Below are 288358 nucleotides of genomic sequence, written 5' to 3' on the forward strand. Positions count from 1 at the left end.
TCAGAGTAAACTGGATTTATCTGTGTAGTGGGCAAAAAGAATCCTTCAGCAGATTATGACTGATTTTATACTGATTTTATTTCATGTCTGAAAGTACCCTTGCTTTTTGTTTGGTAAACTTGAATGCCATTTTTCTTTCCCTAAGTGATCTAACTTGTGACAGAGGCAGAGTGAGCGATAAGTAGCTATAATGTAAGTGAGTATATTGGTAAAGGAGAAGAAAATTCAGGGAATTAAAGTTCCAGGAGAATAAAATAAAACATAAATGTAAAAATTAATTTAGTTTTTAATAAATCCATACAAGTATTAAAAAAAAATGCTGCACATCATCATGTGGGAGGCAAGGTGAGTTTTAGTCTCACTAAAAACTCACTGAAGTGAGGCAGATTGATTAATAGGATAAATGGCACACACGTTTAGTTGGCGTGTATACAAGGGAGCCTTCAAAATGAAGACCCAACCTCCCAGTGAGGTTCATAAATGATATATCATCTTTTAAGAATGCTGACTCACAGCACAGCCCAAAACATACTATGTTGGTAAATCAAGTTTTAGTGGCAAGACAAGTATGAGAAGGAGAAAGGAAGAGGCCTGGCTAGCAAAGGTAGCCTTGTTATGTAGATAAAGCCTCTTAGGTGGTATCATCAGAGAGGCTAGATGGTGAATGTTTCTTTTCAGATGTTTAAAGATGTCAGAGTCTCAGTTAAAGTCTCCCAGATCTAAGAAAGTCCTAGAATAAGAAGGCTTGGCTGATTTAATGAAGATTCTCTACAGATGCAAATTTTCCCCACCTCATTCAGCTGGCCCTGTGACAGCTATTTCAAAATATGTCAAAGAAATATATTTTGGTGTAAAATATTTTTATTTCCTTTAATGAAAGCATTGATTATGCAATGGAAAAAGATTTTATGTTTAAAAACACTGATGAAGAATATTACAAAAGAATGATGCATCAGCATCATCAGGTGGTCCAATTCACAGCTCAACAGGTATTTTTTTGATTGACTATTAGATGCCAGATACTGAATTCTTTATCACTGGTGGTAACCAAAGCAGAAGCAGAAATATAATAAGAGATATGTACCTTGTTTATGCATTTTAACAAAATAAAATAAAATCTATTCATATACTTAAAAACGTGCTAATAGTGACTAAGAATCCATACTATTAATTCTAACCAGTGGGTCTCATCTCTGGCTGAACATTAGAATATCCTAAGGAGTTTTTAAAAACTGCCATTCCAGGGATGCCATCCAGGCCGATCCAATATGAATCCCTGGAACTGGGTCCTCAGCAATGATACTTGTCAAGTCTCCCCAGGGGGTGATAATGGGTAGTCCTGGCTGAGAAACTCTGTTTTAAACTATTGACAGGAACTGCTAAAGGGAGTCTTACTTAATAAATTTTGTAGCATAGATTTTGGTAATACCTACTAAAATTTGTATTAATTTTTTCTAAATATATATACTTCCTAATGAAAACTCAATGCTATGAATTTTAAGATTTCAAGGACTTTCATTTGAAACTAATACTATATACTGATATTGGGCCATCAGATTTTTTTTTTTTTTTTGGCATTTTTTAACTTTGTTTTTAGTTTTAAAAGACAAAGTTTTTTTTCTTTTTTATCTTCATGTGCTATTTTAGATCAAATTTTTCTGGTCTATAAGGCAATTGTGCATCAACAAATAAAATTATTATAATTAAATAAAAGCAGTTAATGTGCATTAGGTCCTAGATTATCTTTTCTGAACCATCATTCCTCCAACCACAAAATGTATAAAATTAAATATAATAAATAAAAATATCCTTTAACCCGCTAAAGTTTATAAGAACTACTATATATTTTATGAAATGCATTTTACATATAAACATTTTATTTGCTTTTATCATTATGAAATAAATACTGTAAATAGAATTCCATATCAATAATTCTACTAGTATCTTTAACCAGGTAATATAAAATGTCTGAGGAACTCAGTATGTTTATAATTCAAGTGGAGATAAAAGAAACAAATAGAGGAATTGTGAGCTGATAGGACAAGTGTGGATTAAACATTGGTTCTTTTAAAAAGAACTATCTTGAAAATAAGTCTTGACTCAAGCTTTAGAGAAACTAAGGTGACTTTGGTGGGTGGTGGAAAGAATCACAAAGAGAAATTAAGTAAACAAAAATGCACTGGCTTTTAATAATTTTGTTTAATATTTCACATTTTTAAGGAAAACAAAAAGACTTTACACTGTTTATAGAAAGCCAGCATGCATTTTGGCTCTAAGTTTCCCATGTTTCCTTTTCTCTGTTAATGTGGAGAAGAAACAAGTGTGGTTACTACACTTGTTTACTACTATAAAAGGAAATTTATAGAAAATAGTTTTGTTTCTCTTGCACACTCTATGATCTTTAAATGAAGAAGGGTTTGTTGACTGATTATGCCCCATTGTTCTAATATGTCAGGCAGATACATTGCAGGAGATAGCGCCCTTCTTCATGGCCATGCCAGTCCCACTTAATAGATTCAAATCAGGAAAGATAAAGTTTAGGAATAAGATATAGTACTTCAAGTCAATCCTATTTGACAAACATTTGTTGAGACCTTAGTTTGTATAAAATATAATGAATAAAACTTTAATATAAAGATGAACGTTGAAGTAGACATAAAGCTTGACATAGTGAGACTAGTTCAGAAGGAGAACATTATTGAAGATAGAAATGTGTGTACACATTAAATGTTGGGTAAAAGAAGAGAAAGTATCACAAACATGGAGCCAGATGGTTAAAACTGCCACAAGAATCTCAAACTAGCAAGCAGTCCCACAGTTGAATGCAATAGAGAGTCTAGCTGAAATAAATCCTAAGAATGTGGTTTGTAATTGATAAATTAATTTTATCTATTAATTATTTGGGAAATATTTTCATGAGGGTTGTTGGCAGAGCCCACAGCACGTAATGGAGTGAGAGGCAAAAGAACATAGAGAACATGGATAACTTATGTTTTCAAAGAATTAGACCTAAAAAGGCAAGAAATAGTGTAACCGGTTCACTGGACAGAACTCTGCTCCCTCCGTGATGGGATGTGCCCTAAGGTTCTTGGGCTCCCTGGCCCCAGGAATGGGGAAGAGGTCCTGGCAGCACGGTGAGCTTACCAGTCAAGTAAATATCGGACCCAAAGAGTTTTGCGGAGAGTGATTTATTTGGCAGAGATAAAGAAAGAGAAGTAGAGAGAGCGCCCATGCTGGTGTGGGATGGGATCCCAGAGAGGGAAATCCGCACAGGTAGAGAGCGAGAGACAGCTCCCACCTTGACGCCTTGGGTGGGATCCAGAGAAGGAGTCTGCACAGGTAAGGGGCAGTGGGGTTTCAACTTTGAAGTTATTCCCACCCCATTCATGTTTTTGTCCAATGAGAGGAGTTATTTTAAACTTCCTCTGGAGTGATTGATCTTTGACTCTGATTCTAGATTGGTTGCTTGAGCCCACAATAGAGCCCATCCTTCCAGGGCTTTTGGTAGGCTTTCTCAACAAAGAAAGCTCACCTGGAATTTTACCTACCCACGCGAAAGTTAGACAAAGAACTCTAGGTTCCCAGATGGGGAGGTGGATGGAGGCATGGTGCTGGGAAGTTCTTGCCTTTGAAACCACGCCCCTTGTGGACCTGGGAAGAGAGGTTAACATAGTCCCTTAATAGGAGAGCACAGTCAAGGAATGAATTTGTTAGGTTCTTAGAGGCCATGTAAAGGAGTAACTAGAGCAAAAACTACTATAAAGATACAAAGGGAATAGGGAAATCCTGAGGATATTGAGCAGGGATGAGTCCAGTTGTTAAAGAAAGTATTTCTCTGAAACTAGAGAATATAAAATATTTGAAGATATGGAAACATTTGAAATGAAAAGGACACGTGTGAAAGAATTCTCAATGGACAATTTCTATCATTTGATCAGTGTAGAAAACCAATGTCATAGGACCAAAATTGAGGGGTTCATTTGTTCTTTTACTAAACAAATTCTTAAGGGTTAATATGTATTAGGCACAGTGCTGACCACTGAGGATTTGTTGAGAAAAAAAAATGAAACATGCATGATTTCTGCCCCAGTATAGGAACCAAATTAAAAGATGAGAGAATAGATAAATAATACATCTAACGACACATAATATGCTTTGAAATATACACAGTGGGCTGAAAACAGAAAGGCTGTTGTGAGAAGGGTTTGGGCTTTAGAATGGTGACAGAGAATTCCTCTTTGAGCAGTTGAATTTAAAATGAGACTTGAAGGATTAGATAAAATTAGTAAAGTAAAAAATGAGAGGAAAGTCATTCCGAGTAAGCACTGCACAGATCAATAAAGGCTTGCCAGTAGAAAAGGGCACAGCATGTTGAAAGAACTGAAATAATTTGAGTAAGAATGGAAATAAGTCAGCAAGTGAGACCAGGACATGAGCTTGAAGCAAGCAGAAGTCAAATCATGCAGACCCTTATACAACTAGTCATAGAATTTGAGCATTGCTCTAAGGACAAGAACAAGACTGTCACATTCTAAGGAAGGCCCAAATATGATCTCTTATATTCTAAGAAGAAAACTTGGGTTATTGTACAGGAATATCTATCAAAAAGGACACGGGGAACTGGAAAGGAAAAACTAGAAGACAATGAGGGTTTCAGGAGTAGGGTGTTAGCAGTAGAGATGAAAAAAATATAGACACAGTTGAGACATATTTTGGATCAAATGATGGTCCTTTGGAAGATGATTGATGTAGGCTTGAATAAATAGATGATGACATTAAACAAATCTGCTCTTAGCCTGCATTAAACAAAATATTGATTGGACACACGTAATGAAGATACTTGAATTCCAGTACAATTCGCTTTGATTTTTCTACTATAAACTTTTAGGGTCTACATTAGTGTTTTCTTTTTTTATTTTTACAAAGTAAATAATTGTATGAATTTAATATTTTTTAAAAAATGTATCTAATGATCCTAAAAATTGAGTATAGATGCAGAGAGAGTGCTAAGGAAACAGATGACAGAATTTAGGAGTGATTTAATAATTAACCAAATGGTGAAATACGATACAAAGTTTCTACAAAAAATTAAAAACAGAACTACTATATGATCCAGTAATTTCACTTCTGTGTATATATCCATAGGAAATAAAATCAGTATTTCAAAGAGATGTCTACACTCCCATGTTCTCTGCCATATCCTGGCTATTATGACTAATAGCGGTTATGAGTACAGGTATGAGTATACTATTATGAATATGAGTAATGTTACTCCTAATAGACAAGATATGGAATCAATATAAACGTTCATTAATAGATCAATGAATAAAGAAAATGTGATATATTACACAATGAAATAATATTTAGCCTTAGAAAAGAATATCCTGGATATTTGAAAAATATTCCCCTCAATTAACTGTAATTACATATCCTTTGACCAGTATCTTTTTATCCCCCCACCACCCACTAGCCACCAAAACCTCTGGTAACCACTATTCTACTCTCTAGTCTATAAGATACACTTTTTTAGATTTCACATATGAGTGAGGTCATGCAGTATTTGTCTTTCTGTGCCTGTTGGTCAAAGGATATAACTACAGTTAGGGAGGAAAAACACATTTTAAATATCCAGAATAGACAAATATATGAGTCATAAAGGAGATAAGTAATTTCCTGAGGCTGTAGTGTAAAGGAGAGGAGATAGGGGAGAGGAATGAGGAACCACTACTGATGGTTATAAAGTTTCTTTTATGCGTGATGAAAATGTTTTAAAATGAACTGGGATGATAGGTTGAACAACTGTGTGAACACACAAGAAGCCATGGGATTATACAGTTTAAATGGGTAGATTGCATAATATGTAAATTGTATCTCAATAAAGCTGTTGGTTTTTTTTAAGATGAATATTCTGTTATTTGCAACAACATGGATAAACATGGATGACATCATGCTTAGTGAAGTAAGCTGGGCACAAAGAGACAAAGACTGTGTGATTTCAGTTATGTTTGGAAGCTAAAATCAAACTCATAGAAACAAGAGTAGAAATGTGGTGAACAGGGGTTGGAGCTAGAGGAAGAATAGGGAGATCGTTAAAGGGTACAAAGTTCCAATTAGACATGAGGAATAAGTTCTGGAGATCGGTTACACAGCATGGTGATTATAATTATTAACAATGTAATAACAATGTATACTTAAGAGTCTCTAAGATCATAGATTTTAAAAGTTTCTGATCACAAAATGATAAGTATGTGAGGTGATTAATATGTTTATTAGCTATATTTAGTAATTTCACAATGTGTGTATACATATCTCTCTCAAAACATCAGATGTTATACCATAAATATATACAATTTGTCTTTCATCAATTTAATTAAAAAACATTGATATAACAAACTTAATGGAAGTTGATTGAAATAAATGGTAACTATGGTAACTTATTTGAATATAAAGTAGAAAATTGAATATAAATAAGTAGTTGATTTAGAATTGTAAAAAAAAAGCAGTTAACACACTCTGTATGTGTTAATTTTAGCAATAAATCTAGAAAACTAGAACTGTATTTCATATGTAAAATATTTAATTGGATTTTACTCATCTTATTCACCATATAAAAATTAAAAGAAGGAGCAGGTGTGCTTTATTGATTGTTCCCTTTCACTGCAATCGATGTAAAATTTTCCAAGAATGTTAATGTCAGAAAAGCTTAAATTTATTTCTTCAGGATATTGTGAACAGATACAAGTAAAAGCGAAGTGATTCTGAAAGAAAATAAATGCATTAGTTATTAGAGTATCTATTAAGAACCTAAAATAAAGGAGGCATAAATATCACTGAGGAAGTAATGCTACCACAATATCAATGTCATACTTAAAACACTCCTTTGGATAGGGTGTAACTCAATATAGTGTGTCCTTCTGTCATCTTCCCAGGGGAGTCATGTGGTAAAAAACAATACAACCGTCAAAGGTACGTTACTCTCTTTGCAAAAATAGTAAACTGAACTCTGTTAACATAAGTGTATTTGTTTTATGATGCCACAAAATTTTATATTTCCATAATGATAAATTTGGTTTATAAAACCAAAGAGCAAAGCAATTATTACATTTCATTGCAAAAAAAGGCACTATAACACAGATGTCAGCCATGCTTTCATAAATACTTAGTAAAGCTATGCCTCTGCTTTTTACCTATAATTCCTTGAGAGTTAGCAATCTGTACTCATTTTCATGGTTCTATCTCATTAAATATAAAAAGATAGTCACTACTCACTAGTTGAAAAAAAAGTACATTGAGGCAATTTACATGTATGTCTAAAATTAAGGCTTATAATGTTTCATTAGTAATTCATTACAGGATTTTTCTTTTCTCGTTCTTTAATAATCTTTGCCTTTCATAGCTGAGTTTACCAAGTACTCATCTTTTTCTTAGTAATAAGCTAAAAATACACTAATTTAAGTGGATAAGTAAAGTCTGTTTATGAGTGAAAAGAAAACTTAAAGCTAGCTTACTAATTTTAATTTAATGGACATAGAAAAGCCATCTAAATATTATTTTAAGTGACATTTGAAACATATACCATATGTTTAAACACGAGACATAAACAGCATGAAATGCAAAATTTTAATTATGTAGGTAAACAAGAAACATCATTCAATGAATATTCTTATATTAGAGATTGAAAATTCATAGAGAATGTAGTTGTGATTCTCCATATTAACTGAAATTAAAAAAAAAAAAGATTAAAAAAATTCAAAGTAGGTTGAGAGAACTTCTATAAGACTAATCTTAATTTTTAGTATTAAGAAATGTATTAAGAGGGGAGTTAACTAAAATGACCTAGGGAAAAATTCCTAAACAGATAAGATTTTCCCAATGGAACCCAGAAAACAATACCCCAAAACGAAGGCCTCAGTGGCAGCCTCAGAAACAAAAGCTTCTCTCTGACCTTTTCCTGTTCTCCTCTCTCTCAGTCCCATTCTCCTCACAGCCTAGCCATAGAAACTAGAGTCCTTCCTCAAGTAAGGTCATACAAACCAGAGCTTCTTTTCCCAAAAGCCAGTCATAAAACATAAAAATATTCTATCTAAAACCTGGCTATAGTGGTAGATTATCTAATCTACCATGTTTGACTGCAGGTTATAAGACCCCAGTTTCAGCCAGGGCCCCACCTTAACCCCAGAAGGAAGAAATGCATGCTCAGAGAAGAAGAATCCAGAACAGAAGAACTTGCTGGATTTCCCTACTCAGTCAATTAGCATTAGATCATGCCCTTTCCATCCAATCATATTTCTACATGGCTGTCCATATTTTGTTAAATCTAACCATGAAAACAAATTATACCCTTGTATCTTTGGGTCTTCATTCTGAAGGATCAACTTTAATCAAGTAGATTAAATCAATTTGTAGGCCTTTTCTCCTATTAATCAATCTGTCTCATGTCAGTTATTTTTCAGCAAATCTTTAAATGGCCAAGGGCCTTTGCCCTCATAGTTCAAAACTAAATACATATTCTAATTCTTAGTGGAAATAAACTCACTATTCTTGATTTGTTTTTCTTTCCTTCTCAAGACAAAACATAATGTGTTTGAGAAGGAACTTCTCTCTCTTTCTTGCTCTCTTTCTCTTTCTCTCTCCTCTCTTCACAGCAAAACAGTATTTAAATATAGGATACTTTTATTGTTGCTTAATTCAAATCAAAATAACTTTGCATCCCTCAATTTAACTATTAAAATAATGAGAATAATGATAATGGCTACAGGTATAACTTAGAGTATACATATCTTTTTATAGTTACAACTATGCAATTTTTTTTTTAAAAAAACCGTTTGACAGAAGAGAGTCATATAGAAAGGTTATATAATTTATCCATAGTAATATAACTAGTTTTTATCAAACTACAGATTGAAATTGAGGCTGTTTGATTCCACAATGAATATTTATAATCAAATATTATGTTAATGAGATATTTAACTGTGGAAAAAATGGAAATGATGCTGTAGCATTTAAAATGATGGTGTTGGACTAAGTTAAATTGTAAAACAAGGAATTCTGCAAAGCTTATGCAAGCAATCGCTTTTTAAAGCACTCATTTAAATGTGCTTTTATTCTACTGAAAAAGAAATTTCGAATCAGGGTTTGCATTCATCATAACTGAGAAATCACTTGTGAATTTCAGCAACAAGTGTGGCATTCATTAAAGTTTTAAAAAGACTTGTACTTTAGTAATACAATATGTAAATGATGAATTATGCCAGTAATCCTCTCAGCCCATTTCACAGTGGTTCTTACTTGTCCTCTTAAATTGTCAATAGTACTCTTTGGAGAGAGGAAATGTTCTTTATGAAAACTTCCATTCAGCATACATTGTTTAATCTAAGTGATTTTTGATTATAATTACTAATAGGTCTCAGTATTATTATATCTATTAAAAATTCTCACTATTATTATAACTACTAATAGTTCTCACAGTGCCAGCCAATATGTTAATGTTAAACATACAGTTTTATATCTTAAAGCAAATGAAGAAACATTTTCTGGAGCAGTGCTAGTTCCATCAATTTTGTTATGTTATCATTTGATATCACTCATTATACAAAAAGTTTATGACAGCAAATGAACTGATTACTAGAACACTTGACTAACCAAACTGAGTTATAAACATTGCTATTGTACTTTTATTTCCCATATACAATGTGAATTCTTGCTGAGCAGAAATAGTCTTATTATAAGTAGGTGCCTTTCTACTTTTCAGATCATAATTTGTACAAACATATTTAGTAAATATTTATTGAAAAAATAATTTAATCAATAGACTAAGTTATTATGACACTGAACATTGTGGATAAATAAAAAAGATGCTTATTTTCGGTTTTAAAATTTTATTACTAGGTTTTCTAAGTCTACAATGTTCTGATTGTTAAAGGCTGTACACTTACACAGCTTTGGCAACAAAAATAACATTAATGATGGAAACATTTTCAGCCATTATTTTCAAAATGCTTTTATCCTATGCAACAATCTTGCATATTCTTCACATGTACCCCCAAACCTAAAAGATGCTTATTTTCAAATCAAATCTCTATGAATCTCTATCCTTTCACTAGTTTTGGGAGGTCAGATAAATTATATATACTCTGTGATTCTCTGATTCTAATCGAATAAATGGGGTCAGCAAGGCTTCATCTCAATGTTTACTGTGAGCATCAAATGAAAAAATGCATGCAAAATTATTTTTTCTAAGTTTGAAATTGCGATTATGAATGTTTTAGTCCTTATTTATTTCTATAATGTGTAGAAAAAACTCAAGCTGTTTTGTCACATACTACAGTTTTAAAGCATGAGTCTCCTAGCATATACCTGACAAAGATGACATGGTACAATAGAAAACAAAATTTAGGAATTTAGGCTTTCATTTTGACAGCGACAGCAGAAAGACAAATTCCTAGGCAGACAGGGACAGGTCCCTGGTGAGCCTCGACCTTTAGTCCAAGGACAGTCTGAAGCCTGAAATTCAAGCTGCCAGTTCTAGATAGAGTCCATCGCCAGAATGAGAACTTCCATCCTCATCTTACACTCTCTCAATTAGTTCCTTCAGATTGATGCCTTTTAACCTATTGAATGGTGCCTTTTCCAAGCCCACCCATGGATCCATGCCCCTTCTAAGCGCATAAAAACCCCAGACAGCCTCAAAGATGGCAACCCACTTTCGGGTCTCCTCTTGCTGCTGAGAGCTTGCTGAGAGCTTTCTTTCTGCTGCTCAATAAAATTCTACCTTGCCTTACTCACTCTCTAGTGTCCATGTACCTTATTTCTCTTGATAGTGAGACAAGAACCCAGAACTTGTAGAATTGTGGGAGTGAAAGAGCTGTAATGCTCCTGCTCGCCAAGCTGCAGGTGGCAGGAGTAAAAGAACTGTAACACTCCCTCCTGCATGCTGAGCTATGGGAGTGAAAAAGCTGCCGGGTGCCACTGCCTCCTGTGAATTCAACTACAGGAGCGAAAAAGCCACAGTATTTCAACTTCACCATTACAATTTTTTATCCTTACTGATACCTTATTCTCTCTGAAACTTAGATTTTTTCATTTGTGATGTTAAGAATGGAATACTATAACAGTTCTACAGATTCTCAATTCTGCCAGGCTCTTTAGGATTCTTCAAGATGCATGGTAATGTCAAATTAAATTATATTAAATATATTCATTTTATAAATGTGAATACATTATTGTGACTATAGAAGTCTGAATCATGTTTTTCAAAATACAAAAATATAAATTTATTTGAATGATGTCAATGTGAGCCAATGTTTTCATCTTTTGTTTTGTGATGCACCAAATATAACCCATTCAATACTTACTGGATGTTTATTGTAGTGATGCTGACTATATTGTATATATTGATAAAGATATTGTTTTCCATGTCTTTCAATGCCACTTCTGTGAGAACCCATACTGTCAGTGTCAGAAAAGTTTTGCCTTTTATGAACAACTGGTATTAATTTTTTGACAGTAGTTTTCAATATTTCTTCTATTCATGCATTTCTCTTTCCTTTTACTGCTAAGATTATTATAGACAAATGCTTAGTCTGCATTGAATAAACACTATAGAAATTTATGAAGTTTATTTTTTAAAACAAATCTTTTGTTATTTTGATTTTTACATTTTTCTCTTCTTTTTAAAGTCTTTGTATGTGTAAATGTGTGCATACATGGTAAATTATGTTTCTTAGATTTTATTCCTATTAATTCTTACTTTATTTTATATTTACTTATTCGCATGTCTATGTGTAAAATCATGGTAAAATAGCTCAGTATCATTTGGCAATTACAACATTCTATCCTGACCTCTACAAACTACTTATGAAAATCAATCTTGATTACCCTTAATTTAAGATCAAAGCAAAATGATTGTGCTTGATGACTTGTCTTTTTGATTGTTTGGACAATTATCAATCTATCATATATATATATATGTAATATGTCTACCTTTATATTTTCCATCATCTTAGAACAAATCTCCTTTTGTTGAATTATTAGCATCTAGAGTAATAACGAGTCTCATGGGATTCTGACAACTATAATAAAATATATTTAAGAATGCAAATGATTGGAACATATTTATGGCAACATGTATTCTCAAAAATAAATTTTAAATTATACATACTTTCTTAACTCTTTCCTAAATGGAAGAATAATTCATCAAGTGAATAAAATGCATCCAGGAAAGACAGAAATAAAAATTAGACAACAGATAGAAACTAGATTTCTCTAAATTTACCCTGTTTTATAGGTTTGCCATTGGAGTCTTTAAACATTTTGCGTAATTATAAAACAAAATTATATCAGAGTAGAAGAAAAAAGAGAAATTCCTACAAAATATGAGCAAAATAGAGCAAATAAACTTGAATTGGTGACTTTGTCTGGCAAGAGGAAATCCTTCAAGTGAGCTTAAAGTTATTCTTTCCACAAATTGTAATTTTTTGAAGCAGTTAGAAGTTTATAATAAATAAAACAAGCATTTAGAAATTAGGGTTCTACCAGGCCGGGCGCAGTGGCTCAAGCCTGTAATCCCAGCACTTTGGGAGGCCGAAGCGGGTGGATCACGACGTCAAGAGATCAAGACCATCCTGGTCAACATGGTGAAACCCCGTCTCTACTAAAAATACAAAAAATTAGCTGGGCATAGTGGCGCGTGCCTGTAATCCCAGCTACTCGGGAGGCTGAGGCAGGAGAATTGTCTGAACCCAGGAGACGGAGGTTGCAGTGAGCCGAGATCGTGCCATTGCACTCCAGCCTGGGTAACAAGAGCGAAACTCCGTCTCAAAAAAAAAAAAAAAAAAAAAAAAAAAAAAAAAAGAAATTAGGGTTCTACCATGATCACAAATTTCAGTAGACTTCACTAAGATAAAGACATACAATCCTATGTATTAATTAAGCATATATGTAAGAGTGTGCATTTCACACAATGCTGGGGGATAAATGTCTTTAGGGACATGTTACGTTTTCAGGTGCCTGAGGAACACTGAGATGAAGAATTTCAGGACATAATTGGATATACAGACTTGGTACTGAGAAGCAATTTTGGAAATGGAGGAAGGGATTTGGTAATCTTATGTAAAGTTATAGAAATTGAGACAGGAAGCACAGTTTGAAGAAAAAAGGATCAATGTAAAATCCTTTGAAAACAAAAATTTTAAGGCATGAACAGAAAATAGCTAGTTAATGAGAAACAGAAGGAATGTTCAACAATATTTAAACAATAGGATTTTCAACATTTTTCTAAAAGGAAGATCAAAAAATATTTTTGGTTTTACAGAGTAGGGCAGAGCTGATTTTTGACATAGTATTTACAGCATATGAAAAGTAAACTTTGTAACCGAATTCAACAAAAACGAGCTGGGTACTTGAATTTTAAAAGGTGACCATGTTTATAATTTGAAAATTTATTTTATTTTTAATTGAAAAATAATAATTGCATTTATTTATGGGGTACAATGTAATGTTATGATAAAAGCATATTTTGTGGAATGATGATTAAATATGTCGAATTAAGTTATCTATCACCTCATTCATATACTTATCATTTCCTTGTGGTGAGAGCATTCAAAAATCTACTTATAAAAATTTTGAAATGTGCAATATATTAAAAACTGTAGTCACCACTTCGTGTAATAGATGCCAAAAACCTATTATTTCTCTCTTGTTGGGACTTTGTACCCTTTGATTAACATTTCCTGTTTCTTTGTCCATCCCAGTCCACCTCACTTTCCATTCTTCACACCCCCACCTATTCCATGACCATTCTGATTTCTACAACTCTCAGCTCAACTTTTTGAGATTTTATATATAAGTTACATTGTTGTACCCGAGCGAGTCATGGAATGCGTCACATTCTGAGAGTGAATTATGAGTCCTTTATTAAGCCGGTGACTGAGAGTGGCTCACACCCAAAATTCTCTCCCCGAAGAAAAAGTTAGGTGGTCTTTTATACACTAGTTTTAACAGGAAGGGGGGAACCTAGCTGAAACAAAGTTTTCACAAAGGCAGAGTAAGCAAAAAGTTAAAAAGGAAAACTGATACATAAGAAATAAAACAGTGTCAGGTGTGAGGAGTGCAGGTGACATGAAAGACATACAACTTATAGATAAGGCGGGCTCTGGGCGTTCACTGCAGCTGCATTTCCAGGCTCTGCTGATACCACTTTACTCGGCCTCTTATCAACAAAGGCATTATTGGGTGCCCAGAGTCAGTCTGACCTTGCTTTATACTATAGTTACATACTTAATGGGGAGAAGGTTACTAAAATGAAGAAGCCAGGATGGAGTCCGGCCAGCTCCAAAAGGCCAACATAAAGCCTGAACAGCTTTTAGTCAGGAAAAAGGAGAGTTAATGTTAGCTGGCAAAAAGCAGGGTATCACAATATCACGCAGCATTTGTCCTCTTGTGCCAGGTTTATTTCAGTTAGCATAATCTCAGCATGTCCCAAATTACAGAACTTCATTCTTTTTAAAAGATAAGTAGTATTTCATTGTGTATATATTATGTCAGCATTGTTTTAAAAATATGATATTAATTCACAATGATTTTTTTAAAAAGAATTTTTGAAAATGATTTTTTTAGGCTGCCACTGATGAACTTAATCTTTGAAACTATTCAGTAAAATATAAAAGAAAAATACAATCATCCCCATTTGCAGATTAAGAATTTGAAGCTAAATAGAGTGCAGGTGGCTTGCTTTCAAATTACAATGAGGATAAGCAGTTTTGTGATCAAAGTCTTTTAATTTGCATCTTTATTTCTTTGTTGCAGGATGTTCAAATTCACTTGAGCATCCTTTAGTATATAAAATAATAATGAATTTTGTATTTATAGATTGAGATATGACTCCAATCTGTCATATTAACAATTTATTATGGATCTTTAATGTATCTTATCATCAATTAAAAATTACTTATACTTTCGTAATCATATCACTTTTTATCGGGGATACAGGTACTTGCTGACATTGCACTCTGAAATGAAAACAAAGCAAAGCAAAAGAGAATAAGACTGTTGGAAATCACTGAATTTGTAGATAAAATTGAATTATGTTCTCAAATCAATATTACTGAATAATCTAGGAAACAATTCCTTTATAGAATAATAAATGTGATGGTAAATTAATTTTAAAAAGTTAAATAGATAACACACTAGAACTTAATCCTTCCCTTGCATGGCAGTCAGTTTTTAAGACCATATATTTGTAACAATACCATAGTACCACAAGGGTAGCAGTCATTGCAATATAAACTTCATAACTACATACCTTATTCACAAATCTGTTCCCATTAGCCATGTTTGGAAGCTAAATGATTTTCTAATGGTCTGAATTCCCAAGAGCCATAATGTTGGCCTTTCCCCCCAGTTATTCTTTTATAAACAAAGGAAGTGCTTTTATTAACTGAACTTGGCTTTACATAATTATTTTTGTTTCTCAATAAAAGATATTTGAAATAGCTTATAAAATATATACAATAAGGTAAAAATGTAACTGAAAAAAATCACGTAATGGAAAAATAAGAGCATGTTATGTTACAATTTAAACTGAATGTCATTTCTAAAGAAGTTGGAAAATGTGACTGAAGAAAGATTATAAATCTTTGGGATTTGTGACCAGCAGTCATCAAGTAGTACATATTAATGGTTGGATCATTTTACGCCCATAAGATAAAAATAAGCCAGCTAATGAGCAGAAGCACATTTTCCCCTACGAATCCTCATGAAATAGTTATTATACTGTGTTATAAAGAATGTTTTCTAACGATAAGACTGCAGGAAATACAGCAGAGAGCATCAAAGAGTCTTTGTAATATCTTAGTGAGGCAGAGTTCAGCATCCTTGAAGCACACTTGACTTTAAGTAGCAGCTCTCTGATCATGCGGCCGAGTCCAAGGATCTTTTTTCTCATAATCTCCAAAAGGACAGAATGTATTTTTTAGGATATATTTTCTACAAAGTTTTTTTTCTTTTTTTTCCAGCACAGCTTTTGCTAAGGCTTGAGCTATAGTAAATTCAAGGTTAGATCCTTAACAAGAGAATAAACCGTACTACTCTCTTAAGAGTTTTCAGGTTAGGTGTTAAAGTACCAATAACAAATTGATAATTAAAGGCCTTTAATGGAACTGATACATTATTGACCTGGAAAAATTCCCTGATACCTTAAGTGAGAAAAAAAATTAATAAAATATTGTGTAGCAAAATCTAATTGTTGAAAATAATAACAAATTAATGAACATTTATATGTATTTAAAACTTAAATGCTTAACAGGATAATCAGTGATTGTGAAAAATCAGTATCTCAAAATAGAAAGCTGCTGAGGAGCTGGCAACCAAGCTTCTCAGCACCTTTCTCTTACAAAGTCCTTCGCTCTCTTACCTCTTCTTTCTTCAAGCAGAAAAGTCTTTCCCTATGAGCACCACCACCTTAGATCTGCAGTGAATACTGGTGATTACCACTAATATTCACTCAAAGCCCAAAAGCTCTTTGGTTAGCTTTTGGTGAATGCTGTCAGGCTTGGGGCTCTCTCTTTTGGGTATAGAAATCCCTTTGGGCCAGAGCAAGTCCAGAAATGTCACGCAGGGGCCAAGGCCTGGAATTGAGGCCCCAGGAAGCCTATTTGGTGCCCTGCCCCACTATGGCCAACCTGGTACGCAAGATGCAAGACAAAGTCGCCTTACTGTTTTCCCTCTTTTCCTCAAGTGGAATATTTCCCTTTAGCCACCACAGCTGGAAATGTGCTAGGTCAGGCCTGAAGCACACGAATTCTCTCTCCACACCAGGAGACCACTGACAAGGGATGGGGGAGGGATAGTGCATGCAGTTCAAGACTGTCTTATCCTGTTCAGAGCCTCTTTCCTTAATAAGATCTCAAAACCAGGTTCTGTGATCACTCGTTTGATTTTTAGGTCTCAGGAGGGTGCTTGTTTGTGTGGATAGTTGTTGAATTTTGATGTTCCTGTAGGGTTACAATTACTGGAGGCATCTATGCTGCCATCTTGCTCCACCTCTTCTTTATTATTAACTTAAATTTGATGTTGAAAACTCTCTATTATCCTATTTAAAGTTGTGAATGAATCAAGCAGAATTCTATTTCAACTATTTCCTTTCAAAAACAAATGTAATATGTTATTTTTAACCTAAAATATTTTTCTGGAATGGTTTTACATGCTACATTGAGACAGTCCATAAAATACTAGAAAGGAAATTAAAACAAATTCTATAAAGCATTAATGCTTAATTTTAAATATATACAATAAAAAACCATGAACAAACTTGCCTAACATTTTAAAAACCATATTTCTAAAGATTAGAGAGTAAAATAATTTTGCTATGAATACATGCTATTTAAAAGTCAAGTAGCAAATAACATTTTCCTATGAAGTAGTGATAATACCATTGTACTGGGGTACTGAAATCCAGATGAGTCATAAAATACATAGACATAATCTTGTGTGTGTGCTGATATAACTATATACAATTAAAATAGGAAGGTTTATTATAATTATTACCATTAATTAACTTACCATTCTCTTTGACCAAGACACTCCTATTATCATTTTATCTCTTAAGCAATAGGAAAATTTTTACTTTTAACCTTTTACGTAGGCTTAAAATTAGTGGCTACACCTAAATTAGTTGCTTTTCTTTACAAGAGAACATATAATTATTCAGACTAAATATGGTTTCTCAATTTTTAAGAAGTAGAGAATTTAACATATTTGTTAATTAGAACTGTAAGATTTGCTAGCAGTTTTTCTACCGTTGTTACTGCTAACAAATGTGTAAAATGCTCCAAGTTGCATTTATTCTCCGCAAAGCTTTTCTGTAGTAACATAAAAGAACCCACAAATCTACTTCCCTCTTTTCCTCAAGTGGAATCTTTCCCTTTAGCCACCACAGCTGGAGATGTGCTAGGTCAGGCCTGAAGCACACGGATTCTCTCTCCACACCAGGAGGCCACTGACAAGGGATGGGGGAGGGATAGTGCATGCAATTCAAGACTGTCTTATCCTGTCTTAGGATAACTTAACCCAGCCTAGGAAAAAATTATAAACTATTTATTAGAAAATCTCCAATTTTTTTTACTCTGAAGCTCTTATATTCTAGTCAATTTATTATATATTATTGTTTTAAAACTCTTGTGTATCCTGTATATTGTGACATCAATTTACATTATTTTCCAATTTTTATCATAGTTACCTCATTTTTCTTTCTGTTGCCTTTAGTTTGACTCTTACAAAAGCATAAAATGTGAAAAACAATAATAAATGTAAAAACATTATCAAACACAGTATTAAAAGAAAACATTAAGATTCTTTGAAGGAATATTTAAACAGTTAATAACTCACTATAAAACATTTATAAAATATTCACAAAGGGATAGAACTAGGCTACTTACTGAAGATGGAGAAATAAAATACTTATTTTCTACCCTCAAAGTGCCCAAAGTCTAACTGAGAATTATTATAATACAAGCTGATGCTTTTCTCTTATTACTCACTACAAAATATCCACTTCTGCTAACAGACCTAGTCCCTGAATTCCTCTCAGAAATTACATAATTTCTGTTAATTATTTTATTGTTTTTCTCCTCTCTGAGAGTATAAAACAAATGAAGCCAGGAATTTCATAACTGCCTGTTTCCTCGAATTCTCTAAGAGTATCTTGACCTCAATAAAATTTAATAGAATTGAAAAAAACTCAATTATAAGAATATTCAGGTATGATTTTAATCCACAGAAGGAGCATGTGGCCAAGACTAGAGAAAGGTAATTTCAAAAGAGAATGACATTTAAAAGTAAGATGAGATTTAACTAAAGAATAAATAAAGTTGTTTCAGAGGCAAGAGCAGAGTAAGTTTCACTTAGAGGCTCACTGTGGCTGAATGAGACCGTGTCAGAGAACAGCAAACAATTGGAAATTCATACCGGAAAAAAAACAATAGTGAAAGGTAGAGCATTCGGCATGAACGGCCTTGTATGGCTCGACAAGTGGATTAATTTGAGAAAGCTATTGAATAATTTCAAACATGTGAAGAAGCAAATATATCTGACTAATCTTTTAGAAAAATTATTGTAGAAATAGTATAAGGAATAAATTAAAAGCAGAGTGACCATACAACCCAATTTGCATAAGAGAATTCCAGTTTATCATGTTGCCCAATTAAAAGTGTCAAAATGTTCAAGTGTAAAAAATAAATGAATCAAAGGTGGTACATTTTCGAGAGGAGGTAAACCCCAAGATAGGTTAGTTAGAAATTTGACGTACAAATTCACATAAGCATTAAAAGTTGACTGAGTCATGGGAAGTAAGTGGTAAGATGGAGTATGGCATATTGGATATAATTTTAAAAAGTTCCCAATGACTGGAGCATTAAGTGTTAGAAGGGAGGAAAGAAAAGGTGAGGTTGCTGGCGTAGGTAGAAACCCAGTCACTGGAGGTTCTATCATCAAATTTAAGCATTTAGGTTTTAGTTAAGGAAAACATGAAACAGAAAATGGACTTTGAGAATTAGTGGAACGTTGTTTTATGTCTGCTTAAAACGAAACAAACTTCAGTATGGGGAATAAATTTATGGGACTAAGACTAGAGTCAGAGAAAATAGAAGACTTTTGTAGTAAAATAAGTAATTTTTTTAAAAAGAACACTAGACTAAGGTTGAAAGAGTGGAGACAGAAAGGTTGATTCAAGTATTTCTTGTGAAGTAGAAATACGTGCAGCTTAGCGACGAAGTTGAAATCAAGAATGAGGGGAGAAGGAGAAATTTAAGATTATTCTCAGAATTCTATTTTGATTGACTAAAGTTTCATTGAATCATTTAAGGTGGAAACCATGGAGAAGAACAAATTTTAGGAGTAGGTGATGACCTCTGCTTTGATAAACAGTGTTTTAGATATCTATAAGACATAAACATATATGTATAGAGACAATTGGATATAGAAGTACAGAATTCAGGAGAAAAGTAATAAATAAATACACAGTTTTAAAAAGTTACCAGCAAGGTGGATTAACACAGGAGTTATGTGAATGAAAGAAATTACTAATTAATGTTTTACCTGGCACATATTGAATGACAACTGTTTATCATTGAAATGACCATGCTAAGAAGATAGACTAACTGTGAGACTCACCAAGTTATTTTGCTAAAGTGTGTGTTTACATAAGGTATTCTCAACAAGCTGGATTACAGCAACCTGATTAATAGCCATTCTATGAGTTCCCACAAAGCATCATGGTCTCCTAACCAACAAGCTGCATAGTTTCCAGACTCATCAAAAGTTGAAAGGGGAAGCATGAAGCCTCTCTTATTAGAAAATATTTCTTCCAGTCTTCTGGAAATGAAACAAAATTAAGAAATAGGCTCAAATATCTGGCTGTTTTGACTTAATGACAGATGGATTAATTCCTTAGGTGTATTCTCTCTAATCAGCACAGTTAAATTTCAGCAGTATGACCATTTCCCAAAATTCTCATCCAGTATTTGTATCCTAATATGTATGTTGTAACTGTGAAAAATGAACTGATTAAATGAAGTTATAGCTGAGAAAAACTAGCTAAGCAGACATAAGTTGAGCATTTATGGCTTACTAAAAGGATACTGATAAATTCAATCATATAATGATTTTAGACATTAAGCAAAGGACCTAAGTAAAAACAATAAAAAATGTCCTCTGCAGCTATAGCCACACTGTGTCCATATGCATTGTGAGTGCCATAGTGCTTGCCTCAGTACTGCACAGAATTCACACAAAGAGTTTTGGAAAACATGACTTCATCAGTGATACCTTAGAGAAAACATACTGATGTTATCTTTTTACTTATTATAAGAAGTGAACCAAAATATATATTCATTTTCAATCATATTGTTTCCTACAATATAAATTGTAAATAATGTTTTCTATTTCAATTTATTAAGGGAATAAAAATATTAATATTAAAAGTAAATATGGCCCTAAGAAATTATTTAATTCAGCTTCTTAGTGCTAAAGCTAATTTCTTTTCTTTTCACAGTTGAAATTATAATGGCCCAGGAAATTGGAGAGACATGATTAAGATCACAGCATTAATGAGTATGGAGGTCTCTGGGATCAGTTGGGTGAACACGTACGACCATCCTGTCCCATTTACAATAATTAGATTGTAGCCAACCAAATTAATTAACTGTGTTTCAATGTTTATTATTCAGCTCTTAAAAATCCCGTTTTAATTTTAAGTGTTATGATCCTCATTCTATCACTCACTCTTTTAGTCTTCTCCCCTCCTTTTCCATCTGTGCGGTGGGAAGCCTCTAATATAAAACTGAGATAGAAAATCAGAAGTAGGAAGAGAGAAAAAGATGTCTTCTCTCTTATCCTGCACACTCACATTGTACTTCAAAGTGAAAAAGCAAGAATATCTTTTAATAGTTTTATTGGCTAGAAAGCATTGTAATTAATCATGTTAATTGTATTGCATCAACTTATGCTAAGTATTGTTAAGTTCTGCTCTATAATCATCTGTAAATGTTAAATATACTTTGATTTCTAAAGCTGCATAAAATGCATAAATTATGTAAATTAGCAATCTTGGTTTGAAAGATGTTTACAGGAGTATATTAGTCAGGCTTCTCCATAGAGACAGTACCAATAGGATATACAGAGAGATAATACGAGAGCGGATTTATTAGTGGAATTGGCTTACATAATTATGGATGCTGAGAAGCCCCATAACAGGCCACTTGCAGTTTGGACACCCTAGGATGCTGATAGCATGGCTCAGTCTAAGTCTAAAGGCCTGAGAACCAGGGAAGTCAATGGTGTTATTCGAAGGCCAACAGCCAGAGGGCCGCTGGTATAAGTCTTGGAGTCCCAAGACCATAGAGCCTGGGGTCCTGATGTCCAAAGTCAGGAAGAGAAGAGTGTCCCAAATCTAGGGAAAAGAGAAAGAGAGAGAGAGAGAGAGAGAGAGAGAGAGAGAGAGAGAGAGAGAAAGAGAAAATAAACTAATGCAAGGAGTAACTTGGAAAAAGTATTCACTGGTTATATATGTTTGTGAAAATATACAGACTGCCTACTTCTTGGAGAGTCTCAGATCATATTGTTACAGTAGCAAAGTAACAGATTTAAACATTTGAGAAGTTTTTTCTCTAAAGCATCCTCTTCATTCTTTATAAAAACATGTCAGTGTGTGTTTGCGTATGTGTGCATGCAAGACATGTTGGTTTGTTTGTATGTATGTTTGGTCTGGATTTTTTTTCTATTTTGCTCCAAATACAAATAACACATAAACATAGGTAAATACGCTGGGAAAAACAGCAAAGGAGAAAGGACTTACAGAGTGCCTACATAAATTGGAAGGCAGCAGGAGGCCTCTGAGGAGGAAGGCTGCTCCATGCCTCATGTTCTGGTGCGGGTGACCTCGACTCTGTTACCATAAACATTGTGCTCAAGGATGTAAAACCCCTTCGTAGCACTACGATGTAGCCAGACTTGTAGCCTCATTGTAAGGCCCGTGTTCCACCAGCTGTACATGGATAATAAGCTAAAGATAACCACATGTTCTTGTTTTGTGAAACTCCCAAACTGCCACTGTTACCAGTCCTTAGGATGATACACCAGTTCCGGCTCACTGATTCACTTCTAGCTCACTGATTCACTCCACCATCACTCCACCCCTACCCTATAGATCAAATAATAATCAATAAATAGTGTGGATCATCAGAGCTCAGGGCCTTCACTGTCTCCTCCAGAGGAATAAAGTGATGGCCCCCTGGTCCCACTTCTCTTAATCTGTCTTTTTCTCATTCCTTTGTTGCCACCGAACTCGGGGTACCCACGGGTAATGTAGGGCTGGCTCCCTACATTCTGGTGCGCAATGTGGGGCTCATAAATCCCTACATTCTGGTGCATCAGTGTGTGTGGCTCATGGATTTCCTACAAACATGCATGATTAAATAATAACTTAAGTAATAACTTAAATAATAACTGAATTTTTAAGAGTTCATAGTATTTGGCTTACCATATGCTATGCAATTTATTATTATTCTCTCTTTTGATGATGGCTATATATTATCTAACCTCCTGCTAAGGTACAATTATTTCTCAGATACTTTTGTTTGAATTCAGACATCGTACTTGAAACCAGGAATACTAACTTTCAAAAGTAAAACAGACGATCCATATACTTAGTTATCAAGGAAGGGCAACATCCTGTTTAACAATTATTGTTGAAGAGTCATCTGCTAGACAGGTCTAATTTATTTAAGCTTAAAGTCTTTTTATATTTTGAATATTTTTGATAAAAGATAGGTAAAATGTAATAAATGCTTCTTTCTGTCACTAAGGACACAGAACATAGTTTTATAATTTATGATGAATTGATAATTTCTAGACATTGGTGTAACACAGTAGTATCTTCAGAAATAATTGAAATATAAGTACTATTGAACTCAACAAATTTATATTGATAATGACTGTAAGTTTCTCTTGGCTGCTTTGCCTATACATTTTTGCACTTTATATTTTATCAATTTCTTTTTAACTAAATGCAACTAAGAATGATAAAAACAAAATACTTAAATAAATGAGGGTGCTATGCTATTATACCTGTTTTACCCTAACCACAGAAGCATATAGAAATGTAAAAATGTAACAGTTAGAACATAGCTCATTAGATGTCTGTCTAAAATTAGATTGAAAAGACTTGAAATAAAGAGTTAAAGCGCTCCCCTATGCACAGGCTATATGCAGTACTTAATAACCAATACGGTGTGGTACTGCTTAATGAGCATGAACACCAGACACGGCACGGAAGCAGGATTCTGACACTCTCCATCTGTATGCCCTTTGGGTGCAGCATTATTAAGAGGACTGAGGTTTTTGGAGTATAGCCCAAAGGCAACTGCAACTTTGAAGAGTATTTGAAACTGTTTGAAATCCATTCAATAAATTAACAACTACTGTGATCAAACCAGTGTGTACTGGCTGAATTCTAGGTCTTTTCCTATAAATGTTAGCATGGGGAAATGAGGTTAGTAACATATATTTTAACTGCTCAAATATGCACATACACATATATAAGAACTACGTATATTATGTGTGTATTAAATATATATTAAGTATATATATTTAGTTTTCTTGGCTGGTGCCAGGTGAATTTTGGATTGTACATGTGATGAAAAAACTTCTTCAGTTATTTTTGCAATTGTAACATCACTTTTATTATTTACTTTCAAAAACATATTCCTGAAAGGTACTCTCTTATTTACTAATTATAATATTGGAAAACAATATTATATCTAGATTACCTTTGAGAGGCAAGAAAGCCTTTATAATTATCTGAACAACTGTTTAATATTAAGAATTTTCAAAATACTATCTAGGATAAGAAAAATTAGACACATATAATTAAAATAATTATTTAAAAATGTACTTTGTACAGTGAGGAAATTTATAATAATTAGGTAATCATGATTGCTAGTTATTCAGATGAAAATTTTCTACATGATCACTTAGGAGGAGTAAAAGGTGGATAGTTCAGACTGTTGTTATTAAATTACTTCCTTGTATCTTAAGAAAAGCTTGGCCAGGTGTGGTGGCTCATGTCTGTAATACCAGAACTTTAGGAAGCCGAGGCAGGTGGATCACCTGAGGTCAGAAGTTTGAGATCAGTCTAACCAACATGGAGAAACCCTGTCTCTACTACAAATACAAAATTAGCTAGGTGTGATGGTGTGCACCTGTAATCCCACCTACTCCGGAGGCTGAGGCAGGCGAATCACTTGAACCCGGGAGGCAGAGGTTGCAGTGAGTGGAGATCGTGTGATTGCACTCCAGCCTGGGCAACAAGAGTGAAATTTCATCTCAAATAATGATAATAATTATTATAATAATATAAAAAGAAAAAAAGAAAAGAAAAGCTTGACATTTTTTTTTAATATCCCAAAAAGAAGGAATATTCTTTAAGAGTGACATAGTTTCAAAAGTTGACTAGTTTCTTAGTAAGTTACATTATTTTCTTAGAGATTTTAGTGTCACATTCAACATTTCTTATGTTGATGCTAATGAATAGTCACAGGTAGTGTTTTTCTAGCAACTTTAAGTCTTGAAAGCAAGATACTTCCTGTAAGTTCTTCTAGTGTGTGCCATTTTTTAATTTAATCTTGTTGAGTGTGACACTAAAATCTCTAAGAAAATAATCTTTGCTGTTTATTCCACCCAGTCTATGATACATCGTTATAGTAGTGCAAGCTAAGACAATTTCCATTAGGAAAATAAAGACAAAATGCATATTATATACATTTACACATTTTATTCTCCTTTTCTAATTAAACGTACATACTAAGAAATAATTAAATCTTGTGGTAATTGTTGTCACATATCTTAAATCTGGTAAACATTGATAAAATATATCATACAATTTACAATTACACAAAAATTGTGTTTAATTTAAAAATCAGTAGTTTGAATTATATCTTAGCTATATCATATATGTTTAGTAACTAATTTACAATTGCAGCTGAAACTTAGTAAGTATAAATAGAACTATTAAAATTTTGTTAAATATGTCTTAAAATTGAATCCAAGTCACATTAATATAACAAAATTAGCATTGTCATTGATGTATGCTGTGAAATAGCTTTTCAACATTATGAAAGTTGTATTTTGTAGAGTACAAGAACCAAATGAAGGGGGAAAGTTGTAAGTGCTGTGAAACTTGAATCCTGGTGTTTCCACCCACTGAAAACTAAAACTGATGGCGATCTTCATGACCAGTTGACTTCTATTGGTTCATCTAGAGTAACATTGTAGTTGGTCAGATCAATGTTTAATATCTAAAAAAGTAAAATGATAATTACTTGTTTGATCAGAACCACATTTCTGTTATTTTAATGAATGCTATTTCAAAAAAAAATGTATTCTAAGTAAATAATATATGCCCTTCTTTTCTTTTACATCTTGAGGAAATTTTACTTTGAGAAAGTTTGCAATCATTTCAGCAACAATTTCACGCAACCTACCCATTTTACCTAAGGTTAAAATAAATCCCAGAAAGGTGGGGTTGCTGTCAAACGATACTAAAAAACCTGAAACTCTTAGCCAAATTTATTGATTTCTATGACTTTATTCTACATAATTTATAAATATGGAGTTATTTATAACCGCAATACATGAATCTCTTTACATCCCTTTGCCAAGTATTATCCAGTCATTTTCAAAGTTGAGATTTAAAAGTATGTGTTATTTTACCTCAATCAAGAAAGACTTTATGATGCTTAATTTACTGCCAATGATTCAATTTTGCATGTGTTACTTTATTTCACTGGAGATAATCTGAAGTAGACTGTAGAGAGGCTAATTATGGAAATTATTAATTAAGTTGCTGTATCCAAATGATCTTCTGTCATAGTTTTATGATATAATTATTTCAGGAGATATTACCATTGCTGCATTTTGCCCAATGAACTGACAAGATTTTCTGTGCTTTAGCTCAGAAAGTTTGGATTCAGTCATCAAATATGCAAGAGAAGACAGGTGAATCCTTTACTGCCTATCACATACCAGGCACGCTCCTCGGGGCTTTATACAATTTAATCTTCCTTAAAGCACAGCATATTTGGATTAATTTACCACACTTGATAAAATAATTTAAAAAGTAATAAATAATTGCCTGAGTGGTCATTAGCCAGGCTTAAAGCAGATTCATCTTACAACAAAACCTAAACTATTATTTTTTTTACTTAAAAGTAGAAAGCAAGAAATACACCACATACTTTCCAATACCTTTTACTAAAATCAGCTGGACATAATTGTTTCTAGAAAAATGTTTTAAAATTAAATTGCTAGAGCAATTTAATAATCTCTTGCATAAATTAAAGGCAAGCAGGGTAGAGAAACAAATTGACCATCTCTCTCCATTTCCTATGTATCTATGAAGGCTCAGAAAACAGTAATTGCTCATAAATATTGATTTTATTTACATGCACTTAGAATGAACTGCCCAGAGTTGTTGGTTAAAGTAAATGTATGTATTTCTTCATCACTGAGGTAATATAACACTGTCAAAAATTTCTTCTGAACACTTAAAATTCTTTGTGAATGTGTTTAAAGAGAGTAAAAAAATATTTTTAATGGTTTGTGTTTATGCTACATATTTGATCAAAATGACCTTGAAATAACACCCCCAAATATCAAAGTATGTTACTTGGCATTGTTTATTTACTTTATTTTTACCATAAGCATTGTGAGCCTAATTTTCACCACTGTAATAATACATAAAGGGTAAGATATTATATAAGGCAAACCATCTTTTCTTTATCTGATTGAACACTGGATAGTACAAAAAAAAAAGATTTCTAATTGTGATTGATAATTATTATTTATTTTAGGGAATTAATTTCCTTCTTTAGGGACCTAATTTCTTTTTCAGCCACATAAGACTACTGGATTAAATCAATGATTCTCTTATTTTGGAATTACATAAACCAGTAAAATTTTAAAAAGAAAAAAAAAATGAGTGTAAGGCACTAACATATCAGCTTTTATTTTACCAAGGAAGGACATTAAGTGTTTCAAGGTTGGGAAATATAAAACATAATTTCCCAACCTTGATATAGTTTTAAGAAAAATGGCAAGTTTTAATGCAAAAGTAGTAGGAGAAACATAGTTCCACATTAAAGGTAAAACCGCACTTGTCTACAAAACAGGAGTAACAGTAGGATGGGTGTTACATTTCAACAGGCTGGAACAGCCTTCCGGGTGCGGCTTAACTCTGACCTCCCACGACATCTACAAGGACTGAGGACTGTGTTTAAGATGCCTATTTTTTGTTTGTTTTTAAGGTTCAAGTTAGTCAAACAACTGACTATTTCGGATATTAAGTTTATCTTAAGTGATTGATTAATGGCTCCTTGTTATTGTCTAAGTTTAAACGTGAAAGGGTGGGTTTACATGCATTTACGGTTTTAGCAGTGCATAAATAGCAATAAACTTAAAGCAAACATTTACAACAGTTGTCTGTTTTCTAGAATATGTGTTTGAAATTCACCTTTGCAAGCCAAAGGTGCACAGAATTTAGAAGGAGCTTAAGAGATCGATTGTTTACTTGCATGTTTTTTATTCAATTGAACAAAAAAATAGGCCTAAAGTTTTTTGTTCAAAGTAAAGAGCTAATTATTGGCAGCAATGATACATTAACACAAGAATCCTGACTCCTTGCATAGTGTTTGAATCGTATGTATCACGCTCCTGTATTAATGAATGCTGACAGTTCTAGTAAGTTTGCAAAAATTTTCAAACATATTTTTAAGACGTGCAATGTTTAAATGCAGATATCTTATTCAAAAAAATATTCTGAGACACTTCATCATATAGGTATAACAGTTATTTAAAGTTTTAATTTAATCATGCTTTGATTGAAGCAGAATAATAAAAAATAGATCTCATTAGATTGATTTGTATGACAGTTTACTAAGGATAATAATAAGGAAATAAATACGGAGGCCTAATGAAAAGAAATATATGAGGAATGTCATAATTGACCCATAGTTATGTTTCTTAGGGATGAGAGACACAAGAAGTCCATGTAGATGCTTTAAATAGGTACATTTTTGAAAAAATATTTTGTTACATCACTTACCTCCTTGTTACTGTCTTGAGAAAATGCAAGTGAATTTGTATTTCCATTATATATTAGAGTAACCTCCGTGACAGGAGTTGTTCCTTTCCCCCATACATTAATGAACCCAAGCATCATTTCATTTTTATTTATGTAACCACTTTTCAATATAGTGCTTGTTAAGATGGTCTATAAGATAAAGAAAAAGGAATAACATGAACTCTTTATTTGCAAAATCAATTCAATCTTTAAAAATGTTTGTTAACCAAACATATATTTCATATATAATAAATTATTTGTGTATTTGATATAAGGTATTTTACATAATAAACATAAATAAAACTTCAAATATTCTTCCTTTTTTTTCTATTTATTTATCTATTTATTGAGACAGGGTCTCCTCTGCCACCCAGGCTGGATGCAGTGGTGCAGTCATAACTCACTGCCATCTCGAGCTCCTAGATTCCAGCGATCCTCTAGCCTCGGCGTCTTATGTAGCTGGGACTACAGTTGCATGCCAGCATACCTAGCTAGTTTTTTTATAGAGACAGGGTCCCACTATGTTGTCCAGACAGGTCTTGAATCCCTGGACTCAAGCAATTCTCCCATGTCAACCTCAAAGAACTGGGAGTACAGGCGTGAGCCACCCCACCCAGCTGTGAACTTCAAATATTCTTTAACAAAATTCCGTATAGATAATCTTACATACCTTGTTTAAATTAAATTGTATATAAAAATATAGGTCTCTTTCATACGTATCTGTAGAGAGAGAGAAAGAAAGTGATGTATTGCTATTTCCAAAGAAGAACCATAGTTAATATCTGTATACTTTGTTTCTCTTTCCAGGTATAAAAAGTAGCAAATAGTATCAAGGTGTACCTATTTTTTCTCTAAGCCTGTTTAACTAATTCAGATACAATGCAAGGAGCTCTGGAAATAAAAAACGAGTCACCAGGTAAGGTCCTAAAAGCACGAGCTAGGTGGCATGTGTATGTAGGGGGTAAGGACAACTCATGGCAGGTTAAATCACTTTCAGGTACAGCACTGGGAAGGTGGCAAGAAGTGCACAAATAGTACAAAATAAACAGAATTCAGTGATAATGGTGGACACTTACTTGCCACCTTAGTGACTGACAAAATAATATAAAGAGAAAAGAACATGGTTGCAACACATTCTAGTGTCATTTGAAAAAAAACTCAATTGTTAGACATTGTTACAGGTCAACTAAAATTAAACTGACAAAACATAGGTTTATAGACGCCTCTTTATCTAAAGTACAGCCATTATTTTTTATTTTTTTATTTTTTTTGAGACAGAGTCTGGTTCTATTGCCCTGGCTAGAGTGCAGTGACACAATCATGGCTCACTGCAGCCTGGACCTCCTGGGCTCAAGCAATCCTCCCACTTCAGCCTCCTGAGTGGCTGGGACTACAGGCATGCACTACCATACTGGCTTTTTAATTTTTTTTTTCTTTTTATGTAGAGGCAGGTTCTCCCTATGTTGCCCAGGTTTGTCTTGAACTCCTAGACTCAAATGATCCTTCTGCCTTAGCCTCTCAAAGAACTGAGATTGCAGTCAAGAGACACCATGACTAGTTAGAAGTATAATCTTGCCATATTTAAAATCCATTTTAATGATAATCCTAGGCTAGAACTTGTTAAGTGCTTGCTAATTACCTGTTTAGTGCTTACTAATTTAGTAAGTTAACTCATGAAGTTAAGTGCTTACTAAATTCTAAATATTTTATTACATTTACTGTAAAAGATATGTGATTATAATTATTCCCACTGTATAGAAGAGTAAAGTGACTTTCAAAGTAGTTAAATAAATTGCCAAAAGTAAAAAAAAAAAAAAGAAAAAAATACAAATCACTGTCAAGGTCTGAAATCAAGCCCAGTTTCCTTGACTTCTAAGACTGTGTTCCTATGTAACAAAAAAAAAAAAAACACAAAAAACAAATGAGCATACATAAGATAGAGCAAAGTAGAGTCAAATAAATAAAACAAGTATTGGGGTAACATTGAAAAAGCAATATATTTTAATCCTCTACTTACACACCTCTGGACTGTATTCATTAATTCACTAAAATTAATTTGCTATTGATTTTACCTATATTAAAATGGATGTTCTGCCTAAAATGTTTTTATATATGTTAATATATGGCTAATTTAATATGTATTACAAGGCATATTAGTGTCAATATTCTTTAGCCATTTTAGTTTTATTTTCAAATATGCAATTACAACTTAAGCTTTCACGAACAGTCTTTTAAGTGTAGAATTCCGAGGTAAGAAAGTCAAAGTGACAACTATTAGGAAGATATGGGCAGCTTTGTTGTTTTTAATAAATAAGAGGAAGAGAGATCTCACATATGATCTTAGTCAAGGGCACACATAGCTATTTCATTAAGATAAGTAGAAAAACCAACATTTTACTAAGCTCTAGCTTTGTTAATCTAAAATGGTCAAAATTGACTTAATGCTCACACGTTTTAGGAGAAGTTCATTTTGATTTACCTTTAATTATTTTGAGATAATTTGTTATCACATATAATATATCACAAAATTTGAACTTAATTGTTTAAAAGAAAGAAATCATTTCAGATTGGATGACTATCAACCAGATTGTTGTGTTTTCTGTGAGAGAAAATGTCTTTGGAGATTCTGATCTAACAAATCCAGAGGATAAGCGTTTCTATATATGGTTAATGCTGTTAACTCAAGAAATTTCAAGGGACCATTTAAAATATTTACACTTAATTATACCAAATATACTGAGATTGTGAAACATAACAAAGTAAGTCGATATAATTGGCAAAAAAAAAAACCACACAATTTTTTATACTTCCATAAGGAGATCATAGAGAAATGTTTGCATTATGCTCACGTACTTTCCAGTGATTACAAAAAGTCCATTATGAAACTTGAATAGGGTAAAGGCCACAGCAATGTTTCTGTCTATGCCTTAGTTTGATAGGAAGAGGTGGAGAAAGAAATTCTAAGGCAAGCTTTGTCTACCTAACTGATAAAATGAATGAACTTAATTTGTCAAGTTGTGAGACTCAAAGATCCCAAGACAAATTTCGGGTATCTAAACTTTACACTGCTGGAAAATTGTAGGCAAATTTCCTGCTGGACACAAAGAGACTGAAAATTTCGTAGACTCTCAGAGGTCTATGAGTGAAGGTCAGAGGTCTAAAAGCAAAGGACTAACTCATGTTGTTATCTTCACTTTCTAAGTGACGAAATGATAGAAAGAGGGATTTATTTTTTACCAAGAGTTTTTCTCTCTAGCATATAATTCTTATATCAACTTTATGATACTTATTTACTAATGGTTATTTCTTATGGTTATAGAATATTAAGTATGATTTACCTGAAAAGATAAAAGATGTATGTCTTTGCTATTAATGAAAAAGTGATCACCTTTGGATAAGTTTTTTCAATTGTAGAGAACTGTCAACTTCAAACAGATATTAGTTTTTATGAGTAAATTGTGTGTCAAGAAAATCTTCAGAATGTTCATCTAGTGGTAGTGACACTACTAAATGGCAGTCAGTAAACCTGTCCGCCATCAGTGTTTACATATGGCATAAAAATCTCCTATGGGAGATTTCTGAGTTTCTCTTAAAATTAATGATACTTAGAAGAGTCCTACGACCTGCATTCTTTGCAAGCTGTCCCAGGTGTTTCTGATAACAATGGTTAAGGGATCTCACAGGGCAAGGAGTTTAGAGGTTTAGTATGGTCTTGAGGAATAGCTATGAATGGAGCAATCTATGCTTATTCCATCAAAATTAAAATTAAAATATATTGCCGCATGTTAAAAAATGCTAAATACTAATAACAAAAGCAAACAAGTAAAAATAGTAGTCATAAATCACGGAAATCATATTTACTTGAGATTGGTTTTAGACTACCACCTAGTTGTAGAGGCACCACTTGTGGATTTTCAGGCTCAAAAAGTAATTCCTCAAAATAAAGGTCCCAGAAGCAACATCAGAAGCAAATTTTCTCTCTGACCTTATCCTGAACTCCTGTCTCTTGCCCCTTATTCTCTAGTCATAGAAACTAGAATTCCTTTTGCCAAAGGTGGCTTATAGAAAATAGAACCCTTTCCCCCCAAAGTTAGCCATAAAGCCTAGAAATGTTACCCTAACTGGTCCCCTGAATTTCTGTGTAACAACTGGCCATGAAGAAATTAACAACCTCCTTCCAGTGGGGCCTTACCCTATACCTTAGAGGAAGAAGTGCTACAATTAATAAGCAAAGAAGAATCGGGACAGATTCTTCTAGATTTCCCCACTCGGTCTATTTCCCACCCTTTTTGTCCAATCACATTTCTACATGGCTGTTCCTGTTTCATTGAACATAAGAATAAAGTCAGAGAGCTTTCTCTGTATCTTTGGATCTTTATTCTGAAGGTTCCTGTATCACATAAAAGTGTGATTGGATATGTTTGTTACGCTTTTCTCTTGTTGTGTTTTGTTATAGAGGTGTTGGCTGTAACCCTTACGATGATTGAGGAAACGTATCACCCCTTTTCATCCTTACAGTATCACTATTTTGCACATATAATAATGTGGCTATTCAGCTAAGTTAACTTTATACATATGCCAAGTGTCTATTATGTGAATAGCATCATGCCAGCTTCTGGAAGTACATAGATTATAGATATATAATCCCTGCCCACACAAATTTCTTACCTAGACACTTCCCATACAGATTGACTATATTTAGGATAAGAGAAGTCTTTAAATGTTTGTGACATTATTTATCTATTTAAGTTTATTCTGCGAATTTAGTAAAATCTTTTAGCCTTGAAATAATATTAATAGCTTTGTACTCAGCTTCCAAAAAACAATAATAAAGTAAAAGTAATGTGATAGAATATGTCATCAATGATGTTTATCTACACAATAGAGCACTCACCTATAGTCTCTCCGTCATCCCAGAACAGAAAACCCTGTGCCATCTGATTATCATCTGCAGCAACAATGAGCTTCATGTAATTTTGTCGACTATAAGAAAGAAATACATCATTTTACCCGTGTGTGTAGAATAGCATATGTCTAGTTATGATATAACATCCGCATAAGGATCCACAGGAACACAAGCATGAAGGAGAATGCAAACTGACTTAGATAAGAAAAAACATTACCCTTCTTCTAAATTAGCTAACAGGAATGATATAAAACAACAAATTCTTTATATTTAACAGAACATATCATGTATGTCTTTTGAGCTCAAGAATTTACATAATGTAACAAATAAGAAGTGGTCTTACTGAAATTAATTACAAACACGTTAATTTTATTAATATATTTACTCATGCTTCCCTTGGGCAATCCTGTCATTAACCATTAAACATGAAACAATTTTGATGGTATTTTAAAATCTTTTATGACTTAAGAACTTTCTCACATTTCCATACATAAATCACTGAGTTATCACTGGTTATAATTAATAAGAATGTATAAAGTACCCTCCAAGTTCTAAGTTCTAACTTTGTAATAGACAATACATGCATGTTCCTACATAGGGCTATTTGGGAACTAAATACCTGCTTTCATGTTAAATCTCCAGCAATCTGTGAGAAGCAAGTTGGTTTGGCAGCCTTATATTGTTAGAATTTCTCAGACCAATGGTTTAAGCTATCTGCCCCCCCACCCTCCGCAGCCCTTTTCTTTTTTTCTTTTTTGAGATGGAGTTTCTCTCTTGTTACCCAGGCTGGAGTACAATGGCTCGATCTCAGCTCACTGCAAACTCCGCCTCCCGGTTCAAGCGATTCTCCTGCCTCAGCCTTCCAAGTAGCTGGGATTACAGACAGGTACCACCATGTCCAGCTAATTTTGTATTTTTAGTAGAGACGGGGTTTCTCCATGTTGGTCAGGCTGCTTCTGGACTCCCGACCTCAGGTGATCCACCCGCTTCAGCCTCCTAAAGTGCTGGAATTACAGGTGTGAGGCACCGTGCCCGGCCGCTATCTGCCTTTTTCAATCACAAATGACTAAGAATGTATGGTAATGGAAGTCTCCTAAAATTTCTAGAGTCTCTAGAGTTCAAATCTCCGCAGTAATTTGATATTTTCCGGTAAAATATATTAAAGTATCTTAGCAAGAATATGTATATGCAATTCAGTTCACAGTCACTGCCATTTAGATATAATTTAGAAACATCAAAAATCTGGTTTAACCTACAATTTCTCAACATATACTAAAACTTGTGATTAGAAAGAGTTTTATAACTTTTTATGTTGTACAGTGATCTGTCTTCTCTCTAATGAAAAAGTAAGGAATATTCAAGGCACACCTTATGAATGTCTCCTCCATGAAGCCCTCACTTTTCAGGTGCAATAATGTTTCTCCTCTTTAATTGATGTCAGGATAGAATATTAGTAGAAATGGGACTGGGTGGGTCTAGGAGATTAGAAGATTCTGTTTATGCTAACTGGGGCTGTAGGCATGCCGATCACCAAGAGAGGTAATACAGCATAAAAAGAGAAGAAAAACAGACACAGAGTTCTCTAGAATTTCAATGTCAAAGCAAGGAATTTGGCAATGGAAATAAAGACTGTGGCTAGAATCAGAGATTTACTCCTAGGCCAGTCTGAGAAGAGAGAGCCTATCCACAGTCCCCGGTAAATTGGACATACTGCTGAATGAGACAAAGAGAACTCCAGGTAGACGTTCTCAGGAAAAGAAGAGAAGGGCCTGGCCAGATGATCAGTCATAAATGGTGATAGACAGAAAATCTGGGATGTCCTTCATCTTTAAATGGGACAACGTCATTAAGAAACAAATCTGGAGTTGGAGACCAGCCTGGCCAACATGGTAAAACTCCGGCTTTACTAAAAATACAAAAATGTCCAAACGTGGTTGTGGGTGCGCCTGTAATCCCAGCTACTCGGGAGGCTGAGGCAAGAGAATTGATTGAATCTGGGAGGCAGAGGTTACAGTGAGCCGAGATAGTGCCACTGCAACTCCAGCATGAGCAACAGAGCAAGACTCTGTCCTAAAAAAAAAAAAAAAAAAAAAAAAATCAAAGAAAAGGAACAGGTCTGATTCCTCTTGGACAGCAGGACACTTAGTAGTTTGATGGAGTAGTGGTATTGCCAGTGAATATCTACTTTTTTTTTCTTTTTTTTTTTTTTTTGAGATGGAGTCTCACTCTCTTGCCCAGGCTGGAGGAGTACAATGTTGCAATCTCAGCTCACTGTAACCTCCGCCTCTGGGGTTCAAGCAATTGTCCTGCCTCAGCCTCCCAAGTAGCTGGGACTACAGACCACCACGTCTGGCTAACTTTTGTATTTTTAGTAGAGATGGGTTTCACCATATTGGCCAGGCTGGTCTCAAACTCCCAACCTTGTGATCTGCCCACCTTAGCCTCCCAAAGTGCTGGGATTACAGCTATGAGTCACTCCGCCTACTGTCTACATTTTTATGGACTATAATGAGTCAGGAAATTTATCACAAGACAGACAAGGGAGGCAGAGAAAGGGAAACAGAAAAATAACGGAAAGGAAAGGGACACCCCCAAGCAATACTGACTTAAAAGTTTATAAAAAAGGTTTATAAAATGGAATATTATTAAGGGCTAAAAAGAAATGAGATACAACCCAGGTATCTCATGGAGGAACCTTAAATGCATACAACTAAGTGAAATAAGTTAAACTGAATGGCTACATTCAGAGGATGTTTAGGGCAGTAAAACAACTCTAAATGACATCAATGGTAGATACATGTCATTACACATTTCTTTAAACCCAGAGAATCTACAACATCAACAGCGAAGCCTAATGTAAACCATGGTCTTCGGGTGATAAGAATTAATGTAGATTCAACAACTGTAACAAATGTGCTAGCATTGTGGTGGATGTTGAAAATGGTGGAGGCTATGCATGTGGGCGAGCAGCTGGTAAATGGGAAATCTCCGGACCTTCTCAATTTTACTGTAAAAAACTGCTCTAAAGAACAAGTCTTTTAAAAAAGGTTCATAAGTATTTCCTGTTTTCATAAAGTAAATACTAGATCTTTCCACATGCCGGAAGCAGAAACATAAGGTAAAGATCTTGTCAAGGCAGCCATTCAAAATATAGGACATTAAGTTGTCAGTATTTCTGCATATTATAGACAGAGATTGTAAAGGTTGAGATTATATTTTTTTTTCTGGGAATCTTGCTTACTTTAAGAGGAAATATCATGTTGGAAGACAGTTTTCCATGGGTCTCTTGCATTTTTTGTATGTCATATACAGATGCACTGACAGTCTGTCTTTTGAGCTGTCTTTCAGGAATGTTTTAAAAATGAGTAACATTGGACAGCAGGTGTTTATTATTATTATTATTATCATTGTTATTTCTGTTACTGTCCAAAAAGATAATATCTTTCTTCAAAGCAAATGATGGATAGATTTGTTTGTAGTCTTATAAAAGATAAGGTTTTCCTAAACGTGGAGTTTCTTATTTGTGACACAGACCTCCTACATACAAAATGTCTGCCTGGGCCTCTCCATGTCATCCCCATTGGACTTGGTGGAAAAGAAAACCCGATGCTAAGATGAAGTTCCTGTTTCTTGCTATCCCATAAACAACAAACACCTTTGTCTCTGATCTGACATTCATGATACTGATGCAGGCTAATGCACTACCTTGGCAATGGGGTAAATTTTCAAACCCTTTCTATTTCTTGACACTGCTAGCATGAGGTATCTCAAAATTTAACCTGAGCTTTGTAAACAGTTCACTTACCTGAGAAATGTGTTTTGAGCTGGCTCTTGACATGGTAGGATGTGACCACCACGGACATGTAGGTTTATTGTCTCATAAGGAGCACTAAACGTATGAAATTGTTCCCTGATCTTAATATCTTCACCCTGGAAATGAAAAGGATGGATAGAAGAACAGGTGGAGCAAGAAGTGGAATCATCAGCAACACTGGTATTTAAGGAGACACATTTATAAAAATCAAATGGTACCTTTTCAATTAAAAAATTAGCAACATTTATTCAGAAAATTTTAATTTATTTCACTATAGTAACCATTTTACAATATATATGTATCTCATAACATGATGTTGTATACCTTAAATACACATAGTGAAATTTATTTTTAAATGTTAAAACTGTTCCTGTGTATCTTATTATTTTTAAAAAGCATATCTTTAGAATCTAGTTAAATATAAGTCCTCATGATAGCTTTGAAAATCATTTGTAGCGTTGTTTTTGTGGAGCTCACACGCCTAAAGTATGTGGATTTTTGAAAGGTGGCAAAAGCTTTCCTTGACTTGCCGTGTACTTCCATTATTCCTGGAAGGACTGAACTACCTTTAATGATCATTTTATATATCCAGTAAAAACAATTATATTTTGTGGGTAATGTGTAATTTCCATGTTTATTGCTAAAATAAATCAATGGCTACATAAAAACCATAGCAGAATAAATTAACTCTCTTTCGCTGTGGGTTAATCTGATCCAGCTATATATAATTCACTGGAACTATGGAACTTTCCACTCTTTTTAAGTGGAAAGTAAATCCAACACATCATCACTGAAAAGGCTAGGACCAAACAATTACCCATTTCTGTTTAGCCAGTTCCTCACAGTGCCTTAGATACTTACCGTATGGTAGTCAAACCAGCGAGCGTTGGGGACGTAGGCATTCACACTTTGAACATACTGGAATGTAAATAAGTAGCATTAATTATATGTAAACCAAAGAGTATTTTGTCAACAAAAATATGTGGTAAGGACTTACAGGTTCCAGTACCGGGGTAACCATAAATGCTGGACCCCATAAAAACTGCTTGAATATATCCCAGGTTGGTTTTTCATTAAAGAATCTAGACAAAATTACCACAAATAATTACATTAAAACAAATAACTTTCTTCTGAATAACACAAAATCATTATTCAAATCATATTTTGTAGTATGGACTTTTGGATTAAAATGAAAACAAAACTATAAAAAATCAAAAAATTGTATCATTTGGAATGTAACAGTATAATAATAGCACAATGCACAGCAGTATAATACTTTATGAGTAAATCTAGACTATGACTAAATTTTCTGAGGAAATAGAGAATAGTGATGGACATGTAACATCAACTAAATGAGAAATTACTTTGGAAGAGGGCTAATAGAGATACAAGTATTAACTTTGCCTAGTATATGATCAACAAATTTTAAAAAAGTATTAAAAACGCTCTGGAAGAAAATTGTGAGACATACCATAAGAATCTTAATTTATTAAGAGTTTGCTTATCTTAATAACTCTCTGAATAGAGGATTTACATGCTCCTAAAGGCTCTTTAACATGTTAATGAATTTCTGAATTTGAGATATAAATGATTGTGAAAAACAAAGTTTTGGTTGTTTTTTCGTGGTTTAGAAGCCACTATTAAATGTTCACATTTCTTCTCCAATTGAAATAAAAAAGAAAAGTTGTTTCTTAAAATTTGTTTGTTCTTTTGTTGTTGTGGGTTTGTTTTATTTTGTTTTTTGCCTTATTAGAAACTGAGATTAATGCTGAATTGGAAAGCTGGGCTTACTCCTCCATAAACTCATGAGAGGAGAAACCCAGGTATTCTCAATAGGACAATAGTCTGTATAATTAATAATATTTTGGACTAGTGACTCAGCCCGGAGCTGATACTCCAATTATCCTGGAAAGCAAATAAGAATAATAAAAGAGGGCCGGGCGCGGTGGCTCAAGCCTGTAATCCCAGCACTTTGGGAGGCCAAGGCGGGTGGATCATGAGGTCAAGAGATCGAGACTATCCTGGTCAACATGGTGAAACCCCGTCTCTACTAAAAATACAAAAAAATAGCTGGGCATGGTGGCGTGTGCCTGTAATCCCAGCTACTCAGGAGGCTGAGGCAGGAGAACTGCCTGAACCCAGGAGGCGGAGGTTGCGGTGAGCCGAGATCGCGCCATTGCACTCCAGCCTGGGTAACAAGAGTGAAACTCCGTCTCAAAATAAATAAATAAATAAATAATAATAATAATAATAATAAAAGGGGCAAAGTCTGTAAATAAAATGCAGATCAATAAATGTTATCAAAAATAAAGAAGGGATTATGATAGATGATAAATTAGTAAAGCAAACAGAACATCATTTGACTCCAGGAGGAGTCTCTTGTCGTTTTAGGAAAACTGGATCTCCTATCCTATCATCAAAATTGAAGGCATACCAATCATCTTCTTATTTTGGTAAGTTTACTTTGGGTATTATTGTTTTAATGTGGGTAAATATTTACCTTTTTTTTTAACTGGCTTATCGATAGTGAAATCTAACAAATCATCTCATTGAGTTACTCTGGTAATACAGGGTGCACAAAAAGCTAAATATATTGTGATTATTCAGGGTTTGTTTTGTTTTTCTGTTTGATTGCATGCTTTGCTTTTTGTAATATTTACAATAAGAATTTGCTTGTATTCAATTTAAAAATAAAACAGGTGAAAATTTTTGCAAATATGCTTCATGAAATAGAATTTTCAAGGTTTGGTCATATATCAGTTGGAGCTTTAAGAGGTGAATCCAAAACAAATTGGTAAGGATAATGTTGGAACTGCTCCTGTGTATCTTATTAGAATACATCAAGGAAAAGGTGGGATTGTTTTCAGTCAGACACTTATGTATAGCAGATTTACATAATTTCAATAAACCTTGATTAATTAAATCATGAGAGACATTATTTATCTCCCAAGAAATTTTGAAAAGACTCAATGTAAGCATGTATAAAAAGCATCTAGAACAATACCTAGCATACAGTAGTTATTCTGAAATAGAATTATTTCTTTTTAATAACCAATTAAAATGGTTCACTATTTAAATGGCTTATGCTAGACTATTTATTAGTGGACACATTTGCATAAATGCTTTATTAATCCAAAATGTATGCTAAAATAACAATGGAAAAGTTACCGATCTAAAATGGTTTATATTAGACTATAAGAGATCATTGGGAAAATCAAATAGAAAGTATCTCTCTGCGTTAAGAGAAAACAAACTTTGTACTTACTCATGCAAAAGGGGTCGGATAACAGTGCCACCATGAACATGAATTTCATGCAGTTGTGTATAGAAAAAGGGCAATAACGTATATCTAATATTTAGAACATTCCTTGACATTTCAGCAAAAGTTTCATTCCAGGAAGCGGGATCTTGTCTCTGAAATAAAGCAAAATGAAATAGTTAAAAGCTCTTATTCCTTGTTTAAATCATAATATTCAAATTCATATTTGAAGATCTGAAGAGTAAGAAATGATATTAATTCATTGTCATGTGCTATGTACTTTTTTCCCAAAGATCTTATACAATAATATTTCCATCACATGGTAAAGAGAAAAGGCACAAAATATTTTAATACGAGAAATTCAAATTAAGTCCAAGGCTTGATTTAGTTTAAGTGAACATATCAGAAGAGTTCACATTTTAATGGATGACAAATATATTGTCAATTAGGTGAGAAAGTGGTAAGTTTAGGAGATAAATAAAATGATATGCTATCCAAAGTGGATTGAAACAAACACAGACAAGTAGAGTAAATGATGGTGACCATACGCATTGTGGGTATTCAGGTGAAATGGACAGATTATGGTACCAAAGAATACATAGTACAGATAGAAGAGAAGACATAAAGTTCAATGAAAGGAAAGAACGCGTCTGAGTATGCTCTGGAATAAACACTCCAGCTCAAAATACTAAAATTTTTAGTCTAATATTTAGAGTGGAAAATTAAGTGTCTACAAAAAAGCTTTTGCACATATTAGTTAAAAATAATAAGCAAGAAAAGTTACTACTCTTTTATATTTCATTTTGCACCAGGGGAATAAACAAGGCTACCACAAAGCTTTGGGAGGTAACATTTTAAATGTCTTTCAAGGACATCAGGATGACTGGGACTCTTTATAGCTGTGTCATATCTGTGAAGATTCCAAATTTTCTGCATTTCAGGAGGAAGAAAGTTTTAATGAAAATTTAGTGCCATAGCTGTTATATGCAGTATTAGAACAGAGAAAACCTTGAAAGTAAAAATTGTCCCTCCTTGCCATGTATGTACTTATACAACAATCCTGCATGATCTGCACATGTACCCCAGAACCTAAAGTACAATAAAAAACAATAATAATAAAATAAAGAAGAATAATATAGGGAAAGTGTAAAGAACAAAGAATAAATTGGTAAACATTAAAAAAAAGTGATCCAAGAACTATTAAACTATATGCGATCCTATTGCTGATATTCCAAAGTTAAATAAGAAGAAAAAGGCAAAAATAATATCTGTTGTTTATTGACCTCATTAATATGTTTTTAGTTTTAACATGTTGATACACAAGCATCTAATTCTAAACCATATAATTAGATTCATACAATTCAATAGTTCAGTTGTACCAACTCATGTTTAAACTTAAGTAGAGGTTTCTGTCCTCTAGATTTTTATTTAGAAATACTTCCTCAGTCTTTCCCTCCTTCTGCATCTGAGTTTTCCTCAAAAACTCCCACCACATTACAATCTTTGGGTCTTTTACTTTCTTCCTCCCATGTGGAATTCTCCTCCATATATTTATATTAATTAAACTTCCCACACCCATCTCTGCTCTAGTATTCCTTCATTTAGTACCCGACACGTTCTAAAGCAGAATCTCTATAAAACTCCACCACTTTAGCTTAGTCTATTTTTCCCTTAAAGACATTTATTTGTATCTGACATATTACATAAATAATGGTCTACTATTTATATACCTTTATAGAATATATAAATCATTTGAGCAAGGACTTGGTAAATCTGAAATAGTGGACTCTCGATGAAGAATCTCTGTCCAGGCTTTCAGCGATTCATGCTCTTCTCTCCCAATATTACAGCCTTTTCAACTACATTATTGACAGGAAGTTTTCCTGCTAAAATATTACTGTTTCATCAAATTATATTTCTATTGTCCAACTTTCAGCTTCTTTCAAAACATAGTTCCATTCTGCCTACAATCCTTGTATTTCACATTTTCTAAAATACATCCTACTCTCTGTCTCTACCCAAGTTTCCCATGAGGGGGCATAAAGATTTCACAGCACATCATAAGCTCTGCCATTTAGTCACATAGGAAGAACACGTCTATTAAAGACCAACTCTGTCTCTAACACTTCCATGATGTGCATTTTGCTAATTTATCATTTCTCTGCATTTCTTCACTGAAAGTCAGCATCATGAAATTTAGTGCTTATTTACATATTGGCTCTAACTGTTCATACTTTTCCATAATGTTTAGTAATGTCTCCCCAGTTACTCAAAAAAAGTTCCTCAAGACAGTTTTCTCAGTATTCCAGAATTATATATAACATCAATAAATATGTCAGCTAACCAAGCCATGTACACTAAAGTATCATGAGGCGTAGCCCAAGTAAGAAAAGATTGAAAGTAAATGTAGCGATTACATACCCTGGTATTTGCAATGTTGTGATTCCTTGAGTATGGGTAAAATGCCCCAACTTGCATCCAGCGGGTACAGAGGTGATATTCTGAGTTGTTGAAGAAACCACAGATGTCTGCTCCAGACTAAAATATATTGCTGCATTTAGTTAACTTTGAATAGTTTGTTTATGAATATTTATAATTTATGAAGATAAAAGGAATAAAAGTACTTACATATGATATTCCAAAGAGACTAAATTCCATCATACCTGAAAAAGTTAAAAAAAGAAATCTTAGAAAGCTATTATTTCATCTATTTTAATATTGATTTTTATTTCTTTTTTTTTTTTTTTTTTTGAAACGGAGTTTCGCTCTTGGTACCCAGGCTGGAGTGCAATGGCGCGATCTCGGCTCACCGCAACCTCCGCCTCCTGGGTTCAGGCAATTCTCCTGCCTCAGCCTCCTGAGTAGCTGGGATTACAGGCACGCGCCACCATGCCCAGCTAATTTTTTTTTTTTGTATTTTTAGTAGAGACGGGGTTTCACCATGTTGACCAGGATGGTCTCGATCTCTTGACCTCGTGATCCACCCGCCTCGGCCTCCCAAAGTGCTGGGATTACAGGCGTGAGCCACCGCGCCCGGCCTGATTTTTATTTCTATTTATAAAGATGCTCTCTTTTTAATATCAACCTCCAAACATGAAACATTTTTCAGATTATTAATACAATTGTCTATTCCTTCTCATCATGTTCATACATTTTGACTGTGTAGCATTGATGATATTTACAAAAATAAGATACTATAAGCTTTCTTCACACTTGCAAGATGACATATTTAGAGCACAAACACATTGTAAACATACTATAGTGTGAGAAGAAAGTGATGTCCACAGCTTCATCCTTGAAAATAAAGATGCTATTTCTGCACTTATTTAACTATGGGTCTTATTGAGCTATAGGTTCAATTTGCTTCAGACTATCATTTGAAATAATTAGAATCATCCTTATTAAACAAAATCCTCGAAAGTGTAATCAATCAATTCTATAAAACAGAATGAATGTGATTTCTGAGCTCTTCTTTTAAAGGAATATTTTTAAGAATTGTTTTCCTTGAATTTATTTACCAACAATGAACACATGTTAAGGCTAAACGTATGGCAGAAAAGTATCTATTTCCTTTTTAAAATGAAAATGTCTCATTTAGCACTTATCCAACCATTGTCAAAAATTATTTCCAAATTTGGTCAGAAATGTTTCATGTTTTAGTATCTATCAGTGATTTATATTCCCTAGAATCTAGAATCTTTTTAATTTTAGTTTCAGAAGTACATTTGCAGGTGTATCATTTGGGTAACTGTCTTGTCACAGGGGTTTTGTGTACAGATTATTTTGTAACCCAGATTATTTTATCAACCCGATAGGTTGTTACTCAATCCTCACCCTCCTCCCAAACTCTGACATCATATAGGCCCTGGTGTCTGTTGTTCCCTTCTTTGTGTCCATGGGTACACAATATTCAGCTCCCTGTTATAAGTGAGAACATGCGATATTTTATTTTCTGTTCCCGTGTTAGTTTGCTTAGGATAATGGCCTCCAGCTCTGTCCATGTCCCTGCAAATGCCATGGTCTCATTTTTTTTAATGGCTGTATAGTGTTCCATGGTGTATATTTAAGACATTTTATTCAGTCTGACATTCATGGGCATTTAGGCTGATTCTATGTCTTTGGTGAATAGTGAATTGGCGAATTCTATGTCATTGGTGAATAGTGTCTTTTGTGAATAGTGCTGCAATGAACTTTCATGTGTGTATGTTTATGGTAGGATAATTTCTATTTCTCTGTGTATATACCCACTGATGGGATTTCTGGGTTAAATGGTCATTCTGTTTTTAGCTCTTTGAGGAATCATTATACACCTTTCCACAATGGTTTAATTAATATACACTACCATCAACGGCGTATGTGTCCCCTTTTCTCCACAACCTCGACAGCATCTTTTTTTGACTTTTTAATAATAGACATCAAATCTAGAATTTCTATTTATTTATCTTTATTAGTTCTAGATGTTATCTTTTCCAGCTCCTGCCCTTTCAGCAAGGAAACTGAGGCCAAGCACAATGACACTACTTCCTCAAAATGAACTAGTTGGAGATCCTTAGTTTCTGGACAGCCCCCTCAATCCCCCTTTCTGGCCCACTGTCTTTATCTGATGCTTTATGTCATAAAGTATGATGCGAAAAACAAAATTCTGAGGACTTATAAAGTTTATGACCTAACGCCAGCAAAAGACAAAATAATAATAAAGATGGTGACTTTCACTTACCAATGATGGATTTGTCCAAGTTGTCCCATCGTGCGTAGTTGTCTCCAAGCCAGTGTCCTCCCCATCGTCCGCCAGTAGGAAACGTGGAACGAGAAATAACAATTCCTCTTTTTCCAGTCGTCTTCAGCAGTGCACTAATATAGTGAAGAAGTATTTTTGAGTTTTTACGTGAGATATTTTCTCCAAATATATCTAATTATCCCCAGCCTTGCAGAAGTGTGAGTCAATTAAACTTCTTTAAACTGCCCCGTCTTTAGATAAGCATCTTTAAATTACCCAGTCTCAAGTAGTATCTTTATGGCAGACTGAAAACAGACTAATACAGCAGGGATAGTTAATGAGTACTACATATATAGTTAGAAAGAATGAATAACATATAGTATTTGATAGCACAACAGGTGATAGTCAATAATAGTTTAATTGTACACTTTAAAAAAAACCCTAAAAGTATAACTGGATTGTTTGTAACACAAAGGATAAATGCTTGAAGAGGTAATTACTTCTGTTTTCCATGATGTGACTACTGTGTATTGCATGCTTGTATCAAAGTATCTCACATACTCAATATATATACACAGTTAAAAAAATCTAAACCTTAAAAAGAAAATCTCGAAGTGTTTATAATGTGTTGTTAAAAGTGAGTGATCTACAACTGCAGTTTCTAGTATGGTAGCCACTAGTTATCTACTATTTCATATTAAATTATTTTATGTTACTTAATTAAAATTAAATGACTTTAAAATTCCATTCCTGAGTCACACTGGACACGTTGTTCAATGACCGTATATGGCTGGTGAGTACCACACTGACACCCAGAATTGTAGAAGATCTCTATGTATTTATTTACATTTTGAGAAAGGGTATTGCATTGTTGCCCAGACTGGAATGCAGTGGCAGGAGCACCATTTACTGCAGTCTCGACCTCCTGGGCCCAAGTCATCCTCCTATCTCAGCCTGCCAAAGTGTTGGGATTACAAGCATAAGCTACTGTGCCTAGCCATAAGATTTCTATCATTGCAAAACTTGTATTGGTTAGTGCTAATAAAGACTTGATTTTCACTGAATGGTCTGTAGTCTATGATCATTGGCCTTACATAACTGTTTGTCAAAAACACAGATAATTAGTATGATCGCTAACATTTGAGAAGCTCAAGATCATTAAAACTGCTCTAACTTACTAATAATGAATTTATTTATTTTCTGTTTTTATATTTGTTTTGAAACAGAGTTTCACTCTGTTGCCAGGCTGGAGTGCAGTGGCACAATCTCAGCTTACTGCAACCTCCACCTTCCAGGTTCCAGGGATTCTTGTGCCTCAGCCTCCCAAGTAGTTGGGACCACAGGTGCACACCACCACAGCTGGCTAATTTTTCATATTTTTAGTAGAGATGGGGTTTCACCATGTTGGCCATGTTGACCATGTTGACCAGGCTGGTCTTGAACTCCTGGTCTCAAGTGATCTGCCCGCCTCAGTCTCCCAAAGTGCTGAGATTACAGGCATGAACCACTGCGCTTGGCCTGATAATGACAGATTTAGCCAAACATTAATGTCTTAATGACATCAAATTATATGTTATTCACTCATTTATTAATATTAGTCCAACATTATTCATTGAGTACCTACTATTTTCCAGGCACTATGCTGAGTGCATAGTGAGGAACCATATAAAAATGGTCTAGTATTTATTTTGGAGTAGTATAAAAATTAAAACGAAAACAATATAGGTATTTTGATAGATAGGAAGAAACACAATTTTTCTAAATGTTATGAAGAAAAGTTACAGAGAACAATTGGAAAGTAAAAGGATACAAGAGGAAATCATCAGGACTCTTAAAATGATAGCATTAAATGTAATATCCAAAGAATAAAAGAGTCAGAAGGGATAATTCTGAACATTGCTTACTCATAAGTAGGTTTCATTTGTGACCATCCATAGAGATTGTGAACATCGTAATGCAAAACTGATGATCCATCACTAAGAATCTGCTCAGCTTCCATGCATATTGTTCTGAAATGTAATCCATCAGTTCTTTTTGTGAGTTCTGGAAAGAATCAATGAAAAAATATTAATATATCATACAATACCCTACGATAAAATGTGTAACTCATATATTTTTTGGCAAAAACATTAATCAGTGTTTTATAATAGCTATTTATATTTTAACCATTTATACACTTTGTATGAGTTAATTGTAAACTTAAATTTGTCTGAAATTGTAACTGAATTACATGAATTAAGAAAAACCTGAAAAATAGGTATACTACTGAATGTCTACTCTTTCTAGTGCTTTTAGATGGAAAACACTGATTAGAATTTTATTGAAAATTCACTTGGCATTATAAAGCCCAGAAATTAAGAACCAGGCAAATGTATAACACTCCCTTTTGATCCACTTTTTCTTAGTTTAAGATTTTTTATCAGAGTTTTACTATCACTTTATATGCTAATAGTTTGTGAGGTTTTCTGCCTGCATAAGAGAATGAGGATGAATATAAAACGTCACATTTCCTTCTATGTAAAAGGTAAACAAAGAAGCATTTTTTCACTTATCCTCAGTAAAGAAAAACTTATTAAAAACTTCCTTTCAAAAAAATTTATCTTTTTAAATTTTAAAAAGTATTTAAAATTTTCAAATCTGGGGAAATTAAGCAAACCAAAATAACAACTTCAAACGAATTTAGAATTGTGCTTATGTAGATAAAATATATTCCTTGATGTTTTTTCTCAAAATAGTGTGAAATAATATTGGTAATGGGTCAAAGTGTGTTCCAGTGTGTGGGTGGATAATGAAAATTGGGTGTGTGAATCCTATTCCCTACATATTAAGGCAGGGAATAAACTGATATACATATACGTATATATATATATATATATATATATATATATATATATACACGTATATGTATATCAGTATACATTATATACCTATTAATATATAGCTATTAATAAAGAATAATAACATGATAATATCAAAGGCATCCCAACGATATTGTACCTGGGAAATAAGGTGGATAATTTAGTTTATCATTTCTGCATTGATTAGAAGTTGTTCCATTTACAAAACTTGATGGCTCATTCATATCCTTAAAAAAGATGACAGAGACAGGTAAACAAAAAATAAATTTAGTAATGTGTATTCTGAAAAGAGCTAGTTCAAAAAGTAAGTTAGCATATTTGAACAATGTTACACACACTCAGTATTCTAAACAAACAAAATTATAAAGCATCTTTATGATATTAATGTAGTTTAGCTCATTGTTCACTTTTTCAATCAGTTTCCTTTTGAAAAATAAAATGTTCTCTTTTCCCTGTAGTGTGTATTATATCTATAAAAATGAGTTTATTTCTGTATTTCCAAGACATACATTATAATAGTATGTGTCCCATCATCTTCTTCCCCTCCACTCCTGCCCTAGGCCTGATATCAGTTGCTTTTATTGTTAAAACTACAAGATATATTAATAGTTTAAAATGCAGATAATTTTAAGATGTATCACCATTGAGCACATATCTCAGAATCTCAGTAGCCATAGATAAAAGAATCATAATCTAAATAAATAAATTAGCTACCATTTAAAATGGATTGCCTCCACCTGAAAACAGGTTATTTTCTCTGGATCCAGATGTCATTCTCAGGAATGTACTTAAGAGAATCCCTTATAGTATACAGCTTGATACATCCAATAAACTTAGGTGTTCCATAAATTTTTTTAACAAAATATATACTTAATACAATCTTATATCTACAAAGTTTTCACATAGTGACACCTGCATAAAGCCTTCTTCAATTTAAAAAATAAGTAAATTAATGCTTTCCACTGGAAAAATCAACAGAGTAAAAATTTTACCTCCAGAAATTGAGATACACTACATAAAATTTTCTGTATTAAGAATTTACTTGTGGCAAAGTAAATTATTTTTATGCTATCTCAAAAATATATTATTAAAAATCTTACTACTATCATTTTAAGGTTACATCAAAAAAGAAACTTTAACAATGTTACCAAATTTAAGAAATTACTATTTTTTATACAAAGAACTAGTGGTAATTTATTTATTTATTTTATTTTATTATTATTATTTTTTATTGCATTTTAGGTTTTGTGAGAACTAGTGGTTATTTAAGCCTGAGATTTATTCCTATATTAAATGAAAGTAAAATAAATGTTTATGAGCATTTATTAATATATAGAATAAGAGGGTATTTTGCTTTTTGAATTTTGCAAATTGAAAATGTCCAGGAAATAGCATTCATACACATAAATTTCATTTTTAAAACTTTACCCATCCTTTGCATAAGAAAGTTCTATGGGGGAAAAAGTGGACTATTTTTCAAATAAAATATTTTGTTGACATTATTTTAGCCTAGTAAGAATTTTGCATAATCATGCACAATAAATAACTTAAAACACACATTGTTAAAAGATTACTTACAATCCACAAACCATCAAATTTCATCTGGTTGTTGTAAAAGTCTTGAATTTCTCTTGCCCACCACCCTGCTGTGGAAGTCCTTAAGAAATCTGGAAAAGCTACATGAGCTCTGGAAGCCTGTAAAACCAAAATTTAGACTCACATGTGGGAAGTCATAAGAGATTATATACGTATAAATCTAATTGTATCTGGCGATTCACAAGTCATGTATGACTGATAACAAAGGCAATTTAAATCAACCTTAATTACATAAATGTGTGTGGTTTCTTCGTCAACACTTTTAACAGCCTTGGAAAGTAAAGAGAGAGATGGGTGAAGAGAAGAGAGCAGTCTTTGGATCCTATATGAAATTCAAAGAAACGGATCAGAACCAACAGAAACATATTTTTAGTGCTTCCAAGAGTAATGGGGAAGCTTTGTTTTCTCTGTTACTGCAGAGCACATACTTCAGGTTTACCTTTGTGGAGCACAATGAAAGAGGAAAGGGCCATAGTAAAGCCTGTTTTTATATAGCTTTCTCACTTCCGAGAACCATCTCACCACCCCAAACAACTGCTTCTTTTTGTCTCTCACATCTAACCCTTCCCATCCCAGCAGAGAAGAGGTGTTTCATTCCAATCTCTACTAAGAATGTTCCCTACTTGCCAGTCCACATATAAAAGTTCCAATGTCAGAGTAACCCTGTGTTAGCAGTAGATGCTGCTAAATTAATTGAATATGTCTCAAAAACATGAAAACCAGGATGATTTTTTGGCACATGTTAAGATTCTTTTGTAACTGCCTTAACAGTCTTCTCCAAGAACAGGATATGGGAGGACATAAAGAAAATGCAGAGAGTAGGGAATATAGAGATTTATAAAATAAGGATGATGAAATTTTTATTTATTATTTATTTATTTTGAGAGGGAATTTTGCTTTTGTTGCCCAATGGAACAACCTCGACTCACTGCAACCTCTGCCCCCTGGGCTCAAGTGATTATTCTGCCTCAGCCTACAGTGTAGCTAGAATTACAGGTGCCTGACACCATGTTCAGCTAATTTTTCGTATTTTTAGTAGAGATGGGGTTTTCAACATGTTGGTCAGGCTGGTCACAAACTCCTGGCCTCAGGTGATCCACACGCCTCGGCCTCCCAAAGTGCTGGAGTTACAGGTGTAAGCCACTGCACATTAGCCATTCTACATAAATTGACACTGTCTTCCAACACTTATATAAAAATCCATGCTTTTCTTTCTAATGGTACACACTATTACTCAAGAATAGTGGGTAGAACTCAAGTTGAAATAACACTTTTTACCTCAATGACACAGTTCAGTAGGTTCAATTCTTTGAGGCTATTTTAAAAGTAGTTTTGGCAAGTTTCAAGCTTCCAAATTTTTCACACTTACCTAAACTTATATAATTTAATGATTATAAATTGATCTGCCTAAAAGAAGGATCACCAACTCTTAGTTTTGTTGCTACTTTCTATTTCTCTTGCATTTCTTCTATTTTTTACTCCTCTAATCTTTATTTCCTTCCCTCTGCTAACTTTAAGTTTATTCTTTTGCTAGTTCATTGAGAGGTCATGTTAGGTTATTTATTTGAGATTTTTATCATTTTTAATATGGGTGTTTCCTGTCATACGCGTTCCTTTTAGTACTGCTTTTGCTGCATCCCAGAAGTTTTGCTATGTTGTATTTTTACTTTTGTTTGTCTGAAGAAATTTTCTAACTCTCTTTTGATCTCTTCTTTGTTCCATTAGCTGTTCCAAAGTGTGTTGTTTAATTTCCATGTATTTGTGAATTTACTTGTTTCCCCTATGTTTCTGATTTCTAGTTTAATTTCACTGTGGCTGGAAAAGACAAATGGTATGATTTCTAGCTTCTTACAATTTTTAAGATTTGTCTTGTGACCTAACATGTGATCTCTCTTAGAAAATATTCTATGGGCACTTGAGAAGAATGAGAATGTACATTTGACTGCTTTTTGATGAAAAGTTCTATGTATTTCTGTTAAGTCCATTTGGCCTACAGTGTTGTTACAGACTGCTGTTTCTTTCTTGACTTGCTCTTTTTCTATTTTTGATTGAAAGTATGGTAACAAAGTCTTCAACTATTATTGCATTGCTGTTTCTCACTTCTGTTAATGTTTGCTTTAAATATTTAAGTGCTTTAATGTCAGGTGCATATATTTATAATCATTGTATCTTCCTAATGAAATGACACCTTTGTCATTATATAATGACCTCTTTTGTGTTTTGTGACAGTCTTTGGCTTAAAATTTATATTTTCTGATATAGCTATAGCCACTCCTGTTACCTTTTGGTTATAAATTGCATGTAATATCATATTCATTCTTTTTGCTTTCATGAATGAATCTTGAGGATAATATACTAAGTGAAATAATCCAATAACAGAAAGACAGATGTAGAATTAAACTTACATGAGGTATCTAAAACAGTTAAATTCATAAAAGCATGGGGTAGAATGGTAGTTGCCCAGAACTGTAAGTAGGGGAAAATAAGGACTTGCTAAGAAATAGACACGAAATCTCAATTATGCAAGCTAAATAAATTCTATAGATCTGCTGCACAACATTGCCCCTATAGTTTAAAATGATTTAGTATATGCATAAACATTTACTAAGAGGGTATATCTCATGTTAAGTGTTACTACTATAATAATGTTTTTAAAATAAAATAATGATTGCTTAGATTAAATACAGCAAAATATAAAATTGCTTAATAGGGTGATTGACATACTTTGTTATTTAGGGAAATTAGCTAAATTTGATCTAAATATTGTCTCATATAGATAATTTAAAATGGCAATCTATTTTTAAGAAAAGTATTCAAATTGAGTTATTAGTTAAAATAGGTCCAAGTTTTGAATTTCTTTTCATTATATAGTTAGCCAATGTAAAACTTACATTAACAGCTTCATCTTCAGTTAGAGTTTTATCTATTGTTATATTGGGCAAATCTGGCCAAACCTACAAGAGACAAGATGTGGAAAACAGATCAAAACATAGTAAGTATAAAATGATTGCTATGTAAATGAAGTGTAATGGAGTATTAGAGGAATATTAATAACCCAAAGTCCTCAGATCTGTAATCCCTTTAAATATTATTATTATTGTCATGTGTATCATTTGCAAACTATTCCTATTGTCCATATTAGTCTACTCTTTAATATGGCAAATACAAAATAGAATTGTCAACTGTTATGGTAGTTAGTGATTTTGAAAATAAAGCATATAACCAAAAGCTTCTGTCAAAAAATAATATGAAAAATATATGCTAAATTTAATTTAATACAATATGTTAGAACTATTTCTAGAATTATTCCAAGGTTAAGAACTAAAAACAATAAATATTTTTTGTTTGAAAGGAAGTAAAGATCTGATGGAATATTGTCATATGGAGTCAAACGTTCCACTGATTTTCAGAATTCTTACTAAATCCTCCTCTCCCTTCATCCCACCACTATTCCCAGCCTGACCTCACTGCCTACCAACACTTTCTTTCTTCTACTCCAGCCAGAAACACACAAAACAGAGCTCAAATTCAGTCATGCTGAAAGCTCTGGAAATTTAGATCTATATTGTAGAAATTAGAAAGTTCTATATAAATGTATAAATAATCCATCAAAAGGAATTCTTTACAAGGGATTAGCTACTTGTAGAAAATAGTGCTCTAAAGGAAGGGAAGAAAGAGTAGAAATCTGGCAAAATGTCTAGAAATACAGAATGAGGAAAAAGTAGGAAATTAAAAAACAACAGAAAAAACCTTCTGGACTAATATGCCTCTCAAGTAGGTGGAGTTACAGGTATGCCCCACCATGCCTGGTCAATTTTTAAATTTTTTGTAGAGACAAGGTCTCTCTATGTTGCCCAGGCAGATCTCAAACTCCTGGGTTCAAGCCATCCTCCTACCTCAGCCACCCAAATTGCTAAGATTAGAGGTGTACTCCATTGTGCCCAGCCCTGTCTATATTCTTCACTCAGCTTTCTCTAATGTTAACATGTTATATAACAATAGTGCAATTATCAAAACCAAGAAATTAATGTTCACACAGTACAATCAACATTTACGAAACATGTTTGCATTTCACAGGTTTAATCACTAATGTCCTAATTTTGGTCCAAGATTCAAAAAGTCTCTCATATTTCATTTAATTGTATCTCTCATCGTAAATTTTTTGAGAGTTTTGTCACTGTTGTTCATTCTAGTTATGACTAGTATTTTTTCTTGATTGGTTTATATAAAAGCCAAATCAAAATATTTTTATTATATAATCATATATCAGGTTTGAATATTATTGCTTATATGAAATGCAGTGAATTTTAATTCATGATCTAAGTTAGAACTATAAGTATAGCTGTCAAAACATGTTGTTGCTATTATTAATGAGACATTTTAAAGAGAAGTGAACATTTAAATAACTTGCAGTACAGAATAATGAGTAGCCATCTTACTAATGGTAGTTTTAAAATAAATTACAAGAGGTACCAAGAAATATAACAAAATACAACTTAAAGATAAAACAAAACATATTTGGACATATGACTTATGTGAATTCTTTCTTTGTGTCTAATAATTTGGATTGAACTCAACAACTATACATTATTTTATTAGTTATTAAACCATTATATTTCTATATAGCTCTCCTGAATGTTTTTAATTTTTGCTAATTAAATGGAAACTTTCATTGATATATAATTTTTGTATTTATTGTATTGTGATATCTCAGTTTAGTACCTTTGCCCAACAAATATCATTGGTGTTAGGCCATTTGACAAAGACATCTTCCTGCTGTCCTCTTTCAAATGCAGGGTAAGGCTTTGTTTCATTTCCTGAAATTGCTGGATCCTAAAATTAAATTAACATGAAACATAAATAAGGTACACATGAAAAAATCATAACTACTAGGATAGCAATTATGAAGCTTAAATTTTCATTACTACATTATCATAATATTGTGCTTTCACATGAAATGACAAATGATGCAAACATCAGTGTTCTAGCTAGATTGCCCCCAAATTTCTTAGAAGGAAATTCTAAGGACTTTTGGAAATACAGTAGCTATTATTGCAAGCAAGATTAGTAGAGGTTTTTATCTTGTTTTATTTCTATTGTGAGATATCTGGCTACTTAGCTTACTTCCTATAAGATAATGATTAAAAAATTTTCCATTGTGCCCCTGCACTCCAGCCTGGCAACAGAGCAAAATTTCGTCTCATAAAAAAAAAAAAAAAAAAAATCCCCACTGAATCACCAATGTGAAGGCAAATTTTTAAATATGAAAAACATCAGAAGCAATCCCAGAGAATGACTTAAGAATTGTACAAAAATAGAAAATCTACCATTACTTTTTGATAACTTGTATAAATAGAAGCCAATACGTAGCTTGGATGATAACTAGAAAACAGCTTGCCTTTAACTCAGTTTTGGATTAAAATCTCTAGGGATACACCTAAATGCAAAGGTAGTTGGTGACAACTCATGCAAAAAAAAAAATGAAGTGCTAACGGAAGAAAGTTGTAGGTTTGGGAGTATTATCCAAAGTTATACACTTTCTATTATGGGACATCTTCCCCCGCCCCTCTCATTTTAGGAGAATTAATAGAAAGAAGAAATAAGACTCAGATAAACTCCAAGTACTGACCAGGATAATAATGTATCTCATTCCTTCTCCCCTTATTTTGTCAACAAACTGAGGAAGGTCCTGGAATGCTTCACCAATTGTAAAGTCTAGTTGCCTTTCCATGTAGTCAATATCTGTGTACTGAACATCCTGAAATATACAGAAAATGATGACAGTAGTGTAAAAAACACAAAAGAGTATTTCATATTTTATTATACTTATAAAAATCACAGCAATATGAAAGCTTAACTAGATCCTAAAAAAAAATTTAGTGGGTTAGTGTTCAAGGAATAAAAGTAGCATGTAAAGATATAAAGTATTCTAAGAACAACTTTCTATAAATGTTCTATTTGTCAACAGTTCATTTAGTAATTTTGATTTAGAGGTGAAAACTGTTCTAAGTCAGTATATATTATGTAATTCTCAAAGGCAACAGAAATAAACTGGGCAATAGGATTTATGATGCTATGAGATTATGTTAAATGACAAATAGAAAATTCATACAGTGTATACAGAAACAGGTGTTGTTGTTTCTGGGAACTATAAAGCAAATATTGGATAATTTCAAATAATTCTAATATTGGCAAAAGGAGTTTAACAAATACATCAATTAGTATAATCTTGTTCTTGTAATATCCATCAAAGTCATTTTTAGGATATCATCCCTGTTTATATAAGTATTGTTTAAAGATAGGTCCTTGGAAGTATGTTTAAACTAACAAATACTTGAATTTTATCATTGAAATATTTAATTTTTGCCTAAATAAAGAATTTAATTATTTTCTTTTATTTGACATTATTTCAATTTCTTCTTCTAGGTGTTAAGGAAAGTATGGCAAATAATTTATACCTCCTTTTTAATAACAAATTTCCACTTGCATGTCTCTGCTTCATCAACATATATAATTGATTTTCCCATAATAGTTATTCAGGAACCCTATATTGGATCCTACTATAAATACCAATGCCTTATAATTAGGTTTTTCTGATTGTTCTTAGAATAAACTCTTATATATCAAGCCTTCTATATTTTAATGTTTAAGTGTTACCAGCAGCATCCCTAAGATTCCTTAATTTTGTTAAAAAATGAAAGTTCAGTGATTGATAATTTGTGGATACTTTGGAAAATTTAGCTTTCTGCATATTGAATGAATTGATATTATATATTACAACCATTATCTACTCCAGGGTAAAAAAAAATCACTTCCACTTCCCACTTGTTCTCTTGTGGATGACACAGATTTCTTATCTTGTTGATGATACATATTTCTGTGAACACTAACATAAAGAGAACATACTGACTACATGTGCAACCCAGAGTTTGTGAGAGGAAAGCAAGTGCAGGGTGACTTATTTAGCACAACTCAGCATGACAGAGTTAGGAAGGGAAAAGGAAAAGGAATTTTTTTTGTTCTCTCCTTGACAAAGACATTGTATATAATTCTCATATCCAATTCATAAGTTGTTACTAAAAAATGAAGCATTATTACCAGCTGCTTCAATTAATTGTAAAGTACATGGGATTATTTCATTCCACTTTTTCATATTACATATTTAATATTGTTTTAAAATTGATATACATACATAGGGGATTCTGGCATTCACCATATCTTCATATACTTCCTTAACCTCTGAAGTATTTGCATATCCATAACGACATAATTGGAATCCCAAAGCCCAATACGCTGGCATGACTGGATGGCCAATTACCTTTAAAAAAAAAAATCATGTGTGAACTAAGAGTATTACTTTATGCTATAAACATTTTTATTTTTTAAGAGAAGAAATATGCAATCATACTTCATGGTATTGCTTTGTTGCAACTTCTGGGGTTGGGCCCAAAAACATATAAAAATCCAAGATTCCTCCAACTGTGCGATACGTTAGAGCAGGAGTTGGCTGGAATGTAACATCTGGAAATCCAGAATAAGATTCCATTTTTATCTGCGTATATTCATTTATGAAAAAGTCAAATAAAATAAGAGACATTCAACGAATGATTGTTTTACCCATTGCATTGCTGTTGAGTAAGAGAACACCATGAGCATTGCCTTCCTCTTCTAGAGCCATGTAATAGGGATGAAATCCGTAGGAATTAAGTTTATACTGAAATTTAAAAATTAAGCACAATATAAATTTAAGTAACAATAGCATGTGAATTTTTTTCTTTTTTTTTCCTTTATTTTATTAATTTGTTTTTTTTAAGAGACAGGGTCTCACTGTGTTGCCCAGGCTGGAGTGCAGTGGCCATTCGCAGGCACAATCCCACTACTGATCAACACAGGAGTTTTGACCTGCTCCGTTTCCGACCTGGGCCGATTCACTCCTCCTTAGGTAACCTGGTGGTCCCCAGCTCCCGGGAAGTCACCATATTGATGCCGAACTTAGTGTAGACACCTGATCAGCATAGCGCACTACAGCCCAGAACTCCTGGACTCAAGAGATCCTCCAGCCTCAGCCTCCCGAGTAGCTGGGATGACAGGCACATGCCACTGTGCCCGGCAGCATGTGAATTTAACTGTAATTTTAAAATTTATTATACAATTGAAACTCGGTATTTAAATTCTCCTTCTTCCACCAACTATGTTTCAGTTAAAATACATGTGTCTCCCTAGAAAATAATTATTTAAATTTTTACTGCTTTTGAATAGTTTATAAATATAAATAATGAATATACACATATATAACAACCACAAATGCTTCCACATTAATTGACGTAGAATGCCTTTGGCGTTAGTGTGGTTTCTTTCCAAAGGTTTTATAAATTGGTACTTTTCCCATAGTAAAATATCCTAGAAGTGATAAAAGTGATGAACATAATCAAACTGTCCAGAAAATATCTTCTTTATATATTTTATATTTATAAAACATTTAAATTTTTGTATTTATAAAATATTTAATTCGTTGTTCCATACTGTAATCATAGTCAGATATTAAAAGATTAATATATTTTTGATTGTTAATATAATACATAAAATTACCAGTGAAAGTAATTTTATAGTAATTTATTTTTAGGAATATACAAAATTACTAGTGAAAGTAATTTTATATATTAAGAATCAAAAGTATATTAATTTACTTATATCTGTACAAATGCTGAAAGAATTTTAAGAAATTGATTTTGGTAAAATATATTATTTCAAGTTGGTGTAAATAAAAAACAGCCTTCAATAACCTAAGTTTGGACTATTATGATACAAATGCAAGCTGTTTGAGTGCCGAACAATAAAAATGATTACAACAGCACACAAACTTATAGTGAGGTACTGAGTATATCCTTTTAAGTACACATCACATGTTAAAAATACAAATAGGATAATTTGTATTAAAATTTATTTTTATGCTATGTTTGGAATATTATAGGTAACATTATTTGTTGTACACTACATTAAATATTCATAAAATGTGTTGCATTAACAAGACAAATTTCTGGAAAAAGTGTAATGAGTATATAAAAACACATTGTAAAGATGTAAATGTAGATGATGGGGTGATGGATCCAGCAAACCATCTTGGCACGTGCATACGTATGTAACGAACCTGCACATTCTGCACGTGTATCTCAGAACTTAAAGTATAATAAATAATTTTTTTAAAAAAGATGTAATTACCAGTTTAGCCACATAAAATTACACAACTGCTACTGTGGGTTATAAATAGCAAAAAAAATCAAATCAGTATCTGAGAACTAAAAAACAATCAAGGAAACCTTTAGGGAGTTATTTTCTAAAAGCTGGAGTAAAGGTAAACTTGACAGGAAATACATAATCATGTTCTTTCTATGCATTTGAAACAGCTAAGGTATTGGGTCAAAGCCTGGCTTCTCACAGCAGTCAAGCAAATTTTTATACATCCACTCCTCTACTTCCACCTGTAATTTATGATGACTTTTTGGGTTTGTTTCTCAGAAAATTGCTATAGCTGCTCCGGAGATCTCTAGCTAATGCCCTTGTCATTACTTCAATCCTAAAGCACAGGCCCATAAAGAAGTGGCTTGGATTCCAATCATGGTGTTAGTTGCCTCATGGAGTGGTTACATGTTGGTACCTACACCAGGGGGTTGGTCTCTTGTGAACATTCCCCAAGTATGCCAGTTCAGATCTCGCTTAAATGCTGTGTGTTCCACTTCCCCAAAACCATATATATATTCTGACGGCAGGCGAGTCGATATTTGAATGAACTGGTCATTGAAAGCAAATCCAGGCAGGTGAGAATCCCAACTGAAAACAAAAGAAAATAAAGCTATTTCTGTCAAAATATATGCAAAGTAGTATCACAAATAGTAATGGTAATTCTTTCTTAGATTATCTAAAAATCAATATTTTTTCTCTGTATCCCTAATTATACCCAGGCACCAAATGGAAATAATTATTCTAATACATTTTTTCTTTTAGCTAAGGAATATGTAAAATATATTTCATATATTTATAGGGGAATCATTGTATCTATAATGTGATTGTATGTTTTTATTTAGATAAGTATTTCTTTTAGAAATAAAACTAATTTGAAACAATAAATGACTTAGTAATGTGTGACCTAGAAATTAAAAGTTCTCAATTTTCCTGCTTCCTTGAAATAATCACGATACATTTTTTTCTATATGTAGAATAAAAAGAAATCAATATTATAATGAATTTTAAGCTTAACAGATATTTAAATGTCAAACTCTCACCAGTTGCTACTTGCAATTGTGTGTTTCTTCTTTTACTTCATGTTCATAAATATAGGTATGTACGAAGAAACGTGTTACAAAGAACATGATATTATTCAACTCATTTGTGAGAAGAACATAAAAAGGAAGGAAAGTAACATTGGCGAGGAGAGGAAACATAAGTATTACAGGTGATCTGGACATATTTTAAATTTTTATATTTATTATTTTGGAAAACTAATCGAAGATAGTGCTCGTCAAATGACAATAAATAATGCTATTGTACCAGGATATTGCAAAAAATGACTTAGCTTCCCATGTATTTGAACAAAAATGTTTTCATAACGACAAAATTATTAAAATAATCCAGATATAGTTTTAGTCATTATTTGTACATATCCTGACAATACCAGAAGCATCCTGATAATGTCTTCTAAGGAATGTCATGGGAAACTTAAATTATATAAAAGTATATTTTAATATATTATAGTTTATAGAGCTTTCGAATAAAGACTACAATTTTAAAATTAAATTTATTCATTGTAACAAAAACATATCTATACTCATGTGCTGTACCTTATTTTCATTAATACATGGCAGGTAAATGATTAATCCTATCAGATTCCAGCCTTAATAAACTATTTCAACAGTTTAAATAAAATGTTCACTTCACTTGTTTCCAAATACTTATCTTTCCCAACACTCATCATGCTTTCTAAAAGAGGTTTTGGTTTTGGTTCTCAACTTGATTAGAAGAATGAGTCTAATATTAATAGTGAAATTGAACACTTCCAGAGTGTAGACAAAATTGTGGGCCAATCCTTTAAGATAGTCCCAATGACTATATTTAGTTAGAAATATTAAAATGGACACAGCTATTTAACACAGCTTAAATTTTTTGTGTGATGCTACTCTAGGACAGAAATGTTGTTAATCATCTTACTTTTCCCTTCCTAAGCTAAAATTAAAACATCCTTTATATCAAATAATGCAATCACTTACATAACTCTTCCAGTGCTTCTCCGTCGAATCTGGATGCCAAAAGGATTTTCCTTAATTTCAACATCATAAAGTCTGTTTTCATAAGTACTTATTGGGGTGGTTGGAATGTTTAATGGTACTGGAACTTCATATCTCTTATTTTGGGGATCATAAATCTATTGCAGAAAAGTAGTAAAAAAGTTTACTCATATTGCTGACATAGCATGTGCATATAATGAAATAATTTAAATAATGGCTCAAACAAGGATATTTAGAATTTTTGTCCATATAATTTCTAATTCTTCATTCATGGCCCATATAGCTATAACAATAAAGAATTCCATATACACATTTATAATGGGACCAAATTGAGTACTGCATTTTTGGACCTTTAAAAAATGTTTTATGATTTATTTTCTATACAATAAGAAATGAAAACAAAAATTTTAGATCTAAATATTCTATTATATGGTTATACAAAAATTATTTCATGGTTAAACACGGGAGTTGTTTCAGTATATTTTGTCATACGTATGATTCTACAATAAACACTAATGCTAATTTATGTTTATTTGTGTCTTTATTTCTTCAGTACATTTCTTAAATACCAGTAGGTCTGAGTATACTTACTCTTTAAGGGTCTTTGATAACTATTGACAAACTGCTTTCCAGAATTTTTTTTACTGATTAATAGTCTCCCCAAAATGTGTACTCTAATGCTCATTTTTGTTAAATTGAAAGCATTTATTTTTCATTGTTAATCATTTCATTTCTTGCTTATGAGCTTTCATCTTTTTCTACATTATTATTCAACATTTATGTTCTGTTTTATAAAAACCAAGCATGATTGATGTGAAAACATGTTTTATTCTTATCTAAGAAAAAGTGTACACTTTTACCTATGTCACTTATGCCTTTTTATCTGTAGCTTGAAAGGCCTTTGCTAGCCAGATACAAAATAAACATGCAGCTAACTTTTGTTAGGCTTATGTTTAGTTTTCACTGTAACTCATTCTAAATTTTATTTTAGCATATGATTAAAGACAGATACTTTTCTATATAAATTATTAAATAACCTACCTTTTCATTAAGTTGTGAACCTTTCTTCACACACACACACACACACACACAAAATAATCTTCTATGCTTTTGTGCCACTACACAAACAGACACCCACAATCTTCTATGCTTTTGTGCCATCTTGTTTCAATAAACAATCAAGCAATTCTATCTCCAGTTCCACACTGTTTTAATTACATGAATTTTTATCATTCTTTACCCTTTGCTAAATGTTAACAATCGCCAGGTGTTTATTTTTTCAGATGAATTTAAAAGTTACTTTATGAAGTTTCAAAAGATATTTCACTAAGATTTATATGAAAATATTTTAAAAGCATCGATTGATCTAAAGTGAATGAACATTTAAACTATCATTTACTCTTATTTAGAATTTTAAAATACTTAATGTGAACATTTTTAATAGTTTTTCTCCTTACAAAAATTATTAGGCTTATATTTTTTGATGTTTTTATTATTAGATTTTTTCATTTGATTTTGATAATGGTATTTTTTGCCATTTTTGCTTCTAAATAGTAAACAAAAATGTACAAGAAAATATCTTTGGAAACATTTTACATCAGTTATTTTGTTGATATTTTAAATTTCTAATGGTTTTCATAATGGATTCCTTTGGCATACTTAAGTTAAAAAATATTGCTAAATGTCAAAAGAAATTATTGTTTTGGTATATCTAATTGCATTGGCCAGATAATTAAGACCACAACTTAAAAATAATAAAAATAGTAAGCATCTCATTTTGTTTATTTTAATGACATTATCAGTATAGTTTGATAATACATGAGTTACTTATTTTGCAAGAATTTCAATTTATTTTTAAATCACCATTGTATTAATCACAAAATTAGCAAAACTGAGCAGTTTCATTTATTCAGCACCTAGGTATGTGTTGTGTAGAAAAAATTTTTTATAGACTCAAAATATCAAATCTGTTAATACCCTTTAATATTACTTTAAAAGTCCAATCACATGGTTATTCAAACTCTCTTGTCTCAGGAGAGGATGTAAGCATTGAAGTAGTTTTTATTAAGCGTACCTTAAACTGCAACATATCATTTTTGTGATATTTCACCTCCACACGAAGAGTTGAGATGGGGTCAGAAGGTAACGTTATTCTAGCATTTGCAGGATTTAGTTGGAGGTCAGCTGTTACACCCATTGATGAATAGAGAGTTGAGGTGACTGAATAAGGGTTATCTTGTCTGGGAAAGTAACACTCAGGTGCTTTGGATAGAGAACCCTAAAAATACATTGCATGTTCATTGCCAGAAATTATAAGCATTGTAATATTTGACTCTTTAAAAATACACTGATGTTTAGTTGCACACTGTATGATTTACAAGTTTTATTAATACAAAACAAAATAGCAGTCATAACACAAAATACATTTTATGCAATTTGGGATCCCATGTACTAAAATTTTATACAAAGTATTTATATTTTCACTCTACAGAAAGAAAAATAGAGCAGAAGACTCAAAAGTCATATATTTTTAACTAAAAAATAGAATTAGATTGTGTTGTCTGCAAAATTAAGTATATTACTAATAAATTTTGATCCCATGTTTGTTCTTACTCTTCATATTGATTGTTGATTCTTGTGCATAAAAACAGCATTATAACCCCCTCTAAAGAGCATGTGCTAGAGTTCTTTTACTTACAATGAAAATGTCAATCCTTCTTTTTGATTTGTTCTTATACTGGTCAATTACATCTTGACCAGGATTTGAAATAAGAACCATGACCAAGAATCAGAGTTGATTGGTTTATATAGGAGTGAGAGATAAGACCTGAGAAAAATAATTATAAACTATGGCATTGACGGCTAGTTGCCTTAAAACAATCCATTCTCCCTATCCTCCTTGTTTATTAAATTATTATATTTTGGAGAGAATTATCATATTTATCTACATTTCCAATTTCCTTTTAAAGAAGTTGTTTAAGTCCCCATAAAAGCTTCTTAAAAGAAAGGCGTATAAGCTGAGTAAATTAAGATAGTCTGTTTGATTCATGTTCTTTACAGTGTACTGTCTCGTTTCTATCTAAAGTGAACAATTTCATCTGTGTATTCTATCCCAGCCCTCCTTACCTATAAGAATATTTCTCCCTCAATTCTCCACCCTCATAATGAATATTGGATTCATTATGTTATTTTATTTTTATTTTTATTTTTTTTCGAGATGGAGTTTTGCTCTTGTTATCCAGGCTGGAATGCAATGACCCAATCTCGGTTCACTGCAATCTCCGCCTCCTGGGTTCAAGCAAATCTCCTGCCTCAGCCTCCTGAGTACCTGGAATTACAGGCGTGCGCCACCATGCCCAGTTAATTATTGTGTTTTTAGTAGAGACGGGGTTTCACCATGTTGACCAGGATGGTCTGGATCTCTTGACCTCGTGATCCACCCGCCTCAGTCTCCCAAAGTGCTGGGATTATAGGCGTGAGCCACCACGCCTGGCCTCATTATGTTATTTTTAGCATCAGAAACTGATTTTATTTTTCTCATTTTTTAAAGCAACTGTCACCTCTGACCACTGTTCTATTTTTTTCTGCTTTCTTTACAGTAAAGCATAGAAATGGTCGTCATCTCACTATGTCCAATTTGTCCCTTCATTTTACTTGAACTCCCTCTAACCAGGTTTTTTATTCCAGTACTCTAATGTTTGCATGTCAAAGTTACCAAAGACTTCCATGCTGCCAAATCCACATGTCAGTTTCCAGTCCTTATCTTACTGGCAAACAATTTGCATAGTTGATCATTTCTGCCATTTTAAGTGCTTTGTTCACTTGGCTTCCTGGACCCTGCATGCTCTTTTTTTCCAAAGCAATTCTTGTGCTGTTCTTTCTAAGCTTCCTTTTTCATTCCCCCTTGACTAAAGTTTGTAGTCACCCAGGGTTTAGTTTTTGAACACTTTTCATCTATTCAAGCTTATTTCCTTGAAGATATCATCCTATCATACAGCACCCTAAAAGCACAAAGAAGCAAAGCCAAAACACCCTACCCAACACATGTTACAATCACACCATTTTGGGGGGAAAAAATCTCACCCAAATGAAAGTAAATTCAAAAATAAGAAGTGACATCTTTTTCCAGATGAGAAGGATCCAGTGTAAGAACTTTAGTACCATGAAAAAAGTGAGTGTTGTGACACCCCAAAGGATTACTCTAGCTCTCTGGCAATGGATCCTAAACAAAATGAAAATTGTAAAATTACAGATAAATAATTCAAAATACAGATTGTGAGGAAGCTCAGTAAAATCCAAAGGAAAGTTGAAAATTAATGCTCAGAAATCAGAAAAACAAAATATCAAAGGTAGAATTTTTTTGAAAAAGTAACTTTTGAAAATTGAAAAAAAATCATTGAAGGAATTTAAAAACACAATTAAAAACTTTAACAATAAATTATATACCAAGTAGAGAAAAGAATTTCAGGCTTGAGCATGATCTTTCAAATTAACTATTGTCAGACAAAAATATCTTAAAACGAATTTTGAAAAACAGACAAAGCCTTCAAAAAATTTAAGATTATGTAAAGTGACCAAGCCAACAAGTTACAGGAATTCCTGAGAGAGAAGTAAAAGTTAAAAATGTGGAACACTTATTTGAGAAAATAATTCCAAACAGTTTTCCTGGTCTTGCTAGTGATGCAGACGCAGATACAAGAAGTTCAGAGGATACCTGGAAGATACTTTATAAGACAAATGGAACCAACACATATACTTATCAGGCTATTCAAAGTCCACATGAACAAGAGAATCATAATAGTGGCTACAGAGAAATAACAATAACCTATAACAGAAATCCCATCAGACTAACAACGGGCTTTTCAGCAGAAACCTTACAAGCCAGAAGAGATCAGGAGCCAATTTTCAGCCTTCTTAAAGAAAAACAACCATAAAAATTTTACATCCTGTGAAACTAAGCTTCACAAATGAAGGAGAAATAAAGTTTTTCCTATGCAAGCAAACACTGAGTGAAGTTTTCACCACCAGACAGTCTCTACTGGCCCAAAACATGCTCAGACAAGTTCTAAAAATGGAAATGAAAGAATGATACTCACCGTGATAAAAGCAGATGTAAGTATAAAACTCACTAATTCTATAAAACAATTGCACAGTTAAGATGACAATGAAATTAGGCAACAATAGCATAACAGGAACAAAACCTCGTATATCAATATTAACCTTGAGTGTAGGTGGCCTCCAAAATTGACAGTATATTTGGCCCTCTCAATACATTCAAATAAATGAAAATCATATCAAGTATCTTCTCAAATCACAGTGGAATAAAATTAGAACTCAATACCAAGAGGAACTCTTAAAATTATACAAATATGTAGCACTTGAACAACTTGCTCAGAGTAATCTTTGGGTAAATGATGAATCTAATGTAGAAATAAAACAATACTTCAATAAAAAACCCTGAAAATTCTAACACAACATGTCAAAATCTCTGGGATACAGCAAAAGTAATGCTAAAATGAAAGTTTATAGTTTTAAATGCCTAAATTAAAAATGATGAAAAGATCTCAAAATAGCTTAATATCACACCTAAATTAATTAGAAAAACAACAGTAAACCAAAGTCAAAGTTAATGGAAGAAAATAATTAAAGATCAGAGCAGAACTAAATGAGACTGAGACCAAAAAAATAAAAATAAAAGAGATCAATGAAATAAAAAGATAAACAAAATTGATAAACGGCTAACTAGATTGACCAAGAAAACTAAAAAGAAGAATCAAATAAGCACAATCAGAAAATATAAAGGTGGCATTACAATTGGTATCAAAGAAATAGAAAAGATCATTAGAGACTGCCAAGAGCATCTGCATGCAAACAAACTAGAACACCGAGGGAAAATGGATAAATTCCTGGAAACACACAATCTTTAGGAAAACATAGGGAAGGAATAGAAATCCTGACCAGACTAATACTGAGTAAGGAAACTGAATCAAAAATAAAAATCTCCCAGAAAAAAGAAGAATGATGAGGAAGAAGAAGAAGGAGAAGGAAAAGGAGAAGGAGAAGGAGGAGGAGGAGGAGGAGGAAGAGGGGGAGGAAGAGAAGCACTGCTGCCCAGGAGTAGGTGAATTCACAGTCAAATTTTACCAGATGTACAAAAGAGAGCTTTTATCAATGTTACTGACACTATTCCAAAAGTTAAGGAGAATTGATTCTTTTATACCTTATTCTCTGAAACCAGTATCAATCCTGATACCAAAATCAGACAAGGACACAACAACAACAACAACAACAAAAAGAAAACAACAGCTGCATATTCTAGAGTAACAGATGCAGAAATACTCATCAAAATACTAGCAAAGCAAATCCAATAGTACATCAAAAAGATACCAGCATAATCAACACCACCTTTATACCAGGATGGTTCAACATAAGCAAATCACCACATAAAGAGGATTAAAAACTAAAACCATATGATCGTTTCAATAAATACAGAAAAAAAGTATTCAGTAAAATCCAATATTTCTTCATAAAAAATACCCTCAACAAAGTTGGCATTGAAAGAACATACATCAAAATAATAAAAGCCATGTATAACAAACCCACAGCCAACATTAACTGGGGAAAAGGTGAAAACATTTCTCCCAAGAATTTGAACAAAGATGCCCATCCTCTTCACTATTCTTCAGCATAGTAGGGAAAGTCCTAGCCAGAGTAATCAGGCAAGAGAAAGAACTTGGAAAAGAGGAAGTCAAATGCAAATTTTTCTGGGAAATTGCTGACAGATATGCCTTGACTCACCTCGGTGATATAACAAATGCATTTAATTATTTGTTTATATTAAATAAATGTATTTGTTGACAAAACCCAATGATGTAACACAAAGCCCAGAATTTGGAAAAACAGGCATAGCAAGAGGAAATATTACACACGTCTCCTTCCTGTGACATTGGTAAAAACATCTGCCATTCTCAGCCGTCATCATTTTGTTAAAATGAAAGCCAAAATAGCGGCCAGAGATTATTATCATCCTTAGTGGAAGAGAACTAGCCCTTTCCTCAACATTATATATCTTAATAACTTGAGCCAATGTTTTTGAAATACTCTCTACTACTGGCATATCTTACCCAATTGAGCAAATCAGCTACAGTCAACATCTGGTAAAGTGTAACACATAGAGTATTATTTTAGTAAGTAAAGTTACACTACCCAAAGTGCCTGGAAAGCAATTTACACATTAATTTAGCCCGGCATTTACTAAGATACGTCTTTGGATAATTAACTAAGATAAAAGTGAATTGCCTATCAGATATGCTAATTTCAAATTCCAAATGATTATCTACTTGAATCTAATTTATATGCTGCAGATTTAAAATTATAATATGTAAAATTTGCATTGAAATGCTTAGGTAAAAAATGTATCATGGTAATAACTAAAATTATTATTACCGTTCGCCATAAACAGCCACGTTGTATGCACTTTTCTTCAGACGCAAAATCTGCATCTGGATAACAATTGAACATTTCGTTTTCTGAGAAAACTTGATTCCATTGAACACTAAAGTTTTGTCCAAGGCTAAGGTCGAGATCTGTAATTAGGAGAACCTTTGAAGACAAAATAAAACAGAAACAAACAAACAACAACATTAAATACTGTGTCTGATCATTGGATGACTTAAAAAAAGTTTACATTTTATAAAACGTGGTAACAGCAATTATTCAAATTAAATCATTAATAGTTTTGATAAAATACTTGAAAAACAAAATATAAATATGCAATATATATGTATACATACATATATGTATGTATGTATATACACACATATACAATTATTCTATAGTTGGGATTGCAAATTTATGTTTGATTATTGCTTATATTCCTTGGGAATAGTGTGAACAAGATTTATCCCATACCTAGATTGTCATCTACATAGCTTACTGTTTGATGTCCACCAAACACTATTGCAAAACTTGACTTTGAGGAATGAAAATTAATATAAAGATCAGCCTATGCACAGCAGAAATATGATGATACACTATTAGTGTATATGTATATATTTTTATAAGCATAAGAGTATGCACACAAATAGCCAAGATAGACCTTTATATTGCATACATAACCAATACAATTATGTTTTATTATACCTCTTTCAAACTCTATTAGAGTCAAAAAGTTCTCAAGCTTGTATTATTTAATTTATATCAATTTATTCTTTTACTGCTAGGAAATACAAGTCATAGTATGCCTACTAAATAAAAAATAATTAACCAGTAGATATTTTCTGAAAATTGATAAGTGAAAAGCCTCTGGCCAGAGGTCTTAGGAGTTAGACAAAAATATTCTAAGAAAATGTTCTATCTCTTAAACAATTTAGAATTTGTCTATACTAATATTATTAATAATTTAGTATTATATAAATGGAGAAAAGGTAAATGACAAATGTACTTGCTTTTATGTTTTTAACTATTATAGTCTCTAACTTTTAAAATATATCAATCCACTACCAAAGCAACATTATGATTGAAATATTGCATTTTGCTGATGAGGGAGATAAAATAATGAGAGATTTATTTAATGTGTTCAGGAGCAGAGATAACAGAGCTGGAATCTGTGCATTGAATAACAGTTCATCCAATTTTGTTATTCTTTTTCCCTCTATATTACAACTGTAAAAAGAGACAAAAATCACAACATAAGGAAGGTTTTCTACAGGAAGAGAAAAGTGTACACACTAAATTGAAGTCAGAAAAGTACAAGATATATTCTGAGGACAATGAGATCTCGCTAAAAAGGAAACAGGGGAAAGACTGAAGAAATGAACTAAATCAACGTTAAAGACTGGAAAGCAGCTAAAACATTTGGAATTTGTGTTTGTGTGGAATAGGTAGGTTCGAGTTCAAAATAGAAAAATTTTATGGAAAATATTAGCAAGGCCCAAATAACTAGCATGCAAGATAAAAATAAAACAGGGAGAGAGAAACAGCAAGGAGTTCGCTTCGTGCTCATATCCAAATACACATTGAATTAACATAAATTGTAGTATTGTTCAGAAACAGGTAAGAAATAAACGAAAGGAGAAGGAAGAAGGAAGGAAAGAAAGGAAGACACATTGTGAAGAGAAATAAAGTAAGTGCCTGAATGGTTACATAATGTTAAATATGAGGTTATATGATAGCTACAATATTTCAAATATGGTAATTACCTGGTTAGAAGCATCATAAGTGAAATTGTTATGAGCGCTTATTGGTTGATTATTTTCCGCCACTGTAACTTGTGTAACAGTGTCTGTCAACCCAAGGACTTTTACAGTCTTGAATGCTAAGGTAGTTCCTTCCTGGTATGTTGAATGTGTGCACACAATATCTAATTTGTTCTGGGAAAAATAGTATACGATATTACATATTAGGTCATCAGATATAAACGTGAAATAAAAATACCAATATGAAATAGCAAAAAAGGTCATCATCTACATCTCTATTCCTACCAGCTCTCCTCATCCAAGTAGCATACATAAATATGCTTATTAATAACTATTGTCATTATTATATATACCAGAAAACTTTATTTTCAGAGATAACCTTAATTACTCATATGCAACACATATATACTCCTTCATATTCTAGCCCTAACACTGATGAAGAATAATTTAGCTTTGCCAAAAAAGAATGTAAGAAAAAAACCCTACATTTATGAAAAAATCATTTCTGTCAACTATTCAAAATTTAACCTTATGCATAGGTTTTCCCATCACCAAGCAAAATCCACACCAATTATTACTGTGACTACTTCATTAAAACCTTTTCACGTGTGTTGAAATTGTTTTCCTAGGGCATGTTGTCTAAAACCAAGCATAACATTTAAGAAGTCTCAAGGATTCTTTGCATCAATTACAGGGTCACAAACTTTATAAAATTTTAAGGTAACAATTTGTTTATAATTCAACAATTTAAATGTAACTATTTAATTGAACTATTTATTTCATAACATTACATTAAAATCTGTAGGCAAATGTAAACACCTTTTCCAAAAAATTCAGCATAAAAGAATAACTTAGGTAAGAACGAATTATACATTTAACTATATGTACAAAGAGAATGCTTACGTCAGAAACTGAAAATGTATATAATATGTAGTTGTCATTTTGTAAGATATCTGAAATGAAAAATATTGTGATCAGTACAGTACAAAATACAATGTTAAATTCTCTGCTCTGGTTTTACACTTACATAACACTTAAGAAATATGAACAAATTAGATTCTGTTTATTAATGAAGCATCCCAAACAGATTTTCCTTTTACATTTTTTGAATTGTGTCTAAACAAAATAATAATGGTATTTTATTTTCACAGTAAATAGAGAACATGAATATATGTTTTCCTTGTTTACTTTTTCAAAGACTACCAAGATATTTCTGGAAATTAAGAGAAAGCAAAACTTACAGTAAATAATATATAATTAAAAATGTATTATTTTGAATGCTCTCTTATTTGCTCCTTAGTAAATCTCATAACAGTAAATTTTTCCTAGGAAGACCTGGCACACTATAATATATTTTGCATTAAAAAATATTTTTCTATTATGTTTTATTATTGGACAAAAAATAATAAATCTGGAGACATGTTAAAGATTAAAATAAACTTTAACCTACAATTGAAATAAACTTTAATGAGGAAAATTGATAAATATATTTTCTGTACTATATATGTAATAAACCTTTTATTCAACATATCTCTTTAAAAGAAAAACTGAAGGACTAAAATAGTTTGTTGAAAACATTGTTAAAATATAAAGGGAATCCTAGGATTCATATAATATACTTTTCATAACATCAATTTGCTTAATATTTCAGTCCTAGAAAATAAAATTATATTCAGAACCTGAACTGCAGATCACTTTACTGTTTCCATGTTTGGTTACAAATTCATTAATCTGAATTCTGGTTTTCTTTAACTTTTTAAATGCACATAATTACATAGGTATCATATTAAATAACTGATTGAATATTATTCCTCATATTCTTAACTATCTACTTATATGAAAGTAAACTATTCATATGCATCTTTCAGTAGACAGTATGTATTTGGACTGTTCATACAATTTGTGTAACAGGAATAATCTTATAATTGCACCACACATGCTATCGATGGAGGTATTATCTCAACAACATTGTTTGATTGATGCCTACAAATAATGAAAGTTCAGCTGGAATCCACTTTTACAAAACTTCTATGTAATAAGTTTCAGCTTACTTCATAAGCCAGAGAATAGGTTTGAAATCTAATGTCATGAGAGAGCTCACCCTAGTGTGCTTACAATCCAGGGTGTTTAAGAAAGAGCAAGAAGGTTGATGAGCTAAAATTGAATGAGAAATAGAATGAGCAATGCAGAATAATGTGTGTATGTATGCGTGTGTGTGTGCACAAGTTAAAGCACAAATAATAAGCTCTCTAGGCCTCAATAAAGACTCTGTCTCCTAATTGAGTAAAATGGAGGATCATTAGAGGGTTTTGAGAAGACATGCAATTACTAGAATCACCTTTTAAAATGATTACTCTGTGTGCTGGGTTGTAATAGAATTTAAAAAGGGGTTGAAACGAGCTACGGGCCAGTTAGGAAGCTATTGTACTAAATTAAAATGAAAGATGGTGATGATGGTGGCGGAACTGATTAGAGGATTAAGTTCAAAGTAGAACCAATGAAATTCTTAGGTTGTGAGAGAGAATAGCCCATTCCAAGGTGTTGACGTCAGTGGCAATGAAGTTACTATCAACTGACAAGGGGAACACCATAGATGGAGTAGATATATGGTGGTAAGATCCAAGTTCTATCTTGGCAGATCATGTTTTAGATTTTTATTACACAAACAAATGGAGAAGCAACAAAGAAGACTGATTTGGAGACATAAATTTGGAAATTAGGTAAATGGTACGAAAGATTACACTTATCAAGGAAAAGAATACAGTTAAAGCATAATAATAATTAAAAGACAGAGGACATATATGATTAATAGCTGTTAATGCTACAAGTAATTCACAGCTTGCATTGAGAAATCACCCAGAGAATAGGTGTTTCCTTAGAATAAGTTTGATTGCTAATACATTGATATAATACCATAAACAAATGTAATTTATTTAAATGAATGTTACTTAACTGAGGGTGAATATAAGTCTTAGGAGAGAATTATAGAATCTTGTGATAATTTTTAAATATTTACATTTTCAAAAATAAATAAATATTCACATATTTCATGCATGTTTAAAGGCATTTAGGATAGTCTTTTTTTTTCTTGTCCTTCCTATATTTATCTGTAATTCTTTAACATTCGTACAAGAATATTCCTTAATATATCTGAGAAGTAATTAATTAAAATAGAAGACAAACTATAATTTTTTGTACTCATATATAAAACACATACCTAAAATGCTTTATTAGAAGAAATTATAAAAGTTTCTTAAAATGTGTAAGGAAAATTTTAATTGAATAGTTAAATCCAAATAAATAAACTTACGATAGCATAATTAGAAATGTCACAGCATAAAATGACTTCTAAACTTTTTTTTGTTATATTGAATTCTCAAATTTGGAGCTCAAGAATTACAATAATAGATACTTAAGGAAAATAAATTGTAAACAATGACATTCTTACCTCAAATAATTTGATACTAATTAACTAAATCTTTAAATGGTGGTTTTATATTTTGTTTACAGTAACAAAATTTTAGTTATAAACACTACCATATTTTAAAACAGCTGAAAATACAATGCAATTTATATATCTGAGAATTTATTGGCTATTTTAATCTAAAAGATATAGATTAAAAAGTCTTGTCAAAGACAACAAGCAAAAGCACAAAACTGGGTATTTTAATTAAATATAGATAAATAATAATGTTAAAATTTTTTGAATAACCTAAAAGCCTGCAACTGATAAAAAAATAGGAATTAAAAATAAAAAATTATGACATTTAAAAAATGATACAACCTAAATAAATAAAGCCAAAATTTCTCATTATCAGAACGAACATTCAAAGCCTATAGCTTTCACACTTACTCATTATCAGAACGAACATTCAAAGCCTATCGCTTTCAGACTTACCTTTGGTTTCCCCATCATCCCAGAAAAAGTCTCCTTCTGCTGTGTTATTTTCATTTAATGCAACTATGAGTCCTAGAGGATTCCTACGGCTGTTAAGGAAAGTAGGTGCATATATGACTAAAAATAAATGTATAATAATAAAATATCCTATGAATAAATCAGTTTCAACCTGTCTGTTTTATGAGTCCTGAATTAGGTAAGAACATTGACATCAATAAATTTGTATTTATATGTATTAATAATTTCTCAATATTAATGTTCTTATGTGATTATGGAAATAATTTATACAGATAGGAAATATGTCAAAATAATAAATATTATAAATGCAATCATGGATTTTTTGAAGGCTGAGATACTTAAAAAATTGAAACAATATAGTATTTTAATTCAAACAAGAAAAATTAAATGTGTATTATTAAGGTTCAATTTAACCTGTATAACCCAAAATTTCAATGTATTAAGTCTACATGTTGTATGCAAACCAATAAAAAACTATTCAAATTAAAAAAAGATGTTTAGTAGAATCTGTAAGAACCTTATGAATGAAGTGATTATAACAGGATAAATGAGACTTTAGCTAATAACTATGTTGTTCTTTTTTTTTCTTAAGTTACATTTTACCATAAAATAGTATCTCTAAGGCTGCACAGTCCGGGTATCTCCTGAACTGTGCAGGATGTATTCCTTCCAGTGTGCATCTACCAAAGTGTGTGTTGCTGTATATAACAATTGTTTTTGAATCATGAATCAGTTACATTATGAGAACAGTCTTTTCTATCATGCCAAAACAGTTAAATTACTAATTACTAATGCATATCACTAACATACTACATACAAGAAAAGAATAAATAAAATAATTTCAGATATTCTTAATATTAGGAAGAAAATACAGTAGGGTAAGGAATAGAGAGTGACTTTCTGTTGGGTTGTGGCAGAATACGGCAAAGTATGTGAATTCAGTAGGATACTTTCTATACCCTTGTATTCAGAATGAATGATGAGACATGGATCACCAGCATTTTCAAGTTTCTTTTTTTTTAGAAAATATTTCTGAGATTTACACTTAGTGAATGATTTAGTTTCTCTCTTGCTCTTTACTGAACTTAAAATATCCAATTTATTTATGAACTTAAAACATTTTAGCAGAAAGAAATACATTGGGATTTACTTATGTGTGGAATTCGAATACGTAAAAATTAACACATACATTACTCAGTTATAAAACAAATATTCACATTTCATATATTGATCAAGAATCAAATATTATCTTAAATTATGCATACTCGAGTTAATGTGAGTAAATTTTTGGTACAGGAAGTTAATTTCTAATTAAATTAGAAATTTTAAAAATCAAGATATTTATAATAATATATATAATTTCATTCTTCTTATAACTATGATGGTTATAGCTCAGTATCACCTCTGTGTGTCAAATATCTTCAAGTGAAAGAACTAGCATTGTCTTTCTTACTGCAAATATGAAATATTAAAACTTAAATTTTATTTTAGATTTCAGTTAATGATTTTTCATTTTACCTTGCTGTTGTTGTTACATCTGGTTCTTGAATGGGGATGATATAACCTCCTCTAAGATGTAACCCTATTTTGTCTGCTGGAAGATACATATCAACACGTTGTTTCCTCCATGGCCTTTTTGCACCCTAATATTTGGAAGGTTAAAAAGATTCTTAATATTATTGAAGACTTTAAACTCTATTTCACAAGAATTAAAAGGTATGCATAGAAACAATTATTATAAGCAATTTATGTCATCCAAATAAATATTAATATATTGTTTTCTAACTTTTAGAGATTTTTTTTCAGTTTACCAAATAAAGCAGAGAAAAAACAAGTTTATTTTTTGATAAATAAAAATTCAACAAAAAGAAACTCATTTTCTTTCTACAATAATTAACAATACTTTCATTAACTTTTTTATTATTTATTTTGGTTTAAAGTTAACTATGTCTTTATGAACAATTTTCTTAAAATTATTATTCCTGTAAAAATTGAGGGTATAGGTAGCCAATGTAAGTGATATGGAAAATCATATTTAAAATAAATATTGCTCAACAAGGCTTGTTCAATTGAAAAAATTGAAGTGTATATGAATGCTGTTATTTTGCCTTTTCAAGATGGAAATAAAAGGCTTTTTCAAACATTTGAATATATCATATAAAAACAAATATATAATATTAGCTCTGTACTCCAGTCTTCTGGCAATAAGATAAATATGTAAAATAGGAAAAATCATTAAAGTAAGTTATCACTCCCTTCTAAATTACTGCTAACCTTTTATTTCCACCAGTTAAAAATAAATAATATCTCTTTATACTAAATAATTAACTTCATATTACAGTCTAGCTCATGTGCAACAAAAGGTATATTTACAAAATTTTTACACATTTTTAAACTTTGAAATTTTTTTTATAGTGGTAATGGAAATTTTAATATGTATGCTATGTAGTGAATTTTCTATGGAGTTAAGTTTCTATGTAGAAATGTTTGAAAATATAATACTTGTGGCCGGGCACCGTGGCTCACGCCTGTAGTATCAGCATTTTGGGAGGCCGAGACGAGCGGATCACGAGGTCAAGGGATCAAGGCCATTCTGGCCAACAGGGTGAAACCCCGTCTCTAAGGGGCGTGGTGGTACGCACCTGTAGTCCCAGCTACTTGGGAGGCTGAGGCAGAGGAATTGCTTGAACCCGGGAGGCAAAGGTTGCAGTGAGCTGAGATCGCCCCATTGCACCCAGCCTGGCGCCTGGCTACAGAGCAAGACTCTGTCTCACAATAAAAAATAAATAAATAAAAGAAAATATAATACTTGTGAGCCCATTAGTATGTTAAGGTGACTTACAGATTCATAATCATACCAAACAGCATCAGGGATGTAGGCACTCACAGTATCTGCTCCCTAAAATAAAGCAAGATAATACATATGTTTTAATTTCAATTTTTAACAGAGAAGATCTTACCAAATATTAAGTTGGGATTTCATAGCCAAGGGAAAAAACTTTATGGTTACACTCCAATATTTCCTATAGATAATAATCAAAGGGCTATTTTATTAGCTTTAGATAATATCATTTTTAAAAACTTACTAAAGCAAAGAGGTAAAGAAATAATTAATTTAGAGAGCAATTAAAATAATGCATGCATGTATGTATATTGTTATAAATCACATGGTCATATGGTCATTGTGAATGTGAATATGCTTATTTCTGTATACTTCCATGGACACATACACCTTTTAAAAATAGGTAATAATTACTTAACTCACTCCAGTGTTTTCCCAACATTTTCATCTGTTCAGTGAGTTTTCCAGTTCCTCTTTATTTACAATTGAGCAAAATTTCAATATGCATTTCTACTTAAATTAGAGCTCACTGGTATTATGATTTGATTTTGATTCAATAATACAGTGGTTTTTTTTTTTTCAGGAGAACAAATAATTTTATATAATTTTCTTGTCCCCAGTTAGATATTATAAATTTGGCAAGTATATATCTACTTAATATTTTTATAACTTTTTGAAATCTGTTTCACATTGTAGAATTCAACTTGATATTTATCAGCTTGAAACAGTCCTCTGAGTAACATCTGTTTTTCAGATGTTTTGTAATTTATGGTAGGATTGGTTATTCAAAGTTAGGTTTAAACAAAAAGGTTATTAAATCTGTAGAGCCTACCTGTTTTAAAACAGGAGTAATAAGTAATGCGGGGCCCCACAAAAACTCAAGGTCCTCAATCCAGCTGTTTGTATCCTGATAAAACCTAAGAACAATCAACAATATTTAAAGTATAATAATTAAAACATAAGTTTATCCAAACTCCTGGTTCAGTTAATCTTTTCAGTTTTTTTTCCCCCGAGAATTGTTTTATTTTGAATTGTGCTTGTTTCAGATGACATTTTGAATTTGTAGTTCTTACATCCTTTATTCTTTATCTGACATTCAAGAAGAAAGGGAGGAAGGGAAGAAGGAAGCAGGGGGAGTAGAACAGTGAGAAAGGAAAGGGAAGAGATGAAGGAAAGAAGGAGGGGAGGGAGGGAAGGAGTGGGAACAGAAGGAAGGAAGGCAGAAAGGGTGGAGGAAAGGAAGAAGGAAGGAAGAAAAAAAAGAAGGAAAAATTTGTTTATTTCATACTCAGAAAAATTTATCATAGATGACAAGGTTACTTTTTATTTATAAAAAATAACTCTTCTGTTTAATTATTTTAACCTATATGATAGGTTCATAAAGTACTGGAGATTTTTTGTATTCTATTTTCCTCACTTAAAGCTTTTTTGGGATAAACTTTAGTTTTTACCAGAATTTGAAAGGATCTTTAAGTCATTTATTATAGAAAGGCCCTGGTCTGGTCAAAGATGTATTCAAAGATAAGCACAATTGCCCCCTTTTGTAAGTACTATACTATATGTACTACACTCTTGATCTATATTTAGTTCATTGTTTCAATATTTACTTGATATATTTTAATAACTCTATGCTTAATCTTTCTTACTGATATATTTTCCTAACGTATTTTATATATTTTTCTTGTAAGTTCTATTTAATTCTCTCATTTCTACCTGAATATTGTCCAATTAATTATATTTACTAGTATCATTATATAGCTTTTCAAATCATTTATACAAATGTAAAAACAAGCAGCAGAAATTTAATTGATATCTTGATTTATCTCCATTAATCTTTTCTGTATAAGCTTGAACATACTTTAAAGGATATTATTGTAATTATTGTACATAGTACTCACTCATGAAGAACTGGCCTTGCTACTGTTTCTCCAAACATATGGGCTTTATAAAACAGAGTATAGAGGAAAGGTAATAAGGTGTAGCGAATGGTTAAATAGTGCCTTGATGAATTAACCAAAAGTGAATTCTGCCCAAAAAATGCAGGATCCTGATGCTGGGAGATAGAAAGAGAAATTAAAATAAGAATGTTAAAATATGAATGAAAATTAAAGTAGAAGCATTTTAATTTGTTTTTAAAGCAAACTGCATAAATTTTAGCTTGTTTATAAGTAATTAAAATTACTCCTATTTCAACATCAAAGTGTCTGAATGAATATTTCTAGGTTTCGAAACTTTGAAGTGGATGTTTCAACATATTTAAATCAACATATTAAGGTGTTGGCACAGAAAAAATAAATATTTTTAATAAAATTGAATTTTTACCTTTTAATTGTGGTAGGACGAATTATTGGCATCAATGTTTCATGCTTCCTTGTTCCTACACCTTTGTCATGGAATGTTATGATCCCTATTAGTGAAGGTGGAATGTAACTATCCACCCTTTGACTTGGAGCACAATCATACAACCTACTCTGGCCAATAGGATGTTATTATATGTGACACATTCAAGCAGGGCTTGAAATGGGCTTGCCTGAAGACTTACGGCCTTATGCCATGGCTGTCAGAATTACCACAGGTAGGTTGCTGGCTCAGGAACACAGGGAACAGAGCTACCTGGACAGCCTCTCTACTGAGCTCAGGCTAGATTAACTGACTCCTTCAGCTCCATAACACTGATATAGACTGACTAGATTAACTGACTAGATTAACTGACTCCTTCAGCTCCATAACACTGTTTACAACTCCTGCTTTGAGTAACAGCATTAACTGACGAACTCTACGACTGTCTCCCTGAGTCCACTATTTGCACTGAAAACCATGTTTCCCTTTGGCTGCTCCCAGCCATTGAATGAGCACAGTAAGAACACCATGCAGGCTCATTCCTGGGAGATACAAGAAAGGTCAGTGGTCATCTTTCTTTTAAGGACTCCCCACTCACCTGACTGAAACTTGGTTAGAACTCGGCTCCAATTTGGGATTCTCACTACCGAACCACCGTCCTTCCCTCATCTTGATCAGGTTCGGACCTGAACGGTGATCTGCAGGCTCTCCCTACTTTCTCATGCCCACTCCCTTTACCATTCACATTATTTCACTGATAAATCTCAGAATTTATTTCTGTCTTAGCATCTGCATTTTGGAGAACACAAATGAATATAGAGTGTCATGTAATTTATGTCAAAATCTCCCATGGACACACATTTCCTGAAAGTATCATTTAGATGTATTAGGAAGAAACTATTCTCCAATTTGTACCTTTTAATTCTTTTTGATCATACCTCCTTCTGGGCTGAGCTGAGTAGTTGTCCCTCTTCTTAAACACAATATAAACCCTGTATGCAACCAGTGTGTGAACATGGAATGGTTTCTTAACCAACATGTACTTAATTGACTTAATGGTTTAACTGAATTTTACTATTCCCTCTGAAACATGCCTATTATCATGAGTCCACGGTATGCTGAGTTCCCATGGCTGGTAGACCAGTTCTGTATTACCTTGCACTTCTGCTCCTACCAGTCCAAATCCATTCTTTAAAAGTGTTAGTTTTGGTTTTTCCTCTATGTATTCATTCCAGTTCTATTTATTGTTGAAAGATTCTGGACTCTAATTGTTTTGTGAGGATCTTTAAATTCTTTTTTACATGAATTAAACAAAAACTCAAAATCCCTGACAGTACGTTATAACTTTTCTTTTTGTAAATGTTACCTGGAACTTATATCCAGGAATTCATACCCTGAAAGCTTTGACTCTAATTCAAAATACTGGTAACTCAATATGCTTGTACAGTGTATGTGTTGGATACAGCTAAAATATCTGCGCTGTGAATACATTTAATTTCATGGTTTCTTTATTTGACCTTTTTCTTTAAATGGAAAAATGCAGAAAATATGTATAGTACTTGGGAAAGGGATTTCTAACTATTCTTTACAAATCATGCAATAGTCTTTCAGACTGTATATTCTATAGATTTAATTTAAGCACATTAATAAAAATGATGGTTGTGTTTTGTTTCACAACATGGAGAACAAGAGGCACTTACTTCATATCCATCAGAATTATGGTTTCTGGAAAATGGATAAAATGCCCCAAGTTGCATCCATCTTCTGCAAAGCTCTTCTGTGGTTTCAGCATCAAATCCACAGATATCTGCTCCAACCTAAATAACAAATTTAGTTATTATTTATAATGTTAAGATTCTCAGATTTGCCTAAAGCATCACACTGTATGCCTCAACTGATTAATGTGCGTTATGTACAGTTTGTTTTGCTGTCTTTATATACGCTTCCTTAAATCAGTTTATTTTTCATTTTTGCTCCATTCTTGTCTCTAGTTGCATTATTTTACATGCTCTTGCCATCATTGTCCCTTTATGCACTTTCTTAGCCTTTTGTATTTACTTTTTACTTATTTTTTCTTTCGATGTTCTGATTAATTCATTGTAAAAGATGAAATTATTATATTAGAATTTGTTGCTTCTTAATCCCAAACTAACCTCTTTGATTTGATTTTTCTTATTTATAATATATGTTACTGTAGGAATAAAATAATAAACTGACCATGTGTTCATGTTGAGCTTTAAAATTAATTATTCCAAATAAAATTGAGCTTTGCCCAATGTGTACCCATATAAGATTGCATTATCCTTATTCAAGGAATCTCCAGAAAATATGATCTTGAATTTAGTGTTTACCATTTACAAACATTTCTTATATTTTTCTGTGTGAGTATGTATCTATACATAAATGATATATAGCATTGTTTTGCATGTTTGTTAGCTGTATAAAAGACATGTTGTATGCATTGCAATGCAATTGCCCTTTTGTGTGAGATTCAGTTATATCTCCAGTTCTCTAATGTACGGGAACTCACGACTATAAAAATTCTTCCATGAAATGTATATACAGGCTGAGCATCCCTAATCCAAATTTCCAAAATCTGAAACGCTTCAAAATCCAAAACATTTTGAGTGCCAACATAATGCCAAAAGTGGAAAGTTCCACACCTGACCTCAAGTGACAAATGGCAGTTAGAACTGTTTCCTGCACAAAATTATATAAAATTACCTTCAAACTATGTATGTAAGGTGTATATGAAACATAAATTTGCTCCTTTAAGACATCTAGTTACATATATGTAAATATTCCAACATCTGAAAACACCTGAAATCTGACCATTTGCAAGCACTATAATAGCACATGTAGGTTCCCCTTATTCATTTTTTTGCCAATTCTTGATATTTTCAAATAAATTTTTATTACCTATCTTCATAAAATACATCTTACCTTGGTTTACACTTGCATTTCTCTGATTATAGGGAAGTTGAGAACTTTTTCTTCTTTTTATAGGTTCCCTAAAGCTTTCTCTTTCTATCGAATTGCCTGTTTATATCTTTTTCTTAATTTTCTATTGTTCTTAATTTTTACAGATTTATAGAAGGCACTTCAAATTGAATATCATTTATAGACTATGTGAATTGAAAATAACATTTCCTGGCGAGCTGTTTTTAATTTTTAACTTTTCAACTGTTTTTTTGATGAACAAAAGTTTTCATTTTGTTGTCAAATTTATGTTTCTCTTAAGATTTGTGCTCCTTGTATTCTGCTTAAGAAAGTATTTCTTAACTTAATGTCATAAATTTACCCTCTTATATTTTCTTCTGAAGTGGTTAAAGTTTATTTTACACACGTAGTTCCTGGGACTAATCTGTCTGGGACTGTCTGTTGTGTATAGTGTGAGAAATTGACACATTTTACTTTGTTTTTTTAAATACTGAATCAATAGTCCATATGAATAGTTGATACTCCCCACACTGATCTTCAGTGCTGTCATTTAACAAATTATATCAGCATGAGGTTGTGCCTTATCTTGCCATGTTAATCTATTTGCATATCCACAGTCCAATATCTTTGTGTTAATTATTATAGCTTTATCTGGTAGAACTAATCCTCATTCCTTTTTTCTACTTATTTAAAATGTAATGTTTGCCACATGAAGTTTAGAATAATATTTTATGTTTCCCAGAATCCCTTTTGTTGTTTAAATTGGAATTCCACAGAATTTTGATAACAGCTTGGAAAGAATGCCTATTCCTAATATATTGAGCCTTCTTCTTATTGAACAGGGTATATCTTTATTTTACTTAACTATCACAATTTTTTTTTTAAATCCTACATTAAGTTTTAATATTGACTCTTGGTTACTGTTTATTAATTGGTTGCTATAATAAGTGACATCTTATACTAAAATACATTCAAACATTGCTTGCTTTTTCTTCTTTTTGACAAAATTAATTGGTCTATTTTATTAAAATTTTTTAAGAGTCATCTTTGTATTTTTAAATTGTTCCTCTAGAGATTTTGTTTACATTGCATTAATATTTCCTCTTATTTTTAATTACTTATATCTTTCTTTAGGTTTACTGTTTTCCCTTTTCCACTTTTTAAATTCATGCACTTCACTCACTGTTGAGTGTTTGTTTTTAAGTATTTAAATCTGTAATTTTTCCTTTAAATACTAACTTAGCTGAAATTACAAAAGATTTAATAAGAAGTAAAATTATTGGCCGGGCGCGGTGGCTCAAGCCTGTAATCCTAGCACTTTGGGAGGCCGAGGCGGGTGGATCACAAGGTCAAGAGATCGAGACCATCCTGGTCAACATGGTGAAACCCCATCTCTACTAAAAATACAAAAAATTAGCTGGGCATGGTGGCGCGTGCCTGTAATCCCAGCTACTCAGGAGGCTGAGGCAGGAGAATTGCCTGAATCCGGGAGGCGGAGGTTGCGGTGAGTCGAGATCGCGCCATTGCACTCCAGCCTGGGTAACGAGCGAAACTCCGTCTCAAAAAAAAAAAAAAAAAAAAAAAAAAAAGTAAAATTATTAACAGTTAATTCTAAGTTTTTTTTTTTTCAATTCCTTTCAGTTTATCTTTTGACTCACGAATACATTTGATAATATGTTTTTCAATTTTTTTTTTCAATTTTTTTTTTTTTTTGGCGGGGGGGAATCTCACTCTGTCATCCAGGCTGGAGTGCAGTGGCCCCATCTTGACTCACTGGAACCTCTGCCTCCTGGGTTCAAAGGATTATCCTACCTCAGCTTCCCAAGTATCAGGGACTACAGGCACCTGCTATCAGACCCAGCTTTTTGTATTAGTAGAGACAGGATTTCACCATGTTGTCCAGGCTGGTCTCAAACTCCTGACCTCAAGTGATCCGCCTGCATCAACTTCCCAAAGTGCTAGGATTACAGGAGTTAGTCACCTCGTCCAGCCTAATTTTCCATTTTCAAAGGCAAGATTGTGGGGCCAGGGATGGGGTGGTGGGGGAGGTGGGTGTTACTTTTATTGGTTGGGTTTTTGGTGATTGTTTTATTTGGGCATATGAAAGAAAACAAATCACTATAGTTTTATAATACTTGCTACATTATTTGTGTTATGTAGTGCCTCGCTTTAGTCTTGAATATAAACAATAAATCTTTTTTGTTTGATGTAGCTAGACTTCTTGGATATTTTATGTTTACAATTCCTAGTACACATTTTCTCCACTTTTTAAACATGTTTTATATTTTAAACAATTTTAAACATGTTTTATATTCCAAACAAACGATTATCTTTTAAAATCTAAACTGATAATCTACTATTTTAAATAGACTTATACTGCTGACATGTATTTTTATAACCAATATATTGTGTGAGATTTTTCTTTTCTTCACCATCTTATTTTGTTCTTTATATCAATTAAATAAGCTTTCCTATGCTGTGTTTATATTTACTTTGTTTTCCTGAATTATCTTGATTTCACTGAATTTTATTAGTTCTACATTCCCACTTTACTGGTTTGAATATTATAGATACCATCTATATTCCTATTTTTCTCATAAATTCCATAAAATATTAAAAAATGAATTGTCTCTCTAACATGCCTTTTGATCCTTTGGATAAAAATTAAGATTATATTAAAAATTAATGTAATTGTTGCTTTTATGAGTAACACTGTATGAAACTGCCTTACCAAAGGTATTCCAAACAAACTGAACTCCAGCATTCCAGTTATAGACCATTCCATTTGTTCCCATGAAGCAGTGTTGTCTCCTAACCAATGTGCAGCATGTCTTCCAGATCCAGCAAATGTTGACCGGGTGAGAATGAAGCTTCTCTTATTAGGAAAAACTTTTTTTACAGCTCTAAAAATGAAACCAAATTAGTAAGTAAAATTGATTTAAAAAAATAAAGTTGGCACTTAAATTCTAAAATTTCATAATTCCAGAGCCACGTGATATAGTTTAGCTGTGTCTCATCTTGAATTGTAACTCCCACAATTCCCACATGTTGTGGGAGAAACTGGATGGGAGGTGATTGAATTATGGGGGTGGGTCTTTCCTGCACTATTCTTGTGATAGTGAATGAGTTCCTGAAATCTGATGGTTTTAAAGAAATGGGAGTTTCCCTACACAAGCTCTGTCTCTTTGCCTGCTGCCATCCATGTAAGATGTTACCTGTTCCTCCCTGCCTTCCACCATGATTGTGAGGCTTCCCCAGCCATGCGAAACTGTAAGTCCAAGAAACTTCTATTTTTATAAATTGCCCAGTCTCAGATATGTCTTTATTAGCAGCGTGAAAATGGTCTAATACACCATGCCATAATATGTATAATAATTATCTCAATATTTTATGTCCATTTTCTATGAACATGTATTAATATTTACTTATGTAAATACATTCTGGTAAAATACAGGGAAGGGGAAGTTTTAGAAATCACTAAATTTTGAATGACTCAAATCATCCTTTACCAAATTAAATAAACATGTGCATTCAGTATCCACTCAACATTTGTTTTTGAAATATATAATTTAAACTAATTGAATTCCCTTATAAATATAACACCTGAACTTGAGCCCAATAAACTTTGTGTAGTGTGGTGACTCAAATTATATCTGCATTTCTACATTTCCAAATATTAGCAGGCAAAGTTGGGATAAGACACATATTTAAGAGTTTTTTTTTTTTATATGTAAGTTTAAAAACTTACATATTTTTAATGTAAAATGTAAAGTTTTACATAAAAACTACCCACAACTACTAGCATCACTCATGTTACCGCTACTGGTACCCAACAATTACTGAAAACATTTTCATAATTGGAAACAATTAGGAAATGTGTAACAGTATTCCCAAGTGCTTTTCCATATTATAATCTTTATCATATTGAAACATAGCCTTGTTTTTCTTTCCTAGGATTTATTTACTTAAACACTGCTACATATAGTACTCTATTGAGTTTAAAAAGTAAATCAAACTAACCATAAAAACAGCTTTTCAGAGTTTGGATATCAGTGTGATTTAGGACCAGAAAATATAAATTTAAATAAACACTCAATCACAACTGTTCAATTATGAGAAAATTATAAGTATATTGACAATAGTATTTGGTTTTATTGACTATTATATCACAGGACCATAAACGATGCTTGAAAATTAGCAGATAATGAACATATGATTGTCTTCTTCTTTTGATTTGTATTATATTTTATAAAAATGCATTAGAAAATTACTTAGAAGGATATTAATTAGAAAACATTTTAATTAAAGTACTTGTTTTTGAAAAATAGTTAAAAGACCTGTTCTTGGGGCAGTATTTCCCCAGGCCAATTGTGAGATTCAAGCTTAAAACACAGTTATATTCAGAAATGGTAAAATTAATCAAAATTGTGAAGGGTAATTTAAATCTATGAGCTTGAAAAGGGTCTCAGTTAAATATACATATCGTGATATATATATATATATATATATGGTATATATACATGGTATATGTGTGTGTGGGTACACATACATATATATATATAGTCATTCTTTTTTCTTTTCTTTTTTTTTTTTGAGATGGAGTTTCACTCTGTCACCCAGGCTGGAGTACACTGGTGTGATCTCATCTCACTGCAACCTCCACCTTCCAGGTTCAAAGAATTCTTCTGCCTCAGCCTCCCAAGTAGCTGAGACTACAGGCACCTGCCACCTCTCCCGGCAAGGTTTTGTATTTTTAAAAGAGATGGTGTTTCACCATGTTGGCCAGGCTAGTCTCGAACTCCTGACCTCAGGTGATTCATCTGCCTTGGTCTTCCAAAGTGCTGGCATTACAGGCATGAGTCACTGCACCCAACCTACCATGCCATTCTTAATTAATGAGTCCCCAATTCATAAATATTAGTAAGAGAACTGATACTTTGAATGCCATGACATTTTAGCAGGCATAAAATATTTCTTTTCTTTTTTTAACTTTGCTATTTCCTAACTATGAATACATTGATAAAGTATCAAACATTTTTAAACAATAAATATGAAAGAAGTCTTTGAATGAGATTGCACTTACTCCTCTGTGGCTATAGCCATACTGTATCCATAGAGGCTGTGAACATCATACTGATTCCCCCAGTTCTGCACAGAATCCATGCAAATTGTTTTGGAATACATGAGTTTGTCAAGAATATCTTTGAGAAAATACATAAGAAACACTTCTTATATTTTTCCATTACAAACATTATAATATATATTTTCCATTATAGATGCTATATTTCTTTTCATTTTTGCTATGCAATTCCATAATTAGTCAAACATAATGAAAAAGGACAATTCAATTAAACCTAATTAAATTCCAACTAGGTCCTCATCTTTCACTCTTGCTAAACTTGGATTAGCTATTGGATTTATATTTAAATTGGCAAATACTCTGTTTCCTAACTTCAATAATGAGTATTTTAATTAAAAAAGCCTTTAACAATATAGAAATAGACCTATACTCATCTATATTGTACATTATATGCTTACGGATCCATTTTAAAGCCTTATTCTAGATTAGTCTATTTAAATATAATCCTAAGCAGGAAATATTTGGCTGAAGGAAAAAACAAACAAATTGATTGTATGGTTTTAAAACTATACCAAAAATTGTAATTTAGAAATATATGTTAGAAATTACCAGTCAACCAGAAAATTGTTATTAATTAAAATGGTAATTATAGAACCAAATAAATTTTACCAGGAGTAAAAGGTGGATAATTCAAGTTGTTGGCATTGCATCCTTTTGTTGAACCTTGAATAAAGCTGGAAACTTCATTCATGTCCTGAATGGATACAAAATGAAGAACAGCAGAGTTGACATGATTATAAATAGTAAAAGTAGAAACTCTCTAGTTGTCTGAAAATGTTTTATATAAGATAACCATAATGTTCATTCATTCCCAGAGGACAAATATTAGCTACCAAGCTAAAAATAAACAGAATGTCTATATCAGATAAGTATCTTAGATGGGATAGAGTGATTTTAAACAATCAAAATGTAGTTCATGTCTCTAGTTTTGATTATATATATAGGACATTAATTATAAGTATTAAGTCATTTCCAAATAGCTGCTAGTCTTCTCATTATGAGTCCATTATTATACACATTCCTTGCATATTAATTTATTCAATTTATTTTGTTTCATTTAACTATTGTCTAATTTGTATGATGTGCTAAGCACATTGCTAGCAGCAAAATTTGCCTACCAAATGGCTTCTATACTCTCATAAAGAATAAAAGTTTAACAAAGGCAAATAGCATTTAGTATTTTAATTAAAATAATTATGGCCTCACAGAATCTTTGAAACATTCAGGAAACCCTAGTTCAGCATGATCACACTCAGAACCAGGACCTAAATAGCTCTTGAAGAAATAGTGGTGGGATACTATGTTCATGTATTTTCTAGGCATTTTAACATAGGCCCCAATCTTGCCTCACCTACTAGTTGTGTAACCATAACCTGATTAGTTAAGTCCTCATATTAAAAAGGATATTTTTTAAATGAAATCATATATCATAGCACATATACTCAAGAAATATGTATTTTGTCTTTCTTCTCTGCAAACTATGTTGAAGACTTCTGTAAGCCTTATTTTTCACATCTCTTTAGTAAATCGTCTCCTTTCACATAAAGGCATCACATTCAGTCACATACTTGACTGTGTTAATTGTATTTCCCTCAGAAAAAGTAGATTTTCTTAATTACATTTCCCTTCTACCGGTCACATCTTGCCCATATTTTAGGACTCACCGCTTTTCACCTTCTTGATTCCTTCCCCTCTTATTTCAGATTTCAAGCCCCTCTTTAGCCTTAATATTCCTTTATTAATTTTGCAATGGTTAAACATATCTTTTATACCGCTTTCTGAGACCTCCCAAGTAGATAATGTTTATCAACAGATTAGAAAATGGTCTAAGAGACTGATGGTGTCACTAAGACACTAATATAATAATTTTTAAAAAATGTAATGGTGAATCATTTGCATTATAGTTGGACATTTCTTTCATAAAATTATAACTATACATACTTACTAGTCTGCAAAAGCTTCCCTGAATATTGAGTTCTTCTGACCCTGGCACACCGAATATGATTATTCATCTCTACTATTCTCAAAATATTATTGTAAAAGTATCTAGACTATGGATATAAAAATAAGCTAAGGAAATTTGATAATTGGAATTGAAATGATAAATTAATGGTGCTCAAGGGAAAAAGGAATAAATTTGTTATCATGACAGAGATTTAAATGGTATATATTTCTGCTTCCCAGAAATGAGAGAAATTAATATAGTTATTCTGAAGTACAAAAATATCTAAAGCTACATTGAGTTACTGTTGTCTGGAATATTATATTCAATTTCGTTTCCTGTGTCCAGTAAAAATTAATAAAGTTATACTATACTTATACAGCAAATAAGTGTAGTGAAGTACTTTTTTCTTCATGATTCCACCAATAAAATTAAATTTTTAAAAAACTGCTGCTGAAATGTATAATTTAGGAATAGTAAGCTGCATTATTTTAAGTTTTAAAATGTTCTCACTCATAAGTGGGTGTTGAATAATGAGAACACAGAGACACAGGAAAGGGAACATAAAACACCAGGGTCTGTCAGGAGGTGGGGGCTATGGGAGGGATAGCAGGGGGTGGGGGAATTGGGGAGGGATAGCATTAGGAGAAATACCTAACGTAGATGACAGGGGAATGGATGCAGCACAACACCATAGCACATGGTGAAACTACTCTTATTTAATATCATATACAAGTGAAGTAAATTAGGTAAATTAGGATTTTTAGTATTAGAACCAGTAGATTTGAAACATTGCAGTCATAGCACTCTAGGCTGGCAACAGAGCAAGTTTCCATCTCAAAAAAAAAAAAAAAAAAAAAAACAAAGAAATTGTCAACTGTTTCTGAGAATGTACCTCAAGTTTCTTTAAAATTCCTTGAAAATTGTGATAGTGATCTAATGGCATTTTCTACTCACATTTAAACTAAATATAAATAAATATTGCCCCATTTTTAAAAGAATTTGTAAAAGAATTTCATTTTTATAAGAATCACATAAAATGTAGAAAGAATATAACCAAATAAGCTTCTAGTTGTTTGGAAATGTAAATTTATTTGGGCATATCTTATTAACAAAATTTATGTTTCAAAATACTATATATTAAATTATTCAGTTTTTCATTGAATAATTTTGCTTATTAGATTTTTTTTTAGGTGATCCGCCCATCTTGTCCTCCCGACATGCAAGTATTACAGGCATGAGACACTACTCCCGGGCCACTAATTAGATTTTTAAGAATAGAATCAAAATAACAACATTATATCAAAATATCCATATGTATTCAAGAAATGAATTTTTTTAATTTTAAAAATATTTACTAATACTTTTGTTTTGAAATTGTAGTTTTGGTGTCAGTTGTACTAAGTACAGTAGGCTTTTGTTCTCAATTATTAGGGGATTATCTCATAAATGACATAAAAAAATAGAATTCAAATTTATGAAAAATTATACTTCAATGACAATTAAGCTCATATCATTTCCCAAGATGATTTTAATATTTAAACCTAACATTTATGACTATTAGCATGTAAACTAAATTAGAAATCTAGTAAATTATAAAACTCTCTTTATAGTTGACATAAAATAAAACTTTATCTGTTAAATAACAATTTTTTAAAACTGGTTCAGAAACAATAATCCAAAGAAAGTGAAATAATTATATAAACAACTTAGCAGTGTAATATGGCAACTATTTAAGAAATAGCTAGAAGTAGAATATCCATAATATGTATGAATTCACTGATGTTCATTGATCTTTGAAATTATACTTTTCTTTGTTGTGTTTTTTGTTTGTTTAAGGCTTAGTTACAATGCTTCTGTAGTAGCGTTGGAAATACTCTGCCTTTCTCAGACAACCTTCTCTCCCCCACTTCGGAGGTGAATCAGGAATTTTTGATTAATGCAAGAAATGCCATATTCTCTCTTCCTATAATACAATCAGACTCTGTCTCACTATTCCTAAAGTATTATTTGTATTTGTAATTTTGCCATAACCAAAGTGGTTCCTAAGTAGGAAATAAAAAAGACGAAAGAAACTTTCAGTATAGGTTCAATAATATAAGAACTAGAATTTAAAATAAAGCTCATGGTCAGAGCGAATTATTTGTATTCCTACCAATTGCTAGTTATTAGTGGTGTAATATCACTGATTTCATGTTAAATAACCGAAACCTTTTCATCTTCATTTTGTTACTCTCATCATAGGAATCCTGAAGATTATACTAACCCTTTATTCAAATCTATGTTGTCAGCAGAAAACATAATTTTTCTATCTTTGCATTTCTGACGTGTCTGATAGATAAACGGTGCAAAAGAAACATTTGTTAACTAAATGATTGATTTAACAAACAAGTGAATAATTGGAATGATGATTGAATTAATAATGAGCACTTGAGGAAAATAGAGATTGTGTGGACCTAAAAGAACAAAGAAAATATGGCCATCCCTAGGGCGTCCATTAGGTCTTTTTTCAAAATTCTATGCAGTTGTAATTTAGTTTCCATGCCTAGCAGCAGGCCATCAATAGCTACAGATGTACAATTTCACTTAAAGAAACTCCTCATCACTTGTATTTCTCTTTTTCTTTTTTGAGAGAGAGTTTCATTTTTGTTGCCCAGGCTGGAGTGCAGTGGTGCGATCTCCGCTCACTGCTACCTCCACCTCCTGGGTTCAAGTGATTCTCCTGCCTCAGTCTCCTAAGTAGCTGGGATTACAGGCACCCACCACCACACCCAGCTATTTTTGTATTCTTAGTAGAAACAGGGTTTCACCATATTGGTCAGACTGGTCTTGAGCTCCAGCCCGCAAATTATCTGCCTGCCTCGGCCTCCTAAAGTGCTGGGATTACAGGCATGAGCCACCACATCTGGCTGTATTTTTCTTTAATAAATTTATTAGCAAACTAGGATTCTGTTTGTTGATTTTTTGAGATACAATACTTTAGCTATTACCTATTTTTATTTGTTCTATTCCATAGCTTACTAAAGAGCAGTCTCTAAAGAACAGGAGCTTATTCATCATATTGCTGCTGTTGCTTGACTGTTACTAACTTTAATAAATATCTTGGGAGTTGCACTGCAATAGGCTTATCACCAAATCTTATTAATTAATTTTTAGGTAAATTATTAGTCATAAAGGAACAAAACCTTGGATATGGAAATAAATTTATAAAGTGTGTTACCAAAAAAGAAAAACTTCGATTTGCATTTATGGATTTTTTTTCCCTCACTCATGAACATAATAGGTATACTTATATATTCTAGTAAAAAATACAGTAGCTTTAAATTTTATGTTGAATACATCAGAAAAAAATGTATTTTGTTGACTTAGTAATTTTAATGGATAAATGATTCTATGGTTACTGACCAAAATTACTGGTTAAAAATAGCTACTTACAATCCAAAGTCCATCATACTGCACTTGTTGATGGAAAATACTGCATTCATTTGCCCACCAATCAATGCAGTTTGGATTAGTGAAATCAGGGTATACTGTTAATCCTGGCCATACCTAGAAGAATAGATCATTCACATATATACATAAATAAATGGAAAAATAAATAAATGAAATTTCAAATTAATAAAGTTGAGAATAGTAAAAAGTGTTAAAGTTATACTTCTTTAGGTATATGCGACTCATATATTATCTAAATTTACAAGACTATCATGACTACTTTAAAACGCATTTAAAGAAGAGTAGTAAAAAAAGGTGAAATCATAAAGCATTTGGGAAGAAAAAATTATCAGAACATGGCATAAGGCCGCTATCTTGACTGCAAATAAAGTTGTTTCTGAGCATCACAATAGGTTAGCTTAATAAATAAACAATGAATATCCTATATATTTTATATCCCATAAAGAAAGCCATTAGTTCATTTCCAAAAGTGTATGCCTCCAAACAATTTTTTTAAAATTCTCTAATGTTTGTTTTTTATGAATAAACACGAATATGATACACACTGGGCACTATTTCAAGTACTTTCATAATTACTAACAGATAATCTTCATTAGAATTTTTGAAAGCAGGTACTATTTTTATACCCAGTTTACAGATGAGGTAGGTACTGTAATTAAAATCATTTTGCAGATTAGTGATGCACAAAGAAGTTCAATAAGTTGCTTAAAGTCAAACCACTAATAACAGGTACAGCAGGAATTTAATCCCAAACAATCTTACACCTGAGTCCATGCTATTAAACACTATGTGTATTATGCTGTCTTTTTCTGATTTATGCTTCTTGAAATTATTTTACATTATTTTACTTATTACTTACAATAATGACATTAGCAAAGAAGAATTTAATTTCAGATAAATTGAGCTAAATTATATTGTTTCGTATTCAAATATTTCAAATTGACTATCTGATCTGTCCATAAGCAACAAAGCTAGTATTAACATATATCATGTGAAATATTAATTAAGGGAAGAAAAATGTGTGGGTTTTCTCTTTTACAGAAGGAGCTTATAATGATTTAAAAGACTTTCACCAGAAAATTTAAGTTTAATGACTGTGATAAGAAAGAAGCTTACAGCAGAGAGATGGAGCAAGATGGCTGCAGAGTCTCCAGGGGCCATGCTCCCTGCAGAAGTACCGAAATGAACAACTACCCACAGACAAAAAAGTACCTTCCTAAGAACCAAATACAGGTGAGCAATCACAGGACCTGGTTTTAGCATATCAAGGAAAGAGTCATTGAAGAGGGTAGGAAAGAGAGTCTTGGATTGCATGCACCACCCCACTCACATTCCCCAACAGTGGCTATGGTGCATGGAGAAAGAATCTGTGCACATTGGGAAGGGAGAGCAAAGTGATTGATTGTGGTCTTTTGCATTGGAACTCACTGCTGGCCTGCTACAGTGGAAAGTACGAGGGGCAGAAATCAGCTGACACCCATAGAAGGAGCATTTAGAACAGCCCTAGCCATAGGCAAACTGTTCTTCCCAGCAGTAGGAACCCAAGTTGCAGCAAGCCCCATTACTATGATCTAAATTGCTCTGAGGTCCTAATTAACTGGAAAGGCTGTCTAGGCCACGTGGACCACAATTCCCTGGGTAAATCCTTGTGCTGTGCTGGGCTCAGAGCCAGTGCACTTGGGGTACACACAACCAAAAGAGATACCAGCTGGAAAAGCCAAGGAATTGCTTGCAATACTCCTCCCCCAACCCATGCAGTGCAGCTCATAGCTCTGGGAGATACTCTTTGCCTCTTACTGAGGAGAAGAGAAGGGAGAGTAATGAGAACTCTGTCTTGCAACTTGGAAGCCAGCTCAGCTGTAGTATAATAGGCAGCAGGCAGAGTCCTGAGGCCCCCAGCCAAGACCCAACTCCCAGACATTTCTCAATACACTCTGGGCCAGAAGGAAACTCACTGCCTTGAAGAGGTGAAGCCAGCCCTGGAAGAATTCATCATCTGCTAACTAATAATCATGCCCTGAATAATCAGGAGTGGTAGCCAGGCCGTACTCAATATGGGCCTTGGGTGAGAATCAGGCCTATGCTGTCTTTAGGTGTGACCCAGCACTTTCTCAGCTATGGTAGCTGTGGGGAGAGACCCTGCTGCTTACAGAAAGGAGAAGGAAGGTAAAAGGAACTTTGTCTTGCAGCTTGAGTATGAGCTCAGCCACAGTGAGGTAGACCAGCAGGTGGACTCCTACTGCTCCCAGTGTCAGGTCTTGGCTCCTGGAAGGCATTTTTGGACCTGCCTTGGGCCAGAGAAGAGACAACTGAGCTAAAGGGAGACATATGGGCCTGGCAGTATTCACCACAAGCTGACAACATAGCCCTTGGTCCTTGAGTGAATATCAGCTGCAGCCATCAGTGTTTGTCCTAGAACCAGGGTGGTGGTGGCCACATGGAGAGACTCTTCTGCCTGAGAAAAAGGGAAGGAAGAGAGGGAAGGACTTTGTCTCAGGGATTGAGTGCTAGCCACTTCATCTGCAGTAGAACAGAGCACCAGGTAAATGTCTAAGTTTCCCAATGCCAGGCCCTGGCTCCCAGAGGGCATCTCTGCACTTGCCTGGGGGCCATGTTAGAACTTGTCACACTGAAGGGAAAGAAACAAGCCTGGCTGGATTTGCCAACTGTCCATTGTAAAGTCCTTGTGCCTTGAGTGAGCATAAGCAGTAGCCAGGTAATGGTCACTGTGGGTCGTGAGTAAGATCTATTGCTGTGCCGGCTTCAGGTCTCACCCAGCACAGTCCCAGTGGTGGTGGCCACAGGGGTGCTTGCATCACTCCTTGCCTAACTCCAAGCAGCTTAACACAGAGACAGAGAGACTCCATTTCTCTGAGGAAAGAAATAGTAATGATCAGAGAAGTAATAAATGAAATTGAAGAAAAAGGTACAGAATATCAATGAAATGAAAAGTTGGTTGCTTGAAAATGTAAATAAAATCAACTAACTTTTAGCTGGACTAAGAAAAAAAGCAAGGCCAAAATAAATAAAATCAGTGATTAAAAAAGAGACATTATGACAGATAACACAGAAATGTCGATAGTTTTAGAGGCTGCTATGAGCAGCTATATGCCAATAAATTGGAAACCTAGAAGAAATGCATGAATTCCTAAACCCCTCCAATCTACTAAGATCAAACCATGTAGTTTGATCTTCTTATACGAAGTCAAACCTTTTGCATGACTTCTTATGAGAACTGTTTTACAGAACCTTGAAATATTTTCTTTGCCTAATATTTTTCTCCACAATTAAAATATAAAATTCAGACTTGAAAGTGGACATATATGCATGCACACACACACATGCACACACACGCATATCCACAGAAACTTTATTGTTTCAGAGAAGAAAATTTGAGCAACACAGTATTAGTGAATATAATGTTTTACCTCTCCAATAATTGGTGTTCTTCCGTCTGACTCATTGACCCACACATTTTGTGCATTTCCCCTCTCATAGGTGGCATATGTTGTTCCATTGGCACGTTGACCTATGGAAATTGCAGGGTCCTAACAACAGAAAGAAGAAACTACATAAAATCTATTAACTTACACATGTATAAAAACTAAAAATGTATTAATGTATAATTGATTATTACCAAGATGATGACATATTTCTGTCCATAGTTATGTAAATCTTGAACAAATTCAGGGAGTCCTTGAAATGCAACTTCATCATAAGTAAAGTCTTTCTTGTCTTCCATGTAGTCAATATCAGTGACCTGTGTATCCTGAAAGTTAGCAGATTGCATTTCAATACATAGTACTAAAAGAACTCTCTAATAAGGTCAATTTTTAATTCCAAAGTATGAATATAATCCTTAAAAAATAAATGAATGTCCATCCTTTTCATTTCACTAAAGAAGCAATCATATTGTTTGTAAAACTGGTTTTTCTAATTATTAAGTACAAAAACATTAAGTGATTATTCATATTTTTCAGTGATAATGATTAGATATGCATTGTTTTTATATTTGTGCATTTCATTGTATGAAAATAAAAAAATTTATATATTTCAGAAAATTATTTAAAAATATATAGATTCTAAAATTAAGGTCTATTTTAAAAACTAAATATGATTTTGCTTACAGTGAAATATGTATTCTGTTCCAGTATAACTAACAATCAGTTCTTCAAAAGCATATAGTCACACTTTCTGGAGGCAAGGGCATTACGTATGAGATAAAATATACTTTACAATTAAAAGGCAGCCTTGTAATAATATTATATAATATATATAGAAAATATTCCTGACAATTGCCTACAGTTATTATTATGTGACAGTATTTAACTTGATACGTATTTCCACAAACCCTTCATTCTACTTACAAATGGTATGCCGGCTTCCCGGTTTCTCCTTACCACTTCTTTCACTACATCTAATGACTTATAATTCCAGCGACTTAGTTGGAATCCAAGACTCCAATATGCTGGCATTGCTGGTAGTCCAACAAGCTTTAAGTAAACAGGCATGTAATTAGTTCGAATAGAAAGAAATACATTTAGCATTAATAATTAAAGTTAATATGTCTTATTTTGTTATATCCCTATTATTCATTTAAGTTTACATAACTTAAACAAACATTTAATGTTACCTGGATTCCAAACAATTTCCTCTTCTATTTGAGTGTGATATGAAACCCTTAACAGGTTTATGTCTTGTATTTAATGTTTTAGTTTGTGTTTAAAAATTAGAAAGTGCAACATAACAGAAAGTAGCATTTGCCAAGCTATGTTTTGTCCATAATAGAAAGTTAAATAAGAGAATACAAGAACAGCAAAGAAAAAAGATAAAAGGGAAATTTTCCCACCATGCTCCTATTTTCTATAACAAGTCACCATACACTGAAAACAGAAAAGATGTTTAAAAGTACAAAATTTCTGTTTCCTTACATTTTGGCAGCTATTTATCTCCTGGTTTTCAAAAATGTTAATAAAATATGTGTTCTACAATGCTCCCACCCCACCCAGTTATCGCAAAGGCTCTTTTCTTATTCACATACAGTACTTCAGCTTTGTTTCTTCCTCCTGGGGACAAATGAATCACCATCCCTTCCTATTTCTGTAGTGGCCCAAGCAAGCTCAGTGCAAGAAAATATCAGTGTCTCATTACAACAGATGATATAATTTTGCACATGGAAATTTGGATATAATTGATGTTAATTTTTTTCACTAAAAAGTGAGTTTTAAGTTATATAAGACATATTCATACTTGGCATAATCAATTTTTTTTGGTTTAGGCTTTCATATATACACATTGGATGCATTATTTCTCCATGACTTATATCTAAAAAACTGCTATGTTGAAATAAAAATTAATTACTCATGTTGGGTTATTGTTATCTATTCAAGTGAGGTACCAAACTTATTTCAAACTTGATATCAAAGTAAGCCCTCAAAAATTAGTATGTTTAAAGTATTCTCCTGAATACCATATGTTCCAAGTAATTCTTTAAAGATTTAGACATTTGATTGAAATTTCTTCTCATATATGTGTGAGAATCAACATATCTGTTGACATAAATTTCTTCTCATGTATGTGTGGTGAAACAACATATCTGTAACAATACTGATTTTGAAATGATTTGACATTCTACTGACTTTACTCAACATGTGGGAGACAGCTATGCCAACTGATGTTTGACAATTGGAACGTCGAAGAGGATTGTTTCTCCCTTTTGTTCATGTGAGAACCACACACAAAGTCTATATGTAGGCCAGCCTAGAACTGTAGATTTTATTTTATAGAGACTGTAATTGTTGTGTGCTTCTCTTCTAAATTTCACATTTATAAATAGAAATTTGGGAATGATTAGACATTGTAAATTATCAAACTGTATAAAACCTTAGCTACTCTCATTCAGATTTCTGGACCCTAATTTAAAGTTTTTTATAGTAATCACTTCTCCTTTGAGATCATTTTTGCAAATGGGAATTATATGTCAAAAGGCATATAAGGAAAATGAGATATTTAAAATAGGCATAATACCTGAATTTTATACCAATGAAAATAATTTTATTTTACATAACACCATTGTAACAGTTAGAAGAGAGAAATTACATGGAGGTTTTAGAATCATCTTCAGTGTAAGTCCTGGATTCCCCACCTCTCTAAAGCCCATCTTGGGCTCAGGAATACAAGATGTTATTTAATATGTAAATAAGAGTTGCTTAGATAGTAACTTGAGATGTGTTTCAGGCTAGGTTTCAAACTGGACTCTCTTTAGGCCCAAAGATAAGAGCCAATTTTCCTGGAGTTTACCTACTATGAATTTATAGCACGATTCATCAGTCTTCTCACAACACAGTTACCTCTAGGATTTTGATCAAAAGAATATATGACCTACACATTTATTGCCTATTCTCAGTGTTAAATACAATTGTTCCTTTTGCTTTATTCCAAAAAATAAAGTCATGATAAGTAAATATTTAATATGCAACATCTCAATGAAATTCACCTCTTGAAGTCAACTGCCTAGAACTAATAAATTATTTGAAATTCAGACACATAGACACTTGAATATATAGAGAGTTCACTGTACAAGGGAAAAATGAAAACCACCCAGCGGCATCTTAAAGATGTTAAGATTTTCAAAAACATTTAGCTAAGAGGCCCCTAATATGTAAAATAAAGTCATCTAAATACATAGACATATTAGATGAAATAAAAGTATGCAGAAAAAAAATATAAAATAGACCTGAAACATACCTGTTGATATTGTTGAACTACTTGTTCTGGCGTATCTCCTAGAAAGATGTAAAAATCCAGAATGCCACCAGTAACTCTGTATGTTACTATTGGAGTAGGCTGGATAAAAATCTCTACAAAATAAAATTGGGAAACTTATATGTAAACAGCGAAAGGGTTCATAGTAATTAGTTGCAAAGTCCATTTTAATTAATTTGTATTAACTACATTATTTTACATTATTTTTGACTAATTAAGAAATAATGAAATATTGAATGTAGTAATAACATAGGAAAAAAGTAAAATGCCATCATGTCTGAGGCTTATAATGAAAAATCCCAGCTATTTTCTTTCACAGATGGTGGCAAAAGCTCCCCTGGATATTGCCTTACAAAGGGTTAGTTGCAAAGGATTAGTTCTCTGACAACAAAAAGATTTCTCTCTGAAACTGCATTTTTTTTTTTTTTTTTTTTTTTTTTTTTGACACAGAGTTTCGCTCGTTACCCAGGTTGGAGTGCAATGCCGCGATCTCGGCTCACCGCAACCTCTGCCTCCTGGGTTCAGGCAGTTCTCCTGCCTCAGCCTCCTGAGTAGCTGGGATTACAGGCACGTGCCACCATGCCCAGCTAATTTTTTGTATTTTTAGTAGAGACGGGGTTTCACCATGTTGACCAGGATGGTCTCGATTTCTTGACCTCGTGATCCACCTGCCTCGGCCTCCCAAAGTGCTGGGATTACAGGCGTGAGCCACCGTGCCCGGCCTGAAACTGCATTTTTAATTAGTCATTTACATTGAAGATTCTCTGAAAGATCATATTATCACATACTAATTTCTAAAAGACAAAGTGTCAAAAGTTTTAATTTAACTTTCCTAAATGTAAGACACAGTGACTGGATAAACACATAACAAACTGATCCTGCTGAAATGTGATTAATTTCTTTAACTTTTTGTTATCACCAATTCACCTATCAAAAAGATGTTGAACTCATATATTAAAAAATAAAAGACTATATTATATGAATTATAATACACTAAAAAATTACTCTTCCTTCTATTTCCATAGACATCCTTGTTTTCATTTATACTGGTATGTTTACTTATCTTGACAAATGAGGTTGTGGGAATGAAAATACCCATTGGCATAGATGTGTTTCAGTATTCCTCTGAAAGGAAAATAGAGTACCTGAATGCCACAGCATAGCATACTCTCCCCAAAATCCCAAAATGGATGCACTGGTATGCAAAAATTGATTGTCTCTTTAATTTCAAAATCTACTTACAATAATTTCAAGTTAATATTAACTATAAATTAGTATACATCTCATACAATATGCATGATTGAAATAAAAAGAACAGTTAAAACATTTCAAGTGAAATCTTTAAATATATTATTAAATAAATTATTCTTACCCATTGCATTGCTATTCATTAAAAACACACCAAATGATTCTCCAGATGTATCTTCAATACACATAAAAAATGTTTGATGGCCATATAAATTATTATTATTCTATAAGGTAAGGATTTGAAAATAAAACTTTTAAATATATTTAAAACAAAAAGGTTATATATTTTATATACTCTTCATGAATTAATTTGTTTCTATAATTTACTTCCATGTTTCTATACTAATTGTCTTCGCTATACATAACAATGAAACATTGTAGGTAGAAGAAAAACCTTCAAACTTTTAAACATTATTAATATAGTAATGTATAAAATATATAACATATACATTATACTGTTAATATATTACTTAACTGTCCTATTTTATTATAATTACATTAATTTTAATAACTTATGCCAAGGTGGGTGGATCACAATCTAGACCATCCTGGCTAAAATGGTGACATCCTGACATTCTGTCCCTACTAAAAATACAAAAAATTAGCCAGGTGTGGTGGTGAGCACCTGCAATCCCAGCGACTAGGGAAGCTGAGACAGAAGAATTGCTTGAAGCCAGGAGGCAGAGGTTGCTGTGAGATAAGATTGCACCACTGCACTCCAGCCTGGGCGGCAGAGTGAGACACCATCTCAAAATTAAAAATAAATAAATAATAAAAAAATAATTTATTGATGATAAGATAATGGCATATATGTATGCCCAAGGTACTGCAAGAGCTTCCAAAATGATATGTACCCTCATAAAAATTTACATTGGCTAGCAATGGCTAGCCAATGATGGATATAACTACAAGGATGAGTGAAAAAGGAATAATAAAATATGATCATAAAAGTCAAAATAAAACATTTATAAACTGGAAATCCCGTGCAAGCATTCACAAATTCTGTTAGTCCCTGAGTCAATTTATAACCTATCAATTGTCACTTCCAAGCTAAACAAGCTTCTGGATAGGTATCCATGACATTCAATAGTTTAGTTGATCAGTTGAAATAAATGATGGTTTCAAATATGCTAAGATTATCATCTGCTGTAATATAATGATTTTATTTATAACAAGAAAGATAGTTTCTTACATCACCAGGAAGTTGATCTCGAGTGAAAATTGGCCATGTTTTCCAGTATAAATCATGACGAAATCTCTTATGAACCTGTTCTCCAATACCATAAATATATTCACTGGCAAGACGGGTTGAGATCTGTAAGTACTGGTCAGAGTACACTAAGGGACCAATGCTGGTGTCAAACCTGCAAGAAAAGAAACAAAAAAATAATCTAAATATATAAACACATATACACACACACACGTGTGTGTGTGTGTGTGTGTGTGTATAATGTTCTACCAAATACAGGTTTATGTTAACATCATCCGGAATATTTCATTTTAAATATGCCAATGGTTAGCTTTGGTCACTTCTTAGAAACACACAAATTACCCCACAGAAAGACTTTCTTCACTGCATCAACACAATTTTGCCAATATTTTTCACATCCATTTCTTCCTTTACTTGTTATCACAAGTTTAAAGCATAACTATCATTTTCAATTGCATTTCACAGATGACACGAACTGGGAAAATTAATTGAAGTTTTCAGGAGTCACAAACTGGTAGGCAGAAGAGCCAAGTTTCAAACCCAATTCTACTTGCTCTAGGGACTGAATTTTAAAATACAGTATTTTACTGGCTTTCACACTTAAAAATTAAGTTTGAAAGCATTTTATTCCCTGAAAAAATTTATGTTTTATGCAGATCAAATATGTACTACGAGAAATGCTAAATGACATTTAAGATTTTTATGTTTCTATTTTGTTGATGAGTAGTAATTGTATATACAGTCGGCCCTCGTATCTGTGAGTTCTGCATTCATGGATTCAACCAAGCAGGGATGGAACATATTTGAGGAAAAAAAAAAAGAAAAAGAATGGTACATCTATACTGAAAATACACAGAGTTTTTTCTTCTTGTCATTCTTCACTAACAATATAGTATAACAACTCTTTACATAGAATTTACATTGTATTAGTTATTATAAGCAATCTAGAAATGATTTAAATATACAAGAAGATGTGCCCAGGTTATAGGCAAATACTACACAATTTTATGTAAGGAACTTGAGCATCCACGGATTTTGGTATACTCAGTGGGGGAGCAGGGGTTGTCCTGAAAGCAATCTCCCATGGATACTGAGGGATGTCTATATAAATGGGATACAATGTGACGTTTTGATGTACATCATTTAATGATGAAATAAAACTAATAACATATCCATCACACCATATACGTTTTACTGCAAACATTTAGAATTTACAGTAATCTCTTAGCAATTTTGAGATATGCATTGTTATTATTTTATTATTAACTATAGTCACCATGTTAATTTGTCTCAAAAACATTGCTTCTGTCTGATCCTTTGACCAACATCTCCCCCTTCTCCTCCACTCCCAGCATCTGGAAACCATAATTCTTTCTGCTCCTATAATTTCAACATTTTTCAGATTCCACATATAAGGGAGATCATACAGTATTTTTCTTTTTGTGCCTGGCTTATTTCACGTAGCATTGAATATTTTTATGATTTAACACAAAGTCATTAACAAAAGTACTAGAATACATTTAAAAAGAGAAATTGCTGAGATTTAATGTTGACAATTGCTTTTTTAACATTTCTTGGGGATACAAGAGCATTTATCTTGAAACCATTCATAGGAAATTACTAAATCTCTGGCACCTACACCCCCATACCATTGTAATGAAGGTGTTCAGCCTATATTGAAATATATATATATATATATAATTTTAATATTAACATGGGAACTAGTCCTCTTTGAATAGTAGCTGTTTGATTCTACAAATTGGCAACAGAATACAATAAATATGGGGGAAAAGACACAAGAGGAGGTCTAAGTATGTACAAATATATGCAAGCCTTGAGTTGTGTTAGTGATGCTCTCCACCTTCATCTTTGTTTGACCTTTATTTGTAGATTATAATTTATGTTCCAGCATTTTTCATCCCCAAGAAACCAAACACCTTTATCACAGTAATCTTTACAAGTTATCCGCCTACCATCTTTTGGGAGAAAATTTACTCCTTCTGAAAATGTCTTGAAATTAAGACATAAGAGAGTAAACTTTTATAAATGTAAAATAATATACTTACAAAGTTCTACCATTGCTTTTCCTAATAACTTTGATGCTAAATGGGTTTTCTGTAACGCTCACATCATACAATGTGTCTGAAACTGCGGGTCCAGTAAACTCTGTTACATACTGATGAGGAACTTCATATCTTTTATTATTTGGATCAGTAATCTGTAAAGATTTAAGCAAGTTAGCATTACTTAATTCTAAACTATTTATTAAATATTCCAGCTCTGAATTATTAAATGCTAGTTCCAAATAAAAAAATATATTGATTAGTTTTATAGAAGAACTATTAATCTATTCAGAACCTTAATTTTAACATGGTTGAATGGCTATTCACAGATAAAGTGTATAAATTTTTAAGAAATACATAGAATTAGTGGGTTATGAAGTATTATGTATAAAATTATGTAGATTTTTATTGACTGATGTGAAAATGACAGTATTACCAAATATTGATTTTTGAATACTAGACCTTTGTGAATTTTAATCATTCTCAGTGCTTTTCAGTGTTCAGGTCCTTATAAGTTCCATAAAGATAAGAAATTTTGTTTAAAAACATTTAGAGGAACTAAAAAGCAGCACTGAAATAAAGCTGAAGCACTGAAAAAAAATGGTTCCCATGAAATTGTTGCTAAAAAGGTGATATACAAATAATTTGGTGCTAGTTTTACTTTCAAATTCAAAATATTCATACTAGAAAACTACATACTAAAAAAAGCAAGAATTACAGCTTTTTAAATCATGAATAAAATTGATAATCATTGAAAGATAGAATGTTGCATGTATACAACACTAACAATTTTCACAAATTAAATTTTAGATTAATCTATCATAGCCTGTAGTTTAAACAATAAAAAATTTTAAACCCTTCTTGAGAATGTTTTTTTTCTTCCTGGCACTGAGCTAAATGTTTTACATGAACTATATTATTTTAGTTCTCCAAAAATAAGTGCAGAACAAACTATTACTATTTGCATGTTATATTTGTGTAAACAAGCTGAAAGAAGTGCAGTTTAGTTAATCCTTAATCTTGGAATAAATATTTCTCAATAGAGAAAATGTATTTGTAGGGTGAAAAGTGTGTTTATCAAATGTCTTTCGTTATTTAACCTTCTTTGGAAACCTTAAAAAACAAACCTTGAACCGGAAACGATTGGATGTCTGATTTTGAGTTGTGAAGTGAACACTGCCAATGTCATTTCCAAATAGTGTAGGTGAAGGTATCCTTTTTAATGTGGCTTGAAGTCCTTAAAGAATAAAAAAAAGCTGCCATGTGTGACTTGATTTATACATGTTAACAATTATTAAATATATTTATCTTACTGTACTTACCACAAATGAGTACTTTTAAAATTTGTTACAACCATGCAAAAAAGAAATCCTTAATACAGCCAGTGTGAACATTCTCATGAACACATTTCTTATTTGATTATGTTTAAGATACTTTTCCAAAGTAAAATTTAATACACATTTTTTGCTCCTCTTAGAATATATCATATTAATAGAGCACTTCTTACCAAGATCTGTTGGTGCAATTCCTTCACTATTATAACCGTGATTATCTACGAAGAAGCACCAAGGAATAACAGAGTCGTTCCATGGCCTCCAGCAGCAGCCTCTCTGTTTACAAGTCTCCTGATAAAATTTTTTTTAAAGGAATTATATGATTAATACTATTATCAGATGTCCCAGTCTCTATTTTTCCAATTAATAAATATTTTTAAACAATCTATTTTTTTGAATATACTATGCCAAATGGGATTTGCCCTTCTGTTTCTTTTACCTGGAAGAAATGTGTTTAATAAATTGAACTAATTACACACCATCAGAAATTTACGATATGAAATGTGATTATTAAATTATGTATCTATACAAATTTTTGTAATCTCAACTATTTTAAGGGAACCTGCTCTCTAGATAATTATAATTTATTCTCTTGTCATGGTATTGATATAGAAGAACTGAAATATTTATTTTGTACTAATTTTGTATCAAGCTGAGGTTTAAACTAGAAGAATGAAAATGTGGCCATGAATTTAAACCCACTTAAAATGTGTAAGGGATTTAGTTCTACCTACTTACTAGTTTAATACTTAATTATTTAAACTATCTTAACTAGTTTATGTGCCAGGTACCATAAGTAGTTGCTGCAACTGCATTCAATTAATAAAGCAAACTACTGAATTCTCAGTAATTTTATTATCTATATGGAAATACTATGTGAAGTGAAAGAAAAATTATAAATGTTTTTATAAATATATAATTTAGCAAAATAGTGATTCTGTGCATAAACAGCATTATAATTATAAATCTTACTATGTAAATTTAATAGTGTGATGCACTTTCATTAATTTGAAAACTTGTAGGATTTTTCCCTTTGCTTACTTTCCACGAAAATAATTTTTTTAAAGTGTTCATTTTATTCAGCTGAAAGTATGCAATAACCTTTCTCCTATTTTCTCCTCAAATTAAAATAGTATCAGATACAGACACATACACATAAACAAACACATATAATATATATAGTATGTATAATATATATTTATACATTTTATATATAATATATTTAAATAGATAAGTATATGGAATATATGTATATATATTTCATACATAATAATATACATTTATTTTATATATAATAAATATACATATATTATATATAATACATATAAAATCTGTCTACACACCATATATATATATATGTATATATTTATACTCAAGCGCACATACCCACAAATACATTGCAAATTGGGATACAATTGGATCTAATTATTCTGGTCAGGCAATTTTATCTCCAGTTATCTAACCTATAGAAATACTCCTAGCAATACAAAGAGATAATTGTACCACAAATATTATTTACAGCAGTCTCTATGAAATATTTTTATATAAAAGTTTAAAGACATTTATATAAACACATAAAGGTGCTCAGTTTAAAAAATAAAAGAAATAAGCACACTATAATCACAATTTAAATAATTAAAAATATATAGTAAAATAGACTTATGTTAATTACATCAAAATTTACCATATTGGTTTCCTATGTCTTTCATAACAACCATGGAAAAGGTGACTTGAAGCCACAAAAATTTACTCTCATCGTACTGGAGGCTACAAGACCCAACTCAAGGTGCCAGCAGACCCATGCTGCCTCCAAATGCTCCATGAAACAATTCTCCCTCGTCTCTTTCTAGCTTCTGGCAATCCTTGGCATTCCTTGGCTTATAGATGCATTTATCCGATATCTACTTCCATTTCACATGGCTTTTATCCCTGTCTGTCTCTCTGTGTGGTTCCTTCCTCTTATAAGGACATTAGTCATTTGACCCCTGGCCCAGCTTAATTTGGTAGGACCACGTGTTAACTAATTGCTTCTGTAAAACTGTATTTCCAAATAAGGTCATATTCTGTGACTCCAAGTAGATACGAATTTTTGCAAAACATTATTTAACCTATTACATATACACAACAATACGTTAATTAAAAATGTATATCCCTGTTGTTGCTTTTAATATATTAGTAATTTTGGTTTATCTTGTGAAGATTTTGATACTTGTTATTAATGTTTAGTTGTTCTTCCTGTTTTTCAGGGTTTTAGGCATTTTCCTCATTATTTTTAATTTCTCATCTAACTAGTTTTCTTTTTGCTTCATTTGACAGTTAAACTCTAGTAAATAAAAGTATAATATATTTATCATATTTTAATATATTTTTATTATATGTATGTACATACAATTATGTGATTATATATAATTAAACGTAATAATTTTATATATAATAATATATAATGTGTATACAACAGATAGACATGTATATTCATTGGATTCTGCCCCTGAAATTAATACGTTGAAGCTCTAACCCCCAATGTGAATGAATTTGGAGATAGATCCTTGCATGGGTTAATTAAGTTTAAATAAGGTCATAAGGATGGGGCCCTAATTTATTAGGACCGGTGTCCTTATAAGAAGAGGAAAAGACACCAAAGATCTCTTTCTCTCTGTGCATAGGGAAGATATACTACCTGAGGACAAAATGAGAAGGCAACTGTCTATAAGCCAGAAAGAGAGGCCTCGGTAGAAACCAGCCTTGATGACACCTTGATCTTGGATGTCTAGCCTCCAAAAACTGTGAGAAAATAATGTCATTGTTGAAGCTACCCATTCTGTGGAATTTTGTTATGGCAGTCTGAGCTACTGCATTTTTAGTGGAATTATGGCTGTTTCCTAGGTAACCATTTGATTATTCTATATTTTCTTATCATTGCTCAATAAGTAAACATACCCTTTCTTATATACAGTAAGTTATTTCTACAGTAAGTTTAATATAACCAATTTTCAAATATTTAACACTCATGATCTATCCTGATGTACATGAAAACTCAAGAGAAATCTTTTTTTTTTTTAATTAAGAAAATTTAAGGACACTTTAAGAAAATCATTACTTTAACCAACTTCAATATCTGCCACTGCATTTGGAACAAATATTTAGTCAGACAGCATGCTTCTCATACTTAAAAGCGTAAGTATATACATTTAAGGTGATAAATAATTGATATAGTTGATCACTTAAGATGGTAGAAAATTAACATTTGAAGTATTTTAAAGAATCTTTAAGGTATTTAATGAAAAGCAGTATTAACTTTATATAGCTCTAAATAACAACAACAACAAAAACCCTGAGTGACAAAGATTGAATAAAAATGGTCTTTGAAAATTTTAACATTCCCTAAAGCAGAAAAAGGCAAATATTTAGGCCCTTTTCTAAATTCAGGTAGGTTTTATTTTTCATTCATTTATTAACTTACTTTTTAAATCCATTTCCTATAATGGAAAAATACTATATTGAAAATTCATCCAATTAGAGAAAACTATGACATGCTAGTTAATGAACTGTGGCTACTGAGTTCCTGAAACACGAGCTCACATTGAACATTGCATGCCACTGTTCTAATTCCAGTTTCGCCTCTAAACTAGGAAAGTAACACTGGACTATTCCTTTAGCCTTGAAAAACACTCTAAGCTTCCATATAAGTCCAAAACTCCATAAATAAAATATCATTTAAATGATACTCTTTTTAAAATCCTTTTGTTACATTCCATTTTTCCTAGTTAAAAATGTCAGAAATAAATTCATTTGAGATATACGAAGTTAAACTTTTAAAACTCTAAGTTGTCCTTCCATAAATAACAAACATAAGCATGTTTCTGAAGTTTAACTTGTTTACTTCACAAGTATAATTTATTTCACATTGAAAACATTCTTCAGCAATCTAACAGTTTAGGTTGATACTAAAGACTAATTGTCGGCAATAAAACTGTAAACCATTGACTCTCCAATGTTGTTTCCCTATAAAACCTTCAAAATTCATATTGTTCCTAATAGAATTCTATGTTGAGCTTCATTTCTTAAGAATAAGGTTAGGTAAAGAGAATATCTGGCCATTCTCCTCAGTGTATCACAGTAAATACTATGTTATTTAACTCTTCTGTTATAGGACCTTTTCTTTGTAATGTTAACCTAAGGAAAATCTCATCTATTTCCAGTTTTTTTTTTGTGGCAAATAATTAAGAAATTATATGCTAACTAAGATGTAGGAAACATAGGATAGGGACAAAATAAATTTTACAATTTATTCAGTCAATTTGTGTGTGGTAAAGGGGAGTGGAGAAGGTGAAATTTATATTTGCATATCATATTTGCAAATGCAAATATCGGCAAAATGTCAGCATATAATAGTCCTCTGCATCTGTGGATGAAGCAAACTGTGGATCAGAAATATTTCGAGGAACTAAAAAAATCAACACAATGATAAAAATAATGTAAATAAAAAACAATAGAGTATAATAATTATATCCATAGCATCTACATGGCATTAGATTTATAAATACTCCACAGATGATTTAAAGTATACGGAATAGTGTGCACAAGTTATATGCAAATACTATGCCATTTTATATAAGAGATTTGAACATCTGCAGATATTGGTATCCTCAGAAGTCCTGAAACCAATCCCAAAGGATACCCATGAAGGACTGTACATATACCCTCACACCCATTGATTTTATTACCACACAGGTTTGTTAAGAAAAACGAAGAGTGAACTTGGGTTACATGAATCCAACTGGTTACCCCTAATTTTCTCCATTTTCTCTTCTTCACTTATAATTGCTAAATTAAAACAAGTAATAATTTTCATAAAAATAGTATCATTTTATTTTCCACAGATACTTTTTAATGTTATAATTATAAATACTCTGTTGGAACATACATACTCTCAAATGTTTCATATTATCAAAGGTGTACATTTTTCAAGATAGAGTTGAGATGATAGACTTTCATGAAGATTATAAAATTAACAATAACTTGTTAGACATGGATGAATATTAACTTGTTAATTTAAATTGAATACAGATAAAGGAAAGCAAGCTCAGTAACTTCCGTTATCTATCATTTTTAATAGAGAGCTATAATAAAAAGATAAATGCAGCCTCATTTATGTCTAGATCTTTAATAAATGAGATTGATTCAATATTGAGCAATTATCTTAATATAATAATTTATATATTCATTAAAAATATTAAAGACTTTTGTTGCAGACCTCTGTTGGGAATTGTTCTGGAATGCAGTTTATTCTCTCATTGATGTTGTCATTTAACTCATTTGGACATTTTCCTGAATCAGAAGGATTTGTAGTTGTAGTAGCTGGAGTTGCAGTAGAATCACTAATTTCTGGAGGAGGAAAAAACTCAATAATATAAAACATGACATTAAATTAATTTTCTCAGATTTTCAGGCAGTAAGTGCTTTTTGAAAAAATACATGAATTCATATATAATAAAAATTAAATTTTGCATTTAAAAAACACCCACAAATTCAAGCCCTAGTCATCAAAAGGAAAAGATCCAATTAGACTTTAAAAATTTGTATTGTAGAATCCTATTGACTGTTTCTTCAGAAATACAAAATATATTAACAAAAGGACTTGGTGTAGATTCAAAAGGTAACAAAATACTCGTTCATACTGAATTTACAATTTGTGTTTTATAGCTGAAGAAACAAAATCGAGCAATATTGAGTTCAGAAAGAGTATAGAGAAGGTGGGAAGAAATTAGAGAAGAAAACAATAGGTGGAAGTAGGTACTTGCAAGAAAACAATTTGATAGTTATAGTAGAGAAAGCTGGAATGGTGGATACCAACTCCATATAAATAACATCCCAGCAATCAGATATCATTAAAATCTATTGCTTCATAATACAGTAAGCTCTCCGTTTTTGGAAGAAAGTAAAGCAAAAGACTGTTAACAGCAATGGGAAATGCTAACTATAGTTGGTCTAGAAGATAATGTGTAATAGCCTTTACAATTCTGACTTGCTCAAGAGAATACTGAAGAAAGAGATTCAGTGTTTCGTATATACCAACTCTAAATTAGAATTAAAATATTCAGAAAAAGATAATTAAACTATTCAAGTTTTTTTTTCACCTTTTCTCTACTTTCCTTTCTCATACAAACTCTCTCTCCTTAATATAAAATCTAGCCACAACAAAGAATATTTGCTAAAATCCTCATTTCCTTTGCCAGTGTGTGAAGGCCAGAGTAAAAACCCAGGTTTTCCCACTAATGAGAAGACTCTCACTGGCAACAGCAGGCATTATTCCACCTTACATTAACAGCTCGATCCCTTTGCCTCTTTGATCTTGGTCAAGTAGCTAGGGAAGGCAATTAATGTCAAAGCACATGGATCCCTTAATTACAAGGCTCCTCGCTGAAATATCTTGAATATAATGAATAGAAAAAGTTGGAGTAATTGTGTAGCTTACCCTAGATTTTTCTATGAGTGTTTCATCTTACATAGATCATTTTTAAAAACCTGTTAACTATTGTGGGGTGAAGTACTCCTAACTTCACAATAATGTAGACATGGTTTTAATGTACTACTTACCATCAACAGCAGGTGTCTTAGTTGCTAAAACAACAATTAGGGCAATAGCAATTATAGTAACTATGATAAAGAGGACGATCAGAGAGATTTCTAACCCACTAAATTTCTTTCTTGCCATCTAAAAAACAGAAAAGAATATGTGTTTAAATGTGGAATATATAATCATAATAAATCACCATCAATTATGTAATTATATACATTTTTTTACTACGTACAATGCAGAGTTGCAGACAACACTTACATAATATCCTGAATTTAGCACCCACTCAATAATATCTTAAGCACGTTATTAATAATCTGAAACATATGCTGATATAAAATGTAAGCAACACATGCAATTTCAAGTAAAAGGAATGAATTACTGATGCACATTACAGTAGTACATTCAGATGAAAATATAGATGGAAAAAGGTATCTCCAAGTAGGTGTGTCTTGCCTTCTCATTTAGAGCATTTTGCAAGGCAAAGACTTCCACTTGCACTGTTTCTCAATTCTCACAACAATTCTATGAAGGAAATCGTTACTTAAATTTTACTGATTAAGAACTTCAAGCTTAAGAGAGAATACGTTATATTTCAAAGTTAAAAACTTCGGTTTTTTTTCTTGAACACTCATCTCTCTGATTCCAACATTACTTTCCACAACAATATTATTGAAAAAAACATATATATATATATATATATATATATATGATAGAATAGTATATATTTGGGAGTTGCGACTTTATTTAAAAATCTTTTGAGTTATCACCAAATTCCTCCATCAAACAGCAGTAAATGAGCTATACAAAACTTTCATATCAAAAATATATATTTATTATTAGATGACATTATACTTCTGAGGTAGCATATAGAAGATGCCCAAATGTAGACTAGAAATAACACATCTCCAATAATTATCTGAAAACAAATTTGTTTAATTTTGACCACACGTATCTTATTTTTTATAGTGTATTCCATGATTTTTATGTAAATGTTTATTCAAAGACATACACCAAAGTAAAACTTAGAATTTCTACAGTAAATGCTTTAATAAATTGCTGGGTTTAAAATCAATTTTTTTTTTTTTTTTTTTTTGGTCTCACAATGGCCCATGTTCTGTGACTATGTCAATTCAGGTACCCAGTTGTCTCAACCTAAAAACCTCTTTTCCATCTTCCATATGTTTTCCAACATTCAACTATTCAATAAGTCCTATCGACTTCATCTTCAAAGTATTTTTAGAATTATACTTTCATTTTTTTCCCCAGCACCACAGCATAATTTTTAGAAAATGTGTTGCCTTCATACCTGCTGTTCAATTTCAATCCCTCCCTATCTACTCTTCTAGGTGAATTCTAATTTATACTCATTTGAAATGCCATGGTGAGTTCCTTACTACTCTGAGGCAGAGTTAATCTAGCCTTTCTCCATTTACTATACATATTAAATGTCCATTGCAATTATTTATGTGTATATCAATTTCCTCAATTAGATCGTTACATTCTTATTAGCAAGAATCATAAAATAAGTCAGATACTAATATTGAATAAGCAAAAAGTTAATTTTTAGTATAGCTTATAAATGAATATCTGCAGATTAGCATTCATTCTTAGCATATAATTTTCCATTACAGATATGTAAGCTGTTTATTGCATCAGTAATCTTCAAAGAAAATGAATGTAAACTAAACTTAAAGCAACAGGTAATATATAAAGCTGTTCAAAAAATGAAGCCCAGTTGCTTGATGTTATGTGGAGAAATGACAAAGTCACATTTAGTGTTCAATTTTAAATAAGTGTAAATCTCTTTCCTTTGTTATAACAGAAGCCTTAAAAAATCCATTTTGACCTGAAACAAACTCTCCTTTGTCTAGAAAAATCAAAACAAATTTTAAAATAATTGCTTAAAATTACTGTGATCAAAAATATGATCCTTGTAATTTTCGATTACAGTAATTTTAAGTAACTCCTCTTGAAAATTATATATTGATACTCTGAATAATTATTATGAAGATGAATAATACCTTATTGTAAAATAACTTGATGAATTATCTTTAAAAGATAAGCTAGGAAAAATAAATGTTTCATAAATGTAGCATTCAATTCTATATAGATTATCTTAAAATGTATTTAAGGATACTTTATTAGAATATTCATCTATTTTTCAAAATTTTAATCAATACTTATTTTCTTTCATATAGAGTCATTAAACAAAACTTGCTATGATTCCACCTAAGACTTTCAAAAGTTACAATGAAGAGTTGGGCCAAAAAAAAATCCTGTATTTAAAAATAGTTAGAAATATATTTTCCTGTTTTAGTACAAGGTACTACATATTTTAAATGGCAGTTTAAAATGTATGATATTGCTATTTTAACCTAGTGCAGATAGATGGGAATATTGCTAACACAAATTAAGAAAAAAGGTGAATTATAATTTATATTTAAATAAGTTGGAAACATAAAAATAGCAAAGAGCATATGAGCCATAGACTTACCTTATTTCATAGCCTGTTCTGTTTGCTATGTTGTACCAGAGTTGGATAAGGCTGCCAAAATAATGATCAAGGAAAGTTGCTCAGGTATATACTGACCTACTCATAAAGTTTTATTGCACCCTCACCACCCTATCAGTATTTAATAATCTTCTGCTCAACATGCGATTGTTAAAAGCCTTAACCTTGAAAGTAGTTTACACAAATGTTTCTCTCTGGGAATCTAAGTTAATTAGTAATTGTACTACCAGGTAGTCTTTGATTTCTCAAAGCTGTAAACTATTAATAGCTTATGAACATAAGATTAGTTATTTCTATATTTTTTCTTTTCAAAACTATATTTCTTTTATACTTAGATGTTGTTTTAGTAACTATTATGTTTCATTGTGTGCAATTTAGATCCTCACTGGAAACATATTTGAAACATATTGAAAGTAGAACCATATTTGAAAGAATCTGTAAAAAATTTTGCAGGATATAACAATTAGAAGATAGTATTTTATAAAAATGAAGGATTAAATAAAAATTATTCCCTGTGTCTTGTTTTTGATCTTAAGATTGAAAAGGTGATAAAATCCTTATGTATAAAACATTACTGTGCAGATCAGTAATTTAGAGATAAAATCAACGTTTTATTTATCTACTTTTTTACCATACATAGCATTCATTGAATTATAGAAAAAATCATACTGTAAACCCTTCTCATTTCATATAGTAAAATTTATAAAATTAATTACACAACTGGTTTAAGCTAGCATAATGTTGAAAAGCAGTGGATATGATATGAGAGATCTGAGTATAAACACTGGCTGTACTATGTTCACCCGAGAAACTGTGGACAAAATATCTACCTATAAAATCACTAAGAGAATTATATGAGCTAATATTGCTCATTATTTTTATTTTAGATCTACTATCAAAAAGAGAACTCAATTTGACTCTGAAATTGTTAGAGTCTCAGCTCTGCATGCAATTTGGGCACTACATTTTCAACAAAATATATATTAAAATAATTTGTTTGCATAAAGTAGAACAATTAGTTTTTGAAGCAAACAATATGAATCTAAAAAGAAAATTTTAAAAAATTAAACATGGATTTCTACAAGATTCAGTAGCTATATAAGGGAGAACTTTCAGTATATAAAATCAGTTATATAGCAAGAAGTTTAGAATCATTCCAGAATGAAGTTAATGGGAAGAACTAAGTCCAATGTAATCATATGACCAAAAACTTTTCAGTGATTTACTCTCTATTCATGTGCCACATTATTATATATGTCTAAAATCTCACTAAATCTACCCCAAGTTCCTAGAATCAATAGGTAAGCAAAGCAAGGTCACAGGATGGATATAAGGTGAACAGACAAAGGCTAATCACGATCCTACATGATAGAAATGAACAATTGAAAACTGAAAGTAAAATATAGATATAGACAGAGATATAAGTTGATAGATAACTATATCGTCAATTAGAGTAGCACTAAAAATGTTGATGTAAAAGTTATGGATTTTAAAAATGGAGGGATATACCATATTCATAAACTGCAAAACTTGGTATTAAGCTGCCAATTTGCCACTATTAGATCTACATATAAAATATAATCTAAATCAAAACTACTGGAAGTAAATATGAACAAGCTGATTGTAAATTTTGTATACCAACTTGTATAACAGCTATATTGATAATTTCCCCAAACTGGAAACAACCAACATGTCTATAAACTCTGGCATATCCATATCATAGCCATCTACTCAGCAATGAAAAGTTACAAACTGACGATTTAGGCAACAATATTGATAAATCTTACATTTCAGATCAATTGTTTTCCCTGTAATTTTAGTTCTTTGATAGATTCAAGAGAAATCATTAATAAATAGCTGGTCTGTCTTTTTATTTCTTCCTTTAAAAGTGAGAGTAAAGATTCTTTCCACTTTTCAAATCTTTGAACTGAAATGATAAGCCTCTGTCAAGTTTTAATTAGTCCGCCTTTACATGTTCCTTAATGTATAGAAATATTTTAAGTAACAGCTATTGTTCTCTCCAGTTAAAAACTGTGTGATTTTAAATTTTCACAGCTTCTATTTCAAGTCCTTACCTCCCTGTCTGGTGCGACAAATTGTCCTTTGTGATAAACAAATACTTCTGCCACCCTAGCTCTGGTTTCATCAGTGAACCTCAATCAATAGAATAAAGTGTTAAAAAATTGCTTAGAAGGTAAATTCACACAAAAATCACAAAATAAACATACTCAATTATAAGCATAAGGAAGTTACATACAGTGTTTTAAAAAGGCTTTTTAACTTAAAGCATATCACTTTTACTTAAAAGCAAATATAAATTCTTAAAATGTCAATTATTAACATAAAATTGTCCAAAAATTTTAAAACTTTATAAGCAAAATGGTCCCCAAATTGAGTTGGAGAGTCAGTAGGCAGGGTAAGTTGTGAACACCGAAAGTGAATCGTAACTGGTGATTGACATGTAGTGTACTTAGAACAGATTAATGTTCAACTACTATCTTTATGGAGTATGATGTACTTTGTCTTTGAAATGTGCATGTCTGAATTATTTCAAACATATGATAGTTAAATTAGTTAAATGATGGCAATCAAATATGCACTTTAGGTTAAAAGTTATATGATTTCATGCACTAGTTTCATATGTTACTTGCCACCAGGATATAACAAAAAAGACAAAAATCAAATTTTCACAGTGGTAATACAGAGATACTTCAAAATATTAAATAATAAAAAATGATCTGTTTCTTGATGCTAGAGAGGATGTGGAGAAATAGGAACACTTTTTCACTGTTGGTGGGAGTATAAATTGGTTCAGCCATTGTGGAAGACAGTGTGGCGATTACTCAAGGATCTAGATCTAGAAATATCATTTGACCTGGCAATCCCATTACTGGGTATATACCCAAAGAATTATAAATCGTTCTATTATAAGGACACATGCACACATATGTTTCTGGCAGCACCGTTCACAATAGCAAAGAGTTGGAATGAACCCAAATGCCCATTAATGATAAACTGGTTAAAGAAAATGTGGCACGTATACATCGTGGAATACTATGCAGCCAATAAAAAGGATGAGTTCATGTCCTTTGTGGGGACATGGATGAAGCTGGAAACCATCATTCTCAGCAAACTAACATAAGAACAGAAAACCAAACACCGCATATTCTCATTCATAAGTGGGAGTTGAACAGTGAGAACACATGGACACAGGGAGGGGAACATCACACACCCAGCCTATTGGGGGCTGGGAAGCTAGGGAAGGGATAGCATTAGGAGAAATACCTAACGTAGATTACAGGGTGATGGATGTAGCCAACCACCATGGCACATGTGTTCCACACATGTACCCTGCATGTTCCACACATGTACCCCAGAACTTAAAATACAATAAATAATAATAATAAATATTCTGTTTCTTTTAGAGGTCTATGAAAAAAACTAGAATGAAAACAGCCACATGGCAAGAGAAGAAGTAATGGAAGAAGGCTCTAAGAGTTGTGGAATTTGTTTGAGTTCTTTCTTCTAGATGACAGAAGCAGATGGAGTAGAACACAAATTTAAAAAGGAAAGCCAAGGATCATGCCTGGGTCATAAAAAATATTGGGTACAAAAGATTTTAGAAGAAGAAAAGGAGAAGACAAAGTTAGTAGCGAGACACCGGCACCATTAGAAGGACCAAAAGATGGAGAGTTATGTGAAGAGCTTCCAGAAAATAGGACATATACAAGTGCTGGTATTCCAGTCTTATGCACAGATGCATAGCTAAATGAATAATAGCACACATGTGCTAATAAATAGAACAGAAGACTTTTTAGACATAACTCTAGATGTAACAATTCTTACAAGTTTCATGCCCAAATTTCCAGATATCTTCAGCAGTCTCAAGTAGAGCTCTGTATCATCTCCATCAGGACCACTATTTACTATGTCTCTATTTTAGTTGACGTCTCCACTTCTCCCCAAGCTACATGAGCTCATGACTTTTAATTCCTTTTTGTTAAGCATTATACATTGCCACTTAATTCTGCAAGTTTCCTTCCTCAATGTCTCATATGTAACCCTTTCTATTCACTTTATTGCTACCGGTATAACATAACTTCAAACCTACATTATTGTAATTGTTTCCTAACTGGTCTCCCAAACTCCATTTATTCAACTTTTCTCTTTTCCCTAAAGTAAATTCACCTACCTCTCTCCAGTAAAATAATTCAACTCATTATATTCCCAGTGCAGTATTCCAATGATACCTAATGCCTAGAGGTAGAGAACCAAACTTCTTCGTACCTTTAAAACCCTGCATTTTTCATATCTGCCATTTCTTCTCCCCTGCTTTTCCCTTCATAACAATGTGTTTCACACTTGTAGACTAGTACTGTCTTAGCTTGTCTCATATTAAAGCCATCCATGACTGCTTCAATTGGTCATGTGAGACTGGGAACGCAGAGAAAGCCAGGGCAATGCTTTCCTTGTCTTTACTTAAATCACAATGCTCTTCAGGATGTTTTGTATGGAGCAGAATATAGCAGTGACTGCCACTTGTTTACCCATATCAATCCTCCCTTTTCAAAGCTCATCAGTTAAAGTCCATAAGGAACACAATTGTGGTAAAACAAGGATGGGCAGGGTTTCTAAGTAACAGGAAGCTGAAAGAGGGTTATAGGATTTAGACTTTTGCTGTGTGACTATAGAGGCTAGAGCAAGGAAGGCTAGCTTTGGATTGAATAATGTCCAAAAGCAAGAGCAATTCAGTAATATAGTTGCCAGGTATCATAATCTTTATTCAGGATGTTGGAGGAAAAAATCATGCTGGGGATATCATTGTAATAAAACAGCAACACACACAAAACTCAGTTTTTGCAGCTACAATATGGTCTTGTTAAAAACATTGTTTATTATAATCTGAACATTAACAGAGCTAATTTTTCTTTCTTTCTTTTCTTTTCTTTTTTTTTTTTTTTTTTTTGAGACAAAGTTTTGCTCTTGTTGCCCCAGGCTGGAGTGCAATGATACGAATTTGGCTCACTGCAACCTCCACGCTGAGGTTCAAGCAATTCTCCTGTCTCGACCTCCCAAGTAGCTGGGATTACAGGCATGCACCACCACACCTAGCTAATTTTGTATTTTTAGTAGAGATGGGCTTTCTCTATGTTGGTCAGGCTGGTCTTGAGTCCCCGACCTCAGGTGATCTGCTTGCCTCAGCCTCCCAAAGTGCTGGGATTATAGGCCTGAGCCACTGCTCCCGGCCTTTTCTTTCTTTTAGTGATAAAACCACCTAAATTTAATAGGGTATGTGGCTATCCAGACTACGCTGTTAAACCCTCCATGCTGCTAATTTTGTGTATGTAGCTAAATTCTAGTCAATGGGATGAAACCAGATTTCATGCATATAACTTCCATAGTACATTTTTTTAAAAAAGAAACATTTTTCTCTCCCCCAACCTTTACTTACTTCTATGAACCAAACACATATGTATTTCTGTAAGTCAGCTTTGACCATGTATTCCCAGGAGATAGTGGAATAAAAAGTAGAAGGCTCATAACATTCCATGACAACCTTGTGGAACATGGCTACCTGTCTACCCTATATCTTTCACCTTCTTCTGAATAGTAAATGAAAAAGAAATAATCTAACTTATTTTAGCCACTGAATATTTGAATCTTTTCTTTAGAGTGGCATGTTTTATTTTCATTTAATAACATATGACAAGATATTGGCCATTGAATTATGAATTCTAACAATAAAATGCTAAGTATGTCTACTGTAGATCTAGAGGTTCTTGGCTGGATTATGTACATTATCTATTACCTTCTTTGGCCTTCCATTATGTAATTTGCCAAGTATTTTTATAAATCAGGAAACTATTTGCATAGATACACTGCATAAACATGTAACACTAAGAAAAAATAATAAAATGCAAAAACCTTGAAAGGACTAATAATATCATTATAGGTAACTGTAAAATGAAAAAGAAAAAGAAGTCTCAGTCATGCTTTGCTGTTGGATTGCAAAGGTTTGATTTGTTTTGTCAAATCTGCACTTACTGGATGCAAAAGTCTCAATTTATTGAACTCTTTATAAAAAATTGGAAAATTGTTCAATTAAAATAAGAGAATAAGGAAGATATTTTATGTTGTTAATAAGCTTATTTGATGTTTTCAGAATATTCAAGACAAAGGTTACAATATGAGCATTGTAATTACTTTCCCCAGAATATGCGAATATCTGTAGGTGCAATATGAAGTCAGATTAATAGTTGGGTTTCATTTTAGGTTTGGAATGTAGTACTTAAATTATATTAAAAGAAATCTTGGCTGGGAGAGGTGACTCACACCTGTAATCCCAGAACTTTAAGAGGCTGAAGTGGATGGATCACTTGAGGTCAGGGGTTTGAGATCAGACTAATCAACATGGTGAAACCCTCTCTCTATTAAAAGTACCAAAATTAGTAGGGCATAGTGGCAGGCACCTGTAATCCCAGCTACTAGGGAAGCTGACGCAGGAGAATCACTTGAACCCAGGAAGCAGATGTTGCAGTGGACTGAGATCGCGCCACTGCACTCCAGCCTGTGAACAACAAAGCGAGACTATGTCTCAAAAAAAAAAAAAAAAAGAAAAGAAATCCTAATTGAGAAAAAACTTGATGTTACATGTCACCCATAATACATGTACCTAATGAATTGCTTCACTCTTACCCACCAAAAGATCCCAGAAACATCTAATGTGCTTTGGATAGGTACTAGGTTGCTGGCACAAAAATGAAGCCTCACCACATCAAGACATGCTTTAATGGGAATAATACAACAGCATCTTTCACAAATACAAGATTGTTAAGAATTTCTACTTTTTAGATAGATTAATTTGGCTTTTCAAAAAATAGTATATTTATGCTTGAGAAAGTCTAGATCCTGCCTTCTGCACAAAATTTAGAAAGTTGGAAAGGTCATAAGGCTACCAGGTTTATAAGAAAATGGTTGAATACTCTGCAAAGATACAACTTTTCTGAAACCCATCTGGCAGTTGAAGTTACAGCAAAACTATTAACTCGAAATCTAAGTATATCAAGAAGAACTCAAAGAGTTACAGGATGTCAGCTCTTGTGTACTCGAAGCAGATGGACACCAATGCCATGCAAGCCAGTAAGGAGAATGCTGCTGAAATCTGTAATGAATTGCTAAAGGCTGAGTGTGGGCAATCATGAGAGGTGGAAACCAGGGAGCCAAAGGCACAGGGGAATTTGCACCCACTCACGAGTTCTCATGCATAGAACTGCAGACTGGGTGGAGAGTTTTGAGAAGCCTTCCCTTATGAGACAGTTTTACCGGAAAAGAATGACTGCTACTGCAAGAAAAGTACAATATTCCCCCTGCTCCCCCACAGAGGAAAGGCCTTAGGATGCTGGGAGCAGGTAACAAATCTGCTGTCTTTTAGACACAGGTGAAGACCTGGGGCTAGGGGAATGAAACAGAAACAAACAAACAAAAAACAAATAAACAAACGCACACAAAAAAACCTCTCTTAGAGAATGGGCAGAAATGTGTTTTAGACCAGGACCACTGGGAGGGTCTCCCTGTCCCAGAGTTGGGGCAGAATCACTGAGATCATACCATCGAGACCCAGGAACACAGCGCCTGGGAAAATGGAGGCCAAACTTGAACAGAGAACAACACCCCTATCAAACCAGGTAAGGAGCTTGAGAAACAGAAACAGCAAGCCACTCTTAGGGGAATGGTCAAGAGCATGATCTTCTGTGAGGCACAGAGAAAAATATATGACCTTAAGCCAAGAGTCAGCAGATATTGAGTAAATCACACTCTGAATCCAACCATCCTTATAGCCACCCCTGCTTCAAACTTAAGGTGATTCTAGAGATATTTGAAGCTTGTGGTTCATTTAAGGTACTCACAGCAGCAACAACATCCAAACCCAGTTTAGCTCCTAGCTAGATTGACACAACATTTCACAATAAAGGCCTAGCAAAGCAAAAATGTAACCATTTCCAGGCATAGATGATATAATACTATTTACCTCAGGCTCCACTATCCTACAAAAGACAGTTTAATTTTACTATCAGAATTATATTAATTTTATTATAATGATATTAAACCTCTTTCCTTTATAAATTACTCAGTCTCAGGGTTTGTGTATATTAGCAGTGTGAGGCCAGACTACTAATGGGTCTATACAAGGAGGTAGTTCAGTATAATTAATTTTATGAGAGGTCAAAACCATAGCATTTTATGATTAAATTTCTGCTTATCTTGCTTGATCCAATTATAGACAGTAGAATGCTTAACCTTCCCATTTTCAATTTTTTATTCTTCTACAAGTTCTATTATATAGTGACACCACAAACTACCTTTATATACCAATCTAGACTTCTAGACATCAGCAGATGAAAAAATATTCTAAAGCTACACAATGCTACCTAACAACTGTGGAGTAATCTTTGTGAAACTACTATTTTTGAATATTTTCTTGAATTTTTCTCATATTTTAAATTAAAAAGCAGTAGAAAGTGGAAAAAAAAAAAAAAAGCCTGGCACGGTAGCGCACACCTGTAATCCCAGCATTTTGGGAGGCCGAGGAGGGCAGTTCATGAGGTCAGGAGATCAAGACCACCCTGACCAACATGGTGAAACCCCGTCTTTACGAAAAATACAAAAATTAGCTGGTCTCGAACTCCCAGCCTCAAGTGATCCATCCACTTCAGTCTCCCAAACTGCTAGGATAAGCCACCATGCTTGATTCTTGAAACTATTACATTCGATGATAAATAAAGCAACACCATTCTGAGGGAATAACAAAATCATTGTGTATATATGAATATATTCTATGTTATTTATAGACATAATTAAAACCCATTGAATCATAGATAATAAACACAAAGTAATAAAACATAGACTCAAAAGGCAGACTGCCAAATGTCACCATGAGAAAAGATAAACAACATATTTGAGAGGGTGTTAAAAAGGACACCTTTGATTAGTTTTAAGTTGTGTATAATGCCTCTATTAGTTAATGTCGCTATCACAGTGAAGCATCAAGCTCCGGAAACACTGAGGATTGTTCAAGATACTCTCTTTTACCTTCAATAGAGGTTGGATAGATAAAAATCATAGTTACAAAATCTCAAAAATATTTCCTATTAAAGGAAAGGTCCCAGACATGGGAAACAAGGACCCTCTTTCATGATAAAAGGGAGCATAGAGTATTTTTCCTCGCTCTTAGCAGCAACATTAACTGCCAGAGATAATTCACGGGGAAGCAGCGGAGTTGTGGGTCTAGCAGAGCTGGTAGAATCCCAAGAAAATCATTCTCAGGGCATTATCATGGCTGTGTCTGGCACTACCTAGAATCCTTTGGTTTCTACCCATTTTCTGAATGTTTCATTGATACTAAGAGATGAAGCCTGGTCTCTGGTTAAAAAAAAAAAAGCCATGCAAAAATTAGGTTTATGATCTCAGTAAGCATCCTTATCTCTTGACTGTAAACAATAAAGGGAACAGAGAATTACTAGAACATCTCCTCAAAATATTGGAGAATGAAAAATGATTCAATTCACATGATAACGTTCAAAATACACTCTAATTTTTCAAAGTGTCTTTAGAATTTTAAAATGTCACATGATTTATTTATCATGTGACAATGCATATTTACTTTACATTGGTGATATCCACATAGGGAACCAGTCCTTTACATAACATATACTTAAACAGGACATTCAGTTCTTGGCAATTTCCAATGACTGCCTCCAGTCACCTGGGCAACTATGGCATCTCAAAACTCACTTAGAGACAATTAAGCCATCATCCAGATGAAGGGCCAGGAATGGCTTTAGCTTTTAACCTTGCAGGTCATCAGAAACTCAGAGCAGCATCAGTTAACACAAATATGCCTCCATTGAGGAGGAAGCTTACAAGTAAGAAATAGTATACAACAGTATCAATCAGAAATTCAGGGGCATTAGCAGTTCCGTAAACAGCTCATCTCACGTCATTGCCACGCCCCTTCAGTCCGCTTCTCAATCCCCTGCCTCCGTTCATTTTTCCACTTCTAATTGTTACTCAAGGTGTTTATTATTTTTAAAAAAGTCTTTGATATAAAGCTTATTTTCCTCAGCCTTGGAATATAGACAGAAATGTACAAGTTTGTCTCTGGAGTTGGATCACAGCTTCATTTGAGAAAAACTATAGACTAATGTGAACTAATTTTTGTGTTTCTAAAGTGCCTGTACTTTAAAGGAAGTGTGCTAAAATCATACAGCTGTAAAACTGAGTGTATTGATAAGAACTGTGTTTCCTAACATTCTGTAATTAAGTTGAAGTTGAAGAAATATAATAAAATGTAAAGTAACAGCATGCTAATAATTACGACACTGCGAAGTAATGATCAGTTTATTTGGTTGTATCCTCAGTTACAATCTAATTATTTATTTACCTAATTTTTAATCAGGATCTATATGTGAGCATCGGCCATTGGGTGTAGCTTAGTATTTGTGCTAATCCTCAATAACAGAGAACATTATATAAACATTTTTAAATTGATAAAATTCTTATTCAACAGGACTATCATACTTTCATAAAAGTGCAAATTTTAAAGTGTTTAATGTGAAAATTCAATTGAACTTTTACTTTAGATATAAAGGAAAATAAAATCTAAGATTAAGAATTTTTTGCAAATGCCTTTTTATGTTAATTTTGTCAGTCTACAAAAATAACTTCATTCTGTTTTATTGGCATCATAATGATATTTTGAGAAGACTGGGACATCAGGTACATAATAGAAGAAATAATGGTCTACTATTTGTTATTTCTCACTTAATTTTAAACTGTTATTAAATAGTTTTATTTCATTCCTGAAAATGAGAACTATTTTCTGTTTTAGTCTTGCTAAATGAGAAAAAACAAAGAGATAGAAAAAAGATAAAATGCAAAAACAAACAAAAGGAAAGATAAAGGAAAGAAAATGAAGAAAAATAGACATTATATTTAGATGTGTCTTTTTATTTAATTAAATGATGCTCCCATCAAATTATTTAAACCAATGAAATCTTCAAATAATTAATTATCTCTCCTCCAAATCCCTAAGGGACAATATCCTGCATATTTGATGTATGAAGGTCTCTATTGCCCTCCAATTGCAGGTAATTAATTAGCTAAAATTATATTCAATTATCTACACCAACTTTCTTCTGAAAACATTCTTAGTTTGCTTAAAAAGCAAACATTTGATTTTAATCAGATGTGATTTTTTTCATCTTACAAGAGGATTAAGATTAGTGAATCACTATACAGTTTTTTATGCCATTAACTTCTTGATTCCATTTAGGATACTTCAAAGAATAAGATTCAATATTATTGGAATTCTCATGAACGTATTTTTTACATATGGAAATCAAAATCTATTTATAAATGAAAAGATAAAAAGAATAATTGCAAGGACAAGTCTCAATAAACTGAAAGTTTACAAAGTGCATATGATAGAAATAAAGGGGAAAAACTAAAGCAAATAGAGGAGTCACATGAATTTTAAAATAACTATATGAACTCATAATGTTCTAAATTGGAAGTTTGTGAAAATTCCTATGACCCATAAACTACATTTGGACTAAAAAATGAATAAAGTATTATTCTTTTTTACAAATTGTAAAATAGTATTACATGACAGACACTACTTTATTCCTTTTGTATGAGATTATCTTCTCTGGCAAATAAAATAACTTTCTCACTAAAATAGTAGAGTAGAAGAATAAATCTCAAGATAGCTGAAGATATACAAGAGTGCCTGGTTTATATAGCATGGGGTTAAATCTCATGTTCTGGATTGGCTGTGTCTCAGATTACTTCAAAATTATAGAAAAAATGCTAATCATTCATTGTTATAGAAAGATAAGACAGTGGTTCTATCAAAAGGAGCAAATACTGTTCTGTTTTCAAAGAACTAAAACTGAATCTATGAATCAAATACTATTGACTTTCCATATTGATCCAGCATAAAATTTTGTAACTGTTTAGTAGCATTTCAATAATTTTTGTTCAAACGGATTTACTGAGAAAAAAATCTGGAATATATTATGTTGAAAATATTAAATAATTTGTGATAATTTGATATCAGAAAATATCTTTGTTGGATTCGTCATCATTTATGAATAATATCAATTCCATTTGGACAAGGTTTCTAAATGTGTTGAGTGAGAGAATCAGGAAGAATTCAAGTGTCCACATATAAGCAATTAAAAATGTATCTGGAGATAATTTTATGAGCAATATAAAAGGCATAATATGTGACAATACAATTAGGGGATTCATAGCTATTACAAGAGGTATATTTAAAGTAAGTCAGTTTCTAAGTTCACACTAGCCTGAAAGGTACCATAATGAAAGTTAGAAATAACATGAAATTTATTTCATGTTATTTTATATATATTTATATATATTCATTTATATATATATTTATATATAAATATATATAAAATAAATTTTATATAAAACAGTCCAAATAAGAATGGAGCACTTCAGACAGAAAGAGTAACAACATTTAATAGTATCTTTTGTGTCTTTTCTGCTTTTTGCTCTAATCCTTTTTATTCTTTTTGTTTAACTCAGATATGCATCATTTCCTGCCTGCATTCTTACAGCCTCATAACTGGTGTCTTTGATCTTGTAAGCTGACTTCTCTCCATTTTCCTTGATACTGAAATGATGTTTCCAAGGTTTGTCATAGCAAATAAGCATATGACAAGATACTTGACATCATCAGTCATTAAAAAGCTGCAAATTAGGGCTGGGCGCGGTGACTCACACCTGTAATCCCAGCACTTGGGAGGCCGAGGCAGGTGGATCACGAGGTTAAGAGATCGAGACCATCCTGTCCAACATGGTGAAACCCCATCTCTACTAAAAATACAAAAATTAGTTGGGTGTGGTGACGTGCACCTGTAGTCCCAGCTACTCGGGAAGTTGAGTCAGAATTGTTTGAACTTGGGAGGCAGAGGTTGCAGTGAGTGGAGATCACGCCGCTGCACTCCAGCCTGGCACCTCCTGACAGAGTGAAACTCTGTCTGTCAAAAAAAAAAAAAAAAAAAAAAAAAAAAAAAAAAAAAAAAAAAAAAGCTGCAAATTAAAGCTACAATGAGATACTCACACAAACCTTCTAGAATGTGTAAAATTAAAGAATAATAATCATACCTGGTGATAGTAAGTTTGTGGAAGATTTAAACTCTGTACAATCACTTGGAGAAATAGTTTAGATTTTTTTTTAATTTAAATGGACAAGTACCATGTTACCAAGCCAATCTACTCCTAGATATTTACCCAAAGGAAATGAAATCTCTATAAATACTTGTAAATAAATGTTTGTACCAGTTTTCTTTGTAATAGCTAACTACTAGAAACAACCTAAATATCCATCAGCAAGTGAATTGATAACAGGTTGTGCTATATCCATACAATGGAATACATCTCAATGACAAAAAAAGAAGAAGAAAACTGAATGAACTATGAATGAATTTGTAAGAGATCAAAATATGTCATGCTAAAATATGCCATGTTGGCATAACAGTTATTTAGAGCTGGAGGCAAAAGAGAATCAACAGATACTGAAAAAAGTTTTCTCAGAGCTTCTCTTATCTGACTAAAATAAGAAACTTCTGAAAAATAAGGACTGCCATAAATATCCTAGCTCAGGGAAGTTTTATGACCATAAAAAGAACAGAAAGTCAGTGTCAAATGAACTTTCACAGATAATCTAGTTAGTTTCCATTTCCCCAACCCATATATTAATATTTACCTTCCTACAGTTTGCTGACCTTGAAATCATAAATTCCCTTTCCTTTAAGAACTTACCATTCTTTTGTTAAGAAGATACATAGGCCAAGTTCTAGCCAATCTAGTTTCAACTACTCAACTACACCTTTTAATGCTTCCATGATGCATGTTAATAATACTTTTTCCTTTTTTTGTTTTTCTCCTGTCAATGTTACTTCTCTTTTTTCTTTTTCTTTTTTTATTTTTTTGAGATAGAGTCTTGCTCTGCCGCTCAGGCTGGAGTGCAGCAGCCAGATCTCGGCTCATTCAACCTCCGCCTCACTGGTTCAAGAAGTGATTCTCCTCCTGACTCAGCCTCCAGAGTAGCTGGGATTACAGGCACGTGCCACCACGCCCAGCTGATTTTTGTACTTTTAGCAGAGACAGGGATTTCACCATGTTGGTCAAGTTGGTCTCAAACTCCTGACTTCATGATCCACCTGCCTCGGCCTCCCAAAATGTGGGATTACAGGTACGAGCCACCGTCCCCAGACAATCTGTCTTTTCATAATCTAATTTACAGGGCACCCTATGAAGAACTTAAAATAAATAGAGAAAACAGAATTTTTCCTTCCCAATACATTCACAGCACGGATTAAACAAAAATAAATATATAGAGTATGACTCTATTTATATAAAATACTGGAAAATGAAAACTATACTGATGAAAGTAGATCAATTTTTGCTAGACAAAAGTGCTAAGGAGGAGGGTAGGAGCAAGAGTGAAAGATTATACAAGTAGATAAGGAATTTTTGGGGTGGTAGGAGTATTAATTTTTTGGTTGTGGTGATACATTCATGGGTATATGTATACATCAAAACTTATTAAATTGTGTACTAACTATATTGTCTGTTACAAGGAAGTTATATCTACATAAGTCTGCTAAAAGTGAAATAATAAGAAGAAACAATAATAAAAGTCAGCTTTGGAAATCGCAAATCCATGGGAAATTTGAGACTTTCAACATATTGTTACCAAAAAAAAATAGAAAATATCCAGCACATTATTAACACCATTATTTAGACATAGTAATCTAAGCAGTTAGATAAAAGATAGAAAGGAAAGTTATTAGCATGGGAAAAGATTCTGCTGAAACATCAACTGTAGATGAAATGAATATGTACCTGGAAAATACAAGGAAATCAATGAAACACTTAGAAACAACAAAATTAATAGTGATAGCTGACTACAATACTAATAAAATGTTAATAGTAAATTTAGAAATTTTAATGGGAGTATAAATTACTATAAATATTTAGAAAATATTCTTTAAATAAAACAAATTCAAAATAAAGTGAAGGAATGTATAGGACGTATCTTAAGAAAACTTTAGGACTATTCTTAAAGACATAAGAAAATGTGAATATGATACTCTTTTTTTGATTGTTAATTTTATTAAATATATATCTTTAATATACAGTATGCAAACCTGAATAAGCTAAGCTACCTTGATGCTGGCAGCAGTGTAGAGTTGTGTTTAATACACACACACACATGCACACTCATGTAATCATACACACAATCATGTACATATACACAAAAACACATACACAAACGCACTGAGAATTCCAACTTCAGAACTTTTGAAGATTGAGAGAATTATTTTCCTCAACACACATAAAATGTCCTAAAAATACGATTTAACTATTTGTTATCCATATTACAAAACAACTATTTCCACTCACTACCTGGTCCCATCTTCTTTTCTAGGTCTTCATCCAAATACAAAACTGCTCTTTAAAACACTTCTTCAGCTGTCAAACCATTTTTGCTCGAAGACTGACCCAATTTGGTTTTGTCTGTCAAATGTACCTGTACTAAATCCAGATTCCAGAGAACTTGAAACTTCTTGTAAGGAAGCGGGTGCCCAGAAATCCCTCAGAATTATGTTTCCTCCTTATCCAGGAGAGTATGTTTTTTGTTTTGTTTTGTTTGTGTGTGTGCAGTGCCTTTCAATACTGTAGTCTAATTTTTATTCCAGTATGTACACCTTAGAAAAGTGTAAAGGCATAAGTTAAATAATATACAAATTAATCATTAAAAATATTTGCAATACATACATAATACAGTATTTTACTCACATTCAAAAATATTTATAACAAAATGTAATGTGAGACGATGCTGTACACTGGGTAAACTGTGTGGCACACTTATATTTCTATTATTGTAAACAATGCTAAGACAAAGGAAACTAAACTACTCAGCAAAACATAAAAAAAAACTAAAACAAATAGGAACAGGTAAGGAATATGGAGTGTTCACTTAATATTTCTTTTCCTGGCTACAGTGGGCCATCAGATAATCCTCTGTGTCATGATTAAATGCATCTGTTTCTAGGCTTCCAAGTTTCTGGGAAGTCGTGGCCTGTTATAGATTTTATCCCATGATTAAAGGCACTCTCAAGAGTTGGAAATTTAGTGAATAGCTGGTAATACTCTTTGTGAATCTTGCCACTCTGGAGGCAGATTCAGAGAAACACACAAGGTCCTACTAGAACTTAGGTCCTGGCCTTCAAGAAGGCCCTGTAACTGAGAGTGATTAACACAGGAACAGAAAACCAAATACCACATGTTCTCACTAAAAGTGGAGCTAAATATTGAGCACATATAGACATAAACATGGGATCAATAGACACTGCAGGCCACTAAAAGGGGGAGGGAGAGAGACGAATGTAGGTCAAGAAACTACCTATTAGGTACACGCTCACCACCTGGGTAATGTGATCTGTTCCCTAAACCTCAGTATTATGCAATATTCCCATGCAACAAACGTGCACATGTACCCCCTGCAACTAAAACAAAAGTTAAAATTTTAAAATCAGAAAAAAAAAAAAAAGAGTTGGAAAAAAAGTGGCTACTGTGGAATATATTCAGGAAGTACAATCAAATTTTAATTTCATAGTAGAGTTGTCAGGGTTACCCTGCAGAACCAAGTAACATAGATATCATTCTGTCCCTTGATATCAGATTCACAATGATCACAATTGTAGTGAATAGGAATAAATGAATATGATATTCTAATGCAAAGATTATACTTCCTTTCTGAATCAAAAGACTCAGTGTTATGAAGACATTGATTCTTTCTGAATTAACCAGCAAAGTCAATATAATCCCACTGAAACAATTTTTTAGCTGGTAAAATGATACCGAAATTTAACACTGAGGTTTTCTAGTGCTTCCACAGCCATGCTCTGTAATATAGGTAGAAATGTGGGCAATGTTAATATTTCTTCGAAGCCTGTAATATTAGTAAACTCAGAATACACCATATAATTTCATAGATCAATGTATAATGCTAAATAAGAAATTTCAGATATATACTCTAAACTTTCCTTTTACTATATGTGTTATCTAATACTTCCTTTAATTTTCCACAGGTTTAAGTAAAATGATAAAAATATGATTTGTATAAGGCACATGTCCACCTCTTATAGCATTCTCTTCCTCTGATAACTTTGAATTGCAGTTAAAAATCAGTTTATTGTTGTCAGAAAGTTTGACTTAACACTGTATTAAAGCAAAATAATTTGCATTTGATATGTATCTTCCAATGTCAATGCATTCGACTGCTTGAGAAAATATTTTGCTGCTACCCTCTCTTTGCAAAACATAAATAGCAATAAGATATTTTCAAGGGGTAATTTATATTTGAAATGAAATAAATAAAAATGTACACAAATGTTGATTCAAAACTATTTTTTACTACTTTAAAATGCAGATTCCTACTATCTTAGCTCAATATGATTACAATTATTGGAGCATTGTGGTGATGTCATAGTTCAACTAAATGGAAAGAAACTACTAAGTCCTCGTCTGTACAGAAGTAGGATACTTCTCCAGGTAGGAAATCTCTTAATTTTTAAATGTGCTCCACTTCATTAAAGTTTGTAGTGTTTTATTCATAACAAACAAGATAGATTATCTTTCACACAATTACTTGAGAATTCTAGTGTAAACTGAAAACTTTTAAGAAGTTCATTTTTAAGAATATTTACTGAGCCCCTACTTTTTTGTTTGTTTATGTTTTGTTTTGTTTTTGTTTTTGAGATTGAGTCTTGCTCTGGAGTGAGTCGTTGGAGTGAGTGGCGCAATCTCGGCTCACTGCAACCTCCGCCTCCTAGGTTCAAGCGATTCTTCTGCCTCAGCTTCCTGAGTAGCTGGGACTACAGGTGTGCAGCACTACGGCGAGCTAATTTTTGTACTTTTTTTTTTCTTTTTTTTAATTAATTAATTTATTTATTTTTTAGTAGGGATGGAATTTCACCGTGTTGTTAGCCAGGATGGTCTTGATCTCTTGACCTCCTGATCTGCCCGCCTCAGTCTCCCAAGGTGCTAGAATTACAGGCATGAGCCACCGTGCCTTGCCTGAGCACCTACTTTGTTTTAGATAATTGATTAAAGACTTAAATGAATCATTTAATGTAAATTTAACAACATGCTCTGGGTTTAGTCTCTACTGTTATGCAGAGATTGCAGAAACCAAATTTATATTAGAGATATTAAGAATTTAGGTATATAATTTGTTATATTTATTACCCTGATCTCCTATGCTCGCTTCCTGTATTACCTAGATCAGTGGTCCTCAAATATCTTACTTTCAAGATTTCACTATGCTGTTAAAAGGTAGTGAAGTACCTGAAGAGTTTTTATTTATGTGGACATTATCTAACAATATTTACCATATTTGACATTAAAACGAGAATTTAAAATATCATGTCATTTAAAAACATTGATAATATCCTATCACACATTAAAGTAAATATTTTCTGGAAAAATGTTTTCAAAATCATTTAAAAAATTAGGAAAATTGTATTTTGCTTTACATTTTGGCAAATCTCTTTAATGTTTGCCTTACTAAACAATAGTTGGCTTCTTATATTTATTCCTGTTATTAATTTATTGTGACATTACACTTTGTATACACTTATGGAAAATTGAGAATGAAAAAATTCAAATAATATTTTTGTATTATTATGAAAACAGTTTTGAAGGGTGGAGTTCCTGATTCGTTCTTGATCCCCTAAAAATCCTGAAACACACTTGCAGAACCCCCATCCTACGGCATCAGAAGTACCTAGGATACATCTGGATCTATCAACCTGTTACAGGTAACTCTAATTTATTCCATAGTTATAAACACACATTTAAAAATATACCATAAAAATGTTATGAACATCTGAAAAATAATAAGCTAGACAAAATTCTGACAACGCTTGACAAATTACAATTGGTTAATGAAAGCAGTCTTTTAAACAAAATTTTATTGTTAGTAGTAGAATAGTATTATTACACTGTAACCTAGTATGATCACAAAGCATGGTTTTAGGAAGAGAGCAAAAGGAATATTGACTGATGAACGTATATATTGCATTTCTTCTTTCATTTGGCAGACAGTGGCTATATGCAAAGACTAATGCTAGGTGTTAAGGATTAAATAGAACTGAATCTGCTAAAAAATAATAATAAATGCTTTCCAGAAAGTTAGAAAGAATACATTATAGCTGAATAACCAAAATTGTCTGGTAGAATCAGAGGTAGGTTTGCCAACTAATGGGGGAGAGCTTAATGTTAAGAAAATAAGCTTACTAGTGAAATTTTCAAAGTTTTAATACTAGTTAGTAAAATATTTCTAGATTATCTTACTGTGATGAGAGAAATTCCTATATCATGCCAAGCTGTTAAAACATGAAATATTATGCTAGTTAGTAAACTATGCCTTTCTGATAATAACCAATAGACTTGGCAAAACTTTTCACTGATTATAGAGTAAGTAATGAACTTGGACCATGCTTTCGGTATGAAAAAGGAAGTAACTTTTTTTCTGTTCATTGATATTAAAGGAATGGAAACTCTAAAGGGAATTATTGCATGAAGCCTAAAACCTAAAGTCTAACATAACTAGACTTATTTAATTATAATTGGCAGCATACTGTCTAGAAGAATGAAATAATTTAAATAAGATAACATGTCTTCAAACTTGTTTATTTGATTGTATATGAAAAGCAATCAAATATTGACCATTATAATTCAGAAAATTATGTATGCCTAAGAGAAGAAAACCATAACTGTCTTGCTCGATTGTTGGCATACTATATTACAATCAAACATTTTAAGTTCATGCATTTTAATACACTATAGCAGTTTGAAAAGACGTCTGCAATTTATATAATAACTGACTTCCTACTAAGAAAGAAGCAAACATAAAATACAAATTGGTTTACAACACAAAGTTCACTGTGATAAGAGGATCAAGGTACAATAATAGTTTATCCTCAATTAGATTGTCTGTTTTATTGCAATTGTATTTGATGAAAATATTTGAACACAAAGTCCAGTTTTCAACAAATTATAAACCTATGATTTTTGAATTGAAATAGAAATATTTAAATATCCTTCAAATATGTTATAAAATGACTTTGTTTGTTCATTCAACTATTTATCCAGATCCTGCTATTTGCAATGCCCTTTTCAGCTACTGTGCCTAAATCAGTAGGGAAAAAAATGTATAAGGACAAAGTATAAGGACAAAAATATCTCTGTCCTTGTACTTGGTAGCCAAGATTCTAATGGGAAGGTAATAGACAACCAAAAATTAACATATTAAATAAGTATATTATATAGTGTGTTAGAACACAGTGAGAGCTATGTAGAGAAATGAGTAAGAAGGGGATTGTATGTGCTGGGGGTAGCATTGTTACATATTTTGTATTTTTTTAAATTAATACACACGAAAATTGCCTTTTATTGGTATATGCTTTTTCCAATTTAGCACTGGTATATATTTCTGTAACCACAACTGCAATCAAGATAAGAACAATTCCATCAACTCCAAAACACTCCTTTGTGCTGCTCCTTTATCATCAAATCTCTCCCTACTCCTAAACCTTGACCAATGCTGGTCTGTTTCCAGTCTTTACAGTCTTGTGTCTTCAGGAATGCATTTAAATTGAATCATACACTAGGTAGCCTTTAACACTGCCATTTTTGGCAGGGCATGGTGGCTTATGCCTGTAATCCCAACACTTTGGGAGGACAACGTGGGAAGATCACCTGAGCCCAGAGGTGTAAGCTGCAGTCAGTCAGTCGTGATAGCACCTTTACACTCCAACCTGGCTATCTGTGAAACCATGTCTCAAAAAAATAAAACTGGCATCTTTCATGCAGCATAATGACTTTGCGATTTATTCAAATTGTTGCATATACCAATACTCTATTCCTCTGTATTGCTAAATAATATTCCATAATAAAAAATGTACCACAGTTCATTTATCCATTCAACTGCTGAATCAGGTTTTGGCAGTTATGAACAGAATTTCTATTAATATTTGCGTACAAGTGTTTTGGACTAACGTCAGTTCTCTTGTGTCTAAGATGAATATCTGAGAGTAGAACTCCTGGGTTTTATGGTAAGTGTATGTTTCAATTTAGAATAAATTGCCAAACCATTTTCCGAAATGGCTGTAACACTTAGCATTCCCACTAGAAATGTTCCTTTGCTTAGCCATAAACATTTTAGAATTAGTTTATTTATAATAATGAAAATCCTACAGGGATGTTCATTGTAATTTCACTAAATCTCTATTGATAGTTTGGGGAGCTTTGCCATATCTACTACATTGAGTATATGGATTTAAATCCATGCACACACTATGCTTTTCCAAGCATTTCGGTTTTCTTCGGTTTCATTATTATTTCATAGTTTATACAAATATATGTTTTACATGTTCTGTTAGCTTTGTGCCTTAGTATTTCATTTCTTAAAGTTATTGTAAATAGTATTGAATTTTTTTCTGTTGACCCTGTATGCTGTATCCTTGATAAATTCACTGATTTGTTCCAGGAGTTTGTTGCTTGTTTGCTTTGTTTGGCTTTAAATTCTGTATCATTCAGCATTTTCCAAAGAAACAAAGTAAGTAAAAAAAATATACAGAGAGAGAGACGCAAGGGAGTGGCTCATGGGATGGTGGAAGGTGACAATTCCAAAATTTATAGAACAGCCCAGCAGACTGGAAATTTGGGGGCAGGACTTGATGAAATTTTGGGGCAGGAGTTGATATGTCTTGAGGGAAATTTCTTTTTCCTCAGCAAAACCTCAGTTTGCTTTTAACACCTTAAAAATGATTGAATGGGGCCCATACACATTATCAAGAATAATCTCCTTTAGTTTAAGTAAGATGATTGCAGATGTTAACTGCATCTACAAAACACCGTTATTATGAGAGCTATATTAGTTTTTAAGTTAGGTACAAATCTATTTAGCCTAGCTAAGCTTACACATAAAACTAACCATCATAGAGTCTTTGGGATTTTCTAGGTTGACAATAATACATTATCTATGAATAAGGCAGTTATATCCCCCTTTTTCCCATCCATATAGTTATTTATTCCTGTATCTACTGTACTGGTAAGAACTTATAGAAAATTGTTAAATAAGAATGATCAGAGTATATGTTCCTCTTCATTATTTGTCTAACTTAGAAAACATTTAATCTTTTAACATTAGGGTGATGTTAGCTGTACAATCTTGACTCAGAACATTTCCTTCTATTTCAAGCTTGTTGAGAGATTTTTACTATAAATAGATATAGAATTACAAAATGCATTATATATGATCATGTTATCAGTTGTTGACATTTGAATATTGAATCAGCCTTGCATCCCTGAGGTAAATCCCACTTTGATGTAAAGTTTTGAGGTGTTTGTATTTTGTTTAGTGTATGCATTGATAGATTCAAATTGCCAACATTTTATTGAGGATTTGTTTCTCTGTTCATAATAGATACTAGTCTGCAGTTTATTTTCTTCAAAATTATGCTTTTATTTTATTTTTTAAAAATTTTAAGTTCCAGCATACATGTGCAGGATGTGTGGGTTTGTTACATAGGACAACATGTGCAATGATGTTTTGCTGCACCTAGCAACCCATCATCTAAGTATTAAGCATGCTTTATCTATTTTTCCTGATGTTTTCCCACTCTGCTGACAGGCCCCGTTGTGTATTGTTCCCTTCACTGTGTCCATATGTTCTTGTTGTTCAGCTCCCTCTTGAATGTGAGAACACGCAGTGTTTGGTGAGGATAATGGCTTTCAGCTTCAGTCATGTCCCTGCAAACGACATGATCTTATTAGTTTTTATGGCTGCATAGTGTTCCATCGTGTATATGTACCACATTTTCTTTATCTAGTCTACCATTAATGGGCATCTGGGTTGACTCCATGTCTTTGCTACTGTGAATAGGGCTGCAATAAACATACACATGCATGTACCTTTATAACTGAATTATTTATATTCCCTTGGGTACATACCTAGTAATGGGATTGCTGGGTCAAATAATATTTCTGTCTTTGGATCTTTGCAGAATTGCCACACTGTCTTTCACAATGGTTGAACTAATTTCTTCTCTGACCCTCAGTGTGTATAAGCATTTCTTTTTCTCCACAACCTTGCCAGCATCTGTTATTTTATTTGACGTTTTAGTAATAATCATTCTGACTGCTGTGTGATGGTATCTCATTGTGCTTTTGATTTGTATTTCTCTTATGATTTGTGATGGTGAGCTTTTTTTCTTACATTTGTTGGCCACATAAATGTCTTCTTTTTGAAGTGTCTGTTCATGTCCTTTACTCACTTTTAATGGGGTTGTATGATTTTTTTCTTATAAATGTGCTTAAGTTCCTTATAGACTATGGATTTTAGACCTTTGTCAGATGAATAGATGGTAAAAAATCTCTCCCATTCTGGAGGTTGTCTGTTACTTCTAATAATAGTTTCTTTTGCGTGCAAAAACTCTTTAGTTTAATTAGATCACATTTGTCATTTTTTTCTTTTATTGCAATTGCTTGTGGGAATTTTGTCATGAAATCTTTGCCTGTGCCTATGTCCTGAATGGTATTGCCTAGGTTTTCTTCTAGAGTTTTTACAGTTTTGGGTTTAACATTTAAGTCTTTAATCCATCTTAATCTACTTTGTGTATAATGGGTAAGGAAGGGGACAAATTTCAATTTTCTGCATATGGTTAGCCAGTTCTTCCAGCTCAATTTATTAAATAGGGACTTCTCTCCTCAGTGCTTGTTTCTATCAGGTTTGCCAAAGATCAGATGGTTGTAGATGTGTGGTCTTACTTGAGTTCTCTATTATGTTTCATTGGTCTATATGTCTGTTTTTGTGCCAGTTTCACGCTATTATGGTTACTGTAGCCTTGTAGAATAGTTTGAAGTAGGGTAGTGTAACGCCTCCAGCTTTATTTTTTTTACTTAGGATTGTCTTGGCTATCTGGGTTCTTTTCTTTGTTTGTTTGTTTGTTTGCATATGAATTTTAAAATAGTTTTGTTTTTCTAATTCTGTGAATAATGTCAATGGTGGTTTAATGGGAATAGCATTGAATCTATAAATTGCTTTGGGCAATATGGCCATTTAAAAAATTCTTCCTATTCATAAGCGTGGCCATTTTTTGTGTGTCCTCTCTGGTTTCCCTGAGAAATAGTTTGTAGTTCTCTTTAAAGAGGTACTTTTGCTTTTCTTGTTAGCTGTATTTCTAGGTATTTTATTCTCTTTGTATGAACAATAGAAGTAGGGACTCCTCCCTAACTCATTTTATGAGGCCAGTATCATTCTGATACCAAAACCTGGCAGAGATATCACAACAGAAAAGAAAACCTAGTATAATTTTCTTGGTAGCTATAATTATCTAATAAAAACTAAGAGAAATAATTTTAAACATTTTAATTCTAAAACTGTATACAAATGTTTTGCAGTGGTCCATCTGCAATAACTTCATGTCTATGTATATGCACAGTAATCCTTCACGCTGGACAGACCAAATCTGTTTTCTATATAATTTTCTATAAAAAATTAAAAATCTAAAAGGAAGAAGCAAAGCTGTTTTACCTCCTTGCTCCATTGGTTGGACCAAAGAGATGGTGTTTGGAGAAAAAAAAGCACATTACTTTAATATTAGGATGAAGATCACCTACAAAAGGAGGATGCGCAGGAGAATTATGAATGATAAGCACAAGTTTGAAAGGTATGTAACGTTTTAAGCAGCACTTCTTCATTTTAGTGGCATAGCAGTTCAAGAGGGCATCTTGGAAGAGGAACTGGGTCATCTGTAACTTCATACTGTTTCTGTAGTTTTTTATCAGTGTGCACTTATTAACATGCTTGAAGGCCCTGGAGTTTCCATGGTGCCAGATCACAAAGGGCTTTAATTTGTAGCCTGCAATATTGCCCCCAAGCAAGGCAGTTTTCCTGTCCTTAAAAGCCTTCACACCTGGCATTGACGACACTTCATTATAGATGAAAGTCCTTTCAGGCATCTGTTTCCAGAATAGGGAGGTTTCATTCATATTGAAGATTTGCTCTGGCAAGTAATTTTCCTCCACAATCAGCTTATGTACAGTTTCTCAAAATTCTTCAGCTGCTTTCACATCAGCACTTATAGACTTACCACTCATTTTCACATTATGTAAAAATAATGATTCTTGAATAATTTAAGCCACTCAGAGCTAGCAGTAAATTCAACATCATAGTCAAGTCCAGCCTTTTCTTTTTATGTTGCAAAGAAACTTTTTGCTTTGGCTGTGATTATCATTGTGCTGAGGGTGATACACTTCTGTGTCTGGCCTTTGATCCACGTCATTAGAAGTTTCTCCATATCTGATATAAGTACTTTTAAATTTTTTGTTTATCCCGTTGTCCTCGATAAATCATATTCTTTAAAAGCTTTTGCTATTGTGTTCTTGTTCTTCAAGATCATAGCTATGTTGGACAGAAACATGATGATTGGTGAGCAATAATCATTGATTTTCTACCTTCCTAGTCCTTAATCACTTTTGATTTCCTATTCAGATGAATGATTCAATGTGGCTTTTATTAGCAACTTTAGCAGTGGAATTCGTATGCTTAAGGGCCATGGTGAGAAAAACCATATAAGATTTGATCAAGTACAAAAGAAAATGATGCAATCAACAGGAAAAATAAACACAAGATGTATGAGACTGCTGCTGGCCTAATGTAGCATATTGTTTTACACTAAACTTTTTTATTATAGCTAGAAGAAATATACTCGAGCAGAAGTATACAAAGTATATACTGATAAATATATGAACCAGTAACATAGACATGTATTATCATTATTAACTATTATGAAAAGTAGGTAATTGCATGTAGTATATTTTCATAAGACCAGCAGCACAGTAGCTTTGTTTACACCAGCATCATCACAAATGTGTGAATAATCTTTGCAATGGCTAGGATGTCATTAGGCAACAACAATTTTTCAGCTCCATCATGATCTTATGGGAACACCATTGTACATACGGTCCATGGTTGACTGAAACGTCATTATGCAGTGCATGACTATATTTAGAAAATGAGTATTATTGTATATAAATATATCTGGTAGGCCAAATGAAAACAAATAAAAAACATCCAACCTTTTTAGAGATATCAAAAGATTTCTCAATTAGGAAAAAGATAACCAACCAAAATAGAATAGACTATAACTAATTTTCTAATATCGTTGAACTTTTCCAGAATTTAGATGAAAAACATTATGTTTTAAATAATAAAACTTACAAAAACTTTAATCTTTGGCTAAAAATAATGGCAAGGCAATTAAAAAGAAACACAAACTATGTAAGTGGCTTTTGACACTGATTTCAGAAGAACGTTATATAACAATCTCAACGTATTAGGTGCTCAATAAATATCTGTCAAATGAGGATAATTGATCTATCAGCAGAATATTAAATACTTTCTTCATATTGTATATAACACTTCAGGAATTGAAAGGTTTACTGGTTTATTGGTTTTTCCCTGTTTTTATTTGTAAAACCATTATAAACCTGGGGTGATTTACATCACTTTACTTCATACCCGTGGCAATTGGTGATCCTATTCAGCAGACTAAACATTGGTCTGGGAGACAGAAGATCTTGCCTACTACTGGATATTTAAATTTGAGTCTAAGCAAGTTATTTGATATTCACCTCAGTTTTCTTATGTATATAATAAACTATTTTAATGAAAGCTCTGTCATTTTATGAGATCTAATTTTTCCATCTCTGATAAATATTACTTTTTAAATTCTTCCTGTTCTTGGCTACCAAAATAAAATTCTGGGTCTAAAATTATACAATTCTTATTTGTATATAAGCTGTATTTGCAATAAATTTCCAAATAGCATTTAAAATAATCATTTTAGATTCACCTATCTGAGGTAAACAAAATAATCTCGGATACCTGAGCTTCTCCTCTCCCCTGCGATTCTTATTTCCATGTCTCTGTCATTTAAAAGAATGCAACTATCCTTTCTAGCTCACTAATCCCTTTCCTTTCTCTCTATTCTATCACTATACTGATAATATGCACACTAATGCCTGCTAACCGTTATGTCAAGTTTTGCAGTTACCATGACTGAGGAATGCAGAAGGGAATAGGCATTGAATAAGATGATTACTATTGCTTGAACACTTTATGGATTAGAAAGACCACAGATGTGAGTCAGATGTGACTGGGATAATAACAGAAAGAAAAATTGTGCATGCAGATTGTGGCAGGAACAGAGATCAGCAAATCGGATTTATTGATGGGGACTATATAGTGGGAGAATTTTAATCATACAAAACTACCTCTTATCCCTAAAGTCTAGCCTCAGATATCAAGGATGAAAACCCATTATGCAAATAAATCATATATTCATTTCTTTAAATTGTCATTTTCTTGGTTTCAAGGTTGGCCTCAGGACATATGGGAAAAAAAAGCCACGAAGAAACCTGAATGTGGAGAGGTGTAAATTTAAATGATATCTCATTCTACATGTGTTTTTCAGTGATAAATAACATTTAAGTATGTTCTACATTAAACAAGAAATAATAACTTGCATTTAAATCAGATTAAAATATTTTTAGTATTTTGTTGATCACTTTGAGTTATAAAATGGAGAGGAAAAATATTAAGACATGCTATTTACCTGGACCATGTGTGTTCTATTACTATGACGACATCAACACTCTAGAATGACAACAAGCCCAAGGTGTTTTTGAGATGTCATGAGCCTACATCTTTTTGAATACCACTAATAGCAAATAACTTTAAGAAGTGCAGCCACAAGAAGAGAATCCTGCAAAGGCAAATGACCAAGAGTCATACAACATAGACATGCAGGAATAATAACATTCAAAACAGAAAGAAAAACGAGCAGATTCAAAAAAGTTATTTAACCACAGGAAATGTACAACGTTATATGACTCTATCTTTTGTTGACTTTTTATTTTAAAAATGTACATGGTGAGTGAAATAAAATCAATTGCTTGAAGTATCCTGATAGTCTACGTCACTTTATAAAGTTATCTTGCTCTTGTACGAGCATTAAAGAGTTATATATTTAATGTCGTCTTCTCAGTCTGGGCTTCTTGGGAACGCTTCCCAGATATTTGAAAGGACTTAGGTGTTGTAATCTAAGCTGTATCTCCTTTAGGGGGAGACCCCAAATCCAGTAGCATTGTGGTTCTTGCAGACTCATAGAGGTACTGACTTGATGGTCTTTGACAAGATCCAGAATTCTCTGGATTACTAGGAAGAGACTTTTGTACTCTTTATTTATTTTCTCCCAAACAGAGTCCCTCTATAGTCTCTAAGCTACCTGGAGCTGGGTGTGAAATGACACAAGAACCCCTGTGGCCACCACCCCTGGACTGTCTTGGATCAGAACTGAAGCCAGCTTGTCACTGGGTCTGGCAGAAAGCCTGCTATCACTCCCTGGCTACCACCAATGTTTACTCAAAGCCCTAGGTCTGTAAAACCAGCAGATGGAAAAGCCAACCAGGCCTGTGTCTTTCCCTTCAGGGCAGGGAGTTCCCCCAGGCCCTGGGCAGAAGTAGCCAAACACTTTCAAAGTTCCACGTGGTATTCGATTGTACTGTAGCTGAGCTGGCACTCAAACCGCAAGACGGAGTCCTTCCCACCTTCTCTCCCATTTCCAAAGTCAGAGCAGCCTTACCTGGTAGCCGCCACCACCACCAATGTTTCCTTAAAGCCCACGGGCTCTTAAGACAGCTGTTGTAAATGCTGTCTGGCCTGGGACTCACCCTTCAGGGAAGCGGGGTCCCCCCTGGCCCAAGACAAGTTCAGAAATCCTAAGCAAGAGCCAAGTCCTGCAATTGGGGACACTAAGAGCCAAGTAGTGCCCTATCCCCCTGTGGCTGAGCTGGCACCTAAGTGCAAGACAAAGTCCCCTTTACTATTCCCTTCACTTTTCTGAAGCGGAAGCAGTCTCACCCTACAGTCACCCCAGCTGGGAATGTGCTGAGTTGCACCCGAGGCCAGCAAGTCTCAGTGTGCCACCCAAGGCCATTGAGGTAGTACCTGGGTATCACTGCTGGTTCTTCAGGGCCCAAGGGCTCTTTAGTTAGCAGGTAATGAATCCTGCCAAGACTGAGTCTTTCCCTTCAAGGCAATGGGATCACTTCTGGATAAGGGTGTGTCTAGAAATGTCTACAAGGTAGGAATAGAAATGCGGCCTCACAACTCCTAACCAATACCCTATGCTGCTGCGGCTGAGGTGGCTCCCAAATAAATGACAAAGTCCTCCTTGTTCTACTTTCTCCTCTCCTCAAGTGGAAGGAAGGGATCTCTTTTGGAGCCACAGCTTTGCAACCTGGGCGTGGGGAGGAATGATACCACCGCTCCCTTAGCTGCCCCAGCTGGTGTCTTAGTAGGTCACTTCCTTCCTCAGTCCACTGTGTCTGGGCTCCGTTCAGCCCTAGGACTCACCTAGATGTTGCTGTCCTTGTGGCTTAGAGTACCTTTCAAGGTTTTTTTCAAGCCCTAGGGCCCTTTAGCTCAATGGCAAGGCTTGCAGAAACTCAAGTTCCCAACACTGGGATTAGCGCTTCCCCTCTGGCTAGGGCTGGTTTAAATACACCTGCTGTGGGCAAGCAGCACATGAGTTCTGTCTGATTTTGCTTTCTGCTAATGCACTGAGTTCAATGCCTTGTAAATGCTGGCTCTCCCTCTCCCCGTGCTCTCCACACCATACTGCTGCTGCCAGGATTTGAAAATTAGTGGTGTCGGCAATTCAAGACTGTTTTTCTTACCTTTTCAGTGCCTCTTTCATTGAAATGAAGTTAAATCCAGTTACCGTGAGTACTCACCTGATTTTGGTTCTTACAAATGTGCTTTATTCATGTAGATTATTAATTGGTGTCCTTGTGGGAAGGGGTGACAATTGGTGGAGACTTCTATTCCGCCATGTTGCCCCAACCCTCTCAAATGATCTTGCTCTTGAAGAAAAAGAAAATACATAAGAAACTAGGTACCACAAAAATGATTTCAAGAAATAAAAATTTTGAAATTATAATGATGTGTTGGAAGAGTTATTAAAATAAAAATTTTAAGCAAAGTAGAACATCTGGTATTATATAATAAAAATGGTTTCCAATGAAGGGGAAGAAACGTGAGTTCACATTTATAAACTTTTATATAAAACACTATGCTACAGTGTTTTCTCATTATTTTACTTTATTCTCAGAAACTAAAAAAACACATGAATGGAGCAATTGTTTTAGAGTTGCAGATGGAGAAGAGGAAGTTTAATGTTCACAATCAGCTGAAGAGCCAGAGGTTTCTATTACCAGAGGCTATGCCCTTTGCATGAAAGTATGAACAACTTTGAAGTTTAGACTATCATATATTTTAAATAATAAAATCATGCACAACGTGGGCATTAATAAGCTTCTCAGAACTATCTGAAGTACCTGGGTGAAGTCCCAGAGTTCATGAGGTCATTTTTATTTATAATGATATATTATCTTCACGTGAGAGTGTACACGCAGAAAGCACATGTCTAGTGAGACTAGTTTCTGATGAGGGATCTTGTCAAGTAAGACATATTTTATTTCTTTCTCAACCACAGATAATTATTTCCAATTTTAAAAAGAGTAATAGATATTTTCTCAAAACGGTAATATGTACCAATTATTTCATCACTAGAACTATACAGAGACAAAACCCATCCAAAGATATATATACTTAAAATGGGTACATTTTATTTCATGTAAGTTATACTCTAAATAAAGTTGAATTTAAAAAGTTTATAGATTTTGCAGATGTGCTATGAATAAGAATCATATTTGGTTTTTAGTTATAAACTTCTCTCTGATTAAGCTATGAAGACTTTTACAAACATGCCTTTACCAAGCTAATATATTATTTATGCAGTTTCAGTGTTTATCTATACTTACCTGTTCATAAGAAGTCCTGTGTACTTATTAAACATCGAGATTTTAGGGCACACCTAAAACCAACTGAATCTGCATGATTTATCAACTGTATCAGGTGATTGCAAATAAGAGCACATCTGAGAAACAGTACTTTTGTTTCTCTCAACCCTTTGTACAAATAATTTTTTACCCAGTTTTCTTCCAGCTTGAATTTCTATCAGTCTCTGAATTTTCCAAAGCTTTTTGGATATCTGTTTTCTATAATTGCAGATATTACAATATGCATTGCTGACATCCTTATCAGGATTTGAAAAAATAAATAAATACAGGGAAAGACCAATGAATGCTTATTTTGGTTTGTTACATCAGGTAATGGAGTGAAAGAAAAGAAAAATGGGGCATTGGCACTTCCAATGTCACCTTCCTAAGCATACATAGCAATAATACTAGTGTTCCTATCTCCCAACTTATGATGCAATTTGCTAAAAAAAAAAAAGAAAATATTTCAAGCATTTTGAAGGTGATCCAATGTCTTTGAAACAAAACAAGAGCATGCAATATTACCAAACAGTGCTGTATTATTTCATTAGTCATTGGAAAAAGCAAACTTGCAAATTTGAAAAAATAACAATAATTTTAGAATGCCATGCAATTACCTATTTCTGAGTTCAAAGGATTGCATTATAATACTTGTCTTGTTATAAACAATTATTGATGCTTAATGTATAATCAATACAGTTATTATTAAAAAACATAGTCTCAGTAAGTTTTAACTATTTATTTTTGTCATTTTCAGAAATTCTAAATTATTGAATGATTTCGGTTATGGTTACAGAAAGTTGTCTGAACTGATTAAAAATGCTGACAAAACAATGAAATTTCTGGTACCCCCGGTACCCATTACCAGAGAAGCAGCCACCCATTTGTTAGCAGAAAGCTTATTTGCGTTTTACTCAAATAGATGTCCTTAAAGAAGCCACATTAAAATCACCTGAAATGCTCATCAAAAACAGACTTCTGAGCTCGGCCCCAAAAATAATAAATCTAAATCTTAAAGGCAGTGCAGTGGCCCAAGAATTTCTATTTTAACTAGGTCCCTAGAAAATTCATATATAAAACAGATTGAGTAATTCTTTGTGTTTTAAGAACTCTGAAGTTGATCAAGATGGGAGTCTGACACTATCACTGAGGTCACAGTGACTTTGTCATAGCCAGAAGCACAAATAAATCTCTGTGACAGTGTTAGGATTACAATCTATGAAAGCACATCTCCCTGAGTAAATAATAACACAGTCTTTAGAAAAAGCTGCCTTAGAACCATCTGTCTGACTTTGGGCTACTTCTTCATAAAAGGAATTACTAGATTTACAAACTAAAAGAAGCAATCTTTTTTTCCTCTGAATGCTACAATTGCTAAATCATAGTAACTTGTGGCATATGTGTATATATGTATATGTATATGTAAATGAATGCACATATGATACATATTCATTTATACACACATACATATATTTCCATTCATACACAAAACCAGCTTTCAAGTTATTTCTTGCGGACAATGAATGAGATGGTATTAAGGTGGAGATAAAGAAATGGCAGTATTACACATGTAAGAATAGTAATTTCAGATTTCTGACACCCTTATCACAGATACCAAAGAAACTGGTAAAATACAGAGGGCATACCTAAGAAGTAACAATACATTGTTTTCACAAAATAATTTTATGTTTAAATTTGGTTATGTATAATATTCTATTTTCTGCAAACCATCTTTATCTTTTTCCCTTTCCTTTTCCTGACTCTTGACATTTATCCTACTGTATACACTTTCCTCATTCTTGTATTTCTTGATCTATATGTAATGTATTCATTTTATTTTCAGGTGAACAGTTTATTCAGCTTTTACAATATGTACTTTAAATATTTTGGATGTCAAGATTTTACATAAAATTGATTTCACTTAATACGCACATTATAAGCCACTTAATGGCTGCATTATCCTTAACTAATTTTAAATTGATCTTTGTCCAGTACACAACTCCTATGATAATCAATCTCATAAAAATGATTAGATAGCACACACAATTATGAGTCAGCTTTTCCCCACATGAATAGTAGGTGTTTTTATAAGGCAAATGCATTAATTAAAGGAAAAAAAAAAAACTCAGAATACAAAATATATCTGGTATGTATTATATCCATATACCAAATTTACCAGAGGAAATAGAAATATTTTATTTATATAATTATTCCAGCTTTTTTCTTATCTTTGCTTTAAAAAAAAAAAAAAGGCAAAGAGAAGCAATCTGCACTGGTTTGCAAAGAAATTTAGGTTAATTGAAGCCATTTACTAAAGAGCAACTCGATTGCCTGAAAGAGTGAATGCATCTCAAAAAAAGAGATATTTCCAGGAAGTAAAAAGAGGGTCTAGCAGAATATTTCAGTGGCAGCATTTTAAAATTGGCTAAATAATTTATTAACATGACCCTAATTCTTTCAAAACATTTTGAAAACAGGGTGCTTTCAAAATTGAAAAAATCAAATTATTTTAGCAAGGTGAATCCTCCAGGGATAACAGGAAAAAATATCTTGAAGCAATGCAATTGAAGTTATGACAAAATACTAATTAAAAATTGAGCATATGTTCCAATATGAATGCTTCTGCCACATATCTAAGATATAATTTATATGGTGAAACTGTCATTGCTTAGACAACATTATTTATTAAATTGCATTCAATTTTTGTTATGATATTTATTTTACTATTTATTTTTAATCTTGGATAATGACTTTTAGCTCCATGTTTATTTATATATTCTGAAGATTATAAAATCACCATTCATAAAAGTTTTAGTTTCCAGTTTTTATTTCCATATTTTAGAAGTTTCCCTGAAGTCTCAGAAAAGTATATACAAATGTATAAGTAGTCAGTATGTACGCATATACATATGTATGGTTCCATCGTTTATGTAGGTAGATACAGTGGGCTATTGGAGAAATTTTCCTTCTCTTTTCATGTAATGACTTCTTTTCCTTTAATCCCCAGCACTGAGAATGCTGAATCAAATGGTAGTTCTACTTTCAGTTCTTTAAGGAATCTCCATACTGTTTTCCATATTGATTATTTACACCAGTTTACACTCCAACCAGCAGCGTGGAAGTGTTTCCATTTCACAAAATCCAAGCCAATATCTATTATTTTTTTGTTTTTTTAATTGTGGCCATTCTTGAAGGAATAAGGTGGTATGTTATAGTGGTTTTAATCTGCATTTTCCTGATAATCAGTGATGTTGAAAAATTTTTTATATGCTTGTTGGCAGTTGTACATCTTCTTTTGAGAATTCATATCCTTAGCCCAGTTTTTGATGGGATACATGTAATTTAAATGGATCATATCTTATTGAAACTGAAGAGTGTTTTATCTCATGTGTTGAGTATCTGGAATTCGTTATTTCAACAGAATTGGTTTTCTTGACCTTTGCATTCCAGTGTTTACTGGATTGGTAATTGTTTGGTAGTTGATAAGGTATTATTAGGTAAAAGCCATAGTTACTTAAAACAGGCAAGTTTTGATTTGTTCTAACAGACTATATCACTGTTTAGCAATATTTTATTTATAGCTTACATTGATTGAAAATGCATCTGTAAATTTTTTATTGAGTAATATTGAATTATTTCTAAATCACGTTGCTCTTTTCCCAACTATGAATACATTTATTTTTATTTCATTAAGCTCAATGAGAAAAACATTATTTTTTTACAGAACTACAGAATTATAGAATTACATAGATATATCATGAAGGTAAACCAATACCATCCCTTCTTTCTTTAAATGAACAAAAGCTTAAATGGTTTGTCCCACAGTAAAATACCTGCTATATGATTAGGTCCTAGATTTCTTAATTCCTTTGGTACTTTCATGCTCTTTATATCTCAGGAATTTGAGTACTTGATGACAAAAACTATGAGTTTCTGATTTTCAAGATCCGTTACAATTCATTTTAGTACACACAATTTTTTTTCTCAGTATGATCATGTAACATCCCAATTAGCATCTTAGATACTGATGTTCAGTCCCTTCATATATCACAGGGCTATAAGCAACTTACTTCTGGTTGACAGAAAAGCATCCTAGAAAAGGGCAGTCTAGCAAGACAAAAATAATTCTAGACAATAGCTATTGTGGTATTTTCTGGTCAAATACCACAGAAAAGAATTGTGGTTTCGTGCCCCCCACATTAGTTAAGTCCCAGTGGAGAACATAAACTTAAATCCTCACAAATGTGTAACAACGTGCTGCTACACTTCTGATATATATATAATGGGAATAAAGCAGGTGATAATTAGCTCAAAGAAGTTATTGTGCATGTGAGTTGTGAATGTTTGGAGTAGAGCACTCCTAAAAACTGTAAAGCAAAGGTGCCAGAAAAGGCTTAAAGATTTACAGGCACTCTTCTATAGGTCAAGGAAGTAGTTTCAATGGAAAATTTAAAAATACATTGATCTGAATGAAGATAAAAGTACAGCATATCAAGTTTCTGGAACACAGCAAAACAGTGCTGAGAGGGAAAACTATAGCACCAAGCGCTACTAGAAAAGAGGAACAGTCTGAAATTAATCATCTAAGTTCTCAGCTCAAAACCTGGAAGATTAATGCAAAACCAAAGCTGAAGGAAGGAAGAACTTAGTAAGGATAAGGGCAGAATTAAACTGAAATTTAACAGAAAACAGAAATTGCAATACAGAAAAATCAATAAATTACAGGGCTGGTTCTTTGAAAGGATCAATAAAATTGACCAACCTCTAGCAAAACAAATCTAGAAAAGAAACAAAAATTGTCAATATCAGGGATAAAACAGGATATAACTATAGACCCTGCAGACATCAAAAGTACAAGAAAATATTATAAACAACTTTACACATACAGACTATATCTTACACACATAGATAACATGGAAGAAATACGCCAATTGCTCAATAAACACAAACTACCACAATTTATCCAATATGAAGTAGGTAATTTTCATAGTTCTATAACTGTTAAGTAAATTGAATTTACAATTTTTAAAATCTCATAAAAGATATATCCAGACCCTACTGGCTTTATTAGAGAATTCAATGAAATGTTTAAAGAAGAATTAAGGCAATTCAACAAAATTTCATGCAGAAAAAAAGAGGAGAGAACACTCACTGATTCATTTTATGAAGGTAATTTTACCCTGGTGCTAAACTCAGACAAAGAGAGTTGAAACTAGACTACATATTGTGTATCGTGTACACTGCTCAGGTGACAGGTTCACCAGCATCTTAGAAATCACAGCTGAAGAACTTACCCATGTAACCGATAGCAACCTGTACCCCCAAAACCATTGAAATTAAGAATAAATTACATGTATCCAAGTACTTAGTTACTTATGTTTATGTAGCTTTAACTTTGTTACTCACTTGCAATGTGACCTTTGATTATCTACATTTTCTTCATGTCAATTGTAAAATGACGTCAGTTCAACAAATCTATCTAGAATATCGGTTCCAGTTTTAAAGCTTTATGATTTTATGATTCAGATCTACTGAGTATGGCTTAGTTATTTGTCATAAAATGTCAAAGGTCAAGCTCTGTCACTGAAAGAATGTGCTACTACTCTTTTTATCACAGCCGAACCAAGTTAAACTTACCACACTACATCACCTTAATGCCTTTTCTGGCACCTTCACTTTACAGTTCTTAGGAGTCCTATATGCCAAACATTCACAACTCACATGCACTGTCACTTCCTTGACCTGCTTATCACTTGACCTGCTGTAACTCAGAATATTTTCCTGCTGCTCTCATGTTCCCACCATTTCTCTCACCTAATTCCACAGACTTCACATTTCCTATCTTTATCATTTTAAGTCCATATGATTTCAAACACTACAGAAAAGTTATCTAATTGCTGATTGAACCCCCTAAAAAGCCAAGTAAACAATATTAGAGAAACTCTCAACTGTACCAATCAATTACTGTTGATGTATCCATAGTCAAATGTCTATCTACAACAAGATACATAAACAGGATCACATTTTAACAATTAGTGAACGAAATCCTTCTTTCCTTTTAGACTCCAGTTAAAATTCTTTACCACCAAATTTCTTGAACATTTTAGATTGTCACTTAATGCTTCTTTGTATTATTCATTGTCATTTAATTATTACATTGGATTTTTGCTCCTATCCCTTCCCTGAAATTGAAATCTCAAATATACCATCTCTCAGAATTTCAAATCCCACTCTATGCCTATTGCTGCTACAAAAAAAAAGAAAAAAAAAAGAAAAATCAAATGCAAAACAGGGAAACAAACAAGCAATACAAAGACAGTCTTGATGGAATGGTGTTAGAGAAGCCAGGCAGGAAGAATGGGATTGAAGGAGGTACTGTTAAACAGCCCAGCGTTACAGAGAGGAAAGGTAAAGACAGCACATTTCACGTTGGTTTTGAGAACTATGTTTTGCTCACATTTAGAAATGAGTGGTAGATTAAGATGTAAAGGTAGTGAGTGTTGACCATTCTACTTAAGACATTTGGCTAATGGTTACAGGCTTGAGGATGCAAGCAGATAGACAAAAAATAAAGAACACACGTGGTACAATCAGTGACAAATTGTAGAAGAAATTATGCTACCTCTACAGGTTAAAAGGAGATACACAAAAATCTTAAAATCTTTAAATTATCTTAATTTATTTTCAAATGAGAAATTATTTGCAAAGAATGCTTTCTAAATGTGAATTTAGTGGATAGGTTTTAGGAACAAAATATCTCGACTATGATAGTGCGTCTTCAACAGCATGTTTTTTGGATAATGCAAAAAGTTAGGACTATCATTTGTCAGCATCAGGACTAGGGTGAGGCAAACAAGGCATTTGGTGTAAATTTTCGTAAAACATTCACTCTCAGGATCATGGAAAAGTAGGGTCAGCATTTGCAATGGAAAGTGGGGACCTCCTGAAATTTTGTGCCTGAGACACTGTGCTTACCTCACCCTGGTTCTGGCCCTATCATTTGTAAAATGCATTTATATGCTTTTAACTATCTTACAAAAAGTATTGAAGCATAGCAACCGGAAACTCCTACTAAGTCTGTAATAATGTTACATGTTCATAGACTCTAAGCCTATATTTTTTACCATCAAATTATACACATTAAACATTTAATTTCAAGTATTAATTAAGCTAGGCATGGTTGTGTATTCCTGTAGTCCCAGCTACTCAGGAGGCTGAGGTGGGAGGATCACTGGAGCCCAGGAGTTTGAGGCCAGCCTGGACAACATAGCAAAATTTGTCTCAGAAAAAAAAAAAAATGTAAAAATATTTACATAAAAGTACATAAGGTATAATAATTCAAAGTAGATTTAAGTAATTTTAATAAAATTATAAAATGTGCATGTATAACAAGTAAAACAAGGAGGCTCTAAGAATTCGATTCAAATAATTTAAATATATAGCTACATACAGATATATAGGCATGTGTACACTAAAAAAAATTAAAGAAGTACTTAACTTTGGTTTATAATCTTACTAATTATTTAAATATTTCACTGTGTATTTTTCTGTATTTTCAATTTTTTCAGTAATCCTCGATTAAGAAGAAAATAAGGTTATAAGCATGTGTTTATCAAATATCTACTATGTTTACAAACATCGTGCTTTCTTCAAATCTCAATATCTAGCAGAAAAGAAAAACTATACCCATCCCCTCTTTACATATCCGTTCCAACATAGTTAGTTATGGTGAAATATAGTAGGTTCCATGCTGCAGTACAAAAGAAATCTCCATGTGACAGCAATAAAAACTGCTCATTCCATGACAAAATAGTAAATTGTTTGATTGTTTGTGTTTTTTGGTTTTATTGTTTTTTTTTTCTTTTCTTTCTTTTTCTTTTCTTTTTTTAGACATTGACTCACTCTGTCACCCAGGCTGGAAATGCAGTGGCCAATCTCGGCTCACTGCAACTTCCACCTCCCATGTTCAAGGGATCCTCCTGCCTCAGCCTCCCCAGTAGCTGGGATTACAGGTGCTCACCACATCTGGCTAATGTTTATATTTTTAGTAGAAATGGGGTTTCACCATGTTGAACAGGCTGGTCTCCAAATCCTGGCCTCAAATGATCCTCCCAAAGTACTGGGTTTACAGGTGTGAGCCACCATGCTAGCCCAAAATAGCAAATTGTGTGTGAAAACCCAATGAGTTGTGTTGAATCATTAAACCAAAAGTATATTTCCCTCTGTTTTCTTCTAAGTTTGCTTTCATTGGAAGAGATTTTTAAACTTTTTTTTAAGTTCTGGGGTACATGTGCAGGATGTGCAGGTTTATTAACATAGGTAAATGTGTACCATGGTGGTTTGCTACATCTGTCAACCCATCACCTAGTTATGAAGCCCAGCATGTCTGTCAACCCATCACCTAGGTGTGAAGCCCAGCATGTCTGTCAACCCATCACCTAGGTGTGAAGCCCAGCATGTCTGTCAACCCATCATCAAGGTGTGAAGCCCAGCATGTCTGTCAACCCATCACCTAGGTGTGAAACCCAGCATGTCTGTCAACCCATCACCTAGGTGTGAAGCTCAGCATGTCTGTCAACCCATCAGCTAGGTGTGAAGCCCAGCATGTCTGTCAACCCATCACCTAGGTACGAAGCCCAGCATGTCTGTCAACCCATCACCTAGGTGTGAAGCCCAGCATATCTGTCAACCCATCACCTAGGTGTGAAGCCCAGCATGTCTGTCAACCCATCACCTAGGTGTGAAGCCCAGCATGTCTGTCAACCCATCACCTAGGTGTGAAGCCCAGCATGTCTGTCAACCCATCACCTAGGTGTGAAGCCCAGCATGTCTGTCAACCCATCACCTAGGTACGAAGCCCAGCATGTCTGTCAACCCATCACCTAGGTGTGAAGCCCAGCATGTCTGTCAACCCATCACCTAGGTGTGAAGCCCAGCATGTCTGTCAACCCGTCACCTAGGTGTGAAGCTCAGCATGTCTGTCAACCCATCACCTAGGTGTGAAGCCCAGCATGTCTGTCAACCCATCACCTAGGTATGAAGCCCAGCATGTCTGTCAACCCATCACCTAGGTATGAGGCCCAGCATGTCTGTCAACCCATCACCTAGGTGTGAAGCCCAGCATGTCTGTCAACCCATCACCTAGGTGTGAAGCCCAGCATGTCTGTCAACCCATCACCTAGGTGTGAAGCCCAGCATGTCTGTCAACCCATCACCTAGGTGTGAAGCCCAGCATGTCTGTCAACCCATCACCTAGGTGTGAAGCCCAGCATGTCTGTCAACCCATCACCTAGGTATGAAGCCCAGCATGCATTTGCTCTTTTGTCTGATGCTCTCCCAGCTGCCTGCCCTCCCCCAACAGCCCCCAGTGAGTGTTTTTCCTCTCCCTGTGTCCATGTGTTCTCGTTGTTCGGCTCCCACTTAGATGTGAGAACACTCAGTGCTTTGTTTTCTGTTTCTGCTTTAGTTTGCTGAGGATCATGGTTCACTGGAAGCAATATTTACCTCTAGAAGGTAATCAGTTGATAACTAAACTTTAAGGTGTGTTTCTCTATGTTGCAATGAATAATTCATGAAAAATGAGGAGAAAAGAAGTGAACATTTAGTTAATAATCATTGTAAAGTTATCTTTTTCCCTTAGGAGAATGCATTGCTTATTCCCTGTTATGTGTATGCATGCTTTAAGGGAAGTTAATAATATATTTTGACATGTTTTGCTGATCCAAATCCACATTTATACATAAACATTACATTTTTTATGCTTTACACATTATATTCTTTGTTAATAAACTTCAATATAGTTATATGTTCCCTGCAGATGCAGGCAAAAGGTAATAACATATGTTTTCATTTTCTACAAATTCAATTATTCAATTAATTTATTATTACTTAGGATAATTACTTTTATTTGACTTAAATAATTACTAAGTTTTGCAACTGACGTATTTTTGTATCTATTTTGTACTGAAATTTTTACTATTTTGTCAGCAATGCTTATTTTTTACCTTACTCCATATGCAGCCAAATGAAAGGATTCTTTTTTCTGAACTTTTTATACTACTTAGTTCTGCAATTTAATTATTCCTAAAATATTTAACAATACTTAAATGTCACGGTTGAAAGCTAGATGCTTTTATTCTCTCTCTCTCTCTCTCTTTCTTTCTCTCTTTCTCTCTCTCTGCCCCCATCTATATCTTTTGGTGGTTTCCCATGACTGTCTAAAGAGATACTTGAAGATACATTTCACAGTCTACATTAAGAAGATTAATGGTTCCCAATGGTGCAAAGGAGGGAATGAGAGATAAGTGGGTAAAGCACAGGTATTTTGGGCATGGTAAAATTATTAAGATTAATACTGTAATGGTGGATGTATTTATTTACTAGGACTGCTATTAAAAAAAAAAAAAGAAAAACAGGGTAGCTTAGAGCAACAGAAATTTACTTTCTCAAGTTCTGGAGGCTAGATGTCTGAGATCAAGGTATTGACAGTGTTGGTCCTTGTGAATTCTGTGAGGAAAAACTTGTTTCATGCCACTCTCCTAGCTTCTGAGAGTTAACTAGAAATCTTTCCATTCTTTGGTTTGTAGATGTATTGCCTCAGTTTCTGCCTTCATCTTCACATGTGTTCTCTGTATATGTGTCTATGTCCAAATTCCCTATTTTAAAGGACTGAAGTCCTTATTTTAGCTTGATTATATTTGTGTAAAGACTTATCTCTAAGTAAGATTACATTTTCAGGGACTAGAGGTTTAGGGCCAAAACATGTTTTGTTGGGGGACACAATTAAATACATAACAGTGAGTATGAAATTATACACTTTTTATTTCTCATATAACTTTACAACACAGAGTCAATATAAGTGTGTACAATTTTTAAAAAATCATTTAGGAAATCAGGAAGTCTCAGGGGAAAATGAAGACTGTTACAGAATAATCTAATTAAAAATGTATCCTCTCAGAAGTATGTGGAGATAAGGTACTGACCTAAGTAATTTTGGAAGTGAGTGAAAGGCAAAAGTAATTGCACAAAAGCCCTATACTCTAACTGATAATTTACCTCAGAGGCATGGGTTAACAATCTGATATTTCTATATATGTATACTTGATTTCAATAACTAAGTAAATGGATGGTGGATGGTGGAAGCCAGATTTATCACTATTACAATGAAAATTTACAAATTAGCAAAGGGGAGAGGATAGAATTATTCAAGATTTAATGGATTATGGTTGGAGTCACTAGTAAGAATTTATATTCGAATTAATATAGCCACAGATGGTTAGGTATCATACAATCATAGATATGTGTTTATACATGGGTTAAAATACACACATATATTTATTTATTCACTCTATCAGTTGAAAGTGCCTAAAGAAATGATATCCCAAAGTCAATGAGCACATTTATAATCAGATATTGGTTGCTAATACCACTTGCCACTAAGAGAAACCAAGGGTCCTTGGTGAAGTGGCAGTGCTTTGAGAACTAGGACTGTGTTGAGAAAGATACAAGATGAACCTCAAGCAGGAATATCTTGTAGTGCTAGGAAGTTAGGAAAGTGCTAAAAAAATACGTTAATGTGGGAATATCAAAAGGCACAGAAGTGAAGTGAAAGATGTCAGCAGTAAAATAAAGTCATATTGAATTATGACTCAAAGAATAAAATAAATATCCATGAATCTACAATGATGTAAATAAATTATTGAATAAGTTAACAAATAGGGTAGAAGAGAAAATTTCTCTGTGCAGAATTCCAAATAATTGTGTGGCTACTTCACCCTACAAGAGAGGAAAAATTATTATCTTTTTTTTAAGTGTGGAGTATATATGGTCACTTTCCTCCCAAAGCATACAATATGTAAAAGGGGGAAATAGTAACTTTAGAGAGGAGAACCTGACAAACACTTCAGTCAGGTGATCAAGGACAACATAAGCAGTCATTAATAATGTTGATAATATGTACTTTTGATCTGAAGAGATAAAAATGGTACTTTATTTCTGTGATCTTTCAAAGAATGTATTTAAAAATCAGATTTCACCTTGCAAGTATTAGCAAATTCTACTATTTATCTAATTAATAAGAGGGATAAACAGTACTTAAAATGTATATAAGACTTAGAATGATTACAGTTTTCCTTGTACAGTTATAAGCTTTTTACACATATTTTGTAATGTAATAGGTTGATTTATTTAATATTCCTGAATTCCTATAAGGGAGGCTTAATATTATCTCTTTTATGATCTTTTTCCCAACGTCTTACAGAAGTTGGCAAGATGGCTTTTGAACCCCAGTAACCTGACTTCAGGATTGGTGTGTCCAACAACTATGATACACTGCTTCTCAGACCACTTGAAGTTCACAAATTGTCAATAAAAATAAATAATAAATATTATATGTTATGTTTCTTTTGAAGACAGAATTCATTTGTGTACAGTAAATCCTCACTATTCACAGATTCTGTATTTTTGAATCCCTCTAATGGCTTAAATTTGTTCATGTCCCACAAATAACTTGAGGTGGCAAAAATACAGAGTGGCAAAAAATGAGCACATGCTGCCAGCTGAGGTTAGCAGTGGCAGTGCTCTACTTAGGGTTAGCTCTCACTCAGAGATGACCACAGCATGCAGCTGGTTGGGGAAAGTGCAGTGTGGTACAAGACGTCCAAGCTGTGGGCCTGGGGGGTTGGTTTTGAATCCTAACACTGGCACTTACAAGTGGGGTGGCCTCAGGCAAGTTGCTTACCACTTCTGAACCTCAGTTTCTCTTTTGTAAAATAAAGAAAATATGCCAGGTTGAGTTCTTTTTAGGAGTTAAGGATTTCACATATAATCTATGTGAAATATGTGTATCTGTGCATGTGTGTATGTATCTATTTTCGCTTACAAATAATATATATTTCCTCTAAGAGCAGCAGTTCAGTATTTGCTAACTGAATGTTTGCCCAAATTTTATAGAACAAAACTATTTTGTATTAAAAAATAGGACGTATTTAAAATTTTTAAATGTTTATTTATTTATTTTGAGGCAGGGTCTCACTCTTCCGCTCAGGCTGAAGCACGGTGGTGCAATCTCGGCTCACGGCAACCTCAAACTCTGTACTCAAGCAATCCTCCACCTCTCAGACACCCAAGTAACTTAGGCCTACAGGCAGACACCACCACACCCAGTTAACTTTTGAATTTTTTTGTAGAGACAGGGTTTCTCCGTGTTGACCAGTCTGGTCTCAAACTCCTGGGCTCAAGTGATCCACTAACTTCAGCCTCTCAAAGTGCTGAGATTACAGGTGTGAGCCACTGTGCCAGCCTAGACTGTGTATTTAAAGTGTTTTACATGCTAGAAATTATACTAAACTCTAGGACGTGCACAGCAGACCACAAGAGATCTCAGTCAAGTGGATAAAAACTAACATTTTCATAGAAGAATTAAGTAAAGTCTTTTGAAAGACACTTGGAAAATCAAAGGAGGTAAAATCCAGGCCCTACATAGCACTTCTGAATGACAAGGATTACATATCTTCTCGTACCTCCCATATTTGTCTTTACTTGAAAGTAAGAATTGGGAGATGGGACAGACTGGAGCAACAATTCCAATCATTATGCTAAGTCTTTTAGATAATTCTCAATCCAGTTTTCAAATAAAATGATTGGAATGCATCCCACCTCTCTGTTTTATGGCTTCTAAAACTATCCACAGCATGCAGTTAATGTGGGCGTGCCATGTACTTTACTGACCACAGGCACTGAAAAACTTACTTCCTTATGTCTGAGAGCCTATGCGTTTTATATTACCCATGCTTTCTTCTTCCTTAATACACATGCATTTGTGTTTTCAGGCAACCAAATAATCTCTTATGACATTAAAGTTATTTTTTCTATTATTTTCAATCTCGACAGATGCTATTGGGAAGTCAGAGAGCCACTATAGTCCTATTAGTGAACCTAAATGGCTTCAAATTAGTTCAGTGCTAAATTTTACAATACAAATTGACATTTTATGACTACGCAACACTAAACAAAATTGTCAATTTCCACTCCTTGAAACGAGTGGATTAAATTCAGATAACATATTTTCAACTAAAGTATTTATCTTACCTCATTCTAACAAAGATGTGTTAGAAATTATTAATCTAGCAGGAATGCAGATTTTTTAAATTTACAATTTAAGACAGATATAAAGCACACTGTAGTTCAGCTCTGATTTTCCTTTTCTTCCCACCCTGATCACTAACATTTAATTAGCAATTTATAGAAATAATTTACTAAAAAAGTGGCTGCCCAATTAAAAGTTCTGTTTCGTTTCATATGCTGCTTCCTTTGAGACTATCAGTTATGTTATTACATTTAAACCAAATTATAAATATTCTCCCATTTTCAATTTTTCTTTTAGTGTATTTTTTCTTATACAATCTGGGGAAAGCTTTTCTTTTCTAGCAAAGTCCATTGCCAGTTCCCAACACTTTCTCCAACCTTGGTTCAGTTGTCCAAATCTGTTAAACTTACCCATCTGAAACAAACCATGTTGATTTTCTCAGCTACTTCAGAAAAATACTGCTACTTTCCTCTAGCCCAGAACCATTTCTTTAGCCTTCTCCCATCATCCACACTCTTCCCCAAAGTACTTACCTAGCAGGTGGATGGCTCTTAAAATTGAGAGACGAACAGGTATTGGAATAAGGACCACTTGTTCTAATATCAGCTTCAACAGAACAGGTAATGGCCTTCAAGTTTCTAATAAAGAACTCCTGTTTATTGCTCAGAAGCCTAGAATGGCTCTGAAAAAAAATTTATTAAAGTGAACGGAAAAAATTATTAAAGACTTTAAGCTATCCCTTTACGGTGTCTCTAAACACCTGTTACATTATGAAAGCCACTAACGCCAGGTACTCTACGTGCAGTCATCGTGCTCTGTATATATCCTTTTATGGTACTTTAAGTTAGGGCTCATTACAACACTAAAATTTCTTTTAAACATTTTTATGGCTTTTCTTATGTCATATCCTCAATATATACTTCAAAAAGAGCGATGTATGATGAAGTTCACATGTCTCACCCTTCATATGACCCTGATAACAAACAGTTTTTATAATTGTACAATCTCATATTCTTTGTGGTGGTAAAAGTAACCATGTATTATTTTTACAGCCAACGGAGGTAAACTATTCTACTCTAATGTAAATTTCTCAGGAATGTTGTTCACATCTATAATCTTCTGTATTATTCTTACCTAAAGTTCCAAGCACACATTGACAAAATGGCAGAGAGAGAAAGAGAGAGAGAGAGAGAGAGAGAGAGAGAGAGAAACAGGAGAAGGCAGACAGAGGTTTCTCTTTCTTGCAGAAAAGCCTTTGGTCTCTTAAGAGTGGCACATGTAATTTTATATGACTTAATAACACTTTTCCTTGTCACCTCCTGATCTTTCTTCTCCATACTGAGACCTGGTTCAAGCAGAAATCACTAAGCCATTGTTTAATGGAGTCGTATAAAATGTGCGTATTTTATGACAACCCATAGCCATTCCAAACTTGATAGGCTCACAGGCCTACCATAACAACACTATCAAAACAAACCCTAAAATATATCACTCCATGGGTAAATTATTTCTTTGTAGATAACAAATTCAGAAGGAATAACTTTTATAAATATTTGTACTTTTTAGCTATGCTACATAGTAATGATGAAAGACAAATTAAAACTGAAAATTACTTTTGTGCTGGAATTTTTCACTGTAGGAATATATATGTATATATATTTTTATACATAGATGAACATACTATATATATTTACACATGCATGCATATATTATATAACTGCATGTTATTATAACATGCAGTTATATAATGTAACTATATGTCTACAGAAAAGAATGACATTCAGTACCTTAGTACTTTGGGCTTTAAAAATAATTCATTATTTCATCCCACTCTCTCTACCTCATGACATAATATTCTATAAATGACTGCAGTTTGTTAGGAAGAAAAAACACATTGCTTTCAGAAGCTGCGCTCTACTGAGGATGAATAATTAATATGGTTCCTTAATTCATTTTAAAATAAATTTAAAAAATTCTATTTGTAGATTTAGTACATTTTGTATTATGAATAGAATTAATTGTAGGCATAGATTTTGTTAGAAGTAAATTCTGTATATTTTTCTTCAGGTGGGACATTGGTGAGCATATATATAAAGGGACAGATTTTTCTCTCCCATGTACATTTGAAATCTTATTTAAATAATCCAACCAGAGTTCTGTGAGGCTAAAGATATCATATGCCTTCTGAGCAATGTATTAAACATTTTTGTTTCAGGAAGGTAAGATCATTACTTGCTGCTGTGTCACTTAAGTGTGACAAGGTCATCAGTACGTTTTGATTTTTGTTATTACATGCAGTATATGTCCCTTCTTCAGTAACTAATTTTGCATTAGATTTTTCTACGAAACGAGAATCCATTGCAAGTGAGGTTTTGTTTGGGGTAAATGAAACTTCCATTATTTATCTGAAATAAATGTGTAACAAGTTGCATTATCAAAAAAATAAAACAAAACTTGGCAGAAGTTTCAGTATAATCTAGAATATCAAAAATATTTAAATAAAGAATGTGATGCTTCACTATGGAAAAGATTCTAGAATATAAATATGTACAGTAAACTTGGCAGTTATGACATTAGATGATAAGATGTATGCAAAACAGGTTCACTGTGCACTGGGTACTAACGTGTTTGAGTTCTGTGAGACAGAACACCTACATACAAGCTATGTGAAGCTGATTGATCACTTAGAAGTAAGAAGCAAGGAACACCAGAAGCCTGGAATTTATGAAGAAAGTTGAATTGCCCAAGGCTTAGGAGAGCTGCCCCAGCTGGACTGACTCTCTTCTATCCTTGCTCCTCTAGCACAGCAACTAAGGAACCCTGGACAGCAGCCTGCCCTTGGTTTTATACAACAGGAAGCCTGGAATCACTGGGTTAAAGTGTTGAAAAAACATCCTGTTTTTAGGAGGTTCTGGAACAGAGCTCAGTTTGTTCTGTTCAGTTTCTTCTTATCTCAGGATGTTGCATTCTAAGAACAATCTAGTTATTCATAAGAACTACAAACAAGTACATGGGAAAACTGGGTCACCCCAAGGCTACCTGAAGAAGTGCCCTGCAATGTAACTGAATGATCAACAGATATAAATTTATTAGGCAAAATACATGCTTTTGACCAAAAAAAAAAAAAAAAAGCAAAATATTTTAATGCAAACCCTTAGAAATATTTAGGGTAGAATCTTTGCTTATGTTGGATTCAAATAGTATAGTTTTGATTTGGTAGCTGTACTTTCTCAAAGACATATAAATACCCCTCAGTGGAACATCGTTTATCATTACCATAACTACTAGTCAGAATTCAGAGAGGTCATTGTGATTTTAGAGAAGTAGGTGTCAAGCTCATCTTCAGTGGTGGGAAAAATAGAACAGCCCAAGAATTTACTTTCTCAAGGCCTCTCTAGGTAGATTGAAGACCTATGCTTTGATGTCATAACATCTTAATCAAGAATACCCTGTTAACTGGCAACATTTAGACACATTAATAGTAGGTTGGCATTTCTTTAATCAGTAGATTTGCCTGTAGATCTGTATCATTTTTCTGAGTTAAAATCCGTTTTATCATCTCCATCTTGGATGTCAGCAAAATAAGATTATTCTGGCCCAATATTTGCAGCAGCTTTAAGAAATGTGAAATTATTATCACACTTGCAAGACCACCTTATGTGGTCAATTGATATTCCTTACTATTATTTTTTATTTTTGCTATCATTGGCTTTTTATTAGCCAATTGAATTTTCCACTTTTTGTTTCTGTCAAATGTATTTTACTCACTTTACAAGCACACACATACACAAATACACCGCCCCCCACCCCCCACCTCCAGCCACACTCATCCTTTTCTTTTGGCGGGGGGAAATGGAGTCTCACTATGTTGTCCAGACTGGAGTGCCTGGAGGTCATACAGCGGCTAAGTACAGTGCTGGGATTTAATACTGGGCATTCTAACTCCAGAACATGTCTCTTAATCAACACACTATACTGCACATTTCACATTTTCCTGCATCCCTGGAACAGTTAAACAGTGTCCTCTCTGGACTCATAGGTGGCTTTCAGTTTAAATTTGCTATGGTGCTGCATTTATGTTCTATCTTTAATAACTCTGATACATGTTTTGCTTTACACTTAGGCTCAGAAGCCACCGTGTATTACTTCTGGCACCCATCACCACGAACAGTGCTTTTGGCAGACAATTTTGTCAGACCCCTCTCCAGTTCTACTCAACCCCCTTTCCTCATTTTCACTGTTTCGAATGTGGAATTCCTAACGCCATATCTTGCTTTGGACATCAATTTCTGTTATATATACTTGCATTTCCCTTTAGATATTTTTAAAAAAATAATCTTACCAGAAATCTAGATTAATCCTTTTGTTAGATTTTGCTCGCACCTTTAATTTAATGTCTACTGTGGGCTTGAGAGGTTTGCATTCTTCAATATTCTATCTTCCAAGCTATTCCCCATTCTCTGTGCCCAAGGAGATGTATTTAGATTTATAAGACTGACTTGTGTTAACCAAAATAATAAGGGATTGATATATAAACCTGAATATCAATATCTTTATTTACAGTGAGAACTACATCACAGATATTAGAATAGTTACATGAGCTTCACAGTGACTTTTCTGGAAAAAAAAAAAAAAAAGGAAATTAAAAAGTGAAAATAGTATTGTTTGGTGAACACAAAATCAAAGCAACAATAACCAGACAATCTTAATCTATTTCATGGCAGGATACTAGACCTGCTATTTCCTCATGAGGCACCAACGTCTCTGGGGCAGGTTAGAGAAGTAGTAAGAAGTTCTTCCTCACTGATTTTCTTTAACTAATACTTGGTTTTAATAGTTCTTCCTCAAAGTGGTTGCAGTACACTTGATAAGGCTTTAGCATTCACTTATTCATTGAGTCATTCATTCAAAAATGTTTGTTAAACATAGATCATGTGCTAAGAACTAAGCAAATCAGTGAAGAGACCACAAAGCAGACGTGGTTTCTATCCTTCATGAACTTATAATTTAGTAAGGAGGTCATGGATTAAAGAAGGAATCACACAAATAAGAAATTACAACTGCGTTTATTACTCTGAAGAAAAATTAAATAGTGGTATGTGACTACAGTACAAAAGACCCAGTTTTCCTTGGGATGTTAGGGAAGGCTTCCCTGTAGAAGTGATTTTTAAGATAGGTCTTAAAGGATGAATAAATGGACCCTACCAAGGACTAGAGGAAGAGACTTTAAGGCAGTGGAAACGTGGAACAAGATCCTCAGGTGGGAAATCGCTTGAGTATTTTAAGTAATTAATATAAAGCAGATGTGACTGGAACTCAGTAAATGAGAAAAGAGTGATTCATGATTGAGGTGTTGTAGGGAGATAGGTGGTTGAGAGATAGATACTTTGCAGGGCATTCCTGTCTGTATTACAGATTTTGAACTTTCTAAGAAGAACCAGAGGAAGTTGTTGAAAGGTCTTTAAGCAAGAAAGAAATTTATTAGAATTACATTATCACTTTGGCTACTGTGAGACAGGTGTTTATGGGAGTGGGGTTAAGAGTAAATATAATTAAAATAATTAGTTATTAACAAAGTTCAGAAGAAATTATAGTGAATTAAATAATGGTTTCTTAGAGGTGGAGAGGAATAATTTCAGAAATAGATCTAGGATATAGAATTGATAGTATATCTTGTTCCTGTTGTGGATCTCTGAGACTGCTTCTAAATCGCTGTGACCAAATTTTACTACATAGTGATTTCTTCAACAGACTTAATGGCATAGCTTCCTCTGTAGAGGACTAACATTCTCCATTATGAATGGATTGCATTATGCCTATGATTTTTACTTTAAGAGCACAACCTCTTCTCTTTCTAAGTTCTGAGGAGCAGAATATTGCTGACTCTATAGATTTACTGCAGAGATAAATAATTCTTTATTAAAATGAACAGAATATGTGCAGAGTAGAGAGAACAGTCATAACGACCTAGAGGATTCTGAAGAAACCTAATCTCAAGCTATGCAACCAGCATGACCTCAGCCACTCTCAGAGCAATATAAGCAGGGCCTTTTCTATCACTCATAAAGGGGCTGCCTGGAAACAATAATTATGAACCAACCCAGAGACTGATAAAGACGGCAGTGCAATCAAGTTCAAGAAGCCAAAGTTGTTTCCATTCAATATGCTTAAATGACTATATTAAATTGTGATGATACGAGATATTTTTACTTGCAAAAGGAGGCTTAATAATTTCAGAAGTAGTTGTCTGAACAAGTCAGCAATGTTCTAAATCCAGAAACTTTTTAAAATATTGCAATAGTCTGAATAATTATAACTATGTCATTAAGTGCTTCTTCAGCTGAGACCTTTAAATACAATTGGCCAGACATGGTGGCTTACATCAGTAATCCCAGCACTTGGGGAGGCCGGGATGGGAGGATCACGAGGTCCAGAGATCAAGACCATCCTGGTCAACATGGTGAAACCCCGTCTCTACTAAAAATACAAAAAATTAGCTGGGCATGGTGGCGCGTGCCTGTAATCCCAGCTACTCGGGAGACTGAGGCAGGAGAATTGCCTGAACCCAGGAGGCGGAGGTTGCAGTGAGCCGAGATCGCGACATTGCACTCCAGCCTGGGTAACAAGAGCGAAACTCCGTCTCAAAAAAAAAAAAAAAAAAATTCCATATATATATGGAAAGATACTTGTGTGGAAACATAACTAGTATAACTAAGAATCAGGTATCGGAATCACAGCCAGCAATGTCAGTAATTCAAAATTAAGCAAAATTAAGCCTTTACAATTTAATTCTCTTACTTTATGGATGAAGCCAACAGAAACTTATCCAAAGAACTTCTGAAGATGTTTCTAAATGGCAAAATAATTATTGAAGACATTTTTCTAGTTTTATTCTAACAATATTTAAATTATAGAAAATAGTAGGGCCTCCAATCAGCACTGTAGTGGCTATATTTACACAGGAAAAGCAAACCAGAAAGTTAGCCATTATTTCAAATAACACTAGCAAATTTAAATAACTGTGGTTGAGAAAAGAGTAGGAATTTTTTTTTAACATCTGTACTCTTATCCATCATTTTCCTATGTGAAGTCAATCTTCACTGGCATTTCATCTGTCTCCTGGGGCTGCAGTTAAAGGAGAAAATCTACTAATGCAATTCAGAACCTGGCTTCTGCTATGCTAAATCTGAATAAGAGCATTCATTTTCTTAATAACATTTTCTTTTTTGCGTGTGAATGCTTTAAGCCTTTTTTTTTTTTTTTTTTTTTATCATTCTTTACCGCTTGGCATGTGCATTTGCTCAGAAGAATAACATAAGCAGATCAAATAAATAAAAGACATAAGGTCCTATGGAAGAAAGCAAATTTAATACAAGATCACAAACAGAAGAGTAAGTGAAGTCAGCTCCAGTAGTCTTTGTTCCACTCACCAACCACGTATTGAAAGATCTATGTAAGTCTCATGACTTGTGTCTTACACAGTGAAACAATTTTAGGTAATTAGTGTAATGTCCAAAAATGCTACCACTAAGAAATTGTGAACAGAGTATGAAGGATACTTAACAATTTAAAGGGGCTGGGCGCGGTGGCTCACGCCTGTAATCCCAGCACTTAGGGAGGTCGAGGCGGGTGGATCACGAGGTCAAGAGATCGAGACCATCCTGGTCAGCATGGTGAAACCTCGTCTCTACTAAAAATACAAAAAATTAGCTGGGCACGGTGGCGCGTGCCTGTAATCCCAGCTACTCAGGAGGCTGAGGCAGGAGAATTGCCTAGACCCAGGAGGCGGAGGTTGCGGTGAGCCGAGATCGCCCCATTGCACTCCAGCCTGGGTAACAAGAGCGAAACTCCGTCTCAAAAAAAAAAAAAAAAAAAAAAAAAAAATTTAAAGGAATCTTTGCCCATGCATTTGATCTCCTACCAACACACACGTACCCACCCTCAATCACTTGAATGGTAAAAACGATTTTTAATTTTTAGTTTTATTTAGTTAAAAAAAATTTAGACAATTCTTAGTTTCTTGATATGTATATAATTCATTTCTTATTTTCACATCTAGTATCACATTAAAACTGCCCTATTGTCTCTCCTGGACATTCGAGGTACTTGTAAAATGAACCCATCACAAGATTAAATATAAGCTCTATGACTACAATCAGAGTATCTTTTTATTGGCATAGAAGCTAGGTACATGCTGACACTTGTAAAATCATGCAATTGGCAAATTCTGGGTCACTCGGCTGTGTACAACACAAAGTGTCCCATGGCGTTATGAATAGATGCTGCCCTATCCCCTACCTTACAGATGACCCACTTTTTTTTTTTTTTTAGCTCAGCTGGAATTAGCTTCTGCTTTGCTCTTTATGAAACATACAGCAGATTATAAAATATTTTACCATCCTACATAGGAAATAAATGGAAATCCCTCATTTTTGGCATCTACATCTCTTCATTCTCTCTAACGTGATGGAAATGATTGAAGATGAACACAGGAAGTAAGGCATATCGAAATTGGAACTTTACAGCACATCTTGTCATTTCTCAGAGTGGGAATCTACTAAAAGTATTTCCATGAAAATCCAAAGTGACTCTCTTTGTTAAACTCACCATTTTAATCTTAAGATATCCATCTCAAGAGCACTATGGTTAGGAATGAATTGAATGTAGGAGATGATCTTGCTTACAAGGATTTTGACTTTAGAATCCCATTGTTACCTTGCTGAAGCTTTCTCATCTATTAGGATCTTGATATTACAAAATTGTATGATCTTCCTTTTCCAGGGATACATTTCAAACTTCTTAGCTTACATTCAAACCCTTTCGCTATGATCCAAATTTGCTTTACTAATCTCATCTTTAACCATTCTCTCCATCTTTCTAAACTTCTTCCATATTCTTAACATTTTATGCTTTTATATACCTGATGTCTTAGCCCAAGTTGTATAGAACCCTCTTAATATGGTGTCTTACAATGAAGTCTATTGTACTAAAGGGTCTTTAGTTAGGACCCAATTCAGGAAGAGGAGGATGGGAAAGTCATAAGTATATTCTTCTGCAACCCCAAACAAAGATGGGCATCTCCAGCTTACATCCTTATTAGATAGGATTTTGAAAGCATTGCACACAGAAAAAAAATGTGGAACCAAACATAAATGCCTCTCTCACTGGCACCTGCACAGAAAGTTTCCTTAAAACTTGAGGCAATATTGATATTCCTTGTTAATAATAATGATAGTAATAATAATGATAGTGACTATCTCAGAATAGCTGCATTTATTAAACAGTTAGTATGTGGAAGTCATTAATATAGATGTTTTACAGACATTGTTGCTTATATTCACATCTTAACAAGTAAACATGCTCCTATCCCATCCTTAAGTCTTCCTGTCTCAATAAAATAATCTATAATCCACTAAGTTCTTCAAGCCTGAAACCACAAATCATCCTTATTTTCTTTGCTTCAGTACACATAGTCATTCAGTAACCTAGCCTGTGGTTCCCAGCTTCAAAATATATTTAACATCTACTTCCTTCTGTCTCCAATGCCACCACCCTAATCCAGGCTACCAGTATCTTTAGATTGGAATGCAGAAATAAATAAATCAATAAAACCAAATCCTACTAAATACAATATGATATTTTGGATCGCATCCTGAGTTGTTAACATAGGGAGATCCAGGAGCCTGGTTGAAAGGTGCATAGACAACAACTCTCTGTATTATCTTTGCCACCTTTCTTCACATCTAAAATTATTAGTAATATAAATCTGACTATATATCTTAAAAGATTTAGGCAGAGCAGAAAATTAACACTACCTATTTGAGATTATGTAGGCATTAATGACTGACAGAGACTCTCAGATATGACAGGATTCATTGTTTCTTTTCTTTTTTTTTTTTTTTTTTTATAATGGATTTTTTGTTGCCTAGGCTGGAGTGCAGTGGCAGGATCTGGGCTCAATGCAAACTCCACCCCCAGGGTTCAAGAGAATCTCCTGCCTCAGCCTTCCAAGTAGCTGAGATTGCAGATGCATGCCACCAGGCCCAGCTAATTTTTGTATTTTTCATTAAGATGGGTTTTCACCATGTTGGCTAGGCTGGTCCTGACCTCAGGTCCACACACCTTGGCTTCCCAAAGTGCTGGAATTACAGGAGTGAGCCACCACATCCTGCCAGGATTCAGTCTCTTAAGCATAACACCTACTGAGTGCACTATGTGATGAATTCAACTCTTTGCAAAACTAAGCCAGAGTCCCAAGCTTCACACATATCCCATCCCTTATTTAAATCTGACCTGATTCAAAACCCCAGGATGCTAATTATATTAAACCTAAGCATGGATACATGCCAAATTTGTTATTACTTTGCCCAAATATTTATCAACCATTTTAATAGAAACCGTTTTACAAATCTGAACATTCAAGGAACCCCTGCATTTATATACACACAGTCATAACAATTTAAGTTAGTTCCAATTCAGTTGAAACTTTTCCTAAAACACAACTTTAAGGCCTCTACCATATACACTTAATAAAGAACAAAGAATCTAGCTCATTTTTGGTATTACTAGTATTTAGAAATGTCTTCAAATTTTAGATCACATTCTAAAATATTTTAAAGTAACAATTCTCAAAGTTATGTTTTCATCTGTGATTACATGAAGAAAACAATCTAATTTAGTTACTAAATTATTGTGTCTTTGCCTATATTTTAATATCAAAATTATCATATCTATGTCTATTTTTAATATCAAAATTCTGGATGAAAATTTAAAATATCAGTCATTCAATATGCAAAAATTCTTCTCTCTAATTTTGTATATCAAACACCCAGTGACTTACTTTAGTTTCACGTATTTTTTTTTCATTCAAGTATCTCCATAAGTAGACCTGGGGGACAATCAGGAGGCTTACCCATGGGGTATGTCATCATTTTAAATCAGATTGAAATAATTTAAAAGACAATTTGAAAGTGAAAAAGTAATTTTAAATAGTCAACAAAGCACTTAATGTGTGTGTATGTTGAAGCAGTGAGTGTGTGTGGGTTGGGGATAAACGCACTGGAAGGAAAGAAAAGAAGCTGATTATGACTGAATATATTATACATATCAAGACAGTTTAACCACCTCTGTCCCGTAAACTTTTCCTTAGGATTCATTCTCTCAAACAGGAAATGTCACCTCACACACTACTGTCACTAGCTAAGATATTGGCCTGGGAAATCAATTATTTGCTAAACTTACTTTATTTGCTAAGCTGTACTCAGTTGCTATATTTACATGTAATTACGTATTCTCCATTATCTACAGATTCTCAGAAAATCTGTATCAATATCACCCTAAACCAATATGCCAGAAGAGTAATAACAGGTCTTTTATGCCTTCAGATGCAATTCATTTTTAAAGGTTTGAGATATTGCAGGGTCTGAAATTTTCTTAAGGTATGAGCCAAGGTCTTCCTGTGAGGTTATTGAAATAGTCACAGTTGCGTTCACCATGATGTCTTACAAAATTTGAGACTCAAAAGGGTAAACCTGAAGAATTATCATTAGCAGAGGTCCCATTTTCTTGACATAGATCTTCATTCTCCCTTTTCTTATGAAGCGGTAGCTGGATTATAGAGACATCCCTCTGAGGTTTAGCCTTATGCCACACGTTCTAAAGTGTAGCAGCAAACTGAAACTAATGAGAAAGCTTTGAGGATTTTCAAGCTGAATTGTCATAGCTCTACTCGTCTTGGTATTCTGTGTCATTTTCGTACGGGAAATTGGGTATTTAGCAGTGAGACCTATTATCTGTGGTTCTCTATGAGATTCTTTTTTAGACTTTGCTTTCTATTAAACCATAGTAGCATTATTGGAGAAACACGGACAAAAGGATGAGACTACAAGCTATAGTAGTGATTTCTATCTAGTGGTCACTTCACTTGATAATAGCAGGAGGCAGAGGAAATCTAAATACTTATAGTAATCACTTTAAAGAGAAAGTTTGCTGAGTTTTTCTTTGTCTATTCATTTGTTTTCAGCAAATTGGTCTTTTAAGATAGGAGCATAATTCATGCAAAATATTGACTCAGAGCAGAATAAGCATATCATAGTTACAGGAGATCATCAACTACTTCAAACAACTCTTCAGTTACATTATAATCAGAATTATAAACAAACAAAAAAGAACATTAAAATAGGCAGTGCAAATGCCTTTTTATGTTTCTGAGATACCAATAACTTATAGTGATCTAATAAAATTTAAGTCTGACTGTAAACATGTTTAAGGCATAGAAAACCTTTTCCTGAAAGTTGTTAATTATCACCAGGCATTCTCTCAGCCCACCACAGTTAATTATTCAGAAAAATTCAAGTTAAAAGGTTTACTGACTTTTATAGGGGGTTAAAATATGAAACTTAATTTATGTCTCATGTTCATACCTTTTGTATGTTGTATATTAACTCCTTTATATTTTATCATAGCATTTATATTAATAAAAATAGTAATAAAATTATGTAGCATATTGGTACGCATATGTATATGTATACAACATATTTTTACTTTAAAATCCCAACATATTACATCATCCTACGTGATCATATTTTACATGTTAATTTTATACAAGCCTATTTTATGCTTGAAGCATTTATTAGCCTTATATCCCTGATTCTATTGACTAGAAAGATACTCCTTATGTTAAATTCTAAGACACGCTGGGTTACATGCCATTTATTTGCTTTGACGATAGTTTGAAATTCTGCAATCCCTTTTATACAATACTTTTGCAAAACAACTTTTAAAATAATTAAATTAGACTCTAAATGCATTAAAAATGTAAATATAAAGTTCAGGATTTTTTTCCCTAATAAGATTAGAATTCAAACACAAGTATATTTCAAAGACAAAATAAAATGACAATAAAATATATAGTTTTAACACAAAGTCAACCATTCAAGACAACTAAGGTGGAGGACCAACGTGCCAACCTTCCAGACCCCAAAAGCACTCTGAATTTTTACATGGATGTTCATATCTTTAATAAAAATATTTACCCTCAGTTTATTTTATAAAGTATGCCTTTGTTCTTATAACTACCTTAAATATTTATTTTTGGGTTAAATTTGCCATCAGTTAAACTGTTTGATTACTGTATTTTTCAGTGAGCTAGAAGAGAATGTGATGGTAGCATGTCAAGAATCAAAGTTTAATAAGAATACAGATGCATTTTCTTCTCTTTGTAAGGCCGCTTATTACTTAAGTGAAAATGTAATTGGATATGCATTAAAAGTTGAATCCTACAAGGCAGAAATCTATTTCATATATTAATCTGTATGAGTAACTCTGCAATCCTTTGTGCATAATCTAGTTACCCCTCACCTTTGTCCACAAGTTAGAACTGAAAGGAATGGAGCTAGTCAAATCCTAACACTCTGTGAATTCTTATACATTTGTCTTATATAGAACAGATAAAAATGTATTTGAACTGCTTTTCTTTTTAAAGGAAGGTGATATGTACAATATTTTTATATATGCCTTATTTTATTTTAATAATCTTGGCTGGATTAACATTCTAGTAAAATTTGCAGTGAGGTGGTGGAACCAGTTGTTAAGCAATTATAACAAAGAAGACACATCAGTAGAGACCACTAAATTATTGCTCTTATTTGTAAACATTTAAGCAACTGAGCAAAAGTTTCACTACACCATACCTGCATAGTGCTGGCCATGCTCCTTCCTCCGCTTCGTCTACTACAAAGGAACGTATGAATACATTTTATAGCTCCTCTTTTTCTTTCCTTCCTTCCTTCCTTCCTTCCTCCCTAGTTTCTCCTTGGAGACATGCTCATATTACTCAATTTCCTCTGTCTTCTTTATTTTGTCAGCGTGTGTATTGCTTATTTAATCAGCATGTATATTGCTAATAAATAAACTTAAGAAAAGTAAAAGAAGTTACCACATTTCTCATACTGTCACATCTCTAACCACCTCTCTTACACTCCAAAGTCCATTCCTTCTCATCATTTCTCTGGGTGGCACACAAAGGATTTTCAACTTTTGCAAGAATCCGTAGGCCACACATATTTTGAAACTCTGTCCATTCATTGATTCAACAAATATTTAGTTAGTGTTTATTGTTACTCAGGCTCTGTATTGGAAATAATGGAAAGAAAGGTAGTCATGTGGCTATTCTAGAAACAGGATAAGATCCATGAAACTCAGAAGTTTGATTAGAATGTATTGCCCATGCCTGTGCAAAATATGATCCCAGACTCTGGGCTACAAAAGATTGAAGCCAATCTGTGCTCTCAAATGCTTACAACACAATTGAAAAGCTGGAATTCTTGGCACAGAAGGCGAAATGACTGAAGGACACTTAGGGTAAAATATTCTAGCATACCAAATCAGCATAAATAGTGTGCATGAGTATTCGAGAGAACAGTCAAAATTTAGTTTACTGTATCAATAAAGGCCTGTTGCATGAAGGGAATTTGAAACTGAATTTTGATGCCCATGAAAGATATGTATTTTCAGGAGATAAAAGAATAACCACAGTAATTTTTATAGACATGGGAATAAACAAACTGCATATTCTGAAAGATAAAGTATTTGCTTGGTAAGATATTCGCTGAGAATAATAGTTCTCAAAATGGTGGCTGATGAGCAGGCATACGAGCATTACCTCAGAAGTCTTTCCCCAGCTGATTACACATTATCTTCTCTCTTGTCATTTTCTGTTTGCTACATTTCTTTTCATTTTTCTGTGCTGTCCCTTGCAGTGGATATAAGAGCAGATCTGTGCACGTTGCAGTTGGGAAAGGCAGATTGCAATTTAAGAAAAGTTCCACAGAACCGATATCCCCATGCTGCCTGCTTTGAGTTAGGACACAATGCTTTGTGGAGATGCTCACATATATATTTTTTAAATGGGATGGGAGTAGTGAAAGGTGTATCTCATAACTGGGTAGCCAGGTTTAAATTAACATGAGGAGTGAGTAAGAGACAAACTCAAGTATGATTCATTTAACAAACAAAATATTACCAACTACATTTCTATATATTGTTCAACATTCCATACCACATCTTACCTTATTTTGAACCTTAAATTTAAACCTTTATTAAAAACTGCGCTTGTGCAATAATGCAGTATGTAAACCATCACAAAGATGTTAGTAGATGATGTTCATAAAAATATGGATGATATATATGTGTTTATATATAAATATATTTCCAGAATTCATTTGAGCAATGTTCAGTTATCAGTTATCCACATTTATGAAGAGAGAAGAGTATATGACCCAAATTAAAATGCAATGTCAGTATCATTTATACTGTTGAAATTCAAATCATAAAAACAAATGGGGGAGCAATATTACAGATAACAAAAATACCTTAAGCTATGCATATTTGGCTCTGAAATATGCATTGTTCTGAAATACACAATAAATTATAATAATTTTAATACATAATTAAGTTTTCTTTAAAATTAATAATTGGTTGTGTTTCTTAAATACATTCTAGTAACGGACTAAGGACAGTTAGTTTAAGGTGGCCTCCAAAAAATGAGCTCTTGTTTGTATACAAGAAGCTATTAATATTTAAAAGAGAAAAAGAAGACCTCCTTGTTTATTTTACACATGTGTACCACGAACTAATCTAAATGTTTTAATACAGTTACCTCAGTTCATCCTAGTGATCGTTTGCATAATATTTACTTTTAATTATAATTTGTTTAGTTATCATTAAGGTTTAATTTTCAGTGAATTTGTTAACAGATGCTAATTTAAGTGGTTTAGAATCATATTGAAAGGCACAGTAAACCTACTGTGGGATTTAAACACTTCCAAAGATAGGACACTTAAAGGTTAATACACAAACCTAGTTCAGACTTTCTTGAGTAAGCCTTTGTAAAAAGGTCTTCAGAAAGAGAAGGCATTTTCATTTTGCCCCCATCTTTCCATTGTCCTTTTTGTTGAAGAAGATTTCCTGAAGAAAAAGTGAAAGATTCATGGGCCTGGTTATTCCATTGACAGATTTCATACTTATACCTGGAATTAACATTTTCTTTATCTACTTTTTAGATTTACAGCTAAAAAAGTAAGACAACAAATGAAGTGTCAGTTAGGAAACAGAGGAACAGAGTTCAATTTTGAATTCAAATCTAGTGAAACAGAGAACTTGAGGAGAAAAAAAAAATTCCAACTGGATTTAGTACATACAAAGGACTGAATTTAGATGGACCTTAAGGTCTTCTATTTTTTAAAAAAAATTACAGAATCTTTTAATAGTTTTCATCTTTGATGGACTTGTTTTTATTATAGAGTTAGTCAGACCAAAAGGAAAGTATTGTAAGATAAACTGTTTTCCCAGAATTCTAAGAGAAAAAAAAAACCCTTAGAATTCTATGTAGCAACATAACATCTGAATAGTCAAAAGTTTACACTGCAAATAAAAGTATGAACAATATGTGGATTCTAGTAGCTTTAATGAAGCCAATATTTTGGATGCCACAGCACAGATAAAGAACATTTCAGAAAAGGAAAAGCAAGGTTTTGAGATTTTAAAGATGAGTTTCATATTTGTAAAACACTTAAATGATTTTGTTAATTTCCAGAAGTAGTTTTACCATAGATGCTGACTTTTTTCATTAGACTTATGAATGATATCACAATGAGGGAAAATATGTTGAATTATCTTCTCAGCCTAGATACAAAAATAAGTGAATTGGGCATTTTGTTACTGGGCGTAAGAATTGTCATCAATTTCTGTTCATGCTTTGACACCTGATTTGAGCTCAGTGAATATATCCTTAGTTATAAGAATATCTTGGCACTGAGTCAGAAACAGAAGTAGAAGCAGGGATGTCAGGAACAGTGAAAGCAATGAGTTCTGGAGGAAGAACAGAACCTCTTCCCATCTCTTTGCACAATCAGGTGACATCTTTGTTTCAGCATCTTTTTTCAGAGCTAACTTTGTCATCCTCAGGTTTAGGGAAGCTATGCTCTTATTTCAGAGCTGCCAAAAATAATTATGCAGTGTTTCTTCATTCTTCATCATTCTAAACTTGTAAGATTAGAGTCTAAACCTCTTAGCAAAAGGTATCAGAAGAACAAAAGCTCTGTCTACACCTATAACACACTATAATACAGGTGATAGAGTGCCTTTCATTATCAAGAGAACAATCTCCTAATCATTATTATTGAGTCAAAATAAAGTACTCATGTTTGTTTTTATCTAAGTCAATAGCACATTCTTCTTAATAAAATTTGTTTGGGTTTGATACAGCTTAATATATTGCAAACTCATCAATTCATTTTACTACTCATCTTAGTAGTAAGTACATAGACTAAATATACTAAAAAACATTTAATTAGGCTTGTTGAGCCTTTCTGTTACTGGGTGAAGAAGAAAGTCTTCTTCTAACATTCATTGGGTTTTAATATTTAAAGGTACTATAGGAGCTGGTTTGGTTCAAACTGTGAACTTACTACGATGACTTTGTGGCTATACATCTTTGAAATCCACCACAAAAATTACTTTCTATTTGAATTTTTTAATGTAAAAAATCATCTATGTAAGTGTAATAAAAAATACATTTTCTCAAGAATATGTATTCTCAGGAGTAAAAATCACCAAAATTAAAGAAGATGGCCATAACATGTTGCCTCTTCACAACTACTAACCCCTGGTATACACCTGATTTCTCCATATAAAAATATGTCCCTTCAATTCAGATTCCTTATAAGCAAACTAAAAATGATATTTTATTATTATTACTACTATTGTCAAACATTTCAAATTAAGGATGGTGTTTCAAAAGTAAAACAGGATGTCGTATGTCATAAACTGGCCCTTACTTCTCTTATAGTTCATCTTTAAGATCTCACTTTTCCTACAGACCTAGATAAATTTAAAAGGTCTTATCTAATTAATGAAGTTACTAAAATTGGTTTTACCTGCAAAATGTATTCCATTAATTGAAAAATGAAAAAAAGAAGTATTCACTTTTTATTAGACTTATGTTGCATACTTATAGGAAGAGATTAGTTCCTTTACTCCTAAGATTTAAAATGAATCACAGTCTCACTGAGATGTATCCCCTATGATTTAAATAACAAAATGAAACAAATTAGAAGATAAAATAACTTTTAAATTCAGAAATATTAATTACAGTGTTACTTTTTACAGGTAAATATTCCCAAAGTGATGACTCATAATTTCATCCAGCTTCTCTGAGATGGTTGCTAGACAGAAGCAAGAAAAACAAATGCATAAAACAGAAATTGTTATACATGTAATAAAAAATGTGTAATTTACATAGAAGTAAAATTCAGCATATATAAACTATATACATGTATATACAATGTATATACATATATAATAGTACTATACACACACACACCCATACACACACACATGATGGCCCAATTACACATATGTTATTGCTCCTATTACTTTTAAAAGGCCTACAGAATATTAGACAGAACATAGTATATTGAACAGAAAACAGTGATTTTAGTGATACTTATTTATGTCCTGTTTACCTGCATATTCATAGTTGAAAATTTTAAGCTAAGTGTAAGTCTAAGTTCAAATGAAACTAGCTCATATTACTTAAGAGGGAGTGTCCATTGATTACGACTTCCTCTCACATTATCTTGACTTGTTGTAGTCATATTTCTCAAATGTGTGTGGCATTTCATTAATGTTTTCTTTTCTCCTTTGTCATAGCCATTTCACAAAAGTCCATTTATTGGCTTCAACAAAAGGCAGGACTGTACGAATAATGAATTTACACTAAGTGTATCAAGTAATGCGTTGTGATGGTTAAAGTTCTTTTGTTCTATAATTGCATCATAAATTTTTATAATCCTAAACATATTCTTTTCAAATATCAGGGGTTTAAAGTAATAGTGCCAGGTTTAAAAAAATGTTCAAGCTCAGTCATTAAATTTTACTTTTGATTCTCTCTCTCTAAACTTTATTAAACCATAATGTTCATCATCTTTATTTTTAAGTATTTGCAATTAGATAATATAGCATTCTAAATAAAAATATAAAAACATCCACGTAAATAATACCACATATGATGTATAATATGATGTTAAAACCGTTATTGAATTAAGCTAATAGTTCATTTCCAATCATTTCTCACTAACCTCTTACAGTTTAAGAGATATTAAAATATTTTTATTATTTCTAAATATTATTACTATACTTAGTAATAAAAATAGCAATGAATAATAGCAAATACCTGTCAGATCTGGGTCTGCTTCAGTCAAGTTAGTAATCACCATCAAGTGAATTAGTAATCTAACTTTTTCTTTAAAATAAATATTTTTACTGCAGCAAAAACATAAAACATATTATAATCATAGTACCTACATTAATATCCATTGTGTCTAATGAAGACAGATCTGGTATTATAAATTGAAACTAACTTAGGTAATTTTAATGCACAGCAAAAATAAATGTCCAAACCGGTGGGTAGAAAATTCCATAAAAGCAAAAAACTATTTCCTTAAATACAAAATTCCATTCTCGTATAAATTTATTTTCACTAAATAAATAAATTTATTCCTCATTAAAGGGTGAAAGTACCACCTATATTTAATGCCAATCTTACTTTCTGTGTTTAATAAGTAAAATATAAACATTATAATCATCAAGTTATATTGTGATTTGATATCATTTATGGACACTCGTTTTTCAAATATGGAAAGCACCAGGGACTTTTGAGATTGTACTTTAACCTGATTTTTATAATATGCTGTATTGTGAATATGTGCATGGTCACTAAGGAAATGATGACTATTATCCGAAGTATCTAGCTTTGTACTTTGAGTTTTTACTATGCATATACTTTCTATTATTCCTCAAACCATTTGATTAGGAGGAATGGAAGTATGACAAATTGCTAGTTCAGAGAGACTCTGTAATTTGTGTTTTAAAACACCTAAGGTGTAATATTGGCTCTACATACCTTAAGAAAGGAAATAGATGATTAGAAAGAATAAATAAGGTGGGATAACTAGAAGAAAAGTGATTTGTGGGAAAGTTTTTTTTTGTTGTTTGTTTGTTGTTTTAAAGGAGAAGATAAAACAAAAAAGAAGAATGACGCGTATTTAATAGCGAGCCTGACTCTCCAGCATAAGAGCTTCATTTCAATATTACACAAAGAGATTAAGCGAATGATGTTCTTGGGCTTTTTCCTTCTAAAATAATTCCAAAATATATTCAAATAATTGAGCATGAAAGTTATAGATACAAGTCAAGTGCCCCAAAACTGCAATTTTATATGGGTATACTTGTCTTTTTTATTTTTATGCACACCTATGCTGACATTTCCATGTAGTTAATCAAGAGATATATAAATATATTCTTGTAAACATTCATGGGGCTTTTAAATTTTTTTACTGCAATGCCTCCGTGCTATATTAGTCACACGTACCTTCAGGAGCTGCTAGACTCATTCTCTTTTTGTGGAAAAAAAATGTGATGTAAGGCATCAGTGACTTGTGATGAATTACATTCAACACGTGATGATAATTCCTACTATGGGCACTTTGAGAAAACACAGCCGAGAACACTGGCCTCAACGCGCAGTTCTGCAGGGCCTGGGTCTGTGGATCGCTCGAGCTCTGCTGCCCTCTAATGGCCTACTTAGATAAGTGCCTGCCTCAAAGGTCTGTTTCCTTCGTTTCCTCCACCAACATGATACCGGCACCGTAAAAATCCAATATTCTTTGGTTTCGCTCGCATATAAATAGATCTAAACTTGGCTTGTGATGAGGTTAACTTTTCTACATCATTTTAACGTCATATGAAGAAAAACTCATTCAGCATCCTCTGTCTTAGTTCAAGAGTTATTGGGGCCCGCTGCTGTAAGTGGCTGGAAAATGGGAGCCCAATGTGAGTGAGTGACGTGTTGCACAGGATTCTGACTTTCTCACTTGGCTCCAAGGCCTTTCATACTTATTGGGTGGTGTGTGTGTGTGCGTGGAAGCGTGTGGGTGTGTATGTAATTCAACTACGTATTTTAAAAACAATAGTAATTTTACTTTCCTATTTTTTTATGTCATTTATTATCTTAGAGTGTATGGATCCTTGATTACCGCCTCCTAATTAATCCTGTCCTTCTTAGCAATCTAGTTACTTTATTTTCTTGCCTAGGAAAAAGTGCATCATTGGTTACTAAGATTGAAATTCATAATTCAAGAAAAAAATGTAAACTATAAGTCAGATTTTAAGTCTCAATTGTATCCTGATTTGGGATGGTGGGACATAAGATTTATCAACATCACAGTGCATCAAACCTGTTAATAAGTTACTTTCTGCGTAACAAGTAAAAGAAAACATTTTTTAAAATGGGAGCACGAAAGGCATGGCATAGCTGGAGTTTAAGGTTCAAGCTTTGTATCCTCTATATATAATGTATTATGTTTTTCAAAAACTTTTTATTAGGAAAGCTATACCAGACGCATAATCACTATACAATGATTAAACATTACCTTTACAATTTATAATCACTGAAATTACAGAATAAATATATGCACATTTCTTTTGAATCTTTGTGTGTGAGAGAGAAAACATTAAAAGTGCTTCCTACAAAGCTGTTAGTGATATATACCCAGTTGCTTTTTTTAATATTATATATATATATAAGAAAGTGCAGATGTTCTCCAAAAAATCTTGGCATCAGGATGAAGTGTCACAAAGAGGGTGCTTATCCCTAGGCGCTTGTCTTCGGCTGTTAAACCTCCAGGCCTCCACTTCAGTAGAATCCAGCCTAGAATGTGACTTTTCCCAGGGTGATAGGAGAGATGCTATGAGCTGTACACTAGCAGTGAAGGGTAATGGAACTATGGAGAGGAGAAAAGTGGATCAAACCCGAACTAAGCAGATTGGGTTGAATGGGAATGGTATAGGGTGTGTGTGTGTGTGTGTGTGTGTGTGTGTGTGTATGTGTGTACCTGCACCAGCAGGAAGAAACTGCAGGTTTGGGGACCACAATCTGCAGATGGACATGTGTGTGAGAGACAGGAGAGTGAGTGAGAACATTCGAGCAAGACCCGCCCCCTCCCTCCCCATCTTGCAGTTTCCAGGCATGCAGCAAACTGCATTGTTAATACATGTACAGAATCTGTGCCATGATGAGAAGAAAGAAAGCCACAAATGACAAATGTCAAATTGTTTCCCCCCTCCCTTTCAAACAAAACTACAACTAAAAAAAAATAGTTACTGAAAATAAAAAGACACATTGAAGTTTACTTAATTAGGATCAATACAATGATCCCCAGTATACCTTATACATGGCACAGTCAAAGTCTCAAGTTTCAGTATAAAAAAATAATGATAACATTTGCTGGCAAAAGTCTGCGAAGGCACTTCATTGATTAATGATCTGAGTATGGCCCTTCCTCCAAATCACATCTGAGAGGGGAGAGCATACATCTGTATTCTCTAGTTATCATGCGGTTTCAGTTTTGTTCAGGGTAGGGAAGATCGTGAGGATGGAGTTATTGGGACACGTGTAAAGGGAGCAAGGGATATATTTCTTTTATTTTCCTTTTCTTTTGAAAAAAAAAAGCACTAATATATTTTCTTCTTTCTGTTAGAACCTATATGTTGTCTTCTCCAGGACTTCGAGGTAATCCGGCTTAGTTTGAAGTTTGGCCCTTAACTCGAGGTAATCACTTTTTTGGGTTTGGTGGTCTGTGAAGCCCTTTCCAGCCGAGAAGAGAAGGGTTTCTTTGAGCCTGGCGTCCTGCTGTAAGTCTGGGTATTGCATGCCAGGAGGATGCACGTGCAGTTCCTTTAATTTGGGCACTGTTCCATAGAGACAGTCCACAAATCCCACTGTGCAGGGGGCAGGCTGTGACCTCTCTCGGTCTAGTAACATACTGCCACCACCACAGCCTCCCCCGGGAGGAAAGAGCACCACCCCACCATTTTTCTCATGGTGGCGGAACCCTGCCAAGTCTCCACCAGTCCCCCCAACTACTCCTGAAACCCCACCAGCTGCTGGGTGGTGAGGGTGAGGGTGATGGTGATTCACCGTCACTATGGTGTTAAGCTGGGAGCTGGACACCGCTAGGGCCCACTCCTTCTCCTTTTCCAGCAAGGTCCGGTAGTTGCTGTGGTTCTCCTTGGGTGTCTCAGCAAACTGCTCACTTCCTAGGAGACCCTCTCCCATGCCCGGTGGTTGTGCCCCGGGACCCCCACGTTCTGCACTCCCTGCTTCTTGGGCTGATGAAACAGCCACCTCCTCCTCCTCCCGAGGCTTGTAGATGGGGTTGTTGCACATTTGAGTGACTGGATGGGGGATGTACTCATACACATGACCCACAGGAGGGGCCTTCTCTGGAGAGGAAAGAGTTGGTCGTCCTCCACCCCCACTTCCAGCACCGCCACCTCCACCATCCTCAAACAGCCGGTGGCATTGCATCTGGATGCCAGTAAGGTCCACACCTTCCTGCCGCTTGCTTCTGAAGGGGAGCTTCTTACGACGCCGTCGGAGCACATAGGCAAAGAGGCCTGCAGCAACAAAGACTGCGGAGAAAAACAGAACCAGCAGGCTGAGAATTAACACAGAAAGTGGCACAGGGCCCCCAGGAGGAGAAAACTCATAAGGTGATGCACTCGTTGGTGCTCCGATAAGATGAGAATCTCCAGGCTGGGCTGGGGATGCTCCAGCTGGTGCAACGTGCAGCATCTCTGGACAAAGAACTTCCAGCTCAATAGTGCGTATATCACGGTGGGTGAGGTTCTCAGGGCTCCTGCAAAGCACATCACCAACCACGCTGACTGAGCTGATGGTTTCGATCCACTGTTTAAAGGGGACCAGGTCACAAGTGCAGTCCCAAGGATTCTCATTGAGGTCTATCTGGACAATGGCATTCAAGTGTTCCAGGACACCAGCCACAGGAAGATAGAGGAAATAGTTCTTCCTCAGGTTGAGCCGGGCCAGGGATGTGCCTGCAAAGGCATCCGTTGGCAGGGTCCTCAGCAAGTTGTTATTGAGGAATAGCAGCTTCAAGTTGGGCATGAGGCTGAAGGCTGCAGGCTGGATTTCCCGGATGACATTGAACTCAAAGTACAAGTAGTGCAAACTCTGTAGGCCTCGGAACATGCCTGGTGTCAGCTTCTCTATATCATTGCCATTAAGGAAGAGGCTCTTTAAGTTGGGCAAGTTGATAAAGGCCCCATCTTGGACGTAGGAAATACGATTGTTCCCCAGATGCAAGAGATCCAAGGAAGAAAAATTCCAAAAGTCAGAACGGTATATTTTCTGAATCAGATTGCTACTCAGATACAGTTTCTTGGCATTCAACGGCCTTGGAAGAAGCTCAGAAATGTTATTAAATCCTCGCTCTTTGCAGTTGACAGTCAAGCCAAGGTCATTGATGTGCAAATTACAGGTACACCCAGTGGGGCATATAATGGGGATTGGTGGTCTGGTCTGATAAGGAGCAATGGGAGGCTGGTTTGGACCAGGATATAAAGCTTGGGAGGTGGAGGGTGGTCTTGGTGTTCGAGGCTGTTTGGTGGGCTTAGGCTGTTTATTTGAGGACTTGTATTCAACAGAAGAAGCAGTGAAATGGACAGAGGATAGCATTGAGGAAGGCTTAGTTGGCCATGCATTCTCCTTACTTGATGACAAATGTGGGATTCCCAAACTAGCCTCTACTTCAGAGTCAGACAACAAGGGACAGAGTTCTGTCTTCCTGATTTCTCGCAGGTCCTTTCCATGGAAATGGAAAGGGGTCTCACAGGTAATGTCTCCCACCAGGGCGGTATAAGGAATGCGTTCTAGCCAACTCTTCAGTTGTACAATCTCACATGTACAGTTCCAAGGATTTTCTTCCAGCTGGAGCTCCATCAGGCTTCTGCCAATGTGATCTAGCATTCCTCGGTAAAAAAGAACTTTTAACCTATTTCCACGTAGGTCCAAATGGGTTAAAGAGACAGCCTTAAATAAATTTGTTGGAAGCATGGGGATGAGATTATCATTTAAAATAAGCACCCTCAATTTACTTAGATTCCTAAATGCCCCACTCTCAATACGTTTAATGACATTGTAATCTGCCTGCAGATATTCCAGACTTTCCAAGCCAAGGAAGGTGTCATTTCTGAAGACATCTAGTTTGTTTTCATGTAGGTATAGTCTCTTTAAAATCTTAAGACCATTGAAAGCTCCAGTCTGAATGTCCTGCAATGCATTGTTCCCAAGATTAATAGACACAGCATTATTCAAATGAAGAAAACTGTTGGTGTATAATTTCCTCATAGAATTTCTCTGCAGATACAGTTTAAAAGGTCTTGACCAGAACTCGGTAATCTGACTAATATTTGTAAATCCTTTACTGTCACAATGTATATGAAAGAGGCTTTCTTTAACTTCACAGTAGCATGGATCAAAACAGGGCTCGTCTATTTCCTCTGAGTCCTCTATGAGGGGAATCGGGGTAGTCCATCCTAGAGCAATTGTGCTTAGAAGAATTATCCACAACATCTTTCCTCTGTGAAGCATCTCAGCTATGGAAGGTTTCATCGTTCGCGGTTGATTACAAAACTGCAACAGAAATAAAAATGCAGATTTTTAGCTTTTCGTCATATGTACTATTTTAATTGACTCCTACATGTGGGGCATTTTAAGAGCTATATAAAAACTTCAGCAATTGTTGAAGTGACACTCAAAATGAGCTAGCAACATGCTTAATGTTTAGAGTGTGTCCTATATTTTAAACTTAGAAGACTCTGCAATATTGAACCATGCACTGGCATTTTTTTTGAACCATGCCATAATTGGTAAATGGCATACCACATGAACAAAAGCAGCTTGCATTGCCTCTGTATAACAAACAACAGAACTGGTAAATGGTACTGCCTTTTAGGCATAGGCAGACTCAGTAATAATGGCAATAATGTAGCCATTACACCTGCTTGCCTGTTAAAACTCATGTTGGCATCAAATATACTCATAATAAATCTGACTGGAACTCTGATGAGAAAAATATATTCTTTGAATTACAGGTTTTGACTATTAAAAAGACATAACATACTCCAAAACTATTATATTAATTAGTATGATAAAGAGTGAGCCTATTGCTCAATATCAGATGTTGAAATGTGTAAAATTATTAGCATCTCAGGAAAACTTAAGGTTTATTTTTATGAAATGATCATAGTATGCATTAGTACAGTGTATAGTCAGTATGTACACTATACATCCACATCCTTTTGCCCCAAAATAGATTATTGTCATCTTCTTTAACTAAATAAATAATTTTTATATATTTGTATCATTTGACTACTTAAAGCATGTAGGAGTGATTAGCCCTTCTAAAGAACATGCCCATGCAATTGTCAGAGCTAAAGATAGTGACAGCTAGAGGATGCTGAGTCTGGGAGTGTCTGAATTAAAACATTTGCAGAGCTTAGTTTGGAATGTGTATCTGTGCCTTCAAGATCAACCGAGGAATCCTGTAAAGAGCTGGAATAGCAGGTGGCTGGTTAGAGGGGAGGTGGGTAGTGAAAGTCGAGAGAGAGTGGAAACCTCTATTCTTACCTGCTGATAAATGATCTATCACATGAAATACATTTCAAAAAAGATATCATTCTTTTCCCATCAGAAGAAACAAATGTAGTGCACTATTCTGATAACATAGAGTGTTCCTCTATGGATCACTTTCCTTGCCTAATAACATCAACATATAAAAATGTTTACATAAATAAACGATAATAATGCAGTTTTATTACAGTGTCTTTCCTGAGTCACTAAAATATCAATCAAAATTGAATAACCGATTTTAATCAATAAAAATAAACCAAAGTTTCTAGCATGTATTTTCCTCACAGAGAGCACACAGAAAGATATAGTTCATCAACCGTTTACTTAAAACACAATGATATAATTTATAGGAAAAGTGAAAAAATAAATCTTCACACTACACTTGGATATAATGTTCACAGCAGTAAAGAAAGGTGATATGGTAAGAAAGCAAAGAGAAATCTGCCTCAGACATGCAATACTCAAAATTTAAAAACAATTAAATGAAAAAGAGGGAGAGAGAGAAGGCAGAAAAGGCTCCATTGCAGTATCAGTTAGTCTTCCATCTCCCTTATAAAATATTAAAATCTACTGAAGTTCTTTCTTCTTCACCATCTTAAATATTTTTCTCGCTTTTCAGGTCCCTGTGGTTTAGGCAAAAAAGGCTCCAGATGTCTTGGACTTACCTATTTTGCCAGAGGTTTTTTTTTTTTTTTTTTTTTTCTTTCGGGTTTTTTTGTTGTTTATTAGGAAGGAACAGTTAAAAGAAAAAAAAAAGGCTTGAGTTTAAGGATTCTCTCTTTCTTTCCCTCCCCCTCCCTTAGCTTTGCTGAAGCTGAAGCAAAAGGGGATAAAGGGGGTTGGGCGGGGGGACTAAGGGAAAAAAAAGCAGCAAGCTGGAGACGTGCTGGGAATGCAATGGGCTCTTCAATGGGCTTCTTTAGGATGCAGAACCGCCGCTTGGCACACTCAGGAGAGGAGGGAGGAGAAGGGGCTGCAGCAGGCTTCCAGCTCCGCTGCCCCTGCCCCTGCCGCCGCGGCGGCTGCTCTCTCTGGGCACCCACGGCACATCACTGGGCGCTGGGAGGAAGGGCGGGAGGGAGGCAGGGAGGAAGGAAGGCTCAATCACAGCGCAGAATCTGACTTCTCTCGTTCGGGCTTTTTAAAAATATATGTGCTGTAACCCTGAATCCGGCATTCCACGTCAGGAAAATGAGCTCCAAGGGGAACGCGCTTAGCATGGGTTCGGGAGCGAGCACTAGGAAGCCCTGACTATACAGTTATGAGTGGGGGGTGTGTATGTGTGTGTGTGTGTGTGTCTGTGTGTGTGTGGTGTGTAAAAGAAGTGGAGGGGTAGAGAACAAAAATTGGCAAAATAAGAAACCAGAGAGAAGGGGGAGGAGACCAACCTACGGGAAACAGTTCTTTGGTGGGGAAGGTGGAGATGGGGGAGGGGGCGGGGACAGGCATTTTCTTTCTTCTTTTTTTACTCTCAAGGAAACCATCCCCGGGATGATTTGCTCCTCTAGTTTCCAAAGCTCCTCTCTCTAGTGCAGGTGGTTTGAAAAGTGAGACTATCCTTCGGAATTATCTTTTTCACAGGACAGCCATTCCCTGCAATGACGGGGATGAGGGGAAAATCCAGGTCCCCAAAGCAGAAAAGCCGAATCTGGCTAATTCTGCTGGGGTATCCCGAATAAGAGCTCAGACAGCCTGAAAGACTTGGACCGAGTTTCTTCTGCATTTTGCTTCGATCCCGTTGCACCAGGAATTCTTTTGTTGTGCTGCAGGTCAAAGCCTTCCATTTCCCCCGGATTCAACAGCGTTTGTTTTCTTCCACCTTTTTAGAAACAGAGACAAGCCAGTTCTTGGGAAGGAGAGACAGACCAGTTGGGTAACAATGGTACATTTCACATGCTGCCACCGGGAAAGACCTCCCGGGATTGGGGTGGGTTTAAGGATTTGGATGCTTTTTTGTTCGTTCTTTCTTTTCCTTCTTATTTTTTAAAACTCAAATATTTCTCCGTGAAATTTTCTGGAAGGGAATCCTAGGGAGTAGTGGGAGTGGGGGTGGAGGTGGCTAAAGGAAGATACTGTATTGTAGAAGGACTACTGGATGACAGTTCAGGAACCCTCTCTGAGGGATTTTTTTTTTTTTTTTTTTTTTTTTTTAAGGCTCAGCAGATAGCATTACAGTCCTGCCTGCTGGGAAGGAATGCAGCTTGGTGGGGAAACTGGGGAGCGCCAAGTGTGCAGCAAAGGAGTCCAATGACCAGGAACCGTGTGCTGTGGGTGCTCTCCATCTCCCCCCACCAGCACACACCAATCCTGTCACCAACTCGCCGGGAGGGGAGAAGGGAGGGACTTTCTGGTTGCTAAAGAACTAAACTGAACCTCAGTTGCCCAAGGGCTCAAAGTTAGTAGGCAGAGATGGTTTTGCCTTAAAGCACCCTTTACAAAAGCAAATTTTAAAGCAAAGCACAGATTACATATCACTTTCTTACTGCTCTAAATCAGATAAGTCACCTAACTACGTGTTCCTTAAAAGTCAAAGGCAATTTCCATGATATTTTGCATTTAAAATGACCGCACAGGAGTCCACTGCCACACAGTAGCTAATATTAGAAACATGCAACCACACCACTAAGTAAGCAGGAGGGCAGAATTTTCTAACATTCCAGCCTTAATATTCCAGACCCACCCTATTGCTCCCATAGGTCTCTGCCAAGAAGTAAACCAATACAGATAGCCTAAGCTCAGAATCAGAGCAATTCGTCTCCCTCCCCAGCTGCCGGCACCCGCACCCCCCACATCCCCCGCCCAGCACTTTGGGTACCCAACGTGCAGAGGCGGTGACTATTTCTTGGGTCTTATCGGATCCCATGATGTGATGGAATCGATGCGTAACCCGGGGGGCTACCCTGAGCTTCCAGGTGACGGTAAATGGTTGTCTCTGCAATGAAGTCTCTGTTCTTTCCTGAACTCCAACCCCTTAAGTTCTGGACCTGGGCTGTGTTCTAAAGGCTATCTCACCTTTTTCCTTTCCTTTAGCTCAGGATAGTGAGTCTAAAGGATAGGGAGGGCTCCAAAAGTTAGGGGATGTTGAGCCTTGGGGCCCCGGTTTTTCCCATGTCCTGCTGGGAGCGCCCAGAGCCATTTGTTTGTCCAGAGGGAGGACAAGAAGCCCTTTCTCCCCGCTGTGCCCCCTTCCCACTTCCTCCTCCCCACTGCTGGATCTTACAGCTCACTAATCTCTTCTAATATTTAATCTAAGATTAAATATTTCAATATGGAAGCAAAAGATCTTCCCTGGAACAAATAATTAAAATGCTGCATCATTCATTTTCTGAAGAGCTTTGAGCCGTCTATAGATCCTTTTCTAATCTGCTGTCGTCAGGCGAAACGCACAATGATCTGTTTAGAAATGGAAAATTATTAAAAGCTCAAGCCTTTTTCCTTCTACCTCTTCCAACGCTAGCGAGCAATCCACTGGGGGAGGGGTCCTTCGCTCTGCCACCTGGCCTCTTTGTTGGAGTTACTTACGATATCTTCCCCCAGAAAAGAGGTCCGAGGGTATGTTAGTCTCCAAGACCCCTCCTTCCACCAACGTCCTTGCACCTCACTGATCCAGTTCAAAACTGCAACAAACCCCTAGCACCTGTGAGCGTGCAGAAGACACCGCGGCCGAACTCGATGTGCTCTACAACGCACACCCTACATACCAGAAATACTGGTCTCAATTAGGCAGAGTAGGAAAGGATGGCGGCGAGTACCTATGGTGCAGAGCGCTCAGGATCTCCGAGGTTTGCTCCGAGGGGCTTCCCAGCGGGAGGGGCAAACTCTCTGGGAGGCGGAATTGTATCCCTCATACTGTAGCCTTGTAGCTTCTCCTCTTCTGACCACCAACTTTCCGGAAGGCTACCAAGTCACGCTTGTAATCCGTTTAAACGTTTCCACCTTTGAGACTTGCAGGGAAATGGTCGCTGCATACCAATGGGAGAGCCGGGCGCGCACCTAGCGCGGCGATGCCAGAGACGGGAGCTCAGGACCGACCGCAGCTCCCCGTGCCCTCGGTGGCAGGCAGGCAGGCGAGTGGGTGTCCCAGGACCGGGTTCCTGTGATTTAAAACCTCGGTGCTCTCGGTCAGTGGAGGGCTTCGCTGTTCCCGAGAGCCCGAGCGCATCTCCGGATCTCTCCCCTCCTCTCTTCCTGAAAGGTTGTCACTCACAGCGCAATCCCTGCCCGAGGCCTCCTTCCACCCGAGAAGATGGAATCGGCCCTTGCTTTTCCAGGGTGTCTTTGCTCTTTGCCCTTTAGGTGGGTGGCAGAGGGGGTGGGTGGTGTGTAGACCAGAGAAGAAAAGGGTGGGGAGAGGCGGAAAGGAGGCAGGAAGGGGGCGACTAGATCTCGATCCCAGCATTGGTCAGACGGCGAAGGTGGGGGGAGAGGAGGAGAGAGGGAGAGAGGAGACGCACACACAGTATGGCTGTGCACACCAAATTCCGCTTGGATTTGGGCGATCTCAGGCAGAGCGCGAAGGGGAAGCGATCCCTGGGCCGAGAGTGAGTCCCCTGACAGCTCCCCATCCCAGCAGCCTCACTTCTCGGGCGGGAGAAGGTGCGAGGGAGGGGGGCGGGAGGGGGAGGGGACCGCCGAACGTTTCAGGCCAAGGAGACGCTCGCGGCGGCGGCAGCGGCGGCGGCGGCATCTTTTAAGACTGACCTGCTTTAAAAGTGCCGCTTCAATGGCCTAGGAAATAGCTGAAATCGGATTACACGTTACTCACCAACGTCTCCTCCAAAACGGGAGCCCCAGGTCGGGCATAAGGAGTCTACATGGGAAACGCAGGGCTGGAACCTGAACGCGAATCCATCAGCCGCCCCCAAATCGCGCACCCAGGGAGCGGCGCTCGGGAGCCCCCAGATCAGCCCAGCGCCGGAGCTCCGCCAGCGCGTCCCCCCCGCACCCCCGGCCCCTCCTCCGCGCCAACTGTGTAAATCAGCCGCCGCAGTCCCCTCGCCGCGCATCGCAGGCAAAATCCCGGCTTAGGAAGCAAGGAAGCAAGTGATCGCGCTCTCTCGCTCTCCCTCTCTCTCTCTCTCTCTCTCTCTCTCTCTCTCACTCTCTCTCTCTCTCTCTCTCTCGGTCCCCCTCTCCTTCTCCCCCGTTATCGGTCACAATCTGGCAGCTCTTCAAGAGACACCCTGTGAACTTGAGTGTCGGGAAGTCAGCGTTCTGTATCTGTAGATTGATTTGTAACTTTTATTTGCAGATGAGAGAGATGCCTGTTTGGAAAATTACAGCCCAAAAGGTGGGGGGTGGGGGGTGGGGGGTGGGGTGATCAAATTAAGAACATCTGAGCTGTATGGTGGGCGGTATCGCTAAACGCCTCCGGGGAGCGGTTTCCAAGTGATTTGCAGTGATCCCCCACCCTCATGTTACATGGGTGACGATTTGAAAGTACACATATTTCCTCATCTGTTTACACTTACCAGGGGTGGGGGGCGGGGGAATAAAACGGTAGGGCACAGGGAGTTGCCAGAGAGATGCTAGATACTATTTCGTGACAAATTAGATAAGGACAAGGGAACAATCATCACACGTATGTGAAAGTGTTAGTACCACATAGAGGTCACCATTACCCCCACTGCAGTCATACTAATGCAGTCGTTTAATGCTCCATTCAATCTGCAGTGTAAACCAACGCAATTCTTTTTAATAGATCCCCTTCATCAGAGACTGTTTTGGAAGGAGGACAGTCTTCCACTAACTCCCAAAGTGAATAGGAGGTGGCCTGGGGAGTCATCTCTGTATCTCTTACCATTTCTTCCGGAAGTGAATGCAATACATTGTCCAAGGCAAACAAAGTTATTTAGCTATTTTAATTGTAGAGGTAGAATAAACTTGACCTTATTTTTAAAAGCATTCAAAGAACTTTAACTCATCCTTTGCAAAGAAACAGTACTCTCTTTTAATTTATGCATAAAATCCCTTGACAGACAGGCCTGGATATATGTTTTACATCTTTATTTAGTAAATTTCGTGTATACTATGATTTATACCATCATTAGTTCATATGTAGACATATAATACCACAAGTTAGTGTCCATGTTACCTGTCTTGAAAGATAGGAAAGGATGGAGTTGGTCATAGAGACAGCCAGGGGCCTGTGGAATTTTTTGGGATGTATATATATATATATATATACACACACACACTAAATTTAGTATGGCAACTGTGTTGGTTCTGCATAAAATAAGATTAGATTATATATATATATGTATATGTGTGTATATATATCATACTTATAATGTTTCCATTTGTCCTTTAAAATACTCAGCATTCTTGAAGATTATTAAGATTAGTAAAGTATCTACAGAGCCCTAGAAAGTAATAAAAAGCACCATATATTAAAATGGATTCTTTTTAAATATAGCATTTCAGACTCACTGGCCTGAATTCCAAACCTCTCTCCAGCATTTTCTAAGATAATGCATTCTTCCACGTGAATTTTACATACAGGAAGACATAGATGTAAAAAGAATATTTGTCGTAGGTATTTCACTCACTGGGTCTCCAAATTGAATTTCAAAGTGGTGTATCTAGGCAAGGTCGCCAAAGGAGTTCATTCCCATAATGAATCAGTCAGGAAAACCAAACTGTATCAGTAGTTTGATGTGTCACAGATATATTTTTGGCCTTTTCAGGTGGTTTCCCAATTTCAGGAGAATCACTTTTGGGTACACCATTATTTTTCTGTGGACAAGTGTGAAATCACACACATGCCCTTTGAGCCTCAGGGCTGGAGGATATTAGAGTAACCCTGAAAGACATCAGGCAACATCACTGCTAAAGTAACTGAATCCCTTTAACTTTTTGGAACTATTTTCAAGGTTATTTTGATGAGAGAGCTCTGAATATATTAATTTACCTACTCTGAGCAGATGTCGATATGGCCTGATGGTACTGGGGAGCAGCAGAAGATTGAATAGCTAGGACGGGATGTTAGAGTTACAAATGAATACTCCTCACACAAATACTTCAGGCCAGATAAAAATGTGGTAGAGTAAGTGATTATGATGAATACTTGATTTTATGTTGTGACTTTTTTGTGCTTTTCGTGCAGACATGTCCCTAGTTTTATTTTAACCAAACATCATTTACATTGTAAAAAAGGGAGAACTCTCATTTTCAAAAAAGATGTTCTTTATTGATGATGCATAATGGATAAAAGGAAAACATAAAAATAATATATAGGATGTCATTTTTAGTTCAACAAGGTGTTAGTTATGTCTATATTGCTGATTGGTGTTTAAATTATAAACATTACAATATTTCAAAGAGTTTCCTTTTAACTATTCCATCATTTTTCAGAGAGAAACAATGATATTAAAATAACTAAGATAGGCTTTGTTTTTGGTCCAGCATGTATTTTGCTCATTTTAATGGTTTAAATAAAATAAATACATCTTTTTAAAGATTTACTACTGATTAGACTAAGGCTAGAGAACTGTTTGTTGTATAATGAAGTTGTCACTCAAGAAAGTTTCTAACTCTAAATGCAGTTGAGGTAATCTATGCTTATGCACAGCATACTAGGTCATCTACATATTGGATTCATCTGTTTTTATGCATTGTAGAAACATTTGTGAAATCTATCTTTTTTATTCTCTTTGTTAATTTTACATGCTGTTTAGGTCAACAAAGTGCATGTTTGATAACCATCAAAACCTAACTACCTCCTCATTTGCTTAACTTTTGATATACCACTGTTGAAACAATTGAAAATAATTACAAAAATTTTATAAATGGGAATATAGCCTGTAAACGTTAAACAAATAAAAAATATGATAAAACATGAATTAATGTTTTAGTTGTGCTGTATTTGATGATTATAAGTATATATTGAAAGTATCAAAAGATTGAACAATTCAGACTGAGGGCTACATATAACAGAAATGTTTATTTCTATTTTTCTTTCTATATCTCCACAGGAGAAACACTTTTGAAATATTTTATGTCATAAAAAAAGTTCCAAATCAATTGACAATTTTGTTTTTGTAATAGCATCTTATAAAATGTAGTGAATCAACATAGATTTAACAAGCTATAAATATGAAGAAGTTATAAGATATTCAATTAGACATTGATCTTTTATATCCCGTTTCACCAAAACATTTTAAAGCACTTTATATGCATCTACTAAATGAAACCTCAGCTTCTTTTTGAAGTAAACAAGTATTTTAATCTCAAAGGTTATGTGAGCTATTTTGAGACAGAGTTAAACTATTCAATATAAACAAATGGTTATTTATAGGCCGGATTAAGCCAAGATTATTGACTTCTTTTAAAGATATTTTTCAAAATTATTTGGAATTAATAAATTGTACATACTAACATTAAAATTACTGACAGGGGAAAAGGTTTTAAAAGACCAAGATGAAGAGAAATAAATCAAATGTACAAGTTGAAGTCAATTGATTATTTAAAGATAGGTGTTATATGTAATGGGAAAAAGGTAAATCATATAAGCTTTAGTGGTAGAAAAATATTTTTTAAATATGATATTATGAGAGAAGAAAATAACAATTTTATAGAATCATAAAGTCTCAGGATTAAAAGGAACTTGGAAGGTAATCCAGTCTGACCAATGATGTGATATTAGAATCTCTACTTCACTATCCTCTGGCAGGTTGTTATCAAGATTATGGTTTTTTTTTTCTCATCAACTTTTATTTTTAGATCCAGGGTGCACGTGCAGGGTGTGCAGGTTTGTTACATAGGTTATGGAGCTTAGAGCATTTCAGAGCAGGCCATTTTGTTTTTGGACAGATCTAACTGATTGAAAAAGAATTAAGTTAAAACTTGTACTTTCCATCAATTGTTTTTGTTTTACCCCTTGAGGACTTGTTTAAAAGTCTATGGTAATAAACTTCCTAGTTATTTGAGTTAAGCATATGTTTATGCAAAGAAACTCACCTGCCAGGGAGAACTGCAGAACGAGTCTTGAGACAGGAGTTAGAGCTAGAGAAGGAGAGGTTTAACTTGATAAAATAACTGAAGCCATGAGACTATGGAATTTGTTGTAAGCACAAAGTGACAAAATGTCAGAGATCATTGCAGTGCTTGAGAGTTACTTCTGAAACATCCACAATATATATATTTTTTATTGCATTTTAGATTTTGGAGTACATGTGAAGAACATGCAAGATTGTTGCATAGGTACATATGTGGCAGTGTGATTTGCTGTCTTCCTCCCCTTCACCTATATCTGGCATTTCTCCCCATGCTATCTCTCCCCTCCTTCCCAACCCCTGCTGTCCCTCCCCTATTTCCCCCCAACAGACCCCAGTATGTACTGCTCCCCTCCCTGTGTCCATGTGTTCTCATTGTTCAACACCCGCCTATGAGTGAGAACATGCGGTGTTTGATTTTGTATTCTCGTGTCAGTTTGCTGAGAATGATGGTTTCCAGGCTCATCCATGTCCCTACAAAGGATGCGAACTCATCGTTTTTGATGGCTGCCTAATAGTCCATGGTGTATATGTGCCACAATATTTTAATTAGTCTTCATCAAAATCCCTTTGGGAGCACATTTGAAGTCCTGTATGTGTCCTTTTAATCTACTGACTTTAAACCAACTACAGCATTATAAAGGGATAATGCTGGTATCAGCTACACACAGTAGGGAGTCTAAACTCTACATGTAGATGTTTGTAAGTAAAATCAAATTTCTCCTGGTTTTTGAATTTTTGAAAGCTATTTGAGAACATGAATATAAAATGAATATTCTGAAATAAGGCTGATTTCAATAGAAAGAGCCTGATGAAAAATGCTTTCAGCATCAAGTAGGAGAGTAGATAAAAGGCTTTAATATGATCATGTGCTGGAATTCACAAATAATGGAAATCTTAGGTACAGTCTTGGATCTTAAGTATAGAACAGGAGTGTAGTGAAACACTGAATATATTTCTTAATGTTAGCAATTCCCAAAGTAACTTAAAAAAAAAAAAGTAGAGTTCCTTTGAATTTGGCTGCCTCCCCTATATCACTACTGAGGCTTAGGCATCTACAGCTTGTTTTAGCTTCTATATTCTAAGTCTCCCTTCACATTTCTATGTTGCTAAACAACAAACGTTTAGTGATTTCTATATCTGTAACTCTGCCTTTTTAGTACTTAAATTGATTTATTTTCACATTCGGGCATCTAAAGATAAATGTATTATTCCATATGCATGTCATTTTTTCTTCACTGTATTTGATAAAATGCTTTCACAGATGAATGGTCTAAATATGGCACTTCAGTTGGCATGGCTTTAAAAAACTTTGTAAGTGGGAAAATGTTTATTACAAATGTTATTATTTGACAAATATTTTCAATAATATTAACGATAAAAAATAATAAATGTATGTGTCATGGTGAAGGTATCATTAACTACTTTTTAATGATAGCAAAGTTATCAAATGATGTGGAACCCAAGATACTACAAACTGACCTCCCCTCCTGAAAATCATTAAATACCTTCCAAAAAGATAGGCCAAAAAATAAGTAGGAGATACATATTTAAAACTTGTATATTTGAGCATGTATTTTACATTGTGCCCTTAATATTTCAAAGACTCTAACCTAAAACTCTGTTTTTTTTTTACTTTTTGTTTCAGTTGAATATTTTTATTCCAAGAGTGGTGATTAAATGTTTGATGTAGTTAAGAAAGTGAAAAAGCATTTGCTGATACTTCCAACTTTTACCTTAAAAGATATCATAGTTTATTTTATATTTCATTTGAAGTGCCATGAAAAATAGCCAAAATATGCCTACACATATACAAGTGATACAGAGGTGTGTGTGTTTCTATATATATGTGTGTTAGAAGGATACAAAGTTGAAAAGTAATGGACTTCCTTTAAACTACTTGTTTGAATTGTTTTATTTCTAAGATGGGGAGAATACCCAGTTTCAAACATTCTGTGGTATAAAACACACAGAATAGCTATCTATAAAATATTAACAATGAGTTATATGCCCTAAGTACATTTTTATTGATATTGAATGATAATATTTACTAAGTTAGAAACTCTTGGAACACTCGTGTCACAAAAGATCAGATAATCTTTGGAAACTGACCTTTTCCTTTGGGTTTAAACTAATACCCTGGAAAAATAACTGTGTTTCATTATATAAGAGGCTGAGATTAAATCCCCGTGTGCAAATGTTCTCTATCATTTACTAAAAGGTAACATGTTTTAAAAAGTCTACTACCTTTTAACTCTAAACAGAAATCCAGAATATTCAAGTCCTGAATAGTTTTAAAGTTCCTTAAAGCTTTGAACACATATTAATGCATGCAGGGACCTTTCATATACTGCCCAGCTTGATAGGACGAATCAACCAAAACGCAACACCTGTTGCTCAGCAAGCTGGACTGGCTTCTTCCTATCAAATAGACTTCCTAGGGTTCAGTTTACAGGGAACTGAGACCTATACAGCTAGTTTAAGAAAAGGGTTGTTGGTGGGATTTGTTTGTTTATTTTAAAGATTTACAGTCTTCATCTTATAGAAATCTAGAGCTGAAACTACTGCAGCCAGCCTTTCTGGGGAACATATTGAATATTAGGCCTTTTTTGTCTTTCTCAGGATCTGCATGGTCAACTCCCTGCCCCTTCACTTAGTTTCTTTCTGTTCCTTACAGAAGGAAGAGTGATTAATACAAATTTAAGTATGATACAATTTTCCAGTAACCCCCCTACTGGCTTCCTATCTTTCCACGTGAAAGCCAGAGTCCTCACACAGGTTCCTAAGCTCTGTATGATTATTTTGCTCAGTCCATATCTGACCTGTGTCCTATCATCTGCTCTTCTGCTCCCACTGTGCCGGCCACATTTTACACATTGGTCTTCTTTCCACTCAATGAGAACACCTATGTCTCAGGACACCTGAAGCTGCTATGCACTCTGCCCAGAACATTCTTTCACAAACATTAGCATGGATGCCACCTTCACTGTGTTTCCGTTTCTGTTCAAAGGACACGTAGTCATGTAGGCATTCTTGACCATGCTATCCCAAGCAGTAACTCACTCATTACTCTTGAACTACATAACTTGTTTATTCCTACAGTTTCTCTACCTGCTAATATATATTTACTTGTGTATTTTACTACCCACCTCCTACAACGATAGGTTTCATCTACCACCTCCTACAACGAGTTTCATCAGAACAAGGACTTTGTTTAATTCATTGTGGTATCATTGCTACATAAAGCAGTGCCCAGTATATAACAGAAACTCCATATGAATATTTTGGAGGAATTAAATGAAGGACTATTACTTCTAATCTCTACTTCCTGAGTCTGCACCTTTTTATGTTCCTTTTAAATAGTTACTTTTCATATTAGCTAGCACTCAGTTCACAGTTACCTCATGACCTTTCATTTATAACATTCTCTAGCAACTGATAACTTCTCTCTTTTCTGTTAGTTCAAATTCCTGAAAATCTAATTAGATAGGTTAATTTTTTTTTCCAGTAAGGCCACATAAGCCACAAATTTCTGGACAATCTCTGGTTGTATTCTTTTGAGTCAGGTGTATACACTTATCTAATAAGGCTGAGCCATCTCAGAACATGGCTGAATAGGCACGAGGGGCTGTGGGGAAGCTTCCAGACAACGTAAATATGTCCAATACCTAAAGCTGTTGCAGCTTCATCTTCACCAATGTTCTTCACTGTCCCAAGTCCCACTCATGAGTCGGACATCACTCCTGAATTCACTGCATCCATCTTTACCTCCATGTTTCTTCCTCATCAGATGACTCCTTCAGGTATTTTGTTGTTGTTGTTGTTAAACGTCTTTCATCACAGATATAACTATGCATTTATAATTCATCTATGATAAATAAATCCATTTGTCTGCCTTGACCCTAAAGACAACAAAATGACCCCAAGCTGTCACTTCTCCAAGGTTATCCCAATTAACTTTGGAGTGGTAAGCAAGAAATACCACGTGCCTTTGCATAGATCCTGTTGTGGAAACACAGTAAGGTGATGCCCAATGAATCATGCCCCTGCCTAATCCCCTCTTGTTTTGTGTGGATGGAACCTGGTACTTTGTTCTTCTCAATAAAATATGGCAAGAGGGAAATAATTGTACAGATATAATTCAACTCCCTGATCAGATGACTCTGAGTTAACCAAAAGAGAGGTTATTTGGGATGGGTCTGGCTTAATCAGGTGAAAATTCTTAAAAGAGAGATTGGTGACCTCTTGAAAATGAAAACACGTTTTCCTGATGTCCTTGAAGCAGCAAGCAACCATGGGTTCTACAGCCCTAGAGAAATAAATACTTTAAACAACCTGATCAAATTCAGAAATAAATTATTCTCTGTCAAGCCTCCAGATAAAAACACAGCCCAATTGGCCTCTTGATCGCAGTTTCATAAGACATTGAGCAGAGGACTCATCTTAGCCATATCTGGACTGCTGACCTACAGAAACTGTGATACAATAAATGTACTTTGTTTTAGTCCACTAAATTTTTGGTAATTTATTATACAGTAATAGAAATCTAATACAGATCCTCATCCTAGTTCATTGAAAGAGACAGACATTAAGGAGCCCGTCTATTATTTTATTTTTTTAGACCTAACAGTGTGACTTTGTCTTAAATTTTTTCTTTTCTTGTGTTTTACATATTAAATTATGGAAACTGAAATAATACCTTTTACTTCCTTAGTATCTTTCTAATTGGGATTTTACTCCTTTTCTATATTTTCCCTGTTCCCGGTGTCTGAAGGCCAGCTTTAGACCTTTCAGGAAACAACACGTGACCATAATACTTTTCTTCCTCCCTTAACCACATAACCCTCTCTTCTGCATGCAGCATCAGCTCCTATCACTTTCAGGTTTTGGTTCTGATGATCATAGCCCCAATGTCTTTGACTATGAGATTCATATGACCAATCCTGTCAACAATGTCTTACTTTATTTTCTGTTTATATATGTAAATGTTTACTTTACTTAATTTTTTCGATAAAATTATTCTTAAAATTTTGGGAAATAATTACTTAAACAATGATTTTGTAAGGTCAAGATATTTATGTGTGAAGATTTATCCCTTATTTATTTACATGTTACATCTGAATGTATGTGTCGATTTTGTTTGGTAAAAGTTAGACACGTCTATATGTGGTCACTGTATGTTTCTCTGTTATTTATACTTTTCCAAATGCTATTTATTCTGCTCGCTATCTTGAACAATATAGTTGAGTGTCTTGACTTTCTAAGAAGTCTATAACTATCCTGCAGCATAGAAGTCGTGTAATTTAAGAGTTATTTAACAAATCGTTTTCAGATTCCACAGTGCTAAAAGCTGAAGGTGTCGCAACATGAAGAATTAACATTCCTTTTAATCTCATTAGAACATCTGTTTACAGACCCTTAACAAACTCACAAAAAATTTATAGTATAAATATTTGGTACATACTGTCTTTATTTAAAATAAAAATTTTACTTTTCTTCATATGTTTAATGGTATGTGCTTGAAGAGCAATATGTTCATTTATCATACAAATAGAAATAAACAATTGAGATGAAATACTGCTGAGGGAAATTTCTTCTGTGTTTATTCTGCCAGATATTCTCAAAAACCGATTGAAATTGAAGTGATTAAGAATTTCTACAAGGGGCCCCACAGAGTGCATAATCAATCTCTGGTTCACATTTTCCCGAAAAACAAAACAAAACAAAACAAAACAAAACAAAACAAAACAAAACCCCACTGTAAGGCCAGTTGTCTCACCGGGAGCTCAGACACACACTCACCGCCCCCCCTCCGCCCCCTGCCACATTTTTCCAAAAGCTCGGACAAGCTCGGGCATGTTCCCTTCCCCCTTTCTCCCACAGCCTGGCCTTCCCTTAAAGAACCCAGTATGCAAGCGGGGTCTTGTGATTCTAGTCAATAGCAGCCGAGTCTTTCTAGCCAATAGCAGCCGAGTAATTCTTTTTTTTTTTTTTTTTTTTTTTTTTTTTTTTATTGCATTTTAGGTTTTGGGGTACATGTGAAAAACATGCAAGGTTGTTGCTTAGGTGCATACGTGGCAGTGTGATTTGCTGCCTTCCTCCCCTTCACCCATATCTGGCATTTCTCCCCATGCTATCCCTCCCCAATTCCCCACCCCCCCGCTGTCCCCCCCACTCCCCCACAACAGACCCCCATGTATAGTGCTCCCCTCCCTGTGTCCATGTGTTCTCCTTGTTCAACACCCGCCTATGAGTGAGAACATGTGGTGTTTGATTTTGTGTTCTTGTGTCAGTTTGCTGAGAATGATGGTTTCCAGGTTCATCCATGTCCCTACAAAGGACGCAAACTCCTCGTTTTTAATGGCTGCATAATATTCCATGGTGTATATGTGCCACATTTTTCCTGTCCAGTCTATCATCGATGGGCATTTGGGTTGGTTCCAGGTCTTTGCTATTGTAAACTGTGCTGCAATGAACATTCGTGTGCATGTGTCCTTATAGTAGAACGATTTATAATCCTTTGGATATATGCCCAGTAATGGGATTGCTGGGTCAAATGGAATTTCTATTTCTAGGTCCTTGAGGAATCGCCACACTGTTTTCCACAATGGTTGAACTAATTTACACTCCCACCAACAGTGTAAAAGTGTTCCTATTTCTCCACATCCTCTCCAGCATCTGTTGTCTCCAGATTTTTTAATGATCGCCATTCTAACTGGCGTGAGATGGTATCTCAACGTAGTTTTGATTTGCATTTCCCTAATGACCAGTGATGATGAGCATTTTTTCATATGCTTGTTGGCCTCATGTATGTCTTCTTTTGTAAAGTATCTGTTCATGTCCTTCGCCCACTTTTGAATGGGCTTGTTTGTTTTTTTCTTGTAAATCTGTTTTAGCTCGTTGTAAATTCTGGATATCAGCCCTTTGTCAGATGGGTAGGCTGCAAAAATTTTTTCCCATTCTGTTGGTTGCCGATTCACTCTATTGACTGTTTCTTTTGCTGTGCAGAAGCTGTGGAGTTTGATTAGGTCCCATTTGTCTATTTTGGCTTTTGTTGCCAATGCTTTTGGTGTTTTGGTCATGAAGTCCTTGCCTACACCTATGTCCTGAATGGTTTTGCCTAGGTTTCCTTCTAGTGTTTTTATGGTGTTAGGTCTTATGTTTAAGTCTTTAATCCATCTGGAGTCAATTTTAGTGTAAGGTGTCAGGAAGGGGTCCAGTTTCTGCTTTCTGCATATGGCTAGCCAGTTTTCCCGACACCACTTATTGAACAGGGAATCCTTTCCCCATTGCTTGTTTTTATCAGGTTTGTCAAAGATCAGGTGGTTGTAGATATGTTGTGTTGCCTCCGATGCCTCTGTTCTGTTCCATTGGTCTATATCTCTGTTTTGGTACCAGTACCATGCTGTTTTGATTACTGTAGCCTTGTAGTAGAGTTTGATGTCTGGTAGTGTGATGCCTCCTGCTTTGTTCTTTTTGCTTAGAATTGACTTGGCTATGCGGGCTCTCTTTTGGTTCCATATGAAGTTTAAGGTGGTTTTTTCCAGTTCTGTGAAGAAGGTCATTGGTAGCTTGATGGGGATAGCATTGAATCTGTATATTACTTTGGGCAGTATGGCCATTTTCACGATATTAATTCTTCCTAACCATGAACATGGAATGTTTCTCCATCTGTTTGTGTCCTCTCTTATTTCGTTGAGCAGTGATTTGTAGTTCTCCTTGAAGAGGTCTTTTACATTCCTTGTTAGTTGTATTCCTAGGTATTTTATTCTCTTTGTAGCGATTGTGAATGGCAGTTCGTTCTTGATTTGGCTCTCTTTAAGTCTGTTATTGGTGTATAGGAACGCTTGTGATTTTTGCACATTGATTTTGTATCCTGAGACTTTGCTGAAGTTGCTTATCAGTTTCAGGAGCTTTTGGGCTGAGATGAGGGGGTCTTCTAGATATACAATCATGTCGTCTGCAAATAGAGACAATTTGACTTCCTCCTTTCCTAATTGAATACCCTTTATTTCTTTTTCTTGCCTGATTGCTTCTTTTTCTTGCCTGATTGCTGCAGCCGAGTAATTCTAACCAATAGCAGCCAAGTCCTGTATGCAAACAAAGGCTTGTAACCTTACCCAATAGTAGTCCTGCTCTCCCACAACCAATTGAGCTCCTTCACTCCCTATGAAACCCCACGTCTGAGAGGAGTCTGTGCGACTTCTCCGGCCCCTCCTGTCTGACCGCAGAACCTCACCCAGGAGCCTGAATAAATTCTTTCATATTGGATCTTCTTGTGTTGGCCTCAGTTTCTTCTTTTTAAACTTGGCAAGAACCCGAGAACAAACCTTACACCCACACCACTGTAGATAAGGTTCTGATTAAATAGTTTTAAAGTGAAATTTTAATTTTAAAAAAGTGAAATTCAAAGTCATGACACATTCCTAGTTGTGGAAGTAGGAATCGGGGCAGGAGTGCAGTTCGTTCATCTATAGGGAATTAAGAAATATTTAATGATTATATTTCTAAATGCATACCGTAGTAGATAAGCCATAAAATGTTCTATTCAATTAATTAAGCTTATATCTCATCCAGGTATGCCAAATTATTCTCTTTAAGGGAAAGAAGCTTAGGGAGATTAATAGTGGGAAACTAATTGAAAGAGCTTTTTTTTTTGAAATATTAAAGTCATATGAACACCTGATCACATGAAGTATAGCTGAAACTACTTTTCCTTGTTATCATACTGAAGTCAGTGTAATGTGTTGATAAAGAGCGACTAAACGTTTCCAGAGGTAAGGTTCATAATTTTTCAAAGTAGCAGAGCATGTTTAACACACTTGCGTTGTTAGTTCAGAGGGATAGATTTCTCTTTTGGAAAGCTGCCTTTAAGTTAAATGGCCAAATCCTGAAACTTCTGATAGCAGTCAGTGTTAATTATCTTCCTTTGAGATGAGTCACCAAGAAGCAGAAAATTTGCCATCTCGTGGTGTTTGTACCTACGTGAAATCTATTTTTTTATTTTATTGTGAAGTATGAAAAACAAAGAATATTCATATGCAACAGAATGCGGACTTCCTGCGATTGTTTTTGTCTTTTTAAAAATGCACAAGAATGTGTAAATAAAACCATCTGATTACTTAACAAGAATTTTCTGACAAGCTTGTTCCACCCAGTTGTTATAAATTTGCTGCAGCTGCCTATTAACGCCTCCAGATGGCGCGCTGGTGCTCGTTCTCGCATCTCAGCGACCGGCCAGTTGCCAGCTGCTGGGGAGAATGAGCTTGGAGCCGCAGGGCTTAATCCCGCGCGGCTCAGAGATGGGTTTCTGGACTCGCGAAGCAGCTGCAACAAGGCATCACTCACTGTACAAGTATTTCCATTTCTGAGAGCAAAAGGAAGAACTTAAGCGGGCGACACTTGGAGTGTAAATTGCTTTGTAGTATTTAAAGGCAGAATGGATCCTGGGCAGCCGAGCTGGTACGTGCAACAGAAACTACTCAATGGAATTGTTCTGGGTAGGACTGGTCTGATCGTCCTTTGTGTACCAAACGTTCTGTGTCCTGGATTTCTCCTATGTGTATACACCCATTTCATTTTCACCAGGATCATGGGGACATGGGGGGGGTCACAATCTTTCATTTTTCCAAAATGATATAATAAAACCTTTTACAGAACACTGCTTATTAATAGAAATGTGACCCGAGTCACAGTCTTGAGACACACATGCTAATGGTATAAAAATACTTCTTTTCTGTTTCTTTGTTAGACAAAAAGAAAGTAAACCTAAACTGTATTACTGTGCAGTGTTACCAGATAGGACTTTTAAAAGACAATGGCAAAAAAATGTTTGACTACCGTGGAGTAGACTTTTACCTGTAGGTAAACACACCTGTAATATACCAATATTTTCAAATCTATGTGCCAGAAAGAACATTGTGTAGATATGAAATCACTGGTTATGAAAAATACATGTCATGAATATGTACGTTTTGTATGGTCTAATGTTATGTGAATGTGTGTTGTGTATATGTACACAATGACATGTATATGTGACCGAGACGCAGAATTGTTAGCGTATGATTACAGATATGCATGTGCTGAACATAGACAAATTTTTACACCTTCACACACAATATTTCTATCTAGATAACTTAGTATGCAGATTATCTATGGACACAATATTAAATCTGAATTTAAAAGAATATATTTGTTTTACTGTTATACTTTAAATTTGTTGAATTTCATTGAGTTGTGCATTGAGTTTTCTATGCTTTTAAATTCTGAGGAAAGGTTGGTTTTTATATTTTGAACGTAAAATATTGGCTGAGGTGATTATATGGGAATAGGATGCATAGACATATAAATATAGGTTCCCTGAAGTTCAGGTTATATGTGGAATTCACGAGAGTTTTGAAAACTCGAGAATTCTGACCAAAAGTTTATATTAGAAACAAGAAAACTGACAGATTCAAAGATTCAGAACTGAAGTGGACATAATTGAGGCTGAGGTTTTATGGTTAGTAATATTACTCTAAGATTAATGTTAGACTACTTTTAACCTTGTATAGATTCCCTTGAACAGATGTTGCTCATGAACCAGCAACTGAATTTTATCTTCTGCTATTGCACAAAAGCAAATATAACACAATTCAATACAAGAAATATGACTTGTGATCTAACTATGTAAGATAGCGTGCTAAATAAAGCCTAAAATGCTGAGAAAAGTTAGAAACTATTGAGTCCCTGCCCTCAAAGAGTTTCCATTCAAATTACTAGGTTAGGCATGCTCATGAATGTGAGTACACAGTAAAAGACAAAATCAATGCCATAAAAGAGAGGCATGCACAGGTGAGTAGCATTTAAATTGAGGGAGAGATTTAACTTAGGGGCATTAGTAAGGGCTTCAAATTGGAAGGCCTCCTTCTCAAGAGATGCATTGAAAGAATGATTTTGGTAGGTGTGATGAGGTTTGAGGCAAGAGATATATTCAGGTCAGGCAGTTAATTTCGGTTGGCTATGGCATTCTTTATTGGTCTCAGAGGTGACCAGTAAGAGATAATATTACACAAATAGTCTGTGTAATATTGGAGATGATCTTGAACATCAGGCTGAAATTTGTGGATTTCATCATCAGTTCATTCCCAGTGCCACTAACAATGTAGGCATTCAGTATTCTTAAAACATTCAATGTCCTGCATAACAGCAAGAGCCAGCACAAAGTTTTAGGATAATTTTATGGTTCATTTATTGCATGTCTACCATATTAGAATGTAAGTTTCAAGACATAGCACTCTTTTTTCAATTTTATATCCTCAGAGTCTGGAAAGTACTTGAAAAATTTAGCTACTGAATGAATTAATGAATAACAAAATGGGAATATGGTGGGGGTTCTATATCATTCACATTTCGCTTCCTGATGCTCTTAAATGACTAAAATCCTCAGAATTTACCAAGTCTTTGGAGCTGTCCTATCGGCTGATTCCACTTATGGCTCAGGTAATGCTAAGCAAGTTGCCTGGTAGCGCCACTATTGATATTTAATCTTATTCTATTTTTAACCTCTTGTATGAATAGTCTTGCCTTTTCATTTTTGAAAATAGATATTAAGATAATTATAAACTGTGTCAGGCAGAATTAAACAGTTCATCTTCATATCCCTATAGTAGATATAGTGAGTATATAACACACGTTAAACAAATACATTCAGGAAAAGAGTTGAGGGTTTGAGGAATGTCTCTGCACCCTGTAACATATGTTCACCTCCTTATGAGAATATTTGGTTGTCTGCAACTTGATTTAGGCAAAACTCTCTAGAGTCTCTTTATAATTCTGGATATGCAGAGTGATCGTTTGGAATATCCTTAGCTATTTGCTTACATGGCATTCGGAGGCACTGTGATGCCTTTCTAGGGGTCACAGCTCCCCGCAACGCAACAGCAGTGGTCCTCTTCTTTGTTCCTGTGCACTGATATCTATACTCTTTATGGACGACAGGAATATGTGGAGAAACCAGTGAAGAAAAAAGTTTTTATCATTTGAAAGAATGATACCGGGTGAAAAGATTCGATCATTTTAAAGGAATTTATAGGTGTGATTTGCCCAAGTATATTATAAATAAATGCATAATGACTTGCAAATAGAAGGGCCAAATAACAATGCCACTGAACCAACAACTTCAGAAAGAAATCTCTGGAGTTTCCCCTGATCCTCAAGAGAGATCTTTCCTCTGTGATGATGATTTATATATCTTAATTTACTTTTATATCACTCATTTAAAAATATACAAGGGTGGACTTTCTCACTTTAAAAATATATGTCGATGGGGTTTATATGTGTCAGTTCAACTGAGGATGCAAGCTTTTAGTTTCAGCTTGAGCAAATCTGTGCGAAGTTGGGCTTTTTCTCTCAACAGTGTCAATAAGACAAATTTCCACACTAGCCTGGTCTCCATCCTGCTGGATCTGCTGGTCATGCTTTATTTTTAGACCTGTGAGAGGAGGTAGTATGGCACGGTGGCTGGCTCAAGACTTTTCACCTTATTCTAAGCCCTAGTGTATGGCTTGGCTTGGAGAATAACCCATCAGGGAAAGGATACCTTGTCTAAATAACGCTGGATGTTCAGTTTTGGAGAAATATACTGCAGTGTGTACTGCAGGCTTTTCCCCCTAGTGGTTGACTTAAGGCTGTTGTTTTTCTTAAAACAATAGAAACAGACTTTTCTTCGTATATGGAGCTGACTTGGTCAATATTTTCTAACTTTTGTTTTTAAAAACATATTTCAGAAGAAACGGTTGTTGTTAAATGATCACTTTGAAAGGTACAAATAGAATGCCCTGAACAACATGCTGAGGGCTTTTGCTTCTTCTTTAAAAGGCTGGATGTTTAAAATTACGCAGATACAAAATATAAACAAATAGTGGAAGTTTTTCTGCAACTAGATTCATACAGCGTGCCTTTTTCTGGGTGTAGTGGAAAGATCCCATCTCCCTCTGTGTATCCTAATGTCACTATTTTTTTAAATCACTAGTGACACTGAATCAGTTTGACATGATTTTTCTTTAGCCTCTCTGACCATACTGTAAATTCCTTAAAGGCAGGAAACAAATTCCATGCTTTCTTTGAATTTCTGTATTATACTAAACATACTGCCAGTCACAAAGAGCACTTAGGTTTATAATTTTTTTTTTTTTTTTTTTTTTGAAGCAGGGTCTCACTCTGTCACTTAGGCTAGAGTGCAGTGGCACGACCATGGCTCACTGCAATCTTGACCTTCTGAGCTCAGGTGACCCTCCCACCTTAGCTTCCGGAGTAGCTGGGACTGCAGGCACACGCCACTATGCCTGGCTAGTTTTTGTATGTTTTGTAGAGACAGGGTTTTGCTATGTCGTCCAGACTGGTCTAGAACTCCTGGACTCAAGCAATCTGCCCATCTCAGCCTCCCAAAGTTGTAGGATTACAGGTGTAAGCCCCCTGGATCCTGCAAATTTTTTTTTTTTTACAATTGAGTAAAGATTAAATTATTATTGTTTCAGACAAATTAAAATAATAGATATTGCCATAGAATACTGGCTTTTAAGGGAAAAAATGGAAATCTTTCTAGTGGTTCTATATACTGAGAATATTATACCTGACACACCACAGCAGAAAGAGAAAGTTCTTTCTTCTTAATTAGCTGTGAGAAATGAAACATCTTTTTGAAAATGTTATTAGAAATGCAGAGATGTCTACAAAGACATCAAAACTTGCCTTTGCTTGGTAGAGCTATTTACATCTGGAATAGACATCTTTTAGCATACCTGTGTATCTAGGGTGTTATGTAACAGCAGGTGGAATATTCCAAAGTTAGAACTACTAAAAGAACAAATCAGAAGAGTTTCTAGCTATAAGAATTAACCTTAAGGAAGCATAGTAGCATTTATATGCTTTAGAGCTGTTCCTGGGGAAAAAAAATCATGCATTTTTTATAATGAGCATATTTATGAGCATATCCCCACCTGCCACCAAATGTATAAAAATGAGTTCGTAGCTGCAAACTGCTATTTTAGCAAGTGCTAGAGGAAAATAACAAAAGATCTGTGGCTGTATTGTTAACAGGAGTGAAGAAGCTTCTCTTGTGTCTCTGGACCAAAGGCCAACAGAAGAGCTTTTGGTTGCTAAGATGTATTCTTTCCTGGTCTCAGGCTCATTAACGATGGAAGTAGGAGGGAGAGCACATAAAGTGGCAGCTGCAGCTGTGGGCACTCAGATCATTTGTCACCTGGCATGAAGTTAGTGTTGGCAGCTCTGGAGTTCCAGCACAGAACACGCGGGAGCAAATGCCAACCGATTGTTCTTCCTCACCAGCTTGCTGGCTAACTCCTACTCATTCTTCAGATCTCTGCTGAAGTGTTGCTTCCTCCAGGTAGTTTTTCCTGACCTTTCTGGAATGCATGTAGCACCGTTCTCTTCACTGTATGGCCTCATATTCTCACCCTTGGCATCACACTTTACTGCTTGAAGACCTGCCCTCCTCACTAGGCTAAGAAAGGCAAGAGCTGAGTCTTTTCCAACACTGCCCAGTGTCTGAGTGTCTGTCTTGCATACAGTAGGTTTGTAAATATTGATGAGTAGTATCTGTTTTATGACTATGTATAGGCTGTATGGGCTTGGATATCAATAAGGGCGGTATTTGACTCAGCGCCACATGTGAGTTGAAAGAATATGAACTCTCAGTCCTAGTGTCCTCATGTACTATCTGTGACAATTGCATACTTGCCTCTTAAAAGTAGTTGTTAAGGTTAAATAATATTTTTATTTTTTTGTAGTAGTGCTATGAGGATTTGCTTATGGGTTTTTCTACATATTAACTGAATTAATCTTCAAAAAGACAAACATCAGGTTGGTACTAGTATCATGATGCTTTATGTAAGAAATAGAGGCATGGAAAGGTTAAATGCCTTGCCCAAGGTCACAGAGAGAAGAATAATAAAAGTAAAAAACCTTGTAAAGTGACCAGGCCAGAGCAGACATTTGCTAAATGCTGCAATTGAGACTATTGCAATTTTATTTAGGGAAGGCTGATCCCTGTGTAAATGAGAAATTGTACTAAACAGTTAAAAACAGTTTGTTCTCTGATTTCAGAGCCTTCTGTTGCAGATTTTTTTTTTTTTTTTTTTTTTTTTTGGTAGAGTTCCTGTGGAAACCCAATATGGTTAGCAAAAAACTTCTCATGTGTGCAGTCAGAGACAATCTTTATCTTTTATTGAGTATTATATGGTGTGGGGCATGTTAGAATCTAAAGAAAACTTTGTAGGAAATATCTTCTTATATGAGTCTCAAGATAAAAAAAGAAGCAAATGATATTATGGCCTATTTTAATAGTTTGCAGTATTCTTTATTTATTTTGTTTTATTTATAAATTCTATTTATTTTATAGTGTTTACTTTTTTCTCACTATAAAATGCCTTTTGTTAAAAACACATAACACAAACCATAAAGAAGGAACAAATATTATCCACAATTATTAAACTAAGAGTTAGCTACTATTAACATTTTGGCATTTTTTTCCTATTTTTTTTGACAATATTACATGCATATCTACTTGTATATACACATGCATTTGTATGCACATTTTAATATGAAATTAGGTTATACATATGATTTCGTGTCTTATTTTGTACCTATTATTTCATCATGTTTTTAAAAATTGTAATTGTTAGTAGCTGCATAATATGATCCTATATGGCTGTATCATAATTTTATTTAGTGGTTTTGCTTCTGTTTAATATTCTCCCAATTTTAAAAATTATTTTAATCTTTTCCATTTTAGCCTATTTGAACAAGCTTACTATGGTGTTTTACATGACAGATGTACCTTCTAAATAATCATATTTAGATGATGAATTAACAACTAACAATATTTTCAAAGGTGGCAAAGCACCTTTATTCAGAAATAAGCCCCCAAAAAGAATTTTAAGACACGATTACTATTTAAGGAAATAGCAAGAAATAAATTGGAATGGCCAATGGAAGTGGAATAATGTTTTTTGAGAGACCATGGTATGCTATCAACTATGAAGATCAGTGTTGTAATCACCATTTTACTGTGACTGACTGGGGCTTAGAGGGAATGAACAACAAAATCAGGTTGTTTCAGTGTCACTGCCAGGATTCAAATGTAAGTCTCACTCCTGAACACTTCGGTTTCTTCATCCAACCATGCAGTCTACACAGCGTGCTGGCAGTGCTAATAGCTCCACATGGCGCTTAATTTATTTGAGTCTCAGTTTCCTCATGTGTAAAATAGAAACAGTAATACTCACACCGTAGGATTTTGTGATGGTTAACTTGAATAATGTGTGGAGATTGAGATCCAACAGAATTTATCTTAGGGCTCAATGATAGCATTGAAGCTGATAGGTATTTCATGAAGTATTTCCCTAAACTCATAGACTTTGATAATCTCCTGGGAATTGAGGGACTCACAGAAGGCTCGTTAATGACCCAAAATTCCAAACATGAATCTAGAAGATTTAGATCCAGAATCTGAAGTAGGTCACTGTCTTTGTTTTTAACAAATCGCTTTGGTAATTTTGATAATATTTCAAATGGCAACTAGAAAAATGATGCTGAAGGGAGGATGAAAAGTTTAAGATGAGACGTGAAATTTCGGCAGTCACTGGTTCAAAGTAGATGGAACTTCCTCTGAGAGAGTATAGTTGGAAACTGTCAGGATGTAAAAACCACTCAGGACTTGAAGGCTTTATTTTCTCACATCATGTGAAATATGAAACACATTCAAGGCATTTGAAATTAAAACCGTAAACAATACTAAGTTGACTGAACAGAAATGGCAGACAGCAAGGGTTTGTCAAGGTAGGATGTGCTTTAAAGTGGGTTAATTATGAAAGTAAATGCACGGGATGCTTGATGCTTGTGGATCCTAATCACATGTACACTACTTGAACTAAGAAACCTGATCTGAATTTTTGGTTTGACTTTTTTATTTTTAAGCAGGATATCTTTGGATTAGCTCTTCCCTTCTCCGTATTTCCATAGGATTTTTTTCTAGCCTTTTATACCGAATAGCAGTTGATAAAATTGGTTTTGCCTACTACAAAAGGAGCTTCCAGAGAGTAAGAGTCCTAATTCATTCAAGAATAATACTCAAAAGCAATTTCTCAGTGAATTTTTCAAGCCATAGTTTCATTATTTTAAATACTTGAAGGAAACATCTAACTTTAAGAAAGTTCTCTATGGGAGACATGCACTATATTATTTAATTAAAATGATACCAAGGATTTTAGAACATTTGCTTTTTTTCTATTGTAGGTATTTGATGTGAATTTCTAAAGAGTGTACTAAAGAAAACATCTCTAATATCTGAGACCAATGTTCTCTGAAACTGTGTTTTTGTCAGGAATTAGTAAGCTGCCTGACATTAATATCGTTAAAATTAAAATTGATGATATTAAATTTCTTGGTGTACCTTCAGCTACAGCAATATTTCAAGTTGTGCCAACTAATTTTCTGAGCCTGTTACTGAATAAAAATAATAGTGGAGACTAGACATTTTGACTTGCATCTTCTGGTTAAATCTAACCTTGAAGTCCTCTATAGTTGTATTTTTGTATTGGTCTTTAACATATAATCTTAAAATCTTGGAGGGCTAAAGGAGAGCTTGAAAAGGAAGAAAGGAGAATCTCTACAATTTCAGAGCACTTCGAAAAAGCCATGTCACAAGTTCTTCTGCTAATCTATCCCCATATCAGTTACCTGCATTGTTTTGAGATTCTTTATTAAATCTTTCCCCGAATCCTTTCTGTTACCATGTAAGCCCACATCTTCATTCTTGATCTTAGTGGAAAGAGAAAACTGGTCTACTGACATTTTAACACATATTATTTAGATATTAGGAGGTTGTTATTGAAATCAATTCTTAAGTAAATATTGCAGACGTGTTACGCACCATCCATCCTCTCCTGATGAGTTCCTTCTGCGGGGCAGGGTGCTGCATACTTCACAGGCAGGGAGTTATAAGAGGGGCTTTTCTAGGCCTTCTTGCCTACTTAATTCTATATTTAAAATCATTCTCCCTGGTTTTGTAACTTATCAAACTGGCTATTCTTTTTTATTTCTCTGCTTGACTTTTTACACTGGCCTTTCCACCTTCTACACTTGACCACCCACACTCAGAAACAAACAAACAAAAAATGACGGTTGAATCCTGAGGAAGGATTTCAGGTGTACATACCTTACAGTATATTTTGTAAGTACATGACTTTATGTATAAATTTCAGACATCTACCATCATCGTCCTATAGGCATATGCTATTCAAGTGCAAAGTTTTGTACCAAGTATTAAGTGGATATATAAATAATACAAAACAGTAAATCTTGCCCTTGAGGAATGCCTATATCAAATAGTAACAACCACATTACCACCCACTTATTGTGTACTGAATCCTGATCATCCTCATGGTAGGTAATATTATTAATATACTAGCATTAAAAAAATAAGATTGTCTGACTAAATGATCACGTCACCTTATTCCTGAGTAATTACTTTTGGTAAGTAAGGACCTCTTCTATCCTTTTAGTTTAGAATGTAACTTTATGTCTCTTCCTTTAATTTATACTTCAGTAATTTAATCATAATTTTGCACCATCTAGTTAGCAAGTTTTCTAAGTTTCTTCTCTCCTTCTTCTCATTTTGTAAGTCATCTTCTGTTCTGGCACATTTATGGATTTTTAAGGTGGTATGTTTGCTGGAGTCTTACTGATTGCCACTTTCTATAAAGAATCTTTTAGCCAGCGTCAAAAGGCAATTATTATATGGGTATCTCACACACAGGAAATTAGATTCGCTATAGGTCAGCTATGGTGGATTTGCTATATTAGATTAGATTAAACTAGAGTCATTATAGACTTTTTCATGAACTGTTTTCAAATCTGTACACATTTATTCAGCATGAGTGCAAATCATTATAATGAATTATTCTGAAATACCTTCATGATTTCATACATCAGTTTGAGACAATTTTAACACTGTTACATTTTCAGAATAAATAATTTTCTACTTTATACAAATATTTTTAAATTGTTTCAGTCTTTCTTGTTGAAATATCTCTGGAAGAAAAAAGTGGAGATTCACCCTATTTTTTGTCAGTACTGCAATATTGGGCAAGTTACAAAGGGCTGAACAGATTGTCTATTGAGTGTGTGAGACAAAAAATTTCACCCATAAGAAAAGGATACTGTCTGTCTGATTTGATGATCTACACAGCATTGGGAAGAATAAGGGAAGCCTAGGTTTGTATAATTATTAGGTTGGAGATCAGAAAATGAAGCTGTGCAAATCAGTTGGCTGTATTTTTAACTTTCATTTGCCACTGATAAGCATACTGCAAAGCTTAAGAAATTACTCTGCTTAATTTTGCCTAAACCCGTACTTAAGTAGATCAATTACTGATTTAGATTTTATAATAAAAAGAACTGTTGAGGAGAAAACGTTTTGTTTGGCAGGTTGGAAATGAAATGTTCCAAAATTTTTGTTGTGCAACAGTTTCTTAGGCTGTGATAAGAAATTAGATTATATCAAAACTAATTACAAAGATACATGTGAAACATAGGAGATTGACAGAATCAAAATAATTTCAGCCAAAGTTCAGGAAATTTTTTAAATGCAGCAATAACACAGATATTTTAATTGGTGTCTGGATTCCGTTTCATTTACTTACCACCCAAAATGTCAGCAATGTGTACATTAAGGTTGATTTGCAGGAACTAACTCTAAATAGAATTCATCAACTATACTCTTGATGCCAACATAAAGCCCATTATGTACAGCAGAAGGGCCTTTATTCCCCCTTTTTCCCTATTTTTATTTTGTTATCATGTGTTTATTTCTATCAATGTCCTCCCTCATCTTTGTCGTTTTCATATTCCATCCCACACCTGGACTAAGTTGGAATAAAGAGATCCCTGAGTGAAGAATACCAGTAAGATCAGAACACTATGAGAATAAGGTGGTGGTGGTGGGATAGGAAAAGCAGCTGAAAGGGTTTATTTGTATTCCAAAATACATGCATTTGCACCTGCAAGAAGACTTTTGCCATCACAGTCAACTCTTTATTATTTAGAGAACTCTCTGCTTTGTGGAGATTTGGCTGTAACCCCAGACTTGCTTCCCTGCAACACCTAACTTTGTTTTTCACTGCCAACAGCATGGTCTCCTTAGGAAGGATTCAGCTTAGACGTGGAGAGGAAGACTGAGTGTCTGTGCATATGGCTGAGTATAAGTCAATCCAAATTCCAAAGGCAAATTTAAAAGGTTTGGGTGCATTATTTTGTGCACAACCCTTCTTCTACCTTATTAAAAGGAATTTCAATACTTATATACTTTTAATATATTCAGTGCAGTGCATGCTCAAATCTATTTCATGTGGTCTTCCTTAACCTCATGCTTAACATTTAAACATGTGTATGTTCAATGATTTTGCCCTGGCTACAGGCATTAGTCAAATATTTGTTTTCCTTTCTGCACTATCATCAAAGGACTATTGCGTTTTTAATCTTCCCTGAAGAAGTTGTAACACTCCATTAAAAAAAATAATAACAAACGCAATGATACTCCCACTCCTCCAGTGGGAGAATGTAACACGTACTGATGTTTTGGATTCCTAATCTTCAAAGGCATTTATTCTTAAAAAAATCTAAATATTTCCTATGCCAACAATCCTGCATGATCTGCACATGTACCCCAGAACCTAAAGTACAATTTAAAAAAAAACTAAATATTTAAAAAATACCACAAAGCAAACTTATTGAGTAGCTGCTACTGTTCATCTGTTCATTAACAAACATAAATTATAAAACAGCTATAATCACTCTGGTACAATAAAAGACCTTTAAACATTTTCTGTTCTTAGAAAACCAATTACCACATGTTCACACTCCTAAGTGGGAATTGAACAATGAGAACACAAAGACACAGGGAGGGGAGCATCACACACCGAGGCCTGGTGGGGGGTGAGGGTCAAGGGGAGGGAGAGCATTAGGACAAATACCTAATGCAGGCAGTGCTTGAAACCTAGATGACAGGTTGAGATGTGCAGCAAGCCACCATGCCACATGTATACCTATATAACAAACCTGCACATTCTGCACATGTGTCTTGGAACTTAAAGTAAAATAAAAATAAAATGAAATAAATAATTTTCTGTTCTTGATATTTTCTCTCTAGGAATGTCCTCTCAAAATTAAATGCTAACCAGAAAGAAGATTATAGATGTTTGTATAAAAATGGTAATACAATGGAACATATTTAATGTTAACATAGCTGTCTCTTTCATCCACGAGTAAAAAATTTGAGCTATGGATTCTCAGTATTTAAAAGAACATTAAAATTATTACAATCTAGCATCCAAGAGGAGGAGGTAATGGGATGAAATGAGACTCTTGAGAGAACCTGGAGACTGATGGTTTAGCATCTTTCAGGCAATTCAAAGTTTGAACATTTATTCACTGGACAATCAAGGTTTACCTATAGTTTCTGCATGGATAATGGGACAATTGCTTTTCTGTTTTAGAAATATAATCCCAGAAACGATCTGAAAGCTGAATTAGAAATAAAAATCTGATTGGTAGAAAGTGTGGGACCACACTGTCAGTGGCAGCAGTAATGAAACGGCGGTGTGGATTTAGAAATACATTTTAGAAATAGATAAATAGAATTTGGTATCAAGAAGTGAAGGAAAGTGAGGAGTTAAGGATGACTCTGAGATTTCTAACTCGTGATTGGCTAGCTAATAGTGGCATTTGTCATAATAGGTTATAGTAACTAAGCTTTATTGAAGGGATTCTTGGGATTTTAAGGGAGAAGCAAGAGAGTGGAGTGGAGATAATGTGTTTGAAGTTTATCAGGTTGGACTACATGTAGAGCGGTGTTGGTCAATCTTGGTCCTATTGACACGTTTAGATGGACAGTTCCTTTTTGGTGGTAGGGAACTATTTTGTACATTGTAGAATTCTTACGTTTATGGACTCTACTCACCACATGTCAGTAGTACCTCTCTCAGTTGTGCCAACCAAAAATTACCTCCAGGTTTTTCCAGCTCTTCCCTGAAGCAGGGACAAAATTGCACCCAATGGAGAACCACTGGTATAGAGACAACAGATAAGATATTGATGTTGTGTGTCTAGAATTTAGGAGACAGATAAGGCTTGAAATCAATATTAGAATCATCAGTAGTGACAATCTAAGCAATGTGAATATACGAGATTCTGCAGGGGAAGAATGTAGATGATTATATGTTATCTAAGTTTTGCTTGAACAGGTCTGGAGACTAAAAATTCCTAAACACATGAGATCGATTAAGTCAGCTCATCTCATTTCTGAACACTTTCAAATATTATGTTATTACTGTTGTTATATACTGCTACATATAAGCCAAATTGCTTGTATTAAGCTACAATTAATCTTTCCACAATAATAACGCTATTGTCCTAATTTTGCTTTTGTGGAACACAAAATATGTCTATCAGGACAAATAAAATTCTTCCTAAATCCCTCCACATATTTTAATATAACTATCAAATTAATTTTTAAAATTCAATATTCTTACACCCTGACTAAATACCTTTAATATTTTCAACCTTCTTTTATATATTTTGACACTTCTCACATCATGAGTACTTTCTGTTGAACTGTAGCTATTTTATATATTCTTAAGATATGGAGAAAGAAATGAATAAACTCCATGTTTGACTTCTAGTTTAGAGGAAAATGAGCCTTCATCTTCCATAGTTTGGTTATAGTAATTTTTGTTGATGGTTATTTTTGGTCATAGTCATTATTGTGTTAGCTTCTTTGTCAGCCAGAGTATGCCATTGTCTCTTATAGTTTGCTGTTTTCATTTTGCATGAACTTTCTGTTAACATTTCAAATCATATATTGGTGATTTTTTAAAAACATTTTACATTTCATATCGTGTTAGTGATTTTTTAAACTCAAATATGATAATTTATATTCATCCTTTGAAAAATATTCCCTTCTTTGGTTTAGCCAATCATTTCAACCTGCTTGATCCTTTTGGACTATGATTTCATCACACAATATGTTTGTTACTTCTACCAGTTTTATGCCATCTAAACAGTTGATCAGTCATATTTATCTAAGTCATTAGTATAATTGTGAGCAGGTCAGGTTCAGAGATCATGGGATTATGTAGTGCTATGGATTTTCTCCTCAGTGCTTTCCCCAGCTCCCTTTTACTTAAAGGCCTTTTTATTTTTATAGAGTGCTATAGAAACAAGACTTATGTGCAAAAACATTATTTTCCACCTTTCCCAGATAAAAGCTTCAAATATAATCCTACCATAAGACATGGCAAGGTAAAGTGTATTTCATTTTCTGGATTCCATTTATAGGAAAAATGATTTTGTTAAGTGATAAAATAATGTTAAGTGATAAAAGCAGGATACAGATTTGAATATAAAATATGACATTACTATATATAGTAGATGTAGATATAGATATAGACCTAACTATAGACATAGAGAACACCAAAATCTTAGTTTTAACATCAAAATGATAGTTTTCTTTAAAGTGGTAATTATGGTTGACATCTTTTTGTATCACATTTTGTAGTTTGTCTCAAAATGTATTATGAGTTTGTCATTTTAAACGCAGAAAATAAATAATAAAATATACTTCTATTATATAATTTTAAATCAACACAATTTAAAATGGAATCTGCAAAACGAAACAAAACAAAGTGAATGAATTCCTGATGACAAGTATTTGAGGAACAGGCCTAACTAAATTTTAGTGACAGGAGAAATCTTCTTAGGGAAGCCTTAGGTTTTCAATATTTTCTATGAAGAAGGAGAGTTGAAGTTGCATCAGATTTTTCCATCACTAACTCCCTACCCTGATGGAAAAAATCTCCTAAGAGATAACAGATGTGGGTGGATAGGCCAGAAAAAGCTGTCAGATGGGGAAACATACTTGTCTGTTTTTCTCAACAGCATTTTTAGAAAGATCAAGTCAGATGGATAAATGTGAAAATTGGTAGATAAAGCGATTAGCATTACTTTTCAAGGGTATCGATGAAAAGGAGTTAAGTTATAATTACTGTTTTGGAAGAGTATTGTGTTTTATTAATATATAATAGAATGTTTTACTGGCTGGGTACGGTGGCTTGACGCCTGTAATCCCAGCACTTTGGGAGGCCGAGGCGGGCGGATCATCTGAGGTCAGGAGTTTGAGGCATGCCTGGTCAAAATGGTGAAACCCCACCTCTACTAAAAATACAAATTAGCTGGGCGTGGTGGTAGGCGCCTGTAATCCCAGCTACTCAGGGATGCCGAGGCAGGAGAATCACCTGAACCCAGTGGTTGGAGGTTGCAGTGAGCCTGGGTCATACTATTGCACTCCAGCCCAGGCAACAGGAGCAAGAGAGCAAGACTTGGTCTAAAAAAAAAAAAAAAGAAAAAAAAAGAATGTTTGACTACTTTGCTGCTTAAGTCCCTTGAAGCCAAGCACCATGTCTTTTTAAACGACATAGCTCCCAACGCCTAACACAGAACCTCAGGCCTATAAATATCTTTGGAATAACTAGAGAATGAGTTACATTGGTGGCAATGTTTTCAAAATAATAGATACTTTTTATTTGCTATTGTACTGCTGGGCTTAAAATCAGAGATTTAAGTCTTTGATTCCTTATGAGTTGATTTTTTTTTATGTGGTATAAGATCAAGGTCCAATTATATTCTTCTGTATGTGGATACTAATTTTCCCAACATTGTTTATTGAAGAAGCTATCCACTTCCCATCAACAAATACAGTAAAACTGTGTGATACAAAATCAATAAACAAAAGATAGTAGCATTTCTATACACTAACACAAACTCTCTGAAAGAGAAAATAGGAAAACCATCGTTCTATAATAGCAACAAAAATAATCAGGAATAACTTTAACCAAGAAAGTGAAGCATCTAAACACTGGAAAACTATCAAACATTGATTAAAAAAAAAGCCGAAGTGGACATAAATAAATGGAAAGATAGTCTATGGTCATGGATTAGAAAAATTAATATTGTTAATATGTCTATACTACCCAAAGTATTCTACAGATTCAATGCAGTCTCTATCGAAATTTCAGGGACGATTTTCACATAATTGTATATTGGAACCCAGAATAGCCAAGTCAATCATGAGCAAAAAGAACAAAGCTGAAGGGATCACAGTACCTGATTTAAAAAATTGGAACCCAGAATAGCGAAGTCAATCACGAGCGCAAACAACAAAGCTGAGAGTACCACACTACCTGATTTCAGACTATAAACAGCTACAGTACAGAATTAAAGCTACAGTAATTAAAATAGCATGTCCTTTGGCCAATGGAACAGAAGAGAGAGCCCAGAAATGAACCCGTGCATGTATGGCCAATTGATTTTTAACTGAGGTGCCAAGGGTATGCACTCACTTATTACGTTAAGAGTACATAATTCATACCTCTTTTACAGTGTGTGTTATTTTTCTATTTTAAATAATATTGAATATCACTGTGCATAAGAATCTATTGTACAATGGGGAACGAAACAGAGTCACCATAACACTAAGAACGAGGGTAATAATGTAACCCCTATTGTTCTTCAAAGAAACCTATATTATCTCCCCCATGTCACTAGATTTTTTACATTCTTCATAATTTCGTGCAACTGCTTCAACCTACATCCCTATGTTCCCCACCCACTGCTTTTCAGCATACTCTTTTTACATTGTATCTTGGAAAGTCATCCCAGTATATCAAAACATAATCATTTCAACTTTTGTATAATTAGTTTATTAAGTCATTAATTCCACAGTCATTGAACGTCTACTACAGGTGAGAGACTTAGCTGAACTAAGGAAATAAAGTGAGGAAGACAGTTGTCTTTAATTTTATCACAGGCTAAAAAAAAGAGATAGACGCCTAGACACTATTACTTATTATTCTTATCGCTGGTGTTATTAAGTAGGATTACTGACCGCCTGTTTATATTTTAGGCATACATATTGTAATTGTATAATAATATTTTACATGATTCTATGGTTTGTTATGTACCAAGCACTGTGCTTTTCCTGTATTAGTTCACCAAGTCCTGTGAGATAGGTGTCTCTAGTTCCATTGTAATAGAAAGCTGAGGCTCATGCAGGTAAATAGTTTGTCTAAGGGCTGCATAGCAGGTATGTGTTAGAGATAGAATCAACAACAGCAATCCAGTTCTAAAGCCCATGCATGTCCTGTTTTTTTGTGTGTGTGGTCCTTCTCTGGTATTATTGAGCCAAAGCTCAGATTTAGTTAGTTCTTTTCAGAGGATTTGGAGATGATTTCACAGTGGAGGTCATATGTAAACAAAGTCTGAAGGATAAGTAGGAGCTCTGAAAGTAAGGCCATACATTTCAACCAAGGATAATCATAAAGCTATGAAATAGCGTGATGTGACAGTCTATTGTTGAGTAACTTGATATATATGTTTTTAGTCTGTGCCACCTAAGGATTTGGGGCCCTATTCTGCTCTAACCAATGGAAATAGAACAATGGACTTGGAGCTCACAAACAGAGGTACAAAAAGCAGCTATTCTTCACATAATTTGAAATCATTCCTGTGCATATATTGCTTTATGCTGGAATTATAGGTTTCTGGAGAACACGACCCATAACTTTATTTGTTTCATAGAGTTTAATAGAGCACAGTAAAAACTTCTTAAATAAATGAAGAGGCTGGACGAGGGAACTAGGAAGTTGTTTCATCTACCTGAATAACAAAATAACATTACTACTAATCATAATATTAAAATGCTAGTGTGACTTCTGAAGCTGATGATTCAGTTCTTTGAAACATGCTAGTGAGGCCAGTAGTGGAGATTTGATCACGTCGGCTTTCTCTTCTCTTCATAGACATAGACATCGGCCTAGACAATTTCTGTGCTTTCTAGAAGGACCCTGTGAGAGTATATGGATCAGATGCTGCAAATCCGTCATTGTCAGTCTTAAAAGAAATGCTAGGGAATAGCAAGGGGTGGGAGGATTGGGGAGGAATAGCATTAGGAGAAATACCTAACGTAGATGATGGAGCGATGGATGAGGCAAACCACTACCATGGCACATGTATACCTATGTAACAAACCTGCACGATCTGCACATGTACCCCAGAACCTAAAGTATAATAAATAAATAAATAAAAGAAATTTAAAGTGCATGCTTTCCTGGCAGTGAGATAGAAAATGTCAAATTTGCATTAGAAATCAGCAGTATTTTTATAGTTGATCTCAGAAGTCATGTTACCTATAAATCCAAATTGTGTTGCAACTTTATCATATTTTTGACATACCTTATAAAAAGTTTAACTTCAAAAATAAATACCAGAGAGTATCCTTAAGAAGCTTTATTTTAAATCATCTTTCTTCTAGAAATAGGGCTAGTCTTCTACTTCTCACCTCAGAACAATAGGTCAAATTCAGGGACCTTGTTATTTCATACACAGTGATTTAAATAGAATGTGAGAAAGTTTAAATCATTGTGATCTCTTAGTTGTTTAAAAAGTAAAATAAAATATCCAAACCTAAATACTAATCTTATGTTTCATATATCAAGGAAAGACTATAGAGAAACACTGATATGTCACAAAAGCTTTGTAATGATATTAAAATTGAGAGGTAAGGAGTCATGTTAATTTTCAAAAAGTTACTGAGTGTAAAATTCAATCTTTTAAAATATTTTTTGTTTTACTAGATTTACAAAATAATATTTTAATAAGTACACTTCACTCCTCATAATGATTTATAATGAGCATTTTACAAAGTAGATATTTAACGAAGTCGATTAGCCTTTTAAAACCTATTATTGTAGATATATAATTATATGGAAATATTATACATACAAAATATTTCAAAAATTTGTTAAATTTACTTAACTCTGACAATAAAGAAGTTAGTTAGGAAGATAAAAAACTGTTTGCAAAACTATATAAATAATATTAATTAATAATTACTGTTAGTATAATAAAATCAAATACTAAATGATACGAAAACAATTACATGTAGCCAAAATTCAGAGAGGAAAAGATAATGCTCAATAGGAAAAATAGATTTGATTATATCAATCATATTAAAAACTAGTTTAAGACAGTAATTTGAATGAGTACAGATTTTTAAAACTTTATTAGCTACTACAGTTGTGATGTTTTTATTGAGCTTTTATTCTCTTTTTTAAATTTATTTATTTAAATTTAGGTGCATACTGTATCTGGCATTTCTCCCCATGTTATCCCTCCCCCACCCCTTCCCCCCTCACTCCCTGTTGTCTCTCCCCTACCCCTCCAACTGCTCCCAGTGTGTGATGCTCTTCTCCCTTTTTATTTTGTAAGACAAGGACATAGGGAGATCTCAGAGCTTATATCAGTATATAAATATTCAATTGAACTCTTTACCCTTCCTTTCTTGCTTGTTTATCTTCAGGCATAAAGAAAAAAAAATAAACTTACCAGAAAAGGGAGAAATGCTACATTGCAAATGAATTGTGAGAATATCATGCCCAAAAACTTGTGACTGACTCACAAAGAAAATAAGGAAGAGACGGGATGGTAATACAAAGAGAAAACATTTTTAAAGAATTTTTTTTGAGAGGGTTGTACTATGAATTCCATCTTCTCATTGAGTTAGAAAGAGAAGCATGTCTGCCTTAACCTCAAGCCTAATAAGAAGGATTTCAATGAGATTACTTTGAGAGCTTGATGTGTATCCTTAGTAATTGAGAGGCTTAGTAGGCTGGTACTTGAGTCAGGACCAACAAAGATAAAGGGACTAGTGTCAACAGAGTGAACAAATTTTTCTGCAAAAAACTTACACTCATTTTTCATGAGTCAGATGTACTGTAATATTGTACATTGCATTCTCCAGGAAGCAGATACTGGAACAGTGATTAGCTAGCTTGCAAAAATATGTATTAGTGAGTACTCTTGGGATCAACAGCTGCGTAAGGGAGAGTTGAGAGAGAAGTTGAGCTGGGAAGTTGAATGGCTCTTCAGAGTTTACATGACTTGGGACGAGGGGGCAAGTCTGTTATGTCCCCATGTTAATCAGTCTTAGGACACACTGCTTACCCTTGGAAGGAAATAATCCGAAACAGCTGAAAGTTAAGAGTAACCCACCCACTTAATGGCTAATTAAATCCTTCTTTCTGAAGAGAAATCCAGATGGTTAATTACAACATCCATCCCAAATTCTGAGTTCTACATGAGGAACCCACAGAGGGAATGTCAGTCTGCAGCCTTCTGCCTCCTAAAGTGAGGAGATACTAGGAGTAAGTCCAATGAAGTATATCATTGTGGCTTAAGCCAAGAGTGTATCTGAAGTGACCAGGTGAAGGAAGAACAGTGTCAGAGCCATGGGAATTATATCGGGAGACCTAAAGGGAGATTCTCTTCAGCTGTCCAATAGAAAAGATATTGTGAATTACACATGTAATTCAAAATTTTGCAAGCCACGTTTTCATAAAGTAAACAAAAATGTAAACTTAATCTAATAATTTAAATTATTTATATTTCATAACTTAAAAACATTTTAAGAAACTTTCGGGCCGGGCGCAGTGGCTCACGCCTATAATCCCAGCACTTTGGGAGGCCGAGGCGGGTGGATCACGAGGTCAAGAGATCGAGACCATCCTGGTCAACATGGTGAAACCCCGTCTCTACTAAAAATACAAAAAAAATTAGCTGGGCATGGTGGCGCGTGCCTGTAATCCCAGCTACTCAGGAGGCTGAGGCAGGCGAATTGCCTGAACCCAGGAGGCGGAGGTTGCGGTGAGCCGAGATCACGCCATTGCACTCCAGCCTGGGTAACGAGAGCGAAACTCCGTCTCAAAAAAAAAAAAAAAAAAAGAAAAGGAAACTTTCTATTTCAACATTGTAGTCAAAATTAAAAATTTGTTGAGATATTTTACAGTATGTTGTCATACTAAGACTTTGAAATCAGTGTGTATTTTACTCTTACAACAATCACATTTCAAGTGTGTAGTAGCCTCACATGTCTGTAGATTGAACAGTGCAGCTCTAGAGAATGAACAAAAACGTCTCTAGAGAGAAGTCAGCTCTAAATATTTGCCAGACCTAGAAATTTACAAATCATTACATGATAGTGGCAATCAAATCAGAATTTTTTACATCTATTACCTCTCCCCAACACTACCCTTGAAAATGTCAAAAACAGCAGCTGTTGATTCAGAAAGAAAGAAGCTGACGATGCCTGCCTCCCCACAGGCAATCATCTCCAGCTATTTGAGAGATGGAATTATATTTCCCTAAGTAAAGAAAAATGTGTTGAATATGTGTGAAATAAATTGAATGTTTAGAACACTGTGAATTGAAACCACAAACACATCCTATAAAGACTACTTTTTTCAACAGTTTTATTGACATATAATTGACATCTAATCAACTGCACATATCTAAAGTGTACAAGGTGTTAACTCTGACATACATATACACTCATGGAACCATCACTGCAATCTAGATGGTGAACATATTCATCATCCCAAAAAGTTTTCTCATGCCTCTTCCTAATCCGTATCTCCTGCTTCTCCCTCCCTCCTGGTCCTGGGCAACTACTGTTCTTTTTGTCTCTTGTAATAGTAATACTTTAAATTTTGTAGAATTTTATATAAATGGTATAAAAAGTATAATACCTTTTTAATCTAGTGTCTTTCACACAGCATAATATTTTGAGATTTATTCATGTCATTGCATGTATCTGCAGTTTATTTCTTTTTATTGGTGAGTAGTATTCCCTTGTATAGACTTACTAAAATTTTCTTCTACATAAATGGCATTTTATATATTAAAAAAAGAATAGATAAACCAAAGTTTGTTTATATACTCACCTGTTTTGAGTATTTGGATTGCTTCAATTTGGGGACTATTACAAATAAAACTGTTCTGAATATTTGTGTACAAGTCACTGCATGAACATATGTACTAATTCTCAGGCAAGTATCTCAAAGCAAAATGATTGGATTATGTAATAGGTAAGTCCATGTTTGATATTTAAATAAGTTGACAAACTGTTTTCTAAAGTAGTTGTACCGCTCTGTATTTCCACCAGCAATTTGTGAGAATTCTAGTTATTCTACCTCATTCAGAACACTTGATATTGTCAGTCTTTTAAATTTCATCTTTTCTATTATGTATGCAGTGTATGTCACTGTGGTTTTAATGTGCATTTCCTTAATGACAAATGTTGTTGAATATTTTCTCTGGAAGCCAAATTTATATCCATAGATTTTCTATGTCAGTGTTTTTTATGACCTTATTTGCTATTTGTATACCTTCCAGGTGAAGTGCAAGTTCAAATCTTTTGATTATTTTAAAACATTGGGTTTGTTTTCTTAGTTTTGGATTTTAAAAGTTGTTTATATATTCTGGACACCAATCCTTTATCAGATATATGATTTACAAATATTGTCTTCTGGTCTGTGGCTTATATATATTTTTTCCCTTGGTGTTTTTGAGGAGCTGAAGTTTTTAATTTTGATAAAATTCAAATTATTGGCCAGGCGTGGTGGCTTATGCCTATAATCTCATCACTTTGGGAAGCCAAGACGGGGGGATTACTTGAGGTCAGCAGTTCAAGACCAGCCTGTCCATCAAGGTGAAACCCATCTCTACTTAAATACAAAAATTAGCTGGGCATGGTGGTGCTCACCTGTAATCCCAGCTACTTGGGAGGTGAAGCAGGAGAATCTCTTGAACCCAGGAGGTGGAGGTTGCAGTGAGCCAAGATCGTACCCTGTACTCCAGTCTGGGCAAGAGAGCACGACTCTGTCTCAAAAAAAAAAATCAAATTATTAACATGTTATCTTATGAATCCTATTCTTGAAAATGTAGATAAGAAACCTTTGCCTAACTCAAAGTCACAAAGATTTTTTTTTCTAATTTTTCTTCTAGGATTTTTTTTTTTTTTTGACAGAGTTGAGGAACTCCACTGCAACATGCTAAAGAACAGAATTAATGTATCTTTGACAAAGAGGTCAGAAAAGAAATTCCAAATATAATATTTAGTAAGTGATTTCACCAATCAAAACCATAAAGGACGTAAGAAAACTGAGCCACCAGTAGGTCGTCAAAGCAGTTTCTCTTAAAACCACAGACTTAAGAAATCATAATTGTTGAAAATATCTGGGACAATATGATCATTACAAATTTGACCAGTATTTAACTACTGCCTACGTAAATCAGAACTGAGTGTGTCTATGCCCTTGTGTCTGACACTTCAATGATGCAGTAGAGAATTCTTGAACCCATAATGGCAGCCTTCAATTTTGTTTTTCTGCTTCTTTTCTTAACATGCATATACCTAGGTCAGGCCACTGTCTCAAACCTTTCTGCTAAAAAGGTGTTTTGCAGATCAGCAGCATTAGCATCACCCAGGAGCTTGTTAAAAATGCATAATCTCCAGATTTTTTAATGATCGCCATTCTAACTGGCGTAAGATGGTATCTCAATGTAGTTTTGATTTGCATTTCTCTAATGACCAGTGATGATGAGCATTTTTTCATATGTTTGTTGGCCTCATGTATGTCTTCTTTTGTAAAGTATCTGTTCATATCCTTCGTCCATTTTTGAATGGGCTTGTTTGTTTTTTTCTTGTAAATCTTTTTTAGTTCATTGTAAATTCTGGATATCAGCCCTTTGTCAGACAGGTAGGCTGCAAAGATTTTTTCCCATTGTGTTGGTTGCCGATTCACTCTATTGACTGTTTCTTTTGCCGTGCAAAAGCTGTGGAGTTTGATTAGGTCCCATTTGTCTATTTTGGCTTTTGTTGCCAATGCTTTTGGTGTTTTGGTCATAAAGTCCTTGCCTACGCCTATGTCCTGAATGGTTTTGCCTAGGTTTCCTTCTAGTGTTTTTATGGTGTTACAGATGCTGGAGAGGATGTGGAGAAATAGGAACACTTTTACACTGTTGGTGGGAGTGTAAATTAGTTCAACCACTGTGGAAAACAGTGTGGCGATTCCTCAAGGACCTAGAAATAGAAATTCCATTTGACCCAGCAATCCCATTACTGGGCATATATCCAAAGGATTATAAATCGTTCTACTATAAGGACACATGCACACGAATGTTCATTGCAGCACAGTTTACAATAGCAAAGACCTGGAACCAGCCCAAATGCCCATCGATGATAGACTGGACAGGAAAAATGTGGCACATATACACCATGGAATATTATGCAGCCATTAAAAAGGAGGAGTTCACATCCTTCGTAGGGACATGGATGAACCTGGAAAACATCATTCTCAGCAAACTGACACAAGAACACAAAATCAAACACCACATGTTCTCACTCATAGGTGGGTGTTGAACAAGGAGAACACATGGACACAGGGAGGGCAGCCCTATACACGGGGGTCTGTTGGGGGGGAGGGGGGGGACAGCGGGGGGGTGGGGAGTTGGGGAGGGATAGCATGGGGAGAAATGCCAGATATAGGTGAAGGGGAGGGAGGCAGCAAATCATACTGCCACGTATGCACCTATGCAACAACCTTGCATGTTTTTCACATGTACCCCAAAACCTAAAATGCAATAAAAAAAATAAAAAAAAAATGCATAATCTGAGGCCCCACTTAGGACCTACTGAATTAGAATCTGTGGTTTAATATCGTGCCCAGATAACGCCTATACATATTAAAATGTGAGAAGCATTGGACTAACGGACTCTCTTAGTGTCTGAGAAAGAGACTCTTCCTGGCAACATGTGAAGTATGACATTTTCCTATAACCTTCCCCACTACTACTCTTGTCCGGTATATTTCTTCTTCTTCTTCTTCCTTTTATTGGGGGGGAGGGAGGAATACCATTTTATATTTTTAGATTTACTGATTCAGGCTCTTGTTGAGTAATAACATTTCTTTTCCTCCTCAGAGCAGTAATAGTGATGTTTTAAAATTTAAATCTCCCTCTCCATTCTGCATTCATATTACTCCTCCCATTGCTTGCAGAATCTAACCACATCCTATCAGATGAAAGCTCCAAAGCTTTTCCTGTTTCTGCTTTTACACATTGTTGCTAGTTTATCAATGTACACAGGTCAGGCCCTTCACTTGTCTTGTGTCAGATCAAATAACCTGTCCTGTGAGGGCGTACCTGTTTTGCAAACCAGATACTTTCTAAATTTTAACTTTATAGTTGATACTACTTCAAAGTACAGATCATGATCTTAAATCACTAATTCTAAGCAAGGAACTTGTATATCTTGCTTACTTTGAAATCCTGTCACAAGAAAAAGTGTTTGCACTGTAAGTCCTTCATAATTATTTTTGAGTAAATAAATGAACAAGTCTCTTATTTTATATTGTCATCATTCACTTCATGTAATTACCTAAATATATAAGGAGTGCATATAATTTTCTAGTCATTTTCCTAAGTGCTATTGATAGGGTGAAAAAAAATGAAACAAAAAAAAAAAATCTCAACTTCTAACATATATATGCTCTAGAGGAGATAGGTGTGTATAATGACATATTACAATAAATGAGTAGGATTTTGATAGGCGAGCAGGTCGTTTTAGGCTGAGAAACACATGTAAAAGCTAGCAGGAAAGAAACTGATATCTTAATGAAATAATGAGACTTCTTGTGGTTAATCACCTTAGAATTACTGTAACAAGAGACATTTACTAGCTATGGATAGAAGTAAGGAAAGACACAAGAAAATGCAACAGCCTATAGGTCACCAGAAGGAGTACCTAGGGAATGTTTGGATGATGCAGGTCAAATGAAATGTGCATATAAATAACCTGGGAATCTTGTTATATGATAAGAGACTACTTATGGCTCAAGCATAATTTGTGAGATTGCCACAATTTCCCGAGATTACTTGACTTGTCCACTCTCCTCTTTCTGAATACAAATAAATAAAAACAAAAATAAAAACCATGCAAACAAATAAACAAAAATTAATTTTAAAAAGCCACAACAAAAGACAAAATGCACAAGACAATTAAGGATATGATTTTATTCTGGCTATGCAATCAGAAGAACTTCAATTGATGAAGAATGTCTGGCAGAGGAAGGAGATCACTAGGCATATAAAATAAGGTAATAATTGAGGAATAGTGGAGGTAGACTTTTTAAGGTGGTCATTTACAGTTTTTCTGAACACAAATTGTTCGGAGGATTTTGTAACTGATATGGTGTGGCTGTGTTTCCACCTAAATCTCATCTTGAATTATAACTCCTATAATTCGCTCATGTTGTAGGAGGGACCCTGGGAGATAGTACTGTGGTTTCTCCCATACTTTCTTATGGTAGTGAATAAGTGCCCTGATAACTGATAGTTTTATAAGGGGAAACCCTATTGGCCTGCTTCTGCCATCATTGTGAGGTGTCCCCAGCCATGTGGAACTGTGAGTCTGTTAAGCTTCTCTTTTGTAAATTGCCTAGTCTTGGATATGTTTTAATCAACAGTGTGAAAATAGACTAACACAGTAACCTTCTCTGTATTTTAGAAGCACGGGGTTCAGGTAAAATTGAACACCTTCACCACCACCTTACCCTTCTTTGAAGAGCTTACAAGAGTAAAATTCAATCTTACCATTTTTTCAGCTCTATCAAAATGTGTATTACTTGTATGCATTTCTCAGCTCTAGAAGTATTAAGAAGACAAACCAGAATGCAAATAATACACAAAAATAAATAAAATATCTAGCATTATCACAAAGCTTCATATTTGGAATATAGAAAATTTAAGTTAAAATAAGTCTTTAATTTTTAGATATTGAACAGTTTAAAAACAGTGATACATTCAGTGTGGCAAATATTTTATAGTTCAAAATTAACTTTCTAACTCTCTAAAATGATGTTATATCTGTTTAAGGCATTATCTGTTTGATCCTGTTTCTTACATTGAATTTAAATAGTACCAAAAAAAGGATATAATTTGCATGCAGTTGGTGCACCATATATATTTACTAATGATTATAGAGATTTACAATTAAATTCAAATAATATTACTAGATATCAATATTCTTGCAAGTTTAATTTAATGTACAAAATCTCTTTCTTAGAGATGAGAATGCTTACTTATTTAAAGAGGTCAATATCAATGCTTCTAAACAAATGATGATTTCTGTTCAAGGGACATTTGGCAAAGACTGGAAACATTCTAGATTGTCATAAAATGACTTTGAAGAGTGCTAATGGCATTTAATAGGTTAAAATTCGTGATATTGCTAAACAGCCTACTTTGAACAGAATTAATTGGTTTAAAATGTCCATAGTACTGGGGATGAAAGTCCCCAAACTAAATACATTTATATAGGGATGAATATGTGCTCGTGTCCTTAGAGAACTAGGTAATGTGCATCAATGTGTATATTCATAATTTTCTGGAAATTCTGAAGCCCTATTTCTTCTTTATCTAGTAGAAAAGCCATGACGATCTATCACTATAATCTTAATTGAGAATCCTTCAGTTTGGGTTGCCAATTATTCTCTGATGGAGCAAAGATGCTCTGGTTCTAACTAGAATAAACAAATGACCTTCTTTTGGTTTTAGATCCTCAGTCCAAAATAATAAATAAAAAAGCATGATACAATAAAGCTGACATAGTACAAGTATAAATCCTAAATATCTAGAATATTGCTAATTTTAGTCTTTGACTATTTATTAATATTGAAAGAAACAATGAAAAGATTTGAAAGTTATGGCTTCAAAATATGTCTCAAATTTTTTTTCTCTTGGTGCATTTGAGAAGGAGAGAGAGAAAAAAGACAGAAGGATTGTTTTTTATCTTTCTATACTTAAAGATTCAGATATTCATGTAACTATATGAAGAACTTTCTAATTTAAATTGGGGAGGAGGAGGATAATACAAGTGATCAAAGAAGTTCAGTCGAAGAAAATATAGTCAGTGAATTGTAGACTTTTCAAAACAAGATTAAAATGACTAGATTTTGTATCTGACAGATTTTGTATTGTTAACAAGAAATATTTTTCAAAAATTGTAGTCACCCACATCAGAGCATTTGTAAAGACATATACATAAAGCCACTGGAAAATGTCAATCGTCTGAAATTTAGTCAAAAACAAAGAAAAGATGACAATATGAGGAAATAATTGCGACTATGGAAGCACATTGTCACCCTAAATAACAGAGAGAGAACTTTACTTATCTGAAAATAAATCTTCCCAAATATTTTTTACCATTGCAATGGAAATATGCATGTCATAGTAAACTTTGTGTGTATTCAGGGAAGAAAAGGAAGACCAAAATGTTTAAAGGAGAAAAAATAAAGAGAATTAGTTGTTTTGAAATAATTACACTTGGCTAGAAAAATAAGTAAAAGGGTAACACCAGTCTGAGGTTGGACAGGTAGTTGTTGGGTAGATGTTCTTGCAGAAGTAGTTTTTGTATAAGGTTGCAATGGCCTTTGTGCAGGGTTGTGATTTTTGCAGTCTTTTGTGATACTTTTTATTATCAATCATACAAGCATGAGAGCCCTCTCTTCATGTCATTTATCAGCTCTGTTTGTCAGAGTTGTTTTAACATTAGTGATCCCATTTTTATTCTGACAACTTTCACATTTCCCCTTTTGATTAAAAGGGGATTACTTAATTCATCAATTACTTAATTTCATGTAATCTTTTTGTTTTAATTGATACTTCTTTGGAAGTATCACTGATCAGACATCTTGTAGTTAGGTTTTGATGTCCCTTGGTGCTAGAATGTTCCTGTCCTGGTTTCTGGTCTCATCTTATATTTGGGAGGAGTGATTGGTGACCAGGAATCAGTATTAAAATCCTTTTAACCACACTGAACAAGAAGGGTTTCAAGAGAATGACTCTCAATCAAAGTCTACCTGGATTCCATTATTTTGACTGTTTCATAGCTGTTTGTCATCATTTATTTTGGGCCACCACAATTTTGTTAGGAGTTGTATTTCTGCAAAAAATTTAGCAAGTAATAGATAAAAAGTTTTAAAAGGGAGAAATATAAAGTAAATTTAATCTGATAACTTCAGTTTCCATGATGGTTTTGAGCCATAAACCTAGTCCTAAAGACAAACAATTGAAAAAGTGAAATGATTATAGAAATTTAGGTGGGATCTGTTGTAACCATTTTATTATTATTATTTTATGTATATGGTTCTCAACTTTTCAAGAGGAATTTTCTAGGTCCAGCATGTAGTGTTAGGAATAGCACAGACCTTTCCTTATTTAGTCAGAGGATATTAAAGGAATTTTTAGGTTAGGTTCTGTTAAGTTACCAGCAAAAGCTATTGATTGTGAAATTTCAATTATATCATTATATACCAAGGGTAAAGATGGGCATTCAGATGGATAATAGTCTCATTATGATAGGAAATTTTATTCTAATATCTTGAAAAAAAGCTTTCTACAGTCTTTGTTCATGACATTGAGAGGTTGAGAGGTTTGGTGAACTTTCTTATGTATGGCCCATATATCAGGCATGAGGGTTGTTCTTTAAAATTTATCTAGTTTCAGCTTATAGAACTTTAGGAACCCAGTAGTTTTCAGTTGTAGAGTTGTAGCCAAATATTATAGGAAATTAGGAGAGTTCAGGATCTAGCCCAATCTACAGACAGATAAAAGGACTTGAAAACAATGCACAGGGTTACAATCCAATAGCAGGTATATCATAGTTATTTTTCTTTAGAAATATAACTTTTTCTCTCTTTATATAGAATTTCAGATTTTAAAACCGCTTGAGGCTAGGAAACCAAACCAAGACAGACTTTAGATTTTACTTACAGTCTTAAAGTAGTTGACCTTGCCAGGAAGTGACAACTTGTACTCACTCATGGTAAATCTAGGGACTCTTGAAACGAGGCATTTTATGCACATTTTAAATATGCAATTTCAGCTAAAGCCTTGGAAATATAACCAATGCTTCCAATTGTATCCTGATTATAAATAGAGAGAATATTTTTGCTAAAATTATGTAACTGATCACACTGTCATAAAAAAATAAGAATACTCATGAATAGTTCCTGAATTTTGGAGAAATAAAATAGGGGAAAAAAGCAAATGCTTCCATATTTGTTCACAAAAGTATACTTTACCAAATTGTTGTAAACTACAGGTAGTGTATGTGAGAAAATTTTCTTAAATCTGGAAAACAAAACATTTAAGTAAAGAACAAACAATGTTTTAAATAAAAGCCATCAAATGGAAGCTTCATCAATTACTTAATTTCATGTAATCTTTTTGTTTTAATTGAGCTTGATTAGCAGTTTCATGAAACCTTTAGTTTCTTTACTAGAGTTCTGGAAATTTTTATTTAGTTCATTAATCTTAGAGTTATCAGAAATTTGTGTTTAAGAGTACATGCATAAATCTTTTCCATAAAAAGTTAAGTTTGGGCTGTAACAGATTGCAAATACTTTTGGAGAATAATTCAAAACAATAACAGTAGATAGCAAAAATCTTAAAATAGCCGTAGTCAAAAATTGTATGAAAATTTCCGACTGACAAGGAAATTCAGTATTTCTATTACATATAGCCTTTTAAGATAACTGTAATCATAATGACAGTGTAACATCAGGACAATCAGACTTTTATAAATTTCATACAATCTTTAGAACACTCACAATGATAATGTATCCATACAAATATAACTTTAGAAAAGATTTTATATAACAAAAATTATGATGTAAACATATTTGGCTTTTATGCATTTTGAAACATTTATATTAATAATATACTCATACATGTCACCGAAAGAAAATCTAGTGTCACTTTTCATTTGGCAATGCTTCAAATAGAATTTACCAACGAAGTCTAATTATTTAACATCTCTACAAGATGAGAGATACACTCTTTGATGCTCTCCAGGGGACTACTTGGAAATTCCAAAATTAATTCTAGGTCAAAAACACTTAATTTAGAATTTTGATTCAAGGGAAGCCCATCAAAAATGTCAAAATTTTCAAAACAATTGATTAAAACAGATTCACAGGTCACTATTAAATAATACTCATTCATTTAAACAGAAAACCAATTTAAAAACTTCAAAAGCAATACAGAAATTTACATGGATTTAACCAAAAAGGTAAAGAAAAACCTCTTATAATAAGATTGTTTCTTATTACGGGAAGCCCATTTAGAAAACCTGGAGGTTGAATCTGATGAAAAGGGTACTTGAACTTAATGAGGCACAGAAAGAAGGTGTCCAGGCTTATGCGTTTGAACTATGTTATAGAAGAATGTAAACAAGAAAACTACTATTTTGAACAGGGTAATAAATGGCTTTTACTAAAAGCATGGGAAGTTTCCTGCTTACAGAGAATATTCAGTCAAATTTTTAAAAAGACAAGAATACAGAAACAAATTATACTGGAGGAAGACATTGCTTCTCTAGAACTTCAAGATAAACATTTCAGCATCAGGCCATATCAGCAGAGATAGAGGTAAGAGAAAATGAAATGTTACAGGAATTGAACAAAAGATTGAAGAAGCGAGTTATCACTGCACTCAAGCAAAAATATATGCTGTTTGAAGAAAAGGAAGAACAAAAGGCAATGATGTCTGACCTGCAAATCACGTGCAGCAAGATACAGCAAAAACTGAACTTATGAGATAGAAATCCGAGAAGCTTCAAGAGGAAGAATTTCACCTCAATAAATGAAATTACCATTCTCAATGAAACAGACAGCGTTTCCAACTGAAAATAGGGAAATTAAATAGATCTCAGGAAGAAATGTGGCAAAAATAGAAAATTGCTGTTGTTTAAAAGATGACTATTAAATAATTAAATATCACAATTAAAAACCTAACCTCTTACAGTTTTATTAAAAGCAAATCAATAATTTAGAAAAATCTTGTTTTTCTAACATAGGAAACCATATGTTTTAGTTTTATATTAATGTATTTTTAATATCAAAGATCAATCTTTAGAAAGACATAACTAATACTAATTATAGCTCTTTGATTAGACATGAAATGTCTTTCATAACTTCCTCCTTTAGAAACTTTATCAGTACCTAGTCAGACCATTGATGACATATTTGGACTTTCTGCTTGGTCTTATACTTCCTCTTTCTTAAATAGCCAGTGATTACACTTTAGGACAAAAGTTTGCCAAACAAAATTATTTCTCACACAAAATTATTCTCTTTTCTTTTTAAACTTTCTTATCAAAAATATATCTTCATATCCATAACTTTCTTCACATCTCTTTCTCCTTCTTACTAGTTCCTTTCTTTCCTGTTTCTAATTACATGCTAAATCTATATTTTTGAAAAATAACTTTAAATAATCTTTAAATCACACAAAATTATTATTTTTCCTCAATATACAACACATATTCATGCCTTTCTTATAATTTTACTTATTAAAAAAGAAAAAATATATTTTTAGGTACACTTTATGCAGTGGATTGTGTATATCAGACTTTTTACTGTTAGTAACTTCAGTTTTTAGCAAGGAATTTTAAAAACTACACATCAGTATTTTTAGATGTGAATCATTTTATAATGTTTAGAAACATGTTTCTCATAACATAATATTTGTATATACTAATAGATAGAAATATATTTAGCTTTTCTATAAAATTTAAGAAGCCAAGAACAGACATATTTCTGTTCAGCAATTTATTTTTTATCTTATTTAAAGTGACACAGATCTTTAATGAGTATCTATAATTTAACATAATTTTAAGATTTCAAATTTCATAAGAAGTTTATTTAGATAGGTCAATCCCATTTACATTTACCTAATGTATTAGTCTGTTTTTACACTGCTATAAAGATATTATCTGAGACTGGATAATTTATAAATAAAAAAGGTTTAATTGACTCACATGGCTGGGGAGACCTCAAGTTCTACATGGCTGAGACCTCAAGAAATGAGAATGGTGGAAGGTGAAAGGGAAGCAAGGCACATCTTACATGGCAGCAGGAGAGAGAAGGAACAAGGAAATGTCACACTTTAAAACCATCAGCTCTTATGGGATCTCACTCACCATCACCATAACACCACGGGGGACAGCCCCCATGATCCAATCACCTCTCACCAGTTCCCTCCCTCAACACGTGGGGATTACAATTCACGATTTGGCCAGGGACGCAGAGCTAAATCATATCACTCAATTTATTAACTTTTTAAAAACAGTTTACCTAGATTACCTATTAAAACCAATATTAGACAAAACTAGTCATCATAGCCTATGAATATCAGGTGTTTATCTAAGTAAGAACCTCAAATATATGGATATTTTATTGTTAACTTGGAAGATACAGTCACTTTCATTAAACCAAAAGTATTAAATTAGTCTTATCAAAAATTACATGAAAAGAGATCATTTCATGTTAGGCTGGGTTTTATAAAACTTTTATAACTTTCGTGTCAAACTTTGACAGCTTAAAACATCTATAAACCTGTCAAAAATATACTGATAATTTTGAAGATATTTCTTTTTTTTTATTTTACTTATTATGTAAAGCCAGCTTCTTTATTAAAAATTACTTAAGTCATATTAACTGAAAACCATTTCAGTTGATTACTATGTATTTTATATTTTAGATATGAGTCCATTTATCTAAACCAATATGAATAGAATTCCTTCAAGGATTTCTTGCTGACTATGCCAGAATTTATTTTGTAGACACAAGATATAATATATTACATGTATTTATGCATAAACACACCTAAATACATGGGTGTATACACAAATAAAGACCTTATGATTTTCATTCTAGAATTTTAGTCATGAGATAGTAACATAATCACACCAGTTTATAAAAGACAGTTGAACCAAATTATATTTTTGTTAAAATCAGGACCTGTTCACGAGACTAAACTGCATGTGCCCCGATAGGTAGTTTAATAATGTCTGTGGACCAAAATTTTGAGTAAAATGACAGTATAATTAAATACAAAACAAAACAAAGTAAACCTCTTTAACCTTCTTTCTTTCTTCTTTCAATGTTGGCATTTTAACTATTTTTATCCAAATTGTGTATGAAAAACAAAATTTCCTAGTAGCCTTGAACTAGTAACAAATCTATTTTTTGTTTGTTGCTTTGGTTTGCTAGACTACCAAATTCAGACAGAGAATAATTTTACCATCTTTTTAGGAGATTTGGGGTGGGGGGCTTTCTCTTTTTGGCTTTTACATTGTAGAAAATATAAATTTTTTATGTCAGACAGAGATACATTATATTACAGCTCTGAGAATAGGATTTTGACCTGTTTGATCTAAGGATCTAATTTCTATAAACATTTATGTGATTCTTTACCTTTCAGATTATTAAAGTTTGAACCATAGAGCTGTTGCAATTTGTAAAGCCATTATTTTGAAATCAAATAATGATTTCAAATCAAAGAGCTCAAAGAAGCCATGTGAGTACTGCACACAGGTTCCAAAAATCATGAATACCTCCCAGTAGTGCTCCTTTCCAGTTCCCATTTCTGACACCATATGTGTCAACGTGAATAACAGAGAAGCACTATAAAAGAAGAGATATTTCTTTGTGTATAAGCATTGCAATGGAAATACCCATGTTACAGTGAACTATGTGCATATTCAGAGAGGTAAAAGAAGTTAAAAGGTTTTTAAAGAAAAAATAAAGAGAATGACATAATTGTTTTGAAATAACTATTTTTGGCTACAAAAATGAATAACAAAAGTGATGCCAGTCTGAGGTTAGACAAGCAGTTGCTGGGCAAATGTCCTTGCAGAAATTGTTTTTTGTATAAGGTTGTAATGGCATTACAATGGCATTAAGGTTGTAATGGCATTATGCCAAAAGTTGTTGCTTTTGCAGCCTTTTGTGATAGTTTTTGTTATTGAGCACACAAGCTAAAGAACCTTCTCTTGATGGCCTTTGGCCTTCTTCAGCTCTATTTGTAAAGGTTTTATTTTATTTTTAACATTAGTGATTGCATTTTGATTGTGACAACTTTTACAACATGTACATATATCAACTGATTTATTTAGTCCTTTCTGAATTATAATTCATAATACACATTGACATTTGGGATTTATTAACCATCTATTCACACAGGCAAGTTTTTTTTAATTAAAATATTTTTTCTTCACGTGTTTTCCTTTTTATTTTCTTTCTTTTCTTCCCCTTCCTCTAGTTACTGTTAAAAAAGCATTTCAACTGGGTACAATTTATTTAAAGTTGGTCCTTTCATGGAACTCAGATCGCTTTGTAGAAAAGGGATCTAACGAAGTCATGGTTATGAGGTTGACTTCACAGGAATAAATCTTTACCATATTCCAATAAAAATTAACTTTAGATTTGCCCCATTCTGTACCCATCTTCCCACATAGAATTAATACTCTCATCAATGAAACCGGAGGCCCAGTGAAGCATTGGCAAATCTAAGGGAGGAAAATACCTTTTTTTCTACCCGTTTTAGGTTCATGGCTGCGGGCCTTAAAACAAAAGACAGATTAACAAGGGAAATGCATACAAATGTATTCAAGTTAGTTTTGCATGTCATGGAAGTCTTCATAGGGAAATGAAAAACCCACAACATAGTTGGACCCTTGTGTTTTTATGGTAGGTTTAATGAATAGCGGATAGTCGTGGAGAAACATGACAGGTCATAGAGGGCATGATCTAATGGAAGTAAACCAGTGGAGAGTGGGGGATCCTGCTTGGCAATACCTGTGTGTTCAGATTCTTCTCTGTGTCCTTGTCCTGAGAGATAAGGATGTAACTTTCTTCCAGATCTAGAGAAGACACTCTTAACACCGGAGCTTTATCATCAGCTTCAGGAGAAAGTCAGGATGGCCTTATTATGTTTTCTGACCTGGTTCAGGGAAGAAGGGCAGAGGAGCAGTGTTGACATTCCTGCTTCTAGTCTTTTCTCGAATTCCTTCAAATATTCAATTGCCAGGGTGACGTATTTTGAGGTAGTGTGTCTTAAACCCCATTAGTAACAAGAGCCAGGTAGTTAACAAATGTGTGAACAGCCTTCATGGGAACTGTGACAAACTTGAGAGCCTGCCCTGAAAGCAGTGAGCACTGGAGACGTGGCTACTGGCTTCATTCTTCTATATTATGACAGCTTGTTGCCTAGTGTTTCTAAACATTCTAGTTTTGTGTTCTAACAAATCAAGAAGTTACATTTTAAATGATATCTCCAAACTTTTTTAAAAAATGCCTTTCTGGGTCTTTCTGTTCTATTCCTTTCCTTTTTTATTTTCTTTTTGAATTTAGTGCATCATACATATCTGAAAATTCTGGTTTGAAACTTCTGACGCAGATGTCGGTATTCTTCCCAAAGGGTACTAAGTCAGAATATATTAACGTTCTATGAGAAATCTACTCAAATAGTTGCCACTGGGGTTCAATATGCCAAGAATAGCATTTTCATAAAAGGACTAGAATGTGGCTCTAAGAAACTGTCTAGCCAAGCAAATAAATCTTGCATAGAATCCCAAAATGCTATTGTTGGCTGAGGCAGAGGTTTATGAGATGTTTACCTGTAAAAGTTGTACTTCAATATGGCAGCTTTGGACTTGGAAAAGGATTGAGGTAAGATATTTGAGGCAATTCATACATATCCATAGTAGTAGAAATGCTTGCCCTTCATTATGGCCTTCCAAACACTCAATTGTCTATCCTTCTGAACATAGTTTTCTTCTTTTAATGTGGAGATGGTAAAGTCAGTAAGCCAATTCAGTAGACTGAAACCAGACATATTTACACAGTAAGTTTGTTGTAGAGATGGTGGTGCACGTTGATTTTTGCTGTTTTAATACAACTCTGGATGCCAATTTAGAGATATTACACCAACTGTTCTCAAGGTTATCTGAAACAAAAACAGAAAGAGAGAGGTTATTCCAAAAAATGACTTTACTAGAGAATAAATGACAGAGGATGGCAATCCAGAATGCACAGGCTAGGAAAAAAAAATCATAGGTGTATCCAGATAAGCTTAGGTAATGAGAATTTTTTAAAGGAAAAAAGAAGTTCTTGAAAGCTGCCCTGAAAAAAGGTATGTGGGTCACAGAAGGTACTTTCTGGAGCTGATGGCAGCCCGTTGGTAAAGATACCCATTGCTAAGCAAGTGTTCTTGTGAGAGCATCTAATCTGTAGTACTGCTGTCTTGAGGAATTTCTTAGATAAACCCTGTTGAAAAATTATGTGTGTACATACAGTAAAAGCAAGGCAAGTAAGGTAAGATGTGAAATACATACAGGACATATATGAATTTTTTGTGGACTTCAGGAAAACATTTGTGATAATTCTTTTCTCAAACACAGATGAGCCCCTTCTTTCATGACCTCCCAGCTATACCTTCTCTGGGTCTGACAAGAGTGACTACATCTTGATATCAGCAACATTCACATTCAACTTTCATGTTAGCTTTGACTTCATATTAGAACAACCTGGGAAACTTTCAAAAATTCTGATATCCTGCATGCCTCCTATTTTAATAAAATTAGAGACTTCTGGTGGCTTATGAAAGGGATCCAGACTTCAGTATTTTTCTAATCTCTTTAACTAGAAAGAGCAGCTTTAAATGTAGCTAAGGCAGAGAACTATTCCTTTTCAGTGATTTCCAGTAGAGATTTTTGTCTCCATGATAAGAATCTTAAAAACCGTGAGAACCAGGTAAATTATATGTATCCAATTATTTATTTAACAGAAATCTGTGGTAGAAATATGACTGTAATAATAAAGGAAAGCTAATTTGATCTGAAATTTAGTGAAATTGTAAAAAATCACATAGAAATTATCTTTGGAGTGAACCTGAGCAGTAAACAGATGTTTTTGGCCAAAGTAGGATGAGCTATTGGGAGGGGTGCAGTAGGCATGGGTGAGAAAAATGTGTCCACCTTCGATTGCCTAAGGGCAATCTATCAGCACATAACTCAGTAGTTGATTATACTCACTGAAATTTAGTACATAGGACACTTAAAATGTTTTGTTTTCATTAATTATATTAAATAAATTAACTTTAAAACTTTGATAACATTTTTCAGAGTGAAGTTCTCAAACTTTAATGTACATCATAATCATCTGGAGGGCTTATTAAACCACAGATTGTGAGACCAGTCCGGCAAACATGGTGAAACCTCATCTCTACTAAAAATACAAAAATTAGCCGGGCGGGGTGGCATGCACCTGTAGTCCCAGCTACTCGGAAGACCGAAGGAGGAGAATCACTTGAGCCTAGTGGTGGACTTGCAGTGAGCAGGGATCCTGCCACTGCACTCCAGCCTGGGCAACAGAGAGAGACTCCATCTCGCACAAAAAACCACACAGTTTGCTTCCCCTTCCACTGCTAGTTTCTAAATTGACAGACCTGGGGTAGGGCCCAAGAATTTGCATTGCTAATAAGTGCCAGGTGATGCCGATGCTGCTAGTGCAAGCACAATGCTTTGGGAACCACTGTCATGTAATGAATACCTCATTAAGCATCTGGAGATAGGACCAGGGCTCAGGTGAGAAACTTTTTAGTAAATTGTTTTACCTTTGTGAGCCTCCTCACCTATAAAACAAGGTGAGGATTATATCTACCACAAAGAAATATTGGATAGGTTAATAATGAGAACCCCTTCGAACTAAAAATATTCTTTAGAAGAAGTAAGTGTTTTATGAAAGAAGGGCAAATAAGTATTCAATCTCCACTATAACTAAGCAATTCAGATCTTTCTTGAACTTTAATACCCAACTAGCAAAACAAAGCCCAGTAGCTAGACAGACCCTTTATACTTTAACAGTAATTTGGAGATCATTTTTCCTCTCTTTCATATCTCATCACATCCTCTGAGAGCTGTGAGATATTTTTTATAATGTGTTTTCCAAGAGCTGGTCTTGTCTCTGAAAGGATTTCTGATATTTATATGTATTTTTTCATCTTACTACATTTCCATCGAGGTCTTACTGCTCTATGGAGATTGCTACCTTTTAGCTGTTGGCTGATCCACCTTTTAATTCAGTTTTTCTAAATTCTTAAACAGTTCTAGCTAGCATTCTATGATCTGTATTACAAACAGATGAAGTTCTAGTAGAACTCCAGGAACTTTATGCTTCAGAGCATATAATGATGGTTGGACCAGAGGAGGGAGCTGTTTACTTGGGAATCGCTGACCTTTTTGGTATAAGGCTAATATTAACACACTTCGTTGCTGGTGATGAAGCTAGTGCTAAACCATTTATCACTCTGAGTCAGCATTTTCACTGAGCTACACCATTTATTTTGCTTTGAATTTGGAAAAAGATTTACCTTACATTATTGCCTCAAAAGACTGTTCCTTCATGGCTTTTGTGACTAAGTGGGATGTTGGTAAGAGCTGAAAGTAAGAGATGATCTATAAGTTAGAACAAGAGAAAGGCTATTTGCTAACTGAGGTGAACAGTTCCTCATTAGTCAGCATATTTGAGGGTGCTCAGTCTTAACTCATATACAGAATAAATTATCTCTGATAAGAAAAGTAAAAAAAAAAAAAGTACTTCTGCCCCAGTGCATATTTAACTTTCAAGTCACATTATCTTTGGAGTTCCAGAGTTAATGATTATTTGTTTTGATAGAATGAGTAGATTTAAATTGATTAAATGTAGAGTGTTGAATTTTGGGACTGATCAGGAGTGCCACAAACCTGAAGGCCAGATGTATGAATGGAAGAGAACATTTAATGATGTCTGTTAAAATTTAAGGATGCCAGGCTAGGATAACATGAAACTTACCTTTTAGATTCCAGAGTTTAAATTTCCGCTACATATGTCTGTCTGCTTTATTTATGTGTTTCTGTGCCATGCTATGCTTTATGATAGTTCCGAGTATCTGATAAGCCTGTAATTTATACATGTTTTTGTTTTTGAATGAGACTACGTACAATAATAAAGCTTAGTTTACAAGATATTCAACAATTTGTTTCTAATTTCTTCAACTGTGTACATTTTGTCATGGTTAATGTAATTGGAAATGATGGCTCAAAAGGATGAGAGGAAATAGAGACGTAGGTGAGGGACTAGGTTCTAAAGCTGCCTTCTCCTCTTCTAGTTGTGCAATTTTTAGGTAATTGCTTACCCTCAGTGGGTTTCAATGTCCTTAATTTAAAATTACAAGGTTTAACTTCTGGGCCTTTCCATTTTCAATATTTTGATCTGTTAAGTGATTCTTGGTTATAGTTAGGCCACTTAGTATACCAAATTAAAATAAAAAGCTAAGCACCCCGAATGTATTTTAAAATCACACTGATTCAAATACAGATTTATATGTGGAAAATAGTCAAAGTTTAATGTTATGTGGTTAAAACATACATGTATTTTATCTTATGATTTTTTGATCCCAGTTATTTGAGAATATTAGTAGTATAATTTTTATTCATATCTTTCATTTCATTATTAAAATTACTATTTCTTGCCATTTTACACAATGTACTTGTATAATTCTTTTAATCTTCAAAAATACTATAATTCCTCCCTCCCTCTCACGTATGGTTTACTTAGGATCTTAAAAAGGTAACAGTGAGACTGGTCGTAGTGCCTCATGCCTGGCCTCTAATCTCATCTACTCAGGAGGCTGAAGCCAAAGGATCAGCTGAGCCCAGGAGTTTGATGCTGTATTGAGCTAAGATCACACTCCAGCCTGAGTGAGACATTGTCTTTAAAAAAAAAAAAAATAGTCTAAGTTTATGTAAGAAAATAATATCAAAGAAATTTTTATGATACATTACATACTGATACATTTTATTTGGAAAAAAATGCTATAAATACAATTTAGAAAGCCAATAACTAGCTTGTGGAAATCGCCCATTAATGTCTTTAAAATATTGTTACACCACTCTTAACTAGACTAAGAGAGCCTTGTGAACTGCTTTGTAGTCTAGTCAAGTCTGTTAAATTCTAAGAATTCCTTAGTTGAGATTTTCTACCGATAGATGGCAGTTTTCTATGATTAAAAAAAAAAATCAAGTTCAGAAGCCTTTGCAGGGCAATCTGTTAGTTTTGCAAGTCTCTCTCTTCCTACTAAAAGTTTAGAAATATAACATATGATGTGTTTCTCTTGCTCAGAGAGAGATTTTGCTTCATGATGATTTACAGATTTGGATTTTGAATTTCACTTCAGGCAGTCAGAGATGCTCCTAAAGATTTTATTTTACGTACAAGTACATATGTAGTTCTTGCTGTAGATCTCATCTCTAGGGAGCATTAATGTAACTTATTTAACATCAAACTATGAAAAAATAATGGAGAACGGTGTGTATAAGCATTTTCCTTTGATCATTGTTATCTTTCATACAAATAACTCTGAAAATATAGGTTTGATTTACTTGACAATTTTCTTTTTCAGAATATGTTTAGCTTTCTGGATTTAGGACTACAGCATTCTACCATTTTGTATAAAGACATTTCTAGTCTATTTACTATTGATTACTTTTATATGATTCTTAACAATAAATTCAAAATCATACTCTTAAAACTTCACCTTGGCAGCATGCATTCAATTTTATGTTTCCTCTGCTGGCCTGAAATCACTAATGAAAGCCTGAATGTCATAAGGCAATGAGGATTGCCCATCAGTTACAGAGCTTAGTCAACTGTGTAATGAAGTCTTGTTTGTTTTCTTTCTTTTATATAGCACTTAGTGAATCTCAACACATTTTCAGCTGCTTAGTGATATTGCTCATTTCAACACTTTGCCTAAACTTTTTGCGTCATTTTACTAACCATTACTGAATTTTATTTCATTTTGTATACCTAGTAAGGCGGTGCCAAAGTAATTGGAACTGGAGCAGCTAATAGGCACTAAGATAAGATAACAACAATACTAAAACAGAAGGCACCAAAGATGATAAGAAATTAAAATTATATTTACCATATTTCTGTACACAGTTTTTAAAAGATTTTAAAACTAAAGTAAAAAGCAAATACATGTTTATTATTATAAATACATACATGCATATATAGTAGGATTACAATAGTAAAATGTGTAAGTCCCCTATTGATATTTCTGTCTGAGTTGATTTCCAATACCAACAAGGAATTTTCTGATTCTCTGGAAAAAACTCAGTTTACAACAATTCAATTCATTTCTGACACTAACCACTTGGAGTTAGCACAGGCTCTACAGCTTTAAGTTCAGTAACTCTACTTTAGACCCCAATTACAAGCCTTGGGCCACCCATACATCTGATTGGCTGGGTATAAACTGGAGGTTCCCAAAAGTCTCCCCTAAGGTTTAATGATTGGTCAAGAGGGCTCACAGGGTTTACGTAGACACTTTACTTATTAGTAAATCAACTAATAAGCTTACTGTTTTATTATAAGGAATACCACTCAGGAACAGTCAAATGGAAGGATTCATAGGGGAAAGTATGGGGATGGGGCGGGAGTTTGTATAGCGCTTCCACGTTTTCTCTGAGCGCACCATACTCACAGCACCTTGATGTGTTCATCAGACTGGAAGCTCCTAAAATTTAGTTGTTCAAGTGTTTTTATAGACCTTATTCTCCAGCCTCTCTTAGCCTTCCCAGAAGTCATCGAGTTGGACTAAAAGTACCAACACTTTGATCACTTGATCTTTCTGGAGGCTAGCCCCATCCTGAGGCTATCTGAAGGCCCTAACCTAGTTCATCTCACTAGCAGAAACTGAGTTGTCATCAGAAAGAGCTCATTATGAATAACAAAAGACATTCCTGTTACTTAGGGAATCCTAAGCATTTTAGGCGCTCTGGGCCAGAAACTTGGATAAGGACCACACAATCCTACTCTTACTGTTAATAGTCTGGTTTGTATCTTTCTCAGCTTTTGCCCATGTGAATTCTGAACCAGACTTAACTTGAATCAAGAAAAAAGAAGTAAGGTATTATATATTATGAAGATTAATATGCGCCCCAAAATTAAATATGTATCATAGATGTATGAATTAAAATATATTTTATGTGTTCTTATTTTTTAAGAAACAGGGCCTCACTTTATCACCCAGCCTGGCCTCAAACTCCCGGGCTCAAGCAACTCTGAGGGTCCTAACTAGCTGGGATTATAGACCCACCATTGTTCTTGGCTTATGTTTTTATTTTTATTTTTCATATTGAATGATTTTGCTTTTAATTCTAATGTTGACATCAGTACTGGTACTACTTTTTTATTGACATTATCTTAGCATATTTGTACTCCCTTCTATTTTCAACCTTTTTAACATTCTAATTTAATTAATTGTATATAGCATTTCAGCAATTCTAAGTATAATCAGTTGTTTATTTTTTAAGTTCAATAAATGTTAAATTCTATTATATATGCATATATATACACACACTAAACATTTGAAATACAAATAAATTCCAGTCTGAAAGCTCACTATCTATCATTAGTAGTTTTGTTTTGCTGACTATTAATCACATGTATCTTGACTGAAAATCATTGGATATCACTATTTCTAACAATTAAGGAATCATAACTTTTCCAAACATGTTTCTAAGAATTTTCTGAGGCTATTTCAGGAATGCTTTATAATTCTATTGCCAGGTATTAGTCAGCAATTTTGGCTGGAAGCCTGCAAGCAGAGTGGAGGTGTTGTAAGCTGAAAATAAATGTATTTAAAGGGTATCGGGCAGCTAAAAAAATCAAACAGAAAATGGAAAGTAGAAAGAAAGTTAGGCAATACCCAGTCCTGTGACCAAAACAAGTTCAGCAAAGCATTTTGTGCTGTGATTTTGTTGATCATTATTAGAAGCCAAAGCTTGCTCTACAGTTAGTGGCAACAGTGGCCTCTGGATGTGGCTGCTGGGGTCACTGCCACTCTGTTCCTCAAGACCACTGCACCTCTTGCCACTGCAATGGATTCGCTGTTGTCTGAATACAACGACATCTGAGTGATGTACTTAGGTCACTTGCTCATGGCTTAAAAACAAGGGAAGCCTGAGAATAAGTTGTCTTTTCATGGGATTTTGTACTTCTAGAGTTGGGGTCAATTCTATTTGCAACCAAGATTCACGGAACAGCCATGTTCCAATATAGAAACAGAGTTTACATTCAGGGTAACAACAACAAGAGAAATATTGACTGTTACAGAGCAGCAATTAAAGAGACTGAGAAGCTAAGATTTAATGTTGTAAATGAACTTTTGGAGATAAATAGACGTACTTGGATCACAAAAATGTAAACTGTAAGGAACCACAGAAACCATCCCATGTAGCTGTTTTTTTTTTTTTTTTTTCTGTTAGGCAACTGAGTATTCCTGGTTAAGTATTCTTATCCATTGAAAAAATAGCATATTGTTCATTAATTCATTTATTTATTAAATACTTATTGAACACCTAATACATATTGGATATAACACTTATTGCTGGAAAAACAATAATATTAAAAATAATAATGATATGAAAACAGCAATGATACATTCCCTATTGTCAAATACCTTATATTCTAACAAGAGGAAACTGACCAAAAAAAAAAAAGTAATCAGATTAAGAAGGAGAATATTTTCAGAAAGTAAATATTTATGTAAAGGGGAGTGAACAGGTGTGAATATTAGTATGATTACCAATTCTGTTTGATTTTTTTCTGAAAATTTGCACTTTTTCCTATTAAGTATTTAATATTTTCATATGAATATTTTTCAGGATAATTTTCTTAATTTAATTCTACCACTCGGTGGTACTTTTCAGTGTAAAAACGTTAATCTCTCTAGAGTTCATAGATTCTTTTTTGTCGTTCTTTGATTTTTTTTCCTCTCCATCTCATCTGTTGTTAGGTTGTAGAATATCTTAATCAAGGGAAATTATTAAGACAGGGATATATATGCCATATATTTTACCATTTTATTTCTGCTTCATAGTAGCACTTTTGCTTGTTCTGTGTTTGGTAATTTTATCTACAAAACCGCCCTATCTGTTATTCAGTGTGTATAGTAAGAATCTACTTTTGTTATTGTTATTCTGTTTTGTTGTGTGTAGGGGAGAACATTAATTATGATTTTGCATTTCTAAAACTGAATTGTTTAAAAATATTTTCTTCTTTTTACCTTCCAGTGGAAATCTTTATTATATTACTTTTAAATAAATTTTTACTTAACATTTTACTTGTTTATTTGTTTTTAGTTTAAAGCTTATTTCTTTTTTTAAGATTTTCCTTATATTAATATTAAATACAAAATAAAAATTACTTAATATTTTTCTTCTTTACATATATATTTTACATATTTACTTTAGATTTATTTACTTTAAATACCTTAGTCTTTTTCTTCTATTAGTTTTATTTTTTCTGTTAGCTTTATTTTCGTGAACTGTAGTTATTTCTTCTTTTTGTTCACGGCGATTGTTTTAATCGTTTATGGTTTTAATGTTGTGTCCCTGAAACAGTGGGTGTCTCAAATTTTCTAATCTTTTTTAAGTATAAGGATTTAAGCTAAAGTATGATATTGGCTGATAGCTAGAATGTATTTTCGCAGTAAAGTAAGAGCCAAAGATATTTAAATCAAATTGACTTTCATATATATAATCTACAAACTGTAATGAACAGAGAGAATTCCAAATAATGAAAGTAGGTTATAGTTCCTGGAGCCATGGTTTAGTAGTTGAGGAATGGTAAGTTCTAGGCAGGCTAGTTTAGAGAGTAGAAGTAACTAATTTTGTGTGTATGAGTTTCTACAAGCTGATTACCTGGGGCAACTGTTCGGCTTGTTCTCATTAATCACTGAGAATCTTCAGTGGCAGAATTTACTAATTTCTGATGCAAGGAATCCTTATTTTACTTAACTGAGAGTTTTAAAAGCACTTTAATTAATTAATTGAGTAATTACACGATTAAAATTTAATTAATTTAATTACATGATTGCAGTTTATTTTGAAGCAAACGTAAATGTAGAAGAAGTGTATTTTCAACATACGATATCTCAACAGTTTATCTCCCATCCTTTCTCAAAAAACTCCTGGACTGGGAGTGGTGGCTCACTCCTGTAATCCCAGCACTTTGGGAGGCCAAGGCGGGTGGATCACGAGGTCAGGTGTTTGATACCAGCCTGGCCAAGATGGTGAAACTCCGTCTCTACTCAGGATATCAAAATTAGCGAGCGCAGTGGTGGGCGCCTATAATCTCAGCCACTTGAGAGGCTGAAGCAGGAGAAACACTTGAACCTGGGATGGAGAGGATGCAGTGAGCAGGGATCGTGCCACTGCACTCCAGCCTGGGCCACAGACACTCCATCTCAAAACAAACAAAAATATGAACAATAATGTAATTGTTCTAACAGGGTTATAAAGTGAATGTAAGAGGCAAATATCTATTTACTCTAATGGAAATACAGTAGATCCTTTATTCATTGAGATAAATTAATCAATATCAATTAATAAAGGATCTAATGATAAATATAGTATTAATAAATTGATAAATATAGTGTTGGTAGAATTTGCATATAATTTGGAAACAAAAGTAAACGCTAGGAAAAACAATTAAAAGAGCTTCAAATTCCCTAATTCCAGAGACCAGAATTATAAGGCAATGGCCTGTTTTTTTCTTTAAACAACTTTCAGCTATTTTCACTGTTAATTTCAATGTTTAAAACAAGGTACAAATCATTTGCTAAAAGCAAGAAAAGTTTTCAAGTGGAAGTGTAGAGAAAGCAGAAGAGATGAATTTATAGAGGAAAGCTCTTCAGAAACCAAGGAAGATGGAAAGAAAGAAAAAGGAGTCAATTCCCAGTTATTCATCAGGCTCTATTATCAGCTTGGACTCAGAATTTAAAATGTCATTATAGCTAATTATTTTCTTTTACTTGGATGTTTGGTAAATCTAATCTCTCTAGATACAGCTCATCATCATCTATGCCACGTTTCTTCTTCTATGCTCCCATCTAAGTTAATTGTATCTGTCTTTCCTGTGTGTCTCATGTCTCAATGGTGACACCCAAAATCTACCAAGTCATTTCAACTAGAACCTTGGAGTCATCTGTGCCATCCCCACACTTCTTATCTCCACAGGTTACAGTCTTCTGCTCATTCTACTTAACAGTATATTCATCCTCTCCTCTTTAGTCTCCTCATTATCGTTATGTTTCCAGTTTTTATTGTTTCTCGTCTGGCTTACCGCAAGATTTCTAAACTAGAAACTCCAAAGTTATCTCTTTAATAATAATTTCAAAAAATATGCAAAAGCTGAGAGAAAAGTATAATAAATCCCCACAGCACCTAATTTAAAATATTGTTACTTTAATTTAATACCAGCAAGGCAATCTGTGAGCTCATTTACTATTCATTTGCAATCTGTATTCCCCATATCATTTTTTGATAGTTATACATTTTCAAAGTATATACGTATTATGTACTATTTAACTTCCTTTTAATCTCCATTTAATTTTAGGTATGGGTTATATTTATTATTTTGCTACAATTCCTTATGCTTGTGTATTTACAGTCATTTTTGTTGTAAGAATCTTTTTTAAAGGGAAGGGCTCATTGAATACAATATTCTCTGTTCATTACAGTTTGTAGCCTACATGCTTGAAAGTAAGCATGATTGTAAATAAAATTTTAGGCTCACATTTTCATTTATAAACATATCATTCTATTTTGGGGAGCATGTTAAGGTTGAATAATCTAGTAACAATCTGATTATTTTTCTTTTAGTCACCTGCTTTTTTGCCTATCAGGAAAAAAATGCTCACTGTTGTTAAAGTCTAATGATGTAGCAGCGTTTTCTTCTGGGTCAGTTTTCCCAGATATGTTGCCTATCTTTTCAATGTGTTGTTTCAACTGTTCTTTTATTTTAGAAAAAACAATGTTTTTTAGTTTGTTTGTTTTTGAGACAGAGTTTCGCTCTTGTTACCCAGGCTGGAGTGCAATGGCACTCCAGCAACCTCTGCCTCACAGGTTCAAGAAGTTCTCCTGCCTCAGCCTCCCAAGTAGCTGGGATTACAGGCATACACCACCACACAAGGCTCTTTTTGTTTGTTTGTGTTTGTATTTTTAGTAAAGATGGGGCTTCTCCATGTTGGTCAGGCTGGTTTCGAACTCCCAACCTCAGTTTATCTGCCCTCCTCGGCCTCGCAAAGTGCTGGGTTTACAGGGTTGAGCCACCGTGCCGGGCTGAAAAAATGTTTTAAATCATAGTTTTAACTGTATATTACATTTCATTGATTTAATTTTTTGGTCTCTCTCTTAATATCTATTAAATACTTTGGATCTATTTCTTTTCTTCTTTTTGATTAAAACAAGTTCTTCCTTTTCATTTTCTAATCCTCTCAACAGAAAGAATAAAACTTCTAATCTAGTTTCTAATTCCAATTTTTTCTTCTAATTATTTCTTAAATTATGTAAGATTTTTCTTGCAATCCTGTCTTCTTCAATCACCTCATATCTGAGTTTTTCTATTTTTAAAGTTTGTTTTTCAGTGTTCTATAATTTTATTAAGTTTCTTTAGCTTGTTTTGAAACACTAAGTTTTTTTGTTTGTTTGTTTCGTTTGCTAGATGGTAGATTCTTTTTTGGGTGTGTCTTTATTTGCAGCAGGTAAATTATTCTGTATTTGATTCTCATTTCATTTATAATATATTTGCATGGTTTTTACTACAATTTTCTGCTTCTCATATGCAAATGAAATTTGCCTTTTTATACTCTTAAAGAAGAGAATAGATCAAAATAGTCTTTCCAATTTAAAGGCATTAGAACATTTCTTTCTTTCACTTTCTTTCTTTTCTTTTTCTTTCTCTTTCTTTCTTCTCTTTTCTTTCCTTTCTTTCTCTTTTCTTTCCTTTCTTTCTTTTCTTTCATTTTCTTTTTCTTTCTTGCTTCTTTATCTTTCTTCTTTCTCCCTTCCCTCCCCTCCCCTCTCCTCACTTCCCCTCCTCTCCCCTCTCTTCCCCTCCCCTCCCCTCCCTTCCCTTCCCTTCCCTTTCTCTTCTTTCTGTTTTCAGAGATGGAGTCTCACTCTGTCCCCCAGGTTGGAGTACAGTGGCAAGATCTCAGCTCACTGCAACCTCACCTCTCAGGCTACGTGGTCCTCCTATCTCAGCCTCCCCAGTAGCTGGGACCACAGGTGTGCTCCACCACACCTGGCTATTTGTGTGTGTATGCATGCACCCGTGTGTGTGTGTGTGTGTGTGTGTGTGTGTGTGTGTGTGTTTGGTAGAGCTTGGGTTTCACCATGTTACCCAGGCTGGTCTCAAACTCCTGAGCTCAGGCGATTCAACTACCTTGGCCTTTCAAAGTGCTAGGATTACAGGTGTAAACCACCATGCCTGGAAAAACTTTTGTTATTCTCACAGATGTTTTTAGGAATACAGTTATATATTTTTGAAAGGAACTCTCCTTTTCCCAATTTATCTGAACTCTCTTAATTTAGCTTCTATAGCCTACAGCTTCTCTCAATGTCAGACTGTTCTGGAAAGGGTATCTAGTTGGTGGATTTCAAGGATCCATAGGGCTCAACCATTTTTCACTGCAGCCTTTAGACAGTCTCCTTACACATACCTTTGAGTTTAACAGTGAAGAGTGCTGTCCCAGTTTTGACTGCTGTACACTTAATAGCTGGCCAAGTTTCTAACGAGTATCTGTAGGTGACTTCTATGTTCCCAGGCTCTTAAGTTTATCCAGATTCCCCGTGCCATTTCTCTGCTTCCTTTCTCTTAGCTGCTGACACCATGTGGACCTTGCTTTGCTTGTTGGTTTTGGTTATCTCTGTGTGTGTATTTTCATAACAGCTCTATTTAGAGATAATGCATCACAAAATCCACGTTTTTAAAATGTGTAATTCAGTAGCTTTTAGTATATTCATAGTTACACAACCAAAATGACGTAATGTTAGAAATGTTCATCACCCTAGAAAGAAATCCATTAGCAGTCACCACACATGATCTTTCCCCAACAATCCCTGAAAACCACTAATGTACTGTCTGTCTCCATAAATCTGCCTATTCTGGGCTCTTCAGAAATAAATAGAACCATGAAGTGTGTTTTCTGCAACTGGGCTCTTTCACATACCATAATGTTTCAAGAATTGCTCATATTCTAGCACCTTTATATTGCTGAATGAGATTCCATTACATGGATATGCCATACTGTACTTGTTTGTCAGGTGATGAACATTGTGTTGTTTTATCCAGGTCATGTATGTGACTTCTAATATATCTTTAGAGAAGTTATTGCTTCTAGCTTTCTATAGTTTCACTTATCCAAAACCACTTTCAGGTATCTGTCCTGACTAAAATGTAGTCACTATATCAACTTTATCAACTTTTATTTTACCCGAACAGACTATTTTACGTATATCTAAATATGCAAATTCAAAGAAAAATATAATTGCCAATGAAAGGAGAAAAGAAATGAGGATTAAATATATTTCAAATAGTAATTTAGAAACCTAAAGATGGTTATGAACTCTTAATTTGAATAAGCTGGATTGTGAAATTGTGTGTCCCTTAAATAGACATATTCAAACAAACATTGGATGGCAACATAAATATTATAGACAGGTTTCCTGCATTAGACTGGAGGTTAGACAAAATGACAGCGAAGGTTGCTTCCAATTTTTTATTTCTGTAATGTTATGTACCCAAGAAATTTCGGAAAAAGGCTTTTAATAATCGCTGACATCTTATGCTGTCAGTTTTTATATGCAATTACATTTTTAAAGATACATCTATACACAAAATAGAAGCCTTTCTGTTACATCACAAAATAGGCTTTTCTAAAAATAAACTGAGCTGTTTTCCAAAATCTCACATGTAAAATGAGTGCACTTATAGTAAAGTCAATGATGGGCAATGCAACTCAACATCTGTAAAACTTTGCAATTGGAACACAAAAACAAATAAAACGACATTCCTTAAAAATACACTGGTACAGTTAAATATATTTGCATATAATTAAATATATATGTTTAATTTCTAACAATTATAAATATTACAGTACATACAAAACTTTATTTACCAAAAAAGTTAATCATTATGTTTGAAAAGAGGAACAAGAAAAGTTTGAGTTAAATTGCTCTGTTTTGAAGAGTAAAATGAAAGTTACAAGATAAATTAGTTAACTAGGAATGTTTTAAGAAAGTGTCACAAATTAAGAGTCTTAAAACAACAGACATTTATTTTCTCACTGGTCTGGCCTTAAGTCTAATGTCAAGGAGTCATGTTAACCAGGGTAACACTTCTTCCAAGAGGATCTAGGAAAAAATTCTCTTTTTTTTTTTTTTTGTAAGTAATTCTTGTTTTTATTTTTTTATTTTTATTTATTTATTTATTTTTATTGCATTTTAGGTTTTGGGGTACATGTGAATAACATGTAAGGTTGTTGCATAGGTGCATACGTGGCAGTATGATTTGCTGCCTCCCTCCCCTTCACCTATATCTGGCATTTCTCCCCATGCTATCCCTCCCCAACTCCCCACCCCCCCACTATCCCCCCTCCCCCCCAACAGACCCCAGTGTATAGTGCTCCCCTCCCTGTGTCCATGTGTTCTCCTTGTTCAACACCCGCCTATGAGTGAGAACATGTGGTGTTTGATTTTGTGTTCTTGTGTCAGTTTGCTGAGAATGATGTTTTCCAGGTTCATCCATGTCCCTACGAAGGATGTGAACTCCTCCTTTTTAATGGCTGCATAATATTCCATGGTGTATATGTGCCACATTTTTCCTGTCCAGTCTATCATCGATGGGCATTTGGGTTGGTTCCAGGTCTTTGCTATTGTAAACTGTGCTGCAATGAACATTCGTGTGCATGTGTCCTTATAGTAGAACGATTTATAATCCTTTGGATATATGCCCAGTAATGGGATTGCTGGGTCAAATGGAATTTCTATTTCTAGGTCCTTGAGGAATCGCCACACTGTTTTCCACAGTGGTTGAACTAATTTACACTCCCACCAACAGTGTAAAAGTGTTCCTATTTCTCCACATCCTCTCCAGCATCTGTTTTCTCCAGATTTTTTAATGATCGCCATTCTAACTGGTGTGAGATGGTATCTCAATGTAGTTTTGATTTGCATTTCTCTAATGACCAGTGATGATGAGCATTTTTTCATATGTTTGTTGGCCTCATGTATGTCTTCTTTTGTAAAGTATCTGTTCATATCCTTCGCCCATTTTTGAATGGGCTTGTTTGTTTTTTTCTTGTAAATCTTTTTTATTTCATTGTAAATTCTGGATATCAGCCCTTGTCAGACGGGTAGGCTGCAAAAATTTTTTCCCATTCTGTTGGTTGCCAATTCACTCTATTGACTGTTTCTAAAATTCTCTTTCTTAACTCTTTCAGCTTCTGGTAGCTGTGAGCATTTCATAGCTAGTGGCTGCATTACTCCAATCTCTGCTTTCATTTTTATGTGAACTTGTGATTTGCTTCCTTTCTTCTTCTTTTCTCTCTCTCAAATCTCCCTCTGCCTTCCTCTTACAAAGACACTTGTCATTGGATGAGGACTCATCCAGCTAATGTAAGATATCTTTATTTTAAAATCACTAATTACAACTACAAAGACCTTGTTTCCAAATAAGGCAGTATTCACAAATTTTGGGAACTGGGATGTGGGAATATATCTGGGGAGCCACCGTTTTATTCAATATACAATAATGGCAGCAAACTATGAATACCAACTTTCAAGTCAGAAGGGTTATCTAATTTGAGCCAACATGTAGATTCATGGGATTAGTTAGCATCATGTATAATATATCCTTGTATGGCTTGCTGCATTTAGTAGTTATTTGGCGGCACAAAGCACTGAAAGGCTAAGGAATATCATGTATGAACCAATGCAGTTTCTGCTTCATATGGACATTGTTTTCCTATTTACCTGTCACGAACGACTAATCCACTATCCAGAAAACATGCAATGTAGCAGAAAGACTGTATTTCAGAGGAAGCCATAAATCAAATATAAATAAGCTGAAAACTGCTCTAATGATAACATTTTAAGCTCATATTATCACTAGAAGTTTTAGAAAAGCAGTATTATGTTTTCATTATTGAGAAAAATTGACAAAATTGCATTTTACAAATCATTAAACTGAAGTTTGAGGTGAGCATATACAATGGGAAAAACGGTCATTTGTCAGATGGCACTAAAAGTTTTAAATATAAAATAAAGCCTAATTCCTAAAAAGAAAGTAGATTTGAAACCATTAAAATGGGGATATAAAACAGAAATACGTTAAGAATAGTACACATAATATATGCCTCAAAAAGGGATCATCAAAATACAGATTTAATGACTGTAATTTTCAAGGTTCACAGCGAGTTCCTAAAATCTAAACTTTCTGAGCATTTTTTTTTTTTTACCTTCAGGCTATTTTTGCCAACTTTAGCAATGTGGAACATACCGAGCCATAGTATTTCCATTAATACATCTGTTGACTCAGGCTGAGACAGAATCAGACCCACTGCATGTCTTTGGGGATGAAGGAGAAAATCTTTTCCTATTCTATTTCTGTCAGGCATTCTTTTAAAGGGAATATAAAATACCTTATAGGTTAAGAATTATATTTAGAAAGTCTCTGAAAATTTTTATTACCTTATTGAAACTCTGCACTGGTTTCAGTAAAATCATCTTGAGATTCACAAACATTTTATAGATCATGTCTTATTTTAAAGTAAAAGCAGAGATATTTTGAGATATGACCACAGTGGAATGACATTACCTGACACTTTCTCTAACAAATTGGCAGTAAAATGTGTTGTTTTTTTTCTTTTGCCTTAATAACTATTAGGCTAAATTTTAGAATTTATCTTACTAGTATATTTATTTTTAAAAATCTCATAGGTTGTAAAAATGAAGACATTTCTATTACAACAAAGATATAAGCTTTTAGATTCACAAAAGGATAGCTGCTTTGCACATGTAGTATAAGTAGATTCTCTTTCAGAAGTAAAAATGGGCTTGCTCTTGTTAAGGGCTGTCAATATTTAACTTATTTTAATTACTTACTTCATCTTTTTTAAGACTAGAGACTTTCAGATGCATAGTATATACTCTAAAGAAAAGAGGGAACATTGCACACAGTTCCTACTTTGTGCCTCCGTTTGTTTTGTTGCTTTACTCAATCTTAAATACTTCATCAGCTTCCTAATCTCAATTTACTCATTCATTTGGTGGTTTCCAAAAAGCATCATAGTACATGTTCAAGAATCTCTACATGTATGTCTTTAGCAATTGCTTGATTATTTTGTTAATGGCTTTCAGGTTAATTCAACAAATTCAAAAGTTATTAAGCACCTAGTGTTCTATAAGATGTTCATTTGGTAACTGTAGCGTGGCCAAGATGGAGAGCGCATGATTCCCACGCGTACTGCCTTAGATCAGTGCAAAAAGGCACCTGCCCTAAGCTCCGCAAGTCAGAGAGACTCGGATAAAAATAATTAGAGAACACACAGACAATTCTTAGCACAACTCATTATTTGAAAATGTTGTTCTCATGATTGACACCATTCAGATCCTAGGAAAACTGTACTACGTATCTTGGCATAGGTTATTCAAACAGCAAGTGATTGTATACAAATGCTTCAAAGATTTGTGGGTTGCACAATTGCCAATGTCAGATATGTACTATTTCTTAGTAAATACTTTGAGAGGAAGAGGCACTTAAAAATATGAATTAATTTTTTAAATCATTCCTTTCAGTTAATGGAAATACATTATATTCTTAAATAATGAAATACTATTTCCCAGGGATATTGAGTGTCTTTTTTCTGTACCTCTTTGTGCTCTTATTTAACCCTTAGAGTACTCAGAAATAAGCACCTTTTTCTGCAAGTGTTGCTCATACTAGCTGAGGAACATTTTCCAATATTTAATCATTCATGTTACTCTTAAATTTAAATAAATGTAGTCTTAGAAATAATATGTATAACAGGAACCTACTGTTAGATTTGTAACTGGATGGACATTTAATTACAGATCTGAAAATATGTAATGACTTAAAATGAGAATTTCATAAAATTAAATTTAACATATTGACATAATTTCATTAAATATTTTGATATTTTATATTTCTAATTTATTTTAGTAGAGTGTTTTGGATATTTAAAATGTAACAAATATATAAAATAACTTTAATTTAAAACTTTTACATTTACTTTGAATTACATTTTTATTAAAATTTATTAATTTATTTATACTTATAATTGAATTTTATTAATTTATTTAGACCTTTATGTGCAAATCTTTATTATTACCATTATAAATAATTTCATTGAAATAAAGGCAAAAAGAATATGCTTTACAAAGTAGACATATATAAAATAGTAATAATTTATGAAGTATATGTGTATGTATAGTGTGCCTGTATACTTTTGCATCCTTACATCAGCATCTTATCCACACAGTATCTAGGCATTTGCAGTGACAGCTGTATGTGACTTTGATATGTTACTTACATCAGCCTTATAAAAATAATATCCTGACTTTTTCTAAAACATTTGTCAATAGGATGTTGTATTTGCTAATGTGAAAGGACAGAGTATGTATTATATCAAAGTTTGTTGTTTTGATTTATAGTTTTAAATATTAAGGTATAAGGATATGTGGCCCTATATTTGTACTTATGGTCTAAGTTCTGAATCCTACCAGTGTCAGGAGCAGATCAGATTTACTCTTTTAGAAGGCTGCAATTCAGTTGAGCAGAAATATGTACAAAACTGATCCAGGCAAGTACCTATGAAGGATTCTAATAGCATGTTTCAAACTGCCAATTATACCCAGTCAATGATGAAAAAGTAGACGAACACTAACATGACAAAATATGTTACTTTCATTAGAGCATTTCTGATATTATAAAAATAAATACTAATTGTGAAAAAATTGAAAAATATAGGAAAATATAAAGTTATAAAAATGAAAATACCCACAATTCAGATGAACGTGGCAGGAAAATCGCTTGTGACCAGGAGGTTGAGGCTGCAGTGCACAATGGTCAATGACGGAGACCTTGAATAGTCACTGTCCTCCTCCAATAGTCACTGTCCTCCTCCAGCCTGGGTAAAGTAACCCCCTCTGAAAAAAAAAATGCAGTTGCAAAAATACCCACAATTCTAACATTGTCAAAAATATTATTTTAGGTGCAGTCTTAAAATTTTATTTAATTATGATTATATTTTCTATACAAAATTTTAAAACATTTGATCTTTTAGTCTTGTTTTCTATTTATGAAAACAAAATTTTTACTCTGAAAAATGTACATGTTAACATATTTGAAATTATCTACAAATATACATCAAAAACAATAGCTATACTTTTAAAATATACTGTTTTTACAGATACATTCGTATACTAAATCTTTCATAATTACTGAAGGAACATGACTTGTCCTAAAATGCAAGAGGACGTAAAGAGGGAATGAAATGACAGGTGAGACCACATTTTAAGTGATTTATTATTATTTCCCAATTAAAATCAAAGCAACAGGATGGGTCAAGTAATTCAATATGCATTTTAATTAGCAAGAAAAATATTAATTAAGCTTGACTATTAAAATGACTTTTATGTTGTTTTAATAATAACTGGTAATAACTTTGCAAGAGGCAAATAAAACAAAACTAAACTTTGATTTAATAATTCACTGAGCCTAACAGCTGAACTATATAGTTCAGATATTATTAGTAAGAGTCTGAAAATAAAAACATCATTTCAGGTTTTAAGCTTCTACCAATTCAGGAAAAAGATTCCATCTGTACTCTTGATGAAGGATATGGGCTCAAGAGATACTTCAAAAGTAACAGCTGAAGGTAATGTGACAGGATTAAGCCTCACATTTTAGGCTGCAGAAATGGTCAGAAATCGATTTTGTTTTAGAATTGATTACTGTAGAATTGATTTCTCATTCAAACAGAAAAAAATACGTTTATTTCATATTTTTAATTTTTAAATTATAAATTATTATATATCTTCTCTTTGTTGTTAGTATAGATTCATATATTTTATTTTTCATTTAAGAAGATGTATTAGTGCCATTATTTCTGATCCTATACACAACTGAAAATCTGTTTCAAGTTTATACATAAATGGAAGATAAGTTGAATGCTTGTAAGACTTCTGAATTTTAACATTTTCCTCTAAAATTTGATCACATTGCTCCATTGTCATCTGATGAGCAGAGACCTGAAACCAACCTGTTCTTTGTTCTTTTTTCTATCTTGATGCCTTTCAGATTTTTTACTTATCTTCATAAATCAAAAATTTCCTAGGCTATATATAGTAGTCTCTTTTCATTGATTTTATTTTATTTGGTCTTAGAGCATAGTAATGCTTTGGATTTCAGTTCTCTGTAATATAAATAATGTTTTAATGATTCATTTGTAATGTAGATGACTGCTTCTGCTTCGGCTCATCTCATTTTCTTCTTGGATACATTTCTTGGAAATATCTATATGTGCAAGGCAGTGATATGCTGATGGATGAGTATTTGGTCTTCTCTTTACCAGGAATACCACCAGCTTTCTGCTGGTTTCCCAGCTCTCTCCGGATCTTCACTCAAATGTCACCCACTTAAACGTGAGGTCTTCCTTGGCCTAAAATTCTAACTTTCTCATCCATCGCCACATTTTTAAAAAACTTTTATTTTAAACTCAGCAGTACATGTGCAGGTTTGTAACATAAGCAAACTTGTGTCATGGAGTTTGTTTGTGCAGATTATTTCATCTCCCAGGTATTAAGCCTAGTACTCAGTTGTTATTTTTCCTGATCCACTTTTTCTCCTCCCACCTCCACCCTGCAATAGACCCCAGTGTGTGCTGTTCCCCTCTGTGTTTTCATCATTTAGCTTCTACTAGAAACGAGAACATGAAGTATTTGGTTTTCTGTTCCTGTGTTAGAGTGCTAAGGATAATGGCCTCCAGCTCCATCCATGTTCCCGCAAAGGACATGATGCCATTTCTTTTTATGGCTGCATAGTATTCCATGGTGTATATGTACCACATTCCCTTTATCTAGTCTATCATTGATGGACATTTTGGTTCACTCCATGGTTGCAAATAGTGCTGCAACAAACATATGCATGCACATATTTTTATAACAGAATAATGTATATTCCATTAGATATATAACTGGTAGTGGGATTTCTGGGTCAAATGGTATTTCTGTCTTTAGGTCTTTGAGGAATCGCCACACTGTCTTCCACATGGTTGAACTAATTTACTCTACCTCCAACAGTGTATAAGTGGTTTTTTTTTCCTCAGAACCTCACCAGAACCTATTTTTTTTTCACTTTTTAATAATAGCCGTTCTGACTGGTGTGAGATGGTATCTCATAGTGGTTTTTATTTGCATTTCTATAATGATCAGTGATGTTGAGCTTTTTTTCTTATGATTGTTGGCCACATGTATGTCTTCTTTTGAGAACTGCCTGTTCCTATCCTTTGCCCACTTTTTAATGCACTTTCTTTTTTTTTTGTAAATTTGTTTAAGTTCCTTCTACATGCTGGGTATTAGACCTTTGCCAGATGCATAGACTGCAAAAATTTTCTCGCGTATTGTAGGATGTCTTACTCTGTTGATAGTTTCTTTTGTCGTGCAGAACCTCTTTAGTTTAATTAGATCCCATTTGTCAAGTTTTTGCTTTTGTTGCAATTGCTTTGGCATTGTTGTCATGGAATCTTTATTCCTTCCTATGTCCAAGAAAATATTGCTTAGGTTGTCTTCCAAGGATTTTATAGTTTTGTGTTTTACATTTAAGTCTTTAAGTAATTTTGATTTAACTTTTGTGTATGGTATAAGAAAGGGGTCTAGTTTTAATCTTCTGTATGTGGCTAGCCTATTAGCTCAGCACCATCTCTTGAATAGGGAATCCTTTCCCCATTGCTTTTATCAGGTTTGTTGAAGATCAATGGCCATAGGTGTGGTCTTATTTCTGTGTTCTCTTTTGTGTTCCATTGGCCTCTGTGTCTGTTCTGTACTAGTACCATGCTGTTTTCGTTACTATTGCCATAGTTTGGAGTAATATAGCTCGAAGTTAGGTAGTGTAATGCATCCAGCTTGTTCTTTTTGCTTAGGATTGCCTTGGCTATTTGGGCTTTTTTATTTTTGGTTCTATATTAACTTTAAATAGTTTTCTCTTGTTCTGTGAATGTCAATCATAGTTTAATGAGGAAGTCATTAAATCTATAAATTGCTTTGAGCAGTATGGCCATTTTTAACAATAGTGATTCTTTTTATCCATGAATGTGGAATATTTTTCCATTTTTTGTGTCATCACTGATTGAGCAGTGATTTGTAGCTCTCTTTGTAGAGATCTTTCACATCCCTTGTTAGCTGTATTCGTAGGTATTTTATTCTTTTTGTGGCAATTGTGAATGTGAGTTTGTTTGTGATTTGGCTTTTGGCTTGACTGTTGTTGGTGATTAAGACTGCTAGCGATTTTTGCACATTGGTTTTGTATCCTGAGACTGCTGAATTTTTTTTTTTTATCAGCTTTAGAAGCTTTTGGACTGAGACAGAAATCAAGAAGTTATTTGAAACTAGTAAGCACCAAGATACAACGTATCAGGATCTCTGGGAAACAGCTAAGGTAGTATTAGGAGGAAAATGTGTAGTCCACATCAAAAAGTTAGAAAGATCTCAAGTTAACAACCTAACACCACAACTAAAAGAACTAGAGAATCAAATAGAGATCCTATATTTTCTAGATATAGGATCATGCCATCTGCAAACAGGAATAGTTTGACTTTCTCTCTTCATATTTGAATGTCCTTTATTACTTTCTCTTGCCTGATAGCCTGGCCAGGACTTCCAATACTATGTTGAATAGGAGTGGTGAGAGAGCACATCCTTGTCTTGTGCCGATTTTCAAACTGAATACTTTCAGCTTGTGCCAATTCAATATGAGGTTGCCTATGGATTTATCATACATGGCTCTTATTATTTTGATGTATGTTCCTTCAACATGTAGTTTATTGAGAGTTTTAAATGTGAAAGGATGTTGAAATTTATCAAAAGCCTATCCTGCATCTGTTGAGATAATCATGTGGTTTTTGTCTTTATTTCTGTCAATTTAATGATTCACTTTTATTGATTTGTGTATGTTGAGCTAACCATGCATCCTGGGGACGAAGCATATTTGAGTGTGGTGAACAAAATTTTTGATATGCTGCTGGATTTGGTTTGCCAATATTTTATTTAGGATTTTTGTATCAATGTTCATCAAGAATATTGACCTGAAATTGTTTGTTGTCATTGTATCTCTACCAGCTTTTGGTATCGGAATGATGCTGTCTTGGTAGAATGAGTTTGGGAGGCGTCGCTACTTTTCAATTTTTTGAAATAGTTTCAGTAAGAATGGTATCAGCTCTTCTTTGTACATATGGTAGAATTCAGCTCTGTATCTGTCTGGTCCTGGGCTTTTTTGGTTGGTAGACTATTTAGTACTGCCTTAATTTCAGAACTCATTACTGGTCTGTTCAGGGATTAAATTTCTTCTTGCCTCAGTCTTGGGAGATTGTGTTTCCAGGAATGTATCCATTTCCTCTAGGTTTTCTAGTTGATGAGCATAGAGGTGTTTAAAATATTCTCTGATGGTTATTTTTATGTCTTAATATGTAAGATTCTTCATATTATTTCTAATTGCATTTATTCGAATCTTCTCTTTTATTCTTTTTTAGTCTAGCTAGTGGTCATTGTATTATTCCATTTTCATTCTGCTATAAAGACATATTTGTGATGGGGTTGTTTATACAGGAAAAAGGTTTAATGGACTTACAGTTCTGTGTGGCTGGGGAACCCTCACAGTCATGGTGGAAGGCGAGGAGGAGTAAGTCACAGCTTACATGATGGCAGCAGGAAAAAGAGAACTTGTTCAGGGAAACTCCACATTATAGAACCATCAGATCTCGTGAGACTTTATCACTATTATAAGAACAGCACAGAAAAGACCTGCCTCCATGATTCAATTTCCCCCACTGGGTCCCTCCCACAACATGTGGGAATTCAAGATGAGATCTGGGTGGAGACACAGACAAACTATATTATCTATTTTATTATTTTTTTCAAAAAAAACAGCATCTGGGTTTGTTGATCCTCTGAATGGTTTTTCATGTCCTTGTCTCTTTCAGTTCAGCTCTGATTTTGGTTATTTCTTGTCTTCTGCTAGCTTTGAGATTTGTTTGCTTGTGATTCTCTAGTTCTTTTAGTTGTGGTGTTAGGTTGTTAACTTGAGATCTTTCTAACTTTTTGATGTGGACTACGCATTTTCCTCCTAATACTACCTTAGCTGTTTCCCAGTGATCCTGATACGTTGTATCTTGGTGCTTACTAGTTTCAAATAACTTCTTGATTTCTGCTTTAATTTCATTACTTATCCAAAAGTCATTCAGGAGTAACTTATTGAATTTCCATGTAATTGTATTTTCTATTATTTTCCCTTGTTTCATTTTTATCACTACTTAACATATTAAATTTGTTACTAGTTTATCTGCCTTTTCCCACTAATATGTTATTTTATGAGGGCAGGAATTTTTGTCTTTTCATTACTTTAAAAAAATTTTTTTGTCTTGTTTTTCTCTTTTGTATCTATTTTAAAATCTATTGTTTAAAATCTCTATCAATTGGCAGATATATGTAGTCAATGAATGTATGCTAATAAATGAAATTGTGAGGAGGGGTTATGTGTATACCTATTGTGAGTGGGAATTAACGAGAAGGCAACTTTAGTTTCATGCACTTTTTGTACTAGCTATTTTGTGTGTGCTGTCTTGTTAAATTTTCACAACAATCCACTGAGATTTATATGGTCTTCAGCATTTGTTTGATATTTATCAAGAAAATGTTTCAGAGTTCTCATATCTAGTAGGGAAGTTGAACTGTTAAATCTTTTTTATATTACAGGACTGATTGACTACATATGAAAGCTTACTAGAACACTTGAGAAATGTTTTGGTGAATAAACAGGAGCCTCTTAATTTGACGGAATGACACTGGCATTTCAGGGAGAGAAGAGGGCGTGCAAAGACAGAAGTCTAAAATACCAATGTTTCAAATCCCTGGGGGAACATGGAAAAATAATAGACATATAATACCACAGAATATTGATCTGATATTTTAAGTAATCTCAGACTTTTATTTTTATTTCTTTAACATACTTTCCTATAATTGGTCATAACTTGGATTTATTTTAGGGAATATCATTGGATAGGAGGATAATTAACAATTATGGCATTGCTCCTTGGGGAAAATAGCATTACCTAATAATATTGACTTTGGGTATAGTTTCCATGTATTAAATGAAGCTAAAAGTAGAGACTGTCCTTGTGTAATATAGAATTTTATTAACCATTTTTAATTTAAAATACCCATGATAAGAATTTTTTTTTAAATGAGAACTGAGATCCATAAGTCTGTTTAAAATAAAGCCCTCTCATTGATTACATGCAAAAGATGGACTTAAAGAGATGAGTCACTGTTGCTTGGCCACAGGAAATGCAAGTTCTCACGTGATCGATTCTCTACTTAGTTTCCCAATTAGTCACTGAATCCAGTTTTTCTTTCTTTGATTATTTGTGCCTGCTGTCTCTCTAAAGGGATTGATTTTTACTCGTTAAGAGGTTTTCTCCTCCTCCTCCTTTCTCATCTTCTCCTCCTCCTTCTTCCTCCTCTTCTTCCCCCCTCCTCCTCTCATCCTCCTCCTCCTTTTTCTTCTTTTCTTATTCTTCCTCTTCCTCTTCTTCTTCCTTTTCTTCTTCCTTTTTTCACCCAAAATGTATGTTCTACTTAATATTTCCCCACCACCAATTTCTAGTATTAGATTTCTAAACTGATCACTTTCTTGTCATTTCCAAAAAGGATAATCAAACAATTCTTATAACATTTTAACCATTTCTCAATGTATAATTTGAAAATATTTTAAAGCTATGCCAAAAATGATTAAATAGTCAGAACCTCTTTCAACAAAAAGAGCATCAAATACGTGTTGTTACTTTCTTTTACTAACATTAATGTGCTGTTTTATAATATATATTGGTCTTGACACTGTTTGTTACATTATATATTGTACTTTTAAAAATGTTATCTATCATCCTGTTCATCTCTTTTATTTAGAGTTACTAAGGTCTAGAGAGATTAAGCTTTTTACGACTCTTTTCTAAGTAGTTAGTAGGAGATGTGGAACTTCTGTCTCCTGTCGAGGACTTTTTATTCCAAATCATGTTATCTCTTCCTAGGTATAGGATGTTTGGCAGGTGTCTCATTTTTAGAGTGGTTGGTTTACCTTGATTTCCAATTACTTTATCATATCTTCTATGCAAACTAAGAACAGTTTTCTAACAACAATGCTGTGGCAAATATCTATGGTCCTCATTTGGCTAAATGTCATAGGACTGGACTTACATAACAATCATTTAATCATCTGTCAGCCTCCTGTTGGTGACTTTGGGCTAATCAATATCCAATCATGCATTTATGCCCCCTGGATTCAGTTCATCTTCTAGTATGGGCCTGATTCTATTTAGACTGGCTTTGAATGTATTCTACTCTGCAATCCTGTTATTACTATTACATATTTCTTATTACTGTAGTTTTTTGAATGCTCTTTATCTTCCTTTCAGGCTCCCTACTATAATGCTGTTTCAAGATGCCTAAAAAAATTCTGATTATACCTACAAAGAAAAGCCTAGTTGCAGAGATGTAAATTACCAATTAATATTTAAGTTTACAGGACTGACAAAAACTGTAGATATCTTCTAATGCAGGGGGATAACAATTTAAGCATCACTGAGCTCTGTGAGGACCTACTGCAAGGTCAAAACTGCTTCTTTAATGATATTAAGATCATGTCATTTCCTTATTCACTTTCATTCTCATAGGACTATACTCCTAGGGGGAATTTTCCAGAGGTTATGTGAAAATGGTTTTTATTAAGCCAATAAAGAAGTTTGCAAAAATGTCTTTATGAATTCATCTCAAAATAACAAAAATAAACCCATTTCATGTTAATATAAAAAATATTTATAAAAACCTAACAAAATTATTCTTTTCCATAATAAAAAATTATTATTGAGAATCATGACATTATTTTGCATTTTTGCAAATGTTTTATTGGCTTAAACTAAACAATCTATGACAAGTTAACTCACCATGCCAAACCTTCTACTTCTAAAACGGGCATCAAAATAGGACTAACTAAACATGAAATACATGTTATTTATTATTATTAAGATTCAGGATATTTAAGTTGTGTTTTCTTTTAGAAATTTGAAAGTGTTTTAAAAACAACAAACTTTTGTAAGATTTTAGCTAATTTTCATTAGTATTCAATAATCTGTACATTCCTCAAATGAAATAAAAAAGACATAATTTCCAGAATCAATATTTCAGATATCATGTTGTACTTTTTACTTTTACTGTGCCTAGGGATGGCACTGCTTTATTTCATGACTTTTTGCTTTGGTAGGAAAACCAAACAATTACAGTAGTTTAAACATTTATCAATATTTTGAAAAGATTTTAAAGCTATGCCTAAAGTAATAATAAAATAATCAGGAACTTTTCTAGAAATGAGGGTATCAAATATATTTTTTATATTTTCTTTTTGTAACATTAATCAGATATTTCATAATATCTTTATTTCATGACTCTCTGTTTTCCAGGTTTGTATGCAAAGTTACAAAAAATTATTTGTCCATTATTACACTTACAGTAAAGAAAATAATATTTGTAATACACAGGATGTGTTCAGTTACAGAACAACTTATAGATAAGCAAAGTAATGAAATATTGATTCATTGAATAAAATATTTAAGAAAATTCTCCATATTTTCTTTAAAGATTCCCCTTTTTCATGTTCTTTCAAGATTTCATATTGTAAAGTCTCATATGGTGTGAATTACCTTGAATAATTATATCTGAATCTCTTCTGAGGTGGAGTCTAGCCCTGTCACCCAGGCTGGAGTGCAATGGTGTGATCTCAGCTCACTGCAAGCTCCACCTTCCAGGTTCAAGTAATTCTCGTGCCTCAGGCTCCCCAGTAGCTGGGATTGCAGGCACCCGTCACCACGCCCGGCTAATTTTTTTATCTTTAGTAGTGACATGGTTTCACCATGTTGGCCAGGCTGGTCTCGAACTCCTGACCTCATGATCTTCCTGTCTTGGCCTACCAAAGTGCTGAGATTACAGGCGTGAGCCACCGTGCCTGGCCCTGAATCTCTTCTTAAGCAGACGGGTGTATCCTGTGGTATCAACCTACAGCAACTAGCTTCAGTTTACAATGCAATTAGAAGATGGACTCTATAACAAATCAGAAATCCTGAATATATAATTTGGAAAAAATTATATTAATAAAGTTAAGATGGAACATATAAAAATATACCATACTTTCAGTTGTGATGAAGATTCTTTGCCTTGGGTTTATGTTCTATAATATAACTATTCTCTACATATGATAAAAGATTCAGGTTTTAGCTAAAAATAAATAAATACATTTTAAGCAATGGCAATAACAATTTTGTGGCTTCACTAACTTTTATATACAAAGTTAGTATAAAACCACCAATTGCTCTAGACCTCTTATCAAATAAGGTTGTGTCATATTCTTTATGATAGTAGAAAGATAGATAGAAGTCATCTGTCCTCATACTGTCTCTATGTCATTTGGGACAGTGATTGTTTTTGCTTGAGGACACTTAAGAACAGCTCAAATCTAGACAGACAAATGGCAGGTTGGTTGACAATAGAGTTAAATTTCTGATCCTTTCTCTAATGTCCTAACAAATTTAAGGCATGACAGCCTAAAGCATACATTATTCACAGTAAGTTCAGGAAAACAAATGCATGTGAATCAAATCTGTGAATAAATCATTCCATGATGTGAATGTACAGAGGACAAAAGTAACTACCTTATTTTTGCAATATCTTATTTGTGAATTTTTCTTCTGAATCCCGTTGTCTGAATAGTGTGCTTTGCAGGGGCAGGGGTAGGGAGTGACTATTCTAATGATTCAATTAGAAACAAGTAAAATATTTAAACCTTACTTTAGTATTGTTTATTTTTGGACTAAAAGAATAGTTTCTCAAATGAATTTCCTTACATTAAACTGCCATCATCTTATGTGAGCTAGAAGATTGAGGTTTTTATGTCTTTCTACATTTGAGGATAAAGGGACTGCTTGCTGGTCCTCCAGTGCATAAAGACAGACAAGTGCTGCTCTCTAGGGCATTTTTTTTCCTGCTTATAACACATCCTGCAGGTAAACTCACATGGTCTCCTTTTGGCATCCGTATGCAGGGACTCCCAGCCTGTTCAGTGCTGACTCAACTTCTCTTCAGCTTTCTTGGGCTATCAGCTACAATGACCCATCCTGAGGTCTGAAAGAAGTCCCCTCACAACATCACCATATACATCATGGTGGTTCCTTTGGCTTTCACTTTACTTCCAATCCATATTTGAAATTAAATCATCCTGGAAATGTAAATTTCAAAGCCACTTTTTCCAGGATCACCTTTTGCTTTTGACTATTTATGAGATACAGTTCCCTCCTGCCAGTGGTTGAAATAGATAGTTGCGGAGGAGCCTTGCTGTTGATGCTCTTTTGCAACAAAATATTTCTTCTTCTTTTTACAATTTTCCAAGATTCAAATGAGTGAAATTTTCTTTTACTTCAAAATCATTGTCTCCTTTATCCTGAGCCAAGCTGAGTCTTAATGGTGAACACAGAAAAAGAGATTTTTTTAAGAATGACTGCAGGTCTGTCCCTGGTGTGTTACATCAGAACTAAAAAACAAATTCAGGTTAATTTTCTTAAGACGGTAGCCAGGCTTGCAGTTTCCGTATGCATGTCTGCATTCATCTGAAAACAAAACAAAACAAAACAAAAACAAACAGTATAACGGAAAGACAAAATAGAAATATCTCAAGATACTCAACCCCTGGAAGATGAAATAATAGATCATGGTAAGCATATATTACATGTATATATTATGTATTTACACATTATACACACACACACAGACACAAACACACACACACATACCTCTTTTTTATTTGTCATACTTTGCATTAATTTTGTGGTCAGAAGAAAATGACTTTAAAAGATCCCCTTTGTTTTTTTTTTTTTTGTTTTTTTTTTTTCAGAAATACCACTAAGATGATTTTTTCCAGAATCCCCCCACACCAATAACATAAAAAGAAAATGGAACAAAGGAAAAATAGGATATTATGGAGACTACTTGGTAATAGTCAAGAAGAACGTTTTTACCACAAAACTATCACTTACAGATATAAGTTAAAACATTATTATGTATGACCTTTTTAAAACGTGTGTTATTGTTTTTCTCTTCGCAACATGATAATGCCTGATTGAAGCACTAGCAGTTAGCTGATCTTATATAATAGTGGGATTGTTTATATGAACAAGACATAAGAAACTTATTTCAGTGGACCAAAAAAGCATAAACTTTAATCAGAACACAAGAGATTTTATTCAAAGGCAGCATCTCTCTAAAATCCTTTTTTAATCTCTAAAATAAAGGGAATGGAGGAATGATCTCTGAGGTCCTTTCCTAAAATGCCATCTGATAGTGTAAAACCTGACTTCCTAATAAGGGATAATGCTGCACTGAATCAGGCCAAAGCGATTTCCTGAAACAAAAATATGAGAAGCCCCTATTAGTCAGCAGAGTGAAGGAATCTATGATTGGCTATGGCTTATTTTCTTTTTCTTTTTTTTTTTTTCAGAATAACAACAACAAATAAAGTAGAATTGAATCTGAGTTAAAATAATGATGTTAAAATAATATCGTCAATATGAAACCAAAGCTTTCAGCATTTCAACTTTAACATAAGATTAAATTGCACATTTAGATAATATGTATTTGCTTATATTTATAAAATTACGTTTTAAATATAATCAATGCTAGGAGCATTTTTTTTGTTCTCTAATTTTTTACTTTTCCATATCTCATAGCATTAATTAGGGTGACTAGGTGGAGCTTGATAGCTCTAGTTAATGGCAATGACACTTTATTTATCAGGAAGCACATTTTCTGGCTGACTCAAGTGTCCAAAACCCAGCCATAAACCCCAAATATATGGGAAATTGTCCTTAAACAATTTTATAACCTTATTGAACACACATACATGCATATATACATTGTGCAGATAAGTGAAACTTATATAGACTATATATTTATGTAATATAAATGTTAACATGTTATATAGTATTAGATACAACATTTATTTATATTTATATGTATGAAACTTAATGTTTATTTGTTTGGATGAAATGACCTAAAATCCATAATTCGCTCAAAGTTATAAGTCCTGAGTAAAGGGTAAATGTGGGGAAAAAAAAGAAAAATGTATTGGGTAAGATATTTTATAAGCAAAAAAAAAAAAAAAAAAAAAAACGTATAGGAACATATAAAGAGATGATAGGTTGATAATAAGAAATGGGAGAGATGACTATAAAAAACAAACACAAGAGCAAAATGGTTATTGACTTGAGGGTACTAAAATATACAAGAAAATCATTCTTATATACCTATCTGATGCCAAATCAGGAATTGTTGCATTAAGCCTTGTATAATAGTTGAGGACAGTAATGATGCTAATTATTTAAGAAACCATTAAGTTTATAACATTTATAAATGTTCTCTCAGAGATCATTAAAGAATTTCACCTTCAGCTCTTACATGGATATTTGTGAATTGTCTGAAAAATATGCTTTTTTTCTGAACAAGCTCATTTCATTGTAACACATCGTAAATAATGCTGTATTATAGGGCTTTTGAAGTACATTCCCATCAATACAGAGGCAGAATTATCTATTATTTTCCATAGTCATCTAAAGTTGGTTTAAATTTTTTTATATTTAAAATTACTTGGGTTTTATTTTTGTTGCTGTTGTTAGAAAGAAGATTTTAAAACTCTGAGAATATCTCTTTGGATGCTAGTTGTTTTGTAATCTAAAATTCCATTTAAAAAAATCCTGTGATTTGTAACCCCTTGTTGGATCATAGCTGCAGTATGTTTTGTAATTTAAAAGTGATAGCTATAAGACAATTAGGGAAGGTGTATTACAAACACTTTGCTGTAATTATTATACACTTTTGCATATAACGTAGATGAGACAAAAATTTAAATATTTAAATAAATAAAAGATTCTGTTTCATTATTTTTTCCCTTTTATGTGGAGAACTGTTGGGAACAGACTTAGGTGATGAGAAGAGGCAGGGGTAGTTTTATACGAAGTTGTATGAAGCTGATTGGTAGATCCAGATAGCTTTTTGTTTAGTGATGTAAAAATTTAGATCAAGTACCGACAGCTGTAAATAGTAGCTAGAGGAAGTTTGGGAGCCAAGGAACGGCGCTAAATGGAACGGCGCTACTATGGAACCAATAGTATTGAGTAATTAGCAATAACAGAGAAGGTAAATGAGAAAAAATGCTGGACATTGAGGGGCAATTCATGGGATATTTGGAAAATGTCCTGAATATGTGTAAAGGAACTGGGATGAAATAAAAAGTTTCTTCTGAGACCTGTACTTCTAAGTGCCTAGCAGAACATATTTGAATAAAAATATTGTGCAATTTAAGTTTTAAAAAGTTTTACTTTGCACACAATGACTTTATGCAATATCTTAAAATATGATTCCAATATGTAATATATAGTGTAATGTACCCTGGTAATATTATTAACAAAGTATACTAATGAACCTTCAAATATTAGTCCCAGGGTATTAATTCAGTAAGGCAGTTTGCCATGGCATAATTAAAAAGTCAAAGTCTAACTGTTGCAATAGGGAGCCCTCTGATATCGCCATAATTTTAATCACCATTTTCTTATAATCTGGCAAATTCTGTCATTCATTAAAACAAGTAATATTTTAATGTAATTATACAAATGACTTTTATTCAGAGTTACATTACTTCATATAGAAGAATGATTCTCTTCATTTTAAAGAACATATATAAGTTTCTATCATTTTTCAACTTAAAGTTCCAAACCTAAATTTTATGCAAGCTGTTGTACATTCACAAAAGTAGAAAATTGCCAATTTTCAGGCTAGTTCAATGTTTCCTTCCAATTTCTCCATTAACCTAACAATAATGCTATTGCATGGTCCGTTTTTTTTTTTTTTTTTTTTTTTTTTTGGATACAGCGTCTTTCTCTGTCTTCCAGGCTGGAGTGCAGTGTGCAGTGGTGCAATCTTGGCTCACTGCAACCTCTGCCTCCCAGATTCAAACCATTCTCCTGCCTCAGCCTCCCAAATAGCTGGGACTACAGGCACATGCCACCATCCTTAGCTAGTTTTTGTAGTTTTAGCAGAGATAGGGTTTTACCATATTGGCCAGGATGGTCTCGATCTCCTGACCTCATGATCCATCGGTCTCAGCTTCCCACAGTGCTTGGTTTACAGGTGTGAGCCACCTCGCCTGGCCAGCATGGTCCTTTTCTTTCATCTATTTCTAAATATTTGAATAACTAGACCAGTAATTGTTTGTACAGTTATCCACTTAGATACTTGAAAGGACTTCAGAGAGGTTGAAACTATGTCAATTGGAAAAGAAAGTGTTTAACCATAATTTATATACTCCATTGTCCTAAATCTTAGTAGAAGAAAATGAAACATTGATTTACTTCAGAAAAATATGTATTTTTAAGGACAGGAGAATAAACACTAGTATTACTTTTAATAAGTAATACATATCAAAAAGAAGATGTTGATTCTGTTGTTTCAGTGAATTAATAAATTAATGTATACAAAAAAGCTATCAAATGAATGGACTAAGTAACACTGTATTTTCTTTATTCTTGTAGATTGTTCTTCCTCTTTGATTCTTGACATTAATCACATGCATCTACTTTACATAATGCTACAAAAAGTTGTTCTTATAACCACATCTTAAAATCAACTCAGTACTTTTGAAAATACTTTTACATAACTTAGTTTTACTTTGAAATTTGATTTTATTTTTAACTTTGCAAAAACTGCAGTATGATTAAATAAGAAGGAGACTGTCTAATTTTGGATACATTAAGTTACTTTCTCACAACAATGAATTTGTTACTTCTTTTTAAGTAAGGTGGAAGCAATGTTTTATGCTATATTTTCTTGTTCAATCTGCTCTCAAATTATGTATTTACTGGTGATGTTCCACTTAAGTCAACTTGTTGTCAATATATGCTAGAATTAGGAGAGAGAACGAGAGAGACAGAGAAAGAGAAAGAGAGAGAGAGAGAGAGAGGGAGCGGGAGAGATGGATTATGGGAATTGACACAATGTGGTTATGAAGATTGAGAAGTCTCATGATATGCTGTCTGCAAGCTGGAAAATCAGGAATGCTGGGGATGCCAATCAGTCTCAAATGTAAGTTTAAAATCCTGATAACCAGAGGAGAACTGATGGTGTAAATTCTGATCGGAGTCAAAGGTATGAAAACACAAAGGTGGGTGAATAATGGTTTAAGTCCTTGTCTGAAACCAAAAACCCCAAAACCAGGAGCAATAATGTTCAAGGGCAGGTAAAGATGTGTAGCTCAATGCAAACAGAAAGCAAATTTTTCTTTCTTCTACTTTTTTGTTCTGTTTGGTCCCTCAACAGATTGGATGATGTCCACCCATGTTGGTGAAGGCAATCTTTACTCTGTCTACTGATTCAAATGCTAATCTCTTCCAGAAACACTCTCACAGATACAATCAGAAATAGTGCTTTACCAGCTATCTGGGCATCCTTTAGCCAAGTCAAGTTCATGCATAAAATTAACCATCACAGTGTGTTTTTTCTTTCTTTTCCTTTTTCAATCATCACAACAACAGCAAAAACAAAAAACAAAAAACAAAACAAACAAAAAAAAACATTAACCCTTTTCCCAGTGAGAAACAAAATGTGCAGCTCACTGTCAGTGCTCATTTAATTTTACATAAACGTGCTCTTTGAAAATAAAATATGCAAACTTTTCTTGCAGTTACTTCTAAACAAAACTAACATCAGAATCATCTAAATCATCACAATTGTCTATTTCGGAAAAAATCTGATTCATCAAGTGAATCTTCAGCCAAAAACTGTTACAAAATGATGTTAAAATCATGCACAGGAATGCTATGTTTTCTAGGATATGGCATTTTCAATGATCGAGAATTACTGTATTTTGTAAATGTAAATCCCACTACTAAAACCAGAATGCTATAAATAGAATGATGTCTTTTGTTTCCAAATCCTATTACTAGAACTATGCAAAAATAATAATAAAAATGGTATATATTGTGACAAATTTTCTTGGGGTAAATGGTGCAGCTGGAAGCACAACTGGTGAGTACTCTTGGGACAAATGTAAAGGGGGTTAAAAAAGTGTAATCATTGCATTTCCATGAATGAAAGTGTAATTGTTGCATTTCCACAAACGTACTGCATCCAAGAGGATGAATTAGCATAAATATTAGAGGAGCTACATAGTATTTGAGAACAATTGGTGTCAGCTATTTCAATTTTTAGAATTTAATGATCAATAAGAATTCAATACATATCTTTAGGATGAATGAATGAGATTAGCTTTCTTCTAAATGAGCTTAATATCGTGGGAAATGAAGTGTCTGACAGGCAGAGAGTAGATTCACCTGAGACGTTGCCGTCTGCCTCTCTTCAACCCACTGTTCTCTATGCTGGAGTATGATCTAATTGATCTTTCTCTTTCAGTTTACAGCCATTGTTACAAGTTGTAATAGTTTTATTTATTGGTTTGCTTGTTTTGTCTCTGCTATCCGTATTGTAAAGCAATATCCAAGTGATATCTTGCTCAAAATTTTAGCTTGGTGAATGTAAAGATGAGGCACTCAGCTCAAATGTGTTAATAGGATAAGTTAGCTTCTGTATGGGTTTTTTTGCATATCACCCAAAAAACGAAGGTGATTACATAATTTTTTTTCTTGTCTGATAACATCTGTCTGGTCTGGTCTGTATATCAAACTTGCCATGAACTCATTGGCCATCGACTTCACAGGGTGTTTGCAATGACAATTACCCTCAAAAAACCTCAATATATATACTAGGTCAATTACCCCACTATATATGTAGAATTACCAACAGTTGTGAGTTAGGTATTGCTGAAAACTAGTTGCCTATAAACCATTTGGCACTCAGATTTTTATTTGGGAAAATTTGCATACAAATCTGGATTTCTGCTACCTTCTATTCCTAGTAACTTAAGGAACCCTAACTTAAGTTAGGAACTAAATTCAGGAACCCTAACTTTTTCATCCTCTTTGAAATTTATACTGGAAAGCAATATGATAAAGGGACCCAGTCTAGTACTCACTGGAAAGAAGGAAGAGTATCACCTACAGATGTCCAAGGTAATATAGCTGAGATTTAAAAAATCTCATGATTAACTGGGGATTTTCCTAAAGATGGGAGATTGAAGTTGTCAGCCGTAAGAGCTCCTAGTTTTGTAGCATGACCAGCAGAAAATGCAGAAGTTAGAATAATGTTCGTAGGAGAGCAAATGGAAATTTAAAATTGTCTAAATAATACTGCTTTATAAACATGTTGAGCATACCAGGTGAATCTTGAAAGATTTTTGGCCACAGGAACACATACACAAAAGCCAACAATGTGCTCACCCTGTTTTTGAATGAGCTGTAACCCCAAGACAGTCTTTTGGGCCTGGCTTCTCTCCCCACATGCAGTGCCACTGCCAGAGTTAAACTCATAATCTCTCACTACAGCTTGTCTAACTGCTTGCCGTCTGGTGTACCTAGTCTTCCCGTTTGCACTTACCTCCCCTTATTAGTCTTCTCCTGTATTGCTTTTTGCAAAGGTAGTTGACACTCCCTATTAGCTCACTTTTGCCTTCAAGAACAATCGCCTTCAAGAACAATCGGCATTCATTAGCCTGACAAATAGGCCTCTACCCAGTGTGTTTGATTTTTCTTTCTTTCCAGTTAATTGTATTCTGTCTTATATTCTGTCTCACCCTTTGTCTTGTCTCCTATAAAAGTCAATTATTAGCGCTTTTTCAGCAATTTGCAAACACAATTAAAAATAAAAAATAAATTTAAAAATGGTCAAAAGATCTGAATAGACATTTCTGAAATAAGACATACAAATGGCCAAAAGGTACATGAAAAAGTGTACAACGTAACTAATCATCAAATAAATTCAGTCAAACCTATAATGAAATATCATCTTTCCCCTGCTAGGTTTTTATCCAAAACATGGCAATAATGAATGCTGGTGAGGATGTGCAGAAACGGGAACCCTCATACACTATTGATGAGAAGGTAAACTGGTACAGCCAGGATGGAGAACAGTAAGGAGATTCTTCAAAAACTAAGTATAGAACTGCTATACGATCCAGCAGTCCTGGTGCTGGGTGCATTTTCAACAGAAAGGAAACAGTACATCAAAGAGATATCTAAAACCCCATGTTTATTGCAGCACTGTTCATAAGCCAATATATGGAAGCAACCTGTGTCCATCAAAAGATGAACGGACAAAGAAAATATGGTACACACACAATGGGATATCATTCAGTCATAACAGTACTTGGTTAATAAATATTGTTATTGAAGGTTTCAAATAGATCCTGTCATTTGCAACAAAATGAATGGAACTGGAGGTCATTATGTTAAGTACAACAAGCCAGTCACAGAAAGACAAATGTTGCATGTTCTCATTCATATGTGAGAGCTAAAACAAAATAAATTGAGCTCATAGAGATACAGAATGCAATGACCGTTACCAAAGGCTGGGAAGGGTAGTGGGGAGAGAAGGATAAAGTAAGGATGGTTAATGGGCTCAAACATACAATTAGATAGAATGATTAAGATTCAGTATTCAGTAGCACAATAGGGTGACAATAGTTAACAATAACTTATTGTATATCTTAAAGCAACTAAAAGAGTGAGATTGGAATGTTCCTAACCCAAAGAAATGATAAATGATTGAGGTGACAGATACTCCAATTACCCTGATTTGATCATTAAACATTGTAACCCTGTATCAAAACATCACATGTACCCCCATAAGTATATACAACTATTATATACCCACAATCGTTAAAAATAAAAATTTAAAATAATAAAAATAAAACCCAAGCAAAAGAATTATCTTGATACTAAATGAAATTATCAAGCATTTATAAGGGTACTTGGTTAATAAACATTGTTATTGAAGATTTCAAATAGATTACTGTTCCTGAATGAACATTGATACAAAATGTAGTCCTTGTGTCTGTCTGCAATAGATTTTTATTAAAATTCTATGTGAATTTTTGCCATTCATCTCACATTTTTAATTTCTTTCCATTATTTAAACCATTTTTAGCCACTCTTGAATATATACCACAAAAATGTGCATATTTTGTTTATCGGTATGATAAAGGGTGAAGAGTATAGGGAATAGAGAAAATAACCTCAGGAAATAATAAAAACTGTTCCCTTCCCCAAGGTAGGAAGCATTTTGCAGTAAAAACTACTGAATTAACATGAGAAGACAAATTTTTACTAACCAGAAAAGTAATCTTGGGTAATTCACTTCATTATAAGCATCAGTTTCTTCTGTAAAATAATAAGGAATGATTTTTAAGTGTTTTGATTTAAAGAATCCTACCATGTAATTTGAATAGACAAATATATTACAAAAATAATAAAGAAAATTTGCCAAGAAACCTAAAGCAAGCATGTTATAATATAACAAATCATAATATTTGTATATATTATGATATAATTTCAATGGTATATGTGTAAGCCAAAAGATACCTTTGTTAAAATCAGATGATGTATTTATATTATAGAAACAATGATCTTCGGCTTTATCCTTCATAAAGCTGCACACTGCACAAGAAAATGATAAAAGAAACAAGAATGGTCTTCTTTCCCAAAATGAATGTAGATGAATTTATTCTGCAGATGAATTATAATTATGCAACATTTCTGTTATCTCATCTATGCTGGGTTCAAAGCCATGTTCTGGTTCTCATTAAAAAACACAGTATTTGGGGATTTATCTCAGTTAATAATCAATGCAAGACCCTGTGGCAAAAAAATTCAGCACAGATGTTTAGCTAGATGGGGACCTCATGACATCTACAGAATGCCACTACCTCCGCTTTGGCTCCTAATGAAAACTTGGGCAGTTTAATTCACAGAGGCTGAAATCAAGTACAGGCAATGGCCCCAAGAGATGTCAGGAACAATAAATGCTAAAGATCTGGAAATGTAGTATTTGTTGATAGTCTGAGATACTGTTCCAGCACAGTAAGTCCCAGAAACTGACAGCCAGATATCAAAGTGAAAAAGATAACTTCTAGATTTTTATGTAACTGAGGGAAAAACATCCTTTGCACAGGAAGTACAGATGTATATAAGCAGAGTATTTCTTTTTTGAGAAAGTCATTTTCAAAAGCTACAGAGGGTTTATGATTCTGTGCTATTAATACACTTTTGTAATAGATTATATATGCCAGAAAAGATGATCCTAGCTGACTGTTACCCTGAGATCAAGAGTTTATAAATTTTTTAACAGTTTCATTTTAACCTCATTGGATTATCTCATTTTTGTCACAAACGAATCTCTTTTTTTGATGCTTTCTTTTAAGATCCTTGAAAACAGAGACCAATGCTCTATTCTTTTATCTATTTGTAGCCTCAGAAATGCCCGGCAGATTAATTAGTATATGATAAGGCAACAGTAATAAAGCTGCATATTTTAAAATACTCTCAAACACACTCTGACCTTTTTCTTACAACAGTATCACAATGAAAATAAAACAGGTATTATCCATGTTTTACATGAAAACAACTTCAGGGATTTTAAATGTGTGAGGTTAACAGCTCTTAAATGATGGAGCTGGTATTTAAATATTATTCTCCTCATTTTAAACTTAAAACTCTGTCTATCTTGTCCCCTTGATTTTGCAACTTCTCACAAGCTTTGGATGTTTAAAAGTCTGCAGCACCTCCCCGCTTGCCCTCTTCCTCATTATCTGGCCATGAGAGATGTTCTTGCTTCCCTTTCACCTTCTGCCATAATTGTAAATTTCCTGAGGCCTCCCCAGCCATGCTTCCTGTACAGCCTGCAGAACTGTGAGCCAATTCAACCTCTTTACTTTATAAATTACTTTGTCTCAGGTAAGTCTTTATAGAAATATAAGAATGGACTAATGCATAGGGTAAAAGGGTTTTTTTTTCATCAGCACTTTAAATATGTCATGCCACTCGCCTCTGGCCTGTAAGGTTTTCACTGAAAAGTCTGCTGTCAGATATATTGGCGCTCCATTGCATGTTGTTTCTTTTCTCTTGCTGCTTTTCAGGTCCTTTCTTTATCCTTGACCTTTGGAAGTTGGATTACTAAATGCCTTGATGTAGTTTTCTTTGGGTTAAATTTGCTTTGTGTTCTATGACCTTCTTGAACTCGGATATTGATTTTTTCTTTAGGTTTGGGAAGTTCTCTGTTAGTATCCTTTGAAATAATCTTTCTGCTCCTATCTCTTTTTCCACATCTTCTATAAGGCTAATAACTCACTTGAGAATACTTGGGTGTTGAGATCGAAGCTGTGTCTGCATTAGGGGGCACTCCAAGCCCAGTAACGCTATGGTTCTTGCATACTCCTTAGAGGTACCAACTTGATGGTCTTGCATCAGATCCAGAGGAATTCCATAGATTACTAGGCAGAGATTCTTGTTTCCACCCTTTCTTTCTCCCAAACAAGTAGAGTCTCTTTCTCTCTTCAGAGCCACCTGAAGCTGGGGGTGGGGTGGCACAAACACCCCTGTGGCCACCACAACTGGTACCATGCTAGGTAAGGCCTGATGCGCTGGGTCTCACCCAAGGCTCATTGTAACCACTACCTGGCTACCACCTGTGTTTGTTCAAGGCCCTGGGGCTCTGCAATCAGCAGGTGGTGAAGACAGCCAGAATTGCTTTTTTCTCTCTAGGGTGGTGAGTTCACCCAGGCTCTGGGTGGGTTCTGAGGTGCTTTCTGGGAACCAGGAACTTCAAAGGGCTTAGAAGTCTGCCTGATGTTTTGTTGACTATGGCTGAGCTGGAACTCAAACCACAATTTGCAGCTCTTCCCACTCTTCCTTCCTCTTTCAATAGGAACAGGAGCTTCACTCCATGGCCACCACCAGCCCAGGCTCATGGGAAGTACTCCAAGGCTACCACCAATGTTCCTTAAAGTCCAAACTGTTTAGTCAGCTTGTGGTGAATGCTGCCTGGCCTGGGACTCACACTTCAGGGTAGTGGGCTCCCCTCTGTCCCAAGGCAGGCCTAGAAATGCCATCTAAGAGGCAAAGTCTAGAACTGGGGACTCTGGGAGCTCACTTAGTTCTCTAATCCCTTGTGGCTGAGTGGGTACCTAACATAGAAGACCCAAGTCCCCTTTACTTTTCCTTCAACTTTTCTCAAACAGAGTCTCTTCCCTTAGCCACCACATCTGGGAATGTGCTGAGTCTCACCTGAAGCCAGCAAATCTCAGAGGCTCACCCAAGGCCTTTGGCATTACTACCTGGGTATTGCTGCTGGTTATTTGGGGCCCAGGGGTTTTTTAGTCAGTAGATGATGGATCCTGCTGGGAATTGGCCCTTTCCTTTAAGGTAGCTGGTCCCCTTCTGGCTGGTTCCTTTCAGGGTTGTCTAGAGATGTCTTCCAGGAGTCAGGTCCTGGAAAGGGGCCTTACTACTGTGGTGCCCGATGCTGCTGTGGCTGAGCTGGTGTCCAAGAGGCAAGAGAAACTCTCGTTAACTGTCCTCTCTCCTCAAGTGGAAGGAAGGAATCTCTTTTGGAGTCACCAGCTATGCAGCCTGGAGTTGAGGAAAAGATGACACAAGCATTCCCTTCGCTGCCCCAGCTGGTGTCTCAGTATCTCAATAGATTACATGCCCCTCAAGTACACTGGGTCTGAGCCCAGTTTGGCACTAAGACTCACCTAGAAGATGCAGTTGCTGCGGCCTAGACTGTCTCTCAAGTTTACTTAGAGTCCCCAGAGCACTTCAGCCTTCACTGGCAATGCTTGCTGGAACTTCCAGTTGCTTTGATGGGCGATTCTCCTCTAGCTAGGGATGGTTTAGATCCTCCTTCCATGGGCTGCCGTCAGCTAAGTTCAGCCTGATTTTGCTTTCTGCTATGACAAGGCAGCACTGAGTTCAATGCAATGTCTCACAACTGCTGCACTCCCCTCTGCCAAGTCCACAGATTCTCTCTCCACACCATGTGGTCACTACTGAGAGATCAGCAGGAGGTTGGGAGCGGGGGGAGGTGGGGGGGATTGATGAGAGGCTGCTGGCAATTCAAGACTGTCTTTTCATGATTTCATATATTAATGCTAATAATATAACATAAATGTTTATGTATTGTTATATAAAATTCATATATTAACATTGGTATATGAAAGCACTCTCTACCAAACCAGAGTACATGCTAAAATATTATTATTATAGGTAATACATAATATAATGTATTCCAAGCATTCCTCAAACACACTGTGTTAGGCAATCACCTAGCCTACTTTCCATATAAAACCAACTCTTCTCCAAACTGAACGGTGTCTATTAGAGAGCCCAGCTATTGTTGGCCTACCAAGCATACAGTCAGTTGGCTACACCTTTCAGTGACAAAATGTCACAGGATATTCTGAAAGTTGTTTGGTCAATTGTGGACTAAAATTACACAAAGCTAATTTCCTCTCCCTACACAAATATGTCACTAGAATAAATGAGATAATTTAAGAGAAATACCTTGAGATCTTACAAAGGAAACAAATTCTATTTATTCAGGTTGTTGTAGTTTTCAGTATGATTTTTTAAATGCTGCATTGACGTTGTTCTGAAGGTACAGTCCAGCACTTTGCTATTATTGTATTCAAACATAAAGCTTCTGCAAAATCGGTTTCAGTTTACTTCCAGGCTGCCAAGACATGGTGGGATCTCTAATGTCATTGAATTTGAGGTTGTGGAATTTTTTCCCTTTTAAAATCTGTGTGTAATGTAAACAGTTTTTACTTCATAAATAAAAGACATTTTTCAAGTTGACATATTGCAATTTTCAATAGAAATGTAAGCTAAGTTGATGAATTCATTAGGAGGTACACAGTAAGGTGAAGCTCATTTATTTCCAAGGGATGAGTACTTCACGAATGCCTAGTTTGTTTTTATTTTTACTATTTTCTTTCTGAACAAAATAAAAAAATTCAAAATTGCCAAAGGGAGGAAATATAGGTGAATAGAAGCCTGTGAATGGAAAAACAGAAAAACTTGCTACAGAAAAGACTCTTAATTTAAATGCTATCTTCCCATTTTGTGTATATGCTGAAAGCAGAATCTTTTCTGCTCTGAGGCCTTCCTGCATTTCTGTTTTCTAATATTCGGTCTTTTTCTTCCTTAGTTACCTAAACCCTACAGAGAGATACTAGTCAAGACTGCTTAATCTCAGAGCATAAATGTGGGATCTAAACAGCAGAAGGTCTGAAGTATTACTTTAGTCTCATGACAGATCAATTTTTCTCCCTTTAATTATCTCCTTCATTCTCCTCGGATCATTTATATCTGACAGAGAATAGCCTGTCTTCTAGAACAGGGATGTTCTTATTTATCCCTGAACCATGCCTTCCCAGAAGCAGAACTTCCTCTCCAAGGAAAAGCTAGGACCCAATTTCACATTTGACATTTCTGAACTGACAAAAATATGAAATTTTCCTCTATTTTTATATTTTTCCTGTGAAGAAATAGGCTGAGTTCCACAAAGGTCACATGGTGTTTCATATTTGAGATATTCATACCTTATACAAAGAATTGTAACCCACCAAAATAATGTCACAGACAAAATTTATACAACAGAATAAAAACATAAATGTTCTGATATAATCTGTATACAGTCATAAATCTCTTTAAATTAAAATGCATATGTTAAGTGATACTCCTCAAATTTAGAAAATGATATACATTATATTCATGTCAATATTTTATTAGCACTATCAATACAATGCATTCATAGTATTAGATTTAGTAATGCTAATTTAAATCTATGTTAATAGAAAACGTAAGAAGGATGACAAAAATCTGTTTTAAGAAAATAAAACAGATATTTGTACATATTTTCAAGTAGTTGACACAATATAGAGGAAGAATATACATATATATTATATAAACACACACCATATACATACATATACATATATGTGTCTGTGTGTGTGTATATATATATAGTTAAAGAGATTAATAAGTTTAAATTGTGTGAGTAGTTTATTATAATAAACAAAGGAATTTGTTCCCTTCTATATTTGAAATAATTTTGGCAGGAAGTTACTAACCTAGGAAATCATAAATTCTCCAGACCATTATAATCTCTTGTGGTACAAGGCTTCCAAATTGTAGGAGTTATTTCATTATTTCTTCTAAATCACTGATTGTAGATATGTGCTTATAATGGCATTTCTAAACTTGGAGTATTGAGGGAAAGGTAAGTTGAGAATCTCCTGTTATGCTCCTCCCTATTGGAAACGGCTATATTTTGCAGTGAAAAAAATTGAGATTAATCTTTCTTTAAACTTACTTTTTAATATAAATGGCTGCAGATGGGGAAGAAAGTTGCTCTAGCTGCTGACCTATGCTTAAAATTACAAGTTTCTTCACTTTACATAATGACCTCCAGTTCCATCCATGTAGTTACTGATGGCAGAATATCATTCTTTTTTAATGACTGAATAGTATTCCATTGTTTATAAGTACAATATATTCTTTATTCATCCATTAATTGGACACATAGGTTGCTTCCATATCTTGGCTATTTTGAACAGTGCTTCGGCAACATGAGAGTGCAGATATCTCTTTGATATACGTATTTCCTTTCTTTTGGGCACATAACCCAGCAGTGGAATTATCAGATTGTATAACTAAAGAATATAAATGGACTGCTTGTTACACAAAGAATAAATGCTTGAGGGGATGGATACCCAAATTTTCATGATGTGGCAATTATATATTTTATAACTGTGCCAAAATATCTTATGTACCCCCATAAATATATGAACCTACTATCTAATCACAACAATTTAAAAAGTCATAGACAAAATTTACAAATTCTTAAAATTTATTGTTGAAGGATCTTTAATTTAGTATGTTATTTCTATACCCATTAGTGAATCTATGGATATTGGAACAGAAATTTTCTTCATATAATTCTGATTTTTTGAAATTTTCTTTGCTAGAAAAGCAATCTTTAAAATTTCAACTAACTTGTAAGAATATTTTGTGCTACATTGAGGAAGATATTTTTGTAATAAACTTCATATTTAAAAAGGTATTAATTGATGAACTCGAAAAATATAACGACACTGGCTTGTACTGTTTTTATGTTTGAATTTTATAATAATTTATGCAGTATAATTTCTGTTACAATTAATGTAAATAATCAAATATATTTTATTAAAACAGGGCTAACATAAGGTCATGATCAGGCTATTAGCAAATTTATTTCTTGCATAAAATTACTCTGAGAGATAATCACTATTGACAGAAGATGAATGCTTTTTAAAAACCTGCTTTCTATGGGAAAAAATGTGCTGTATGCATTTCAAATATTTTCAAAACACAAGCATAATTTATTTTATTAGTAGAAAGACTTCCATTTAATCCAACAGTCTTTATTGTTACCAAGCATAAACTGGATCCTAATTACTGAATTGCTGGCATTCAGATTTTGCAGAGATTTTCATGATTTTGTTCTGATGTGTTTTTGATTATCATATAAACAAAAATTATAAAGAAGTCAGTTTAAGGAGAGGTGGCAATGGCTATCTTAGGATAAGATAATTAAATTAGCATCTATCAATCAGTGAGTGCTTGCTATAATTCAGGCATCATAAATTCTTTATAGTGGTTATTTTTTTCAACACCTGTGAGAAGTAGGCAGTATTTTATCCATTCAAATTGAGAAGAATAACTTTGAGAAGACTGAATAATGGCTCACAAAATCATACAGTAACCAAATTTTATTGTCAATTTGCAAATCCAGGTAAAATTATTTTAATAGCTATAACCTTAACCACTTTTGCATACTGCCTTTTGAAGTCTCGTTCACATTGAAGAAATGAATTGTCTGATTGGGCACTGGAAATAATCACCTGGTGTTTGTAACTTGGGAGAAAACATACAAGAATATAAAAATTGTGTTAAATCAAAGAAATTTAAAGCTGTCAACAAAATTTTGAGTTCAGATGGTCCACACCCTCTAATTGAGAACACTGAGATACAAAATGGAAAATGGCCAAATGGCATTACAGACAAATCACATCAAATAATCATTTAATTTATTAACAGTTGATTTTATAGTCTAACTCTGTAGTGACAGCCTAAAACGTCATAAGACCAGTCCTTGAATGCATTACAGAGATGTTTGGTGAGATGAGATTTTGATGAGAAAGCAATGATGGAGAATTTTGAACCTAGTCATCAAGTTCTGTGCAGCATTTACAAAATAAAACAAAATAAAAACTGCTAGTCTCTATAATTAGGCTTTATAAAATTTCTATTATATAGAAAAATATATATATATTGAGCATGTTCAAAGCACCATCCACTGTTTTAGGTGTTACCACATGTATTATTTCATTTCATACAAACATATTTGAAACTATTTACATGATCAGTTACGTAGGATTAATACTGAATTGTGTTGGCAGCAATAGTCATTTTAGAATTATCCAACAATTCCATATTCATGGTTAGAAATTTGCAAATTCACTTAATAACAGTGTAGTGTGAATACTAATGCTTTTTTTCTCCTGGCTTTATTGAAATATAATTGACAAACAAAAATAATATATATTTAAAATGTACAACATGATATTTGATATATGTGTACGTTGCTTCCAAGAATTAAGCTAGTTAATACATCCATCAGCTCACAGTTACCATTATTTTGTGTGTGTGGTGAGAATACTTAAGAAGATTAGCACATTTTAAGTACACAATAAAGTACTATTTATTCTAGTCACCGCTCTGTACATTAGATCACTACAGCTTATTCTTCTTGCATAACTTAAATTTTGTATATTTTGACCAGCATCCCCCCATTCCTTTCCATACCTAGCCCATTGCTACCACCACTTTACTCTCTACTATTATGAATTCAGCTATTTTTCATAATTCACATATAAGTGAGATCATGTAACATTTGTCTTTTTGTGTGTGACTTTTTTCACATAGTATAATGTTCTCCAGTTTCATCCATACTCTTG

At 33.9% G+C, this 288358-nt stretch overlaps 2 protein-coding genes across 9 annotated transcripts; both read right to left on the reverse strand.

Moving 5' to 3' along the window:
* Positions 1-25309: 25309 nt before the first annotated feature.
* SI (sucrase-isomaltase) lies at positions 25310-160550 on the reverse strand. Of its 6 annotated transcripts, XM_064378887.1 has the most exons (51): positions 160271-160550; positions 144545-144673; positions 142363-142512; positions 114563-114613; positions 112086-112203; positions 110743-110873; positions 105662-105779; positions 105282-105391; positions 104158-104309; positions 102074-102245; positions 101006-101105; positions 99616-99728; positions 97236-97361; positions 96506-96637; positions 96297-96416; positions 92851-92964; positions 88083-88167; positions 87417-87534; positions 85065-85236; positions 81094-81210; positions 78952-79106; positions 77886-77970; positions 77054-77110; positions 75730-75854; positions 74194-74282; positions 71199-71248; positions 70299-70469; positions 68545-68700; positions 63173-63376; positions 61081-61235; positions 59479-59647; positions 57437-57533; positions 57228-57340; positions 57012-57137; positions 55449-55577; positions 54542-54652; positions 52711-52773; positions 49802-49918; positions 48363-48450; positions 47270-47408; positions 45366-45499; positions 43277-43311; positions 43070-43186; positions 40655-40803; positions 38387-38471; positions 38251-38307; positions 37381-37505; positions 33564-33652; positions 29340-29389; positions 28652-28819; positions 25310-25847 (listed from the first exon to the last, which is right to left on the reverse strand). In XM_064378887.1, the coding sequence occupies exons 5-51, from the start codon at positions 112201-112203 to the stop codon at positions 25779-25781; spliced, it is 5475 nt and encodes a 1824-aa protein (XP_064234957.1). In that variant the 5' UTR covers positions 114563-114613; positions 142363-142512; positions 144545-144673; positions 160271-160550; the 3' UTR covers positions 25310-25778. The 6 variants fall into 6 exon arrangements, with proteins under 6 accessions (XP_064234957.1, XP_064234958.1, XP_064234956.1 ...); XM_064378888.1 differs by lacking the exon at positions 142363-142512; XM_064378886.1 differs by lacking the exon at positions 114563-114613.
* A 17309-nt stretch (positions 160551-177859) lies between these two features.
* Positions 177860-191468, reverse strand: SLITRK3 (SLIT and NTRK like family member 3). 3 transcript variants are annotated; one of them, XM_012447410.3, is made up of 2 exons: positions 191057-191468; positions 177860-185292 (listed from the first exon to the last, which is right to left on the reverse strand). In XM_012447410.3, the coding sequence occupies exon 2, from the start codon at positions 185269-185271 to the stop codon at positions 182332-182334; it is 2940 nt and encodes a 979-aa protein (XP_012302833.1). In that variant the 5' UTR covers positions 185272-185292; positions 191057-191468; the 3' UTR covers positions 177860-182331. The 3 variants fall into 3 exon arrangements, with proteins under 3 accessions (XP_012302833.1, XP_012302832.1, XP_012302834.1); XM_012447409.3 differs by lacking the exon at positions 191057-191468 and adding an exon at positions 190044-190843; XM_012447411.2 differs by lacking the exon at positions 191057-191468 and adding an exon at positions 189814-190032.
* Positions 191469-288358: the final 96890 nt, after the last annotated feature.

This window comes from Aotus nancymaae, unplaced genomic scaffold, assembly GCF_030222135.1.
Source record: "Aotus nancymaae isolate 86718 unplaced genomic scaffold, 86718_ANA_hifiasm-v0.15.2.pri h1tg000019l, whole genome shotgun sequence".
Lineage (NCBI taxonomy): Eukaryota > Metazoa > Chordata > Mammalia > Primates > Aotidae > Aotus > Aotus nancymaae.

Bases quoted from the DNA above. Each gene is read 5' to 3' on its own strand.
- SI (XM_064378886.1), bottom strand. The intron at 79,107-81,093 runs GTAAGTGCCTCT...TCTATCTCCCAG, and splicing joins ATAATTCTGATGGATATGAA to CATCAGGATCCTGCATTTTT. The intron at 77,971-78,951 runs GTGAGTACTATG...GATTGTTCTTAG, and splicing joins GCAAGGCCAGTTCTTCATGA to GTTTTATCAGGATACAAACA.
- SLITRK3 (XM_012447410.3), bottom strand. From the start codon at position 185,271: ATGAAACCTTCCATAGCTGAGATGCTTCACAGAGGAAAGATGTTGTGG.